Source organism: Eumetopias jubatus, unplaced genomic scaffold, assembly GCF_037043125.1.
Source record: "Eumetopias jubatus isolate StellerSeaLion01/CBP00866 unplaced genomic scaffold, mEumJub1_p1.0 scaffold_17, whole genome shotgun sequence".
Lineage (NCBI taxonomy): Eukaryota > Metazoa > Chordata > Mammalia > Carnivora > Otariidae > Eumetopias > Eumetopias jubatus.
Window position 1 is genome coordinate 33,451,397 of NW_028274823.1, and position 235,301 is coordinate 33,686,697.

General features: G+C 46.7%; 1 protein-coding gene across 5 annotated transcripts; it reads left to right on the top strand.

The window, feature by feature from the left end:
- The first annotated feature begins 2,674 nt into the window (after window positions 1-2,674).
- SORBS1 (sorbin and SH3 domain containing 1) lies at window positions 2,675-227,331 on the top strand. Of its 5 annotated transcripts, XM_088020097.1 has the most exons (36): window positions 2,675-2,758; window positions 64,185-64,269; window positions 110,142-110,196; window positions 114,680-114,748; window positions 117,523-117,618; window positions 119,623-119,751; window positions 129,015-129,041; window positions 129,160-129,270; window positions 134,164-134,864; window positions 135,475-135,837; window positions 139,548-139,692; window positions 143,488-143,517; window positions 148,786-148,958; window positions 151,016-151,079; window positions 152,818-152,892; window positions 153,216-153,278; window positions 163,102-163,149; window positions 163,275-163,404; window positions 165,520-165,634; window positions 170,537-170,620; window positions 174,681-174,746; window positions 175,317-175,418; window positions 179,440-179,489; window positions 188,094-188,266; window positions 188,811-190,286; window positions 190,946-191,031; window positions 194,160-194,327; window positions 198,111-198,157; window positions 201,892-202,006; window positions 202,172-202,297; window positions 203,781-203,975; window positions 205,542-206,315; window positions 218,125-218,184; window positions 218,765-218,955; window positions 221,165-221,277; window positions 224,015-227,331. In XM_088020097.1, the coding sequence occupies exons 3-36, from the start codon at window positions 110,187-110,189 to the stop codon at window positions 224,080-224,082; spliced, it is 6,243 nt and encodes a 2,080-aa protein (XP_087876223.1). In that variant the 5' UTR covers window positions 2,675-2,758; window positions 64,185-64,269; window positions 110,142-110,186; the 3' UTR covers window positions 224,083-227,331. The 5 variants fall into 5 exon arrangements, with proteins under 5 accessions (XP_087876223.1, XP_027954541.1, XP_027954543.1 ...); XM_028098740.2 differs by lacking the exons at window positions 117,523-117,618; window positions 134,164-134,864; window positions 135,475-135,837; ... (6 more) ...; window positions 205,542-206,315; window positions 218,125-218,184 and having other exon boundaries at window positions 129,160-129,272; window positions 218,897-218,955; XM_028098742.2 differs by lacking the exons at window positions 117,523-117,618; window positions 134,164-134,864; window positions 135,475-135,837; ... (7 more) ...; window positions 205,542-206,315; window positions 218,125-218,184 and having other exon boundaries at window positions 129,160-129,272; window positions 218,897-218,955.
- The last annotated feature ends 7,970 nt before the right edge of the window (window positions 227,332-235,301 follow it).

Below are 235,301 nucleotides of genomic sequence, written 5' to 3' on the forward strand. Positions count from 1 at the left end.
TCCTGTCCTTCCAGTATTTTTCTATTTATCTCATAAACACACAGATTGGAACCAGTTGAGTTCGATATCTGAGGGATGACTCAAAGACTTAGACCTCACTTAAGATTCCTCAAGGCACTTTCCCACTTACAGGGATGGACTTGTCTATATATAAAATTTCCAGAGGTAGAGTCTGGTTTTTCATTTTAAAGTTATTTTGCTTAAAAAAAAAATAAAGTTATTTTGTTTTATTTTAATTAAACAATTTGATAGATATTTTTGAAGAAAAAAAATCAGAAAAATACAGATGAGCAAAAAATACTCGCAATTCCATAAAAAATAGTTCTAATGGGATTGCAGTATTAAACTAGTTTTCAATCTACTCTTTTAAAAAAGATTTTATTCACTTTTCTGAGAGAGAGAGAGAGAGTGCGCACGCACGAGTGGGGGGCGGGGCAGAGGGAGAAGCAGACTCCCTACTGAGCAGGGAGTCAGACCTGGGGCTCCATCCCAGGACCCTGGGATCATGACCTGAGCCGCAGGCAGACGCTTAATCGACTGAGCCACCCAGGCACCCCTTAGTCTACTTTTCTATTTGATAATGTATTATGGACATCTTCATGTGTCAGTATCGCTGTACTTTTCCTTTTATCGTGGCCATATGGTGTTCTGTCATATGGTTGTATTGGATAGGTTTCTTGTCCAATTAAAATTGGACATTTGAATTGTTTTAATTTTTTTTTTATTCTGAACGGTGTTGCCTTGACTTTGCGAGGTTGGCAACTTATCTGGTTTCTTTCCCTGTTATTTTCCTCCTCTGTCGACAACCTCGGGATAACAATAGGATGCCCTCCTGGGGTGGTTGTGTGGTGTGAGTTAATGCATGTGAAGCTCTCAGTACAGAATAGTGCCTAGCCGACTAGATGTGCTTGATTAAAAGTCATTTTCTTACTTTACAGGCGCAGAAGGAACGGTCTTGCCTAGATCAGGGAGTAAGCTAATAGTAGAGCCTGGGAAGCCTGATTCCTAATCTAGTCTTTGCAGAGCCACAGGATAAGGTGAAAGTGGAAGGAGACATGGGCTGGGAGCTCCCTAGGGTGAGTTCCTGGTGGCCCTTGCCTCCTCAGTTGTACAGTAGGCTCCCAGGCGGCTATGAGTGTTCTAAATCTTTTTTTTCTTTACAGGGAAGAGGACAGCCGATGCTCAGCAAAAACTCGTCACTGTTCCTTGACATCTAAGAACCTTAGCAGATGTGTTTCCCATCAGCCCGTGCAGTCATTAAGGCCTGGTCTTTACCGCACCACACACAGCTTGTTAACTGGGAACGTGCTTTGGCTGAAGATTCTTGTCAATGGCAGCTGACAAAAGTGTTTTGTTCAGCCCAAGGGATGACTGCTGTACCTTCAGGGATGTCCTGGGGATGTTGGGAGCTAGGCGTGGCTGCTTGCTGGCCCTGAGACCTTGGGTAAGCAGCTTCCCCTCTCTGATTCCTTTCCTGTAACACTGAGGGGGTACTGGAGGAGGTCAGGATGGTATGCCCAGCGGTGGTTAGCTCTGAACTTAACAAAGTACCCTTCTACCCTTCTCTTCACTTGCATATTGCCCTGTTTTATTCTATTCACTCTGTTTCACTTCGCAGATGATTTTATTTTTTCACTTGTCTGTCTCCCTCACTAAAATGGAAGCCTCATGAAGGGAAGCCTCACTTTTTTGCTGTAACCCCAGGGCCCATCACATGCCTGCCATGGAGTCCTTGAATGTGTGTTGCACGAATGAAATTTCAGAGCCTGGGTTCAAATCCTGGTTGCATTGTTTTCTGTGTGACCTTGAGCAAGCCACTTAAACCTCAACAGTTTTCCCGCTTGAAAAATAGGGATTAGTGACAGTGCCTTTTTTATAAGGCTCTGAGGATCCAATGAGAAAATATCCAGGAAGCATTAAGTCCACTGGCTGGTACAGAGTATAATTATGATAGTAGCAAACCTTAATGTAGCACAAAGGCCAGGCACTGATCTAAATGCTTTACATAGGTTAACTATGTTAATCTTGAATACACCCTATTTTTTTTAAAGATTTTATTTATTTATTTGAGAGAGACAGAGAGATTGAGAGAGCACAAGCAGGGGTAGAGGGAGAAGGAGAAGCAGGCTCCCCGTGGAACAGGGAGGCCGAGCTGGACTGGATCCCACGTGGGATCATGACCTGAGCCCGCTTAACCGCCTGAACCACCCAGACACCCCACTACAACCTATTACACCATTTTACAGATGAGCAAAATGGGCACAGGGGTTAAGTAACATATGCACTCAAGACACGTTCGCTGTTATTTTTATGCCCTAGGTTCCTTCCCAGCTCCCCGCGGGCGACCCTTCTCAAGGACCAGAGGGCGCGAGGCCCAGCCAGTGGCCGGCCAGGACAGAAAGGGTTACTGAGACCGCGCGCGCCTAGTCTCCGAGGATCCGCAGGCCCGCGCTCTCGGCTCACAATGCCGCGGGGCGGGGCGGCGGGACGCTTCTTCGCCTCCCATTGGCGCACACGCCCCTTCCTGTCACTGCCAGACCGGGCACCGCCCCCTGGCACCACCCACCGCCCGGGCGCTGCCGGAGTGGACGGTTCCAGACGCATGCTAATGAGGGGGCGGCCGCCGCGGCCCATTGGCCGGCCGCGGAGTGTCGGTGAAGTCAGCGCCGAGTCCCAGAAAAACAGAGCGGGGCCAACTGTAGCGTGTAGTGCGAGTGGGGCAGGACGCACGCCGCCCGCCCGCCCGGAGACCCGCAAGGTAAGCCCGCGCCAGCCGCCCGCTCGCCCGCCCGCGCTCTACGGATCGGCGGCCGCGGCGCCGGGGGCGTGCGGCGGCCCGGCCCCCGCGGGCGGCGCCTTTGTTCCGCGCTTGAAGGAGGCGCGTTTAAAGGGCCAGCTGTTGGAAGGATTTGGGGGACGCCCTCCCCCAGAGCATCCCCCGTAGTCACGGGGAAAACCGTGGTCCTCCTCGGCCGAACCTTCCTTCCTGCTGGGTGGATCCCCAGTCTCTCCAGGAAAGTTCCCCAGGGTGCGGGGGTCCCCGGGATTCAGGTTTTGTTTTCTTTTTTGTGGGTGGGGGTACGTGCGATCATGGCCACTTCTTCAGGCTGGCTGCAATATGGGTGGGTGGAGGAGACATCAAAGCCCGGGGGGGTTTGCGCTGTAAAGTGAAACTACCGAGGAGGGGCTCCTCTGCAGCAGCCAGAGGAAGAAGGAGGGAGCGAGCGGCAGGATGGAGGCATCGCAGGTGTGTTCATTCATCAGCATCCCCCGGGAGGAGAGGGCGGCGGGAGGGGCGCTAGGACGATCCGTCTGGCCTAAGGACCCGCCTGAATGAGCGGGTACGTGTGTGGGTCCGGGAACCCCGTGCGTGCCCATCCGCCCATGCTGCTTCATCCCCCGGAGTGACTGGCAGCATCTTGCTAGGCGGTTCATCACCGACATGGACGGAAAGCAACTCCTTTCTCCGAATTCCCCGGGCATCCCTAGCTCCCACCTGGCTGCTTTCCGATGTGGCTTCCTTGACTAGCGGTAGCGCCATTCAAGACAGAGGGGGAGAGAGGCTTGAAGTCATTATGTACCTTTCATGGGGGGATGTGCTGTCGAATTCTGCATCCCCCCTGCATCCGCTGTCGTAAGATGGCTTTGAAATTCACCAGTGCATGGTTTCTTTGGGCAGACAGAATTTATTACGCTATTACATTGCTACATAAAAGCAGAAGGGATCCCACTGAGCGCGGCTCCTTTTATCCAGACCCTGTGTTTTCCCAGCATGTTCTCGCTGAACCTTTGGATTTTTGTTTTAAACTGAGCGCTGGGATGCTCCTGTTGTCACAGGGCCGACCTGCTGAAATTGCCAGAATTGATTTCACTGTCAATAGGAGGGAGGTTCATTTAGAGACATCATGGAACCTATCTGGCAGTCAGGCCTCTGACATCACCCCCCCCCTCCACACACACATCCCTTTTCCTCTCGTAAGTGAAGGCCAGGGATGGCTTGTTTGTCTCCACTCTCCTTGGTTTTTGAGCTCCTCTATTCAGATTCAGCTTTATGTTTTTAATTGGAAAGGAAGCTTGGTGGTGGTTGAAGAGAAGGGGGTGGATTAAAAGTGGGGTGGGTGGCAGATGGGGACAGCAGCTTCAGTGACAGAAAGCACATGCTGGACATTTGGAGACTCCAGATCTACAGCCCTTAGAGACACAGGTGAGATAGATGGCTGTCTACCCACTGTGTGTGTGTGTGTGTGTGTGTGTGTGTGTGTTGTGTGTGTGTGTGTGTGTGTGTGTGTGTGTGTGTGTGTTGTGTGTTGGCTTGAGGGAGGGGTGGAGGAAGAGGATGCTGCCAGCAATTTTCTGCCCCACCCTCTTGATGCTGCCTTAAATAGCTCCTTGCCCGCCAAGCTTGGCTGTCTGGGGCTCTTGGCCTGAGGGGATGGCAGGGAAGGGTGGGTCTGTTGGCACCTTTGCTCTGGGCATTTTAGAGAGGACTGTTAGCAAAGGGGTAGTTCTGGGGTTGCAGAGAGCTCATTTCTCAGCTGGAGGTCCCTGAGTTGAGCTGTCTCTGGTGACTTCCCCGCAGGGAATTAGCAACTGAAAAGAAATGCTTTCTACCCTGTAGGGCCAAGAGCTGGGAGGGTGTTGTTGTCTTCCCTTGGAGCCCACCCTGTTCGCTGGCCCGATCCTCTTACCTGCCACGTTCCTGCTAGTTGGAGAGTTTCAGTGAACTTTTCTGAAGGGATTGGGAATAATGAGGGGTGAGGTTGGAGTGCTGGGAAGGGATGAGCAGATGCTTCTTACTGGCAGAACAAAGACCTGTTCAGCGCTCCCCTCTTTCCCCCTCCCTAAAATAGAGTTCTATGTAGATAGCAGACTCTGGGGTTTTCTTTGCAGAGTATGAATGGGCAGGGTTCAGGAAAGAAGGCTTTTACCAGGCAGCATTGGTAATCATCTGGTCATCCAGACTTAGCTCTGGACCCTTCCCTGGACGTGGAAATAGATTTGCTGTAGAGGGCACTCACAGGTCATTTAGGATTTAATCTGTCTCTGTAAAAGGAAATGGATGGTCCCAAAAAACTTTGGTGAAAGAGCTCTGGACCAGAGGCGGGGCAGCTGGCTTTGATCCTGGCCACTGACCTGCTTTGGGCTTTGGGCTTTGGGCTTGTGGCTTCCATGCTCTGGGCCCGTGTCCTTGTTGGGGAAAAAGCAGAAGGCCTTGGAGCAGACTATTTTCCTGGGTTCCTGACAGCATTACTGTTCTTAGATTCACAAGTCCAGTTTGTGGGAGGGCCTTTTAAGATTCTTTTTTGTTTGCTAAACGATGTTAAAGTCATAATGTTTCTCAATGGCATGAAAGAAGTATTCCAGAACTCAGGCTTCTGATGGCTTCAGACTCACCTTTTCCTCAATTAGTACAATTTATGAGGATTTACTGTATGTAAATACTTCAGAGCTAGAATGGCCTGGAGAGGCACAGACCCTCTGAGTGGTGGTTGACTGGGGTGACTTGAATTGACAGAATGCTAAGGAAAAGGAGTTTCTAGAATTCATTCTCCTTTCCTGTGTATGTTTAACTCACTGCTTTATTTATGGTTATACAGGTGAATGTTCAGTTATTTAGAGCATGAGTGTTGGAAGAAAACCATGATTGCCATGTTTTGCCCCCCCTCCTTGAGGAATTTGGGTTTGGGAAAGTTTGGTGATTTGTCCAAAGTCACACAGGTAGCAAGACGCAAAGCTGGGACAGGACCCCAGGTGGGTAGATTCTAGGTCCTATATTCTAGATGTAGCTTTTACTCCCTCCTCCTCTGAGATTCTAAAATGGGATAGAGAAAGTGAGGAGGAAATAGGGCTGAAGAAGGGAGAGGTTGGAGGCAGGTCAGGTAGGGAAGGGGAAACACAGCCTCCAAGCTTGGAGGAGGGAGGGATGGAGCTGAAAGGGGAGTTCTTCCAGCTGTGAAAGAGCAGATTTCTGCAGCCCTTGGGTGGAGGAAGCAAGAAGGGGCTTGGCTTAGACAGGGGTGAGAGTGGGTGGACCTGCCTGGGCCTGGGGCGGAGGTGGAGTCGCCTTGGGATCTCTCCTGTTGACCCTCAGACTGCCGAATGTGGTAGAAGCTGCTTTGTTGTAGGGTCAGCTGAGGCCTTTGGAGCCACTGGGTACATACATGGAACTTGAACATGTGGGAAGTCAGGTGTGCTGGTGGTGACAATACTGAGGTGGGACCCAGTTCTGCTGAAGTCCCAGTTTATTTTTAAATGCAAAACAAAAGAAAGTTTTCTGTGGAATTTCTTTTTTTTTTTTTTAAGATTTTTTTTATTTATTGGAGTGATTCAGAGAGAGAGCTAGAGAGCACAAGTGAGGGAGAAGGAGAAGCAGGCTCCCCACAGAGCAGGGGAGCCCGATGCGGGGCTCGATCTCAGGATCCCGGGATCATGACTTGAGCCGAAGGCAGATGCTTAACGACTGAGCCACCCAGGCGCCCCATCTGTAGAATTTCTTTTCAGCTCAAGCGTTTCTCCTCTGACTTTCATCGGTGTTTTGTATGTTTTATGAGATAGCGTTTCACGTACTCCCTTTTCAAAAGGCACGCTTGGAGCTGGCTGATTCACTGATGTAGCTCATGTGTGGGGAGCTTCTGGCCTGGGACCTGAGCTAAACCTCTGAATGTTTCAATGAGCAATTAAAGAGCTGTGAACAGTGGTTAACCGGATCAGTAGCCATTCAAAGGCAAGGATGAAAGGTGATAATACTTTGAAGTCTATAGCCCAAGCCAACAGCCGGCCTGTGTGGTGTAGTTTCCTTTGGCTTGTTGGTCAGGCCCCAGAAGTGTCTCTGTAGATCCCTTGATAGGAACCACCCCTAGCGGCTACTTCCTGCTCTGTCAGACCCACTGGATGTCCCAGTCACGAAGACCTCATCCATGTCCCCAAAGACCAGGTTCTCCCTCACACCAGGGCTTGTTCCTCACCGAATAGGATATGGATAGGCCTGTGTGTCTGTGTATCTCACTGTCTTCCGTTCTTGCTTTCCCACGTCTCCATCTCCCTCCTCTATACATTTCTTTCTCTCTCCTCCTGCTGTATCTTTCTTTTTTTCTTACCCTCCACCCCCATTCTTTCTTTACTGTCAATAATACAGCTTTGTAGTGTATTTTAATGTGTTTACTGTTATTAAAATTTAATCTTCTCTGTTCTTAATTTACAGTCAGTTGAGTTCACTCCCTTGCAATGTGTGGGTATGTGTTTTATACACAGAACAAACGAACAAAACAAACCCTATTAAATTCCTTTTTACTTCTTTCTGTGTGGCCTTCCATTGATTTCCGCCTCCCCTTCTCTCCCCTCCCTCCTTTTCTTCTGTGGTCAGTAGTGGCTCTTTATAGAAAAAAATTTTCCAGCTCACTGTCATGTGGATATTATTGTTTTTATAACAAAAACAGTTACAACAATAGAAAAAGTTTCCACCTCTGTATTGTGGACACAAGGGACACCCTCTCCCAAGAGATGTGCCCTGTTTCTTGACTTCCTTCCATGGAAACAGTGTCTGCAGTGTAATCTCCAACAGAGGCCTGTACTGTAAAGGTTGGGGGTGTTGATGGTGAAGCTGGGGCTCTTGTCTGTGATTCTGGTAATGCTTAAAGTCGGGGTGGTGGGTGGGCTTATGGCCAAGAGAGGACATCTAAGAATTCAGGGTGATGGTTTTTCTTTGTTTTCCTAAGCTGGGCTAACCCAGTAGTCAGTGGCAAGACCCAGACCCCTTTGGAAAAGAATCTCAATTTTCTGATTCATCAAGGTTGGGATCCAAGGGAAGCTAGGCACAAGGAGGGTAGGCACCCACTGACAGGTTGTAGGTATGAAGTTCCCGGTACTTTGATGGATGCTTGCTGTAGTGCTTTAAAATTTTTTTCTGACTCAGATTAATTACAGAGAAGACCGAGTCTTGGTGCTCAGTGGTCAGCAGATAGCTTAGCGTCTAAAGCTGGCCTTGCAAGCAAGCAGTCTCCTTGAAATCTCTAGTTAATATGTTAAAAATTCACATGAGTTTTGTATTCTACTCTATAATATGTCTGTGCTGGTTTTAGTATAAAGGTATTTAAAATGCTTTACTGTTGGGGTGCCTGGGTCGCTTAGTCGGTTAAGCATCTGACTTTGGCTCAGGTTGTGATCTTAGGGTCCTGGGATCGAGCCCCATGTCCAGCTACCCACATAGTGGGGAGACTGCTTCTCCCTCTCCCCCTCCCCCCTGCTCGTGCTCTCTCTTTCTCTTTCTCAAATGAATAAATAAAATCTTTAAAAAAAAATGCTTTGCTATTGAGTACAACTGATGGTCCAGGAAAATGCTGTGTTTATATGGGGCCTTCACTTGTCCATGTCCACTTGAATTATGCACAGCAGGTCCCGTCCTCCAGCTGGAGAAGCCAGCAGTGGGGCAGGCATCAAACCTGGTGGTGTGGAGAGCTGCCCACCGCCCCCAGCCCTTCCTGCTGGCTCTGTCAGACTCACTGGATGTCCCAGTCACAAAGACCTCATCCATGTCCCCAAATACCAGGTTCTCCCTCACACCAGGGCTTGTTCCTCTCCTTTGCCTGGCTGACTGCTCCTTCTCCTTTCAGGCTCTCCTCACATCTGAACGAGGTGCTTTTCTTCCTATGTTAAGCAGTAGCTGGTTCCCTGTCTGTCTTTTCTACCAGATGTGAGATCTGGCAAGACAGAACCTGTTTCATCTCTTTTTAAATTCATGTTTAATTTACATCAAAGTCCTATTTTATTTATATATATGTATATATGTGCGTGTGTATAGTATACATACATACTTCTTAAAAGTATGTATATATATACTTTTTAAAGTCAAGTAACACTGCAAGGCTTATAAAGAAACGCTCTGTCACCCCTTCTCATTCCAGGGATTACTCCCCAGAGTCAGTCACTGAATGTGATTTTCTATGGCTGCAGTAACAAATTACCACCGACACAGTTGCTTGAAGCAAAATAATTCATATTATGGTTATGTAGGTTAGAAGTCTGAAAAGGTTCTCACTGGGCTAAAATAAAGGAGGTAGCAGATTCTTTTTGGGAAGAATCTTGGGAAGAACCCCTTTTGGGAAGAATCTATTTCCTTGCTTGCCTCTGCTAGCTTCTCGAGGCTGCCTGCATTCCCTGGCCCGTGTGATTACTTTGGGCTCGCCTTCATAATCTAGGGTAGTCTTATTTTAAGTTCCCTTGATTAGCAACCTTTATTCCATTTGCAACCTTAATTCCCCTTTGCCAGATAACATGTTTATAGGCTTGGGGATTAGGTTATGGACACCATCTTTGAGGGGCCATTGTTCTGCCTACTACAGTCACTTCCAACTGTATTAGCTATTTTTCCTGATATTACTATTATATTTGTGAGTTCCCTACTTACAGTGCTGTTTCCTGATTGTTCAATTTGGATATTATTTCTTGATGTCCTACCATGGATTGGAGGAACCCTTATTCCCCTCTTCTCCCCATACACCTCTGTTCACCCTGTCCCCCCCAGTATGGTTACATCACAGTTTTGGGTTATATTGATATTCAATGCTTACATTATCTTGGCTGTGTAAATAGTGTTCATGGCTGAGCCATATAGTTGTGCTATAATGATATTTTCTTTTTTGTACATCTTTTTTTTTTAGTTGATAATTACCTTCTTTTTTCTATTTAGTTTTGTATGTACTTATTACTAATTCTCAAAGTCTCTGACAGAATTTTAAAACATCTATGTTTTATAACACATGTTCCTCTTCATTTTATCCCCTTGGAGACCTCCCTCCCAGAGGCCTCCATCCCTCTCCTCTTTTTTGGGTCGATTGACCTGTAGGCCTGTGGTATGACTCATCCTGGGGATTCCTTTGCCTTGTCCTAGGCTGGATCCTGTTTCCTCTTTCTTGGTTTATTTCCCCAGGAGGTTCTGAGAGAGGGTCTGTGGAGGTTGATCACTTCAAACTTGCATGTCTGAAATATCCTTATTCTACATCTATACTTGATTGGTGGTTTGGTTTAATTTGTCTAGACTTTTAGGTTGAAAGCCATGGTCCCTTAGAATTTTGAACGCATTGCTCCACTGTCTTCTAGGTTCCAATAGTAATGGCAAAAATTCGGATGCCATTCTGATTCTTGATCACTTATGGATAACCTGCTTTTTTTCTCACTGAAAGTTTTAGGATCATCTCTTTTTCTCTGTACTGGAAATTTTCTTGCTTTTAAAATTATTGTGCTAGGTCCTTAGTGTGCTGTTTTGATCTGAAGACTCACATTCTTCAGTTTTGGGAAAATTTCTTCTATTTTTCTTTGAGAAGTTCCTTTTTTTCTTTTGTCTTTGGAACTCCTCTATTAGTTGGATGTTGGACTTCCTGGGTTGAGTTTATAATTTTTATTTTTATTTTATGTTTTTAAACATTTTATTATTTTTTAAAAGTAATCTCTACACCAGTGTGGGGCTTGAACTTACAACCCTGAGATCAAGAGTCACATGCTGTACTAACTGAGCCAGCTAGGCGCCCTGAGTTTATAATTTTAAAATCTTTTATTTCTTGTTTTTCATTTTATTTTTGTTTTACTTTGTGAGAGACCTCTTCAGCTTTGTTCTTAACCCTTTTGAATTTTCAAATTTATGTTTTCATGGTTTTGCATGAAACATGCTTACATGTATTCTGGAACTCCCTCGTTCTCTGATGCTCACTTTTTTTTTTTTTTAATAGTATCTTGTTCTTGTTTCATGGGTACAATAAATTCACTTAGGTTAGGTTTTTGTTTCTGTTTTTGGTGTTTTTCTGCTGTTTTCTGCTTTGTCTTTGTTTCCTCCAAGCCCCTTTTTCTGCCTGTTTTGGTTACTGAATTTCCCATTGGAGCTGTTCTTTTACTGATCCTTGACTGTCCATTTATATTTTAAGATTGCTGATTGGGCATTTGTGTGACAAGGAAGGGGGCTTAACTTCATTGTAGGGTTCCAGAAGAGAGCCCACTTTCAATGTCTGTGCCTATAGATCTTTTTTCAGGGGGATGTTGGGTTTTCCTGGAGAAAAATGTTGCCTGGTGGTGCAATAGCCTGGATGTCCTGCATCATGGGAGCCTTGATGGGAAAGGAGGCTAGGTACCCTGTTTGGTATGCAGACTTTCACTCACTTGGTCCTTTTCTGAAGGTTCTCTCCCTTCTCTCAGCTGTGTCCCTCCCTCAACTGTGTCTGGATCCAGAGTCTCTTAGTGTAGTTTGCCTAAACAATGAATCTCTGCCTTCTTCTGCCTGGGGGAGGGAAATCATCAGACTGAGTAGATTGTAGGAGAGGCAGCCCTGGGCTGGAAGTGCTCCTTCAACAAACTTTTAGTGGACTCTCTTTTTAGCCCCTCTCCCCTCCCCTCTTAGTCCTCGGTGCCTTCCAATTTCTGAGACTTCTTCTGTTTCTGTAGCGTAAGTCCCCACTTGCTTAGTGTTTCCCTCCCCTGCTTGCACCTAGCAGAGCAGAAATCTGAATCAGCTACTGCAGGGCAATCAGTTCTCTGTCTTCCAGAACTCTGTTGATACATCTCATCTGCTGTTGTCTTCTTTCCATCAAAAATCAAAATTTTCTACTGTCCTTTTAGTGGGGTTCTACAGAGAGCAGGGATAAATATGGGTGTTTAACCCTTCGATTTGACCTGAAGTTTCATCTGTTTATTCAAGCCCTTAAACTGGTACCTGCGAGATGTAGCATATATTCTCAAGAACTGTTTGTATACTGGTTGAATGCATGTTTCTGAGGTGGTATGCATACAGTTAGTCATGAGATTTCAAGAGAGTCCCAAGCATACAGTCTTAACAAAAGTCAATCCATTGTTTATTCTGAGATAGACAGCAGATCCTCCCTTCTCCCATGTAGCATAAGAAGCACTGTTAGACAGCATTGTCAGCTGTTGGGCTGGAGAGTGACCAGGCAGGCTCAGGTGCTATCTCCAGTCCTATCACTAATGACCTGGGTCACCTTGAAAAGTCACTTAACCTGTCCAGGTCTTGGTTTCCCCAGCCTTAAAATGAGCTATTGGTCAAGATTTGATGCAGTTCACCTCCATAAACACCTGCTGTGTCAAGGCATGGTGCCAGCATCTTTCTGACTATCTCTTCTAAGGCAGTCAGGTCAGTATTTTGTAGAGAACGTCTGTGAGGACTTTTGTCACACTGAATGACTGTGGCTTGTGTGTCTTGCTCCTGATTGTATTCCGTGCCTGATACAGTCAGTACGCTGCGGATTTGACCTCTCCCTTTGGACGGCGGGCTCCTTGTGAGGGCAACGTCGCAATCATGTTTGTGTCTGACAGAGCCCAAGGTGCAGAGCCCAGGGTGCAGAGCCCTTGGTGCATGTTAGGTTTTTCCACTTAGAATACATCAAGGAAATAGCAAACAGGAGCTGCTTTGCCAGAATCCCTAGACGCCGCTTGGAGAACGAGGCCTTGCTCCTTGGGAGTCCAGCTGCACACTCCCTGGCACAGCTTTGGAGCTAGGGGCCCAAATCTCAAGTGCATTGATGGGAAAGTCAGCAGAGATAGCCGATCTGTACCACAGCCCTGACACTAGAGGATTGTTTCCCCCAAACAGGTCACCAAATGTATTTGTTTAATGAGCCTCATACTGTTACAAGTTAAGATCACATATATCTTAACTAAGAAAGTGAATTATAGATATAATCCTGTGTTTACAGTGTTTACAAATGTTTAAGTGCTTTTTCATAATTATTTTGGTTTTCCTAAACCTGTGAGCTAATATGCCAGGACTAGTAAGTAGGAATTTCAGGGAGATAAATTTGGCTTCATAGAAGCACTTTTCATCCTGAGAGCCATTCCCTGGCTGTTGCATTTGGGAGGCCCTGAGCTCCTCGCCAAGCCAAGGCTAGATGTCCATTAGCCAGGGAGCCTGGGAAATCAATCCCGGGGTGGGAGAGGAAGTCTTATTAGAGCACCTGAAAAGTCCTTTGCTTTTGGTTTGTTCAACAAATCATTACTGGGTACCAACCATACACCAGGGTCTGGGCTGGGCTCTGGGAATACAGTGGTGACCGTAGAGTAATGGTCTCTGCCCTCCTAGAATTTATAGACTAGAGCTGAGCTTTCCAGTGGTAGACACCAGCCATATTCATTTTAAATTAATTAAAATGAAATACAGTTTACAATTCAGTCTCTTGTTCACACCAGACACATTTCCAGTGCTCATAGACATAAGTTCCCATCATCCCAAGAAGTTCTCTCGGGCATCCTGCAGTGGACTACAGAGCTAAACTTCTGTGTTTCTAGACCAGGCATCTGTGATTAGCCTTGTTTCACAGCGGAGACAGCTGATGCCAAGAGAAGCCATTTGTTTTAGGCCATGTCGCTGGATGGGCCCGAGCTGGGAGCAGATCTCTTCTCATGGAGCTTGGCTCTTCTTGCTTGGAAGTGAGGTGGGGAGCAGAGTGATGAAGAGTGTGGTCTCTGTGCTCAGGCTGCCTGAGTCCACACCCTGCATCTGCTGCTTCCTAGAGCAAGTCACTCCTCTGTGCCTCAGGTGCTGCACCTGTCAGATGGAGGAAATAATGGTACCTACCTCACACGATTGTGGCTGATTCAATGATGCAAGTCTTTAGACTGTGCCTGACGTGTGGTAGTGCTGGTTGCTATGTTGAAGAGAAGGAGACAAGTTATTGGTGGAGTCAAGAGGCATTTTCAAACAGGAGACTGTAGAGTGGAGAAAGAACGTTGGCAGGCAAGGCTGTGTTTGCAGAGCTGACTGACCACCTGGAGAGGGACACAGAACCGAATGTGTCTAAGCCAGGAGCTGCTTTGGGCATGAGAGCTGATGTAAAAATGCCAGCAAAGCTCTCTCAATCCCAGTACTCATCACTGACACTTGAACAAGGATCCCTTTGATGTCCTTTCCTTCTGGTCTGCCTCTACCCATGGACCTTTCTCCTGTCCCCAAACATTTCTTCTCCCCTTACTGTATTTCCACCTTGGAGGGATGGGGTGTCAGACATTTGCCGTCAGCCCCATGGAGCAGAGGGATGGCCAGAGGTGTGTGGAGGAGAGAAGGTACAGATCCTGGGTGATTTGGCAGCTGGCTTTTTGGCTTCTCTTTAGGGTTTCTGTCACTTGGTGATTTGCTCAGTCTTGCAAGCAGGTCCACCTGGTATGGCCTGATGTGCTCGGGGTGCCCCGTTTTGTGGAGAAAGGGAGCTCTGATGTTTGCCCCAGGGCCGGGAGGGTGCTCCATTCGATGGGCGGATCCCTGCTTGCACGTGGAACTTTAAGAAGCACTTTAAAAGCCATGGGCTCATTTCATCCTTCAAACAAGTGTTGGTGAACATGTAGCCACGGCCCCCATCCTCCCCGACTTCTTTCCTCCTTCCCGCTGAGAGTGCGGGGCTCTTGGCTTCCCCAGTAGGCATCCGGCAGTTTGTTTCAGGTTTTGAGGTGGGAAGGTTTTGGTAGGACAGTGTGGGTGGGCATGGGGTGGTGACGGTGCTCTAGACGCACCTGACCGATACGGCATCACGCTTCGGCCAGGTGAGGCACACAGAGCAGGTGGTAGAGCAAGGCCAGTGACAGACCCCAAGTCAGGTGTCTGGTGATGGTGGACCCAGGACTGACCTGGGTGGAGACTGCTCCTGGCTACCCGGATTCTCACCATGCCATATGCATGCTGCCTGAGGACCGGTGACCAGGAGTATTGAATACTTGAACGTTATCCTCTACTTGGCTTTGCCAGGCTCATTCTCCTTTGGGCCGCGACTTTCCACTATTCATGGACGATGTTCTAGCTCAGAGCAGCTGTGACAGGAATGGGTGCTTAGAAGATCCCGGAATTGCCCACGTGTCAATGCACAAACTCATTACTCATTTATATAATGCCTAGTGCATCGATTATTAACATCAGCCTGTAGGCCAACCTTTGAGTTTGGTTTCCCAGTATGAAGGGTCACCAGGACATATCTTTTGAAATACAAACAGTTTCTCTTGTTGCCTGGAATTTGTGTGGAACCTGGCAGCTGGGCATCTGAGCTGTTTCCTAGTGTGACCTTTAAGAACTCGTTCATGTGCTGATTGCTCTTATTTAGAGTTTGTCTTTCGTCTGTCTGTTGGGGCAGATCCAGGGTTGAGTGGCTGTTTCCTGCGAGCACAGAATGATGGTCAGGGGTTGCAGCTACTGATGCTACATCGAGGGGAGACAATGTAAACATTTTCGTGTTATGTTGATGTTTGGGAGTCTTTCCCAGGCTGCTGTACCATACACACTCCTGACTCTTCTGTGGGTGCACCTCTCCTTATGGACAGTGCACGCAGAAGGCTGGCGAGAGGAGGGGATCCTGCAGCCGGGGGCGGGGGGTGTGGTGGGGGAGGGGAGGTGAGATGGGCCGGAGCTGGAGCTGGGGGATCTGTCACTGTGGGCTTGAGAGCAGGCCAGGGATCTGGATGGAGAAGCCAAGGCAACAGGAGGAACTGGGCCGCTGTAAGCAGGACAAAATGAATAGCATCTCCAGAGAAAGAAAAACCCCAGCAGGGACGGAAGATAGAGTACCTAGAGAAAGTTGGACTCGGGAGGCCCGAGGGCCTGAGCCGGGTCGGGTGCCGGCTGCTGACAGACGGGTTGCCAAGCCCATGAGCCTGGCCCAAGACAGTCTCAGGCCTTTTAGGACAGTTTTGTGTTTGCTTTGTGGGGCCTTTATGTTGGGCTTGGTGCACTAGTGAGCCAGGACTGGCAGGTGTGAGGGGGCGAGGCCCCCCGGGAACTGGGAAATGTTAGTCATGCCTGAGCACGGAGAGAAGATGGGCTCCTCTTCAGAACAGCTGCTGCAGGAGGAGGCCCTGCAGCGTCAGCCTACGGTACCGTCGACGGTCTTGGTTTGATCTTGAATTATTAAGGTTGTGGGCTATTTCAGCACTCACCTGAAGCATCGCTGTGAATAATGGAAAGGAACACCCAGCGAAAATACCCATCCCTGGGGTCCAAGGGGCTCCAGTAGAGAAGGGGTTTTGTGGCCGTGGTTCTGGATTCCCCAGGTTGGTCCCACAAGGAACAAACACCTGGGCAACCAGTAAATCCAGAGGTTACCCTTGATGGCAGGGTGTGCACCTCCTTGGGCTGTCTTGATGGGTATTTTCGCTGGGTGTTCCTTTCCATTGTAGCAAGGAAGAAACAGTGCTGTTAGAAGATGTAAAATATTTAATACTCTCTTTAAAAAATTAAACTGCCTGGGAGTCTTTGATTGGTGATGCCCATAGCAACAGGCATGGTTTCCAGGAGTGTCTTCCTAGGAGTGTTTTCCTAATAAGCTTTTGAGCTTCTCAGAAGGGGTGCGGGACCCCACTCCCGGCCGGCTGGGAGGCCTGGAGGAGGCCCACCTGCCCGCTTGGTCCAGAGGCCGGGCAGTGTTGGCACTGAGCGACCCCTTCAGAGGTTGGAAGCTGGGGTTTGTTTTGATAAGTAGTGGGGAGCAAAGGGAAGGAGAACTCGCCATCCTTTTGGGGCTTGTTCATGCATTTTGTTTTATTGGCCTGTTAGTCCATTGCACTTAGGCTTCTCCATCCAGCCTCCGGACTTTGCCTGTACAGTTTCCTTAGCCTGGAGTGTTCTCTCCTTCCTTTACCTAGCTAGCTCTGTTCATCCTTCAGATGTCACCTACAGCAGCATGTTCCTGGAGAAGCCTTCTCTGATCCCCTGGAGCAGTTTAAAACCTCCCGTTTGAGGCTCTCATGATTCAGTGGTTCTAGACAGAACATTCTTCACGGCGTCTGTCTCAGCTGCTTTGTTACACTTGTTTGGGAAATCATTGTTTGTCTGCCCACCCCTCCAGTCCGTAGGATCCACGATGGCCGTGGCCAGGGCTGTTTCTCAGCCACATTCTGTCCCCAGTGCCCAGCATGTGTCTGGCTCACAGAAGGGGCTCACTAGCTGTGAGCAAATTAATTCATATACTAAGTTGTGGGTTCTGCTGCAGATTCTCGGAATATAAAGAGAACAAAACACCCCTGCTGTCCTTACGCTGTTCCTAATCTAGAGCAGTGGGTGAGCTCTCAGGAGATCGATTGAGTGGCAGGAAGAAAACATCAGTTAAAGTTCTATTTATTCTTTAACTCAAACATAAGAAAGATGTAGATTTCCTATTTATAGTAGTACGGATTTTATAATTAACTTATAAGTAAATATGCTCAGAGCTATTTTACTAACAGGAAGGTATGATCAGAAAGTTGGGTGACTTGGTCTGAAGGGAGAGGTAGGCACGTGAAAAGGTTTTTGTGCCCAGGTGTGATAAACACTTAAGTTAGAGCAAGTACCAGCTGCAGTGGGGGCCACCGTGGAGGTGGGAGGGGGCTGGAAGAGGACCAGAGGAGGGTTCCTAATAAAAGGCAGTGGCACCAGCATGAACAAAAGTGGGGTGGCATGAGAAGGCTTAGTGCATTGGGAGAGGTCAATACTTTAATAAGGCTAGGAGTGTAAGGCCAGGGGAGGGCCTGCTAGATGTCCCTACTGGTTTGGGGAGGGATTGAGAATTGGGAATACCAAGATGGCTGAGACAGGGTCCCTGCCTGCAGGGTGGACATAGTCTAGTTGGGGAGAGAATTGTGCATGCATGCCCTAAGGGGAAGACAGTGCAGTGAGTGCCTGGATTCAGAACAAGGTGGATATTTGGGTTAGGGGGGGATCAGGCTGGTCATGCTTTCAAAATCTACTGTGCCCAACCACACAGCCCCCTCTTCAATGCAGGAGGGGAAGGAGGAGGGCTGGCCACTGACTTTAAGCCTCTTTCAAAGCCCATCTCAGGATTAGGCTCTCCATGAAGTTCTCCTTCATCTACTCCTACCCAGTGAGCTTTTTTACCTTAATGTGATTTAGACACCTCCATGAACTATATTTTCCGGGTTACAAAATGGTATATGAACAGAAAAATGGCATATGGCATGTAGAAATATGCGTATTTGACGTGTTTACTTACCTGTGTAATGATACACACTCCTTTCTTTCTTTTTTTCCCTTAAGTCCCAAGGCTTGGAGTAATTATGTAATTAGAATCCACATAGAGTATGGTTAGATAAGGTGTAATTAAAGAGGAAAGCCTAATTTTGGAAGAATGGTAAGAGGTCATTTGATTCAGTCTGGGCCCAAATCCAGTCTTGGAAGAACAGTAAGAGGTCACTTGGATGTACGGAGCTTGGGGCCACCCAGGAGCCCAGACTGGCCTGAGAATTGGGCAGATTCTGTTTCTTTCAGTTCACTGTGAAAGCTATTCATTGAGCATCTTCTTGGTATCAGGCAATGTAGGAGGCCCAGCTGTGGGTGAGGAAAAGAAGGTCTGCGTTTAGGGAGGACATGGGGGTGGTGGAGAGATTGACTGGAGAACAACCGGGAGGTCCTAAGGTAGAGAGATGAAGACTCCTTCGTGGGGGTGTGTGTGTGTATGGGGGAGGTTGGGGAAGGATTCACAGATCACGTGGCATTTAAGATTGCTTGAAGGGTAAGAAGGGTTTCGAGAGTAAGGCCAAGGACTCTCTGGCCCTTTAGTTAGATGCACTCAGATGATATTTGTGGAATGGATGCCAGGCTGAGGTTGGAGTTGGAAGGAACTTGGCCAAGCTGGTGGGTGGCCATTTGCAGTTTGATGAGGTAAAGTTCATGCAGCTCAGGCAGTAGAGGGACAACATGAGGCCAGGAGAACACCAGGCTTAGGCCCTTACCTGCACAGTGGTGACTCCTCATAGAGGAGTCAGAGATTACTGTGGGCTGTGGAGTTCAGAGGGGGTGTCCTCATGGAGGGGCCGGCAGGATGGGAGGAGGGGAGGGCGGGAGGCTTGCCAGCGGAGGGGAGTGACATGGGCAAAGGTCTAGGGAGGGAGCCAGGAGATCATCCAGGAGAGAGGAGAGGGGGCACATAGGGAAGCAGGGCAAAACCAGGTGGGCTGGAGTAGGTGAATGGGGTTCCCGGGCCTGTTGGGCAGGAGATCCAGTGGGACAGAGGAGTCCATGGGAGGTCATGGGGCAGAGAGTGGCATGGAAAAGGTATGTTGAGGGGAGAGGAATTTGGCCCTGCTCTGTAGAATGGGCTTCTGGGGAGTTCAGTCTGGGCCCCTTGTCATGAGGTGATGGGAACCAGGCAGTGGGTTTGGGAGGGTGGGGCTGGCTGTTTGCAGGCCCTTATCACAAAGGGCTCCTGGTCGTGGTGATAAGAGGATGAGAGAAATAGGGCAGGGGAAGAAGCTGAGGTGATTGCTGCCTTCGGAGCCTGGGAGAATCGTGGTACCTGAGACAAGAGGGGGTGCAGCTAGTGGGAAAGGGGGGGCGGGCACAGAGGCCTGGTGTGTCTAGAGCCCAGAGACCCACGTTCTAACCCAGCCCCACCTCTGAACTGGCTGAGACCTTGGGCCTATTCCTTCCTCTCCTGCCGTCAAATTTTTGGTCAGTAGGCATTTCTACCTTAGGATTCAAGCTCACCGGAGACCGTGGAGTCATTATAGTCCTAGGGTTCGGGCAAAAGGAAGGGTCTGGGCTGGAGATGTGTGAGGCCCTCCCATGGAGGGGAGAGAAGAAACCACATGATCTTCTTCCTTGTCTTCCTGGAGTGAGTGGGCAGTGAGCAATGGGAGGGACTCGGGGTAACTGAGCTGCGGGGGAGAGGATGCTGTCCTGACTCCTCCTGCCCATCAGGCTGGTTATGGGACTCAGACATAATGAGTGTGTAAACTCCACGCCTACACAGATGTTGCGGTCAGTGCTCCATTCGGGGGTGGAGCAGGGGAGGGGTTAATCTTCCCGAATTCACAGACAGACAGTTCTCAGGCAGGGAACCTCTTCCCCACCTCCCCTTCCCTCGCCGAGCCAGTCTTTGGGAAACTTATGGCCTTGGACCTTTAGAAGCAGAGTCCATGCAGAGAAGGCTTCCTGGCAGAGGAGGACTTGGACAGAGGCCTGGGAAAGGAGAGAAGGAAGGACTTCCCAGAGGAGGAAGATGACATGGAGTTATTTTCCCCAATTTGAACTCGAGTCCGGAAAGGAAGGGCTATGTGTTTTGAATACCTAGCGTGTGTACCAGCTCTGTAGTAGGTGCTTTCCTGATGTGGGTCTCGTAATCTGTACATCATTTCTGCCTCTCTTGTTATCCCATTTTACAGATACGCAACAGTGTTAATTTGCTCAAGGTCTCGGTGGTCTGGCAGGATTTTATTTTATTCAGATCTGACTCCAGTGGCAACAAATACCCACTTCTGTATTCTGTAAATACCATATTCTGCTGGCTCTTGGGGGAACATGGGGAAAAACAGGATGATTTGTCTTGGTGACCTCTATTCCCAGCGAAGCACTTACTTGAAATGTGGATCTAGCCGCCGTCCACACGCAGCATTCCGACGCAATGTGGCATCTTGGAGAATGGTAATGGGGGGGCACTTAGAGCTCCTCGGGGCCTGGAGCCCTCATTTCACAGTTAGGAAACTGAGGCCCAGTAAGGAGAAGGGATATGCCAGGGTCTGGGCAGAGTGGGGATGAGAACTAGAAGAGTCTGGAGGCTTGGAGACTCGTGGCTCTTTTAAGGCCTCCCTGTGGAAAAGTTTGTTTTTAGACAACAATGGAAACCTTTGTCTGGAGAGTTGGTCTGGGCAGGGTTGGATCTGAAAGGTTCTCTTGTGTGTGCGTGCGTGCGTATGTATGTGTGTGTGTGTGTTTTCTTTCCTTCACTTTAACCTCAGATGCCTTTGAACCACGGGAAGGATTCCTTAAGACCAAAGGTTAAGACCAAAGGCATTTAACAGGTGGAAAGGGCATAGGAAGAAGGGGGAAGATCAGGAGCCACAGAAATAGAAGACTAAACTCTAGGCTTGACCAAAAGGAATTTTCCAGGCCCATAAATAATCCCTAACATTTATGGAATGTTAAATTCACTTACTGTGCCAGGCAATCGTTAGGTGTCATTTTATGTAACTTCAGGGCCTCCCTATGAGGTAGGTGCTATTTTATTGCTCCCATTTTAAAGATGAAGGAACTGAGGCTCAACAAGGCTAAGTGACCTACCTAAAGTGGCAGAGTTGATAAGACGGAGAGAGGCAGGACTCCAACCCAGGCCCACCCAATCCAAAGCTCTGCCTTTAATGCCCAAGCTGTTTTGTAGGACTAGGAGTTCCGGGTGCCTGAGTCTGGAGATGTATGGACTAACGCATTTAGGGAGCTCACCCTCTGGCAGTGGTGCTCAGCCAAGGGCAGTTTTATCCCTATAGGACATTTGGCAATGTCTGGAGGAGACATTTTCGGTTGTGGCGATGTATAGGGGTGCTGTGGCCTCTCGTGGGTGGAGGCCAGCATGCTCCTAAACGTCAGCAGTGCCCAGGACGGCCCACAACAGAGGTATCCCGTGCCAAATGTCAGTGTGCTGAGATCCAGGAGCCTTGCCCTTTGGGGACCTGGTTCTGTTTTCCCCTCAGAGGACAAGGCTAGTGGAAGGCCATTTGGAGAGCCCGTCTGAAGAACTCAGTTTGTTCCCTTATCTTCAGGGACTTACGTTGTTGTACCTCAGTGGATGTTTGCGGTTTGGGCTCCCCATTGACTGAGCCCTGAGAGGCTGGCGTGGGGTCGTAGTGGGTGGAGGCCAGGAAGAAAAATTCCAGCAAGGCGTGACAGGCCAGGGTGGCCCAGGGCCACAGGTGAGAGGTGGGCAGGGTGCAGTCTGGGCTGCCGAGAATGGATTCAGCTGTTTCTGTGTGTGGAATTGAAATAAGTCAGGTCCAGGGAGTTGTGTAGTTCAAAATGCAAAATTTTTCCTATGACTACTCACCATCGGAAAGGTCTGAGAAAGGGGTATACGTGTTGTGCATCTAACTTGGGTAGTACTCTAATGCTTGCCAGACATCTTTGTTACTGGTTACTGTTTAACTCTGGTCTGTTCCATGCCACATAGGGCAGAACAGCAAACAAATGTGGGGAAGCCCCAGGACCCTTGGCCTTTACGTGAGCTTCTCTGAGCAGCTTCTGCTGAGTGTTGCTGGTGCCCGATAAGTCTGACAGAACAGCCCCCTCTCCTGAGAGGGCACCGCTTGGGCAGTCCTAAGGAAAGCCTCCCTGCTTCAGCCCAAACTGCTCTTTCTTCAGGCCCCTCTTCCAGGTCAGACGTGGAAAAGGTGGGTCTGTGTCCTGGTCTCAGATGGTCTATATCACCAGGGAAGATTTTCGCCTCCCTCTGTGACCCTGGTTTCAAGCAATCCCTCCCTGACCAAGCTTTCTACTGTAGTGCCTTTCCCCCTGCTGGCCTTGCTGACAGGAATGATCCCCCATTACTTTCCATCCCCTGGGCCCCACCCCAAAGCTCCCTGGCCACTCCAGCTAGCAGGGTCACCTCCCTCCTCCAGACACCCTCTGTTCCAGTAAGTCCTTTAGTTTTTATTCAGTCAGTGAATTCTAGGCTTCCTGTGTCACCTTTCAGACACTAACTAGCCGTGTGACCTCGGATGAGTCACTTAACCTCTAGAGAAGTAGCATAGGATTGAAGCAAGTCAGGTGACTTCAGTTCAGTTCCAGCATCAGTGCTGAAGAGAGTTACAGCCATAGGACCTGGGGTGTTTTTCTAAGGTCGTTGGCAAATCAGGTTCCCCTTTGATCTCACACAGATTCATGGAGGACTCAGAACTGGTTGTTAAGGAACTGTCTTTGGACCAATTATGCAAGCTTCTTTAATATTAAATCTTTACTCAGCAAATGTTTGTTGAGTGCCAGCTATAACCAAGGGTGTGTGGTAGGTGCAGTAGGGCTGTAAGTTGGGGCCTCTTGGGCTTTGTCCTCAAGAGCTCATAGCCTTGTAGGGGCCGGGTATGTCTACACCGTAATAGAGTAGACTCTCCAGCGTATCACCCTATGTCCATGCTTAGTATCAGTTATCACAATTGTGATAACTTCCCCCCCTGCCTATGAGTTAAAGTTCTGTAAGAGGTTGATTTTTTTCAGTCTTATTCACTATGCCCCTAACACAGAGTGAGCAGTCAGATTTTTGTTGAACGAGTGCAGTAAAAGATGGTACCAGTTGACTTGGGTTTTGAAGGAAGGGTAGGAGATAGACCTACCTAGATGGGGGAGGGGGACATTATGGACTGACAGGGGATGTGGGTGGGGTAGAGGCAGGAGGAGGAAATGTGTGAGCAAATGCACAGACCTAGCAAGGCTCAAGGCATGCTGGGTAACTTGCAAGTCCCTTGTGACTGGACCCTGTGATAGGATCAGTATCAAAAAGACTGGAAAGGTAAAGTGGGGCCAGATGTGGAGAGTCCTGAATTCAAGATGTGTTAAAGGGTTTGGATTTATCCTACAGTAGGATGACCTCACATTCCAGTTTCCCAGCGTAGCTTTGGCTGTTGTCCCCATGTGATTATTAATAGTGCCCCCCCCCCCCCCGCCGGCTCACAGGTGTCCCTGTTTGGATGATAAATTGTATGACCCCGCAATCCTAAAGGCTACTCGGAGCCCTTGAAGTGTTCACGGTGGCACACGGTCCCGCTGGTGCGGGGAAGGTCAGTGCCTGGTGGCACCTGGAGGCAGGAGACAGGACCTTCTCCAGTCTAGGTAGAGAAGGCCTGATCCCAAGAAGTAGTAGTGGCATCTGAAAGGAGGAGAGAGTCACAAAAGAGACTGAGGCCAAAGTGACACCATGCACAGTCTCTAAGATGGCCCCAAAGTGGCTCTTCCCACGATAGACACATTCTAAAGTTCAGACCCACTGGGTAAGTTGTCCTCTAACTTGAAGTTATGACTGATAAGAAAAACATCTACATTGTGCCTGTTTCCTGAGCAATTAAAAGTCAAAGAAGCTTCTCTCCAGCCTCCAAAACGTTCTGGTGAAACACACTGGTATTCACTTTCCTAAACCCCAGCATTGTTCTTTGGAATTTAAAATAGGTTATGAATGTGCTTGATGTCAGGAAAGATAAATCTGTGAGGAGGACTGTAGTCAATACATTTCCTTTTTAAGTAGAAACAATATAAAGAGCTTCATTCAGTCCCGAATCAATCTCACTTTGTTGCCATGATTGTGTAAAACCTGACCTGCTTTATGTCCACCTCACTGTTTATATTCCTCTGATGTTCCCCATCTCAGCTGGCCCTCCATGGAGTCAAAGCCTTTTTAGGCCATGCACTGCTCCCTTTTCCCAGGGCTGGCTTATTGCATGCTGCAAAGGGGCTATGCTCTGAGCAGTCCCTTCATTCTGTATCTGGGGTGCTCTTCAGGGTGGCTATTCTGTGGTGCCCCCAAATGAGCCGCCTCTGTCTTGGAGTTGGAAGGCCAAATTCCTTGGGTTTTTAAATTCCCATTAAAAAGATGATTACATTTTAAGATTTTATTTTATTTTTAAGTTATCTCTACACCCAATGTGGGGCTTGAACGCACAACCCTGAGATCAAGAGTCGTATGCTCCACCTCAGACTGAGCCAGCCAGGCGCCCTCCCCCCCGAAAATGATTACATTTTGAAATAGTTGCTACATGCACATGGTTCAGAAATCAAAACACTAAATGTATGCATTGAGAATTTTCTTTTGTTTTTTTAAGATGTTATTTATTTATTAGAGCGTGCATGAGGGAGGAGTGCGGAGGGGGGCAGAGGGAGAAGCAGACTCCCCGCCGAGCAGGGAGCCCGATGCAGGGCTCCATCCCAGGACGCCAGGATCATGACCTGAGCTAAAGGCAAATGCTTAATGGACTGAGCCACCCAGGCGCCCCTGCATAGAGAATTTTCATTCTTACCCCTGTGATGTCCACATCACTCCCTCCTCCAACCTGGCCCCTATTAGGTGGGCCAAATGTAATATTCCAATTTACCTATGACACTCCTAGTTTGTGTTTTACATCCCAGTGAATGGTCAGTGACACCTGCTTTCATCCTCAAAAATGTCCCAGTTTAGGTACTAAATGATATATTCCTCTACGGACAGGTAATTATTTTTATTGGTTTCTTAGATTTCCTTCCAGAATTTCTATATTCTAGAATTTCTGTATGTAAGGGGGGGTAACATACATTGCCTTTGTCACTGAATATACCTTGGAAAACTACCTATCAGTAGAATTGGGGTGTCCTCATTTTGCTGAAATATCTTTGTGTTTGTAGAGACTAGTGGGCAGTTAACTTTCCCTTGGTTTATCAGTTTAATTACTGTGTAGGAGTTGCTTCTGTTTACCTAGAGAGAAACAAAAGACTGTGGGAAATGAAGCCAGCTTCCTTCCCTTAGGAAAGCCAGTTCAGTAGTAAAGTCATCCAGGAAGCTTTAAGGCACCAGATTTCTGCTGAACATGGTACTGGGCACTTTGGATGAAGTGGGTCCTGCCTTTATCTCTACTTGTCTAAATGCTTCAAGATCTAGCTGAGATGCCTCAGCCCTGAAGGAGGCCTTCCCCAATTCCCTGGCCAGAATTCTTTGGCATCCCCATCTCCATCCACTCATCCATCCATCCACCCATCCATCCATCCATCATCCATCCATCATCCATCCATCCATCCATCCATCATCCATCCATCCATCCATCCATCCATCATCCATCCATTATCCATCCATCCATCCTTCCATCCATCCATCCATTCTTCCATCTGTCCGTCCATCCATCCATCCATCCATCCATCCATCCATCCATCCATTCATTTATCGTTTCGGCAGCCAGCCTTCACTTAGCGCATCCTTGTGCCAGGATCTGTGCTAGAGATGAACAGAGGAGGGGCTCCTTGCTGTAGAAGACAAAGAGATGGGTGTGTGAGCTGAGTTACAATGCAGTGCTCAGGCTGGTTGAGGAAGCACAGAGTGAAGGGTGCCCCAATGCTGTTGAATTTGGGGAGGGCTAGGGAGGCTTTCTGAAGACACTTCCCCTAATGGGACTTGCTTTTTACTCTCTTCTCTAAGTATTTGCCTTATCTTCACTGTTAAACCGAGGTCCTTCATATTACCCTCAGCTCTGGCCCCTTCCCATTACTGCACGCCCGGTGTAGTGCTCTGCATTTCATAGTCATTCAAATATTTACTGAGTAAAAAAGTCCAAATTGATTAAGTAGACCTAGCCTCAAGGATCTTAATATCAAAAAGAGCAGGTGAGATGTTCTTTGCTGCCTTTGGCCTTAACGGTTTATCTAGGCGACTGGTATCCTGCAAAAGCCCCTCTAAATTAGTGCCTGCCCCTCCCTTCAGTTTCCTTCTCTCCCTGCTAAGTGTCCCCCTCCATCTGTCACCATCGCTGTCGTCAGGAGCCCCCTGACTCTGACGCTGACAAAGAGCTGTGTGAATGGGAACCCCAAGTCCCACCCCCGTTGGTCTTGGTTTCCCCCGTGGAATGAGGCGGGTAGGGTATGACCCCCAAGGACGTTGCACCTCTGACATTTCAAAAACAATGATCTCGGGAATGAGCTGTGGCGCAGCCAGCTTCTTTTATCTCCTTCTAAGAAGTCCAGCTTCCCCTGCAGTTTCCTGGTGCCACAGGGGGTGATCAGTCCAGGATAAGAAACAGCCAGGCCAGGAAAATGACCTTTTAATAAAGCTGAAAGGGCCACCGGGCGAGCGGGGCTGACCAGCCGTGTGGCCGCCAGCCACCGGGCCGCGTGCTGTGTGCTGCGGTCTGCACCGGAAGAGTCCCAGGGAGTGACTCCAGCTGTGGCTGCTGAGGAGGGAACAGAGTCCGGTTGTCGTGGAAGAGGGTTTTGGCCAAACGTTAGCAGATGTTTTTCTAAAAGTGTGCAGAGCAGCCTTTGTGGGAAGAGGTGAGATCTGTCTGACAACTCACACTCCCTTGCCCTCATCCGTTCTTTCTGCAGTAGCTTTACTCAGGAAGTAGGACAGAGGGGCTGGTGTTTCTCAGATAAATCCACTTTGGACCAATGCTGAGTGTTCACTGTGTGCCTGGCACTGCCCCGGGCGTCTTCACATCCCACTAAAGTGGCAGTTCTCAAACTTTGGGGAGCATCAGAATTCACCTGGGGTACATGGTAAAAATGCATAGCGTTCCCTGCTGGGGCCCAAGGATTTGAATTTCTAACGTGTCCCCTAGGTTAGGCAAGCTATCTCTGGATATCGTCAGCTGCACATAACACACTGCAGCTCAGACTGGCTAACTATAGCAAAACTCATTTCTCAACTTGGCTGGGGTGCATTGTATAACTCCCAGACCCACCAGCCCCGTGGGCTGCAGTGTGAATGGTGCTCCCTGGAGTTGGCAGTGGGACAGTTCTGAATCTAGAGGGAGGTGGGCTTTGGGCTCATTTCGGTGGCTCAGTGACATCAGCAAGGCCCCAGGTTTTTCCCCATCTCTGCCATCTTTGGTGTTGGCTTCATCTGCAGAGAATAAGATGGCTGTGGCGTTTCCAAACGTCTTAGTGAGACAGCCACAGCCAGAGGAAGAAGAGGGATCTAGATGGACTTCTGGCTCTCTCCGGGGCCAGGAAGCTTCCTGAGGCCCCTCCAACTCTCTCCCATGATGCCTCCTTGGCTGGAGCTTGGTTGGACGTCCATCCCTGAGTCAATCACTGTTGACTGGAAGGTGATCACACTCCTGGGGCCATCTGGAAGAGAGGCAGGTATCCGAACAAAATGGAGGCTCTGCTAGGAAGGAAGGAGCAGGGAGTAGCGGTGCGGAAGGCAATTTCCAGGTCCCAGTGTGCAGGTGGTCCGATCAGCACTGCCTCCTGTCGTCCTGAGCAGCCGGCCTGTTGGTAAGGTTATCTCTGTCATGCAGATGAGGAAATGAGACTCCCTGAGCTTCAGTGACTTGTAGATAACACACCCATAGCTTGTGGGGGTTGGGAGGGAGGGAACTGAGGTATTTGTGCGTCCTTTTTAGCCCTAGGAGAGTAATCATACTTTTGTTTTTTGTTTTTAGCCTTTCTGACGTGTCAGAGCTGCCTCCTTCATTTCTGATTTCTCTTCCATGACTGCAATTATTCATGGCAGGAGGCCTTCCTCTGTTTTTCCTATGGGGAGATTTCTCAAGGCGTGAGGAAAAATCTACACTGAGCTTCCCCCACCTCTGCTTTGGTTGTACCTGAAAGCAGTTGAGATCACGATATCCACCCCAGTTTTGGGGGGGAAGGAGGTTGGCTAGCACGTCAGCCCCTATGCCAGGTGCAGTGCTTACATTATCTTAAATCCTGGCAGCAACCTATCAGGCTTTATTCTCCGTATTTTAGGGATGGGGAAACTGAGTCGCAGGAAGGCGAAGCTGACGGTGGTGGATTGCACAGCTTGGGGGCGGTGGAGCCAAGCCTGCCGGCTCCAGCTCAAGTGCCTTTTCCCTACTCCACGCTGGGGTTATCAGCGGCTGCCAGCCTTGTTTATGCCCTTGAAGGAAAGTTCTCAGCAAAGGGGGTTTTAGTGTCAAAAGAGTTCCTAAGGGGCTGAATGTTTCCTCTGGGAATAATTCTCAGGGCACCAGGAATAATATCCTGAGCATAATATACACAAGAAAGAAACAGGAAATCTGGTTTGCTATATAGCAGCTAAAATGCCACTAGGAAAACCCTCCAAAAGGCCTAAAGGTTTGTTGGATTTGAAAATGGCTGGCGCTGATTGAGAGGGGAGGAAACCCTCTATGGGTTCAGGAGACGACTGGTGAACGTGGACTGAGTGGCAGCCAGCAGGAGTGCGAGGTGGAGAGTAAACACCCCGCTTTTCCCCCAACTCTGCTTCTGACTGTGTGATCTCGGGCAAGTCACTGAGCCTTTCAGCGCAGTGTCTGCACATGTAGCCTGCGGTCCTGGCCGGCAGACGGCTGGGCAGGGGGACCAGAGAGGCAAAGGGGGGCAGTGGGCCTTGCCAGCTATGCAGGGGTGAGGGAGTGTCAGGGTGTACGCCACAGAGTCGACACCCCAGAGTTTTAAACTTGTTGCAGCTCTACCTGGTCGTGAGCTGTTAGCTGCCTAGCAGGGGCATATCGGAGCTGGTGGAGGGCAGCCGGCTGGCTTTGGCCTGTGCTCAAGGAGAAATCCGCTTTGCCTGAAAAAGCCCCTTTTTAGCTCTGGACCCTTGGGTCCCTCCCATGGCGCTTTGCCTGGCCTACGCCTTGCGGAGTGTTGCCCACAGATGCCCAGGGGGAGATAACAAGTAGTAGTACACGGTGGGCCGAGATGTGTGCCCCACGCTGAGCACAGAAGTTACAGACCGGGGCTGCTGTGGGTTGTGGGAGGACCCTGGGGGCTCAGGAAGCACTGGACAAGCCGGGAGGACGGAGCCAGCAGTGTGTGTTGAAGATGGATCGCAGGTGTGTGTGTGTGTGAGAGACAGGAGAGAGACAGGTGAGGCCCTTTCCAAGTGCAGCCAACATACTTTTCTGATTATGGTGGTGCTGGAGACACAGCGACCTGACTTCAAATATGAACAGAGGAAACAGAGGGAGTTCTCCCCACCAGTGAAACCTATCTGTTTTGAGTCTGTAGTAAGAGATTTAAGATTAGTTTCTCCCTCCAAGCCTTCCTACCCTTCCCATTTATATTGGGCAACTTCTGCATAGCAAGCTGAGCTTGGTGCTGAGGTTTTGAAGACCAAAATCGTTGTCCTTGAGGAGTCGTCTTGTTGCTAAATGAGATCATTACAAAACTGTGTGATAAGTGTTGACAGGTATGTACAGGGTCCTCTGGAAGAAGTAGGAGGGAACACCTGGTTGGGTCAGGTCGGGGGGAGGGACAGTTATTTCTCTGAGGAGGTGATACCTGAGCCGGGGCTAGAAAGCTGGGAGGGAAATGTGCCAGGCAGACCAGCCTCTTGGAAGGAATCTAGGCAGAGGGTGGTAATAGCTTTCACCTGACAATAAAAGCAGTTCCTGAAAGCCTGCTGTGTGACAGTGGTGAGGCAGAGGTGGATGGGACTCAGGCCCGGCCCTACAGGTGCTTGCAGTCAGGGGTGAATAGAAAATGACAGTGCAGGTGACAGTGTGATTTAGCATATGGACAGAGTCTGCAGAAACGGGGCCCTGCAGAAGTTAGTTGTGCTATTGGCTTATCAGTCTTTGTCCTACGGGGCCTCTTTGCAGGTCTTTCGTTGGTGAGAGGCTCTGTTTAGGAAGCTAGCTTGCTGTCTGCTGCCCTGGGGTGGACTCTGTCCTTCAACAATTTGGATTATTCTATGAGACATCTATTCGTACTTACGGATTTCTTCCTTGTGGAGTCTGCACTGGGTTTAGGAAGCTGGACTTAGGCAAAACACTTCACTAGTCTGGGCTGCCCTCCACCCCCTGCCCAGCCTCCCCGCTTATGGAAGAAAGGCTGTTGGATCAGATCAGTGTGTCTCAAACAGCAGTCCAGGGACCAGCTCCTTTAGAAAGGCAGGGGTGCTTGTGGAAATGCAGCGTCCTCGTGGGGTGGCGCCTCCTCCCTGTTCTTAAGGCCAGACTCTTGGGAGCGGGGCCTGGGATGTTGCATTTAACAGGCACTCCAGGTGATTACTAAACATCTTAGAGTTTGGGGACACCTGGGCCACATGATTGCAACCTCTAATCCTTTCAGCCCTGATCTCCTCAGCCACATATACGTCCACAGGAACTGGGAGGATAAAATGTTATCCTTCCCTAATGTTTTATCCTAGCAGTGGATGCCTTCAGCAAACTGCTCCATAGTTGAGGTGTCCTGGCTGGACCTAATCCGCACGCTGGTTTTGCTCTTGCTTAAGGAAGAAAAGCCTTGTTAACACGCACCCGAATGTGACTGTCAGAATCTGTTTATGAATCATTATGATAAACACCTATCTTGGCTTTTCATCTTGGCTCTGGATGTTTGACCCGTTTCCCTCTTCTGGGTCCTTCCCGCTCAGCCTCCTGCATCCTGACAAGGTCATCTCCGTTTTGATTCCCTTCCGATCATCTTTGCGAGGTTATTAATGGAGGTTCACAATATTTTAATAGCCACTGCATGTGTTCTCATTTTTTTGATATTGTGTCTGAAAGCACAGGTTTTAATGTTCAGAGTAAATAAGGGCTATATATAGCTGCCTGGGAATCTTCTCCAGCTTCTTACCCCCTCCCCCCCACCCCGAAATCTAATAGCCCCTAAGATGCCACAGTGCTGGTGACTTTGAGAAGCTGTTGTCTAAGACCACTCTCAGCCTGACCCCCTCCTTGTATTCAGGTGTGAATGAAGCGGTCTTCGGTGAGGACCAGGCACATAGTCTGGCCCATCATAACGATGAAACCTTGGCACCTGGTATTCCATACCTTAAAAATTAAGAACTTTCCTCTGGATCTTGGTTCAGTTCTGGTTCTCTTATTCTGTGTTGTGGTTTTCCTTGTCGAAATCAATCCGTAAACACAATTCTATACTAGTAAATTCTGACAAACGTTTCAATGTTACCCAGGTGGGAGGAATCCAAAACCGGCCTTAAACGATGAAAGTGCCAGATGTAGGAATAGGCGCAAGCAGACAGGGCCAGCGTGACGCTTCTCTGCCTTCCCTAAGGGGCTTGCCCAGTTTCTTGCCCCTGGTGTGTGCCCAATGTGTGGCTGCTGGAAGGATGGATTTTTAAAGAATGATAGACTGGTGATTAAACTGGTGAAGGTAGGGTATTCAGAGGGTGGACAGTATGATTTCGAGTTTGCCCTTGGTTCTTAAGTTGAATTTTCATGGAAATATCATTAGATGCTGGATTAGTTGCACTGTGGAATGGCAGCGAAGAGACAAGGTAGATGTGGTATGCATGTTAAGTACTTTGGTACATCTGTTAGTTGTTTATTATTTGCCAGTCATTAGATAATCCCCAGAGACTGATTGACAAACCCCTTCATTTTGTGTCCTGGGAAACTGAGGCACGGGAATGAAGTAAATAGTGTGTAAATGTCCATAGCGAAGCTGTTGGCAGGTTTGTTGACCAATAATCAAGGAGGATTTAGAGGACCTAATCTCTACTGGAATACACAAGAATTAAAGTTTTGCTTTGCAAAGGCTGTTAGAGGTGCAGGAGGTCACCTTGGAGTATGTAGTTGCTTTGTGACATTTCTGTCACTTAGCTGTTTAGCTTTTGCTGGTGTGTCTCCAAGGACAAGGAGCTCACTATTCACTGAGGCAGTTCCTTTTATTTTTTTAATGCTTCTAATTATTAGGATTGTTTAATATGAGCCATCATCAACTTGTCTGTTAATTTTCTCCTTTAGGACACATTTCTCACCATATTTTCACGCCATGATTCATTCATTCAAGTATATGCGTTGAGCACTGGTTGGTTTTAGATTCAGGAGAAATAAGAGTAAACAAGATAGAGTTCTTGCGTCCTGGAACTTAAAGTCTCGTGTTAGTACAGTGGAAGGAGTATTGAACTAGATGTCAGAAAATGAAGAAATTTAAAAAGAAGAAAGCAAAGGTTTTGTACCACTTGCAACCCGTATAAACTTGGCTAAGACACTTCATTTTACAGAGGACATTATCCCCTCCGACCTTCTAAAGCAGTGAAAATTCACTGGGTTGATGTATCTTACGGAGTATTAATTGCTGATTATTATTAGGAGCAGTAGTAGCTGTTGCTTCTAGAGCAGTAGTTCTCAAACCCGGGGTGGGGGGTGGTTGGTGGGGTTGGTGCTCAAGGCCAGCAGCATCAGTGTCCCCTGGGAGCCAGCTAGAAATGCAAATTCTGTAGCAGCACCCCAGACCTGCTGGCTCAGAAACTCGGGGTGGGGTGTGGGGCCTGCAATTGTTTTTTCAAGGCCTCCAGGTGATTCTGATGCCTGCCTAGTTGGAGAATCACTAGACTGAACTGCACCTTGGATTCACCTGAGAGCCGGGCTTTTCAGCCTCTGCCTACTGTGCCCTGAGGAGTTAGATCAGAATCTGAAGGCGGGGCCGTGCGAAACTGCCCAGGCTCTTGTGTGGAGCCAGGGCTTATGGGGTGAGGAGCACAGACGGTGGAGGTACTTTGCTTTGGTTTGAGTCCTGGTTTTGCCCATTATCAGCTCTGTGGCTTTTGGCAAGAAGACTCTGGCCTCAGTTTCCTTATCTGCATTATGAGGATAAAAATGCCCACCCCTCAGGGTTGTCTTAACAGTCAAGTGGGGTGACGTGTACGAGTCTCCCAGGATGTATCCAGCATGCTGGTACGTGAACAAGGACTGACGCTATTGGTGGTAGCCGTACGTCTTTGAAATTGATGATGCTCATCTTTTCTCCCAGCCCTCTTTTCTCCACACTAAGCCTCTCCTCTTCCTTCTGGGACATAATTTCCTGCCCCCTTTTTGAGAAACTCCCTTTGTCCATGACTCTCTTTAAAGGGCAGTGGCCCATTTGACAGTATCCATCACAATTACAAATGCACCTGCTTTTTTTTACTTGTAGTTCTAGTGCTCGGAATTTGTCCCACAGCTATACCTCCTGCAGAGGGGAGAAATGATATGTATGTTGATTTCTTACACACTGGAGTAGCAAAAGACTAGAACAACCTCAGTGTTCGTCAGTCTAGACTCTCCATGCAGTTGAATCCTGTGCAGCCCCACAAAGAATGAGGCTGCTCTTCAGGTCCTGGCAGGGAACTCTGTAGGATCGATATTTCAGGTGAAAAAAGCAGAACTGCCCATATAGTGTGCTTCCATTTGTGCAATAAAAGGGGAGGACAGTATACCTTTATTTGCTTGTATATGCATATAATACCAATGGAAGGGAACAGAGAAACAGGTAACGTTGTTTGCCTCTGAGGAGACTGGGTGGCCACAGGACTGGGGAAGGGGGACTTTTCACTATAAACTGTTGGGTGCCTTTTAAATTATGTGATTGTAACGCATTGAAAAGACCATTTAAAAAATTGTGCTATCCTGAGCAGCATCCGCCACTTGTGGCCTGACCGCTATGGAGTACAGTAGGGGTGTTACCATTTTCTCCTGAATTGGACAGTGTCCTACTTTTGATGCCATTTAAGATTGCATTACTCTTGGCACAGCGGGCTCCAATGGACCTTGTGGTCAGCAGCAGCACCCAGCTCTGGTTCTCGGGAGCGCTTGCCAGGGCAGGCCTCTCGGACTGGAGGAAGTTTGGAACTGCCCCCAGCCTGTACTTGCACACCCGGCTCTGTGTTTGGCCCAGGATGCCAGGCTGTTGGGATCATTTGCATCTAGTTTCGGTCACCTGTAGCGTTAGCTCTTCTTCTCAGCTTTGTGCCATCTGGGGGTTTGATAAGCCTGCCTCCTGTGTCCATCTTTAGTCCAGTCATTGTCCAGAAGACATGGGACAGGGTGTGGCTGAGGATTGAATACTGTGTCGTGTTATCAGTAACCTTTCTCTGGCTTGTCATCGGGCCATTAAAGATGGCAGGGTGCCTATTTACTCACCAGATGTTCAGTGTGTGCCCCTTATGTGCCAGGCACTGTGCTGGTGCTGAGGGTATACAGAGGAATAAGACCACCTTCTTGCCTGAGAAGAGAGAATCATTTGGTACAGAGGCTAGAGAACTTTTCTTCTAAAGGGCCAGATAGTAAATAGTTTTGGCTTTGTGGACCATAACAGCCTGTCATAAACACTTAACTGCCCCTGTAGTGTAGCTATAGACAACATGGGAAACAATAGCCTGGTCCAGTAAAATGTTACAAACACAGGTGGCTGGCTGGGTTTGGCCTGTGGGCGATGGTGTACTGACCCCCGGTCTAGTGGGAAGACAGACTAATAGTTCAGTCAAGTTTAATAAGTGCTGTGAGAGGGGTATGGGTATGTACAAAGTACAGTGGGCCCCAAAGCAGGAGAGAGTGAGGTATATTTTGTGGGGGTGGTTGTTCAATAGGTTCCATAGTCCTACACTAACACCAGCTGCCTGACTCTGTTTCCCTAACTTCAGTGAATCATGGGAGGTGAAGGTGTTTTGCTGACATCATGATACATTGTAGCTCACATCTCACCTGCTCCACCCATTTGGTTATCACAACAAGAAAACACTGATTGCTTTTTGGCATGACTTGGTCATCCTGTACTCATGTTCATATTCTTTTCTAAATGTCCTCAAATAATTTGTTGTACACTTTTGCCAGGAATCATTATTGGTTTGTAGTTATCAGGGCTTATTTATTTGTAGGTGTCGAGGGATTGCCCACTTTCCTACTTTAACATGGGGACATTTGCCCATGTCTTCTGCCATCAAACCCTTCTCCTTTGTGTGATTGTTGAAGTTGATCAATTGCAGTTCTAAGAAACTTTCATAGTCCGTTAAATGTGCATGAGAGAAATATATTGTGTAAAGAATATTTGGAACCACATCAAAAAAGTGGAAAGAATGCTGAAATAAATCAGTCATGGCTCACCACTCCAACTTGGCCCCTGGTAGCATTTTGGTTCATTTCTGCCAACTATTTGAAAAATAATCAAAGCTTACAATCAGACTGCTTCGGAAGGGCTTTGGCTTGTAGGAGGAGCCTGACGTATAAGCTAATTACTAAAATTGTAGAGGAGCAGGATTCAAGTGTGTTCAGAGGGTAGTGGAAGCATGGAAGAGAAAAGAGTCCAATTCACCTGTATAGGGAAATGGCTATGGAAGACTCCACTGAACAGGTGACTCTTGATAAGCAGAAGCAGTAGTTGGAGGAACAGGAAAGGGAGTTGTATCTAAGCTACAGTCACAATCATGTGCTAGATGTATATAAAAAAAAACCCAACAAACCAAATACTGCAAGGAAATGTGCCAAAATAATACTGTGCTAGGAATGTTGGCAATTGTGGTTTTATTTTCTCTGCTTTTCCAAATGGCAGTCTGTTGCCTCTTGTTAGTATTTTTCTTAACACCACACACACGTGCCCCAGTCTTCAGTGAGTCAGGGTTGCAGAGCGTGTCTGCAGTCTGCAGCCAGGTCGGGAGCTCGAGCTGGGCCGGCAGGGTTCGTGCGGCCTTGTCATTTTCATCTGTGGCACCCGAGGATGAAGTTGAGAAGCCAGTAATGCTCTAGTAGGCCAGATCCCTAGGAGTCCAATATTAGCTTTGACATTTGAAAGTTCTAAGCAATTCTTGGATGTGACTTGAGTAAAAAGGTACAGATTGCTTCTTTGCAGCCCGGCCTGATTAGGTCTGACCTTGCTTCTCTGTGCTGAAGCCGCTGACATACCAAGAGTCACTTTCAAAATGTTCAAGTGCAAAAGCTTGAGATAATGGTTTGGGAGGTAAGTGATGTTACTGGGGACATAATACATGCAGATTTCTCTCCCCCCTCTCTTTAAAAATCATGAGAAACAACCAGGCATTTACTGCCATCATGCATCCATTTCCACCAGCCATGTCCAAAGGGCACCCAGGACTGGGGAGGGCCTCCCCACGTGTGCTGCACGCATTGAGTCGTATCTCACTCCTGTCCTCCACCGAGGAGGAGAAGAAGAGTTGTCGGGTTGTCCTGGGTCCAGATTTGGCTTAGCCTCTTCCTTCCTGTGTGACTGTAGGCAAGGTGTTTGAGCTCAGCTTTTTTCCTCCATCGAACTGGGATGGTAAAATGAACCTCACAGTTGTAAGTAGTGTAGGTAAGCACTGGCCCAGTGCCCACCCTTTGAGCAGGTGCTCCGTGCATCATGGCTGCTGTTAACTCATTACTACCATTTGATTGTTGGCGCCGGCCTTGTGAATTGGCTTGTGTGTGTCCTGGAGGCGGTTGTGCAGAAAGAACTCTGGCCCTGAGTTATGATCAGCACTTTGCTGATCTGAATCAGTGATTTCACTGAATTCAGTGATTCTGAATATGGACAGGAAGATGGCTGGGTGTGGGGTACTGATGGGAGTTGTGGTCCACCTGCCTGCCTAAAATAACATTTGGCGGAATTTCACCTGGAGAGATCATGATTCACGAAAGACTTCCTATAAGATCCCCAAAGGGTGGACGGCAGAAAATGTCAGGTGCTTTGTACAGTTGCATTGTGTTGATGATGAAGCGGGAAACACTTGAATGTGAAGGCCTCAGATAGGTGTTGATTGACTAGAAAAACAAAAGGGGAATAACTGGCAACAGGGGAGAATGGAGAAAAGGAGGCCCTTCTGCGTTGGGTCTTGGGACCGTGTAAAAGCTTCCTCACCTTTCTTGTCCTTCTCTAACCTGTGACCACACTGGGAGCTGGCTCCGAGCTTTCCGAAGGCCTGGAAAATTTGTCTTCTTGCAGTCAGTGATGTGACTTCATACTCTGTCTGGGAAAGCCCCAGTTTTTACCTTTTTTTACTGCTCCGAAGTCCAGCTGAATCCCAGATTCAGTCTTCTGTGTGACCAGAAACAAGATAAAATTAGGAGAGAAGGTTCTGCCCTCAGTCAGGAGGCCCTGAGGGTGGGAGGGCTGGCTCAGAAGCCACCAGAGAGGGCGCCTGGGTGGCTCAGTTCGTTAAGCGGCTGCTTTCAGCTCAGGTCATGATCCTGGAGTCCCGGGATCGAGTCCCGCATCGGGCTCCCTGCTCAGCGGGGAGTCTGCTTCTCCCTCTGACCCTCCCCTCTCTCATGTACTCTCTCTCTGTCTCTCATTCTCTCTCTCTCTCGAATAAATAAGTAAAATCTTAAAAAAAAAAAAGCCACCAGAGAAAGGATGATGAAAGGGTTAATCAGTCTACGTTTGTCAGCCTCTTCAGGTGAAAAAGTCGTCTCTAAATTAGGGCTGACATAGTCCTCAGTTACTGGAGCACCGAGCTCTCTGTAAGCCACGCACCTCTGCCTACTGGTAAATACCGGCTGTATCTGAAGGCCTGGGAACACCTTTGGGCCTTTTTGTCCATTCTTACCCTGGCACAGCCGTTTGGGCACAGGGAAGACAAGGAGTCAGGCAAAAGTGGGACCTTCGCTCTGAGGGCTGGCACACCATAGGTGTTTAATAAAGACTCTTTGGTCTCGGCATCAGGTGCAGCCCCATGTGTGGTAATTATGTTGAATTCAGGGCACAGATAGCACTGGAACCATCCTGTGTGTCTTTTTTAATACCTGCACAGTCAAGGAGATGGTATTCAGAGGACTCAGGTCAATATATAAAAACCACTTTAAATATCTTTGCAGGAATGTCCATGTTAACACATTTTAGAGAACGTGGAAATCTGTTGCTCTTAGTTTAGCCGCTCATTACCCTTCTCCCTGATGTGTGGAACCATCGCTTGGGACCTACCAGCTGAGCTCCGTTCTCCATCTTGCTGCAGGTCTCCGCCGCCTCCCAGCATTTAAATGCGCAATGCTGGCAGTTCTTTGTGCTCTTTCAAGGGTGCAAGCAATAACACTTTATTTTTATATACCTTAGCATTTTTACTTTGTAAATGTATATTTTATCATTTCAAGGGTTTGCCTGAGTATATTTAGGTGTTAAGAGCTTATTTTAGGAGCTAGAAAATGTCTTCCAGTTCTACGCCTGGTATCTGGGTGGTGGGTCCGCTCAACATTCGTCCGTTTGCTTTTCGTCTTTTGTGGGAGATTGAGTGTTCATGTAGTACAGTTGGTGTGTCAGGCCTGTTGTGTCTTTGATGTTTGATGTTTACTGGGAATCGCACACCTCCCTCTGGGAGGCAGCCTGGTTAAGTAGGGCCAGGCAGCTTCAGGGCGCTGGCTCACTGGGTGCTGGGCTTCCTCTTTAACCCCATTCCCTGTTTTTCCTTCTCTTCTCCTCTTCTCGTTTGATTTCCCTAGTTTCTCCTGACTCCCGTGCCACTGAAGTATTTTGTATATGTTGCTAGATTTAGTACATTGAGGCTTGAGAAGAAGGGGATGTTCTACCCCCACTCTGCCTTCTTCTCCTCCTAGCTCAGGCTTTGTTTATTTATTTTAAAGCATGTTTATTTTTTTAGTAATCTCTCCACCGAACGTGGGGCTCGAACTTATGACCCCGAGGTCAAGAGTGGCATGCTCTTCCGACGGAGCCAGCTAGGTGCCCCACTTCGGCTTTACGTTGACGAACATTTTACAAAATGGCTTTGATCATTCTCCGTGTCTTGTTGTACATGTAAAAAAAAAAAAAGTCTGAATGGGTTTTGCAAAGGATGTGATGGCTCAGGGATCAGCAACCTTCCCACAAATGGACGTCAGCTATTTGTGCCTCCTATTTTGGTGCTGGGGGTGACGGTGCTCCCCCTTGGCAGGGCCTGGAAGGAGGTGGTGACTTTCCCAGGGGGTGGTGGCCAGCGCCAGGCTCCTTGGCTCCCGCTGCCCCCGTTGCTGACTCTGCTTTTCGGCTATTGTGTTTTGGCTTGTGAAGTGTCGTTTGTATTGGCCATAAAGTCTGTGCTGTTCCACAGCCTTTTCACCCTAGGAATTACACAACTTGAGCATTTTTGACCTTGTAAGGCTTGGTAGAGGGACTGTAAATCCCAGATCACTCTGCACAGCCGTGCAGGGGCTGACACTAGGGAGAGATCATTGCTTGAATGGATGGCCTCGGCCTCTGAAGGCTGATCCTTCAGTTCGCCTCGGCTTATATGTTGAAGACCTCCCAGAGGGAGCTGGTGCAATATAGACGGCTGGTGGGCAGGAGCCTGAGGGAAACTGGGGGATAGACACCTGCTTCTTTCACAGCAAAGGATATTTTTTCATTTTCCTGCTGCAGAAGGGAGGTTTGTGTTTCACGAAACATATGGTAAACTGGGCCTTTTCCCTTATTGCGTATGCTTGGTTCATTCCAAGCCAGTGCTCAGGGGGCCTAGTAGAAAAGTCAGTGGCCTCTGTCCTTCCTTCCCCACCAGCAAGCGTAGGGTCTTTGGCTCCACTTAACCTCTGCTTTGGGTGAGGGAGGGCTGAGCAGCCGCATGGTGGGGTCCTTGGTGAGAGCCTGGCAGATGTGACTGGTTTTGACGGGTAGGCCTTTGTGTGTGCCCAACAGCACTGGCTCTCCTCTCGAGATGGTCATCTGGTCCTTTCTTCTGCACTACTGGGGAGGAAGCCTCCCTGGAATCCAGGGAGGTAAAATGACTTACTTTGGGTCCCATGATAGCAGAAGATCCCAGACTAGAATTGCCTGCTTTCTGCAGTGTGTTTATACCACTACATTGGCTCACCGAGGCCTGTGTGTCCTTCACAGTCTGGAGAAACTTACACGGAATCAGCACAGCGATAGGAACTGAATATGGCTAAGAGCAAACACTTGCAGTCTAATTTGGGTTCCAGTTCTGGCTTTGCTGCCCATTAACTTTATTGACTGTGAGTGTGCTCCTAACCTCCCTGATTCTGTTTCCTCATCTCTAGGATGGCAGCCATCCCCCCACCTCGTGGGGGGGCGTGCGCCCATTGGAAGGAGACGCCTGTGAGTTTCATAATCCTCCTCTCCTGGCTGAGTGATATGGCAGAGGCAGATTGTTTTTATTGGGATAGGAAGAAAAGAGTTGCCTGCTTCTCCAGGTAACCCTGGGTCTCAGCCCACCAGCTCCTGAGTTAGCTGCTCCTGTGTAGAGCAAGCTGTGCATGGCCTCCTGTTTCCCTTACCCAGCCCTGCCCAGCTGCCCTGGTATGATTCATTCTCTGAGGATCTTGAGTACCTGCTATGTTCGAGGCACAGAGCACGACACAGTGGTGAGCGTAGACAGAGCTAGGCCTTGATTCCATGGTTGTGGGGAAGATAGACATTAAGCAAATAAGAATAAAATTATACTTGTAAGGTTGTGAAGAGTACTTTGGGGCCTTCAGAACATACACTAGAGAAATTTCACCCAGTCTGGGAGGCCAAGGAAGGTTCCCAAAGAAGTCACAATTGAGCTAAGAGCTGGAGGAAGACCAGAAGGGAGAGTTGGGGGTGACCAGCCACCCTCCTTCCTTTCCCTGGGTCTTTTAGGAGGCAGTCCACCCTCCTCCAATCAATCCTTTTGTAATTTCAAATGTTTGCTGTGTGTGTGTGTGGTTTGTTTGTTTTTTAATTGCATAGTTTTCAGGGCAAAAATATAGCATGGCTGCTACTTTAGGAGTTCAGCAAGTGGTGATAGCTTATATTTTGTAATGTCTACTGTGTGGCAAGCACTGTATGTACAGTGTCATTTAATTTTCCCAGCAACCGTGCAAGGTGAGGATTTTGATTTCTAGGCAAAGAAGCTGAGGCTCAGAAAGGCAAAGGGACTTGAGCTTTGTCTCATGTTGTTTAATGATGGGAAAGCTGGGCTCTGATTCCTCTGGGCCACTGCCAAACCTACCTGTGCCTTCTGCCTCTCCCGCTTGCTGATGGAATTTTGTGGCTTGACCTGGGGATCCAACCATTTGTCCATGCTATGTCCATGGGGAACATGCAGTCTGAGCTCCAGCCCTCCAACTTAGAAATGAACTTTTGGAGCATGGCCTACTTGTCCATTGAGGATTGTTGTCTGTGTCAGGTCAGCATTGAGACTAAGCGGATCTGTCTCACAGTGGTTTTAAAATCGCTTTTTCAGTTCAAATCCAGCATTAATGGAGGATGGTCTTAGAAATAGTCACTTGAGGTGAGTAACAGTGGGCCAAATAGAAGAGATGCCTATTTCATTCTTGTTGCCCGCAGTCTGCCTGTGGGCCATGGGGAAAGAACTTGGTTTAGACTGATAGTTTTTAATTACTTAGAGTTAGGTCTCTGGCCACTCTTCTGTGGCTTGTCAGTGAGTGGCCTGTGGGTGGGGGTGACATGTGTCAGTCACTTCATCTCTCTGAGCCTCAATCTCTTTACCTATAAAATGGGATGGTAATGCTGCTTTATCTCCTCAGCATTGCTGTGAGATTCAAATGAATTATAGGGCCTTAGAACTAGAAGAGGGTATCCATAAGATAATGTTTAAAAATGTTTTGTAGGCCTATGTGAATGGATGCCACTCCATTGTTGATTTACTGTTATGGTTCATATTATTAATAGCATAGCATGCCCCTTCTCAAACTTCAGCTATATCAGAATCAGTTGGAGGGCTTATTAAGCCAGACATTGCTGAGCTGCTCCTCCAGAATTTCTGATCTCGTAGCCCTAGAGTGGGGCCAGAGGATTTGTATTTCTTTTTTTAAAGATTTATTAGAGAGAATGTGCATGAGAGCGAGCATGCGTGCACAGGGGGAGGGGCAGAGGGAGAGGGAGAGAATCCTCAAGCAGACCCCCGCCCCGAGCACGGAGCCTGACACAGGGCTTGATCTCACGACCCTGAGATCATGACCTGAGCCGAAACCAAGACATGGTGCCTTAACTGACTGCATGACCCAGGAGCCCCAGGTGCCCCAGGATTTGTATTTCTAACACGTTCCCATGTGATGCTGATGCTGTTGGGCTAGTGTGGCCACACTTTGAGAACCACTGAAACACACCATTTAGATCTGGAGCCCCTTGGCCCTGCCACTGCCTCAAGCCTAGAGAGTGCTAGGTGAAACCCATTGATTGTTGGAGGATAGTGCATGTGATGGTCCGTACAGGCCCGTGTTGTAGCCACATAGAACTGAGTGGGCATTGGTGACCCTAGGTCAGTGGCTACGATGTCAGGAGTTGGGTGGGAGCACTCACTGTTTCTTTGAATCCCTTAGGACTTAGGATGGCTTGTGGTAGTCCCCACTACTCAGGAGCAGAAGGTACCTCTTACAGGTTGCTTTGGGCCAAACTTGGACAGCCCCATCTGCATTGGCAAACTCTTTCATTCTCTAGACTGGCCCGGACCCACCCAAACTGAAGCCATCTTTGGTTCCAGTAAAGGAATCACCTTTCTTGTGATCTTCCCAGGTGGTAGTGGAGGGAGAGTTTCCCTGTGCGGCTGGGTGGCTCATCTTCATATTCTCTCTCTTACCCTAGGAGATTCCTAACTGCTCAATCACTTTCCTCCCTCTCTCCATGACATGTGTGGTTTCTGCTGAAATCTCTTTCCTAATTGGGATACCCAACGTTTCTCTTAATTATCCCCATTTCAGAAGAAAGGCTGGAACAGGCTAGCAGCAATTCTCACACTTTGGGGATCAAATTGGCTTGCTTAAAAACACGGATTCCCTGGCTACACCCTCAACGACTTTGATTTCTCAGGTCTGGAGAGATTTTAGGGATCTGAGACCTAGACTTGGGGAGACAGTTAAAGAGAATTTGACGTGCTTCTCAGTCTGCCAACATGTGGTGGGCGCTTTTACTCTAATCACCCAGGAGCCCCTGCTTGGATGTCTGTCCTCTGAATCTATATACCATACCTGAGAGAGACAAAGCTGTGGGGCTGGGAGGGGAGAGGGTTGGTTGGCTTAATGTTGCCTTTCTGTTCAGCCAGTGGTTCTTTGAGGAGAAGAAAGCCTCAAGGTTTCTGTTTTGGTCTCTAAAGAGATCATTTACCTTCCATTATATTCTGCTTACCAAACTATGCCTACCCCAAGACCCGGTGTAAAGTCTGGGTGACGTTTGTAGCCAACACTTGATCCAGTCTCTCAATTTCTTGTGACTGATAATGGTTTTTTAACCTTTTTTTTTTTTTTTTTTTTTTTTTTGCTTTATATGGCTGTCTGACTAGCTTTCACTGGATGGTTTTTTATCTCTGAATTTCTATTGTAAGCATCATGGAATTTCTGTTGTAAGCATCATGTCTGCACGGTACTGGGCGTATAGATATCTAATCAGTGGGGGGATGGGTAGGTTTACTATGTCCTTTCTGGGCTGGGATGACCGCTGCTTGATACCTGCACAGATCTCAGAACCATGGCAATAAGGGGCTAGAACTGGCTTGATTTCCAGTGTCTTAGATGGAAAGTCTTTTATGTGTATGTGTGTGTGTGTTCTTTTTAAGCCCTTGAAGATTACCGTCAAATAGTGCTTCCAAGGAGGGAGCTCCCGGAAGGTCTGGGCCCTAACTGAAGCTTGAGTTTTTAACCAAAAATAGATGAGCATCAGGAAGGGAACTGGTCAGATAACTATTCCACTGCATCAGTGGTTGGCAGAGGCTGCTGGCTACCACAGAGTCCTCTGGGCATCATCTCTGGCAGCAGATTACTCATAAGGCTGGTTGAGTGTGTGTGTATGAGGAAGAAAGAGAAAGAAAAGGTCCTTACTTCAAACAGCATTCTTCCTGTGTCTCCCAAGGATATAGTTTGTCCCTTTAAATGTTTCTTTTTTCTTTTTTCTACATAATAGTCAATGTTCAAGATTGTGGGGAAAAAATTCAGGAAACAGCCCAAAAACCCAATTTTCAAAAGAGCCTGGGCAAACCCTCAGCATTTTGTAAAGGGCCCTTTCTAGCCTGGATCCTTTCTGTGGTGGCCTGCCAGGTCCCTCCGGCAAGATTGCTGGCTGCTTTGCCCATTCTTTGCTCTCAGTCTAAAGTAACTTCTCAGTTCATTCTAGTTCTTTTTAGTTTTCGTGGCTTCTTGCATTTGGGTAACGAAATTTAAAGGGAGAGCATGGAATCAGTATAGTACAACCACAGACCCCAAGACTGTTGGAGTGGCAAGAGTTTTCCCCAGGTGGGCCTCTCAGGCCCGCAGAGATCCTGCAGCTGCTTGGGGCCATGGTCCTCAGCCCAGGGGCCCTGTGTCTGAATCAAATACTCTACTCCTGCCCATGCTGCCATTGCAGAGATCCTGGTTCCCTCTACACCACCGCTTGGCCGAACACAGGTGTGGCCCGTGGAGAGCAGAGGGCTTCTAGGGCCAATGGCCAGTGGAACTGCTTAAGTTCAGGGAGACTAATGAGGAAAGGCCTGTTGTTCAGATTGCATTTTAACATGGGTTGGGAATAACACTGGCTGTAAAAACATGATCAAAAATCTGCAAAATCAACACTCTTTCTTCCTGGTAAGCATGAAAGCCTGGCAGCTGCACCTCCCTCACACGTGTTTGGCCAACTGTCGTTCAGGACATCATGCCTCCCGCAGTGGCGTCTGGGAGCTGACTGAAGCCAGGATTGGCATTACAGCTCTTTGCTGGGTGGAACAGGGCATTTCAGGGCTCTCAAGAGCTGTACCCGTTCAGGTTGTCGTTGAACTTAAACTGGAGCACGTATGCACCCATCTGGGGTTACATGGACACCTGGATACGGCCCCACATCCCTGGTCTGGCTTTGCCGAGTCAAGACCCAGTGCAGGTGGAGGAATGGATCTCACTTAGAGGTGATTTGTGGGTGATTTCTTTTCCGTCAGAATCCTCACCCTCTTAGTCACCCCTAACCTCTGTTATACAAGAGAATTTTGTTTATTTCGGAGAATCAGCCCACACACAGGCTTGAAGCAAGTCCAAAAGGAACATTTGCCACTGTACGAAAACTCGTCTCATCTTGCTACTCTTTGATGAGAACTGGTGCATCCCTTCTATTCACCCCTCCGCCCCCTTCCCCCAGGGGCCTAAATCCTATGTAGAAAACTTACTGTATGGGAATTTACTGGTTTCTTTCTCGAAATGGAAACTAGTGCCTGACTTTCTTAAGGAAAGCAGAATTGCTTTATCTGCGCTCTCATTTTTCTTTTTTTCGTAGGAGTTTTCATGAATCTTCATAAGGAGATGGTTTAGGGACAGTTACAGAGAAGAATGCCTCGGTAATTAAGAACCAGTATTCCCGGGACAGAAGCCCATGAGGAGCCTCTGGCTAAAATGGGAAGTGAGGGCTGGGTGATAAGGCTGCAAGTAGATTCACTGCTGGCCGGATTACCAGAACGGCTCCGAGTTCTCTATGAGGGAGACCGCTCGTTGCAGACCTAGAATTGTGCTGGGTTTCTATCCTGGTCAGTATTTTTTCTCAGACACTCGGAGCTGTAGAGGACAGCCATATGAAATGCACAGATCTCTTAGGGCCGGGAGAGAGAGCTTACATTTCAAAGAGTAATCAGAACCCAAAAAGCTCTTTAAAGATATGTCCAGCATCTAGGTTATAAAAAAAAAAAAATCTGGTATGTGTAGGATGGGGGTGACCTGATTTTAAAAGAAGCTCTTATGAGGGGAAAAAGGACTCATTTTGGAAGATCAGAAAAAGAGGCAGGTCCCTCTTAGAAGGACGGAGAGGGGAGTAGGTGGTTCTTTAGCTGGATGCCCTGACAGTTTTAGGTTTCCTTCTGGAGCTACTACTCCCACCCCCCAAGGTAAAGCTGGGCTAGGTACATGCCCCTTCTGCCTACAGGCACCGCAGGTACAGTGTGAGTTGGCTTTGACGTTAGTTCTCCTCCCTGGCCTCTCTGAGAAACCACCACCTTGCCCACACAAAGGCTTTTTCATGCCTGCACTGGCTTTTCCAGGCAGGGGTCTGAGCTCTTCTTATTTCTGAGGGTTTCCTCATCAGGCCCTAGGCCCTGGAGCTGACAGCTGCCTTTGTTTTGGAAAAAAAAATCTGCAACATGGTCTGTAGAAAATGGATAAATGGAACGCTTTGTATTCCTGTTTTAAACTTAAAGACAGATCTGTTCTGCCAGTGCAAAAAGTAATTAGAGTATGAGTTCAGTTCCTTAGTGCATCAGGTTAAGTAAGGGTGGCAGGAAGAAGGTATAGGTGTGAGAGAGGGGAATAAAACGGGAAGCTGTGGGGGGCGGGGAATAAAACAGGAAGCTGAGGAGGGCAGCTAGTGACAGGTGGGCGGGGAGAGAGAGAGGCAAAGAGACTTGCACAGGAAGAAACAAGACACGGAGTCAGAAAACAACAATATCAGGTGAAACCAGTTTGTAGTAAGGCCTCCGCCCCATTGCAATTTTATATCCAGGAATTCTGGGGAAATCCCAACCACTATCAAAAAAGAGCTTGTTTTTTCTTTGTCATTGTACCATGTAGTTATAATAGGACAACCTGACCTGCCTGTCCTTACAGAAAGAAATTTTTATTGATGGTTTAAGAAGCTAAGGCCCAGTTTAATACACTGGGAAATATTCCTTCTCCCTCAAAAGCCTTATGATCACTGGATGAATCCAAAGAGTTAATGAAAATTCTGTTTTTATTGATATATGGATATACATATGCACATATGTCAGAAGAAACTACCTCTAAGCCATCCCGTGGTTCTCTCTGGATAACTATCTTCCTCTTTTTCTCCCTTTTTTGGAGGAGGAAAAAAGTTATTAAAACATAATAACTCTGGAAAATATGGGGAAATAATATCATTGACTTAAAGTATTCCCCCCAACCCTAAAGTATTGTTTTTTTAATAAAAACTAAAGTTGGGAAGTAGATGCATCCAAGGTACCCTAGCCCCTCCCCGCTTTCTTCCTTTTAAAAGTTGTAGTTTTTATCAAAGTTACGTATGTGTATAGTTTCAAGAATCAAATAGTTCTACAGGACCACACAGGTTCCTGTCTCCTCACCTCCACCCCCATTCCTCAGTAGCATTCACTTAAAACCCTTTTCTTTTAAATTTGTTTTTTAGATTTTATTTATTGGACAGGGAGAGACACAGTGAGAGAGGGAACACCAGCAGGGGGAGTGGGAGAGGGAGAAGCAGGCCTCCCATGGAGCAGGGTGCCCGATGCGGGGCTTGATCCCAGGACCCTGGGACCATGACCTGAGCTGAAGGCAGATCCTTAATGACTGAGCCACCCAGGCGCCCCATTCATTTAAAAATCTTAACAGATTCTTCTAGTATTTACTTCTACATTTTCAGTAACTTGCATGTGTTGCTGCTTTGGGGCATTATTTGTTGACTCACCACATAAGATGAGCATTTAGCTCTTCCCTCTCCCTGTATACTATCCCCTTTTGACTCTGGAGGAAGGAAAATCCTGTCCTCTCTAAAAGTCGTATCATGACTTATCCGAGAGGGACAAAGGGTCCTTGCGTGGAGTGAGGCCATCTTTTGGCTTTTCGTGATCTTGCCAACAAGACTTTTGAAGTCTGTCCAAAATTCAAAGCTCTTGGTTTGAATTGAGCCTTGTGTTGTTACTAGCTCCATGGACCAACCAATACGAAGAGCCTGTTGGAATCTGAGTTGAATTAGGGTGTCTCCTGGATGTTGTTTTTTTGGACCAAATATCAACTCATTTTGTTATCCTTTGCTTTTCCATAAAAGTAGAGTGTAGAGAAAATCCACCATCCTAATTAATGGTGGGCCATTGTTTGCCAGACTTGGGGTCTTGGACACTCTCAAGGAGATAGCTTCTGCCTCTGTTTGACTGGTGGAGTTTGTGAGACGGTGCTAGAGATACTTGTGTCCTGGGAACCCTAAGGAATTTATGTGAAGTCCTTTTAAAAGTGCTCCCTTTTCCAGAAAAGCTGCTGTAGTCCAGTCTCCGGGTAGAGCATGTGGACTCTACTCTGAGTCTCAAGAGTTTCACTTTGTTCCCAGAGCCACCCACAGACACCTCTGAATTCTTTGTCCAATTCTAGAGGCCATTCCTCTGGCCTCACCTATTTTCTCCAGGCTCGTGAATGACTCCCACCTCCTGTCCTTGGCCTCTATTTATGGCCCTTCTGAGTTCTGGAGGAGACTTTGCTGGGCTTACAGCAGTGATCTTCCGGTCTTTCTCACTCATGAGGGATGAGGGAAGGCAACAGGGTGGGACTTCCACTGTGAGGAATGAGACTGAATCTTAAAGGTGTCAGGGACCTTGGAAACCACGTGGTTGGTTCAGCTCTGCTTGCCTACTTCCCAGGAGTGAGGGAGCCACTCTTTTGAGAGGCCTCCCCTTTCAATGTTGGGTGGCTCATCTCATTGGGAAGTTCTTTCCTACTGGACTAATGTCCTTGTCTGGGACTCCACTAAACAGGTGAGGGCAAACTTGAAGGTCCAGTTTGTTGAAACTAGTCAACAAATTATTCCCCCCATTACTCTTGCATAAGCAGTATTAAAAATTATTTTAAGAGGCAGCTGTAAAAGATGCTGGTAAAAATTAATGTTTTCTAAGCACCGAGTGTGTTGCCAGAGAGGTTCAGTTTTGTTTTTCTTTTTCATTATGATTTTGATTTATTTGAGTCTGATAGAATGGTATCAGTGACAGGAGGAATAATTACAGTATCTTTTGAAATCCTATCCTGGAACCCCACCAGGAACGGACCCAGATTCATGCCAAGGAACACTTCATAGGTTTGGGGTTTTTAAAAATGTGTTTTTAAAAATGCTTGTTTGAAATGCTAGACTTTTTGATACTTAAAGAACATTGTTTTAGAGGGTGTAATTCTTTTTTGATCCTCGGAGTTTAAACTTCTAAGTTCAGTGGTGTCCATAGTGATCAATCCTATATTGTGAGTTTAAGAGTCCTCTGAGAAGCAAGACCAGCACACGTGTGTGTGTGTGTGTGCGCGCGCGTGTGCGCATGCGCGCACACCTATTTCCCCTTCCATCAACCAGGTCTAAATTTTTCCTCAGTTCTAACTGCTTTTACGGGTTCTTCAGAGATGCTTGCCATCTTAGGAAAACTGGGTATAATTATTCTTTAAATAAAAATGACTTGCCATAAAGAGAGACTGGCAGCAATAAATCAACATGTTAACATTGGTAGTTGGATTATTGTGTTTCCTTTGAGACTTCCTGTTTTCCCAGCTTTCTGTGATGAACATATATTAATCTATGTTAGAGAAAATTATCTGGGGGAGGGGAGAAAGCATGGTTGCTTTTAAACTCTTTCCTAGTCTGCCAATGAGGTAACAAGGTGGAGAATGCAGGATGGATAACAGATTGGAACCCAGGGACGTTGGGAGCCAGCGCTACCATGGGAATTGTTGTCCTGTCTTTTTATCATCAAAGATGCCTCTCTTTTATTTTTACTTTTATACTTATTTGTCTTCTAAATGTCCCTGATTTGAAAGATTTCATCTAACCCAACATTGTGTTTATTAAATAGTAATCCCCCATAGTTGATCCCTCCAAGATAGACTAACTGCCTGTAAGAATTGCCTGGGTTACTTTATGGAGTTGATGCTCGTCCAGCTGGAGGGGAAGGTGTGATGTTGGCCCCCGTTAGGCACTCATCTATGTTCTCCATCTTCCTGGCTGCCGGTGTGAGACTTTCTGAGCCGAGGACCCAAGGTTGGGGTTCTGCAGTTAGAGCTCTTCTGTGTTTTGGGCCCAAGATCCTGTTTTCCCTCTAGTACTGGTATCTCTTCCCATAAAATCTGCCTTGGTTTTATTTCTAATGCAACAACATAAAAACAGCCCCAAACCAATAATACAGTTAGGCTTCGTGACTATGCTAACCTTTTTCTGCCTCGTCATTATCGTCATCATGGTAATAACAGTTGGCATAAGTTGAGTGAGCACATACTGAGTGCCAGATCCTGTGTTAGATGTCTACACAGATCTCATTTGATCTTTACAACTCCTCTGAGAAGCAAAGACTGCTCATCAGCCCCCGTTTTATTGATGGGGAAACAGGTTCCGAGAGGTTGAGTAATTTGTCCAAGGTCATGAGACCAAAGAGCCGCAAAGCTAGAATTTAAATGGCTTATCTCTCACACCTTCCATACCCTTTCTCTTTAATCCCTTTCTTCTTTGGTCGGCTCTTTTCAGACCAGGACCTCAGCTTCGGGTCTTCCTCACATCCCAACACATCACCTGCTCGTGTGTCTGGAGTGGGTGGGCTCGGGGTTCATGGGTCCTCAGCAGGAGGCACGGGGAAGGTGGCCAGACCCCAATGGTGGAGGCTCAGGGCCGTGGCTGGGCTTATCCCTGAGTGTGTGAGACTGGAGTTGGGACTTGGTCTCTCCTTCTAATTTCCCACTTTTAGAGTGGGGCCATGAGGGGTGAGTGAAGGTATTCCCCAGCCACAGAAAGGATGACTCCCTGCCTTCAATGCTGTTTAATTCCCTCCGGGAGTTGGGGTGGGGGGCAGAGAAAGCCTCAAATCCCTTTCTTCTGGAAAGGTGAGGAAGCTAGGGGAGGTAACTTCTCTGGTCACAGGATGAGCTCGGCTCCGTTCCAAGGAAAGCGTGTGGAACAGGGATTCTTAATTTTTGTTGGGTCATGGACCCCTTTGAGAACCTGATGAAAAGTTTGGACTCCTCCCTAGAAAAATTATAGTAATAATAACTAACATTGTGTTGTGAGCACTTGAACAGGTATTACCTCTTTTATTTTATTTTTTAAAGATTTTATTTATTTATTTGAGAGAGAGAGAATGAGAGCATGAGAGGGAAGAGGGTCAGAGGGAGAAGCAGACTCCCTGCCGAGCAGGGAGCCCGATGTGGGACTCGATCCTGGGACTCCAGGATCATGACCTGAGCCGAAAGCAGTTGCTTAACCGACTGAGCCACCCAGGCGCCCGGTATTACCTCTTTTAAATCTCCTCCTAACCCGATGAGGTTTAGGTAGGTACTCTTGTTTTCCCTGTTCTACAGACAAGGAAACTGAGGCATTGGGATGTTAAATGGCTTGCCTGTGGACACATGTTTAGAAAGTGGTAGGGCCTTTGCATATGCTATCAGTTGGACCCCAGGAGCTAGAGTACCTCAGTTCTAGAGTACAAACCACCTCCTGCATTGCTTACAGATGGAAATGTGTATGTGTAATAAGATAGCAGGTGGATACCACCCCCCCACAGCTGGTGATCAACCTGCTGTCAAGGTGGTGGAGGAAGGAAAGGCTGCTCTTGGCTCCCCTTTGCAGAATCTTCCCCCATCCTCTTGGACCAGTTAGGTGCATCTGCGTGGGGTTTCTAAGTGTCCCAGCTTTGCGGGGATCCCACACAGTTATCTAATTGGCATTTAATGGTGGGTGGGGAGTCTGACAATCTGGGCTTCTCTCCTGGTCTTGCCCCTCCAAGCTGTGTGGCTCGGGGAGTCATTCAGACTCTTCTGAGCCTGTCTGCTCATCTGCAAACCAGAGCAGATGAACTCTGGCCTTCATTAGGATAAGGAAGGTCTTACCACTGTGGGAGGAAGGCAGTGCCCTTAAGCAAATGGCTGGTGCCAAGTAGTGTGCACATCGTTCTGTTAAGATTAATGAACCCAGAGACTGATCTGTGGCTGCTGACCATGCTTGACGACTGTAGCTTTAGAAGATACAGAGAGTATTTTCATAGAGTGGCAATCGGTGATCCTAATGAGATTTTAGAATAGTTTGTACTCTGTACTTGTCTGCCTGTCTGCCTTTCTATTCCCCACCTGTTTGTTCATGACCCCCACAGCAGGTTTCCCTCAAATCATAGATACCTGGAATGTTAGTGCTGGAAAGGAACTCCCAATCACCTGTGGCCAGCCTTCTCATTTTGCAGGAATGGAAATAGGCTTAAAGAGGTATAGGAACTTGTCCAGGACCACACAGCTAATCCATGGCAGAGCCAGAACTTAGGTTAGCAGTCTTTCAGTTGTGCCATATGGCTGTCCCTGTGTCAACCAGACACAGCTCTGCATCAGTTTTTACCTTGTGTGGCCCTCATCCCCTCTACTTACTTCCTTGAAAGTAGAGGCTGGGTTATTCTTTTTTTTTTTTTTTTTTTTTTTATTTGAGAGGAGGGAGGGAGGGAGAGAGAGAGCAAGCGAGAGCAGTAGAGCACGGGGAGGGAGAAGCCGACTCCTCGCTGAGCAGGGAGCCTGATATGGGGCTCGATCCCAGGACCCTGAGATCATGACCTGAGCCGAAGACACACACTTAACTGAGTTACCCAGGTGCCCCGAGGCTGGGTCATTCTCATCATAGTTTCTCCCTCTTTCTCACTGCCTCAGTGTGTGGTGAATGAAGGAGCCACGCCATCTGCATGAGCAGAGCCATCTCAGGAGACCTTTGTGGCGCTAGGCCCACAGGCTTCACACATTCAGATCCGGGTAACTTCCCCATGCACCGGGATGAAGTTCTCCTGTTGACAGAGATCTGGGAGCTTCCCCTCTCCATATATTACTTTATCCCCATTCATGTAATGGTGGATATACCCCACCGATGTGTTCCCAGAAGCTTTGGGAAGCCAAGCTTAGTTTGTGAATGGCTGTGCTGGTGCTCTCAATCCAGCAGAGGTCTAAGCTGGATATAAAGAGCATCTTTTCTGAAGCTGGGCTGGCTGATCTGAGTGGTGACAAAGCACTACAGGGCATTCGCACTACTGAGCTCGCCCTGCTCCTTGCCACGGGCCCTGTGAATGTCCATGGGCTTTCTCTTCTCTTTGCTCAACGGTTCACCCAGTTACCCTACCTTCTTAGGAGAATTTTATCTTGGTTACCTCCGTTCCTGGGCTTTTTCATCTAGAGTTGGGGCAACAAATAGAAGCAGAGTTGGAGGACCAGGAGCTGGGGGTGGTGTGTGTGTGTGTGTGTGTAAAAGTGTAAGTGTAAGGAGGAACTGTATTTGTATCTGAGAAGGTCCAATGCTTATGTGACAGAAGAAGGCATGTGGGAGAAGGGTAAGGAGCGGGAGGGAGAAGTGTTCATGGGATTGGGAAGAGTGGGGAGGAGGAGAGGAGTCACCTTGGAAGAATAGTTGCTGTCTGTCTGAGGGATACAAGTGGTAGAGAAAGGGGAACAGTTTTAAAGATCGTTTCTGGTGCATTAAGACTTTTCGTTCTCTCCTGTTGGTGTTCAATAAGAAATGCAATAACATTTTGAATTTTTGTTTAGACTGGATTGTTTGCTTACGTGGCCACCAAGTGGAGACGGGGCTACTAGGAGACCAGGTTATATTGACGTTTCTGGTGTGTTCTGTCTGGGAGACAGAGGCTGACTGGGGGGCAGAAGAGTGTGAGAAGTAGACTCTAGAGTGGGGGTGGCCTGGGGGAAGTGGCCTGTGGTGGGGTTTGGTGTGCCAGAGTCAGCGCGAAGATTGTGTTCTTCCAAACTCCCAGATCATTTGCCTGCACTAAAAATAAATAAATATGTCCGAGTTCTCAGATTCAGTGCTTAATCACTTTGGACCTGTTTGAAAAAAAAAAAAAAATACGAGGCAGTTTGGATGGTAGTGGGGAGGGATGCAGCGATTCATTCAGATAGTATTTTTTCCACAGAGAGGAAGTTTGCCCTAAGAAAAAGGACAAGGTTGAGTTTCTTGGTTGTGTTTTACTGATGGAACTTTTATTGGAGAAGATTATTTAAATTTTTGTTCTCCAAGAAATTGCTCACTTGTACTGGTTTGAGATGCAGATGGCTTAGCACACAGGGTTTTTAAAGCAAGGGAAGGACCGTTGCCTGATTTAGGTAAAGAGAGTTCTTTCTTCTGCCAGCATGCCTCTACGGGTCCAGTTGATGTGCGCGCTCTGCCCGTCCTGCACGCATATCCAGTAAGAGGGCTTCTTGCAGGCCCTGGAGGAAACAGGCTGTTGGACCATGTAGGTCTGTGCATCAAGTCCTGGCCCCTTTCTGGGCTCCGAGGAGAGCAGGAGAAATGCTTCTGGAGAAGAGCCCCAAGCATTGGCCTGATACTGAGAAAGTTCAGGCGAGTGTTGGTGCTTTTGGGAACCAGGCAAGGGCAGAAAGAGGACCCGCCCTAGTTCCTCTCACGTTGCTGGTGGGAGTGCTCAGCGGCACAGTTGTTTTTGTTTTAGCCCAACTACCAAGCTATTGGGCACCTTGAAATTACCTATCTATATTTTTTGATCCTCTTAAGAGGCCTTATGTGAGGGCAGGAAGTGTCAGTGGCCTTCTGGTGTTTGGAACAATGTCCAGGGCAGGTGGTCATTTCCTACCTAGCTTTAAAAGCTGTCAGGAACGCAGCACTCTGCAGGGGAAAGGCCCTGCTCGGTTCCTGGCCTGTCCATGGACCACACCTGCCTCGTTCAGGCTGGCCCAACTCTGGCCAGGGAAATCTCGATGTGGCTCTGATGATGTTGGTCACAGTTTTCAGCCATGTGTTTCTCCGAGGGACTCCTAGACTGCGGGCATCAGAATGCTCCACGGTTCTTGTAAGTAATGCATATACCAAGTGGACAGAGTCGGGGTCTGTGGGGGATGGGGAGCCTTCCAAGTGATTCCTTTGTACCCTCTGGGTAGAGAACCACTGTGCCACCTGCAGCCATTGTGTAGAAGTGGGCATTGTGCTTGGTAATTTTTTTTTTTTTTAAGATTTTATTTATTTATTTGACAGAAAGAGACAGCCAGAGAGGAAACACGGGCAGGGGGAGCAGGAGAGGGAGAAGCAGGCCTCCCGCAGAGCAGGGAGCCCGACGCGGGGCTCGATCCCAGGACCCCGGGACCATGACCTGAGCGAAGGCAGACGCTTGACTGAGCCACCCAGGCGCTCCTGTGCTTGGTAAATTTGATGCCAGGAGATCCTGGGTTCAGATTTTAGGGCCTTAAGGAAGTTGGAGAAGGGAGGGAAGTGTGCAGGTGTTGAGTACCAGCTGTTGGAAGATGCCAGGCCTTTTTTATTTACACTCAGCCCAGTGTGCTGGATGTTATGATGCTGGGTACAGGGAAGGAAACAGTGTCAGATTCGTAACTTGCTTAGGATCGTGCAGTTGAGTTGGTAGGTGGAGACCACGCTTGACCAAAGTCCTCATTTTTTTTTCCACGATGGCTAGGATCCCCATGCTGGAATGTTGAGCATCTCCTTGAGCATGGCTGTGAAATAGAAGGATGATATGAGCCATACATGTTAAGATTTTCTAGAAGCCACATTGAAAATGTAAAAAGAAGCAAGTGAAATTAATTTTAACTACAGATTTTCTCTAACCTAGTGTATCTAAAATATTTCAGTATTTAATCAGTATAAAAAATGTCAATGAGATATTTTACATTCCTTATTTCCATACCAAGTCTTCAAAATCCAATGTGTATGTCACCTTCCCAGAACATCTCTAGTCCCACTAGCCACATTTCAAGAGCTCAGTGGCCATGTGTGGCTAGTGACTATGTATACAGGACAGCATAGCTCTAGCATCTCTGGACTGGAGAAGTGTGTCCTGCCCTGCTGCTCAGGGTAGCCAGGGGTTTCTAAATTAATGGTTTACAAAGGCCACAGGATGAATCAATGCTGGGTAGTCTGCATGAATGTCATCTGAAGGAGGGGGGTATTATAAGTCCTCAGTCTAGGGTCCCAGGTGATTCTTCTGTGTAACCTGACTGGAAATGGCTGCACTAAAAGCATTCACTGGGCCATTTCCCTCGGTTCTGTGGCTTTGCCCCTCCCCCTTTCAGGGACACTTGCATTCCAAGCACGTTCTCTGGGGGTGGGGTGGTGGTGTGATGGGAAAGGTGGGGGAATGCATGCCCTGAGGGCCCTTTTCCTCCCTTACTAAATAGAACTTCAGTTTCACAATGGAAAAAAAAAAAAGGACTGCTTATTTATCTGGATGTGATCATGCATAAGGGGTGGGACCTTCCCTCTCGGTGGCTGAGAGCAGGATCCTCTGTTCTCAGGAAAGGTAAGATGAAAAGAATAAAAATATTTAGGGGAGAATGGGATACTGTGTATACTTAAGCTGTGTTCTTTTCCAGTGGTTTGGTTTTAAGATTTATTTGCTGACTTAGTGGAAGAAATCTGGTCCTAAAGAGTTACAGTCCTGGGGTCCAAACCTCAAATGCCTCCGAGGTCTGCCAGGTGACAGGTGGTGAAGGGCAGGAGATTCCAACTCCAATCTTAGGAATGTTCTTCACTTCCGCAAAGATTGTGGTCTCCCTTTTTTCTGGAAACACAGGACCCTCTTGGTCTGTCATTTTCTTACTGTTGAGAGACAACCATTTCTCTAAGGGAACAAGCAGTGTAAGCATTGTGATAAATGGCAGTGACACTTGGTGTTTAGGGAGACGGATCTGAGAGCCATGCCCCTCTAAGGGGGCGTAGCTACTACCCAGCTCCATCCAATTGTCCTGAGGCCCAGCGTTACCAGATCTTGTTATTTTAAGGAGAAGCCACACATCTAGAATATTTCAAAGGTAATATAGCTTGGCCTTTATTTTTTTTAATTTAGAAATACAGTTGAGGGGCGCCTGGGTGGCTCAGTCAGTTAAGTGTGTGCCTTCGGCTCAGGTCATGATCCCAGGGTCCTGGGATCGAGTCTCGCATCAGGCTCCCTGCTCAGCAGGGAGCTGGCTTCTCCCTGACTGCCACTCCCCCTGCCTATGCTCTCTCTCTGACAAATAAATAAAATCTTAAAAAAAAAAAAAAAAAGAAATACAGTTGAATCTTGAACAACAGATTTGAACTACATGGGTTCACTTAACCCAGATTATTTACAGTACTATAAATGTATTTTTAATTCCTTAATGATTTTCTTAACATTTTCTTTTCTCTAGCTTTATTATAAGAGTATATAATACACATAACATAAAGTATGTGCTAATTGGTTATGTTATCGGTAAGACCTGGTCAACAAGAGGCTACTAGTAGTTAAGTTTTGGGGGAGTCAAAGGTTATACATGGATTTTTAACCGAGCAGGGGTTGGTGCCCCTAACCTCTGGGTTATTCAAGGGCCAACTGTAGGTATAGATTCACAGGAAGTTGTTTAAAAAAAAAAAAAGTCCGGGGGTTCCTGTATGTCCTTCTCCCAGCTTTGGCCATTGGTAACACCTTACATAATTATAGTACAGTATCAAAACCAGGAAATGGATACTGTTGCAATCTACAGTCCTTACGTGGATTTCACTAGTTCAGTTTATATATGCACTCATTTGTGTGTGCGCATGCATGTGTATGTTCTGTGCAATTTTATCAAGTGCAGATTTGTGTAACCACCTGTACAGACAAAGTCTCTGGCTTTTCAATTCTGCAGATACATCAAAAACTCTGTTTAGGTCTCAAGTACATGCCATAGGCCTGGTGTGGCCATGCTGAGCCTCCAGTTTTCAACCTCTGTTCTAGTCTCACCCTTTCTTTCTTTCTTTAAAATTTGTGTAACAGAATTCACTACTTTAACCCTTTTAAATATTTAATTCAATGTTTTTTAGTATATTCACAATGTTGTACAACTGTTAACACTGTCTAATACGGAACATTTTCATCACTCCCTAAGAAACCTGTATCCATTAGCATTTGCTCCGTCCCTCCCTCCCCTCAGTCCCTGGCAACCATGCATCTACTTTCTGCCTCCTTGGACTTGTCTCTTCAAGATATTTCATACAAATGGAATCCTGGTACTCTATGTCTTGGTCTTCTGTGTCTGACTAGCCCTTTCATCTTACAGACAATGAGAAGTGGAGTCAGAGAGGGAAAGTGATGTACCCATTAGTATACTGCTAGTGAGTGACCAAGACTGGACTTGAACCCAGAACCAGTACTCTTAATACCATACCTTTCTGCCTCTCACCATTCAGCTGTTTGTTTTTATAATATGATGATAAAACTACTCGGTTTTAATAAGCATGCTAACAGCAGAATGTCTTCTGTTACTTGTGCTGAGTGTTAAGGTTCTTCATGGAGTCACTGTGGAAATGAAAACTGTCAAAAAGAAAATAAGATAATTCACTTAAATATGCTTTTACTTTTGGGGCTTTTACTGGGTACCTATTGTGTACCGGGCTCAGGGCCAACAGGGATGAGTTAGATTGGACCCTAACCATCAAGGAACAGTCCATTGAGGGAAACAAATTTCAGGATATTAGGGTAAATATCGTGACTGTGGGGTAGGGGGGAAGGGTCCCAGGCCGAAAGCTCTGGGGGCTTTGAGAGGTGAGAGGAAGCTAGCAGGTACTGAGGCAGCAGGAGGGACCTGAGCAGAGGTTTCAACTTTAGGAGTGGTAGTTGCACACACCTGAGCTGTGAGCTGATTAGTGGTGATAGGGGTGGAAATGGGGAACTGGGATATTGGTGAAACAGCTGGAAGAGTGGGCTTGGGTCAGCGTCCTGCAGGTCAGCTACCCCTGTGGATGTCTGTATTTTGCAAGCTCATAATGGCTGAATGGAAGCAGAGTAGGAGAAGCCAAACTTGGGAATTGAGTCTCCAGGGGGAATACCCAAGTCTGAGCAGTTGGGGTAGGGAGTAGAATATGCAGTGGTAGAATCAGTATCTAAGTATCGGTGAGACTAAGGAGAATCAGTGCAAGGGAAACCAGGAGATCATTCCAGAAGCCATGCCATGATGAAGTCATGCCATAGGACATGTTTGGAGGGCTCTCAGCCCTGTTTCCAGTGGCCTGCCTCCACCTCCTCGTTCATCCACTTAGCAGTGACTTATTGAGCACTTGCTTTGTGCCAGGAACTATTATGGTGCTGGGTTTGCAGCAACGAACAAATCAGGCAAGATTCCTGCCTTCTGGAGGGAAGCATGGATAAGTTAAGGTTATTACAGGTTGTGATAGTCCTATTGAGAAAGTAGCTTTTGCTGGTGGGACTAAGATTAGGCAGTTAGGGCTGGCCTGAGTCAAGAGGTGATATTGGATCTGAGTTCCCCATGGTGAGAATACCCCAGCCATGGCAAGACACAGGGAAAGAGCTTCACAGGCAGAGAGAACAGCAAATGCAAAGACCGTAGAGGGAAGGAGCCTCTGGCCTTCTGCAGGGGGAGTACTCTGGGCTTTGTCAAGATTTTCTCGGCGGGGCAGGGGAGGGGGGTGGCAAATCAGGACAGGTATTTTGTGGAGGTATCCTGTCTTGGGAGTGGAGGGGGTGCTGGGAGGGAATCTTTGTGAGGAAGAAAACCATATCCCAGTGGAAGAAAGTATGAAGTCACTCATACTTAAATGAGTCATTTAAAGTAGGCGTGCTTTTTTTTTTTATAAGGGGAGCTAAAAATTATTTTGCTATTTTTCAACTAATTTTATTCTATTTTATGAGCTTAGTGTCGTTCACAGAACCTGGAAACCTTCATTCTGCTTCCTACTGAATCTGAAGTAGGTGGGAGGGCTTTAAAAAGTTCCTCCAAACCCACTTTTCCTCTGCCAATGAGTGTGGAAGGAGGACAGCTGGGCAAGGGACCGGAGGCGAGACCTGTTTGAGCTACCTTGGCCTCGAGTATTTGGGCATGGCCCCAGTGGGATTTGTTCTGGGATATAGGGAAGTACTTTCCAGGCCAAAAAAGTTCATTTTCCATATATTAGAAAATCATCTTAAATAAAATGATATATACTGCACAAAAGAAATAAAGATAATTATTTTTATTTGATTCCTTCCCAAGTTGGTCAGCCTCAAGGCCAGCTGGGGATTTTCTCTAATTCTAGACTAGCTTTCTGAGCAGAGTTCTTCTGAGTCCACTAAATTAGTGGGCTAATTAGTGGGGGCCTAGATTTAAGAGTCTAGTGGCAGACCTAAGTAGTTAGGGGATGGGTTAGCTTGATCATCCTTCAGCTGGGAGATATGAAATCTGAGGTATATCTTGAGGGACCCTGGAGGGTTTGAAGGCATTATATTGGCATACAGTGATTAGCTGGGCAAACAAGCAAAAGACTCCTTACCAGGTAAACAACAAAGGAGGTAAGCATGAGTCAGTACTTGTGCTATGCAGAGGTACATAGTGCTCTGAGGACCTGTAACCCTAGAGGCTCCCATTGGACTAGGCCTATTTGGATGGTCTAGATTGGTAGGAATGAAGGTGGCCAATGTGACTTCCACAACACCTAGCATTGTTCTATATTCTTGGCGTAGGGTAGACAGGAGGATGTGAATGAGAGAGGTAATGGTTCCGGGTGTTTGGCGGCTGGCGATTTCTTTTGGAAGGATAAGTCCAAGAAATGTCTTGTTTTAGGCAAGGGCATAATGGTACTGCAGGAAACAATGGGTTGCCTAAAAATTGATGACCCCCAGAAGGGGCAGATTAGTATCTTGAACTTTTCCTAGACCTCCGGTCCCACTTACACTCTTCCAAATTTGCATTATGGCTCAAGGGGAGGACCCTTAGCTTGGCGGGGATGCGTAAGAGTATCCTCCTTCTGGTGAAGGGTACTGTGGAGTACTGCTGGGCCTTGCGATCAGGAAGGCTGACGTTGGTCAGTTGCGGGTTTCTCTGGTGCTGGGCTGTCTGAAGGTCACCTGGTAGCATCTGGTGATGTCAGGAGAGAAATCTTTTTAGGTTGGCCCATTCATGGAACCAACTTATTCCCATCTGTCATCTTCGTGGCGCACAGCATTTACTTTGCCATCTTGGCTTGAGATTGCTCAGGCCATCAGTTAACCACAAAGTGGAAATCTGGAAGGAGAAGTGCTCAGCTGGCCATGGCAGGTTTCTAGGCATTGCATTGATCTTCATTGTCTTCTCTTTGGTGGGCAGTAAGGACTTGAAGCAGAGTACTTTGTGCCTTGGAGCTGTTCCTTGACAGCCACCTTGGTGACTGGATGCTCCCAGACCCTTTGCCCTGCAGGATGAGCCTGCATGGGGATGAGGGCTCCAGGCTGCTGACACTGGGATTTGGAAGCGGTGGCACTGAGTCACCGTATGCAGGGACGGAGGCAGAGCCGTCTGCCTTCCCTGGCTGTTGGCATTTTGTGTTTATGTATTTAGAATAAAACGAGTAAAATGATGGTTCTCTTAATGTGATGTAGGGAGTGGCCAAACACACTAAGAATGTGCAATGCCCCCGAAGCCTGGATCTTTGCATCCTGCCTGGAGGATGCTGAATTAATGACCTTGAGGAGATTTTCTGGAGCTCCTGAAGCATCTGAGTGAAAGATACTTTTTTCCAAATGGGTAGGACTCTGGGCATCAGAATCACCTGAACAATGCCTGGACCTCCAAATCAGAGATTCTGATTTAACGAGTCGGGGGCTCAGGAATTTTTTTTTTCTTGGTGATTCTAATTGTCAGCCAGATTTGGGAACCTGCCCACCAGTGACAGATCCAGGGAGGTTCTTCCCACTCTTGAGGTGAATTTTGCCTCTTTGTTTGCTCATCTTGGTCTTGAACCCTGAGCAACCCTAACCATGCACACATATTTGGTCTTTACTCCTCTTTATGTCCCTTTCCAAAATGTCTCTTTTGGGGTGCTGCCCCCTGGCTTTGCTTCAGCCTAGATTGGGGCTGGCGGCTTATGCCTATCCCATCCATGAAGAATGGGAGAACTCCACCTGCGGATTTTGATGGGCAGATATTCTGGGACATTTTCTTACAAAACTTCCTGCTTAAGGCTTGACTGCATAGTAGATGCTGGCCATAGAAATCCAGGCTCTGAGGTCGATACAGGATGGGCTCATGACTGGCACAGGACAGAAAAAAACTATCAGCTGTCTTCTCAGGGACGTGACGGAAGTACTAAAAATACTAGAAGGGTAGTATTTCTACCACCATGTTTCTTGGGCCTGGCAGACTCTGGGACAGCGTTGGTTACTCTGAGGGAGTCCTAGGTGGGCATTGCCAGGAATCAGTGCTGATAAATGGTGGCACTCTTGATATGGGCACTTGACGAGATAAATGTCCACAAGTGTACATGACCTCTCAGCAGATGTTGGGTCAGGTGGCAGGGGCTTTTTTTTTTTTTTTTTTTTAAGATTACTTATTTTAGAGCATGAGCGGGGTGGGGGCGGGAGGGAGGAGAGTGAGAACCTCAGGCAGACTCCCCACTGAGCATGGAGCCTGACATGGGGCTTGATCTCACAATCCCGAGATCATGACCTGAGCTGAAACCAAGAGTCAGACACTCAACCAACTGAGCCACCCAGGTGCCCCCAGGTGGCAGGGACTTTTACGACTGACAAGGTAACACGAAATGTGGATGAGACCAAATTGGAGGGGCTGTTCACTCCTTGCTTTTGCCCATGTTGCCCCATGGCCTATAATTCCCACCCTCTCCTCTGTTCTCCCCCTGCCTGCTCCACTCCCCTCCCTGCTTTAGTATTTCCTCTGCATCTGTCCACGCTGGGAAGTGTCTATTCCCCTCAGCTGCACCAGGAGCCCCAGCCCAGTGCTCCTAGAACACCGGTGCCTTCCCAGATCTTTAGGTTTACCCATTTGTGTTAGAACTGTTTTTGAGTATCAGATCTGTCTTTTACCTTGACAGAGCAACTTAAGAGCAGGGACTGGATCTGGTTCATCTTTTTGTTTCCATCACCTTGCACACTGCCTGGCATGTAATTGGGTTCAGTAAATATCTCTTGAGTGATCAATGAATTAGTACATTCTTTGAGGGGATGATATAAATAACTGCTACCAAGATCTTCTAGTTGAATATTGTTTATTATAGTCTAGTACCTCTATATAAGCTTATTTGTAGCCTTGTATTCAAAATGCATATTAAGGGACGTTTTTCTAGCATAAAGAGTATTTCAGACAGTTTGGGACATTAACTGACCACTTTTGTAGTAATAGATGCATGGTATTTATGAGACTTTTTTTGTACTTAAAGGAGCAACTTTTTTTTTTTAAGATTTTATTTGTTTATTTGAGGGAGAGAGAGAGCACTAGATAGAGAGCAAGCCCAAGTTGGAGGCAGAGGCAGAGGGAGAAGCAGGCTCCCTGCTGAGCGGGAGCCCGATGACACAGGGCTTGATCCCAAGACCCTGGGATCACAACCCGAGCCGAAGGCAGATGCTTAACCAACTGAGCCACCCAGGAGCCCAAGGATCCACATTCTTGAGACTGTCACATTAGGAAGTGAAGCCTTAGGGAACCTAATGGAATTTACCTTCATTTGTCAAAGGATAGAAGAGTATGGCAAGCCTTTCAGTGGAGCGGGTTGGATACTTCAACTCTATCTCCTTGACTTTAGTATTAGCTTTGAAAGACCCATACATACACACCTGTGTATATAAAATATTTTTTGTTTTACAATATAAGACTACCATGCGGTGGGACATAGTGGAAGAGTGCCTAGATTGGCAGTCAAGAGACCTAGGTTCTAGAATTAGCTCTGCTTCTAACTGTGGGAGTAGGCAAGTCAGTTTCCTGCTTATACTTTTATAATATGGAAGTGTACTTGTTCAGGGATTTCACATGCCTGCCAGAGTGGGGGTACTAACTTAAGTTGCTGATGTGCTGTACCATTTTTTTTCCTCGTGGAGCTCTGCCCCTTTTCCTTTTACATTCCTACTTTCATTAAGTAGAGGGAATTCTTTCTGTATCTCTTTCTTTCTCTCTCACACACATACATACACACACACACACACACACACACACACACACGACCAAAAAACCCAATAATACAAGGGCAGTGATAACCACAGCCCTCTCTGCGGTGAGACATTAGGGAGTGGTAGGGAGTGTGGCATTTTGGAGTAGCCAAACCTGCCTATGAGGGGCAGCTGCAACTTAGCACAGCTGATCATTTTTAGACATATGTGTAGGCCATGTTGACTGATTTTTTTTGTTGTTGTTTTAAAAGAACTTAGAAGTCTGGGTTTTATGTGACCTCTGTGATTTTTAAGTTTTGGCTCAAATTTTCTAAACCTATCCTACAGATCGATTGTAATACTGCTATAGGCTAGATGTAACCCACTGGGCTTTCAGTTTGTGAGCCCTGTTATAGATGATCTCTAAAGCTTCTTTCTGTCCAAGATCCATTGATTCTAACGGGGACCATTTCAGCTGGTGAACTAAAGATTCTTGTTCCAGTTGGGGAAGTCAGGGTGAGAAGAGAGTGGGGGCTGGAAGAGGAAGATGGGGGCATAAGCCTAAACAGGCTGCCTGCCAATTGGTGTTTTGGCTGGCCTCCTTGGGGAGAGGCCACAGAGTGCCTGATTCACACCACATGTTTTGTATCTTTGTCATTGCAGGGGCTGGCGTTTGTTGGAAGACTTTGTGAAACCTTCTCTCTGCCCAGAGCTCAGGACCAATGCATCCCACTACCTTAAACCACTGGTAAATACGTGTTTGTTTTATTTCCGTTTCTTTTTTCCCCTTCCTTCCTTCCTTCCTTCCTTCCTTCCTTCCTTCCTTCCTTCCTTCCATCCTTCATCCAACCATCCTTACTTCCTTCCTTCCATCCATCCTTCCTTCCATCCATCCATCCTTCCATCCATCCATTCTTCCATCCATCCTTCCATCCATCCATCCATCCTTCCTTCCTTCCTTCCATCCTTCCTTCCTTCCTTCCTTCCATCCATCCTTCCATCCTTCCTTCCATCCTTCCATCCTTCCATCCTTCCTTCCTTCCTTCCTTCCTTCCTTCCTTCCTTCCTTCCATCCTTCCTTCCTTCCTTCCTTCCTTCCTTCCATCCTTCCATCCTTCCTCCCTTCCTCCCTTCCTCCCTTCCTCCCTTCCTCCCTTCCTCCCTTCCTCCCATCCTCCCATCCTCCCATCCTTCCATCCTTCCATCCTTCCTTCCTTCCTTCCTTCCTTCCTTCCTTCCTTCCTTCCTTCCTTCCTTCCTTCCATTCTTCCATCCTTCATTCCATCCTTCCATACTTCTTTTCTTTTTTGAGGGAAAGAGAGCACGAGCATGTGCAGGAACAGGGGAGGGGGAGAGGGAGAGCAAATCCTAAGCAGACTCCATGCCTAGTGCAGAGCCTGACATGGGGCTCCATCCCCCGACCCTGAGATCGTGACCTGTGCAGAAATCAAGAATTGGATGTTTATAATCGACTGAGCCACCCAGGCACCTCTGTTTTGTTTCTTCTGCTGTACCGAAAGGAAATATTTTTGGTGGATTGTAGAATGTGATTTTTAGAGACCACACCGTCCTTACTGTACTAGGAGGAAGAACACTGGGCTGGGCCGAGGCATATCTGGGTTCTGATACCTCTGTGGTTCTGCCACTTCTACTGTGGGATCGCAGGTGAATTGTTTGACCTCTCTGGGCCCTGGAGAGGAAATGAATCCTGTCCTGCTAAAAGAGATCCTATATCTGAGAATGCTTCATACAGAATAAAGTGCTGAACAAATAGAAAGTAATCCTATTTAGCTTTGAGATGTAGAGCTGGGTAGTTCTAAGCTAACAAATTAAAATGTGAACAGATATTTTGGAAACATGGATCTTAAACACCTATTTTCTGAGTCTTCCAGAGTGGTCTTTCAAGACCTTTGTATTGTCCTTTTCGCCCCCTTCCCACCACTGCTACAGCTGGCCTTTTCTTGAAAGATTGAACTAACTGCATTTCCCAGTTACCTTCATTTTTATTTGAGATCAGATAATTTCAGTTAACAAATGTTCTTTGTTTTTCCAAAAGAAACTGAATTACTCATCACAGCAGGTAAGCGTTTTGCTTCTGTGGCAGTGGAAAGAGGCAAAGATCTGTCCTTTGCGGCGGTGTGTTGGGGCTGAGCCGAGGACACTCTGGGGAGCATTGGCTAGTTGATGTTGAAGGTCTCGTGTGAACTCTTTGAGGGGAAGGTCCACCATGAGCCAAGGAGGCAGTAGGACCTGTGTGTCTGGATCCCCACCACTCTTTGTTGAGAAAAGCTGGTTTGTTTGCTGACTGGCTGGTCAACTGCCACCATGGGGACCAGGAGCTGGTATGACCTAGTGAGACAAGTCTCAGTGGCATGGCCACGTGGGGAGCTGGCGGAGTCCTGCGGGTTGGTGCAGGAAGGACAGGTAGGTCCAGGGTTAGAGACCCAACTCAGGCATGGGAGGCTGGCCAGACTGCTGTGTCTAAAGGGACACAGTGGACATTCTGGGTCCCACAACCAGAGTCCCATCTGGTGGGCAAGAAGAGCTCCATGGTGGGGTTCCTCAGGGAAGCAGATGGTCTCAGGTGGGTGGGCCACTACCTATTCAGCAAATATGTATTAATGCCTACTGTGTGCCAAGGCGCTGCTCTGGGCATTGGAGATTCAGGGGTCTAAAGGCAGACTGTGTCCGTGTTTCTGGAGCTTAGATTCAAGTAGGGTGGCAAATAATGTGAGCTCTGTAAGGGCAAAGATCTTTCCTTATCTTGTTCACTGGATATCCCCAGCCCTTAGAAGAGCACCTCACATGCAAACATGATGGGTGTTCACTAAAAATTATTTTATGAACAAAGTAAATCACTAAATAATAATTTCAGGTAGTAATACGTGCCATGGGGGAAAAAAAAACAAAATGAGGGGCTGAAGGGACTGTTTTTGAAAGAGTGGCCTGAGAAGACTTCTGTGCATGGGGGAGAGAGGGGGAGAAATTCTGTGCAGAGACCTGAATGGATTGAAGGAATCTTGGGGGAAGTGTGTAGGCAGAGGGAGCAGCAAGCAGAAAGAAAAGCCTTTGATGTAAGCTGAGCTTGGCGTGATAGAGGGACAGGAGGGTAGCCAGTTTGGCTGGCCTTGAGCTGGGAGGTAGGTATGGGGAGAGTGATACGAAATGAGATCAGTGGCAGGTAGGAGCCAGATCTTATAGGCCATGATAAGGAGAGTGTGATTGGACACCACTGGAGAGTTTGAGCAGAACAGTAATCATCTTTGTGCTTTACAATTATTTCTCTGGGTCTTGAGTGGAGAATAGACTTTGGGGGCAAGAGTAGAATCAGTGTAACCTGAAGGGGTCCAAGCAGGAGGTACGGGCACAACTTGGATTAGGGTGGGGATTATAGAATGATGTGAACTGGCCAGGCTCAGGATATATTTTGAAGGTCATGCCTGTTGGGTGCAGAAAGAGTTAAGGATGAGCCTAGTGTTTTTCGCTGGGTGAATGATGTTGCTGTTTACTGAGATGAGGAACAAAGAGGGATGTGTGGCGGGGGACCCTGAGGGTTCAGTTTGGACATGCTAAATTTGAGGTGCCCATTTGGTATTCTGGAGATCTAGAGTTGGCTGGGTCTGGAGATGGTATCTTTGAGAGTCATCAGCTTGTAGATGGTATTTAAAAGCTAGGAGACTGAGATTACTTAGGTAGAGAAAGGAGGACTAAGTCGGATTTGGACGGAGAAAGAGGCAAAGGGTGGATTTTCCATATAAAATTCCTAAGAGGTGAATGAAGACACATGCTAATGAATATGGCATGATTTCATGTGATAATATAAATTATTCAAATGAGATAATGATATAAAAGTAGTAAAGCCTCACCTTATATAAAAAACTTGAAATACCCAGATTAAGAGAATTAGTTTTAGAGTTGCATAATTTTAAATCAGGTCGGCTGAGTGAATTATAAACTGCATTTATGCAATTGGCACACGGCTGTGCCTTTGGCTGGCAAGCAGAAGGTTCCAGCATCTTTTGCCATTAATAGCCTGTAAACTACACTGTTCTTTATCTGTACTAGAACTTCTGCAAGCCATTTTGATGACTAAGCTTAATTCACTGTTAATACAGTTCGGGTTTTTCATCCTATAATCATACCGTCCAAAGGTTCATTTTTATTTTATTTTATTTATTTTTATTTATTTTATTTTATTTTATTATTTTATTTTAATTTTAACTTAATTTAATTTTATTATTTATTTTATTTATTTCATTTCATTTCTTTATTTTATTTTATTTATTTTTTAATTTTATTTAATTAATTAATTAATTTATTTTTTAGAGAGGGAGAGGGTACAGAGGAGGAGGAGGAGAGAGAATCTTAAGCAGGCGGAGCCTGATGCAGGGCTTGATCTCACAATCCTGAGATCATGACCTGAGCCGACATCAAGAGTCAGGCACTTACCCAAGTGCCCCAAGAGTTCATTAAATGAAGGCTCACTAAAGTGAAAAACAGTGCATGAAAATCATTAGTTGTGCAAAGTTAGATATGATCACATTCTATGAAAAGGCCAAATGCCTTTTTTTGGTCTGTAGAACCACAATGTAGGAAATACTTATAACATCTCTGAAGTATCAAGGATAAATGTTATAAGATAAAAAGCAGCAAAAATATACCATGATGGTTGTAGGAGAGAGATGCATTTCAGGTAGCACCCATATCCCTCAACTGCCACTGGCTGACAGGAGGAAATCCATTCTCAATCCTACACATTTTTATCTATTTGTGGGCTTTGGGCACAAAATGCAGCTGCTCCATATTGTTTTTGTCCGTTTCTAAGACAAATCGCCCTATTGAGCTTCTTGCACATTCTCATTGGGTTCCTTAGTTTTTCCATTTTCGCACTACCTGGTGAGTTTCTTTAGTCTTGTTATCTCCAGGACCCATAGACATTTTCACTGCTTTCTTGAAGTCGCCACTCAAAGTTGGCTGGCCACCTCCCTGTCCCCCTGGACTTCATCTCTGACTGCCCTGGTGAGCCTCTCAGCCCTCTCCAGAGGCTTTTCAGGATCTTTTAGGAATCCCTTCTTTGAGGACACTGTCACCTCTTCCCCAGGCCTGGTCTTTTCATGCCTTTTCTGGACATGACAAAATAGGAAACCCATGCAGTTGTTGAGGGTAGTGTGATAAGCAGCTTTCTAGAATGTACTGTTTCAAATAATGCTTGGGCAATGGGAAGCCCTAACTTGCATTTTCATGTATTTCCAAGCCCTCATATTTCATTGAAAATATTCTCCGTGGGACTTCTGGAGCATCTAATAAACATTGATTATGTAGCATTCTCTATCCATAAGCAATGGTTTATAGCAAAATGAAGCTTTCAGTGGAATGGAATGTCAATCGTGATAATTGACGCCAACCCAGGTTTTAATTTTGTCTTTTGGAACTTAAATGTGATTAAAAAGAATGAAACTTATGACAATCATGGGAGGAGGATTTCTCCTCCCTGATTCCTTCTTAGTAAGTGCTTTTAGGAATTAAAAAAAAAGAAAGAAAGAAAGAAAAAGAAAAGGCTGGTACCTTCTCATGTCCCCAGAGACTGAGTGGTCAGGCATTAAAAAATGATGGTATCCTCCTTAAGTTGAAAAGCAGAACAGTGCCTTGGTGCTTATATGCATGTAGACCATCTCAGGAGGAGATGCTAGAGAGTAGTAGCCTTTTGGGGAGGGCAGTGGTGTAGGAAGGATGCTTACTTTTCATTCTATACCCTTTTATACTTTAAAAGAAAAAAAAAATCCGAAGTGGAGTCACTTGTGCTAAGCCCCTGTCTGCAAACCAAGACTTAAAACCTAGCCTGACTATGTAACCTTTAACAGTCAATCTGGAATTACCTGGTCAGCACTACTGAGGAGGGAATCTGCCTCATAGACCCCCCCCCCCCGCCTTCCCCCAAAGGAAGGTGACCTTGCCTGGAACAATCCACTAGAATAACTTCTTTGCCCCACGTCCTTCTGCTTATAAAAAATCTTCCATTTTGTATCGTTCCTCAGAGCTCCTTTCTGCTAGATGGGAGGCTGCCTGATTTGTGACTCAGTGGATAAAACCAATAAGATCTTTGAATATACTCCATTGTTTTGTTTTTTAACAACTTCTAAATTTTTTTGTATCATGTTTATGTATTAGCTTTAAATGGCATAAGTACCCCTTTTAGCCTTTAATATATGATCTAGAAATAGAAAGCTTAAAGTTACTTCATTACTTGGTTTTCTAAGTGCTCTTGCTCGATGTGTATTTGGATTGAAGACATTACCTGTTGAGTGTCCATTGCCTTTATTTGTTCTGAGGCTCCATGTTCATCAGCAGGTTGGGACTAGGCTTCTTTAACTTGAATTTCAAATTTTTGCATATATTGTGCATATATCAGTCAGTCCAGTTGCTTTCTTTCCTCCTTCCTTCCCTTCTTTCAGAAAGGATTTAAGGCTGTTTCTGGCTGATATTTTATTCCACAGCTTTAGACAAAATATGAATTTGAAATGAGGTGGGCTTGCTGTGAGTTGAACCACAAATTATTGCTCTTTCAACCGGACATCTCTCTGCCGCCCTTTGAAGCAAAGTATTGTTGCATTGTGGAATAAGACATGGAATTTGGAATCCAGTAATTGACAGTTTCTAACCCCAGAGCTCAGTCCAATTTAAAAGCAACTCAAATTCATTTTCCTGAAGACTCTCAGCTACTGGAGGGAAATGCTCAGCGTGGAATTTGCATGAGTTGTCACCTTTCCTTAAGTGAAGGCTGGAATTCAGGGTCTAATACCAATGCTGCAGGGTCCTATGCTGCTGTTGGGTGTGTGTGCCCTTGGAGGCAGCCTCCGCAGGGGTCACTGTCTAAAAGTATCTCCCTGGGCTTGCTGTATTGGTTTGTGTCACCAGTTTCATAGGGCTACTTTCCAGCCAAAGTTACCATGTCCTGCAAAGACATGCTATTCATTTCTGGCAGCAGTGACATTTTTGAGGTGTTGGTATTTCTGCAGGAGATTTACACATTTGATTTTGTACTTTTCAAACAGGAAGTTTTATCACATTTATTGGCCACATGTAAAAACAAGATATTTTTCTCCTTTCCCATCCAGTGACCATAAATAGAGAGTGAGTAACCTCTTTTGCCTTTCTTTTTCCTCCCTGGTTTGGGAAGTAGACATTAGATGGTCCTGGTGGCTGTCACTAAAACGGGGAGCTCATCATCATCTCCCGTGATTACTGAACATCATGGGAAGAAATCATTCTGATCGCTCCACTGACTAATTTAGACCAGGCACCGTCTGAAACCTACCTCACAGCGCAGTGCCCTCATCCTGCAGTCTCCTTATCAACGTGGAGATGACTCACTCTGTTTTCCTCACTCAGAGAGATTTTCTCTGGTTTGCTGATTATGGCAGTGATTAAATAAAAAGTGGCTCCTGCAGAGGTATGCTGGAAAAAAATAACTGCTTGTGCTTGAACTTTCACTATTATAATCAGTTAGGTATTGTTTCTTAGGCGTTTTTGGGAGAGGGCTCAAGAACCCCTCTAAGGTACTTATGCACATGCCCAGTCTGCATATATAATACGTTCACATTTTTAGGAGGTGACACCGCTCCACCCAGTTGTCATGCCTTCTTGCTTAGTCACACAAACCATTAGCTTACTCTTATAAAAGTGACTCTGAGTGACAGGTTACTGGCTCTATATGGCATTTCTGTTAGAGAAAGATTAGGGAAGATAGCTCTGTTCAAAGCAGCCTAACCTCAGTGAAATTTGCAACTGCCGGAATTGTCCCAACGTGGACTCAAAAGATGGAAATGCTCTTCTATTTTAATTAAAAAAAAAAAAAAAAGGAAAGAGGTACCTTTACCTTTTTTGCTTTCCAGCAACTAATTTCATGTTTTTCTCAAGTTCATTTATTCCCTCTTTCTGCCTCCCTGTTCCAGAGAAAAGTTATTACAGGGGAATACAGGTTTAAAAAAAGTATATAGAGATCATCCTTCATTTTCCAACAAAGTTTGTGTTTCTAGATGTTGCATTTGTTCCCTGAGTTAATTGCGTTTATGGCATCCTGTCTGTTGTGGCAGGTTGCAAACTAGCTGCCCACAAAACACCAGTTTTAAGTTTTTTGAAGTAAGTGGCCAGAATTTTAAGTTGGAAGATTTCACATAATTTGGTTTCTAACTCCTCTTGACAATTAGAATATGTTGCAGTATCGAGCCATGTTCTTGCATGGGAGCGGCATGGGCTAGAGTGAGAACCAGTGGTTGTCCCCTGGGTGGTGGGGGGTGAGGCATTTGGGTCCCAGTTTGCTGTAGTCCCCACACCACCCACTTGTCACTTGCTTGGCCCTCTCAGGCTTTTGGTTTCATAATCCATGACTTAGAGTATCAGTTTAAAACCTATTCTTGAAAAATCAGGGGAAAAAGAAAATCAGGGAATCTTGAGGTTCAGCAAAACATCATTTTGGTATACTCCTTTATAAATAATGGAAATTAAATTTAAAATGATAGGGAGAAAAATATTTGGAGCAGTGGAGTAGTGAAAACAAATATTTTTTCCTTAAAGAGATTTGTGCGTTTTTAAATGAGAGGAAGGAAAGAGAGTAATAATGTAATTTTTGGAGCATTTTTTACAAATACCAGTCATTATATTAGTTTTGAAACATATGTACTCTGCATAATATGGTTTGCTCATAAAATTACCATGTTGGGAACATTTATACAAATCTAATTATATTTTCTCTTAAATAGTTCCCCCTTTTTTTTTCCTTCTTTCAAATTGAACTATTGAACTTGAAGGAGCGGAACATTTTTCAGGTTTTTTTTCCCCTTTTTACAATAAGACCAAAACCTAAAACTGGATGACAGAAGTCACCATTTTCACGAACCACAGTTGTTAGTTTTTGAGCCCTGGTACCTTCCAAAGTAACTAGAAAGGTTACAGGAAAGGAACTTTGCACAAACATGACCAAGCCAACACACCAACCTAACACTTTAATAAGGATGTGAATTTGATCTAAACCATTCCCATTTTATGAGCTTTGTGATGGGCAGTTTGTTTCTTCTAATAATCCCTTTTTTCCTCTTAAAATTATTCTTGTAACCTCCTTGTAAGCAGAATGCTAGCCAGAATGCAGACAACATCTCTGTCCTTCAGTTTCTGGGTTTAAAGTGCGAGCCCATCACCGAGGAGCCAGGTCTCCTCACCCTGGCCACCTGCAGGCCCTGACTTGCCACCAACCTTAGAACAACCTCCCCACCCTGGGCTTCATTTGTTTCTTGCATAAAATGAGATCGTATCTGGGTTCCCCTCAGAGGTTAACTGTCTAGAGTTCTCTGTCATATGTCACTCTCAGTTCTGGGCATGAGTTTTGGGAAGCTGTGCTGTACTGGCCACATAACAAGTTTTATGGGGTCGGAAGAGCAGAGTCTCAGTGGAGAAGGTTCCTCATGTCATCAGGAATTCCTCACGCTTGCCTCTAATATATGTGGGAGAGCTAAGTGTAATGGGATTTGTACTCAGCAAGCTCTAGGCACAACCCTTCACTCACCGCACTGGGAGAGAACTTGGTAACTCTGCTTAGTGGATGGGGCAGAGGTGAACTAGGAGGAAAGATTTTTATCTTCTTGGCATTCTGTAGAATATTTCCGATGATTGGTGTTCCCAGGTCTGGAAGTGGACTCCTCTTCACTGGCTGGACAGTCTTTAACACTTGAATTGTACAATCCTGGGTCACACTTTTCCTTTATGTCTTCGTGGCAGGTCCAACACCAGTTACATACCATCTCTTGGCTACTGTGTGGCAAAACTGTTGACCGGAACAAATAAAAACATAAATAAATAAATGGCAGACAGAGAGGCTTTCACAGAGTAAACAAGACATGTTCTAGAATATGATTGACACAGGATGGTATCCTAGAGGCCGCTGTGGGTGTTTTGTGGTGGGCCCGTGTCCGCAGTTGGCCGAGGGTGTGATCAGCTTCTTTTCATTGGCTGACAGCTTATAATGGCACATAGAGCATGGAAATAGAACTAGATACACACCCATACACATCCAGTATACTGTATGTAATACACGGTAACTGTCACCCATACACATCCAGTATGCTGTATGTAATACAGAGTAACTGTCACCCATACACATCCAGTATGCTGTATGTAATACACGGTAACTGTCACCCATACACATCCAGTATGCTGTATGTAATACAGAGTAACTGTCTTGTACATGGGTTGTATGTTAAATCTTTCTCTTTTTAAGATTTTATTTATTTATTTGACAGAGACACAGTGAGAGAGGAAACACAAGCAGGGGGAGCAGGAAAGGGAGAAGCAGGCTTCCCGCTGAGCAGGGAGCCCGATGCGGGGCTCTAACCCAGGACCCTGGGATCATGATCTGAGCCAAAGGCAGATGCCTAACGACTGAGCCACCCAGGTGCCCCTGGATTTTATATTAAATATATTGGCATACTTTAGGACATTTATTTCAGAAATAAATGGCGCTGCCATGATTTTGTGCTGCTTGAGTCGGCTGTGTGTGTTGGAGCCCAGCAGGGACCAGAGTCTAGTCTTGCAGGGGCCTCGGGATTGTTTTAAAAGGCTCTCAACAGATTCTAGGCTGCATTCTTGGTTCACATGCCTGAAGAGACTGTGGATTTTGCACTGCTTTTAGATTGTCTCTTCAACATCAGATTCATTGATTTATCAAAACAAATCTCTTTGTCTCTTCAACATCAGATTTACATTTATTTGTAGTCCTTTATTCAGACGACAGCTGTGGAGTAGTTAATACTTACGTAATGCTTTTTGGCCTATAGAATATGTCCCCGTACCTTATCCCACTTAGATGTGCTTGTTTCAGAGTCTGGTCAGATGCGTGGGCAACAGCCTGCATTGGTCGATGACTGTGGTTTTTGTTTCTTAATGGAGTCTTTTTACTTTCTTTTGTACTTGCGAGTAGATAGAGCCGCAGCTTGGCCTGGGCTATGTAGGAAGGAACTTGGGACAGGTGGACAGAGGGTTGCTACGGGAGCTGGGCTTGGCCAGTCATGCCCAGGAACAGAGGAGGTGGGAGTCCTCTACTGAGCATGCTTGTGGCTCTGAGGAAGATGGAAACTATTTGGCACAGCTGCCATGGATGGGCTGGGCACGAGGGGCTGAGCAAGAGCAAGGCCTGCCAAGTGCTTGGGAGGAACCCTAGTGGACGGCAGGTGTGGCCTGGCTGTGTGACTCGGGAACAAAGGGATAGGCTGGGGGGCGGCGGGTAGACATTGGATGGTTGCTTGATGGTTGACCCAGTGTAGGCATACACCCACCCTGAGAGTGTGGCCATACAGGCAGCTGTTGAGGTGGACAGCAAGGAAGTTGAAGGGGTCTGGGGATGCTGGGTGGCAGCTCTTCTTAGCATGGCTTATGAGGCCCTTTAGCTCTGAACTCCCACTGTGCATGCCCCATTGGGCCATTCCTGTGTGCTCTTTTTTTTTTTTTTTAAGATTTTACTTATTTATTTGAGAGAGAGAGAATGAGGAGAGAGAGCACAAGAGGGGGGAGGGTGAGAGGAAGAAGCAGACTCCCTGCTGATCAGGGAGCCCGATGTGGGACCCGATCCCAGGACCCCAGGATCATGACCTGAGCCGAAGGCAGTCACTTAACCAACTGAGCCACCCAGGCGCCCTCCTGTGTGCTTTTATACAAATTATTCCCTTGGCCAAATTCTTCCCTCCTCCACGCGCTGGCCCAGGCATCGCTGCTGGGACGCTGTTCCTGCTTTCACTCTGCTCCCTTCTCTGCTGGGTGGGCCGACCCTTTGCCCTGTCCACATGTCTCTTCCATGGCACTGTAGAGACTTGTTTACAGGCTGCTGCCTGGTTCATTGAGTACAGGACTGTGCTCATCCCTAGACATGCAGAATGTGTTCAGCAAATGTTTGCTGAATGGAGGCCTGACTGCTGTGTTGCGTTATCAGTTTATAGCAGACGGTTAGATCTGGAAGAAAACTGCGAGATCAGCTGGCCCAGAAAGAACTATTCTTTTTATAGTTCATGGAGAAGAGAAACTCAGAGAGGATGAGTGCCTGACCCGATGTCACACAGCTTGCTCAAGGCAGAGCTAGGACTCCCATTCACCTTCTCTGACTCCAAATGCCATGGCCTTTGCACTAGGGCCACGACAGCCTCCAAGCGTGTCTGCGCGGGACTTCTAAGTGTGTGAAGAGGGTGAGCCTCTGCCTCTGCCGAGCCCGTGGTCGCGGCCTCACATCCCTGTTCACAGGGAATGTTATCTCCTTCTTCTCGCAGGGAGGGAAACCATGTCCTGACAACGCGAGGGACTTTTCCTCTGCATTGTGCCAGGTTTACAACAGCCCTTACCTCACTGTTTCCCCTTCCCTTTCCGGGTTTGTCCTAGTTTATCTTTGGTCAGGGCGAGCATCGGCAACTGTTTCTAAGTAAATAGAGGAATTGCAGATTCAGGGTTGGTGGTGTCCAACATTCAGTACTTTTGGCTTCAGCCTGTCCCCTTCTAGCTGCTGTCATTACTGCTTCTGTCTCCACATTGCCCTGATGGAGCATGTGTTCAAGACTGGTCGTGCACAGTGGAAGTTTCCTTCTTGGAGCAAGCAGAGAGCTGTCAGAACACTGAGAAAGGGAAGCCTTCAGAGAACGAGAGTGGGCATATGCCTGAACCATTCTGTACCAGTAGAAAAAACAGGGTGTCTGTCGGTTTCCAGACCCATCCCTGGAGAACACAATACATTGGGGGGTGTCTAGAAATGCTGCTTGTGTATTTTCCGTCTCCAGAACTTGCCTCTGAGCTTTTGGATGATACCTGATGCGTAGAATGTTCTGTCTAGGGTTAAAGTCTTGGTGTGACGGAGGGTGGGGTGTGGTGAGTTCCCTTACCGCCTTTTCATGGATGACGCAGTTTTGTGAGGTTGGTTCCAGTTCACTGCGGATCATCTCAGCTCCCTGCCCATCACCCCTGGTCGGAAGTACTGCAGGGTCAGTCCCAGGACTAGAAGGTCCACTCACTGAATGCTGGGAGGCAGGGTGACTGGTGTGAACCTTGGGGTTGCTCTGTTAATTGACCAAACAGTATATGGCCAAAAAAAAAAAAAAAATGCCCATTTTGGTAAAAATGCTTTAGAGACCAGGGTCTTCAGATTTTCTTTTTTACTTTAGGGAGCTCTGCAACGCTGCTCTCCCTTAGCGCTTTCATATTCCTTTTTTTTTTTTTTTTTTAAGATTTATTTATTTATTTGACAGAGACAGTGAGAGCAGGAACACAAGCAGGGGGAGTGGCAGAGGGAGAAGCAGGCTTCCCGCTGAGCAGGGAGCCCGATGCAGGACTCGATCCCAGGACCCTGGGATCATGACCTATTCCTTTTTTTTTTTTTAAAGTGAGATGATGTCCAGTGCCCCCAGTAGCTCAGAAATCCTGTGACTTGGAACAAGCCCAGTGTCTTTGGTTTTGCAGGGCTTCCAAAGCCACTTTGGACCTTCTTGGCTCCCAGCCACTTAGGAGCCTGTTTCTGATCCTCCCTGGGCTGGTCTTGAGTTCCAGGTATTGAGCTAGAAGTACATCAGCCAAAGATTTGGATTGCATCAGGAAGTATTTTGATTTGCTATATTTTCTGCTTGGCATCTACTCATTTCCTCCCGGGACATCCCCTTCCTTGGGAAAAATAACTCCAAAGATGCTTGTCTGACCAATGAGCTAATAAGAAGGCACTCCAACCAAGCGCTTCCCTTTAGAGATCTTGGCCTGTCAGTCACAGGTCACTGGGTGAGAAGGGTATCACCCAATGTAAAATGTTCCTGATACCCACTTCCTCCTGACCCACCCTGCCAGCAATGGTCCCTGTGTTGGCTTGTTTGAGAATGGCAATCTCGGAACAGAACCAGCTTTGACTATAGCAGGTGTTGACCAGAAGGTGTTTCTAAGGTGTCAGCTATCACACTGCTGGTGTCTCCTAAGACATACCCTAAGTAGAGGCCTCTCTGAGCCCCCACCCTGAGCTCTCATCCAGGTGTGTGTACTCTTTCTCTGTGGTGCCATAACTTCTCTGTAGTTACGAATGAGAGCATTAGAAGAGGCTCTGTTGGGGTCCCAGAACTGAGTTGGGATTTCAGCTGGAAGCTCTCTGAGGATCATCACAAGGACCCCCTCATGCAACTAAACTTGACTGCTTTTTTCAGGAACCAATTCAGGATCTTGGAATTTGTGTGAAGCAGGTGGTCAACCAGAGTACTACGGTCCTCCCCAGTTTCCCCCCCTACATAGGTAGACTTTACATGTATTCATCTTAAATTTCATCTTGTTAGATTTGATTCATCTTATAACCTATGAGGAACTTTTAATATCCAGCTTTTGTCTTCTCACAAGGTGACAAGCCCTCCCTCATGTGTATTACCTCTAGATATAAGTCGTTTCCTCATGTATGGGACAAGGTTGAGTCCACACGTCTGCAGGCTGGTGGCTCATTCATCTCTGTATAAATCTGCCTCAGTGCTCCTATTCATATGCACAAGAATATCATTGACCTATTAAAGCCTGTCTCAAGGGAAGTTACGCTCATCTGAACTATCCATCTTATAAATCTAACAAAAGCAGGAATTTGTTAGTCTGATACTTATTTATAGTGAACCTCTGTCAGTTTTTGGCGGTCCTCACTCTTTCTTGGGTATTCATCTATTTAATACTCCAGGCTAGGGGCGCCTGGGTGGCTCAGTCGGTTAAGCATCTGCCTTCGGCTCAGGTCATGATCGCGGAGTCCAGGGATCGAGGCCCGCATCGGGCTCCTTGCTCAGCGGGGAGTCTACTTCTCCCTCTCCCTCTGCTCCTCCCCCTTGCTCATGCTCTTGCTCTCTCTCAAAAAAATAAATAACATCTTTTTTAAAAAATACTCCAGGCTATAATTTTGCTGGACATGAATGCCAAGCCTCTTGGCATATACTTCTAGAATCTTCCTTTTGTGAATTAGTTCCTTATCTTTGAACACCATTCCTTTCTTTGAGGTTTCTGAAGGATTCCTGACAGTGATTCATCTGTGACACGTGTCTGTACTTTGGCTGTCTGTGGATGTGATTCATCTGAGCCTAGAAACCTGACTTGACTGAAAGTAGCTGTTGCTCTCCCAGCTCCACACCTGTCTTCCGCTCCAGTCGCTTCTTACCAGAGTTGCCTTTTTCAGCATGAAGAACGTTCCCTCAGCACCGGCGAGGAGCTGTTTCTCTGCTCTCTGTAACATGACACTGGGTTCCCCAAGCAGGCCTATACTTCTTTGCTTTTCTTGTCACTCTGATCATAGCTTTGCAAACAAACCAACAAACAGAAACCTACCCCTGATGGTTATTCACATTTCTCACGTATTTTAACGCATCCCAGACATTAGCCTTTTGGACTTTCGTCTGGCTGATAAATGCTACTGTCCTTTGTTCAGCCTCAACTCTGGTCCGTCTTCCTGTGGCCGAGACATGAGAATAGAGCATTCCATGCCAGGAGTGCTTTGCAGCCATTTAAAGGACTTTCCAGGGCCTTCCTGGCTGTAGTCCTCCCTGGCCTCTTTGGACCACAGGAGTTTTTCTCCAAGCTTAGATAACTTCTGCCTCCCTGTTTGCCTTTCCAAGACTTAGCTTCTCACCATCGTGTTCTCTCTCATTTTAAGTTGTGACTGGCTCTCTCGGCTGCCTGGTATAACCGTGCAGAGCTGAGTTAGTGACTCAGGACAGGAGTCAGCCATGTTGACCGCCCAGAACTTTTATTCCCACCCTGACTCCCCAAGAGACCAGTTCTTCAGAATTCCCACCCAGGGCAGGGCTGGGCTGGGTCCACAGATACCTTTGCCAGAGTTGAATTCTCAAGGAGCATCTGGGCCTCTCCCTGAGCTGAGGCAAAAGACCAAGGCCGCCCAGCCCCTGGGTCAGAGAGCCAAAGGAAGGGAATAGGCGAGGGATGGGCCAGCAGAGCGGACGGGCTGCCTGATCTGGAAGCAGGACATCTGGGGGAGGCTGGGAAGTTTGCTTTCGATAACTCCGAGGGCTCTAATCCGGGGGGCCCAGCCACAGGGCGTTCCACTTTTTTGCAAGAGGAACTCGGTACTGGGAGAGTGCCCTCTGAGTCGCCATCCTATTTTGGGATGAGTAAGTCAAGGAGCAGCTCTATCCTGGCGCCTGGAAGTGCCTCACATTCCCTCATTTTAGATTTGCCATTCCTATAAAGAAAAGTCTCTTAACTCCTTTACAGATTCTGGATCGTTAAGACTCAGGCTGGCTGGAAGTTTATCTCTTTACTGTCTATGGACAAGGATTTACTGAGAAAAATCTCAGTAAGGGATGTTGGTTTAGGGAAAGCTTTTTAGAGGACCCACTTTAGGAATGTGCATTTGCATACAAACAATGAAAGTGCTAATTAAAATGATTCTCACATAGTCATTTTAGCAGTGCAGGGACTGCTGCTTGGCAACATTTGTATAGTGGAAATGAGTGTACTTGGAAATACTAAAGTATTGCTCCTTTCATCCATCTAACCAACTAAGACATACTGGGCGTCTTCTGTTCGCACGGAACTGGGCTAGAACCAAGGGGGCTGGGCATGAAAGGTCAAGAATACAAAACCCGATGTTTGCCCTCTAGGGTGACTGACCGAGGGGTTTCCTGGGATATGAGACTATCTGGAAAGTCCATGGAGAACCCGGGTGTTTGGTGATCCTACCTCAGGAGTTGAAAGATGAATAGGAGTTAACAAAGTACCTAAAGTGTTCTCTCTGTCTATGGAGACCACACCTGTTCACATTGTTTTAGAAATTGTCTGTATTCTGCCCTTAGGGTTTTTGGCCCTCCAAATGAGTAGTCATATTCCCTTTTGAAACCACATACTGACATTTCAAATCTTTCTGCCATCGTCATCCTTATTGGCATCAGCTCTCACAGGGCACCTGCTGTGTGCAGGGCTCTGGTCTTTGCCCTGTTAGGTGGGGCTGATTTAGCATTGAGGTGCTATGAGAGCCTTTCCGGCTCCTGACGGAACATCACCACCAACCCCTTGCCTTTTTAAAAAAGTGTTTTAGGGCACAGAAGGGGCAGAATAAATATTTGTGGATCAAAGCTTATTAACGTGGCGGTTAATCATGCCCAGGCCAGAGTCACATGGACTCAGTTTCACATTCTCTCTGCCGTGGGCTCACTTTATGATCTTGGCTTGCTTGTAACTTCACCTCTGAGCCTCATGTTCCTCATTTGCGGAATCGGGATTAATACAAGGGGTTTATTATAATACATCATCATCATCCTAACAATTAGGACAGGCTGCATAGTATAGCGTATGATAGAACAGACTCTGGACTCAGACGGCCAAAGTTCAGAGCCCACTCCCTGGTTATATAAACATCGGCAAGTTATTGAGCCTCTCTGGGCCTTCACTTTCTCATCTATACAATGGGGATAATACTAGTACCTGTATCAGAGGGTTGTTAAAAGGAAGACTTGGACCGGAGTCTCTGAGTCTTCCAGGGTGATGAGGGTCAGTTAGTATGACAGCATTCTAGGCAGCTCCTGCCTGTGGTTTTGGCAAAATAAAGCCATTGTTTGGGTCTCAGCTTTCAGTTAAAATTCCGATGTAATCTCAGGCCTATGTTTAACCCTACCCACCCTCATTTCCCCTTTTCTGATCTATATTCATGTATATCTAAATGCTATATATGCGCGCTTATCCTAAAAAATGTACGGCTTGCACACCACCTTGTGCCTGGTCTGTCGTGTTACATAAATATTTGCTAAATTTTAAAAACTATAAAACTTATTTTATTTTGGGGCGCCTGGGTGGCTCAGTCGTTAAGCGTCTGCCTTCGGTTTAGGTCATGATCCCAGGGTCCTGGGATCGAGCCCCGCATCGGACTCCCTGCTCTGCGGGCAGCCTGCTTCTCCCTCTCCCACTCCCCCTGCTTGTGTTCCTGCTCTCGCTCTGTCTCTCTCTGTTGAAAAATAAATAAAATCTTTAAAAAAAAACTTATTTTATTTTGGTTATTCTAGAATTCCTGTGCGATTAGATAGGACAGATGTTATTCCCTTGTCATCTGTCTCTTGTTGTTGTATCTGAGGGGCACAGATGAGAAGCTGATGGATTAAAATGGTTTGCCAAAGGGAGCCTGGCTGGTAAATGTGGAGAACGGGCCTAGAACCCATGGTATTTGCAATGGAAGATACGGTACCTCTTCACATTTATCAAGGGCACATGGGTGTGCACAAAAACATTAAGCATTTGCTATAGTAAATCTGGTGACAAGTGAATAGTGTATTTACTTCTTCTCTACCATCTGCCCTCACTCCAGTGTGCCGTGATCCCCTGGCGAGCTGCTAACTGATGTCCTCTGTGAATTCCAGCATTGAACTTGTTCCCTGCAGTTGGGTCTCTGAAGCTTCCTAAGGTTGCCAGTTTAAACCTCATCCAGATCCTAACTGCCTACTATCTGGCCAGACTCCCTTTGGAGACCAAACGATTCTACTGTGTTTAGGTACCTCCTGTCAGAGCCCCTTCAAGGAGCTGTTTCATTCGGGGGAAGCCCAGGCCAAACAGGAACACTTCCCCTCCCCCTGCCTTTATATTTGGTATTGAAGCACTTCATTTCTTGTAAGAAACTTAGTTATGAAAGGGTTGTATCAAGGAATGTGAGTATCGGTTTAAAACACTTGTATTTGCCAGTCTCTCGTTGCTTAAGCAGATACCCTTGGATTAAAATACGTTCGTGTTTGTTCATTTAACATGGGCACTTTTAAAAAATGCTGCAGCGTCAGGGGTTAAAATGTAAAATTCTATATGAGCAGTGAAAGGTGGTTTAGTACTTAAGTCCTATTTTTGAGCTCTGGAATTCAATTCCTTCCTGTTACCAGCTGAACCTGGGACTGATGTATTAGATGAAAATATAGTCCTATCTTCAAACGTGGACAACAGGACATTTTGTCCTCCAAATTTCAGCGTTTGAATTGGGTGTTGCAGGAAACTTGGCACCCTCTCTTTCTTTTCAAAATAATAAACAGAGATGATGTCGCCTCAGGTTTCATCTGATGGGGCTTAGATGCGATTGCCTCATAAAGGCTGATTCATAGACAAATGGGAACTAATTATAGTAACTTAAAAATAATGTCCCCGTTTAAATTTGGCAAGGCAAGATGCCTTGCATGTTTTGTAGGACATGAGAGACTCCATTTCTTTAGTGGCACGGAGGTGACATGCCCATTGCTATTTTAGCCACACAGTGGCTGTGGTGGGTCACTACCTGCTCTCTTTATTTGATTTTGTTGGGGATTTCTCATGCTTTCTCATGCACGCTGTGTGTACAAACATTGAAACACTTCTTACACCATCTACACAGGGAATTCTTTCTTGCTATTTATCCATTGCATTTTTAAGAGGCAGGTGTCCCAGTGGAAGAAAGTGGATGGCATTTTAAATTTATTTTTTAGTTCTGAGTATTTCGGAGTCACTACTATGAAAAATTATTCAATGAAATGAATAGAGAATTATCACAGGGTGTTCTGGTCACTTCTCACCCTCCCTTCTCAGAATTAAGTTGGAAGACATTCCATTGTGATTTTCTTCAAATAATTTTTGTCTTTGAATTTGCTTTAAATAAGTAGGTGATATGTGACCATGTTCAGAATTCAAAAATTAGAAAAATATTTGTGATGGAGAGTAACTCTTCCGTCTCTCTCTCTCTCTCTCTGAATTCCTGTACCCAACCGTCTCTTCAGAAGCAATGCTGGGCACTCGTTTCTTGTAAACTATTCTGGAGGTTTTCCTCAGCATCTGTAAATCTGTAGGTCTATTTTCTTCACACAAATGACTTCATACTATCCATGGTGTTTCGAACTTGGCTTTTCTATTTAACCATAATCTTAGAAATCATTTCATCTCACATTTTGAGCTACCTCATGGTTGTTGATAGTTTTGTTGTTTCTGTTGAGTAGATGTGTCAGAGCCCATAAACAGTAGTCTATGAATGGTATTTAGGCTCTTTTCCTCTTTTGCTACTAAAATCATGGAATACTGATAATCCCATACATCTGCTGTGGGATAGGCACTCCCTCTCGGGTAGTTATCAATATGGGCTCTAGAGCCTACGGGCCTGGGTTTAAGTCTTAGTTTCTCCATTTACTGTTGAACTCTATGGTCTTGGCCAGTTACTTATTCTTCCTGGGCCTTGGTTTCATCATTTCTAAGATAGTCTTTATCTTAGAGGCAGGATGTGATGATTAAAAACCTTGGTCTATAGAAAGCTTACAGACAGTGCCAGGCATGTCGACAGGTCTGTACCTATTTACTAGTGGTATCATATTGCATGATGTGGAAACATCTGAATTTGAAGATGTACTTATCTCTGCATGTTTCTGAACCACTACTAGTAATACACAGTTTTTGAGTGTGTGGGTTCTATCCTAAATTTACTGAAATGCCATGTTCCTCCTCCCCTCCTCCATTTCTTTGTTGCTTTTGTGTACATCCTGGAGGAGAAAAGGAAAGATTGAATTTCTGGCCACTCATGTGTCCAGACACCTTCAAAGGCATCAAATGCATTGCCCATGGTGATAATTTTTAACAAATGGTTCAGAAATTTCCCCCATCCATAACTAGCGTAGAACTTTATGATACTTAAATATGTTACATTTAGGCAAATACATTGTGTGTATGACTCAAATTTACATAATGATTTCACCATATTTGAAATTATAAATCTTTGGAAAAACTGGAGAGTTTATTTACCCTGATTTAACTAACTTCAGTGGAAGGTACAGGGTCTTATGTCACCTGTAAATCTTACATCATCAAAGACCACCGCCTTTGGATTCCGACAAACCAAAGCTAAAGTCCCCACATTGGGGTTTGCCAGGTGTTTGACCTTACACTTGCGGGGTGTTGTAAATGAAGACATCCATCCACCTCATAGGACTTTGAGGATGACAGGAGAGTAGGTGAAGGACCCAACGGTGTATGGCACACAGCAGGTGCTCACGAATCATCAGTTCTTTTACCCTTCCTGTCCTGCGTCCCACTTCCTCCTGCCATCAGCACAGCCCCTTGGAAGTAACCTCTCCCACCTGAACCTCAGTGTTCTTCATCTCCACTCTTCTCCTGACTTGCCCTGTGATTAGCCAGTGTGCTTTCTCTACTTCAGCTGGGAGGGTGGTTGATGTCTCAGTGGTTGTCACTTGCATCTTACCCGATGTTAACCAGTTTTCATTGAGTGCCAGCAAGTGAGAGTCAGGCTTGCCGTTTCCCTACCCTAGTGAGGTCATTACTGTTGCTTTGAAAGCAGTAGCCAGCGACAGCCCTGCAAGATTGCAATTAGGGGTCACGGTGTGTTAACACTAGCTCCTGAAGTGATCATAGAGAATGGTGTTTTCATACTTGGCTATTCCTTTTGAGAAAAGGTGCTGTAGCCAACTTATAAAAATTATTTTCCCAGATAATTCTTTTTTGGGTGGGGGGGCGGAGGTAGGTGTGGGGGAGAGGTCTTGAAAGTGTTGCACTTCATCAAAGCTCCATTAGAAGGCACTTGCAGGAGGCCTGTTTTGACCGTTTGGCTCCCACTTCCCAAGAAAATCGTGAGCCAGCCGGCTTATAGACTCGGTGGCCAGCTTTGCTTGGCCCTTGGTTTAATGTCTTGGAGGTGGGCTACTGGGGACACGAGCAGGGGAAGTGAAGCTACAGCTGGAAAGGGAGCAGGAAGACCTTTGCGAGATCCTCCAAATCACTCCTTTGGAGAGGAGCTACTCTATTTTGCATGAAGTGTTTTGCTGTGAATTTTTGAAATAGCAGTCACACCCATATTCAAATGTAAGAACCAGGGTGCTCTCCAAAGACATGCACAGCCAGGTCCCTTCCATTCCGCAAACAAATATTTGGATGATAGGAACCATTGTTGCCACTTGGAATGCTCTTCCCAATTATCCTTTTTTTTTTTTTTTTTTTTTTTTTTTTAAACTCAGGCTTTCCTATCCTTTCACATCTAGCGAATTCCCCCTGTCGGGTTTTTGTAGTTTTTTTTTTTTTGACTCTGGACTGTTTGGCTGTTTGTTAGGTAAAGCCTTCTGTGTTGAATTGTTAGTTATTAACCCTTTTGTCATGTAGATTCATGGAGGCGTTTTCCTGTGTCAATGCCTTGGCTTCCCTTCCCCGCCAGGTCTTCACCCCTTAGGCGGGGGCACTCTCCCAGCTCCTGAGCCACTGTAGATGGGTGTAGGGCAGTGGTTCTCAAAGTGGCTTCCTTCCCACAGCAGCAGCCCCCCAGGACTGTTGGAAATGCACAGCCGCCCCGCTGAGTGAGACAGTCCCGGGGCCGGACTCAGCAGTCTGCAATACTCACAAGCACTCCTGGCCGGCCGCTGTATGATGAAGTTAGAGACCCTCTGGTATAGGGAGAAGAACCGGGGTCTGGGGGTCAGAGAGGTCTAGGCCTGACGCCACCTCTGCCATTTGCTAACTGACCTTAGGGAAGGGAGTTTTTCTGTTTCTTCTCTCCCATTCCAGGGGTAGTTTGTAGAAATTTGTTCTGCAGGATGTTAACGGGTGCCCTAGAGTAAGGGGTGGGGCAACCGTTCTGTGGGCAAATAAATGAACAGAATGCTGCCGTGGTGAATTTCAACAGGATTCCCTATGGCCGGACTACTCAGATACCTAGATATGTCACTGAGAGTCACCGAGGAAGTTGCAAATTTGTTAGATTCTAGAACATCTTTTCTGGCAACAGTATTTTGTGGAGCACGTTTTGGAAGATGCTGGCCCAGGTGATGTGTGAGGGTCCTGTTAGCCTTGCGATTTTTTTTTTTAAGATTTTATTTATTTATTAGAGAGAGACAGGAAGAGAGCACAAGCAGGGGGAGCAGCAGAGAGAGAGATCTCGAGAAGGAGGCTTTCTGCTGAGCAGAAAGCCCGACCCGGGGCTCAATCCCAGGACCCTGGGATCATGACTTGAGCTGAAGGCAGACGATTAACGACTGAGCCACCCAGGTGCCCCAACCTTAAGATTTCACAGCCCTGTAAACGAGTGCAAAACTCCGAAACTTCAAACTCAGGGTGAATCAGACATGATGCCAGAATTTATAATTTGGGTAAATCAGGCTTACACAACAACTTGAGCATTGGAACAAAATGGAAGTAACTAAACATTGAAGAATAAAAGGTTACATATTTTTATTTATTTTTAAAGATTTTTATTTATTTATTTGATAGAGACACAGTGGGAGAGGGAACACAGCAGGGGGAGTGGGAGAGGGAGAAGCAGGCTTCCCACCGAGCAGGGAGCCCGATGTGGGGCTCGATCCCAGTAACCTGGGATCATGACCTGAGCCGAAGGCAGACGCTTAACAACTGAGCCACCCAGGCGCCCCAAGTTTATATATTTTTAAAGCAGCAAGTTTTTCTTAGGTAGAAAACCATATACTAGGGGAGAAGCAGGGAAGGCAAGTTAAGGCAAATGTCACTTACTAAGCATATTGGGAATCCTGGCAGGAATCCTATGGCACATTCAAATCAGGTAATTTAAGGAGATTTAAATAAAGGAACTATTTATAAAAGGTGTAGGCAGAGTTTGGGAAAAGCAACAATGGTTGACGCAGGACTCATTCCTCTGTATATGCAAGGTTTTTCACGTATCCGGTATAGTCCTCACAGTCACCCCAAAGAGAGGTTTTATTATTTCATGCTTTGCAGAAGAGGAAAGTGAAGTTAAAAGAGGCAAAGGAAGTTACCGTTCGATGCTAGCTGGGGAAAGGAGGTCCAGTCATGATGGCTGTCAGACTCGCAACCCGGCGCTTTCCCCACACGTTTCTTTAGGGGAACATCATCTTTCCCCTCCGTCTTTCTCCGTATGATGAGACTGAAAACACTGCTCTCTAGAAGCTCATGTTCTGAGCCAGATGTGTTGCTCTGAGCAATCCGTAGACGGAAGATAGTGCATTAGGCAAATATGTAAATTAACAGAAGTGTGCAGCTTACATATATGGGGGGGAGAGAGAAAGGCGGGCAACAGGCAGTTCCCGTGTCCAGGTGGGTTGGGGCTGTGGAAATCTGTCATCCATCCTTTTTTGGGGATCGGTCTATGGGAGCCATTTGAAGGGCGTGAATGAGGCAGCTTAGCTCGTTGCGGCTGGGACAAGATAGAGGGAAACTTTTGAGACATATGGCGCAGCTTGGGAAGGCTTGCTGTGGGAGTAGCATGCAAGAGTGCTCTATTCCTAGGTGCCTCCACCAAATGGAGATGGTGCTGGTGGTGGGAGGTGGGCAAGCGGGTGAGAGAAGGAAGAGGTCATGGTGGGACCCTCAGGTGCTTCTGACTCCAGTTTTTATACTGGGGCCACACTGGTCCAGTGAAGTGTCCTTAGCCTAAGACCTTTGTTAGAGGATGGTCAAGGTTGAATTTCTAAGAACTTCTCGATTTTTACCTCCGTCAGGAAGTTTGAGATATGAATGCTTCATTCCTTTTATACCCTAAGAAAATTTAAAAGTCCTGTTTCCGAGGAGGTTACTTTTCCCACGTCGTGTTGAGTTTGGGTTGGCTTTTACCGCTCAGTTAGAATGTATCTTATGGTCAAGTCCTCTTTGTTCCAGAAAACAAAAACGCCTCTCAAATACCCTGCACAAGCCCTGCCTTTGAAAACATCTGGTAAAAATAACAAGTCGCTTGGAAAACGGTGATTCTCAGATGCGACCCCTGCCTCTTTATTAGCAGGGAGTCACTGGAGTAAACCTTTATTTCCTGTTGCTTCCACACAGCGGTCCTTCACGGAAATATTTTGCATGTTTCCTTAGGCAGCAGGGAACCTTGGAGGGCAAACAGAGTGCGGAGGCCCCAGATCGGAACAGAGATGCCGTCTCTGCCTGGTTGCGCCTCAGAGGGGCTGGGAGAGCTCGCCTGGGCCTCGGAGCTTTGAAGCTGTGCCAGGCCTCTGCCCCAAACCGCTCAACACTTCAGCTCTCCTCCAGGCACCAGCAAGGCCCCACCTGCCACACCTCCAAGCTCTTTTTCCAAGAGAGTGTTTTAAAATAGTCTTAAATGTCAGACGTATTTTTCCCCCCACAACATTCCTCAGACATCTCATAAATTATTCTGCAGTGAAACTTTAATAGGGACTCTTGGAAGATGAAGAGTTCTCATCAATGGAGTTTTTGGTAACTTAGACAACTGTTAACCCCAAGCCCTTCTGCTTTCTCCACCTCAGAACTCATTGAAGACAATCACGAACTAGGAAGAATTTCCCTGAAACCGTGCTTGAGGCTGTCTTTGATGATAGAGGTCTTAGGTTCCCTCATAATGTTGTATGTTAACTTGAGTCCTGTGATGTTCCAATATTTGACTCTTTTTGGCTCTCAGGGCATTTGATATGGTTCAACCTGATAATGGTAAAGAAAGTTGAGCAGTTTGGGGCGCCTGGGTGGCTCAGTCGTTAAGTGTCTGCCTTCATCTCAGGTCATGATCCCAGGGTCCTGGGATCGAGCCCTGCATCGGGCTCCCTGCTCGGCGGGAAGCCTGCTTCTCCCTCTCCCACTCCCCCTGCTTGTGTTCCCTCTCTCGCTGTCTCTCTGTCAAATAAATAAAATCTTTAAAGAAAAGAAAAGAAAAGAAAGTTGAGGAGTTTGAGCTCAGTGATTTCTGGCTTCACGATAATATCATGAGAAAAAAAGGTTTTGTTTTTTTTTTAAAGATTTTATTTATTTGAGAGAGAGAATGAGAGAGAAAGCACATGAGATGGGGGGGAGGGTTAGAGGGAGAAGCAGACTCCCCGCCGAGCAGGGAGCCCGATGCGGGACTCGATCCAGGGACTCCAGGATCATGACCTGAGCCGGAGGCAGTTGCTTAACCAACTGAGCCACCCAGGCGCCCTGTTTTGTTTGTTTTTAAGAAGTCTGTGTTACCCACCTCCCTTGCCATTTGCTTCTTAGGAAAATAGGTAATGAAAGATTCTGGTTGCAGAATTTGCCATTGCTGCTCACTGTCTGCTGTCACACACTCTACATTGGGGGCTTCTACAAATATGCGTCCCACCTACAGCTACAGACCTCTTGGGTTCAGTGTATGTGCTCCTGGGGGTGAGCATGTGAGCCTTCTTTTTGCGGGTTTTTAGTCTGTTTTGTCTTATGGTTATATTTTACATTATGCTTACTGACTCGATTTATTTGGTGACTAGTTTCTGGAGAACTGGAATTTGGGGGAGAACTTAAATTATTTATTGGTACAAAGAGAAAATTTGAATTTGGAGCTATCCTAATAGTGTTCAGTGTGTAGTACAATGCAGAATCGGGGTCACTGATGCTCTCTAGACGCCTTTTGGTTCATAGAAAGATGAAGTGCATTAAGGATGCTGGTATACTTCATTTCATGGTATTTCTTATTCTCCAACAATTGGACATTGTTGTTAACCAGTGTCTTAGGCATTTCAGGCCAGTATAACAAAATACCACAGACTGGGTGGTTTAAAAACAACTGAAATTTATTTCTCACAGTTTTGGGATGTTCCAAGTCAAGGCACCAGCACGATCATGTTCTGATGAGGGCCCTCTTGCATGTTGCAGACTTCTTGTCATAGCCTCACATGGCAGAAGGGATGAGGGATCACTCTGGGACTTCTTTTACAAGGGCACTAACCCCATTTATAAGGGCTCCACCCTCATGATCTAATCACGTCCCAAAGACCCCACCTTCTAGTACCATCACCTTGGATGTTAGGTTTTCAACATATGAATTTTGGGGGGACATAGGCCTTTAGACCATGGCAACAGTTTTATCATCTGGAACATTCTATTATTTCTTTGGATATGGATATGGAAAGTTAGTATCTAGAAGAGTTTTTCATAGGGTATATTTCTTAGCATCATTTGCCTTTTTATGTAAAAGCAAATCAAAATATTTATTGCCCTTTTACTACATTCAAGGCACTGTGTGAAAATTCAGAAAGAATATTTGTAGTAAATAAAGAATTTTGTTCCTCTTGAAATACGGTGTTAGTATGACATTCTCCTTACCAATTGGTCTATAGAAAAATAAGGCAACATCCTTTGGGGGAAACAGTGCTGAATTGGGAGTTAAAAGCCCTTGTTTTATTCCTGTCCAGGTCACAAGCTCACTCCAACCATGTGGGCAGGCCTTTCCTTTCTCACCTGCACTGCGTTCTTGTCTGTATAGTGAAGGTGTCAAACTGGATTATTTCTAAGGTCCTTCATAACAAAATAAACCCAACAGTGATTTTTATTGAATACTTTCCACTATGTAAGTTACAGAGATAGTTCCGAATAAGTCTAAGAGAGTCTCTTACTTCTGTGAGTTTTTAAAGGTTCCTCAGAGCTAGATAAACAGAAACAAAACCCCAAAACATTTATTGACCATCCTACAAGAGTCAGTCACTGCAAAGAGTAGAGTGAACGTGTAGAGTACTCAGCCACCCTTCAGAGAATTATCCCTCGTTTACAGAAGAGTGAACAATACAAGAGCCAACACAGAAGTGGGACAAGGTGGACCAGCCTGGGAGTGCCCGGAGTCAAAGCTGTCATTTGTCAAGCACTGCACCGTGCCCAGCTTTGTGCTAGGTGCTTCTGAGTGTGTGACCAGTATTACCCAAACCAAACCTCCACATGGGAGGGATGCTGTGATTACTCCATTGTACAGATGTGGAAACCCAGGTAACTTGCCCAAGATCACACCCTCAGTCACTGATGGAGCTGATAATCGATACTGAACCTACATTCTTAATCACCATGCCTCTGGGGAAGGTGAGGCCACGGGTAGAGAGAGGCAGCAGGCCTTTCTTACTGAAGGAAAGCGTGGACTTGCCAAGGATTAGTGATGGAAGGAGAAGGGGACATTCATGACCATGGCCACCTACACGGACCCATTTCCTTAGGTTCTCTCACCTCAGTCACCTTCACTGCCTTGCTGGAGCCCAGGACATACTGCCCCTCTGTAAAGTCTGTGGCCTACGCTTGGCCAAAACCACGCCTTCCAGCCTCCCCTCCAGCACTCATGCCAGAGCTAAAAAGAGCTGTGTGTGTGTTTACTGGAACTTGGGATATCTTTGCCACTTGAGTTGACAAGAGTCAAATCAAGGGAGTAAACAGCTAGACTCAAAGAACTACATGGAATTGGAGAGTGACCCCCCCAACAGCATAACTCTAAAAAGTTTTTTGATTTTTTTTCAAATTTTCCAAAACTCCATTTTACTTCAAACTAATGTTTCTCTTTTAACATCTCCATTTGTAGAACAAAAAATTCTGGTTTTTGGAATCTGCTGTGAACGGCTTATAGTCCTTCACTAGTTCTCAGTTCATTCCGTGGACCGAAGGGGTCACCTGTATCTGCTCACGGGCCTCAGTCCAAGCTCCTGTTCCCTGTCAGTCTCTCAGCAGCCAGCCATGGACTATGTCTGGGCATCACGTGGCTTTAACAAAACAAAAAAAACCACCATTATCTGGCTTTTAAGCACCCTCCATGGCTAGGGTTATAGGCCTCTCGAGGGCAGTGATGGCGTTCATCTCTGTAGCCAGCCCTGAGCACAGCATGTGGTGTGACGTCGTAAAGCCTGGCTGTGTCTATGGAATGCTTCGTCGCGCTTATTCTCTTAAACACCGAGAAAAATAAATGCCATTTACAAAACGAGTGGGGGGAGTGGAAGGAAGGGAAATGCAATGCAAAGCTAGCATGAGGTGTTCTTTACGAGCCTGGGATTTAAGGTCCCTTCAGTTTTTACCTCTCAGTTCCACAGCCTACTGGTCACGTGACCCTGGGGAAGACATTGAACCGTTGCCTCCTTTCCTTTTCCTTTCCTTCTTGATTTATTTACTTATTTATTTGAGAGGGAGAGTGTGTGAGCATGGGGTGGGGGGGAGTTGCAGAGGGAGAGGGAAACTCAAGCCAACTCCGTGCTGAGTGTAGCACACGACGTTGGGGCTCAATCTCATGACCCTGAGATCGTGACCTGAGCTGAAACCAGGAGTTGGAACCTCAACTGACTGAGCCACCCAGGCGTCCCAATTGCCTCCTTTCTAAATTGGTAACAGCAGTATATACATCATAAGGTTAATTAGTGTTAAATGAGATATTGTATGTAACATGCTAAGTATAGTGCCTGTGCTTAAAAGGGGCGCTCTTGATGATAAAAATAATTGTATTTTCTTTATTGCTGGGGGGACAAATCAGATTTGACTACCTTTCAGAAGAAACAGGAAGCAGACCTGAGTATATGGCTCCCTAGCTCCCCAAGTTAAAAAAGGTTACACGTTGCAGAGTAGTATAATCCTGAATACTTTGCCGATACCTGGATCAGAAACAAGTTCACCAGGGTATGAGTGGTATTTGTCGAACTTTGGACCTACAGAGGAAGAGGTTGTGTTAGGGTGGTGACAGTATGGATCTTTTTCTTTAATTTTCAAATGTTAAATTTTGTGCTTATATTTCTTTTGTACTTAAAAAAATAAAAAACCTGTTAGATGTAAAAAGAATTACACTCTTGAGATGAAAAACAGATTCTTCTAAAAAAGAGTTTAATACTTAGCCACTTTTGAATTTTTTCAGTTTTAACTGCTTTTTTGATTGCTATCTGCAAGAAACTATTTGCCATTGCAGAATAGTTACTGGAACTGTCTAGTGGAAACACGGTGAGAAGTTAGGGGTTTGAGTTAGGTAAAATGTTGCCCTTACAATAATATAGGATAAAGTATTTAATGGACTTATAGGAATCAATGTCTGTTTAATTAAAAAAAATGCTCCTGAGATGACATCAATAGATGTATCAAAATTTATCTTTTTTTTTTTAAGAGTATAGTTATTTTATGGGTTTTGGTATGAAACAGTCCTAAATTTGGGGCACATTTGATTCCTTGGCTTTCTCAGTCATCCAGTTTAGGAATATTTAAGCTAATAGATGAATGTGCCCCTCGTAAGTCTGTCTTATGGAAGCCCTATGCCAGACAGTGTGCAGATGGGGCAGCCGTCATGCCTGGCAGGCCCTGAAAGTGGGATTGCATTTGCACCTTGTCTTATGCGCTGCGAACATTTTGCAGGGAAAAAAGGAAAAACTGTCTCCCTACTTAAATGAAATTCTGACACAATCGATGCAAATTATAAATTACATTTAATTTGATACAACAAATTCATAATCATTTCCAGCTTTGTGTCAAGTGTGGTGGTGAAGCTCTGGGCATTTAATACTGCAGTATTAATGCTGCAGTAACTTGGTCACGTTGACTGGTGTTTCTCAAAATAGGGCCTTAAACCCTATCTGCCAGAAATGCAGATTCTAGGGCCCCCTTGGAACTTCTCCATCCACACATCCGGGGGCAGAACCTGTAAACTGCATTTTAAACCAGTGCTTCCTCCACGTGGCCAACAGATAGCAGTTTTTGATACAGAAGGAACATTTTTGCAAAGGTTATTTCAGTTGTGATCTGAATTGACAATATTTTTGGATCCAGAGAGTTCAAATTTATAAAGAAAATTGTTAACTCTTTTTTTTTTAATTTTATTTATTTGAGAGAGAGAATGAGAGAGAGCATGAGAGGGAAGAGGGTCGGAGGGAGAAGCAGACTCCCTGCTGAGCAGGGAGCCCGATACAGGACTCGATCCCAGGACTCCAGGATCATGACCTGAGCCGAAGGCAGTCGCTTAGCTAACTGAGCCACCCAGGCGCCCTATAAAGAAAATTGAAGTACAAGTTAAAAATTTAGTCGAAGGGCACACGTACAAATAATTTTAAAAATGCTCCTTTTCTGCATTCTCTGTTCATCAGGGTTGACTAAGAACAGCGTTGCAACTGGTACTTTAAGATACCTTTTTCGATATCCATAAGAAAACTTACTTTTGGGGAAATCATTGATGATTAAGTCATTTTTGAATTTGTAAAAGAGGAAATTGCTAAGCTTGGAGGAAAGGGATGAAAGGATGAAGAGAAAGACGCGGTGTTACCTCCTATCCAGTGTTAAGACCTAGATACGACTTATTTGGGGGCAAAAGTAAAGCCATCAGCCAGTTCTCCACCTCAAGACAATGATGATTGCCTTAGGCTCTTCCAACCACATAGCATTTTTGGCTTTTAGAGTAATAAAAGTAAAGCCGGTGAGAGGTCAGTCTCGGTCTTGCCATATTCCATATTACAGATACAGCTTTCAAGGAGAAAATAATCAGAACATGAGAGAAAAAAATCACTTTATCTTAAAATTTCTTTGACTTAAAAATGATTTCATATACCATCTCTATTTAAATATTAATGTCATTTGTGTAGATTTAAGTGATAGAAGAATTGAATAAGATTTAAATAAAACTTTTCCACCTCGTTAGTGAAGAATTGTATATGTATTTATTCGTATAACTTTAATAATTCTTGTGAAGAATCGATAATTTTTGTTGAGATATTGTTTGAGTTAGTCCGCTAGTCATCAGCTCTGTTTTACTGGTCTTTGGGGACCCCTGGCCCCTCCGCCTGTATCTTCCTCCATCTGTTCTCTCTCCCTCCTGACAATGGATTCAGCACATTCTAAGAGAAACCACGCTTTGTTTCCAGCAGGAGCAGAGCAATACTCTAAGGATGATTTCCTTATCTTTCACAGAAGGCCTGAAATCTGCCTTCTAGCCCTGTGATCTGTGAGCTCCCACGACCCAGGCATTCAATCTATTTTCTTTGCTAGGAATTCCCAGAGGCAGGGCTGGGTCACCCTTTGCCTTTTCTGGCAGCTGGTTTCACTCTGAATTTAATGAGGGAGCCGAGCCGAATGGCCAGAGGAGGGTTTCCCCGTCTGGCCCCTCATTGGAAGGACTCAGCCGCTTGTCCACGTTCAATGAGTAAATGCCCACTGCTGGGCTGTTCCAAGAACAGGCCCTTCCAGCTGGTTCTTGTCTGGTCAGTGTCTGGGGTACCTTCTGAGCCCTCCTGCTCCTCCCTCCCTTCTCTTTGGACTTGGGTGTAACCAACAGGGAAGCAGGAGCACTAAGTATTTTAAATCACACCTATAGGTAAATTTTAGCGTCACTGAGATGTTCTGTCCTTATTCACTGGTTGGATGTGACAGTCTAGCAAGGCCTGTTGGCAAACTTCCCGTAGTCCTCCCGGATTTCAAGCTCTCTAAGCCCTCACTGCACCTGATTCTCTGCATTTAAGTTTGCCAGTCCGTTTTTAGAGCTGTGATATTAGCAGGTGGGAATTTGAAATGCTTTATCACCATGCTGAGAGTTTAAGTATTTTACATGTCTGTTTTTAAGAATTTTAAGCTCATATTTTAGTCCCCCCCCCCCTTATAATCTAGTGTATTTACTTAGGCTTTACATTTTTGCATGAGAAAAAACTTATTTTTGCACTTTTATTATTAAACAGATAGGAATAAAGTCTATAATTTTGTATTTCTTACACTGGATTTCCTCCAGACATGTGATATATTCACCAAACTCCACAAATACTCCAGCTCCCTGGAAGAAGATTGGGAACCAACCCAAGAGTTCTAAAGTTACATTTTTATGACAGATTTTTGTTGCATGCTTAAAGGGCAGGGGAGATTTTTGTATGGGACCTTTATCTTTCCCCCATCTCTGCAGTCTTCTTAAAATGCCCTCTGTTAGAATCCTGGTGGTTTGACTTCCAGCTGTGTACAACATACTATAAATTAAAATGCAAGAACCACTATTCATTCCTCACATTTAGTGAACTTTTATTGAATGAATTAATGGGCTCAGCAGCACCAAAGGGCATCTGATTGTGGACTTGCCTTAAATTAATGATTTATTTTTTAAAAAGGAGAAAGCCATTTATTCCCCAACTTTGTACTTGTTATGTAAGATTTTAGACTTCAGTTTTAAAGACATTTGGACTTCCTATAAATGTTATGAAACCTTAGATTTTAATTTTCTACTGCCTTGTTTTTTTAAGGAAAGAGAATGCCACGATGAAATTTTCAAAAGCCATTTAGAATACTTTAGTGCCCTCATGACTTACAAACTCCTATGATCTCGGATGCTTGTCTCCAGGGAGCTTAGCTTCTAGAAAGCACAGCAGGGACACAAGCATAGGAGCTGTAACATCTCTTGCTGACTTGCTTGTGTTACCCCCACTCCCCATCCTGTTGGAAGAGCTCGTCAGGGTGGGGGTTCTGTCTTTTTCAGGGAGGATGTGTGTCTGGATTTGCTTTCTCATGTGAATGGATTGGTCAGGACTTCAAGGTTCATAACATTTGGAAACTGTGGTCCTTTCCAACCCTGACCTATTATGATACTCTCAGAGTTCTTTGGCCACATGAAAACTTCTTAAAGATCGACCACATTGCATTTCTTTTCCTTTTTTTTTTTTAATTTATTTATTTGACAGAGAGAGACACAGTGAGAGAGGGAACACAAGCGGGGATGGGAGAGGGAACACAAGCGGGGATGGGAGAGGGAGAAGCAGGCTTCCCGCCGAGCAGGGAGCCCGATGCGGGGCTCGATCCCAGGACCCTGGGATCATGACCTGAGCCGAAGGCAGACGCTTAACGACTGAGCCACCCAGGCGCCCCCCCCCCCTTTTTTTAATTGAACTCAGTTACCAGCCTTTTTGCAGACCGCCAAGGGCACTGCTGTTCTAGAACCTGCAAAGTTCCGTACATGTCAGGTGCTGCTGAAGCGGCCACAAGTATGGTGTGTTCTCTGTCCAGGGCAGAAAGCCTTCCTTCCTGGCAGTGCCCCTGCCTCCTTCCAGCAGAATCCCAGGAAACCGTTGTTTGAGTAAAACAGTGACGAACCAGAGCCTTTTATTTACCAGCATTTCCACCTACCTAGTATTATCATTTTTGGAGTTAGAACGAGACTAATGGGAAATAAACCAATTTTGTCACCACCAAATGGTTTGTTGAGTTCTGACTGTGTGCATGCACCGTGGCTCTGTGGGTAGCGCTTGGCCCCATGACTCCTTACAGCCCCAGGGAAGTTAGTGCTGTTCTAATCCCTGTTTCACATGTGGGGGAAACTGAGCTTCATAGCAGTAGAATCGCTGCCTAAACACCTGGAATGATTTGCTGATAGAGTCCAGTGTGAGCCATTTCATATTCTCTCAATCAGGATCTCTGTGTCGTCCCTCCCCCTCTCCCCCAAATCCCACATTAACTGTAGTCGAATACATAGTTCTCTTCTTCCCACATCTTGTGTCATATTTACGTGCACTGTGAGTTGTGAATACAAGGTTATTTTGTGTTGAGAACTGTTCTCTTTAACATTAGTTTGAAACCGATCCCTGACTCTGTCATCTTTATTCTGTTTTAGTGGTGGTTAATTGTAGCGTGTGTCTAGTTAGTCGGCTTCTTTGAGTTATAAAAGATTCTTGACACCTTTTATTTTCTGATAATTTTATGTCAGCCGCCAAGGCAATTGGGCAAGAAATAAGATTGGCCGTGGGCAAAAGTGGCAGAATGAGATTTAAGGAGTAAGCTCAAAAAATCAAATTCTCTCTGAGCAGCAGTTTTTGCTGCAAATAAGCAAGACAAGACAAATGTAGAAATTGTCAGCTGTGGTTGGTGTAATCAACGCCTCTGTGGAGCTTCTCATAGCTAAACGGGCAAAACAAGTTTGCTGGGAGCTGCTTTCCTGGGCAGGGAGGGTCTATGTGGTTGATGGAAATTGGAGGGGGAGCTCTGATAAAAAAAGATGTAGATGTCAATGCCCCGTCCTTTGGCCTGGTCTCAACTCACCTACACTCCCTGCGCCTGTGCCCCAACCTCTGTAGTTCGTCCTGCATGCCTCAGTCAGATTGATCTCAAATTAGGACAAGTCTAAAGAGCTCACCTTGGGTTCTAGAGCCTGATGGAAGCAAGCACAGATGCTATTGCCTGGCATTCGAGGCCAGTTTATGGCCCGTGTGCCCCACCTACCCAATGTTATTTCCATATGCTCTTCAGTAAAAATCCTTTCCATCAGCTGGACTGGGCTTGGGTCTATTCTGTGTATGTTCCATGCTGTGGACCAAACACTGCCGGCGTGAAACCCACCTTGGAGAGCCCAGCTCATGCACTTCCGTGAGAGCAGCTTGTGACTAGCAAAGGGCATGGAAGACAATAAATTTTACATGGGAGTCAAGTGATAGCCAGTAACATCCATGAGAATGAACTGTTCCATGAAAGGGTAGACCAGTCACATGGTCTGTCTTTCCCCAACCGCACAGTCCCTTCCCTGTTGTCCAATAGCTGCTCAGAGAATCCAGCTGAGGGGAAAGTGGTTTTGAGCCTCCCCATCAGATGCTACTGAGGACGATGACAATCAGCTGCGAGCAGCTAACATTTACTGAGAACTTTCTAGTCCCAGGATGGGCACTTGATGGGCTCTCTTTCATCGGTAACACTCTGAGCCTGTGGCTGTTATTCCCATTTTATAGATGAGCAAACAGACCTGCAAGGTCAACTGACGAACCTCAGTCTAGTAAGTAACAGAGCAGCAACTGAAATCCAGGTTATTTTAGAGTTCCTCTATGCATTTTTTAAGGCGTGTGTGTGGGTCATGGGGTGTTGGTGGGTGTCGTTGATTCCTAAAGGCTGCTAGAAAATGCTATGTGTAATCATACTCAGTGTAGCCTCCCCCAGTGAACACTTTCTCTAGAGAAGTTAATATAAGAACTGCAGGAGTTCTTATATTAGAGAGGGAACACAAGCAGGGGGAGCGGGAGAGGGAGAAGCAGGCTTCCTGCGGAGCAGGGAGCCCGATGCGGGGCTCGATCCCAAGACCCTGGAACCATGACCTGAGCCGAAGGCAGTTGCTTAACCAACTGAGCCACCCAGCTGCCCCCATGTTCTACTTTCTTATTGCATCGATAAGACTCCTTATCTTTGAGGATGAGTTTCTCCATTCGCCAAGTGGGTATGGAAACCTTACAAGGTGTTCTCAAAATGAGAAATGGCATGTGTTATAGTGGCTGGTTCATCTGTCTGCTCTGAAGCGTGAGCACAGGGTCTTGCCCAGAACGCATGCACAATAAATGGGTTTGGATAATAACGGCTTGGTTCCTTGAGACCTAACCTTTAAGAGAGAGCAACTGTGAAGTGTCTTAAAAAAGCATGATGCCTTTATCAAGAGTGTCCTTCGTTGTCTGATTTTGCATAGGAAGGCAGAGCCGAAGATGGATTTCTTGGTTCTTAGATGCTCCTTCAGTTTGTAAAGCTTAATGTTTTGTACAGGTAAGTACTGTTAAAGCAATAAACAAAGGGAGACAGGACTAGATCAGCACCTTCTTAGCTAGAACGCTTTTCCCTTCACAACACAATTTACAATGTTTCGTACATACTTTTAGATTTAATCTTAGAAACACCTTATGAAATTAGGTATTATCCATTTCCTTGTATAAGTGAGTAAACCGAGGCTGAGAAACTAAGGGACTTCCCAATTTGCACAGCCCTGGCAGGGTTTGGATTCAAACCCCGTTCTCACCATGGGTTTTTGTTGTTTTCTTGCAGCCAGTAACCACATGTAGCAACTGTTAGGTATATTTTTCTCCATGCATTTATTTTTAATCTGTATGTGTCTTTGTAGTCAAAGTGGGTTTCTTCGAGACAACATACAGTTGGCTCTTTTTTTTTAATCTACTCTGATAATGTGTCTTAATTGGTACATTTAGAACATTTATATTCAGAGTGATGATTGATATAGTTGGATGCACATACAACAACTGAATTTAGAAATGTGAGTGTGTATATGCATATATATACAATTTATATAAAAATATATAATAGATGCCAACCTATTTCCAAGTAGTCTGAGAGTTGTCATATTTAAAAGATAAATACTTTTATTGAATGTTTGCCATGTGTGAGCTTGCAACTATATCTTAGTGATTTTAGCCTAGTTTGAAGAAAACCCATTTTGGAAATTTGTGTTGTATTCTCAAATGCTTAAATGCAGCTTTTACACCTGATATATTGAAAAAGTGCCTAAAATAAGTACAAAATAAAATGGTGAGAATAGAGAAAAGTAGCTAAAAAATAATTCACTGATTATTCAGTGATTAAAGGAAGTCACGGTCTCCCGTTCATTACTGGTAGGGACCAATGATCTGATGAAGTCCTTAGCCTCAAAGGCCTGAGTTAAAGGATCATTGATTCTGGGCCTTGTCTATATGTATTCTACCTCAGTTATTCAACAAATACCTCTGAGGAGAGAGATTTTCTCAGAAAAGATACTGTTTTCTGTGTTTCGTATTGGCTCTTTGCTAACTTAATGTACTTTGAGTAAAATTTCAAAACTCCTTAAGAAAAACAAGCAATTCCTGAATAAGCCAGTATTATGAATTGAAGTATTTAAGTTATGTATTTGCAAAAGACCCAGAGTCTTTTTACTGAATGGAACTTCTGCTCTCTTATTCCTGAGCATGGTATGGGCCTGTACCGCAGATGTCTGTGTGATATATGATGTGGTACATAGCCTTAGGAGTGTTGTGGTTCAAAAGGCAAGTTGAGAGGGAACTGTGGATTGTCTATAAGAGTGGACACCTCTCCTACCATATCAAACCCACCCTCTTTCAGGTTCTAACAGACCCCTTTTCAGCTTTTTAGGATTTTTTTCAGCCACACACAGTAACTTCTTAGTCTCCTTTTCCTGTACTGTAGACTCTGGCCCAACCTTGATTCTTCTGAGAATTCAGAATGCCCATGGCTGTGCTTTCCCTGCAGGTAGGCATCGTGTAGTGACGGCTGCAGAAGAAAGGCCTCGTCTGTACCCCAGACTTTGAGGTTATGTTTTTACAATTGAAACGAGCTAAGATGTTTTCCGTTTATCTTGTGAATTTGGGAATCTGCCCTTGTTTGAATTCTCTAGGTTGTCTCAGTGGAGAGTTCCAAATGTGCGGGTTGCTGCAATTAGACATCTTTGTTTTGGTTCTGTAGACACAGCCATATTTGGGAAACACAAATGGGCCAGTTTTCGTATTTAAGACTCGTCTTGGTTAACAATGCATGTTTAAGAAACTTCGTGTGCCCAGAGTTGTACATATAAAGAGTTTTGAGAAGGAGCTCAGGGCTCTGGAATGCCATGAAGTCGGGTTAGGGACAGGGAATTGGCAGCAAGCAGGCCTAGGGAGCAATGGGGTACCGTGTGTGTTGTCACCTGGCAGCCCCTGCTGACTATTTTAAGATGAAACATTTTGGTGCAATTGCTTCTTAGGAAATCTGGCTGAACATTCTAGTCGTTTTATTGCCCCCCTTGTCCTCATAAGGAACTACACGGGAGTAGTTTGGCTTCATTAAAAGCAATCACTGGCGATTAATGTTGGAATCCCACATTTAGGGCATTTGCTATTAGTCTTGTGGAAGATTGCATCATGTGGGGCTATGTTCTAATGGACAAGATTGTTAGTGGCGTGTTTTTTAGCTTGTCATCTACATTTTCTCTTGAAAGTTCTAAATATTACACAATTGCATTTCAAATGCTAGGTATGAGCTGAAAAAATCACTTTTCATTTAAAAAGACATCATTTAGAAAATAGAAATGAAATTTCAAAGTTGCCTATAATTCCATGCTGCCAAATCATTACTAGAATTTGGGCATGTTGCCTTTCAAATATATGGATATGTCTTTTTGTTTGTTTGTTTTAAAGATTTCTTTATTTTAGAGAGAGCACGAGTGAGCACAGGGGTAGGGAGAGAGAAACTCTAAGCAGATTCCGTGCTGAGCTTGGAGCCTGATGTGGGGCTCGATCTCACGACCCTGAGATCACGACCTGAGCCAAAACCAAGAGTCAGACACTTAACTGACTGCACCACCCAGATGCCGCTGGCTATGTTTTATTTTTTACATAACTATAATCACAAATGTCACACAGACTTATACCCTGCTTTCCTCACCTACTCTTATAAGAAGTGTCTTCCCGTGTTGTGTGGTCTACAGAGCCATTATTTTTATGACTGTTCAACAGTCCACCCAGGGGTGTGTGTGACCATGTAATTGGTCCCCTGTCACTGAACACCAGAGAGTGTCCAGGTTTTCACTATTATTAGTAAAGCCGTGAGAAACATCTCTGTGTAGGTTTTTGTCATGTGGGGGGCTTTCTTTGGGCTAGATTCGCCGAAAGCACAAAGGGATTGAGGTATGTCGCTCTTGATGTGTAATGCTAAAGACAGGGATAACAATTTATAGTGTCACTGGCCACGTAGAAAAATGTCAGTGCCTTTGCTTTTGTCCACACTGAGTGTTAGTGTTTTTAAATTTATGGGCTAATTAAGAAGTGGAAAAAATAGTCATTATTTGCATCTTTTTTTTTTTTTTTAACTAATCGGGTTAAGTGAACCTTTACTCATGGGTTTGTTTGTTTGCATTTTTCTTCTGGTAATTATTTCTTCATGCCTTTTTAATTTGTTTCCTGGCAATAAGTATGAACATACTGTAAGATCAGGGTATTAATCCTCTATCATGTATACTGCAAACCATGCATTTTAATACATAGATAATGTAACATATGATTGCAAGTTATCATCCAAATTCTATTGTCTGGAGCTCAAATAATATTGCATTGATAAGACTTGAAACTATTTTGGGGCTGTATTTTGCTTATTGGCAATTGGCTGGCAGAATCAACTTTGTATGTTTATTTAAAGCCTTCATTTAGGTATAAAAGATGAAACACAATTGCAGGTGTATTAGGTAATTAGCTTTCCAGCTCTGGATCTGACCTGTCTTTGGCAAGGGTCTGGGATGAGACTGTGATGATTTTAGTGGGAACTTGGGCATCAGACTTCTGAATTCTGTGATTGGAAATTGGTCTTATTAAAATGAGTTCCTTATCAGCATGACTTCTAGTGGAGATTAAAAACAAAACTAAACCCAAATAAAAACCTGTAATTTTTGTTGGGCCAGTGCATCTGGCGACTAGGGTTGCCATTAAAAGGTTGGGGAGGTGAGGGAAAGGGTATTAGTGGGAAGAAACCATGAGATGAAGGACTTGGAAAGGGGAACTCTTACTCAGGGTGCAGCAGGAATGACAGTCTGGTACCGTGGAGTTTAGGGCTTACTGAATATATGGGGGAAGCAAGATCAAAGACTCACCGGGACCTTACTTGACATGGCCTGATGGTGTATTCAGGAATTCAGACCTCAGTTTTTAGACCAGTGTTTCCCAAAGTGTGATATCTCGAAGTGAGCTGAGAAGTATGTCACTGAACATTTGAAAATGTTAGCATTCATTCTTTGATTCTCTGTCGCATGCAGAACTTATTCCTTTTCTTTCTGTGGTCCTGTACCACGTAGCTCAGATTGCTAGCAGAAGGGCTCTGCATCATATATATATATATTTTAAAGATTTTATTTATTTGACAGAGAGATAGAGAGCACAAGTAGGCAGAGGGAGAGGGAGAAGCAGGCTCCCCGCTGAGCAGGGAGCCGGACGTGGGGCTCGATCCCAGGGCCCCGGGATCATGACCTGAGCCGAAGGCAGCCGCTTAACCGACTGAGCCACCCAGGCACCCCAGCTCTGCATCATATTATATTTCAGTGGGACATGTCTCTCACCGTACCACTCTGCGGTGGCCTCAAAGACCGCAGCTGTGTGATTCACGCTGGTCTCCTCTGGGCAAAGCACTGTCCTGGATGCATAGCAGGTGCAAGAGAAATACTGTTTGAATGGTGTCACCAGGTCTGTGTCTTAGCTCCCATTGTTCTTTCCTAGGAGGTTTGGTGCCTTTTGCCCTTTTGCTCTGTACTGCCCAGCCAGCCCTCTGAGCTCACAGGGGCTCTGTGGGTTGTTTTCCCCATAGAAATGTGACCCCTAGGAAGTCTTCCATGGCTAAAGTCACAGTGTGGCCCTGCATGGCTGTGTAGGGTGGTTCTGGGCTTCTTAGGCCATTGTCATGGTCTAGGAACGAGGTGGTGGAGTGTGAGTGTGACTTTGAGGTTGGAAACCCAGAGGCAGCTGAGGCGCAGGACTCATGAAGAAGGAAGAATTGACTAGACCAGGCAGCTTGTCAGGTGTGGGGCAAGAGAGATGTGACAAGGGGAAAGGAGAAAGCAGTGCACACTGACTGGTGTGTGCGAGGGGCAGTGGATTCTCTCCACCATTAATTGGGCGCTTGCCAGGCACCATACCAGACGTTGGGACGCGGAGACGAGCAAGACCCGGCCTTGCCGGATGGTGCTCATGTCTATTGGGCTCAGTGCCTGAGGCCTGGTTGGAGGGGCAGAGACAGACTGGAAGGCAAGGTGGGGGCAAGATGAGTATCAGACTCAGCCATCTCTTGTCGCTGATTATTGGGACTTAGTGTTCAATGAGTAATGGGGGATATTGGAAGGTTCTAAAAGGGGAAATGGCACTGGCCAGTCTGTGCATTAGCTGTAGAGGACTGATTCTCATCTGGAATTCTGTATCCATTGCCAAGAGGCCAAAGGCTGCAGGTGGCCTGAGGAGGAAGAAGAGGGACAGAGGGCTTAGTAGAGGAGTAAAAAGCAAGACAAAGGGAAACTTTTTCTAAATCTCAGTTTTTACACCCCAGTAAGGGTGTGGTTTGGATTTCTGGTTTATGACCCCCCCCTTTTTTTTTTGGTAGCCACAGAACCCAGTCATCCAAGGAAAACTCAGAAAGTATAAATGAATGAAATCAACAAAAGTAGAGCTGTTCTGGTTGAAGTGAAAGATGGGGATTGGGTGGGTGGGTTACCAGCACTGTGGCGTGAGAGGGCTCATGGAACCTCCTTCCAAAGCAGGCAGAAAGCTAGTGAAGTGGGCTAGGTAACCTACACGGATCCTTCTGGCTCTCATATTCCAGATAAAATCCCCAAGGAAGTGAGCATGAAGATAGAAAGGAATGAGGACCCAGTGTGGGGTCCTCTAGATTTTTGAACTCCTAGAAGAACGGTGGAAGCCCGGATCCAGAAAGAAGATTCTCCTGGCCTGACGTAAACCAACCCACAGTGACACTTAGAAACCAGGACCAAAAAGTGTTTGTGGGAGGAAGAAGGAGTTAAGTGTTTTAAATTCAGTGGAAAAGGTCAGTGAGGCCCCGACCAGTGCAGAAGCCAGTGTTGGGCTTGGCCGTGTCCGCACTGGAAATCTTTCTGAAGGCCATTTCAGATAACTGGTTAGAGCGGAAACCAGTTGGAGAGACTCCAGGAGAAGATGAGAGGATGTGGAGGATGGCCTTTCTGATGTGTTTTCCTATGGCTCCCTCTCCAGAAGCATCGGTCTTTTCACAAAAGCCTTGTGCTTGTTGTGTTTTGAGCCCCCAGCTATGTCATGGGATTCCATACCTAAGTTAATGTCACGGCTGAGCTTATCCTATCTTCCTCCCTTGAAAGGCAGTGTCGGCAACTCAGTGTGTATCCCTTCTGGCTTTCTGAAGAACCTTCTACACCCTCTTCAACAAAGTAGAGAGTGCATTTGGAGAGAAAGGACCATTAATAGAGATTGAGAAGAGGATGAGCTGTCGAAAAATTGGAGAAATTTGACTTTGCTGTGTGATCAACAAAGTATAAAAAGCAATAAGGCCGAGCATTTATTCTGGGGCTTTGTGAGCTGTCACTATTCTTTTCAAGCCATTGGAAGGAAGTAGCTGCAAATAAATCAAGTCCCAGATTGGATTTCAAAGCCAGAGTATAACCAGCGTTTGGTGGGGATGGGGAGCTAGCTTGTTTTTAGACAGCTATGTTGGATTTAAGGAGGGTCCTGATTATCTTGAAGTGAAGACTCCAACATTGGGTTCTAAAGGCTAAATAGAGACAAGGACAGAGTTCATGACTGAGCACCCACTGAGTTCTTGGTCATGGGATGACACAGTGTCTCTCCTATGGAGACTTAAAATTGTGTGTGTGTGTGTGCGCATGTGTGTACACACACATCCTTAGTACATATGTGGGGAGAAGCAATGGAAGCCAGACACCATAGGGCATAGGAGAAGCTGGAGCACCTTTTGTGAGAGGTCAATCTGAGACTCCTTCTTTTCCAAGAATCTTTGCTGGACCTTGAATTCATTTTTACAGACAAACTCAATTCTTCCCTCGTCCTACATCCCTGAACCATCCATATAAGGAAGGACCTTCTTTCCTTCCCCAATAAACAACCCATATTTAGTTATTGGATCCTATTTGAGCTGGAAGCATGAGTATAACTTTTGCTTTTAGTAATTATTCACTCTGTGTCATCAAGACTTATCTCAGAATTATAGGATCGTGGAATTAGGGAGGGACCATGCAGAACCATCAATTATCCAGATACATTCTTAACAAGTCTGGCTATTTTACATTTTGTTCTTCTGGTGGAATGTCTGTGTTGATGCTGTGGCCCTCTACCCAAGTACGGTAGGTCCTGGCTGCCCAAACTTGACCCTCGCTGGTCCACCCAAGCTCTGACAATGAGGAGCTTCCTGCGATTTACTGGGGGATAGCTGTCACTTGGAGCTGTATGGTTTTGCCACTAGATGGCACTGTTCATCTTTTTGGCTTGTACCCAAAGGTGCCTGCCTCCTTTGGAGGCGACTTGTGGGAGAAATTCCAAAGACATGCCATCATGTTCTCAACCAAATCAAACCCTTTACAGCTTAGTTTTTAAGTAAATATTAAGTGTCAGGGGGTTTTATGTAAAATAAACTCTCACATTCTACATATGATTTTAATAGCTTGCATTATCTGAATAAACTGCAGGGACTAGATGATGACTTTCAAGGCTTACGGCGTGCTGGTCAGACTCAGTTTGTGCAGCTTCCTGATCCCATCCTCACCGCCCTCACTCTGAGCTCTTCAGGTTGTAGAGACAAGACCCTTTGCTGAGCCCCCTTGGGATTCAGATCTGGATGGCCTCACTTCAGGAGAGAGGAATGAAGATTCTCCTCTTGGAATGAAACCTCTAGGACTTGTTCCTCCCCCTCACCTTGTGCTGGTCAAGATTCTTGGGTTGCAAATGACCGGAAACTGCCTCTCAAACTGAGCTCAAACTGAAATGGGGTTTATTGGTAGGAGCTTGGGTAGTTCCGAATTTGTGGGAGGCTGGAGAACTGCCCTCCGAACAGAGGCAGGAATTCATGGAGACGAAGTGGGATGGAATGAGAGCTGAAATTGGGCCCTGCGATAGTCAGGAAAGGGCTGCAGTAGTCTGTAGCCACCACTGGTGAGGACTGGACACCAGGCACCCTCCTTGGTACAGCCGCCACTGTTACCCTCGCTGGAGATCTTAAACTGTCCCGTTCTTCTTTGTGTCACCTTTGGCTGATTCAGTCACCAAATGAGAGCATGCCGCAAAACCTGTGACCCAAAAAGGCTGTGTCCAGAGCTGGTGCTCACCTGTGCATGGTCTTTGTCACCCATTACTGTCATGCTAGTTCTTAAAATATTAAAACAGTGTCCTAGCACTCGGGGTCCATTCTCCTTCCATCTTACAATCCAGCCACTAACTGGTTAACACCTGGCATGGAGGGGCCTCCCAGAGAGTGCTACAGCTGACCTCTACTGTGGGTGCTGGGCATTTGTGGCCAAGTGATGGTATTTTGGATAATCTCCTTGACCAGATGTACATTAGATCAGTTTGAAAGCAAGAGTGGGGCTGACACTTAGAAAGTACTAGTGTCTATGTTGAAAAATATTACACACGCAAAGGGCTACCCACGTATGGTGGTGATATTCATCATGTGTGAGCTGAGGCACCTTTTTTGTTTGGTTCATAGGACATTTCCATTCATCTCTTTCCTAGCCTAAGAATGCGTTTGTGCCATGTACTTATTTTTAAAATGAAGATGAATTAAACAGAACTGTCCAGAGGGAAGTGGTAAATGAATTATGAAGGGTTAATACAATAAAATATTACATAGCCATTAAAATAATGGATATGATGACTGTGTAAAAACCCAGAAAAATGTTGAAATCTTTAAAAAGTAAAACATAAAGCTGTCTAGACATTACGTTTACAACTATATGTAAATGCTACTTCTGCAGATAGAGGTTAGAAAGGACTGTAAAGAAAGAAGACACACATTCTATTAAGACAGCTTCATGCTTGAATCAAAAGCCCTTCTTTAATCACTTTAAAAGTTAAAGAAAACCTTAATGAAACTATTAAAATCATTTTAAAAAAATAAAAACGTTTGGATGCTATCCTTCTTGCCCCTAGCATTCTACTCTGTTCCAAGGACAGTGAGCAAGGACAGTGCCTGGCTTCAGTGTGTTAAAAAGGAAAATAACACATGTCTCCTTGCACAGACCCTCAGACTGTGCCTGGGCCTTCTTATTGCGGAATTCATGAACTAGGGAGCTGATTTCCTCTCCCTCATTGCTTCTCACATTTTAAAGTGCAGAGAGACCAGCTGGAGATCTTGTTAAAATGCAGATTCGGATTCAGTCACTGTAGGGTCGAGTCTGAGTTTCTGCATTCTTAGTAAGCGCCCAGCTGATCCCAGTGCAGCTGGTCCCTGGACCACACTTTAAATAGCAAGGTTCTGCACATCCCAAAGTCTTGCTTTTCAGATCATCTTTCCAGTATGTTCACTTAAGGCTTTTTATTCAAAATGTGTGCAAGACCAGTGCTTTGGAAACTACAGAATATTGTGGAGAGAAATGAAAGAACTTCATAAAGGGACAGAGGATCTACTCTCATGAATTAGAAAATTCAATATTGGTAAAAAGTTAATTTCCCTCCAGACTGATGTATAGATTCAACACAGTCCCAATCAAAAGTCCAGCACGCTTCTTGCTTGGTTTTTGGTAGAAGTGGGTAAGACTCTCAACTTTGTGAGAATGCAAAGGATGTAAAAAGAGCCAAAATGATTTTTGAAAAAGAATGAAGTTGGAAGACTCACACTACCAGATTTCAAGACTTACTCTAAAGCTGGAGTAATCGAGAGAGTGAGTTATGGGCTCAAGTCAGATCCGTGGAACAGAATGAAGTCCAGAAATAGACCCACACACATACGGCTGATTGCTGAATGGTGGTGGGCTAAGTGAGAGAAGTCAGGTGCAAAAAGTCAGGTGTAACGTTCTAGGAAAAGGGTTAGACTCTGGTGATAGAAAGCAGATCAGTGGTTACTGCAGACTTGAGACCATACTAAATGAGGGGGTGGCCTTTGGGAATCAAGAGAATGCATTCCCCCCTCAGGCCAATAGAGTATAGAACCTAACAGCCTGGGCGTTCGAGTCTGCCTGTCTGGGTTCCGTTACCAAGCTGTGCCCCCTCATAGCTCTGTCTCCTTATCCATGTAAACTAATACAATGTCATGGCTTACTCTGTAGGGTCATTGGGAGGATCAAATGAATATATTTAAAGCATCCAGAACATTTCCATGTGCATAGTATATATGTATGACTTACTGTCCTTTGGTAATCATTTTGTGTTGTGATTTTAACGTCTTTCTCCTAAAATTTGGTTCTTTCTTTCCTTTACCCTCTCCTTGACCCATGTGCATTCGTGGAACTTGAGGTTTTTAATAGAATCTTAGAACTGGAGGAGATCTTGCTTAGTATCTAAACCAAGTACTGGTGACAAAACTGAGGCCAAGGAGGTTGAGTGTTGTGCCCAAGGTCAAGGTCATGTTCACAGGGAGCCAACCAAGAACTAGAAGCCTGGCCAGGCAACTCCTGGCTATATATGGTGTCTGCATTTTTCATGCAAACCATGGGGACTAACTGTGAACCCGCCATTCATCAGTTCTGTTGTGTTGTCTGTTTTCCTGCAGAGCAGTTCGGAGCCCCAGTAGCGGAAGACTTGTCCTGTTACCATCATGAGCTCTGGTAAGTCATTTTAAACCCTGTCTTTCTCTTCTGGACAAATCTACAAAAGTGGGTAGTTTACCCAGATTTCCCACTTACTCTTAAGGGCCCAGCTGCATTTCATTTTTTATTTTTTGAGACCTGGGCAAGCGCCAAAGCTCTGTCATAAGTTGTCATTGCTGCCGTTGCCTTCATCACGAATGATTTAATGAGTGCCTACTATGTGTTAAGCACTAGGCTTAACATGCACCACATCCTAATCTTTATGATATCTACCTTTCTCGCTTTTTATTTTTTTATTTTTATTTTTTTTTAAAGATTTTATTGAGAGAATGAGAGAGAGAGAGAGCACATGAGGGGGGGGAGGGTCAGAGGGAGAAGCAGACTCCCTGCTGAGCAGGGAGCCCGATGCGGGACTCGATCCTGGGACTCCAGGATCATGACCTGAGCCGAAGGCAGTCACTTAACCAACTGAGCCACCCAGGCACCCGTCCCTTTCTCGCTTTTTAAACAACTTTATTGAGGTATAATTGTCATACAGTGAACTGCAGAGATTTTCAGTATACAGTTTGATAGATGTTGACATATGTATATACCTCAGTGGCATTGTTTAATCCTGGTGACTGCAGCAAAAGGAAACAGATTGGCCATAATTGTCCCAGGGTGCAAGCTAATCTAACACTTCCTTCATCGAGGCTGGAAGAGCAGCTTGCTCACAGTTTTGCAATGCCTTTGGTAGTAAAAATCAAGACCTAAAGAAATGACCAGTTTTGTGTATTTTTAGTTTAGAGCTGGGCTAGGGAAGTCAGAGAAGGGAACAGTTCCCTGCTCATTATTGAGCCAAAAGTTGTCAGTTTTCCAGTCCAGAATTCAAGGCAGAGAAGTTTCCATCTGGATATTAAGGCCCACATTGGCTCTGAGCGTGCCCTGGAGTCTCCCGAGGCCCATAGGCTATGTGTGGGGTATTGGGCACATGACCAAGTAGCAGCTCATTCATGGGTCTCCTAATTCTGCATTACGTCTGGAGTGTTATCAGAGATCTCTGCAGATTAAAAATAAGCCTTTCCATGTATTGACATACAGTGTCCTTTTAGCCAAATCTAAATTGTGCAGGACGGTGTGTGCTTAGGGCTGAGGGGGGCTCCAGGTAGAACAGCACAGGGCCTCAACTTGGCTTCCTTCCAGACCAACTGTGCAGCCTCTGGCCTGTGGGGACCCTCCTCTGCATTCTCCTCTGTGAAACAGACATCATGGAAGCACCGGCTCACTGGGACTCTGTGAGGATTAAGTGACACAGTGCCTCGATGTACTGTGCCCACCACGTGGCCAGTGTTCCGTCCTCGCTTATCAGCTCAGATCTCCTCCTTGCAAGGAGGGGGACTGGGCTTGTTCTGATCCCTTGAGCCCTTTTGCTGTACGTGAAGAGGCTACACACCTTCTTTTTCCCTCCAAGTGGACTTGGGTACTGCCAGGAGCTCCTGCTTTGTAATTCTTTTCGTTTGCTTGGCTTTTTGGTTTTGTGGTCATTTAAAATAGGCCAGGAAGCGCCTTTTTTTTTTTTCTTTTCCTGCTCTGCCGCCTAAAATTTCTGGATCTTCTATCAGAATAAGCCTAAGCTGGCATTGAGGCTCCTGCATGCCTAAGGGCAGGAGGCAGAAGAAGGGAGGGCGTGGCAGGAGGGTGAGGGTGTGGACAGGCCTGTGGGACTTCTCCCAGGCTTGCTCTCAGGCGTGGCGCTAGGAGGCATTTTCTAGAAAGAGTCCAAAAAACCCAGACCCTCTGACCTGATAATCGCACTCTTGGGAATTCCTGTCTTAATTCAGAGGAAGCAAAAACAATACCCACATGAAGGTGGGGAATGAGTAGGTTCATTATGTGATGGAATATTATGCCACTATTAAAAGTGGTCATTAAGGAAGAAAGCAGCTATAAGGAAAACTTTTGTTTTAACCTTCAGTGGAAAGAGAAGCATGAAAATGGATGCATTCATTTTATTCCAAGTTTGGCCTGGGCTGCCAGTCACCTGGGGAGGGGCTTTGCTTGTGTTCTCTCATTGGATTTTCCTGGCAGACCCGCAAAGACCAGCATGGTGTACCCCATCCTATTCTGTGCATGGGGAACCTGAGGTCCTGAGAGGTGGAGGATTTGTCTAGCATAGCCAGCTGGTGGGTAGTGGAGCTAAGGCAAAGCCAGGCATGGGCACCAGCACACTGTGCCGCAGAGGTCTGAATGGGAGGTGCTGGGACGATTTTGCAAATTTTCTTCAAGTTTCACTATGTTTCATGAAAAGAAATCAAGGAAAGGAAATGCACAGGGCTGAGCCCTGTGGCAGCTCAGAGTCTAGCGTCGGGGGTTCCGATGCAAGGCCTGCAGCTCCAGAGAAGAGATAGTGAAGAGGAACTAGGGCAGGTGCAGGGAGAAGAGAAAGTTACAGAAAGAACAGATGGGGTGATGGAACCTATGTTACTTCTTTTACCTGGATATCTGGCCTTCTTGCCAACACCCTCCTTCCTCCATCCCAAGAATGTAGGTGCGAGGGAGATATTGGCATCGGGGGGAATTAGCCTTCATCTGCAGGTAGGTGGGGGCAGCGAGCAGGACAGAATCTGTGGGGCCAGTGTCGGGAGGTCCAGGCTGCTGGTGGGGAAGGGTGGTGGCCCTGCTTGTGTCTGGATCAGGAGCATCCGGGCTGGCCCGGCAGTGTGGGCCATGTCAGGGAGGCTGATTGTTGGGAGCCCAGGTAGGTGACCTAGTCTCAGCCAGAAGAGCCACCGGGTTTTGGCACAGGGCTTCAGTCCCAGCATTTGGGGAGATAGTATATAAGCTCTTTCATATAGTTTGCATTTATAGACTATATAGGAGCCATTTTTTATTTTAAAAATAAAAAATGTTTCTCTCTGTTGGGGGCAAGAAGATGCCCTGGGGGATGGAGCAGACCAGATTGGAGACCCCAGCATAGTGATCTTGGGCAGGCCTGGCATCCTCTCTGCGATTCAAATTTCTTATCTGTGAAATAGGAGTTCCTGACTCCCAGCTCCAGGGGACTGGGTCTGAAGGATGAAAATGAGATGCTACTTACGGAATGTTATCGTGGGTCCTCAGATCCGGGCAAATAGATGTTTAAGAAACCATGGCTGTTACGATTATATTTGTGGCTTGATTAGCGCTTGGCTGGTGGGGGGTGGGGGTGGGGATACTCCAAACCACACAGGTGGGTCTTAGGTTGCTCTCAGTGCCTTTAGCTGAGCAGAACTCGGAAAGGTCTCCCTGGACCTAGAGGAGGTGACATTTGCGGTAAGCCAGCCTCGAGGAAGCACAGGATTTCCCCAAAGTAAGGAAAGCAGAGGAGGCATTCCTGGTGTGGGTCTTGCCGGAACCAAGCCTAATGGAAGTTCATATCTGACAAGCTCAGGGGTTGTGAGGAGATGGGCATGGCAGGCAGTGGAGGAGGGAAACACAGCAGGAAAAGGCTATAGGACCAGTGGTTAGGAGAGCCCAGAATCCTATGTGAATTGCCTGGGCTTTGTCCCCTAGGTAGCTGCTGGCCACTGGGGCTTGTTTCCTTGCTTGCTTTTAATTATCAGGAAGATCAGTTAATTTAAATATAACCAGGTAGGCCAAGATATAAGTCATGCAACTTACTAAAAAATTATATTTCAAACAATCATTTGTACATTTGAGGGAACTCGGAATACATTTTCTCCTCGTGGGTGATTTTTTTCCTCATATGCATGATTGAATTCCCAACTAAACCCCAATATTTTTATTTTCAAAACAGAGATGAAATACCATCTACTTAAAGTAGAGTTGTTGTAGAAGATCTTACTGCATTGTCTTGTTTCATTTTCATCTGTCCTGCACCCTGGGGCTTTTTAACCCAGGGAGGGCCACGGTTGGGTCAGGAGCTAGAAAGTGCTCTCTGGATGCAGACTGACAGTGGGGGTGGAGAAGGGACAGAATGAAGACAGGGGGAGTGGTAGGGAAGCCAGGTCATCTCTGGGACAGTAACAGAAGGGCCGCAGTGGGGGTGGGGGGCGAGGGGCAGTATCCAGAGACATTCCAGGGGACGGATAGCATGCTTCTGATGACGGGGGATGTGGGTGGGTGAAGGAAGGTGTCAAAGAGCCTGAGGTCTCTGTCCTCTGACAGCTCTCACTCTGGATGCTCAGGGATGCGATTGAGCTGGCCTTCCAGTGAGTAGATAAGCCTTAGTCAGTCAGGAGATGCCATTTTGAGGGAATGAAGCAGATTTTTTAAAAATGTCAGAAATGAAGCCATAGCGAGACGGCAGGAGAATTTATGTCACCTACCACATACTTCCCATCCTTAAACAGCTCTTGGGTTCCCTCCTGGTTCAAGCTACACAGCGTTCTCAGAATTCTCCCATGGCGCCTGAGGGGGCGCCTGAGAAAGCCAGCATGTCCCTAGCATGTCACACACGCAGGACTCAATAAATGTCGGGGAGAGAGAATCCCAAGCCTTGTGCTCTTTGTCTCTCTTTCAGAATGTGACGTTGGTGCTTCTAAAGCCGTGGTCAACGGGTTGGCGCCAAGCAGCAATGGGCAGGACAAAGGTAAGCTGTTGAAGGGAAGCCCGGCTGGATATTAGGAAGCAGTTCTAGACAGAACAGAGTATGTGGGACCAGGGCCACTGGCCTGGTACGAGCAGTCACTGGTCGCATCGGGCTGTGAACCAGAGACCTGTTTCCCATGCCGACTTTGAGACTGGGAGCACGTTCTTGCATCTCATGGGTCTGAGGCCACTCTTTCCCACCGTGAGGTCACATGGTAATAAAACCTGTCCCTCATTCCCAGGATGTGGATAACAACAGGTCAAGTACACCGACTGAGGCCTTCGCCTGGTGCAAATGGCATTATCAACGTGGAGTCTCCCTTACCTGACATTTTACCTTCAGTGGCAGTAAATAGTGACGCATCCACAGTCCTGCCCTGGAGGCAAGAACCTCTGATTGCTGAAATCAGTTATTTCCGTGACATTAGTTCCATGGGCATCCTCGATTTTCAGTTTCTAAAAAATTTCAGGATAGAAGATTTAAGTGGGAAGTGAGTGATGTGGTAAGATGACCATTGAGGTCCCGTTTGCCCTGTGGTCTCTCTTCCGCAGCCTCTCAACATGGCTGCCCACGTAGCCAGGCTCCAAGGCTCCCATGTCACTTCCTCAGTGTAGCGTGGGCCAAGCGATGAGGTACGGACCTGCGTCCTGCTTCTGTGCTCACAGACGGACATCTGGGGAGGTCCATTATTTTTATGGGTGTGAGTCCCCTTATCTAGAAAATGAGGGAATGAGATGTTCTTCTTCAAATTCTGGGTTTTAGTGATTCCATCCGTGCTCATCCTACTAAATTTTATGGCATCCAAGAGAGGAGGGGGCAAAAGTCCTGTCATTGGGCATTCAAGTCAAAATGCACCATCTCGCAAAGAATAATTTCGGAACGTGACATGTTTGGCTTTTGTAATTTCCATCTGGTTCAGCCAAGCAGTCCTCTTGAGACAAGGCAAAGTGTAAAGTCAGGAGGAGCAACTGGGGAGGGAAGGTACAGAGCACGGGAGGAACTAGGGAATGGGGGACCCGGTTAGTTTGGGGGTCGGTTCCTCTGTGGCAGGAGGTGTCCTGCTGCTCTGTGCTCCTTGCTTCCCTCCCCGACCACCCTTCTCCATTCATGGTGCAGGATGCGTTCTCAGGGCCTTGGGCAATCTTGGCTAAGTCACACTTAGGGGGTGTTGAAGGGCAGTGCCTGAGGAGTGGCCCCAGGGGCGTGTTTCAGCATCCAGGGAGCATGGGGAGGGCTGGGGGCTCTGAAGTTTGTAAAACCTGTGGGGCCGTCAACCGCATCCCCGTGAATTCATTCACAGAGCAGACTTCAGGGGTGTGGAAGAGGGTGGCAGGTGGGTGCAGATTCCACTCTCAACTCAGTAGACTCAACCCTCCTTTGGAAAGGAGACAGAAGATGTAACCCGAAGGTCATCATGGCAGCCTGGGGAAGTCACTGAGCCCGGTCCCAGGACAGCTGAGCTCCAGGCTTTTCACCTAGGAGCTGGATGACTGAGGAGTTCTGAGCCTCTTGCTTCTTCCTCTGAAAGTGGTAACAAGAATCTCCCACTGGCCAATCTCCCACATAGTCATAAGGATCAGGCAGTGGGATCACTGTGCAAGCATGTTTGTATCTCAATACATGCACTGGTGTTATTGTCTACTCAGTCATCAGTGGCTGTGGGCTATGTGACCGCCTTATGAGGTGGCAGCGTGATGGGCTGGAAAGTGAACTCTCCGTGGCTGAGGGGCCTGCCTCCCTCCTGTCCCCTTGACAGGTCTCGCTTCCCAAACAGCCCTTACCCTCAATCATTATGTAGATGTGGGGCCAGAAGACCTCTGAGTGTTGCTCATTGGAGTGACCCTGGTGCCATAGTGCCTGAACTCCATCTCTCCTTGCTGCCATTGGAGAGACAGAGTGAGGGGAGGCTTCCCCACAGGCTGTGAGAAGGAGGGTTTGGGGCTGTGCCACCACTGAGACTCCAGGATCTGGGGAAGCGGGGGGTCCAGGGAAGCCTTCAGAGGGAGAAGTAGGGCACCCAGGATATGAGGACAGCAGTCCTGGCCACATCCCAGGCGGTTCTGCTGGCTGGCGGCCCGGCTGGGTGTCAGGATCCCGGGCTGTGTACGTGGGCGCTGCCCAGAGTCTTGAGCATGCACTGGACACCTGGCAACCTCTTGTCCAGGAAAGGCTGGGTTTAAGCAAGACCATCTGCTGCCCAACAGATGGAGGTTGTGATGTGCTCAGGGACAGAGGACCATGGTGGTCAGGGTCCACAGGCACAGGAAGGGCCCCAGAAGTTGTGATGGTGGGGAGGCAGCCGTGATGTCTGAGGGGCCCAGGCAGCTCACCAGCTTGTTCCCTTCCCTCCCACACTCATCAGGGGCCTGAGCCAGGGCTCTCCTCCTCACAGCCCTGCCCCAAGCACAGACACCCCGGCCTTCTCCCAGGGGCCCCTTGGACCCTGGGGGCTCTCCCCTTCCACTGTGTGCCAGGCCATCTGCCTGTCTGGAAATCTTTTTGTCCAGGGCCTTGGCACGTTCCTGGTGTGGCAGGAGGCACAGATTAACACTGACCAACTGCGTATGGGTGACAGGGGGGATGGGGTTCTGCCATCTCGGCAGGGAACTCTGGAGAGAGAAAGCAGGTTATTTTAAATGACCGCATCTACGCTCTTCACATTGTTCTTTTTGTGTGGGCGACTTCCTCCTATTGTCCCTGCCCAGTTCCTCAACTGCCTGAGTGTTTCCCAAATGTTCTTTCTGGATGCATCATTTACCCTTTTGTGTTTTCAGCAACTGCCGACCCCTTACGTGCACGCTCTATTTCTGCTGTTAAAATAATTCCCGTGAAGACAGTGAAAAGCTCTTCAGGCCTGGTACTCCCTCCAGGTATCTCTTCTTGGGTTGGTTTCTTTTTTTAATTATTAGCAGATCATGCATGGTTTTCCTTCCTTTCCTTCTAACAAAGAGTTGGAGGCTTAATTCTTGCATGTTTAGGAGCTCTTCCCTCTCACGTCCTTAGCTGGTTTCCTTTATTCCTGTGCGTGCGTGCGTGTGTGTGTGTGTGTGTGTTTTGTGAGGCAGCATGTCTAGAGGAATACTGATAGATGCCTTGCCCCTCCTCTCTTTAGGAGAAGGGTCAGTCCAGAGGCTGCATAATTTACTCTGGCACAGGTGTCTGGTACGTGGGGTACGTGATACATGGAGGTATATGCGGTACGTGGCTCTCCCTGGAGGCTTTCAGCTCCCAATACTTTATTTACAACTTCATTCTCCCCGAGAATTAACGTGTCTACACAGGGAACCTCTGAGTTGGGCCGAACTTGAAGCAGCTGCTTTAGATGCCAATCCTAGATGCACCATTGTGCTCCTCCAAGCCCCGACTTCACCTGCAGTCCCTTCCTGCTGCTCCTGTCCGAGGAGTGGGTGCCGCTCAGGTGTCAGCTCTGACATACAGCTTCCTTCTGTGCGAAGTGGCACAAGCGAGGTCCAGGTGGTGCTTTATCCCGGTGGTGCGCTCTGGAGTTGGGCAGATCTGGCCATGCATCCAGGAGCCTAGGATGGGCTGGATTTGTCATTTTGCAGCTCATCCTTTTTGAAAAGGCCATGAATCAGTTTTCCCAGTACTTTTGTGACCTCAGTCACTTATCCTCTTGATAGGGTTGGACAAGTCATATGCCCACCAAGGTCACTGCCTGCTCTGCCACACACTTTTTGTGCTTCGCTTTCAATGGGAAGAGGTGCTGATGGGGCAGATCTGTTCTCTTCTGTAACACCAGTGTTCGGTCCGTCTGAGTTGTTGGAGAGGCTGCTGGACTGGAAAGGAGGCGAGAGGAGGCTGTGCTTCTCTTTGCCCTGGCATGGGAATGGGGAGGCGTGGATGTCTGAGCCTCCGTCCTGCCCATCACCCACCTTAAGCCTTACCCCATAATCCCAGTCTTGACAATTTTAGGTCAGAGATCCAGGCTGTGCTGTGAGCAACTTGAAAAAATGAACTGTGGCATTCAGTTCAGCTGAGCTGCACGGAAGGAAACACGTGCCTTCTAGAACTGTGTGATCTATGTCAGTTTCTTGACTCCTCATCACTGGTTTTCCTAGAGGATGAGCATCCAGATCTTCTGAAGCCTATTTTGAAATCCTTCTCAATGGAATTCTGAAAGATGAACTGAGTGTGCTGTTAGGCCACAATGAGCTGTAGGAGAGGTCAGGGCCCAGGGAAGGCTCGGCAGGGGGCGCAATAAACACCGTTCACTGAAGGATTTGGTATTTCTTGTCATTTTCTTTGGTGTGAATTTTCTTCATTAAGTTTGGAATGTGAGGCTCTCACCCATGATCTTTCTCCACAGGCAGCATATCCTGTCATCATTTTAAGGGTCTTGACTTGCTGACAGAAGATTTTCTTTTCCTTTTTCCACTGGAGAACAGGGAGCAGTGATTTTTTTTTCCCCAGAACAACTTGATCCCAATATTGCCAACTTGCTCTTTCATAAGAAGGGTGGTCTGGAAGCTTGAGAAATCTCTCATGAACTCTCTTGAATTGTGCCTTACTAATTGGTCAGAAGTCTACTCACCAACCTAAGCCTCATCTAATAAAAGGAATTAACCTGCTTTCATTTTGAAATGTTTTCAGCTGATAATTATAACTTACACAGAACTCATTGTCGCCTCCATTTCCCCTGAACCTCATGATGTGTGGTAAACCTCTGAAAACGGGATTCGTCTCTCTCCTCCACCCACAAGTTAATTCTCATTGACTATCACATTGACCATAAGACTGGGTGGCTGTAAGCAGGTTCATCTCATTCCCCGGCTGTCATGAGTTGCCAGCTGACTATTGCTTTAATCCTTCAAGAGCCTTGGATTCAGGCTTCTCTTTGCATCTTTCCTTTTCAGACATGGATCCTACGAAAATCTGCACTGGGAAGGGAGCAGTGACTCTCCGGGCCTCATCTTCCTACAGGGAAATCCCGAGCAGCGGCCCCACGAGCCCTCAGGAAACCCCTCAACATGAAAGCAAACCAGGTGTGGCCCCTGTGCCTGGGGGAGGGGTTCAAAGTCCCCCCGGGAGGGAGAGAGGCCCTCCTGCTTTTGCTCGGAAGGGTGTGCGCTCACGGGCTGCCTCCGATTCTCCCAGAGGTCCCTGGAACCGTCAGCACCTTGTTCCATCTGGGATGGGTGATGACCAGTGCCCTGAACTACCAGGTGCTCCCTTGCTTCAGGCAGAGGCATGGCAGTGGCCACCGCTTTGTTAGCTAGTGACCAGAGAGATGAAGAGAAACCTCGTTACAGAGCTGGTGGTTCTGCAGACTGCATTCTCGAGGACAGAGGTGGCTTAGGCTGCATGGGAGGGGAATGGTGAGATGGGCTAGAGGTTAGGTTTCTCAGAGGCCATCCCCACTTTTGAGAAATGGCTCTAAGTGGCCAAGCAGGGCTGGGGCGGTGGAGGGGGTGAAGCCAAGGGAGGTTGAGAAGTGCAGGTGCCTGACTGACCTGGCTCCCAGGAAAAGAGGGGAGGGGCAGGGCTCAGACCTGGGGAGGCGACCTGGCTGCTGAAGCAGCAGGAACAGAAGAGCCATTCCAAGGCCACTTCACCCTAGGAGCTACGGGAGACACAAGAAGCCCATCTGCAGCCCACCTCCCATCCGGCTCCACTGGTCGGGGTGTCTAGAGAGTGGTGTTGAGACCTGGGACTTCGGAACCCGAGAGATCTGTGTTCACATCTGTGGCCGTGCAGCTGTGGCCAGGATGTTCCCTGTCTCAGCCCTAGTGATGTCCTCTGTAGAAAGGGCTTGATAATTGCACCTGCCTCAGAGCATTACTGTGAGTGTGGAGTGTGTGAGGTTTTTGCACCTGCCTAGACGTTAGCTGCTATTAGTTGGTTGTGATTGTGATTATTGTGACCTCTCTAGAGAGGGTTTTCCAGAGCCCCCCAAGTGTTCTGGGCGTTGAGAAACACTGAGATTTCACAGGGACAGCTAGATTAGGGTGGGGCACGGCTCCCCACAATCCACTCCATACGGCACTGGTGCTCACACCTGAGCTGCATCAGAATCACCTGTAGTAAAAGGCAGGCTGCTGGGCCCCAGGCTGGGGCTTTAGGAGTTACAGTTATTCCCACTTACAGGTCTGAGGTAGGGTCTGAGGGTTTGCATTTCTGACAAGTTCCCGGTCATGGTGGGATGCTGCTGGTCCCAGGATCACATTTGAGAGCTACTGCTATAGGGAAGGGGAGTTTTCTTTCCTTCTTGAAGGAAATGAAGGAAGAAAAGGAGTGAGGGTGAAGACCACTTCCTTGGGACTGGAGACAAAAGGAGATGGGGCACGCAGACTCTTTGGTGCAGCGGGGAGCAGTGTGTTGTGATGAGATGGAAATCTGAAGGAAGGAGCCGGTCAATGGCCGGCATCCTGGAAACTGACTTCCTGTGCCAGCCACCTAGAACTAGCGCCAAGGCAGATGCCCAAGGACGAAGCCAGGCTAGGGTTTGAGCCCAGGCCCCGTTCTGATAATGCTGTGCCCTGTGGAGGGCTATGTTTTCCCTGGTCTCAGGGAAGGCATAAGTGGCCTCCAGCACTATAGATTGAAAGTCGCTTCTTGGCCCTGTGTTCCTCCAACCATACCTGCCTTTTGCCCCACTGCAGTCTCCCACTCTAGCCCTCCTGGAAAGGTTGGGCTAAGGAGTGAAGGCAAAATCATTTCTTCCGAAGGCTAGCTTCATCCAGCTTCTCCTGGCCCACCTGGGAAGATCCAACTCCCAAGGATGTTTGGGGAAGAGAGAATCCTCAGGGATAATTGAAAGAAAAAGACCATACCTACAGCCCATGGCTCAATAAAATGACCTTATCAAGTGCAGGGCCCTTCCTCTGGGGATGAATATGTAGTGCCAGTGGGAGGAGAGGGTCCTGGAGCTCCCCCTCCTGGTTATCGGGTGGCACTAACATGGAGCGCTGAAGGGTAGCCTTCACACGGCAATCTGTGGGCTTGGGTTTACAGGACCGTGCAGTGATGTGAGCACTTTTAGGAAGCTCCCTAGTCTCCGAATAATTCTATATCTTATGAATTCTGACAGCTAATTTGGGTGAAGAAATACCTTGTTTTAAAATGTGAATACACTGAAGAATTAGGGGAGAGCTATCAGTCATGCACACCTCTATAGTAAATCGATTTTAGATTATTTTCCTCCTGATAAGTGGAGGTCATTGACTCCAAGTCAGCAAACATTCATTTAGTATCATCTGTGTGCCAGGTGCTAAGTAGTCCGTGGGAATTGTGGTGAGAAATAGGGAGAAGGGAGGGAAAAGGAGCGTAATTCTGGGTGCATCAGATGAGGCCAGAAGTCCGTTTGCTGCAATAGAAGAGTCAGGCACGGGCCGCTCGTCCACTGGCGTGCTTTCCGACCGTGGGGAACCCACACCTTTGAAGCCCAGGTAAAGTATGAAGGACCGGGGCAAGATGGTTTCCAAGCCTTTCTAGTTCCAACACGCTCTGTGACCTTGGGCAGTGTGGGAGTTAACCTGACACAAACGAAATCGCCTTCACTGAGGACAAATTCGAGATTACATACCAGGACAGGTTGGGTGGAAGGAACGAGCTGGGTTTGAGTAGAGGGAAGGGTACCAAAGAGGCTGGAATGAGTTAACGCTGGGAGGATAGGACTCCAGGGTGGGACCTTCCAGCTGGAGATCCTGTCCTCTTTCCGTACTGCTCACTGGCCAGCATCTTGCTGGCGCCTGACTGGCTGTGTCTGTGTGGCTCCCCCGCTCTCCTCTCGTCCCTCTCTGCTCCCTGCACCTGGGCCTCTACATGACAACTTGCTCCACATCCCCCCCACCCCCCCACCAGTCTTCAGTCCTGTCTCAGGGGCTGGGAGTCCATGGGCCTTGAGGGGCCTCATGAAAACAACTTTCTGCAGTATTTGTAGGCAGCCAAGTCCAGCCCAGACTGGGAGCCTGAATATGAGGCAGCAAGTGTCTCCTCCATGCTTCCTACCCCCAGTGCCTTCACAGATCGCTGATGTCAGGTAGCGTCCAGCTCCCTCGCCTGTCACCCGGGCCAGCATCTGTCCCCTAGCTGCTCCGTCTGCCTCCTCTCTGCCTCGCTCCCGGGCTTCACCACCTTCTTCCCTCCCAGTAGGCCCAGGAGTGGCTGATCAGTTGCCCGGACTGGAAGCTCCAGTCTTGTACTACTGCCCAGCACCTTCTTTGCTTATGTGACCCCTTGATACCCACATTTCAGAAGTGTCTCTGGTTCCCCGTCCTTGCTCCATCTCCCTCATCCTGTGAGACACGGTCTAGTTCTGCAGTGACACAGCCCTCTGTCGAGGCTCAGCTCTGCCGCTTCCGTCTTTGTGATGTAGGCAACTCATTCAACCTTGGTGAGCTTCACTTTCTTCCTCTGTGACATGGGAATGACCTCGGTAGAGTTGCTGGGATTCAGGGAGCTCTTTCACACCAAGATTTAGCACCGAGCCCGGCATACAGCAGGTGTTCTTTGAGGTGCACAACCATTCTAGTTGTGCACATCCGGGGGCCTGGGGAAGCCTTCCAGTAATTTCAGCTAGAGGCCATGAGGGCAGTGGGAATGAAGAAGGGTGGATGTGCGTTTGGAAGAGTGAAGTGGCAAGGCTCGGTGCAGTGTGTGTGAGGAGCATGGAGAGGTGGACTCCCTGCTGAGTAGGCGCTGCCTCCCCTGCTTGACCCCGAGAAAGGCTGTGGCATTTGTGGAGACAGTGGTTTTATGGAGGGGGAAAGGAAGATTGAATTCCATTGATTGCCAGACTGAGTTTCGGGGCAAGGGCAGGACTTTTGGGGGAAGTTTCTAATAGACATTTGGAGTTTGGAGTGCAGATTTGGGAACCACGTGCATCCAGACAAACACTAGGAGGATGGAGGTGCTCTCTGAGGTGGAGTGAGATGGAGCCCATGGAGTTGCCCAGTTTAAACCCCCCCCCAGACTCTGGCCCTCAAGTGGTAGCTTGACTCTGGATCCCCAACCACAGCTTCCTGACGAGCTTCCTAATCTGTGAATGTGGGCCTTGGTTTTTGGATCAGAAGCATCTGGAAAGAACTGCAGTGATCTTAGTGCTGACACCCTGCCCCTGGGAGAGGTATTACCTTATCCCTGCTTCCTGATAGCATTTGCCTGGCCAGGTCTGGGTATTGGCTCTTCTGGTTCAGGGTGACTCCATCTATGTCCCCAGGTCAGGGTGTTAGTTATTCTAGAAGACACACAGAGTCTAATGAACTGCTGAGTGTGATACAAAGCTTCCTGTCTGATAATAGCCTGAGGACCATCAATCCCTGTGTTCTGACCCGCAAGCCAAAATCCAGGTCAACCCTTACATCTTGTTAATTCTGTGCCAGTTTGCTCCAGTCCTTCCTACCCGGTTCTTGACCACCATGTTAGCTTTGGAACTAAATCGACGCATTTCCTCTGGTTTGACTCTCAGGTTTGTGCTCTAGAAATGGCAGTAGCAGAAAGATATCATGAGAAAATGGACATGGAAGCAGTTAAAGACACTCTCTACCCCCAGTAACTCAGAGTCTTCTTTATGAACGCCTGTACAAGAATGAGGGCCAAACTAAGCAGTTGGAAGGAAAAGTCTCCACAAGAGAACACCCTCACTCCTTCGTCTTCTTTTTTTTTTTTTTTTTTTTTAATTTATTTTTGGGGCAGAAGCGGCAGAGGGAGAGGGAGAGAATGCCAGGCAGACTCCCCGCTGAGCATGGAGCCCGACATGGGGCTTGATCTCACAACCCTGACCTGAAATCAAGAGTCAGATTCTTAACCAACTGAGCCACCCAAGGCGCCCTGAGAACACCCTCACTTCTGACACTAAATGCTAGTTGAAGGGATTCCCGAAACTACCCTCAGGTTTCATAATTTGCTAGGCCTCAAAGAACTCAATTGAAAGCTATTATGCTCACGGTTATGGTTTATTACAGGGAGAGGATACAGATTAATATTGGCTAAGAGAAGAAGCCCAGCATGGACTCTAGGGAAGAACCAAGCATGGGGCCTTTTGTTGACCTCTCCTAGGGAGTCAGAATGCATTAATTCCCAGCATTGAGATGTGATAGCATGTTCCGAGTATTGTCAACCAGGAAGTTCTTCTGAGCTGTTGTGTCCAGAATTTCTATCCACTGCTCTTACTCTCCAGTCCATTAGGGGGTTGAGCTCTTGATGACTCAGAGCCCCCACCATAAATCACATTATTGATCTGGCACAAAGACCACTCCCATTGGGATGACATTCCAGGGGTTTAGAGATTAATTACCAGAAGGCAAAGGCCGGACTTCTTTTTGGGTAAGGTTAAAGTCTTTACCACACAACTGGAATAAAAAATAAATAAATAAACACAAATAAGATTTGGAACACTATTAAGCCCACTTTTAACACCTCACCTAATTCTTGGATACTCTACTAGAACACATCAAATTTGACTCAGTAAAAGTCGTCCTAAGATCCCAAGAAGAACTGATCAGCAGAACAACTTCAAAGCAGACCAAATTGAAATTAGCACAGAATGAGAGAAAAGAAAGTATCAGGAGGCTGTGTCCACAGGCTAGAAAAGATTATGTATAAAGAAGAGATAGAGGAAAAGATAAAGTAAAACAAATTATACTTGTCCTGGAAAGGCTCGGTCTCTTCAGGGCTGCAAAATCTATCTCGAATCCAGCTTTCCTAGATGCTCCTCCCCCTTCAGGAGCATTGAGGTGACACTTACTGAAAGAAGCATTTTGACAGCCTCCTCAACCAAGAGTTAATAACTGATGACTATGTATATAAAATCTCACCTGCCGTACTCAGGTGCAAGTGGCTGTGGGCTGCTGCCGACCTTGAAGGTTCAGAAGACTAGGTAACAGAGGATGATGGATGTTGGGAATTCGGCTCTCCTTTGTTAAGGAAGAGAGGAATGCCCAGAGAGGTCCTAGGAACTGCCTTTTCTGGGGCAGGGTGAGGGGAACAGTTTTAATGACTTGGAATAAGAAGAAAGAGAGGGTTGATCCCCAAGGATATTATGTTCTTAAAGCTATTTATCAAACAGTAGATATCAACAACTCTTACTTATTTCTGTGTTTGGGGAAACTTTTTTTCCTTATGCTTTGGAGTCCATTTTTACTAAGCACTTACTTCATGCCAGAGGTTCCCATTTAGTCCTCACGACTCAAAAGAGGTAGATAACCCCTCATTTCACAGTCATTTGGCTGCAGGATGTGCATTTAGCAAGGACTCGAGCTAGGCAACCTGATGCCAAAATTATAGTCCCTGCACGACTAGTGCTTTGGAGGAACAGACTCCTCTCAACTGTCCATGACACATCTGTTTGTCAGCACCACCTGAATAGAAGCAACCGAGCCAAGAACCAAAGAGCGTGCAAAATAATGTGCCCCCATATCCATGTAGAAAGCTCACATCCTTCACTGGATAGCCCCTCACTCCGAACCTATTGAGATCAGTGTGCATGTAGATCTACTACTTTGGTAGAATGACTTGACAGAGATGGACAAGAAAGAATTAGAAAGGAAGACGGAACAGAAGTTGATGGATGCGGGACGGGGGGCGGGGTGTGAGCACCACTGTCACATTGTGTCACGTAGTGGTTGAGGGCCTGCCATGTGTAGGGAAATCTCTGGGCCAGGGATCTGGATGGATGCTACAGTTGAGTGTTAAAAATGGTCATTTTTTTAGGATCCTTCACATGCCTGATCTCTGGATCTTCAGCAACCCTGTGAGGTGTCCGTGGAGTACAGATCATATTTTATAGATGAGAAAAAGGAAATATACAGTGGTTAGCAGCCTGCCCTCGGCCACAGGAGCCAGTACATTGCAGTAATGTGCGTGAAACTCAAGTCCTGTAAGTTCCCCAGCTATGTGATTGGAAAGAGAAGACAAATAGCTATGGATTGTGCATAAGGGGGTGGCAGAAATGTAACCAGCAACCTGCTGAAGGAACATACAACTGAAACATGCTGTGAAAACTGTTTTAGAGGGGAAAACAAAGCAAAAATGGATACAGAATAGTTAAAAGTTAATAGAAAATAATTTCCCAGAAAAAGGATATTCTTTGTGTATTCCTTTTATCATGGTTTTCAAAGGTGGACTGTGGACCAGCAGCCTTAGCATCACCCGGGAAACATGTTAGAAATGTCTAGTTCTATGGGGCGCCTGGGTGGCTCAGTCAAGCGTCTGCCTTCGGCTCAGGTTGTGATCCCAGGGTCCTGGGATCGAGCCCCGCATCAGGCTCCCCACTCCGCAGGAAGCCTGCTTCTCCCTCTCTCACTGCCTCTGCTTGTATTCCCTCTCTCGCTGTGTCTCTCTCTCTCAAAAAAAAAAAAAAAAAGTCCAGTTCCAGGCTTTACCTCCTATCTACTGAGTCAGGAACATGGGGGGCAGGGGGAGACAGTCCGTTCTAATAGGTGCACTTCTGATTCTGATGCAGCCAAACTGCTGTATCCAGATGCAGGTCACCCAAAACCTTTACCTCTGCCTTGCCTTCTGTTCCTTTTTGGCTCCCACCACCTCCCTGGAACATAGGTGGCTGATGGTGGGGTTGGTGGCTGACAATGGTGGGCAGAGTGCTGCCCTGGATTCTGGAGACCTAGGCTGAGTACTTTGTGTTTCCTGGCTGTGTGATTTGGGGCAAGTCACTTGGCCTCTGTTTCCTCATCCATGAAGTAGAGCGATCACCTACCCCACAGACCTGTTGTGTGACTAAATCAAATATGAAATAGGTACAGAAGTGACTAACAGTGTCTGGCACTTGGATTGGTGGTCAGTGACGTTGGTAAACCTCAGCTTGCCACCTGGAAAGCCCACCTCTTGTCCTGGAGGGATCCACATGGAGATGGGGTTGGGGCTCTGAGAGCTGCTGTGTTAGTGTCTCTCTCTCTCTCTCTCTCTCTCTCTCTCTCTCTCTCTCTCTCTCTCTCTCTCTCTCGGGGAAGGTAGGAGTAGGTAGGGCACGAAGAAGGAAGTTAAGGGGTTGGCTAGTTCAGTAGTTGGCAAACCAGCCTGTGGGCCAAATCTAGCCCATGCCTATTTTTTGTACAGCCCATGAACTAAGAATGGTTTTTAGGAAAAAATGGATAAAAGGAAAATCACAAGAGGAATGGTATTAGATGCATACGAAAATTATATGAAATTCAAATTTCAGTGTTGCCACATTCATTCATTTACATATTATCTGTGGCTGCTTTTGTGCTAGGACAGGTTGAATGGTTGCGAATGCTACCATACGGCCCACAGTGCCTAAAATACCGTCCGGCCCTTTGCAGAAAGAGCGTGCTGATCTCCGGGCCAGGTGAAGGATAGAGCGGAGAGACGAGATGATGCGGAAGATGATAAATCGCAAACATTGACTGAGCTCTGGCAGGCACTGTGCTAAGCATTTCTCATGCATTATGTCATTTAATCCTTATAGCAACACTTGGGAAGCAGGCATTTCATTATCCCCACTTTTCAGATGGGAAAACAGGCTTGGAACTTGCTCAGGGTCACAGAGCCCATCAGTGGTGGATCCACGACTTGAGCTGAGGTCCAACTGCTTTCGCAGCCAAGCCGGTAACCCCTGTGCTCTGCTGCCTCTTGGTGCTAGGGGGGCTCACATTAGGAGGGTTTCAGGGCCTCTGAGATGTGCCGGGCATGGCTGGGAGGGCAGGGTGGTAGCCAGCTAAAGGGAGACGAGGGTGCCTTGTAGCGTGATGAAAGCTCAGGGTGATTCAATTTTGAATTGTTTATGTGGCTCATTTAAATGGAAAGAAGAGAAGCAGGCAGGGAGAAAAAAAAAAGTCCTATCACAGCAGATACCTCTGGGCTTAAATCATGCTCTCCCCCTAGCCCAGTGCCAGTCGCCAGTCACCACAGAAAAAGTGCTTATCTACTTCTCCCTCTCCCGTGTCTGTTCATTAGCCCAGCCTGCTAATGAGGAGAGGTCATTCCCAGCCCACATCAGGGTTGGAGAAGGGGAATGGGAGTTACTGGGGACCTGGCAGGGGAGAATTCTGTTGCCTTTTTGTCCGTAAAATAAGAATGTCAAGGAACAATTGTTTCTTCATTACTGTGAATGTGAGCCTTGTGTTTTCAAAGGTCAGCGCCTGTGAGCACATCATGGTTTAGAGTGGGTTCCTATGGTAATTAGGCCATCGTGACTGAGGGCATTTTGTGTCCGGCAACAGGGTGCTGGATTTTCCTCTTTCTCTGCGGTACATGCTTGTTTCCTCCAAGTGTAACCATTTCTGTTTGTCCCTTTTTCTTCTTGTTTTCATCCTTTCTGCACCGCACGTAGTTCTGGACTCAGAGACTCCCTCAGCAGGTAGGACTTCTGCATTTTTTCTGCCCCCACCTTCCACCAGGGACTTCGGTTAGAGGGGAACCAGGGAGTGTTCCCTCTGAGTGAGGGCTTGCTTTCTTTTTTTTCCCCCATCTCTCAGATGAGTGGAGGCTTTCTTCCAATGCTGATGCCAATGGAAACGCGCAGCCCTCCTCACTTGCTGCCAAGGGCTACAGAAGCGTGCATCCCAACCTTCCTGCCGACAAGCCCCAGGTAGGCATGTGCCAGAGGGTGGGGTGGGGACTGGTGAGCGGCACCTCTTCTGAGTCTACGCTTGTGACCTCCTGCTTGCCTGGCTGGATAACAGACTAGGTTCTGTTATTGCTTTTGGCCAACTCGGGAAAAGCTCTGTGAGGACCAGAGTGAGTGAAAAGTTGGGGATCAAGGGTCGCAGAGGCATGGATGAGGATGGTCTATACCAGGGAATAGGAAATGTAAGCCCAGTGTTTTCTAGGTCTGAAACACATGTGGAAATGTTCTGAACAAGGGACTCTATTTAGCCCTGAGTAAGCGCGGGGGGGCGGGGGGAGTTCTGAGCCTGTGTGTTAAATACTCTGGAACAGGATAGTCAAGAGTACACTGTCGTGTTTATTCCGTTAATTTGCTGTAAGAGTTCCAGCAACTCTAGCCTTACAGATGACGAACAGGTAGCTGTGGCCGGCCCCAAATCCAGCAGCCCAGAGCAACGCCTGAGGTTGGACAGCTTGAAGGAGGGATAATTTTGCTCAAGTCTTTCCCCTAAGTTTTCCTGATCGTTCTTCCTTCCCCACCCTGTGGCTACTCTGCTATTTTGATGAAAGAATAGCCCCTGTTTTAATTCAGGTGATATGTGAAGAGTGGTTTTTTTTTACATAGAAGTAACATCCATGGAATGGAGCAGTACTTTCTTTTAAAGCAAGCTGTGCTGCTCAAAAAAATGTGGCGGGACCGTGTTCCTTGTGTGGTCCGCTTTCCTGGGCCTGTCTTCTGCGAAGGTGCTCTGAGACCTCGCAGGGGCCTGGGGACTCTGAACGCCACCCTGGTTCCCACCCCACTTCTCCAGTGATCCCCTTGCTCCTGCTCCTGAGGGCATAGAATTGCACCTGCCTCTGAAATGCAACCGAGTCAGAGATGACGTCTTCCCTCCTCCCTGCAGACCCTGTCTTTCTGGGCTTCAAGGTGTCTCTGCACAGCCCCGCTAAGCCCTCCTGCCCCTGCCATGCTTGTCTCCCCTAGGCCCAGCCACATGCATGCCAGGCCAGAGCCACAAGTATGCCTGGCCTCCTGAGGCCCTCATGGGACACAGCCGTGCAGTAAATGACTTGCCATAGCCGTTCTGCTTCTCAGAGCTTTCCTGGTGTGTAAGTGTGCTTCCGCCAGGCTCCTGTCTGCGGCCTCAGGAATGGATACCGTTGGCTCCTGTCTGGGTTAGGAAATGGTACTAATTAGTTCAAGGCAAATTTGGAAGGACACCCTCCTCCCCTATCAGTGCCTTAGCCCAAAGTTCCTTTTAGCTTCTTAACTCTTCTAAAGAGATAATTTTAATAGCATGTGAAGTAAATAAAAATTCCTCTTAAATAAATTTATTTACTACAGCTTTATTGAGCATTCATTGTGTTCAGATCATGATGTTAAACATTGTGGTCAAGGAGTTTATAAGGGTGAGCCTTGTCATAAGGGTAAACATCCTGTTGTGTCGCTTATAAATAGTGTCTTTTTCAGATTTATTTTAGAGAGAGTGGGGGTTGGGCAGAGGGAGAGAATCTTCAAGGAGACTCCCCACTGAGTGCGGAGCCAGATGAGGGGCTTGATCTCACGACCCTGAGATCACAACCTGAGCTGAAATCAAGAGTTGGACGCTCAACCGATTGGGCCACCCAGGCGCCCCTACAAACCATGTATTTTTTTGTCTGTCACTATCCAAGAATTTTTTTTTTTTACTGAGGTATCTTCAAGGGAACCTGGCAGATTGCTGCTACAGAGGTTTTATTCTGTATATTCAGTGTCAAATTGGCCACCCAACTTTGGAGAACTTTGGGGCATACATTATTTCTTGGATTTGTTTTCTGAATGCAAAAATGGTTTCTTGTCCCTAAAGCCATTGCCAGAGCTGTAAGTATACCCTGGCTCAGACAGGAGCAGGTGGGCTGGGCTGGCGACTGCCTTGGCTCGGCTTCAGATGAAGAGAGCTCTTAGAGCCCCACAGGCCTAGCATCTCCTTATAAGGAATGAGTTGGGGCCAGGAGACCCAGGGGCCAGAGGGCAGTCCTGTCTCCTGGTGCTTCCATTTGCTACTTTCCCTCCTGCTAGCCTGGACCTGCTGCCCTCTCTCCTCCCCTCCAGGAACGGGGAACCAGGGCTTCCTTCTCCCTGACAGCATCATTGTGTGGTCACCAGTGGAGGCAGAGATTGGTAGTTTCTGGAACTATATCAACTAGGAACATACCTGATTCTTCAAGCAGCCCCATTTCTTCCCTGTCCCCACCTTCTACAAAGATAAATGGAATTTCATTAGTAGCCAGCTAGGCAGGAATGAAAACGGCCTATTTAGTTCCTACAATGTTTACAATAAATCAGAAAGTAGTTCCTTATAAAATGACAGGGCCTATCCCCCTCCTTCTTTAGGACAGGAAGGCCTTTGGCTCTAAGTGCATTGTCAACACTCTGGGGAAGCATCCTCTCTGCAGGGTCAAAGCCCCGGGAAGTCTTGTGCCTGATGTAATGCAACCCTGGCACCTTATATGGCCATAACCAAATTAAGTTAAAAACTCACTGAAACCAATTTCTATCTTTGGACAAGAAGGAATCACACATGGGACACTCGAGTTCAAAGTAAAAGTAAATAAATCTGAGCCAAATTCAAAATTGTCTTTTGCTTACCTCCCTGACAACTCTCACTCAGCCTAGCCTGCAGTCCCTTTGCTGCGTGCTAGTTCGAGTGTTTTGTTTCTAGAGAGCATTGTTCAGTCTGAAACATGCCCCAACCTCCAGTGTAAGTTCACGGAAACCAAGTAAGTCCCAGCTGGAGGGTTTTCCTCCTGCTAACTACTGAAGACAGGCCGTTCGGTTTGTGTTTTTGGCTGGTGCACATGGCCTCATTCTGCTGGCACTGTCATGGACACCCTGTGGGAAGGATAGGCATCGAGTTAACCTAAGATATCCAGATCATTTCTTCTCGATCTGGGTTACTTGTAGCTTGAAAACTGAGTTTGTTATGGGATAGGTTGCTTACTGTTTCTGGGGCTGATATTCTAATCCACACTGAAAAAACTTGATTTCTCACCTATTCACCCTTCCCCTTTCTACCTGCAGTCCACAAAAAATAAAATAAAAACCCCCAAACAGACCCACACCCTTGCACTCTCCCAGTTTTTGGTTATAACCCATTCACCAGGTAGTGACCAAACTCGTAATACACGTGACCTGTGCCGTTTAGAGGACATTCTGGTTTTCCTCTAGTACTGGGCTTTTTTTTTTTTTTTTTTTAAGATTTTATTTCTTTATTTGACAGAGAGAGACACCGCGAGAGAGGAAACACAAGCAGGGGGAGTGGGAGAGGGAGAAGTAGGCTTCTCGCTGAGCAGGGAGCCTGATGTGGGCTCGATCCCAGGACCCTGGGATCATGACCCGAGCCGAAGGCAGACGCCTAACAACTGAGCCACCCAGGCGCCCCAGTACTGGGCTATCTTTAAAGATAGGGAGCAGTGAGGAAAACCTAGTTGTCTTAGCTTAGGCTGCTATAACAAAATGCCACAAACAGGTGTCTTAAACAACAGACATTTATTTCTCCAGTTCTGGAGGCTGGGAAGTCCAAAGTCAAGGTGGCAGTTGATTTGGTTCCTAGTTAGGGCGCTCTTCCAGGCATGTAGACATCCACCTTCTCACTGTGTCCTCACCTGGTGGAAAGAGTGAGCTCTGGTCTCTCTTCTTATAAGGACACTAAGGCCCCATCATGGGGGCCCCACCTTCATAACCCTATCTCACCCTAATTATCTCCTACAGGCTCCACCTCCAGACACCATCACTTGGGGCCAGGGGTTCAATATATGAACTTTGGGGGGACATGCATATTTAATCCATAACACTAGGAAAAGAAACTTTTCTCATTTTCTGGTCTAATTTCTAGTTGAGCCATGGATTGGCAGGTGGTTCTCATTGAAATGAGGATCATTCTGGAGATTTACCCCGTTTCCTCTGCCCCACTGAGACCCACGGAGGAGCTGGGAGCTGTGTGGAGGGAATGAGATGTGACCCACAGCTTCCTATCTCTCAGCCTGGAACCAGAGCTTTGGGCTTACTTAAGCCAGGAGTGTGAGGCTGGTCACCCCACTGTGGGATTGTCTGAGGAAGGGGCTGGAATTGGATGAACCAGACACAGTCCAATTCGGTAGGCAAATCAAGTGCTTCGTGGCCTGGTCCCTCTGTTCTCTGTGCATTGGAACAGGAGATTACGTGCTTTTAATCTCATGCCTGTCTTCCTCCTAATAATTAGTTCCATCAAATTGCTTCCTCTGAGAAAAGAGCACAGGTGGATTCTAAATCCTTAGCATTCTCTTGGTGAGCTTTAATTTGTTATGCTTATGGAATTGAGTGCTAAATCTCAGTGATTCAATTAAGACATCTGTCTCCTGTGAACACAAGTAAGGATGATTCTTCCAATTCTCTATTTCCTAAGGGAAGAGAATGAAAGATATTCAAGCGTTTCAGTGAACTTAAACTTTTAGCATGAAGGGCATGGAGAGAGAAATCTTTGAGGAAAAGAGAGTGAGAAAACTGAGGGGCTCTGGGGCCTCTTGCCCCGGCCTTGAGCCCTTGGGCACCTGTCAGTCAGGAGGGCTAGCAAAGGGTGCAGGTCAGCCAAGGATCGCTGTCAAACTGACTTAGCACACGACCTCTCCTGGGCTGAGATGGGAGTCAGGCCTGCCACTCCAGGTGAGTATGATTCAGCCCTTGGCTTCACCCGGAGAAGTGTCGGGACCTTGAGGAGTGCTAAGCTCAGGGTTTACTTAAAAACATGTCAAGAATTGTTTTTCTTCAGATCATGTTATGGTGTTATTTCTAATGGTGGTCCTTCTTTCCATTTCCCTCCTCTTTCTTTTTTCCCCATTTTCATACTATGTCTTAAAAATAATGCTAAAGGTTCTCTCTCCCCCTCGGCCTCCTCCCCCTAAAGACCGCTTTGCATGGCAGCGTCCCACCATCCACAGTACCTCCAAGGACTCCCTCTACCTGAGCTCACCAAAGCCTTATGTGCCCCCCAGCACCCTCAGCCAGCAGAGACCCTCACGACCCCAGCCTGTCCCCAAAGGTGTGCCGCGCCCCGGGCCCTCGCTTCCAGGTTCCATGTTCCCTGGTGCTTCCTCCCAACCCCAGCAGCACCATGTGACCACCAGGACAGTTTACAGTGAGAATGTGAGCTCTAACCCACGTCATGAGGCAGATGGGAATAAAAAGGTCAGCAGCTTATACGTACCTTGTTTATCCAATAACATCTGCCGGGGGGCAGCAGAAGACGCCTCTCGTGTTGCACGTGACCCAGCCACGGGCACTCCCTTGGAAGCTGCAGGCGCTCACGCACCGGCTCCCAGCATTGTGTCCCGCACAGCCGGCACGGGGACACCACCCTCTGCTCCTCCTGACCCTCCCCAGCTCTTCTTTGACATCCGTAAAGATGCCGCTAACGGGGGCGCGAGCCCTTTCTTGTGCGCTCAGCCTCCATTCCCAGACGCGGCGAGACCACCTGTGCTAGGCCCCCAGCTTTCCTCTGCTCCCGAAAACCGGAAGAGAAAAGAACCTTACCTTTTGCAGCCGTGTTATCCAGCCAAGGCAAGGAATGAGGAATGTTTGTGTGTCTTCTACACCATCTCTCTCCAAACTCGTGGAGGCAGCTCACTTGTTTTCTGAGCAGTCTCTCCTCCCTCTCCTTGTCAACATTGCCGCAGCCTGAGTCCCGAATTCTGCTCTCTAAACACCTTGGCACAGCCCTCTCTGTCCCTCTCTCTCTTCCTTGGTAGTATGTAAGTATGCCGGAGTGTGGGATCCGTAGACTAATAGGCTGAGATATGGGGTGTCGATATTTTATCACAAGGGGCCAAAGAAACTATATTTGCTCCCAAGCTTTCGGGCTCTGCAAGCAGTTGGGGGGCTAAACACAGCCTGTCTGCCTGTTCTGTTTTTCTCTTTCTCTCTCTCTAAAGTGTTAAAAGGATTCAAAAATAGATGGATGGAAAGTCAACTTGGATGGGGTTCCCTCTGTGTCATGGAGTGTCAGGAGGCCAGCTGGCTAGCACCGACTGTCTCATGTACTCTGAGGAATGGGCACCGATTAAATAGTTCTCAGAGTACATCACTGCATGTCCAGTCTCAACTGTTTAAATATGGAATTCCTTCTTCCCTGCCGTGCCCCTTTACGTAACGACCCCCTTATTTCCTACAGGATGCCACTTTCTCCAGTTCAGCCCAGCCTGAGATAATAGTTGTCCCTCTCTACCTGGTTAATACCGACAGAGGGCAAGAAGGCACAGCCAGACCTCCAGCGTCTCGGGGGCTTCTTGGCCCCCCAGGCCCGGCGACCGCCCCTGCCGGCACACCTCTGACCTTCCCGACTCTAGATGATTTCATTCCCCCTCGTCTGCAGAGGCGGTCCCACCACAGCCAGCCAGCCAGCGCTCCTGGCCCCCACCCCCCCGTTAGCCAGACACCACCATCCTTCTCACCACCTCCTCCGCTGGTCCCTCCGGTCCCAGAGGGCCTCCGCAGAGCCTTGGAGCCTGACCTCACGGGAGCTGTTTCAAGTACCGTAAGCTTCTGGAATCCCCTCCTCACAGCTTTCCTGAATGTCTGCTCCTGGCAGTGAAAAACCCCTTTCTCACTGAAGTACTAAGTGTGAGGGACGTGTCCGCTGCCACTGTGCTCGTGTGGTCACTGGACCCCGTTTGCTTCCCCCAGAGTGCATGCCTCCCGTGCGTGTGTGTGGTCTCCTGCAGCTGCTCACGAGCCCCTCACGTCCCTCTTCCTGTCTGTCCTGTTCGGAATGCACATCTTCCTGAAAGAACTCCGTTTTCCCTCCGAGAACCTCCGTGGCCTTTCCTTTGGCTCGTGATGCTCTTGAGAGGCCAAGCAGATATGCGGTGTTGAGAGCCGAGGAAAGCTGAAGAGCCGTGTGGGAAAGCCAATGGCATTCTCTCCACCAGGGAGCAGTGAGCCTCCAGGGGAGGAAGAGATTCCCTCTTTTGTTGAGTTAGCAAGTAAACTCTTTTACATACACCGATGGCAGAGCGTAGTTTAAAAAAAAAAAAAAGAGTTTCATTGAGTAAACAGAACTAAAAGCCCTGCACAGATGTTAGGACCGTTTTCTCCAAAGGCAGAGAATTACCGGGGCCCCTGACTAGTGGTTCCCAGGGGCCTTTGTAGCAAAATGTTGCTCCAGGGGTTGCGTGAAGGTAAAGGGCCCTGACACCTCAGGTCCCATCCTGTGAGGGATGAGTCCCCATTGTAGGTGGGAGAGTCCAAGTGCTTTAGGGGAAAAGCTGAATCAGGGTACCCAGTCTTTCTCCTCAGGAGCCCTGGGAATCGAGAGGATCTAAGAACCTCAGAGTAAATTGTAAAAAGGGAATGCATGGATCTACTCCATAGGCCTGTGGGGTGCAGTGGGACCGAGTATGTTCAAGTTCCTAGGATACTGCTTCCGATGGAGAGAATGCTCAATAACTGTTTGCTACATTGTTGAGGACTTACGCTCACAAATGGGGGCCAGAGTCCCTCAAAAATAAGTTATTGGCTAATTAGCAATTAATGAGCTCCTACCATATTCCAGGCATTCTGCTACATTCTATAGGTACAATTATGAACAAGGCACAGCCCTTGCACTCAGGGTTTTCCTTAGGTGCCATATTGGCTCTCAAGCTTAGTGTAAATGGGATTGATTATCTGAGAGGCAAAAAAGCTCATTTAAGTTGTCAACTCCAGGTTTTACTTCTAGAGTCCTGATTGAGTGGATCTGCAGAGGGGCCTGGGGCTCTGACTTGGTAACACACATCCTGGGGATTCTGATGCTGAGGGGCCTTGGACCACATTTCAAGATACAGTGGGTCATGTAATTGGCTGATGCAGCTAGAAGTTCAGTAACACCCCTTTGTGTAAAGGTGTGTGCCTACAAAACTGGCTCTAAGTGTTCGTTAAACTGAAGCCAGTCATGCAAAAAGCAGGGCAGGGAAACTTCTTTTTGGCTTGTAGGAGAATTTATAGCCAGATACCAGGCACACCAAAGCTGGGGATGGCTTCATTCTGGTCTGGGTCCTCTTCGCAAATCTCTAGATGCAACACAATGCAGTTAGGTCAGGACTCAGGCAAACATGGCCCAGGGGCTTTGGATATCCTTCTAGCTTTGAGCTTTGCAACTCAATCCTGTTGGAGGAAAATGCTAGATTGTTTCTAATGTACTCCCCTCCCTCCAACCCAGCTTGTAGATGAATTGAGAAGCTATTCTTGTTTTGGAGGGTATAGATATTCTTCCCTTTGGCACAGAGTATTTCTCTGGAGCAGTATATAAAGCGAGAATTTTTAGTGCCCTAGTATACAATGGTGAGTAGTTTTGTTGTATATTCTAAAATTTATCATCTATATAGATTTAGATTTTCATATCGGGTTTTGTTACAGGTGATCCAGAACAGGCTAGTTAGAACAGTGTCCTCAGTTTCTCAAACCTGACTGATCAGCCTGGTATAGACTTCTGGGGGAGTCCTCAGCTGGCCTGATAAGTTCTGGTTTGGTCCCCGGTAACAGTAAGGTGAGAAAGGGAACTGCTTGGGATCCTCCACTCAGTGAGAACTGTCAAGAAGAGCAGGAGCCCCTGGGGATGGTGGCCAAGCCACAAGTTGAGATTTGCTCCATCTGCAGCTATTTGAGAGTAAGAGGGGAAAAGAAAATTCATGTGAATTGAACCGGGTTCTTTAGTCAAGAGCCATTTTTGTGATGTTCCAGAAATAAGACTTGGGCCACAGAATAAAATTTTGTGGAATATTTCATGTTCACATGATCCATCCAGATACCACAATAAGCATTTATACCTTAAGGAGCCACATGCCTGATTTTGTGTGTGTGTGTGTGTTTCTTGGCTGCATTATGGCAGCGTTTTCACGGATATATCATTTATCTTTATTAAATCACTTAGGAAGTAAATTAAGACAAGTGTAATTTTTTTCTACTTTACAAATGAAAAAATGGAGATGAAGCACTTTTGAACAAGATCATATTATGCCCCTTGAGTCTCGGGAAAGCTTTTATTCACTAAATTGAGCTGTTGCTCATAACTAGCAGCTGCAACATTAGGGCACTTTCAGAAGAATTGGACTGAAGCCCCTACTGTGTGTCGAGAGCTGTCCCTGGTCCCGATACTCACACTCTCTCTTTTATGGGCACGTGTTTTCTTGCTGCAAAAGTTGTTCAGATACATCTTTGCCAAGAGATGGCTCCAGTCATTCAGGTGGTGTTTATTTACCGAGCACCTGCTGTCTGCAGGGTGTTGTGCTAGGTGCAGGGGTCAAAAAGAGGAAGGGGGGCATGGCTTTTGTTCTACAGGTGCTTAGAAGCTGATCTCTGGAGCATACTAATTGCTTTGAGCCATACTTGCATCTGGAGAGTAATGATCAAAGTCTTGCCTTTCATACTCCTTAAGGATGACATTCCAGCTGGAGGTCTGTAAATTCAAAAATAGAAACTTTATAAATAGGTGTGATAGAGGAAACTGTATAGGTATCCTTACCACATATTGAGGTCTTATTTTCCTGTCTTTAAAAAAGACTGCCATCATTCCCATCATGCAAATTGTAATTTTAATAGTAATGATTCTATTGGATTTTATAGCTGAAACCTCAGGTTTTTGAAGTCAGGATTTTTATAAGTCTTTACCACTTCAGAGATCTTTGTCACTCAATACTGGAGTGAAAAAAAAAATGTCAGGATAGAACTGGATAACATCCAAATCTCAGCAGCAAGTGCTAGTAAGTTTGTTGAGTGATGCAAATAACAAGAGTGGCTTTCCAGGAGGACCAATACTTAATTTTTCCCTACTCTTACATCGATGGCTTCTTGTCCTCACATTGTCTCATGTTTCTTTAGACAAGTGTACTAAACTTTCCTGATTTTTCCCTTAAACCAGCTCTCGTTCTCGGATCACATTTGGAATTGCATGAGTCTTGCATGTTGTTCTACTTTGTTTTGAATTTCCTTTTTCAGTAACTGGATTGATCCACAGTTATTACCAGGTGAAAATAATGATATTGCTGAGACTTCCAGTAACACTCACCTTCCCTCTCTATCCTTACTAACACCAACGAAGAGACTAAGCCTTCCAGATTAAACTTCTAACTGGAATTAGTGATGTCTCATTGATTACATTTCTTTTTATAATTAAGGTCCTTGTAAAGCTGTAAATTTCTTCTTTTTAAAAAGCGTTAACATTAGATTTCATGTACTTACAGTTGGTTATAATGTGTGTTCACTTTTCAGGATTCAGGTCCTCTACTAAATGAAGTTTCTTCATCCCACCTTGGAACCGATCCCCAAATCTCTGCACCAGTTAGCAAGCCATCATCTGCCTACCCCTCTACTACAATTGTCAATCCTACTATTGTACTCTTGCAACACAATCGAGGTAAGGGACCTTCGCAGAGCGCCCCCAGCTCACTGGCATTGACATAACTATTCTGTGACTTCTGGGGGCAAGAATTCTGCCATTCCACAGAACCTTTCACAAACCCCATCCTTCCCCAAGGCCGTCTGCCCCCCGTTTACTCCCATGACCCACAGAGTAGACCACAGCAGGGAGACAGGCCCCTGATTTGGAATGATGTTGGATATCTGTGTAAGTAAGCTGGTGTAGCATGTGTTGCACGCCTGGGGCAGTCACAGTTGTCTTCAGATGGTAGCACCAAAAAGAAAGTAAAGACAGAAGGGAAAAAGTCTGTGCATCTTAACTCCTCATCATGAGCATTCAAATCAGAGCTTTGCCTGGAAAATCTACATACAATAATACCTCTTTTAATAAGTCATGTGGTTCTTTGACATCATGAATTTTCTAAAAAGCAAAATTTTGAGTACCAAAATAAAAAAAAAAGAAAGAAAGCATAACGGGTAGAAACCTTTATAAAATATCAAATGTGTTTCTGTGGCCTCGAAAGCAGGCACTGGACTTTCTCTTGGTGACTCACTGGCCTTGACTCTTGCCAGCAGTTATCACACTGGGCTGTTACTCGGTGCACCCTCTGAGGACGTGAGGCTCACGTGGCTGTTTGTCCCTTATGCTCCATGGCCCCATACAGCTCTGCTGAGGGTTTCCATGTTTGTTTTCTGTTGTTTCTCTTACTGCTTCTAGTTGGTTCTTCCCCTTCTCTGAAGGGGCATCTTAGGTAAAGCAGAAGCGCTTTGAGGTAAGAGTTGTATCTGTTGACCCTTCTGCTTTAAAATTTCAGGAGATGATTCTAAGTCCCAAGTTTTACTAGTTGGAATTCAATGGAGAGAGAAACTTTCCCTTCATAAAAATCCTTTTCAGTGTGAAGTGTAAAGTTGTCAAGCTGTTTCCTAGAGCAGAAAGGGCTTTTTAGTCTGAGTTTCAAAAAAAGCTGGGCACCAAACCTCTCCTTTTCTTGACTCGCTGCTCGCCTACTGCATAGTTCCCCCAGGACCCCCCCCCCCCACATTAACTTGGATGAGAATGGAACTGGAATCTATTTTTAATTGTTTTCCATATTAAATGGAGTTTTCTGTTTCCTGCTTCTAACTTGTAAAACAGATGAATGAAACATTTCCTCTCACTTAAAAATCTTCCCACTTGAATCTTAAATAGTAATTTTAGTCATTTTTTTTCGTTATGTATGGCCTCCATATTAACCGTCCTCCATGAATCTATGTTCTTCCAAAGATGACAAGGGTCCCAACCCTAACCCTAAACTATTATATGAGACCCCATTCTCGGTAAGCGCCATACCCCTTACTGGCAATAGCTTTCTCTGCCCAGACAGTGTCCACAATGCAGGACAAAGTGAAATTTTGGTTCTCTATGAACTTCTTTGTGACTCATCTTTAAAAAAAAAAAAAATCCAAACAGAAGCAAGTTAGTTCCCAGAAGGAAAGGCAGTTTCTCTAAAAACTGGGATTTATTCCCAAGGCAACTTGGTTTTTGGGAAATGCCAAGTGTAATGTCAGCTGCTTCCACCAAGTTCCTCTGATGACACCTAGTGAGACATCTTGGGGAACAGAAATGCCTGTAGTTCTTTTTTGTTTCTTCTCTGGGCAAATGGATTCCTCTTATTTGCCCAAATGCTTTCAGTTCTTGCCTTTCTCTTTTGTGCAGTTCTGCCCTTTGGGTTTAAAGATCAGAATCGTGCTGCCTCAGTCACACATCCTTCAGTAAAGGATATAAGTACATTCGTGTTTTGGAATTAAAAGTAGCTTCTCCTAAAGAGCAAACCATATGTTCCCTAAGGAGGCGGAGCAGGAAGAGTGGAGGAGACTGGAGGCACCTAGCCACCTAGCTTTGGATCACTAATTGTCAGTGGGCTTTAGGTCATGTGTTTTTGGCCTTGCTTTGGAATTTACCCAGCCTGGCAGCAGTGCTCATAGAAAGTACCCGTAGAGACAATTTCTTAACTATTGCAAAATCTCCTGAGGGAATGATAACTTTACTCTACTTCTGGAATTCTAGTTTAGTCATCCTAAAAAAGGTTCCCTTTTTTTTCTTGCCTAGATGGCCTCAGGGCACAGTGTGACAGTAACCCTCTCCCTGCAAGCCAGGCCCCCAACTGTAGACACACGAGGGGGCTTCCCTCGTACGTCTGCCCTGGCATGCACCACACAGCTCCTTGCCCCTCTCCTCAACGTTTAGACCACATGTCCGAGGGCAGCTCACTTACAATCAGTCTAGAAGGAGGGTTAGAACCAGAAAACTCAGGACTGAAGAGGTGCCTGGGCCCCCTAGCTCAGAGCTTCTCAGTCTTTAATGCGCACGGTCTTGGGAGTACATACTTGCAGATTTGGATTCAGGAGCTCTGAGGCAGGGCTGAGATTCTGCTTTTTTTTTCCAGCAACTTGTAGGACACATCAGTGCTTCCGGTCCAAAGACCACACTGGAGACTAAGAGCTCCGTGGCTCCCAGACTCTAGGTCTCATGGTCACAGGAAGCAGCCTGGGGACTACCCCTAGGGTTGCTCATTTTTAACTATAGTAAATAACACCCCTGAAAAACAACTGCTCTTATCCATATCACATGTCATTCTATGAAAGGCCATTTCAGATCCCAAAAGGAGGAACAACATAGCCTTTTAAGTTGAATAAGTTTGCTATTGCCTGCCGATGAGGAAGCCCTTGCCTCCGTTTGGCAGACTGGAGTTTGGGAACCATCGGTCCGGTGGGCAGTTTGATTGGACAGATGAGGAAACTAAGGGCAGAGTTTATGCGATTGGTCAATATCCCTACCAAGTTGCTGGCAGAGCTGAGCCTAGAGCTCGGCTGGGCTCCTATTGTCCAGCTGGTGTGAACTTCGTCCACATGCAGAGGTGGGCAGGCTGTTCCACTGGCTGTGAGCACCCCTACTGCTCTGTTTCCTTCTTGCCCACATGGATTTTGGAGGGAGGGTAGGGCTGCAGCCAAGGGGGATGATGACAGCACCCAGGGGCTGGCCAGCGCTCTATTTTTATCTATGCGGCTGCTTTATATTTAGCAGCCGTGGAAGGTAAAGGTCATTTTTGTGCTTATCCCGAAGCACGTGCACACAGAACTCTCAGAAGGAGATCTTGGGCTCCCCTCCACGAGAGACCATCTGTGTTGGGGAACAGCGGTGGCCTGACGATCAGGGTTGGAAGGCAGCCCGCAGTAGGAGTCAGGGATCCAGGTTCTAGGCCCTCCTCTGATGTTCAGTTCATGGGTAGTGTGTGCCGCTTCTCTGGGGTGTCTCAACCCACCTGCCCTACCTGCTTAGGGTTGTTGCAAAGATTTAAAGTGTTAACGTACGAAAGCTCTTAAAACAATGTCTGGTGTTTGACCGAGCTCTCGTGAGGGGGTAGCTGCCATGGTTACGATCACGGTTCTCTTTCCCTCAGAACATTACTGAGAGTGGGGTCATGATAACGTCCTGGCCCTTTGAAACCAGGGGAGTTGGGAGGATCTCCTTTCATGATCCGATCACCTTGAAACCAGATGGAAACAACCAGAAAACAGTGACCGTTCCCTGAATCTTGGTGCAGATGTAGGAGTGGGGGCTTGGAGACACCACACCTGGACAACGGAAGTAATGCCACAGCATTGGGCTGGGTGTGGTGGCCACGCCACTGTCTGGCATCTAAGCCCAGGGGACAGGACACCAGTTTGGGGATGCTCACGAGTTCTGGCAGGACTTCCTGGTCTTACCATGTCTGTGTAAATCTCACGGTGTATATCTTTTCTTTTATCACAGAACAGCAAAAACGACTCAGTAGCCTTCCAGGTAGGTGCCAAATATTTCTTTACACGCTAACATCTTTGATGTGTGAGCAGCACAGTCTGATGATTTCCTCTGATGTGCTGGGGACGCAAGGATGGTGAAAGCAGGCACCGTCCTGCCTCCTCCGTGCAGCCTGTGGGGCAGACGAGGCACCCCACACCAGTGTCCCCAACTTGTACATGGGCCCTGGGCAGCTGTGATCAGTGCCTTAATGGGTAAGAACAGGGTCCTCTGAATAAAAAGAACAAAGAGTTATGGCTTAGGTGGAGCGTTTGTGGCAGGCCTTGCTGAAGAAGTCCCCTTTCTGTTGCTTCTAATCCCTCTCCTGGGATGTGATAAGTCAGGGTTAGAAAATGTGGGCAGGTTCTTTTCTTGTCGGGTGGCAAGCCCAGATGCCAGTCAGTGGCATGTGATGGACCTGGGTGAGAGCCTCCAGACCAGCAGTGCCTGGAAGAGGGTGTGGGCAGCCAGCAGAGTCTCCTGGAGACCTGGTCCAAAACCCGGATTTGCAGGCCACAGCTCCAGAGATTCGGATTTAATGCATATGGGTGAGAACTTGCATGTCTGACTGGGTCCCCAGGGATGCTGATGCTGTGTACTGACCACGCTTGAGGAGCAAGTCTCATCAAGAACTGGCAGTGGTGGGCATGGATCTGCTAGATAATCGGGTGTCAGGACTCCATCCCTGTTGAAGCAGAGCCGCACGTAGGCAGAACTGTGAGGAAGCCCAGGGATGGGAAGGTTTCACCATGTCCTTAGGGCTTTCTGTAGCCGTTCTGCTTTGAGTCCTGGTGCTACTTCTTCCCAAGGGTGCAGCTCAGGCAGGCTGCTAATGATCGAAACCACAGGTCCGTTTTCTTCTCTGCCAAATGGGAAACGCGGTACTGCCACATAGGTCCTGCGTACGGGCAGCCCAGCACTGAGCGTTGGCTCTCACCAGGTGCTTGGTGGACAGGAGTTTCCATTGTCAGCAGACACCACCGTTGATTCGTTCCTCATTTTATTGAGTGTCTACTTTGTATCCGACCCTGGGCCAGGCTCTGCAGCCACGTCTGGGTGCTGTGCTGCCCTCCAGCAGCCCATGGTGTGGTGTGATGGTTCCTAACCGTTTCATAGTGATGGACTCATTTGAAGAATCTAATAAAGGCAGTAGATTCACCTCTAGAAGAAACCACACCTGTCAGATGGGCACATGGTGTTTGTACAGACACGTGTGAATCTGGGGCAGGAATCCCTGATCTGGTGGATACACCAGTTTTCATCGTTTTCTGAGCAGCTGCTTCACGATTTCTGTGTTACTTCCTGCTACTGCTGCCCTTGGGATTCTTGGAGAGCCCGGCGGGGGTAGATCACAGGGTTCTCACACCCACTCTGCTTTATCGGGACTTGGCCCCAGGACCAGGACAGGCCGTGGTTGAGCACGAGATGCCCTTCGCTGCCCCCTCCTGACTCTGCCACACCAACCCTCTTCAGTCCCTGGCCCCAGCCCAGGTTGCTGAGACCAGGGTGGCTGTGAAACGAAGGGAGCTCCTGTGAACGCTGTCCTGCCTTTGGGATTTGGGAAGGAGCAGTGGAGTGGATGAGATAGGGGCCCAAACCCAAGTTAGGAAGCCCACAGTTTGGTCCTGGCTCTTTCTTTTTATTGACATCATTTGTCCCCGAGTAAGTGACTTTTCCTCCCTGCAGCGTAGTTGCCTCATGTGCGAAACGGGGAGGATCGTCCTCGTCCATCCTCGGAGAGGCGTGAGGCTCACGTGCAACAGGAGGGGGCGCGTGGTATGCTTTGCACGCTGGGAAGCGCTGCACGATGTTAGGGCTTCTCCACCAGGCTGGCAGGCTCAGCTCACTTCCTTGGCTCCAAAATAAGCCTAATGTTTCCATCTTCCTTAAGTTTTAGGACACAGCCACTAATGGTGTTTGGTAGAGTGGGACATAAAGTAAGTGCTCACTAAATGTTAGTTTTTGTTGAAAAAGAACAGCACCATTTTGTTCAGAAGCTCTTGAAGGAGAGAGGGCTGGCTGGGCTGACTCTGTCTGCTCCCTAGCATCAGTGAGGCTTTGCCCATCATACCTGGGGTGATGGCACTTGAAGGGCCACTCACCTCAGCCCGACCCCCCAGTCCTTAACAGGTTTTTATTGAGCCTTTATGGGGCTTCTTGTTCAACGAGATTCATTCGGGATGGAGACCCACATGGTGTTTGGCCACCTCCAGCTCATGGTTCCCTTGGGGAGATGGGCAGGGAAGCAGGTCTGGGCTGGGGCGGAGGGTCCGGCACATCTTCCTCAGGGACATGTCAGCATTGCTGTGGTCCTCTATCACTGAGCTTTGGGTGTGAAGAAAAAGGAAGCTGCCCACAAACACAGAGGCCCTGTCCTAGGTTGTCAACATTGTCACTCACTGAGTGGCCCTTTCCAGCACCTTTTAAAAGCTCAGTATAAAACCGGAAGGAAATGCTGCAGGATATCCTGTTGAGGGATCAGTATTTGCCTCATGAGAAATAGCAGCAACCCTCATTGTCCTCTGGATGTCCCAGGGTGGTCCTGTCACCTGCCTGGTACGAGAAAGTGTCACGTTAGGTTTTCACTTTGTAAAAAAAAAAAAAAAAAAAATTTTCTTTGAGGACGCATTTCATCTCTTTGTGCATTGAAAATCTACTTAGTCATGAATCACATGATCACAAGCTTCTAAAATAAAATAATTCAGGGCTAATTTTTGTAGAGCCAAAGAACTCTGACAGCTTTGGAACAAATCACTGGACTGTCAGCCTGAGTTTTGCAGTTAAGTGATTCTTGTTAGAGCCACTTGCCCTAACGATTAAAAAAATGTCTCTGGGTCTGGGAACCCTGAGAATGCCAAGTCTGTGATTTGCTGCTACTTCTTAAGAGAGGACATTGGAGTGAGGAGTGTGAGCGCCTCCAAGCACCGGGTGAGATGGCTTGAAATCAGCCTCTCCTGCTGCTTCCTGGTGACACTTAGGAAAACCTTTCCAGGCGTAAGGAAAATGCTCAGCAGAGCCATATTAAAGGTAGACTTGGGTAACTTGAAATTGCCCTGCACTTCTAGGATTCCTGCCAAATCCTTGGCCTCCTGTTGGAATTGCCTGGGAGCATGAGAACTCATTCCGTGAGTCCGGTCTGATCTTACCATCCTTGAAGGCTCATGGCTGTGATGCCAGGGATCGGGTCGTCTGAAGTACACACCTAGCCCCTGGGTCTTGCACAGAAGGTTTAGAAACCATTCTGCAGTCACAGAATGAGTCCATGTTTCAGAAGTTAGTTTGAAATCCCGCCTGGGTCGCCCCACCAGGTGGGCAGGCTGTGAAGGTTGTAGCACCTGAGCATGCTGACACAGCATGTCCCCTCTTCCCCAGCCCCTCCTCCACACGGGGACATCTCAGACTCGGGCACAACCTTGCGTGTGCCCTCGGGCCCCTCCTTTCCGCTGGATTTTAGTCTCTAGCCAGCCATCTGCACTCTTTCCTTTCCCAGAGATGAGAAGCTCTCCCTCAGTCAGTGACCGGGTCCTGCCTGAGCACTGGCTGAGTGCCAGTCCCCTCTCGCTCCCCTTCAATCTCACCACCAGGGCGTCGCTGCTAGGACTTAGACTCCCCCGGCTCAAACCTTTTGGACCCCTAGCCTCTTGACCTCTATGGTTGCCACCTGCCATAGTCTGTCCTTGTGTGCTGACCCCCACCCCCACCCCAGTTCCTTCCCTACTTCCTGCTCACATGATTGTTCCTTTCTCTGCAGCTTGGCACCCACCCCCACTGCCCTCGGAAACTTGCTCCCTCTGTCAGTGATCCCGTGACTCTTCTTTTGCCTAATCGAATGCCCCTTTCTCTGCTTTGGTTTCTTTTTCTTCCTTCCTTCCTTTCATGGGTTGGATCACCCACTTCTTGGAATTCTGTCTTCTCTGGCTTCAGTGATGCCTCACTGTTCCTCTTGGGTTCATTTCCTCCCCCTCCGATAATTCCTACGTCCTTTGGGGGATCCCTTCTGCTCCTTAGCGTGTCAGCTGTGACACCCCTCAGCGCGTGACCTCAGCCCTTGACTCTACCTGCACGTACTCCTCCATGAGCGCTTCCATCTCCCTGACCTCTTCCATGACTTTTATGCTGATGGCCTCACTGGGGCCCTGCTCCCCTAATTTCTTTGAGGGCCTTTCTGCTTGGATGTCTCACCATCAAAAGTTACCATGTCTGAATGGAAGCAGCCATCTCTCCCTGCCTTCCCCACCCCAGTCCCTTTATTAACTTCTGTTTGGATCAGGCCAGGCTCAAAGCCTTGGTGCCATCTTGGAGGGAGGTATGACCGGGTATGGTTCAGAGAGAACCACTGGAGTCAGGTGTCCCTAGTCCAAATCCCAGCTTGGCCACATGGCAGCTGTGTGACCTCAGGCAGGGCACTTTAACTTCTCTGCGCCTTGGTGCCCTTCACAGTTTTTTTTTTTAAATGGACAAGATAATAGTTTCTTCCTCATAGGGTTATTAGATGAACTGAGATAATGTATATGAAGAATTGAGCACAGTGCCTGACACCTGTGTAGCTCAGAGTAGTTCAGAGCCTCCTTGCATTTGCTGATGCTGTTCCCTCTGCTGGGGGCACCCCTCACTTCCTGTTTGGGTGACTCCCTCTGAGACGTCAGCCCTGAACCTAAGTTCCTCAGCTAAGTGAAATGCGGACTCTATCTGCCCTGGTCATCCTACATTCTCATCGCTGGCTCTCTCGCCCTTTCTGCCCACTGACCATCAGCTCCTTGAAGGCCCGTGCTCTGAGAGGCTCACCCCCATGGCCACAGGACATGTCATGCATAGCCATAATGCCTTCGCATAGTAAGTGACGTGGCTTGGAATAACAGAGTATACGAAGTAATTTTATAATCTGTAGACCACACCTGGTCTGTTTATTCTCTCTCTGTAACCTCTAGTCCTGAATCAAATCAACTCTCATGTGCACTTAGTGATTGAAAGGGCTAGATGATAAATATTTCAGTCTTCACTAGCCATGGTTTCTGTTATAGCTACTCCGCTCGGCCACTGTAACTTGGAAGCATCCATAAATAATACACAAACGAATGGGTGTGGCTGTGCCCCAGTAAAACTTTACAAAAACAGATGGCCAGGCCGTAGTTTGCCAACGCATACTCTAAATGAAACTCATTCCTATTGGGAATTAGCAAACACACTTCCCCCAGCTGGATTGTTTGGGAGATTTTTGCTTTGGAGCCACCAGAAGAGCTGGTTTAGCTAATGACTATTTCTCACTTCCAGATCCTGTCTCAGAAAGAGGAGTGGGAGAGCAGGACTTGGCACCAACCCAGGAGAAACCCACCTCGCCTGGAAGGGCTACTGAGAAAAAAGCGAAGGATGACAGTAGGCGGGTGGCTGGGAGCGCTCAGGACCTGAGCGATGTTTCCATGGATGAAGTGGGCATCCCACTCCGGGTACGAATACAGACCCATAAGTCCTACCTAGGCTTCCTCTTACGCCGGTGACATGCATACCCCCGAGTGCATGTGACCCTACTTGTGGCTGACGAAGGCTTCGTGAGGAAATGCCGCAAAGACTGAGGCACCGCCCACTCTCCAAACCTGCTGAGGACCACAGAGACACTCAGAGTGCAGCAGCTTTCCCCCAAAGCATGTTAGGTGTTAATAAGTCTCATGAGGAAAGGGGTTTGGAGTTTAGGGGGCTATGGGGGAAAAGCAGGGTGGAACATAGGCAGAGCGGGTTCTCTGCAGGAGAACCTCTGAGAAGCTTCGGGCCGGTGCGTGTTTAAGGGGAGAGAGAATGTTGTGGGCAGTGTTTTCCAGTCTCCCTTTTTTGTCCTGTGGAGCACACGCAGAAATTGTAGGTCTAGGCTTACAAAGCCCTGGGGAGTGGGGGGCTCAGGGTCCCTGTTGATGGGTTCAGGAAGAAGTTCCTCTGGGTGGGAGATACTCCCGTCAACCAGGGTGAGCAAGAAGCTCTAAAGGAACCACAGAATGAATTCAGGCTTCCCCAGTTCTCCCCCTCCACACAGACGTGCCAGCCTCCTGCAGGCTCCACAGAATTCAAGGGAAGCCTGCTTTTGAAACCAGATTAGGGTGAATCCCCTTGTTTTCCATGAACGCCTCCAAACACTAGCTGCAGTATGTTTCTCTACGGTCTCCATGTAACAAATGGACGTTTTTTTTGTGTCCCTTTGGAGGAGGAGTAGAAACAGCAATGGGCTGAGCCTTGGAAGAACTGTTGTCTGGTCCTAAGTAATACTAAGTATATAAGAACAGTAGTAAGTATAAAGGGAGCTGTGATGGACAGTCATTGCCACCACCGTTTGGGGACTGCACGATCTCGTCATTTGCTCTGTCAGCCATCATTCACTCTACAAGGTGAACACAGATAGAATTCCCATTATATAGATGAGGAAACAGTGACTCAGAGTGATTACAGTCCTTGCCCAGGATTGCACAACCTGTGGGTGATGGAACAGTCTCTGACTCCAAAACCCACACCCCTAACCATCATGTGAGGCAGCCTTCCCACTCACCTTCTCACCAGCTCTGTGACCTTGGGCATCATTTTGACTTTTTTCCTCATCTGTAAAGTGGGAGTGAATATGCCTGATCTAACCACCCATCTGTACCCTTCCTTGTTTTATTTTGCTCTTAAAAACAGCCCAGCTTTGTGGTTAGGATGAGAATTCTCTGGCCCTCTCCAAGGTGACTACACTTCTACAGAATAACCTGAAATGGGTGGGGGCATGCAAATATTCTTTGCCTCTTATGTTTCTAGGAGGCTTTACTTCTGCTTAGTTGTCTCTCTAAAAAATGAAATTTTTAAAAATTGTATGAATGGACACACTTCAAGTGGATCTTTGTTTACTTTTTTCAAAATCCTTTTTGGCCAAATATTACTCTGCAGATTCAGGTCTGAATCTCTTGGTCTAGCTATTTTATTTTTAAGATTTTATTTATTTTATTTTAGAGAGAGTGTGTGTTTTTGAGCAGTGGGAGGGGCAGAGGGAGAGGGAGGAGAGAAGCTGATTGTGGAGCCCGACACGGGGCTCGATCTCACGACCCTGAGATCATGACCTGAGCCGAAATCAAGAGCCAGACACTTAACCGACTGAGCCCCCCAGGCGCCCCTTGGTTTGGCTGTTCTTTCTTAAAAGTTTTGCATTTTTAATGAAGATTTAAATGTATCACCGGGGCGCCTGGGGGGCTCAGTCGGTTAAGCGGCTGCCTTTGGCTGAGCCCACGATCCCAGCGTCCTGGGATTGAGCCTGAAATCGGGCTCCCTGTTCAGTGGGGAGCCACTTCTCCTTCTCCCTCTGCCTGCCACTCTCTTTCTCTGTCAAATAAATAAATAAAATCTTTAAAAAGCAAATGTGGGATCACCAAGATGTATAGAGTTACGTGAGTTTTGACCTTAGATGTTGTCACTTTCCATTATGATTTCATGATCATAGAAGTTCTGAAATGTGCTGACATTTCCATTTTATTTTACTGTTTTTCTTTAGAACACCGAGAGATCAAAAGACTGGTACAAGACCATGTTTAAACAGATCCACAAACTAAATAGAGGTACTGATTTTCATTTGTAGAAGTTATGCTGTGTTCATATGTTGACTATTGTGGTGAGGACTTAAACTTGCTTTGCTAGGATGTCAGAAGACTGGGCCCTATGCTCACGTCATTGGGCACCAGCCTGCCTGAGCCCAGCCATACGCCTGCAGAGCAGAGCAGGGAGGGAACGCTTGTGCTCTGCCTCACATGTGGGATTTGAGGTCAGCTCTCAAATCCTCCCTCTCAGAGGTTATGGGATGCAGCAGGTTGAGCCCAGCACTCCACCTATGCTCCAGCATCTGCCTGCCCGGGATGTGAGCAGCTCTGACTCCCACCTGCTTCCAGCTTTAGGTGCAGCCCCCCGTGTCAGCCCATGACTGCCTTGTAGGCAGAGCAAGTTGAGAAAGCCCTGAACTGGGAGCGGAGAAAACTGGTCTCACCTGGATTTAGTCCCCTAAGCACTCATGTGACTTTGGGCCAGTCACATACCTCTCTGCATTCAACCCACTTCCATTCCTCCAAGGGATGTTGCAGGGTCCAAAAGAGAGCAAATTCTGCCTTAGGAAGTAGAGTGCATGGTGCACCTGTAAGGTGGTGTTAAAATGAAAAATAATCTGCTGCAACTGGGAGCCAGCACTTGGCAGGTTAGCCCTGAGAGTCAGTCAAGAGCTGACACACCAAAAGCCCGCTCAAGCTTGAAGAGAAGTGCTTCTGAATCAGAGACCACTGGGCTATCAGCAGGTGATCCAGCATGGTGGGAGAACCCCAGGCCAGCGCTCAGGTAGCTCATGACCCCACCAGCTCCCATCTGCCTGTGCTGCCAGTCAGCTGACGGGGATGCAGCTGCACCATGGGAAGGGTACCACTCCTCCCATGGGTAGAGCATCCTGTTGTTCCCTGGGGCCAAATCCAGTCTGGCCGCCTAGCACAGATGACACATGAGGGCAAAGAAAAAGCATTCTGGTCGGTGTTGGCCTAAGCCGCAAATAACCGGTCTTTCTGATTAGCTGCAGATGCCAACTAACATCATTGTTAATGAGCTCTTACAACGTTCACAATGAACCTGGCTGTGCCTCTCTTCAAACTCTTTCAGAATACTGAGATGTTCAGTGTTTAGTGTTTCTAAACCAAGAGTAAATCCGCTGTGGTTGGGTGGATGAGCTCAGTGATGGTGATGATGCCGAAGGCTGGGTCTCTGATTGGGTGATGTCAGTTCTGTTGGTCACTTCCTCAAGCTGATGTCCATCTCCCCCAGCACTCTGTGTCTCTCTCACCTTGAGACCTGGCTTTGGCAGCCCAAATGCCAAGCCACAGGTGCATATGTAAACAGTCTGTTATTTTGTCCCACGGGCAACATCACTTCTCTCCTGTTAGAGGGATTAACTCAATCCAAATTACAGGTTCCAAACAAAACCAGCTGCCCTAATGGTAGACATAGATGTGTAAAAAATTAAGAATCCACTGGTTTATTTGGAAACTTGAAGCTTTGTGCTAAATCCTTCTCACTTACTAGAGCCTGTGTATATGTAATTCTTTGTCCAAAAGGAAAAATGATACTGTCTTTTTAGATGTGTCTCAGTAATTCAGGCAAAAGGACTGGATTTTTAAAAGCAATCTGAATTTCTTTCATATCACTAGTGAAGCTTAGTATGTTCCAGAATTCAAGGAGCCTGAACTGTGTGTGGATCCCTATTCGTTCATTCTCTCCATTTGTATCTTCCTCTATTCTCTCTCCCAAACTTCTTCCTCTGCCTAGACACTCCTGAAGAAAACCCTTATTTCCCTACGTACCAATTCCCTGAACTTCCTGAAATCCAGCAAAATTCTGAAGGTACCATAAACTTAGACAGTATATCTGTTGTCCTAGCCTTAAATTAATTCTTACAGTTCCATTCTAGGAATAAGATTTGGCTTTTAGATTTTGTTTTTATAGTCCTTTTTGGTTGGTGAAAATTTTATTTCACTCATTTGCATGATGTGCTGTATTAAAATAACTAAGGCCTTTCTAATTCATTAATCTTGTGTTAAGTGTGATGCCGTGTGCGTTAATAACACTAAAGTAGGTAATCGTTCAGAAGAATCAGTTGCGGGATTTGTCAGTTCCTTCACTTCATGGTGGGTAGTTTCAAAATCCACTGCTTTTCTCTGCTACAGAGGACAATCCTTACACTCCTACCTACCAGTTTCCAGCATCTACTCCTAGTCCTAAATCTGAAGGTAATTAAAGGAAAATCACATGCCTCTCTTTGTACTGGTGATGTTACTTTCTTCTTCACCTTGGGGTTTTTTCTGGTGGCTAATGGGCTGTCTCCCAAGCATTTGCTTCCCCCATCCTTGTGTTTTATGGTGGAGTCTCGCTCTTCGCTGACTATATGACGAGTCTATCCGGATGGATTTTAGTACTGGTCCCTTGGAGTTTACACGATTAATGGGGTAACCAGTGTAGCTTAGTTATAATGCTTTGAACATTTGGGGCTCTGGGAACAGCTGCCAGTATTTGGGGTGGTCTCATGGTGCTGGTGGCTGGGCAGTGACGTGGGGAGGCAGTCGTGATGGCCGATGGGCAGCAGGTGGACACACCTGCTGTCAACAACAGACGAATTACCTAGTTTCTATATGTGCTATAACCCGTCACTGGGCCCCTCGGGGATCTTCAGGGTATATCTCCTTGGTAGGGAATTCCCAAAGAGGTATCCAGGTATGAGGTCCATTCATGGTGGGAGATGATGTCTCTTGAAAATAAGGGTTTTGGCCAAGCTGGAAAATGTTTCATGAAATTGCTGGCTAGGAATTTGGACCTGCTGGGAAGGATGGTCACACTTGTATCTAAGAGCAAAAAATCTAGGTGTCGAAGAAGGTTCTAAAAGGTAAGTTAAAGGCACCATCCTGAGAACTACCCTAGTCCCAGGGATTATCTGATCTTTGGATGAGTGACCCAGAAAGAGGGACGTGGAAGGGGGTATACAAGAGGAAATTTCATTAAATGCTCTTCTAGGATGAGATGTTGAGCTCTCTGAACTTATTCGATTAGTACTGAGCATTAGTACCATGCATTGTCCTTGGAACTGAAAATAGTACCGTGAATAAGATATATCCTCTGTTCTCAAAAGTGCATATCCAGCAGAGAGTTAGACAAGGCCCCTTCCTTGTTCTGTGTTCAGAGTGGTGGCAGTTGCAAGAGCGTTGTCCAGAAGGCCAGAGGAAAGCTTGCTGGTGCAAAGGAGCTCCTCAGTATATATCTGGAGAATGTTGATGAGTGAGGCTTTGGACCATGTTACCATAGTTCTTTTTTAGAGGTGCAGCCCTGCCCCACCTCCTCGGTATTTCTCTGCTCTCATTAGCTCAGCAGACTGTCCTCCACAAGCCTTCTCGTCACTGGTAAAATCGTGCATTCACTCATTCATCAAACTCTTCCTGATTGCCTCTCATGTATGAAAGGACGTCCTGGGATGTATTAGATACAGTTTTAGTTAAAATACCAGATTCCATTTTGGTTCTCCCTTTGATGTGCTCGTCGGTGGTTTCCAACCATTTCATATCTGGGTTTGGAAGAAAAGAAATCTCCCAAACAAACCCAGCTTCCAACTCGAAGCTAATGATTTCATTGTTATCAGTGACCACCTCACTTCCAACAAGAATCTGTCTGGTGTGCAGTAACCTAGTCTGTTTATCCTGGGGTGCTGATTCTAGCCAAAAGCATAGCTTAAGAAACAATTGACTGAGCTGAGTGAAGGAAACGTTTTATTTTTTTAGGGTGATTTTGACTAAATGCGATTTTGGATTGGTGCTTCATCTGGACTTGAGAATCCAGCACCAGGCTCCCTTTTGGGGAAGATGACAAGTGCATGGCAAGCATGAAGGCATAGTGTCCCATAGGCAGAGGAAGGCCACCTGGAGAAGTCCTGTGGAGAAATACAGAGACTCCGTCAGACTGGAAGAATGCCATAGGCCTGCCGCGGGCAGTGCTGGCAGCTTCCATGGGCAGCCTGGCTGTTGGTCTGAAGATGGGGTTTCGCGGCCTCACACACACAGCTGCCACGTCATCAGCTGCCACGCCTAGCAACCCTGGCTAACAATGACGTCTGCCTTTTGGTACACATCAAGTCAGGCTCAAGAGGGAATTGGGGTGATTGGGCCTTGAGGCATAAACAGTAAGGGATGATATGGTAACCTGTCACCTAGAATGTAGGAAGCAGACCTTAATATTTTTTATTTTCAAAGACCAAAAAGGATGAAATTGTCATAAAGGATAAAAAGGGGGAAAAATTAGTTTGAACATAAAAGATTAATAATAACCAAGGTGATTAGGCTTTTAACACAAGTGTCTAAGAAGTCTTCTTCCCCGGAGATCTTTTAAAAATAGAGTGGATTTCATCTCACCCCTGCTCCTGCTGGAGATGACAGAGCCAGACATAGACCACAGATGTATTCAATCACATGAAGGCTTTTTACAAATGAGGGAAACGTTTGATCTAGATCACTTTAAAGAATCTTTTTTTTTTTTTTTTTTTTTTTTAAGTAATCAGAGATCCTCTGGCTTGTGGTTGTGATGTCTGTGAGCTTTGGTAGGTCCCCCTCAGCCCCGTGCTTCTGCGCTCTGCACGCCCTTCTTAACCTGGGAAATATTTATGCCTTTCAAAGAAAGGTGTTAAGGACAAATTAACACGTAGCCATAGATTTTAATGAGCATTAAAAAATAGCCCGCTTTACTGAGAAATATGAGCTGTCATTCCAGAGTCTGTCCTCTGTGAGGAGACTGTTGTTGCTGCAGGTTTTTTTGTTTTGCTTGCACTCAGAATTTGAAACTAGAATTATTTGCAATAAACCTATCAAAACCTAGCCTAAGGGCCGCTTCCTCCGTCCAAATTCTAGTTGCATATACAGTATAAAAAAAAATATTTCTAAGTGTCTGAAAGCTGATTCTCCTGACTAGTAAAAGACTACGGGAAAGTTTGTTTATGCCGGCTTAGCAACCTTTTTTTCCCCCAACTATAATGAAAAAGCAAACTTGTCCAGACTTTCAGAAGATAAACAGAATTATCATGTCTTAACCCGTGAAGTTTAAAATGTACTTGAAAAGAAACCTGTAAACTCCCAAGAGGGAGCAGTCCCTTCTAATTCTTTTGTGATCTCTGAGACCACTGTGGGACAAGCGGATTGCTCTTTGTTTCATGAGGTAGTTGGGAGAGATTGGGGCGAGGGAACTGAGGAAGAGCAGAATGAATTCAGGAGACTGACTTCTTGAAATTTCACTATGTACCTCGGTCAGTAGAAAGCTTATCAAAAATAACTTACCAGAAATCCTTTGGGAACAACTTTCAAGTAAGGCTGAGCAAATGAGTATGACTTTCTTTTTTTTTCTAACCTTCACTTGAAGCACACTCTCCTCCCCATCATTCCTTCCTCTGTGACCCAAAGCTGCTTGTCTATGAATTCCATTCTATTCTCACTCTTAAAGGCGGAGAGATGTCCTTCTGTAGTATCTGAGATGTCTGGTCAGAAAGATTGGGGGGGTGGGGAGAGAGACCGTTGACAGCAACCAGAGCCAGCCCCACCCACCACTGCACCCAGACGTGGAGGGGCTGCTAGGGTGGGTCTTTCAGACCCGCTGCTTCGGCCTCATCCCCTGCCTCCTGCTTTAGGAAATAGCAGTGTGGTGGCTCAGACCTCAGCAGCTCACAGGCATGATTCCATTCATAATAATAATAATATTAATAATAACAACAATAGCATAACCACCACAGCGCCTGCTGCGACCACCATTTATTGAGCCCTTACTGAATACAAGGCCTCACATGCTGAGTGCATCACAACTCTTACCTTGTCTCATCCTCGCAGGGACCCCACAAGGTAAGTCCTCATTTTGTCAATAAAGGGTGTAGGCTCAGGAAGGCTGAGTAATTTGTGCAAGATCACACAGTAAGTAGCAGAACCAGGTTTTAAACACAGATATACAGGGCCCCCAAGCATGGGCTCTTTCTTACTCTATTCTACTGCTCTGCTGATTCCTTTACCTCTCCTGCTGCACGCTGTGTTCTTGGCTGACCCTCTCTGACCCCTAACTCCAGGCGCCAACGTCTCCCGGGATGGCATGTGGGGATATGCAGTTAGGAAACATCCCCAAGTGATTTGACACATGGCCAGGACTGAGAACCACTGGAATGGAGGAGACCACCCTTCCCACCCTCCAAGAAGGAGAAGATACTTGCCAGTGCAATCCAGGGGAATGGGAATATAGAATGGGGTGGAGGGAACTTCAGATTCAAAAGAGCTAGCCTTTCCACTCTGAACATGGCCAAATGATGTTGGCTCTCGACATGCTTTGTGTCCACAAAATGACCGTGCTTTTCAAATGACGCCTCCGAATCAGCACAAAACCAGGTATCTGGTGTGTTATTCCATGGCCTATCGCCTGTGAGAATACTTTTGGCCATGTCAGGGGCGAGGGCTGTCCTATCAGCCAATGGGGAAGTCCCAGAGACCAGCCTTTCCTCTTGCTTTTGGATGCTCCTTCCACCAGTGTCAGGCCAATGGTGACCACTGCCACCTTCTGGTGAAGTGTCTCAAGGCATCCCCAGGGCGTGGTGACAGATCATGCCATAGTGGTCTGTCTCATGGACCTTTGTCCTCATTCCTAGATGAGGATGCGCCAGGACAAAGATTTGGGAGGCTGATTTCTCTCAGGCACGTCTGTATTTGAGTTAAAGTAATCCTCTGCTGGCCTTACAGGCCTTTATTCTTTCTAAGAATAGCCTCATTTTGCCTGAGTTCAAGCAAGTAGTTCTATTGTGAAGATGCCTGGCCAGGCTCTGTGTGCCTCCTGTCCCCGCTGCAGCTCGCACTGCCCAGGGGAGGCGGGGCCCGGCTGCCCGCAGCGGTCCCCTTTGCTCTCCTGAGGACAGCCGGGCAGGAGGGCTCCGCCCGGCAAGTGCACTCTTAGACCAGCCTGCGGGATAGTTGCGAGAGCGTGCGGTTACCCCCTCTCCACCTCCACGGGCCAGGAACGCTGCTGGAGGTGAGGACGGTGAGTCTCCTTCCAGCCCACTGGTCCTGCCCTTACTTCTTTCCTTCTCTGTCTAGTTCTCTTCTCCTTCAGACCCTTCTCTTTTTTTCCTGTATTTTTTTTCTATAGCTACTCTATACCCTTTGTGGATCTTTTTTTTTTTTTTCCTCCTTCCTAATCCCTTAAAATTTGCCTTTAACCAGAACATAGGCGGCTTTGGGAATGTCTCCCCGGGCTCCCTGGACTCTTCCTGACCACCTTGCCCCGTTTCTCCTTTTGCTGATTCTTCCTCTCTGATCCCACCCAGACTTTGTCCCCACTTCTGCATACATCTTTTTCTTTGAATATTTTTGTTTGTGGGGTGAGTGTGTGTGTCTATCTTGACTCCTTTACCCTTTCTCTTCCGAAGTGTGTGGAATGAAGCAGAAGGAATTAATTTGAGCAGTAGAAAAAGATTGTGTCAAAAATGAGCCCCTGATGTTAGAAAAATGATTTTAAGTTTAAATGACTAAGAAATGCATAAAATTAAAATTTAATTGATAAAGGCCCATGATTATGTAAATACTGCTTTTTGTGCATCTCATTTTAGTCAGTTACATATTTTTTATAAACTAATCATTCTCAACCAGCACTTGTTCCCGTGTTTCTAAGATTGTTATAAATTCTCAAGAAAGAAACCCCCCAAATCCAGGAATAGTCTTTTTTAGAAGTTCACTTAGAGTCACTGTGGTTGAAAGAGCAATTATGTGCTTCCTGGCAGTTTTAGGAGAGTAGCCATCCCCAAATCGAGCCTCCAAGGATAGATTGCCAAAGCCTAGAGGGCAGTCGCTGATGTGTAAACATCGGAGCCCAGCAGGGGCCTTTGGGTTCCAGAAGTGGATTGTTCACCCTGAGTAAATCCCGCTGAGCCTTAGAGCTTCCTGGAAGTCGCTGGCACCGGAAGTTCTGGGTGTCACTGCCAAGGCTCCAAGGGGCACCGTCAGCATGTGGCTTCACCATGAGCAGCAATCACAAGATCCCAGCTCAGCTGAGCCCCCTAAGGCACAGTTTTAAAGAACTTTTGGAGAAAACCATAAAGGCAGGATTTCAGACACAGGCAATGTCTGTGTTCACAAACAGCTTGAAAAATGTTTCATTTACTGTGTCTTAGTTGTGCTTAAAAACATACACTCCATTGGCTAACTCTAGTGTGCAGAAATGCAGAAGGGTGATACGTGTACCCAGTTTTCCCATTCATTGGTATTTTTAACTTCATACCCATCTACCCCAGTGTGGACTTAGCCTGCCAGGAGAAGGGAGCAAGAGAAATAGCAAGTAGATGGAGTAGCAAGAGTGACTCAGTTTTACCCACTGTCCCTAGAAACCAGCAAAAAACTAGAAGTGGGTAACTCAGAAAACTTGCTTAGGGGGGCTCCTGGGTGGCTCAGTCATTAAGCGTCTGCCATTTGGCTCAGGTCATGATCCCAGGGTCCTGGGATCGAGTCCCGCATCGGGTTCCCGGCTCGGCAGGGAGTCTGCTTCTCCCTCTGCCTCTCCCCCTGCTTGTGCTAACGCTTGCTCTCTCTCTCTAATAAATAAGTAAAATCTTAAAAAAAAAAAAAAAAAAGGGCGCCTGGGTGGCTCAGTCAGCTAAACGTCTGCCTTCGGCTCAGCTCATGATCTTGGGGTCCTGGGATCAAGTCCCGCATCAGGCTCCCTGCTCCGCGGGGAGCCTGTTTCTCCCTCTGCCCGCCACTCCCCCTGCTTGTGCTCTCTCACTTACTCGCTCTCTGTCAAATAAATAAATAAAATCTTTCAAAGAAAAAGAAAGAACTTGCTTCAGCCTCACCAGGGAGGGGATGATGCAGAAAAAGAGAGCAAAGGCTTCAAGGGCTGGAGGTCAGTCTGGCCAGCACCGGAGTGCACGACTTGAGTTTCAAAACAACACCCTCCCCTGCCTCTTCCACAATAAAAATCACCCGAGGAGAGGCACAGTTCCCCAGGACTGGGTAGATGAGGCAGGGCTGAGGAGTAGGGCAAAGCCCCCAGCCCTGTCACAGGGCTTAGGGGCAGCGCAGGGAGGGGAGGAGTCCGGACGACCTGGGGTCCATTCCTGCTCTGTCCTTTTCTCACTGTGAGGCGAAAGGCAAATTCTCTTAACTTCCCTGGGCCTCCTTTTCTTATCTGTGAGATGAGAGACGTACGTGCCTCCAGGAGTTTTCGCGAGGATCGACTGAGATGATGTGAGTAAACTACCAGCCACTGTTCGGCACTTAATGGAAGCCGCGATTGCTTTTATTCATAAGCAGAGGTAAAATTTTCTTGCATTAGATTTGTAAGACAAACATCAACAATCAAAGTAAATTTTGCATCCCCTGGGACCTGCCCTGATGGCTAGTGTTCAGTTGAATCCGTGGGACTTCAGTCTGCCGTCTTCAAAGGCAAACTGAAATCCACATATCGGACTCGGATGCCGTGGACACAGAAGTGAAGAGTTTGCTCCCCCAGAGGGGCTCCTGCCCTGCGTTGGCCGTGGCTGGGTGACTTTGCTTTTTCTACTTCCGTCAAATAAGAAGTAGCTTTATTTTATTATTTTTTTTTAAGATTTTATTCATTTGACAGAGACACAGCGAGAGAGGGAACACAAGCAGGGGGAGTGGGGGAGGGAGAAGCAGGCTTCCCGCGGAGCAGGGAGCCCGATGCGGGGCTCAATCCCAGGACCCTGAGATCATGACCCAAGCCGAAGGCAGACGCTTAACGACTGAGCCACCCAGGTGCCCCAGGAATTAGCTTTATGAGCATTCAGTCATTCCAACATCTGTTGCCTTCACCCCTATTTTTTTCTCCTCCTACTTTTCAAAATACATAAATTATTTAACTCCCCAAACTGTGCTATTTTTTTTTCCATCTTATAAGAACTATTTCTCATTTCCTTCTAACAAATCTTCCAGATCTCTGCATAAGGAAGCTCTGGGGAGAAAAAATTGTTTAAAAAGAGCTTAGGCTTTAAACAGTTTTTTTTGAATATTTAAATGTCATGTTTCCCACATGAAAACATTGCTTCTTACCCCAGGGACTAGGTAACAGTTACAAACTAACCCTAACCTTACTGTCTACGGATAGGCTGTCATTCCATGATTCAGAGATACAGGGTTTTGAGCTAAAATGCTAGGCTGGATTTTAAGCACTACATACATTGGTTCCTAAGTAAGCTAATTTCTCATTTGGCAGCCACCGTTTTTCCAGTCAAATCTCTGCAGTCAGAGCTGATTTTTAGTTTTCTTTGACATCATGGCATTTTCAGCAGAATAATCAGAAGTTCTATTTAAAAACAAAAATAGGCAAGACAAAAATGCATTTTACCTCTTCTGCCCTATTTTCAGAAGTTAACGTAAATCACCTTGCACATTGCATGTATAGCAGGGCAAGTCTTGTTCAACTTTGATATCGACTAGTTCTTATCCTTGAAGCGGAAGGAGGGAGGGAGGGAAAGGTAACTTGGTACCTGATACCTTTCCTTTATTTGTTTGGGCTGGAGGGAGACCTGGAACAGATAAAAATAGGGAGAGGAGAGGAGGGACTAAGAAGGGCTGCCAGAAGGCATCTGGGTGGCTCAGTCTGTTGAGCGGCTCAGGTCATGATCCCAAGGTCCTGGGATCAAGTCCCACATCGGACTCTCTGCTCAGCGGGGAGTCTGCTTCTCCCTCTCCCTCTGCCGCTCCCCCTGCTTGTGCTCTCAGTCAGATAATAAAACATTTTAAAAAGGGAGGGGGCTGCCAGAGAAGCCGTCTTTGAATAATACTCAAAATAATAGCAGTGTTAGTTTCGTTTATACTTCACAGAATATCCCAGCCTTTCTTGCTTTGAAACTTAGAATGATTTGCAGAGAGACAGGACTTGATTAACACTTAGTCAACATGTGACATTGGAGTCTTTGGCTTGTAATTGCAGGTTACTTCATGTTTTTTGTTAAAGCTGGTACCGATTTTAAGGGAAGGAGTTGGGTCTTCATTTCATCCTCAAGAATTCTGAATTCGGGTTGGCAGGATACTAGAAAACGGGACAGGCTGACTGATGCAGCCTGACTCTTGTTGGAGAAGTGCTTTGGGGGGGATTATCACGGGCGTAGTGACTAAACATCCTGCATTCTCAGGACAGTTCCAATTTAAAAATCCGTTTCGGTAAGTGTCCGTGTGCTCTCGTTTTGAGTTCAGGGCAGCTACTTCCACAAGGGGCTCAGCTCTCATCTCGGTTCTGCAAGTGTCCGTGTCCCAGGGTTCTCTGTATTGTGGGACATGTACCTTGCCCTTGCAGAGCAAGCCCACAAAACCATGGGTCTTGGTTGGTTCCAGAGTCACCGTTTAGACACTGAGCCCAGGCAGTACCTTTGCAGAGCAGACCTGTCAGCTTGTGCTGTGTCTCGAGGAAAGCAAGCTACTCAAGCAACTAGGTTGAGGTGGAATCAAAGCAAGAGACTAGGAGGGTCTTCTCAGCCTGTTTCCTTAGCCGCAGCTCCTCTTTGATGAAGGGTATTGTGTGTGGAACTGCAGCGTATAAAACAGGTCACAACCGCGGTGGGCAGCTGAAACCGCATCTTTGGGCCTCCCCCAACCCATCCAGTAATGGGCCTGGCGGACTATGGGGGACTCAGCAGGCTAGACCAGAGACTGTCAGCGTGAGTATTCGGGGACCTCTCTCCACCCATTTCCAGCCCAGGCTGGGGACCCTGTGTTCTCGCTTTGCTTGTGGAAATTGTCTTGAGGAGGATCTTTGGCTATTTGTCCCCATGCTTCCTTGGTGTCAGGTGGCAGTCAGCCCCCCCCCCCCGGTGTCATGAGTGGACCTTCCGGACTGCAGGTCGGCAGATCCTGTTTGGTTGGGTGGGCTCTCAGATGGGGTCTGCGGTGGTGTAGCTTTTGGCACTGGGCCCCTCCTCTGTGTGTCAGGCTCCCAGTGTGGCTGGATGCTGGTACAGGACGGTGCAAGTGGGGGGACATGTCACTTGGTTCTCTTACCTCAGCCGGATTGACCCTGATTACGTTTTGTTTTGTTCATTAGATGATGATTCAGATCTGTACTCACCTCGGTACTCCTTTTCTGAAGACAGTAAGTGATGTAGAATTTTCTGCTTGCCGGGGAGGAACAGAGGGTGGTGGACGAGGGAAGACATTTTCCTGTTTTTGGTTTTCCTCAGTGTTTGCAAGTCTTTTGTACCCACTTTTCTTCTCCAGCAAAATCTCCCCTTTCTGTGCCTCGCTCAAAAAGTGAAATGAGCTACATCGACAGTGAGAAGGTGGTTAAGAGGTCGGCCACACTTCCCCTCCCAGCCCGCTCTTCCTCACTAAAATCAAGCCCAGAAAGGTAAGTGCTCCCTCACCCACAATCAGCTCTGAGAGTTAGGGCTCTCATCCCCAAGCTCCCACTGACGGGCACTCCCTCTGCTGGTCAGGCAGCCTTAGAGGCAAGAGTCACACAAAACCAATTTTGAATCCCTGTGACTTATCCTGAATCTCAGTGTCCTCATCTGTTAAATGGGGATACATTTTACATTCATAGGAATGTTGCGAGGATAAAACGAGATAATGCATATAACATTTCTAGTAGTTCCTGGCTCACAGTATGGGCCTAGTGAATGTTGACTATAATTTTATTTTAAAGATTTTATTTATTTATTTGACAGAAACACAGCGAGAGAGGGAACACAAGCAGGGGGAGTGGGAGAGGGAGAAGCAGGCTTTCCACGGAGCAGGGAGCCCGGTGCAGGCTGTGCAGGGCTCGATCCCAGGACCCTGGGACCATGACCTGAGCCGAAGGCAGACCTTAACGACTGAGCCACCCAGGCGCCCCAAATGTTGGCTATAATGATCATGACTTTACCCTTCTCACAAGAGAAATCTTAACTGTTTAAAATTTGTCATGTGTTTTCATACTCTTTGTGCATTCTGAAAGGGTCATACCAGAGAATATGATTTTAAAATGAAGCCACACTTACTTTTTTTAAAGACTTTATTTATTTGAGAGAGAGAGAGAGAGAGAGAGAGAGCGCACACACATGCATAAGCGAGCAGGGGGAGGGCCAGAGGGAGAGAATCGCAAGCAGACTCTGTACTGAGCACAATGCCCAATGCAGGGCTTGAGCTCAAAAACGATCCTGAGATCATGACCTGAGCCAAAATCAAGATGACTGACCCACCCAGGCACCCCAAAGCCACACTTATTAATAATTATGCAATGTGTATCATTGAAAGATAAGGCTTGGAGTGGTCCTAGTGATGGTGTTAATCATCTCCTGATGGCTGTGCTGAATGACCCACTTTTCTCGATTGAGTTCTTATTCCCGATGGAGCAAACTTTTTATGCCATCTGGACTGGTGTCCCATGCATCTTCAGGCTCCTTCTTTCACCACTTCCCAACAAGGCTCTGACCAAACTAAATTATTTTTTTTCCTCTAAATACACACTCAGTTTCACCCCTCCATACCTTTTCCATCTTCATAGACAAATGAGTGGCTGCGTCCCACACATACACAAGTGGCATCTGCCTGAGGGTTTTGATAATTAATTTGAAAGAAAGGCTGGGTATACCCTTAAGTCTTTGTGGGTACACACTCAAGTGCATTCATCAAGCATCTGCTGGGTACATTCTGTGTGCAGATTGAACCAGATGCTATGGGGGAATATAAGCATATATAAGTCACTGTCCCTGCCTTTGAGAGGTTTGTAGCTTTGCAGGAAAAAAGTAACTATAATCACAGTGCAAAATGCAATACTGTACATGCCTTAAAAATTTGTCAACAACTTCCAAGCGTTCACGTAACTTCTGGAGCCCATTGCTGGCTCAGGTTAAGTATCTGTACCCAAGGCTGTGATTTGGGTGACTCCTGGGGCAGGGTGTGGAATAGGGAAGAACGTGGTTATTAATTGCAAATCACATTTATTCGGTGCTTACACCATGGGCCTGGTGCTCTGCTAAGTGATTTGCATGCACTGTCTCATTTAATCCCTCCAGTATCCCCATTTTTCAGATGAGGAAACTAAAGTAGCCGTGGGTGAGGTGTTTGGCTCAGCTCGCCTGGCTAGCGAGTGCTGTAGCAGGGACTGGAACCACGGGCTCCAGGACCTTCGTTCTCTCCCACTGCACTAGCAGGAGTGGGAAGCACAGGCATGTTTGGGGAATGATGAGCTCCTGAGAGGAAAGCAAGCTCTGCTGCCGCTGTTCCCCACCCTTCTCCTCGTTCTCTGCGCATCCGGCGCCCAGTTTTGAGCACGGGACACCTCAAGCCTTTTGTGAAGCCAACACAGAGATGTAACTAGTTATTTTGAGAAGGAAACCAGCTCAACTAAATGCTTCGCACAGAGTCCAATTTTATGCTTCCGATACAAAAATTCCTTGACTAGACTGCAGTCCACCAAAGTCAGACTGTGTCGGATGCCAATTTTCATGAACATAGCTCTAATAGGATTTTCTTTCTCCAGAAACGACTGGGAGCCCCCAGATAAGAAAGTGGATACAAGGAAATACCGTGCAGAGCCCAAAAGCATTTACGACTATCAGCCGGGCAAGTCTTCTGTTCTGACCAACGAAAAGATGGTAATGTGTATATTAAAGTTCTTTTGTCTCCCCTGCCATGTTCTTTAATCGGATGCATTGTGTGCTTGGATTATGTTCTTTCTCCCCTGAGATAGACTCACTATGTTTCGAAGACAAATGAAAAAATGAAGTATTTTTACCCTTTTCATTTCTGCAGGTGTTTATAAAATGAGTCCTGAGAGTCTGCTTTGAAAGATGCCATATTGAGCTTTGTTGTTCTTTTTGTGCATGATTTGAACTAATTTAAAATGGTCTACTAATGAAAGATTGATTTTGCTGCTGTCTTTTTAAAAACGTCTAACCGTTAATTTATCAGGCTTACTACTAACTGGACTAAAGTCAGGTGTTTTTTTTTAGGTGACTCTTACTCGAACAGGCATAAATTTTGTAGAAGTTACGAGCACCTCATTAGAAGCTAAATAATATGTTGTTGTGACTTGGGAAGAAAAAACCCAGGCTGTTAGAATATGTCTTGTAGGTCTTCCTTTTCTGACAAGTGCACTATGGAGGACGAATTTCATATTCAGTCCGGTTTCTAATTCTCTACCCATGTTCACATTGCCGAGCAAGTGCAAGTGGGGGAAATGGCATGTCTGGGCATAGAAGACCACCCTGGAAAAGCGGCTTCTTCTGTGAAACGGGAAAGAATTTTTGCAGACTGATTAGTTTCGTATCTGCCCCTCACGCTTCCTTTTATTCACCCTTCGTTAGGAAAGCTGGTTCAGAATTCAGATCGCGGTTAAAGGGATTCTCCAAAGCTCTACAAATATTGCAGCCCTCCAGCCATCCTAGCAGGATGGAATTATCATGCTGGGGGTTGGTTTTTATTAAAATGCGGTTACCACACTGAGAACAGATTAAGTAGGCCTCTGAAATGCAGGTTCAAATTATTTTCCCTCCACCTCTTCTGCTTTACATGTTTTAAGTAATAATTGATTTGACTTTTACTAAAATAAAAATGTGACATCTTTAAAAGCACAAAGGGAGAAAGTGATTTTAATTAGGAAGAAAGGTCCACAGTTCACAGAAATGCTTTAGGGTTGTCATTCTTTAGCATTTACTGTGCACCACAGTTATTTTAAGCAAAAAGTTCAGAAAGGAGCAGAGAATTTTGCCTCTGACTCCACCCTGCCCTGGGGGTTCTCTCCCTGTTAGAAGATCATACGCACCGAAGTTAGCCTTCCACACACAGGTGTGCCCAGAGTGGCAGTCATGTGCTTGGGAACATTCCTGATACTTGAATAACAAGCCAGGGATGCACCATCACGTGTCCACACACTTAAATGATGTAGTCCTTTCTTTTTTGAAATTTTTTCCGTGCTGTTTTTGCCACGTGAACAGAAAAGTTGGAATGTGTCCATGTGGCTTGCCTTTTGGCATCCAGTATCTAGTTTGCCAGAATGTGAGGACACCTCCCACCCCCAACCACCACATACACACACACTTTTGTCTTGTCCTTAACTGTGGATGAGTATGCTAACTAATGACAGATATAGAATCTAAACTTGCTCTCAGAAATGCACAACTCCTTTTGAGGGGAAAAATGTTTTTCCCATTTGAAGTACTCCTGTCTGCTTCAGCCTGCCAGCTGAAACAGCGACCTCATGGGCACATCTATCCATTGTTTGCAGGAAGGGCTGGTGGTAGACTTGTAAAGGCTGCCAAAGAGCTCGTCTCATCCTTGGAGCAAACCCAAACCATCACAGGCAGAGGAAACCCTGTGCTACCTTCAGAATCCCCCACAGTAGGTTTACAGCCTTACAACCTCTTCAGCCATGTGGCAAACTCCTATGACGACGTTCTTCATAACTCCTGAGTCTCCCAACGTCATAGTCTGAGTCCATCGTCTTGTCCTTCGGCCTCGGGGTTAGACATCCAGTGGTCAGGCCCTGCTTTGTCAGAAATGGCCTTTTTCTGGCTTTATCCCTTTTACGTTCCTCCAGAGTACCTTCCAGAACTTCAGCTCAATTCAACAGATAGATATAAAATCACTTTTATGTGCCAAGCCCTGGGTTAGAGGTTGGGGTCCCTGCTGCTCCCACAGGGATATATTGGGAAGGACAGACATTAAAATAGTAATTACAGACACGATACAGATTCGGATGTGTAAAACAAGGGGGTTTCTCCCCAGTGCACGGTCACTTTGAGTTCCTTCCTGGCTTTTCAAGTTTGTCTCTTACCCCTATTTTAGCTCCGGGTCCTCTGCCAACACAGAGGGTCTGCCTCCTTCTCAGGATTATGAGAAGGGGATGTTACATACTGGACAGAGCACTGGACTCGGAATTGGAAGATCTGAGTTCGAATACTGACTGCCTTCAGCTATCTTGGGGCAAGTCCTTTAACTTTTCAGAGCCTCAGTGTTTTCACCTATAAAATAGAAGTATTGCTTGGCCTGCCAACGTTACTGAAGTACTGAGTATTGAAGTGAGTACTGAGTAGGATTGCATACTCACCGAAGTATCCAATGAGAGGACCAAGTGCGGTAAAATGTGTAAGGGAACTATATGAACGTTACCAAGTGCTCTGCACATGAACGTACCACATTCAGATTGTTTAATTAAAAATTGAAGCTAGTCTCTGGCTCCCATCCAAGAAGCAAAACCATCCTCAAGGAGAATCAGGCATTTTTCTGGCAGGTCATATGCCTTTTCCAAGAATTTGGCCGAGCTGGGGAAAATAGCCCACGGTAGCAGAGAACTCAGCCTGGCCTTGTGGAATCCACCCTGCCTGCCAGGACGGAGATCCTGCTCCTGTGTCTAGAAGGACGTTTCCTATTTGTCCCTTCCATAATGGGATCTACAGCCGAGTTATAAATGACAAAACCAAATGCAGATGTTAGTGCTGGTGTGGTGTTAGCTCTTTCACTTTCTCCCCAGGCAGCTGCTCTGGGCCCAAGCAGTTGACATGCCTCCTGATTCAGTTCTCAGCACAGTTGTTAGGCTTCAGAGTAAGAACAATCTGCAAGCAACCTTGGGCAATAAAATGGGCTCTAATTCTTTCAGGACTGAGTACCAAGACATTCAGGCCATTTCCTGAAAGAGTTGGTACATTTTATTTAAAACAACAACAACAAAAACCCAACCGATTCCCAGGGAGTGGTTATAAATTGTGTTCAAAGATAATAAACATGAAATAGGTTTCATGAAACTCCCATCATATGAGGATCTAGCACGTCCCAGAGCCTGAACTGTCCCTCCTGAAGAGTTGTGTCCTTACAGCTATTCTGCCTCAGTTCACTGAATAAATTAAGAATCCTTTTGGAATCCATTATTTTATATCATTTCAGAATCCAGTGAGAAGGAGCACACCCTCTCCTTCGAGATTCAGGCCCCTAAGTCCCTAAAGACAGCTGGAGATTTTAATCTGGATGCAAGGGGGCAGACTCCGTTTCAGTAGACATTTCCCTCTGAGTCCAACTAACTTATATTCAATGCATGTCACGTAAAGAAAAGTTCTCTGCCGCGTCTTCCTCCTTTTAAAACAAAAGTAGAAATAACAGTGAAGACCCTTCGAAGGATTTTAGAAGAAGGGATTGGTCAGGGTCGCAAAGAAAGTTGACAGCCATTTCTCCAAACTGCAAAAGGCCTGTGAACAGAATGTGAAGAGAAACGTGCCCCCTAGGAGCTGCTCCGTGAAGCAGTGGCTTGGAAAATGTGGCCACAGGACCTGCCATGTGTCATTGCCCTGAGGGGAGTGGTGTTTCTTAGATACTGTTTTCAATCTCGGTGCAAAATATACCTTTTCTATTTCATATTGTTGTCGGAAAGATCACCATATCTCTCTCATGTAGTGACTGCCAAGGTATTTTGAAATATATCTACGTAGATGAAATTCATGACGTCATGAGCCCCTCATGCTTTTGTCTGCTGTGCACTTGTATCTCCAGTGTCTGAAGGGAAAACCTGATTTGCTTTCCAGGCATTCGTTTTCCAACTAATGATTTCCAGAAACACATGTGATTCCACAGAGCGAGGTGTTAAGACTTTATAAAGATCTGATTCGATATGAAACCCCGTGGAATCAAATGATCAGTCTGTGAACTGCCTCTTAGAGTTGCATGAAGTTGAGATATCTGACTTAATTTTTGCAACGTAACCCAGAAGTTTTCTCCCCCCTGTTCTGTCGTCTGTCTTGTTCAGTTTTTCCCTCACTTTATTTTTCTCAGTTCTTTAACATTTATTTGTGAAAGCACAAAGTATATTCCGTCTGTATTTCTCCCCCATGGATGCTCGTTTAAAATGTTTTTGCACTTGTGTCCTCTGTTCTTTACTTACACCATCTTTCACTGTACTGTGTATAGGACATGATTTCTCACCTACTCATGTGCCATTAAAGATGCAGTATTAACAAATTGACTTTTACAAAGTGTTGGTATCTGCATTTATTTGGAAAACCCTCAAGGCAGCTTTGCAAATAAGTACTAAAACTATACTAGCCAATAAAGATTATTTGCTCTACTCATCTGGCGTAGATGGCTAAATGTTTGGTGTGCTCACCAGGTTATTTGCTCCTCGCTAACGGTTCTTCCTAAAGAGGAAATACGGGCTTTCTCTTCTCCCCTGATACGGTTATTGAGAAATATGCCCATATTCCGATCTGTCGTGGAGGGCAGCGGTGCGATGCAGAATTCTCCATCCGTGGCCCGTGTGCCTTCTGCCTCAGGGCTGAGGATGATTCACTCCCTGCCCCTGCCTCCGTTTCTCTGCTTTTCTAAACGCATCCCCTCCCGCCTGTTGTAGCTCCTTGTTTTTGCTGATGTCCGTAAAATGGATGATTGCTGCTGTTGGATTCAGTTCTGTATATTCCTTGGAACCACTGCATCTCTACTGGCCTGTTCCTATGTAACCTCTGCGTAATGTTATCCTTCTCTCTCTTCCATTTCCCTGTCACCAACCCCTATAGAGTCGGGATATAAGCCCAGAAGAGATAGATTTAAAGAATGAACCTTGGTATAAATTCTTTTCGGAATTGGAGTTTGGGAAACCGGTAAGTTTAATAGCTTCAGTGGTTATAGACACCTTTTTAAATAATGCTGTTGGTGCATTGTTGCTGCTAAAGAATCAGATCTATTTGTAAGGAATGCAGGAAGTGGGGGGCAGCCATTTCAGTGGGCAATCGTGGGATTGTCTCTTCTCACTACAACCTGTAAGCTTTCCCGCGCTTTACTTCACCAAGAAAGGACAGTGAGCCCTGGAATTACTTCTTGCGAGAAAATCACAGAGAAACAAGACTAAATCATTGCACTAGAAACAAATATCACATATCTTGTAGCTGGCATTATTTTGTCCATTGGTTCAATTACTTAACCAGAGTCTTTATGGCAAACTGAAGATAAAGCAGGAAAATGCATTACACACTGAGAGGAGCAGCATTGTTACTGCTTTAAAAAGATTTAAGTACATATGCAAAGGAAGTGCCCCAAACAGCCTCTGTATGTAGATGTCATCCACGAATGCATCCCTGTTATAGGTGGCTTTGGAGAATGATTTCTATGAGTTAGTGTAATATTTCCCAAAACTTGAAATGGGAGTTAGGCTGAATGCTATATTTACTAGAATTTCCCTGTGATGTCACTGAGTTGCCTTGGCACAAACTGATTTTTGGCACTTACAGGAGGATTTTCTTAGCCCTGCACCCAAAGGTGTATCACACAGAAGGGAGAGTTGAGTTCATTTTTCCACTGGAGAGGACTAGAAACTGACTTTAAACCTACCAGGCTGATCACAGAGCCGATTTAATGTACGCTGAGACTGAAATACTGTCCTTTGCTAACAAATATGGAATTATTTGCAATGACAGATTCAGTAAAAACAAACGAATCACACTATAAAGATTGTTTCATACCTTTCCCTAAAAGTTAGTATTTCAGATGAAACTAATGTAGTTATTTGGCAAAGGAGAAATGGCTAGAAATGTGTGGATTTTAAAGTCTTATTACAGCTGCAAAAAAGAATTTACAGGTGGAGGAAGTTAAGTGTATAAAGATAAGACATTTTGTTAGATGTTCGTGTGAAACTTTGTCATTAAGATGAAGACAAAGAGAAATGAAGCGGGTGCTGTGGAATTTCTAGTTTGATTCAGTAAGGCTGAGCTTTGTTAGAAAGTTGAGGTGTCTTCTGAGTTAGGAGCACCTGACTTGCAAACTTCCTGCTGGTAGGAACGTTTTCCTCCTGAGCTGTCCTGAATGAACAGCGCCACCTAGTGACCAGTGCAGAGGGACGTGTCTAACCTGAAGTCTGCACCACCTTCTCTCCCCAGATCTGTGGTGCATACCTCATTTCTCTGTTCTCTCCCTTTTTCTTATTTACCATTCAGACATCAAAGGAGTCTACCTCAGGCAACCTTCTCCACCCTCAAATATTGAACAATATCTTAACCCTTTTCTTTTTCTTAAAACTTGCTCAATTATCTCACAACAAAAGCTACTTTTGAATTGTGTGGTCCCCTCCCCCCTCTGCCAAACAAAGTAAGACCATGACTGGTATATGTAATAATAATGCTGTCCTTTCATCAGGGAAAGCAAAAAGCTATCAGCTTTAAATTATGTACAATAAAGAGTCCATGCCATTGATTTTGCAAAGCCTTCTCAGAATCCACACATTTCTAGCCATTTCTCCTTTGCCAAATAACTAATTTAGTTTCATCTGAAATATTAACTTTTAGGGAAAGATATGAAACAATCTTTATACTGTAATTCATTTGTTTTACTGAATCTGTCATTGCAAATAATTCCATATTTGTTAGCAAAGGACAGTATTTTAGTCCCAGCGTACATTAAATCGGCTCTGTGAACAGCCTGGTAGATTAAACACTGTCTCTGCTGGAAACCATGGTCTGAGCACCGCACAACCAAATGCAAACAAATGTTGAGAACACAGTCCATTTGTGTAGTGGGACCTTCCTAGAATTGGTGTCCCTACTCTGTTGTTCTAACTGCCTCTTAATTATTTAAAGACTTAATGGTGCTTTTCCAAGATGCCATTTCCTCTGAGCCATGATGTTCCTTGCAGAGACCTTAGAGTCCTTCTTAAAGGAGTGGGTCTTTTAAAGTAGTAAAAGATAATACTGTGGAAGACTTGCCCAAATAACTTAATCAGTGCCCATATCCTGAGGAACAGTGTCAAGATGAACCGTTCCTCATGGTCAGAAGCATCCTAAGGGTGAGCTTATCATCCGGTTGAACCAATTTGATGACTGCCTCTTACGGCCAGAGTTGGGGAAGAAGGTGTGGTAGGGAGAAATTTTTTCTTCATTTCTGTCCTACCATCATCACTCTGGGCTATAATAAAAATAAGAGAGATAAATCAAAGTGGTGTAAACCACAGAAATTGTTTTGGAAGGTTTTTCAGTCATTCAGAAGCAGAATGAAATTAAAACTCCTACCGAATCACGTGGATCATCATTTTTATTTATTCTTTATTCCACACCAACTCAGGACCCACTTCCCCCAAGTGAAGCCTGCCAGAACTTGGACACTAGACATTTACCCTGAACTCCTTTCTTCCTCAACTCTTGCACTTAAAGCCCACCACCCAGAATGAGCTGAAATTGCAGCACGATCCTGGCTGTAGTACCTTTTAGCTCCGATATGTTGTTGTAGAATATCAAATAATTCAAGACTCCCAGGATCATTTTTGGAAGGATTTAAAACCAATTTAATTTGTAAGCACTGTCTTATTTTTTTGCAGTAAAGAAAGAAATGAGTAGGTATCCTAAGTGACTGTAAAAAAGTCTACTTCTCCCGGGGAAGAGTTCAAGTGTAGTAAGCACTTAAAGATGAATGGTAATTGTTAATAGCACTATTTTACAAATTGCCGAGTATACATATACAGAGATGGCATTACTGACCCATCCCTGTCAGTGATGAAAGTCCCTTGGATTCAGATTGCAGATTCATTACTAAGTCCCTTGGATTCAAATTGCAGATTCATTACTAAGAGTCTGGATGTTATTTCCCCCCCTCTAATTTCTGCAGAAATCCATGTGATTTCTAGAAGTAAGCTCAAGGCAGAATGTCACAATGTAAACCAATTTGAATGCTTGCATAGAGTTACAATGATATTTGCACAAAATTCCAGGAGCTACTAATGATCTTATCTTTTTCAGGGGTCATCGTATAAGACATTTCAGGTCTAAATAGACAGAACAAGGAGGTCTAGTTGGTGGGGGAGAGGTTCAAGAATTACAGGAGGCTTGTAACTTCCAGATGTCCTACTCTCCGAACCCTTCCCTTGTTAAATTCACAGTTCTCCTGGCAGTTTTAGGAATGCAGCTCTCATCCTAACTTGAGAGTTAAAGGAGAAAAACATAACACTACAGTCCCGCTGTTCAAATTCAAATTATAAACTGTTCTCTAAAGCAGGCGGAAGGGATGACTATTCCACCAGCAGTATTATCAAAGTCTGGTTAAGCTGTAAACGGAGATTTAAGGGTTGTCTAGTGGAATTATCTAGTTACACAGTGCACTTATTGAACACCCATTTTGTGCCTGGATCTCATTGCCACAAACCACAGAAAGCACATTTTGGTTGATTTGCCCTCCCCTGGCCAAATCTCCCAAGTCACACGTTTATTAAACATGATGAATTTTGCCTTGGAGTAGACTGCTTCAAAAATGTAGAATCTCGGTGTCAATCTTAGTTTGAAAACAACAGTGAGGATGTATGTCAACTATGCTTCAATTAAAAAAAAAAAAAGAACAATGAGGAATCTTAAAGTTTTGATTTTTGTTCAAATTGGTGTTAATGCTTTTTTTTTCCTTCTGTTTTCTTTTTTTACTTTTTCAATGTTTAGAATCCAACAATGACTTACTCTTGAGACGTAGACATAGAAACTTCCCAGTTAATGTTTCCAGCTCCTAAATTCTACAGAATCCCTCCCTGGGCAGCCTCCTCAGGAGGCCGAGTGCCCACTCCCTGTGCTTTGAGTTCACTTTTCCGTGTTGATACAGTTCTCCTAGCGTGCCCCTCTTTGTTTGAGCCAGTCTCCATGTTTGTCTTTATGTCTTTATGCTCATTTCTTCATTTCCTCCTCTGCTTCCCGTCAGCCTCCCAAAAAGATATGGGATTATACTCCTGGAGACTGCTCTATCCTTCCTAGAGAGGATAGAAAGGTAATTCTGCTGTGCCTCCTCCGTGGGCTGCGTGTGTGTTCTCTAGCCTGGTTAGTGTGAGTGTGTTGTGGGTTTTTTTCTTTTTTTCCTTTTATTTTCTTAAATCACTTTTTTTTTTAACTTGATAACGTGTTTTTTTTTTTCTTTTGGCTTGATGATAAAGCTATTTAACAAAGTCTCTACGACTTCTACTAATGTTGAGAGGTTTTTAAAGCAATGCCTTATTCTCCTGACATCCTTTTTGTCACAGTCACTATACTCTGAAAAGAGAAAAAAATAGGTCTCTCATGAAAGGTAGGTTTCCGTGGTATTTGTAGTTCTCTCTAGCAAGTAGAATAGACTTTTGAAGCTCTGATGACTTCAGGATTTATATTTTCTCTGCCTAATGTTGCATTCTCTGTTTTCACGTCTTCACCTGATTTCTAGTGAGCTCTTGTGTTCGGTCATGCCATCTTTGCCTTATTAAAGCCCTAGCACTAAACAAATTCATTTTTCAAACTTAACTTTCCATTCTTTCTGCCTGTCCTCTAAACTAAAACCTTCTTTCCCATCTTTTCTTTCTTGAACCAGACTAATCTAGAAAAAGATCTCAACCTCTGCCCAGCAGAGTTAGAGGCACACTTAGGAAACACGGAGACGCTTAATAAAGCACCCAGTGCAAACCTGTCCCAGGTATTTCCTAGTTTTTCTCACGCTGTCGGTTTCTCTTCCAGCTTGGTTTTGTTTTCTTCTCTGCTCTCGGGTTTCGATGTAGTCGAGGCAATGAATGATTATGCTGGGTCTTTATAAGCTGCATGGCTTTCTGACTCCTATTTTCGATTCCTCTCCCTGCTCCCCCAAGCTAATTTTTGCTTGGATTTCTTTTGAGCTTGGCATCTTCCTTAAAGGGAGTTTTTCAAATATATGCAGGGTGGCTGTTGATTTAAACGACACCGCCCCCTTGTCATTCTCTTTCTCTGCTTTTGGGAGGGGACCGTTATAACTTCCTGTCCTTTGCCTCCGTATACCTGCTCCAGATTTTCCGGGAGCCATTTTTGGGGGCAATTCCCTTGTCTTTTTTTTTTTTTTTTGCAGCCCTGGGAGATACCAACCTCAGAGATCACTTTCAGAAACACAGTGGCGGTGATTTGAGTGCGTCTTACATGCATGGCATGTACTGGCAAAGTAGTTGTATTTGTCATTTAAAGGGTCAGAAAGTTCCCTCAATGAAAAAATGTACTCCAGAGACCAGACAGCCTGGCCACAAACAAGCATTTGAAACTCAACCTGTATTGACATTTTTAGAGGGGGCTATATCAAAATGTGGCTTATTGAAGGCTATGTCAGAGAGAGAGTCCAAAGTAAACAGGTTCCCAAGGGGAAGAAAAATACCAAGTATTTGGAGAACCACCCCCCAGCGCTCCCTGACAAAACAAAAAGGACTCTTACAAGGAAAGGGTATCTTTACAGAAAATAAAAAAGGCAGGCAGACACTGCTGAAGAGGCTAGGAACGTCCACAGACTGTGGCAGGAAAAGTGGAAAATGCTATGGATCGTGTTCTATTTAAGCAGAACTAAGACAAGGAGGGTCAGACCTCCAGCATGAGCGACTCAGGTTATGAAAAGTCTTGAGTGCTGGACCCTCAAGCCAGGGAAGGAGTGAAGAACCAGGGGGTTACGGGCAGCAGCCAAGGTGGGCTGAGATAAGGTCAGATGCTGAGGAACTGCAGGCCGATCAAGGAAGCTGGGGTTCCAGCCCCTCTTCAGAACTTTGGGGAGGCATGAAGTTGAGCCACGGTGCACACAGTCAAAGCAGATAGGTCGTGGAGCAGGGTAAGGGGATGCTCAGTTTGAACCAGGGCAGAGACTGGAACCAGCTATAGCCACTGTGGGATGGAAGGTCTGAGCTAGTTCAAGAGTGAGAACTAATGGCAGGTAAGTCCTAAAGTCCTCCGGGGTAGGACTGGAGTGCTAAGATTATAGGTCATAAAATGAATCAGGGGTCCCTTTTCAAAGTAGTCTAATAAGAGCAGCCCTGTAACACATGCAAGGATGGAGGGGCAGCTGGAGAATTACTGAACTCACTGAGGCCTCCCTGAGGTCAGAGACAGCTTCCAGTACCTGAACCCCTGCCCAGGCCAAGGTGGGCACCAAAAAGGATCTGATGCATGAATGAGTCATCTTCACATTGGTTCAGTTACATGTTCCCCATGAGTCCCTAATAGGTATGAGACATGCTGAGAGAGGCTCTAAATCCAGCAAAAATGATGAAATTTGCCTTCAGGAACATGACCGTTTAGGCACACTCATAAATAAAAGATCTCCAACAGTACACAGCAGTGCCTGCGAAGAGCTAAAAGAATGGTATGGGCTCTAAGTGCCAGGAGGAAGGGTGATCTTGTGGAACAGGAGGGAAGACTTTTTAGGGGAGTTGGCCGGGACCTTAAAGGCTGGGTGCAGTGTAGGTACGTGGTAGAAATAGGGGGCATCCATGTGAGGCACAAAAGGAGCACAGAAGTGATCATGTTTAGCATGTATTCAAGGAATAAAGTAGAAGATTCAGCTATAATAGAAAATTGGGGGTGGTAGTAGTGATGGGTAGGTGTAGGAAAGGGGGTTGACCCTGGATTATAGAGGCTCAGAAATACAGTTAGGAGATGATTTTGTGCACAGCCCAATGATGTGGTTCAGGAGTTGTTTTAGGAAGGCTGGCATCCTCACTCTAGAGAGGCTGGGTTGAAAGGAGAACCTCCAGTTGGAGGTGCAGAGGGCAGGGAGGCTAGTGTGGTGGTCCAGGCATGGAGTGATGAGAGCCCACACTCCAGTGGCATCAGCATGAAGGGGGGGAGGGTTGGTGTGAGAGTGCTCAGAGAGGAAATTGCAATGGGACATTTTTAACTAATTGGTGTGAAGAACAAAGAATTGGGGGATGGAATAGGGACAGAAACAACTCTAGGGTTTTGGCCAGGAAGCTGGAAGCTGAGGACATCAGTATGTCACCTAAGAAAGATGGGGAGAAAATCCGTGGAGAGGTAAGATGGAGCTAGTTTTAGGTGATTCATTCTTGAAGAATTGGCTGGGTGTCACCTAGGGCATATCCAGTGGGCAGCTGGAAATATAAGACTATGTCTCCTAAGAGAGGAAGGGGCCTACAAAGTCAGTTGGAGTCACCTGAAGAGAAATGAAGGCTGAAGTCCTAGGAGCAGATGGAAGATTGAAGGACAGGAAGGACGAGAGCAGTAACTCCCCACTGGGGTGTTGGATGACATGGAGCAGGGGAAGAAGGGGAGGATCAGAGGGTGAACGGTTCAGAGAAGGAGGAGGAAAAGTGAGTAGTAGAACAAGAAGAGAAAGTATGACAACTACCTGGTGCTCCAGAGAGGTCCCCGAAAGTAGACTCTGAGGAAAGGTCAGTGGATTTGATGACCCGGAGGTTTCTAAAAACTTTAGAGGTTGCTGGGAGCTAGAGAGTAGGGAAGCATCTGGGGATCCCCCAGGGGTACAGCACTGTTGAAAACATGTGAATGTGGAAGGAAGGGGCGGGGGTTGTTCCAGAGGACTCTGCAGGGTCACACAAAAGTTTTCCAAGATGGAGACCAGAGCATCATCCTCAAAGTGGATGAAGACCCAGAATAGGACAGGTGCCGAGGTGGGAGATGGGCCGGAGACAACAGGCAAGAGGGGTGCCTTCTCTGAGGAGTAATGGTGGGCAACTGGGAGTGGGGGAGGGTAGAGTCCTCATGCTAGGGCAAAGGCACCCTCCAAAGTGAGAGGACCCAGCAGGTTGAGGATGGGTTTTCAGCAGGTAGAGGACCAAGTGGGTGAGCCCCGATAAAGGTTGCTTCCCCTCCCGTCCTCTCCTCCCCCTTGGACAGTCTTCCTTTTCTTTCTCCTGCTGTTTCTCTCCTTTCCCCCAATATCTCTTTTCCAGATAGCATCTTTTCCTTGAAAGGATTATTATTAGAGATAGGAGTATCTTTTAAAAGTTAACCTTTTCATCGATTTATTCAACTACCACATTATTTTTTTAAAAATATATTGAGCCCTTTGCCTTTTTTTTCTCCAAGACAACAGAAACCTTAAACTACTTAATTATATTGCCTTTTCTCTGCATGTAGCTTTTGGTTGTTTTCTTTCTTTTGCATAATGGCCTGTCATTTTATAAAATGCTCCCCCTCTCCTAGGTTTTGTGAAACTGCATTTCTCCCCATTTCCACTTTCTAAATCTGGAGGGTGAACAAATGATCTAAATACAGTGTGGTCTTTTCAAATGCATTTTTTGTATTTTCTGTACCTAAGGTGTTGAGTGACCCTCTCTCTGGAGGTGGCATCCGGGGTGCATGAAGGAGTCTCTGGTGGGCTTGGCCAGGGGCTCTGAGGACGGGGGATAAGCTGATGACGGCGGTGTTTTGTCCATGTCACTAATGCATGTTGGCCAGATGGTGGGCTATCCACCTCGTGGATCTATATTTATATGAAAGCTAAGTCTAAGCTAAGGGGCCATTTTCCACCTCACCCAGAGAGCAAGAGCACCCACTGGCCCAGAAAGTGTCCAGCACTGAGACCTTTCCGGCCAAGGGCCCCATCTCCCAAAGGTCCTTGGCTACATCAGGAAAGGAAAGGGGCTGCTCTCTTTCCCCCTTGACTTGGAACATCTGATGCAAAATCAATGATCTACATTCTTTTCTTTTCTTTCTTTTTTTGACATTTACAGAGCTCGGCAGTCAGCCCCAGCCCGGAAATTTCTTCAGAGCTTCCTGGATAGTAAGTTGCCACCACATACGTGGCTTGATGTATTAATGTCAGAGATGGGAAGAGGCTTGTGTTTTGGATCCGAGTATGTTTTATTTGTATCAGTCTCGTGGCTTTAGTGATAAGGAGCAATTTAATCATCGTCCTCAAATTATTTTTCTTCTGTTTTCTCCTCCTCCTCCAAATTAATTTTGTGATGACTCCTATTACCTTTGAGAAGCTTTTTCCTGTGTTGGCATCTTTACCTTTAGAGTGTGAGTTTGTCTGAGTTTGGAATCCAAGCTCACCTCATTTGCTGGTTCTTGGAGGCAATGTGTGACTGAGACAGGCTGCCCTGGGCATAAAGGTGGGGGGATGGTGGGGTTGGGTCCTCGGTGGCACCTGTCACAGGGAAAGATGGAGCCAAGAGGGGGCTGACTTGACTGATGCTGAGAAATGTGGATTTATTTCCTTATACCAATCAGGATTCTGCCTGGGTGATAAGTGCACACTCCGTTCACTTCATGGAGTCGCCACCAGCCTCTTTCCCCCTCTCCAGACCATCCTGAGCCCTGTACGGATTACTTTTCTCAGTACTTTGCCATGCGGCCATTATCCCAGCTGAAATGTCTTGGTGCTGTCCCCTACCCCTTTCCTACACAGTACATGGCGAGCTCTGAGCACGTATAAATAGGCCCTGAGCCTCCTTGTACCCAATTTAATGTTAAGGCCTCTTATGGCACTTCTGTGGCTGGGTACCTGAATCATCCTCATGTATTTTTATAACTGCTGATAAATTAGAAACTCCCTGAAGGCAAGGGCTGCCTCTCTGGGGTACCCGGTGCACCAGTGGAATTGGGTGCTCGTTCTGGTGGAAACAGCTTCTCGTCACCATTGTATCTGTATCTGAGTCTTGGAAGTCTGATGAGGGACAAAGGCACCACTGTTGCCTGTTCCATTGGGGTTGGGTACACCCACAATGAGCAAAACCCACCTCTTCAAATAGAAGCCTGGCTGGATCGGAATGCTGAGTTTATGGAATTTTTGGCAAATGTTGTGGTCACTTGGGAATATCCTACCTACCTTGCCAAAGAATGAATTCAACAAGAGTAGTTTCATTTGAAAGTCAGTCAGCTGGGATTAGGGTATTTCAGTGGAAAATTGGAAAAATCTTTTTTTTTTAAAGATGTTATTTATTTATTTATTTGACTGATAGAGAGCACATGCAAGGGGAGTGGCAGAAGCGGAGGGAGAAGGAGGCTCCCCGCTGAGCAAGGAGCCCGATGTGGGACTTGATCCCAGGACCCTGGGATCACGACCTGAGCTGAAGGCAGATGCTTAACTGATTGAGCCACCCACGCGCCCCCAAATTGGAAAAGTCTTAATTCTTTTAGTGACCAAATCTCTCACTAGATCCATTCTGTTCATTTTTTTCTATAAATATGTGTGTTAATGATTATGATTAATGTACCCCAGCGCAAGAAGAAATTGAGAAGATATATTAGAACAGCAGCTAGAAGGGAAGTTACCTACCTTAGGAGACAGTCCGCCTTCGGAAAAGTCCAGGCATTAAGTCTTTGCCTACTGTGGGGTAGGTCATCAGGCCAGCAGTGTGACAGACATCAAAGCTCAGATTTAGCATCTTCCCGATCTCCCTCCACTCTGGGCTCTGAGGCTCATTCTCTTTAAAGAGCCAGTTGAACTGTGCCTTCAGCTGCAAGGATGACAAGTCACAGGTCCCCTAGGTCCCCAGAGATGTGCTTTCAGAGATGAAGTACACCAGATGAACTTAGGCTACCTGCAGATAAAGGCCACAGCTCCGGGGGCGCCAGGTGGCTCAGGTGGTTAAGTGTCTGCCTTCGGCTCAAGTCGAGCCCCACATTGGGCTCCCTGCTCCATGGAGAGCCTGTTGCTCTCCCTGTTTGTGTGTGCTTGCTCGCTTGCTCTCTGACAAATAAATAAATAAGTAAATAAGGCCACAGCTCCCTGCAAACTCTCCTTGGTCCCTGAGGCCACCTATTTGTCACTTGGACAGTCCTGACTGCCCACTGATTGCTCCAGATCTCTCCCTGCCCCTACAATCCTGTTTTCAGGATGGCTCAGTGTTAACCCTTCTGCCTAGTCTCCCCCCTCACCCTCCTTTCCTTTCCCCGTCTCCTCAGAGTGCGTGGGACAGGAAAGGCTGCTTCCGGTGGCTGGCCGAGTGAATTCCTTAGTTCACTTGGTGAGTTCTTGCTGGATCTAGGGCCCATGCTCTGTATTATCATAGCATAAGATACAGTCCCTTAGAAGTTTTGGCAGCAAAAACACACCCCCCCCAAAAATGTTGGTAAAATGAGAAGGCAAAGTGGCAAATGAAGGAAGGAGACCAAGGATTAAAAGTATTCAGGTTTGGGCCCCTGGGGGTGTAATCAGTCAATATAATAAGTTAATAAATATAATAAATAAGAATGAAAATCATAAATGTATTCAGAAGAGAAAGCAGTACCCATGGGCTGTCATAGTTAGGAATGCAGGTCTTGAATGAAATAATCCCAGTGACTTGCTGGACGTTTACTATGTGCCAGGCCCTGCGGTTAGCCATCGTATGTTCATTCCCTCATTCGATCCTTTCACCTTTCATTCCAGGATCAATCCCCATTTTATAGGTGAGGAAACAGGTCCGTAAAGGCAGCGTGATGCCCATGATTCCACAGCTGGCACCTGGCAGAGCTGTAGCTGGAGGAGGGACATTGAAGTTCTAGGCCAGGGGATGGTGTTAGCGATAAGGTCTCGTCTGCACCGTCCTGATTCAGAATGGGGCAGGAAATTCACAGAAAGCATGCTACAGTTTACTGGTTTTGAGTGATTTAAAAAAACAGTGTAAGTAACTATGTATAATACCGTTAGCAGGATCGGAGAGGCCGAACACAAACTGCTTAAAAGAACAAATTGCTTTCAGCCATTCTGAGTATTTGTGGACCTAAAGATATTTGCTGGGTTAATTTATCAAGTGCTCTTATTTATGTCATTGAAATAGGTCTCCAAAGACCTCTGTGTTTCAGCCGTAGCCTGGCTCTCATGAACTACTTGGCAGAAATAGATAACTTTTATCCTCCTGCTATTCTTCCAGTTGGGGACTTTTCAGTAAGGCAGGCGGGGTTTTCTTGTTCAAACAAGGAAGTATGGTTTTTCAGTATTTGGAATTGGTGGGGAGCCTGACACCCAGGGAAGTGCACAGCAAATGTTTGCTGAATAAATGAATGAGCTTGTGAGTCTTAATTAACTAGCATCCAACGCGCTCAGCACTGAGGTTGGCACCTTGCAGACTGAATCTGGCTCCTCTCACTGGATGGTTGGGAAGGACGTATGGAAGGAAAAAAACGTTGGCAGGACTGGACTTAACCCCCGGGATTGAAGGAGAAGACGCAGGCATGGCTCAGGTTCAAAAACATCGTAATTAAAAAAAAAAAAGAAAAAAGTGGTCACTGGAGAAGTGTGTTAAATCCATTTTCATATCTTGGACAGACTTGCAGTTTTAGAATTTTATTCATTATCATGATTACATATCACAATGTTAAAAGAATGTGGGTATAGAGAGGAAGAAATTTACCTGGAGTCCCAATATCCCAGTGGAACTACCAGTCCTTACTCTCAAAAAATATTTTTTTTTGCTTGCAATCACAGTGTCCAGTTTTGTATTTTATTTCCCTAGAGTTATCAGATCTTAAATCAGCCCTGAAGACTACTCATTTTCATCGTTGGCATTTCAGCTTGGATTAGCAATCATACATTTTATTGCCTAACCAAAGAGCTTTCCTCTATTTGGCCAGCAAGTGGCGCTCAAGAACAAGCTGATTTTTCCTCAAAAAACCCTTCTTTCTCTTAACCTAGGATCAAAACACAAATCATTACCTGAAGAACTAAATGAAACGTTAGAGACTCCACTGGGCCTTGAAAATGTAATTTTCATTTCTCAGAAATCTGCATGCGAGCATTTAATTTTATAGAATCATTTATTCTACTAATATTTATTGAAAAGCAGTGCTAGGCGCTAGGCATGCAAAGATTAATAAGATAAACCGCCTGCCCTCAAGGGGCTCAGAGTATAATGGGGACACAAACTTGTAAATCACAGTTAGAATCCAGTATGGTAAACGCAGTGACGGGACCCAGGAGAGAAGGAATGACAATCACATATTATAAATCTAAAAGATCATTTTCTTCCTGCAGTACAGAGGCTAAAGATGAAACTGCCCTCCCCAGATTTCCTAGACTTCTTTCCCCAAAGCCATGGTTTAAAGCAGTTACTTTTTTTTTTCCTTGCTGAAAACAACAAATGGTTTTGGACAGTGAATTCCATGAGGCTGGAATTTTTTGTCTGTTGTTTTCACTGTTGAAGCTCTACCAAGGAGAGTGATTCACACTTAATAGGTACTCAGTAAATATTTGAGTGAATAAAATGAGCAGTGGAATGACCTCGTGAGATCTTTTCTAGAAATATCATTGGCAGTGATTTGCAGAGATGACCAGAGCGAGTCGGGGCTGAAGAGGCAGGAGTGAAGGTGTGCTTACTGCAGAGGTGTAGGTGAGCAATGGTGAGGTGGTGGCCAGGGAGGTCGAGGGAAGGGACTGATGCACACTGCGTCAGGACAGGGAGTAAGCAGTACTTGGTGACTGGTTTGGCTTGGGGAGCAAGGAGAGGGAGAAAGGGGTTGATTCCCTGGGCTCTCTGGCTTGGGCCATGGGAGACAGGAACAGAGCTGGGTTTGGTTTGGGGCATGTGGAGTTTAAGATGCCTGAGGAATACCCAGGTGGAGGTGTCTAGAAGGCAGTTGAATGTATGCATCTGGACCTCAAAAGGAAGGTCTGTATAATAACAGATTTGAAGGTGGATTTCTTGGACAGTCTTATCATACCTATTGGTTTTACAGATGAAAGAACTTGAGCAACAAATTGTTTCTAAGTTTTTCAAACAGAGTAGGTTATCCTTAGCTGATGCGCATTGCTCGTTGGAGTCAGGCTGGAGTCCTCCGGAGCACATCTGGTTACAGGGTTGCAAACTGTTGACCCTAAGAGGATCACTCCATTCTCTCTCACTTTCTTCTTCCAGTGAGTGTGTTTTTGTTGAATCCCCTTGAAACTCGGCCCCCTTTGCATCTTAGCCAGAGGGCGATTTGTCTGCACTGTGTCCTCCAGCCTACTGTCTTTGACCTGGAAACTGGCTCAGCCCAGGCTGCTAAGAGCTGGGCTCCAGTGCTTAACTAGGCTTGTTCTGTTAACGGGGTCATAGCTGCCAATGCTGATTGGGCTTTCTCATCAGCCCTGCTGCGTTTCTCATCCCATCTGATCTCTTTGAACATGGCAGAGACCCAGCAACACTGCGACCTTCGACAATTGCCTTCAGCACTCTGGTCCTCAGTTTCCCTTTGGTACAACGGGACAAATGGTATCTGTCTTTCCAACATTAGGAGATGTGATGGTGAGGATACATTTGAAAACATTGTTCCAGAGCTTGTAGATGTGTTTTTAACCAAGGAGGGCCTCAGTTGGGAAGTGTTGCCCATCTGGAAAAAGCATGTTGGCTTCAGTATCAGAAAGAAAACAATTAGCTATAGCAAATCCATTCTGATAGATTTCCTGAGTGCTGGTTTGTCATTCTGGTGGGGAAGCAGGACAAAATGGTGATAATGGGTGGAATAAAGCCAGAAAGTAGAGTGGCTGAGGGCAGGAGGGGATTTCTGACAGGTTGTGAGGTAGGGGAGGTGTGAAATTAGGCAGCTGGGTGTGGCGAGAGTCATGACCAAATGACGTTAGGTGGAACCAGAGAAGACCGGCTTGGAGTTTCTGACCAAGGCTGAGGCAGTTCAAAGGACAGCAGGATGGAAGCCTCTGGCAGTCCCTCCCCAGTGCTGAGGGCGGTCTAGTGACCCCAAACCAGGGCGAACAGGGCCTAAGAGACTGTCCTCTCACCACTGCAGTTGGTTGGCAAGGCTAAAGGACACCTGTACATGGACCTTTTAGAAGTTGAGATTGTATAAAAAGGAGCAACGTGGGGTTAAACCGAATGACAGAACCGGAAAATGCAACCAAAGTGAAGGCAGGCTCTGAAAGGGAAACTGAGAAGAGGGGCAGATCTATTTTTAATTACAAAATTCAAAGTTAAAGTCCGTTTAGATGAGCTTACATTGACTGAACTTGGCATATAGTGCCACAGCCTTGCAAGTCACCTTTCAGGGTCCTCCTACCCTCTGGCTGGGGCTGATGTTTTTATCAATCAGAAGGTTGGGGGGACATCTTCAAGCACCCCTACAGGTAGAGCGAAAACTGTGTGGATGGCAGCCCTTGTCCCGAGGCCTCTGTCTGCAGAGTGGGAGTGGACACCCCCGGTCAGGAGCCAGGGCACCAGTAAGGCCGGCCAGCCTAGGCCTGGGCCATGCTAATTCCCTGTAGTCTCTCTCTTTCCACCGTTCTGAGGGCTCCATAGTCACTAACATCAGGAGCCTAAGTGAATGTGATGAAATTCTTATACTTACGGAAGAATTCTAAACACATTTCATGAATCAAAGCATTTCCTTAATCAGATCATGTGTGCCAATTTTACTTTCAGAAAATGTGACCTCGTATTCATTCAACAAATATTTATTGGGTATACTCATGGACCCTTTCGTGGGCCCCTGCAGATAAGGGCACGGCCTGGGGGGAAGAGGCTTGCCCCATCATGCCCCTTCTGGAGGTTTCTCCCCTCTGAGACACCCTGGCGGCTGCTGTGCCGACTGCATTCAGTTACATGCTTTTATGGTCTCAGCTTTATGAGTTGGTTTTCTTTCCCCTTAAATTTTCAGTAATGTTCTTCTGTCTAGGCTGAGAAGAGGGGAAAATCATTTGATCCCCTGACGTAGGCCAGAGAGAATGAGGAGAAGGGACCGGGTTGGGGGGGAACCCCAACCTCCCCTGAAGTAGAGGATGCAAAGCCCTGAAAGGCAGGGTGGGCACATGGGAAGGGGCTAGGAAGTGCTGGCTGCTGAGGGCTGGAAGTGGTACTATTGCTCAGGGAACTTCCCTCCCTGGGGGTGGACATATTGCCTGTTCTACCAGAGGCTCCTCCTCCTTTCCATTTCTGACTCCTGGACTCCGGGGCCTCTTGTGCTCCGGGGTACATTCACGGCAGGGCTCGAGCATCCCTGGGCCTCCCGCAGTGTGCACACCTGGGCTCTCGGGAGGCACTGCCTCCTCATTCGTGGGGAAATGCTCGGCTGGGGGTGCTGGGTGGTGCCCAACGATGCGGCTCAAGTTCCTGCTCTGCCGTTCCCCAGTCAGTGCCCTGATCTCTTGGTGCCTCCTTCCCTCGTCTAAAAATGGGGATAGTAGGGTTGTTTGTGAGCATTAAAGAAAGAAGGATCGTCAAGCCTCCCACATAGGACATCTCAGCACGTTTAGTAGAGTTGTTGCTGCCATTATCTGTGACCATGGCGACCGGGAGGCTATGTGAAATGTAGGAATAATCCCATCATGGAGGGATGGGGAGAGGGAAAGAGATTGGAAGATGTGTGATACAGCAAAGGAAGCCCAGAGTTCTGTGTCCAGTCTCGGGGCCCAGAATAGGTGGAGGTTCACTATTATAATTACTTAAGTTTTTATGTACACTTGATACTACTACTCATAAAATATTGGTATAGAGAAATTCTATCAAGCTATTTACATCTCCAGAGCTTAAAAAAAAAAAAAAAATCCATATTGATACCAGTAAACCGAATTCAGTTAGACCAAAAAGCAGCCAAGCAGAGGCCTGAGTACTTCTGTGGGAAGGAGGTCGTTCCCTTATCTGAGTATGTGTCTGTGTGTCTCTGTGTGTCAGTGGGTGAGGGCGTAGAAAACTGGGATTAGGAGAGGGAGGGGCTCAGTGAGTAAGTGCTCTTAATTTTTTCTGTGCCCCACCTCATTCCTAAAAGGATTTGTGGTAACTTGCAAAAATACCTAGAATTTCAACAAGATAAAAATAAATGAAAGATGTAAACGAGCCATGTTTATACTCCTATTACATGTATAAGGTTCTGACTAGGAATTTTGAAAGAAGCTGGTGTAACATGTGGCTGGGATGATAACAGCATATAGAATCCCGGGTTCCACTTTCACTTGGTGGCTGATTTTCCTGGAGACCCAGGAGAACGGTTGACTTCAATGCTCTGTTAGCCAAAGTGCTTGTGAAGAATAATCCAGAAAAATAATCCAAGTGGTGAACTTGAAGTCACCAACTCTGGTAGGCGACCTGTCAGAGGCTCCACTCACGTCCTGGACTGTGTCATCTTGTGTGCACCTGCTGGGCCCTCAGCAGCCACCCACCCCTCCCCACCCCCTCCCAGCCTACCCTCCCCAGGCCGAGTTTCTCAGTTACTCTTTTAAAGCGCAGATGCAGTCATCTCAGCACTTTTGCTGTTTGGTCAGATTCCTGAGCATTTGGGGACCCCCCTGGGCTTGTCTTGTCCGAAGAACTCTTAACTAAATAAGAATACCCTTTAGAAAGGACAGTGCTTGATTAGGATGCCAAAAAGTGTGCCTCTTGTCCTCAGGTGGTAATGTGCTTTTGAGAAAAATGTCAAACATTCTAAGTCCCGTTCTTTTTCTCTCTTCTCTCTTTTAAAATTACATTGTCTTTAGTATCTATTCTTCCAACTTCCACGCAGTGAAGAGGGAATCAGACGGGGCTCCCGGGGATCTCACTAGTTTGGAGAACGAGAGGCAGATTTACAAAAGCGTCTTGGAAGGTGGAGACATCCCCCTCCAGGGCCTGAGCGGGCTCAAGCGACCCTCCAGCTCAGCCTCCACTAAAGGTAACTGGGTGAAGCCTGTGGGGCTCTGGCCCAGCTGCACGGTTTTCCACATGCCTCTCGCCCGTCCAGGCCCAGTGTCGGGGTGTCAGCAGCGGGTGACTTCCAGCTACTGGGATATCCTTTGCCTGGTGCAGGTCCATTTCCAGGCCTTTGAGCCCTCTGAGCCCCCTCCCCCAGTTTTTCACCGGCCATTTTTCTTTCTGGTATTATTTTCCCTTCCTTTGAACCCCAACCTTGCTCTCCCTAAAGCATCTCTCTCTTTTTTGTTCTGATTCCCTTTTCTTAGGACATAGCTGAGCCTTAACCCTTTGTAACTCTAGCAGGGTGGCCATTTTTCGTTGCATCTTTGCTCCTGCTTTGCAGTTCAGATTATTTTGCTTCCGGACATCGACTGGAAATTAAAACAAAACAAAAACAAAAAACAAACAAACAAAAAAAAACCCTTATGACAAACGAGCATGTGACCTCTCCTTTTATTTTCTTTTTAAGCAGCTTTCAGCTTTAACCTAATGGGTCTGTTTATTTTATTCTGCATGCTTTCCAGTGGATCGTAAAGGTGGGAATGCTCACATGATTTCTTCATCTTCAGTTCCTAGCCGAACGGTTAGCACTAGCAATGCATTAGGCCCTGTGTGTAAGCACAAGAAACCCCTGTCCGCTGCAAAAGCCTGCATTTCGGAAATCCTTCCCTCCAAATTCAAACCCAGGCTCTCTGCTCCCAGCGCTCTTTTGCAGGAACAGAAGAGTGTCTTATTGCCGGCAGAAAAGGCTCAGAGCTGTGAGAACCTTTGTGTTTCATTGTCTTTGAATGATTCCAAAAGAGGTCTCCCCCTCCGAGTAGGGGGGAGCATCGAGAACCTGCTCACGCGCTCCCGGCGGGAGTGGGACAGCAAGTCGAGCAGCACCGTGAGCCTCCAGGAGTGTGGCACCAGCGCCAGGCGGCCCTGCCCTCTCTCCAGAAAGGCCGGAATGCAGTTCACCATGTTCTACCGGGACATGCACCAGATCAACCGAGCCGGCCTCTTCCTGGGCTCCCTCTCCTCCTCGAGCGTGCGAGATCTTGCCTCCCACTTCGAAAGGAGCAGCCTGGCATTGGCCAGGGGCGAGCTGGGCCCCAGCCAGGAGGGCTCGGAGCACATCCCCAAGCACACCGTCTCCTCCCGCATCACAGCGTTTGAGCAGCTGATCCAGCGCTCCCGGTCCATGCCATCCCTGGACCTGTCCGGGAGGCTGAGCAAGTCCCCCACGCCTCTGCTGTCCCGGAGTGGCCTGACCTCAGCCCGCTCGGCTGAATCCCTCCTGGAGTCAACCAAGCTCCGGCCCCGGGAGGTGGACAGGATGAACCCGGGGGGGCTCTATGCCGCCCCGACGTGTAGCAACATGGCCGAACCCACCTTGGGCTTGAGGGGCCTCGTGCCTTCTGAGCCCCTCTCTGCCTGCTCTGACGAGCTGGACCACTGTTCAAACATCTCCAGCGACAGCAGGGAGGGCAGCAGCAGCAGTGTCCACGGAGACTTTCCCAAGCACCGCCTCCCCAAGTGCAAGGGCACCTGCCCGGCCTCGTACACCCGCTTCACCACCATCCGGAAGCACGAGCAGCGGCAGACGTCCAGGCAGCCCGACTGGCGCCCAGATCTCAGGGGGGACAGGAGCACACTCCTCAGGAACATCTACCTAATGAGCCCCCTCCCTTTCCGGTTGAAAAAGCCCCTCCAATACCACCCCAGGCAGCCTCCCCCTGGTGACTTCTCAGCCCCCCTGGCCGGCCAGAAGCCAGACCTGCCCAGCCAGCCCCATCAGGACGAGACCCCCTCTGGGGGGAAGCCCTCGGTTCCCAGACGCCTGTCTTCCCGACACACCATGGCGAGGCTGAGCCGGATCTCGGAGCCCCCTCAGGGGAGACCCGCAGTCCCAGAGGACTGCCTGAGGGCCTTTCATAATGGCAACTCCATGCCGTACTCAGACCCTGGCCTGGACAGGAACAACAACCCACACAGTGAACTGGGAACATCCCTCGGAGGTGGCATTTGTGTATTTGCCCAGTCTCACCTCACCCGTCTCTCCACCTTGCTTGCTCTGTCCCCTCTTTCCGTGTGCCCTCGGTGCTCATTTTCTGGTCTGTCTTTTGTTTTCTGTTTGTTTTGCTTGGCAATTAATCATGGCTCGTAGTGGCTGCACTTCTTTAAAAACAAAGCCCCCCATGTCATTTAGACTAACCACCAAACTCTGTTTCGAAAGAAAAATTGGCCGTTTAGCTCAGCTGAGAAATTCGTCCATTTGAACTCTTGAACCCCTTGGAGTTCACGCCAATCCACAGTCACCCCGCGGTTTTTTGAGAGGCAGCCTCTCCCAGTGGCCCTGTGTGTGTGTGAGTGTGTGGTGTGTCCCTGTAAGATCCTGCACGCCTCTTAGGAGGGACACTTTTCAGAGAAGGTCCTCTCTCCGCTCACCTTTTGCCTTCTGATGAGTTTGCTTTGTATTAAACTGGCTTACGAGTACATCCAAAAAGTCGGGGCGGGGGGAGGGTGGGATTTGGGTCTTCTTCAGAATTTGAGTATTGGTCAATAATCCACAGCAGTGAAAACTTGATATTGATAATGGCTGAAGGGTGAAATCTTATCCAAGTCTGGTTTCCCACTAAATCTTTGCATGTTTTAATTCTACTTTGTTGTTTTGAAGATTCAGAATCACCAAGACATTTTATACCTGCTGACTATTTGGAATCCACGGAAGAATTTATTCGGAGGCGTCATGATGATAAAGAGGTAAATGCCATCTTGAAAATCTCTTAGCTCTTAGATAAAAATGTGAAGGAAGCGAACATTCTAGGCATCTGTCAGAGAGGTGACATGACCTAGAGAATGGGAAGCAAAGATTGGCGTCTTCACAAATGGCTTTTTATGCGGCATAAGCTCAATTGTTCCACTTTTCCAAAAAGTGGGACTGATTTCCCCACAGGCACTAGGTTCTAAATGCCAAGTCCCACTAGTGCCCCTGCGGGGGAGGTTCGCCACTGCATTCAGCACCGTGTGAAGGAACCCGCAGTTGGCTCCACTCGCTCACCCCCTCCCCAGTCCCTGCCTTATTATTCTCTACATCTGTCCCCAGTCCTGCCCACCCCTCTGTTGGCACAAAGCACAGTTCCTGTTGGGGAGGGTGCAGCAGGAAAAAGGAGACTGAAAAGTAACAAATAATGACCACCATGATACATTTTATAAAATAATTTGAAGAAGTTGCCTTTAACTCAGAAGAAGAAGAGCTACCCCCATAGATGCCGGGAAACCCCCACCAGGAACTTCCGGGCACACACCACTTCTAGCAGCAGCTGAAATGTCTACGCAGCAGTGGAATGACTGGGAAAAGAGCGTGTTCTCTTGGGATTTCAGAAGAGGCAGTTCTACGTATCAGCTAAGGGGGCAAAATCACAAGAGTCTGTTGTGATAAAGTCGTGTTTCGAGACATGGTTTCTGGACTTTGCATTCCCAGCAGGAAGGGTCCAATAGACTAAACCAGCTCCAGGGACCATTTTCCCGTGTCAAGTTAGGAGGTGGAAGAATTGCTTTGAGCCTGGTGCCAGGAGGAGAGAGTGCCCGTGTGTACACAGCTCTGTCCCTTTCCCTGTAAAGTCCGAAGCCCCTTTCCTACACTCAGTTTTGTTGAGTGGTGTCAGAGTTGAGGTGGATTTTCCTTCAGGATTTAGGGTAAAGCTGGCCTTGGGGGGCTGGATGATAATAGTCATTGCTGCTGAGACAAAAAGACCGTAGCTCTCCCCACCTGCAGGCATAATACGGACAGTATTCATTAAGACGGTATCTGTCCGGGGAAAGAAAGAAGGAAGCATGTGATATGCAGACTTACTTGTAAAAACAGATGAAAAACTCACAGTGAGGGTCCATCAGGCCACAGACCGTTTCACCTCTAGTAGCTGTCCCTGAGATACAAGGAAGAAGATGACATTCCATTTTCTTAGTATAAATACTAGTGTCCAACATGGAAGGCTTTGTGATAGGATCATGCCCACTACATGGGAGGCATATTTTACTTAGTTTTTTTTTTAGCAATTGCTGTATTACAGGGTGCATTCAGAAGGGGAGCATCTTGTTCCCTGAATAACACTGGCTCACAGTTGTGTCTTCATTCATGGTGTTTGGCTTCTCTGGTTAAACTGTGGGGACGATGGATTTGCTGAGGTCCGATCCAAGCACTGGGCTGGGAGCTTTGCTCCCTTTGCTGCCCACTTCCACTGATCTTATGTGACCGTGGCCTGAGCACCGGGGGTCACAGGAGCCTCCAACAGCAGTCCCTCCCCACTGCTACAGAAACAACTCACACTACCAGCTAATGGAGTGTCAGTCCTGACAGCTTTCTTTGCAAATACTTTATTACGAACATTGATGATCGTGGCATTGCAGAAAATGAGAACATGTCAGTCCTGGAAGGGACATTAGTAGGCCTCTAGCCAAGCCCCCTTGTGTTAGCCAGGAAAGGACTCCAGGGGGGTAGTGACTTGCCCGAGGTCACACAGCAAGTTAACTGACACCAGAGGCACAGCTAGAAACCAGGGCTCCACATTCCTGGGCCAGTGCCCTTTCAGTGGCGCTGGGCTTTGCAAAGCACTGTCTCATGTCTTTTCTCATGTAATCTTTATGACAACTTACCTGAGCACTGGACATCCCACAGCCATTTGAGAATTTGTTTCTTGATTATTTGTAGTCCCTGGTGACAAATGGGAAAATCAGGCTCACCATCCTTTGGGGCTGGGTGTCACGTGAGGCATTTAACTACCTGCTGGAAGAAGACTAATGCCTTATTGAAAATGCTAAGAATTACTAGGCCCCCACAATGCTTTTCTACAAGGAATGGTAATCCCAGGAATGTACGACCAAAATGGAATAAGAGAAAACACATTAAAATTCTATTCCATAGCGTCACTTCAATAGGGCATGAGGACATTTGGTAAAAGGCAACATTGTTTACTTATTTGAAAAAGCCTTTAAAAATAGAGGAAGAAAAGAGCCAGCCCTTAAAAATAGAAGTAGATGACTGTTGCCTTAATTTAGGAGAGCATAATTCTTCTAAACTGAGGTGTTTTTATTCCAAGTTCATCCTTTATATTTATATTCTACATCACTCCTTTAAACTCAGCCTCATTTCACCTACTGAAGAAGTAGTTATGTAAAAAGTACAGTAAGAAAGTAATTGATATTGTCAGTCACATAAATAGCCTTTGGTGTGTGTGCTAAGGCCTCCTAGACATTGTGCTCAGGAAAGGAGTTGGCCAGCCTAGGAGAAGGGGTGCCATAGTTTCTGAAATGGGCATCTCTACTCTGGAGCATATTAGAGTAATAGACCTAGGAAGCCCAAAAATGATCTAGTTGCCATAGATCCTGCATAGTAAGAGCCCAGATTCGGGTAGGAGGAATCAGCCAGCCCTGGCCCCACCATGGGAAGACACTGAGAACTCATCACTGCCTAAATGAGGTGAGGGCAGTACCCTCAGACCCCACCTCCAGCCCAGCATGCTTGTGGATGCTCCAGATACTCCCCCCACCCCCAGAGGGCCTGGATTTCGTGGCCATGTATTGGGGACAGGAGGCTTTTGGCTGAACCAGGAGACAGTTTCCTAGACTGTAACTGTCTGGAATTCATCCTTCCTCCGTGGCCCAGGGTTCCCCAGGTGTCTCCCACGTGGTGCCGTCTCCCTCCTCCACAGAGTATGTGGGCTGTGGCTACAGGGGGACGTGGTAGTTGTGGCCATTAAGCCCCTCTGACACCTGACCCTCAGCGTTTCCCCCCATTCACCCAGCAGCTTTTTCCTTAGTTGTTTTGTTGGCAGTTTTCCAACACCCTGGACCAGATGATTCACTGCCCATTTTATGCAATTTCATGGCAGAAACTTTTAGCGGACCAGAGACGACTTAAGCGTGAGCAAGAAGAGGCCGATATTGCAGCTCGTCGCCACACGGGCGTCATTCCGACGCACCATCAGTTTATCACTAATGAGCGCTTTGGGGACCTCCTCAATATAGACGATACGGCCAAAAGGAAATCTGGGTCAGAGGTCTGTTTTGGTTGCCTCGGTCTGCTGCTTGACCCAAAGCATTATTTGCCTTCCCTTAGCATTGCCTTCTGTAGGCCAAATTAGTTCTCCAAACGGCATCTGTCATCCTGGCTTCCGTAGGCTTGCTTTGGCTCTTCTGTGGCTGGTCATGGACATGAGTCCCATTATGTCCTGTGCTCTGTATGTTCAAGCATGCCTGGCTGTGGGACCGGGATCTGCTGGTGCACACCCCCCCCATGCATGCCTAGAGCATCGGCTGTCTTCACGAATCCAGTCCTCTACATCCTGCATTTTATCATGACACTGTGTTGCCTGTGTATTCTGCCTAGAAACCTTATACCTTAGCCCGTGTGTCTTAGTAGCTGTTGTGTGGGCAGTTAGAAGATTCTTCTTTGAAGAAATGGTTTCGTGAAACTTATTATAAAAGTTAGCAAGCAATGCATTGTTTACACCATTTCCCCAGGTCCCGAAAATCAGAGAATAATATTGTCGCTTAGTATTGTATGATGAATTAGTTGAATAAGGTGTTTAGTAGTGCTGAAGCCTCACTGAAAAATTTTGAAACCCAAGGAGTTTTGTGGTTAGGATATACCCACCGAGGGAAAGAGGGCTCTCTGAGAGACATTTCATTTGTTCCTTTAATTTTGACATTTCTCAGCTGAGATTACAAAACTTAATATAAAAGGCATGAAGAGAGCACAAACCTTTGAAGCGATTTTATCCAGGCCTTGGCCTCCTGCGCTCAGGCCAACATGTTGAAATTCTTATGCCGGCCAAACACTGCTGCCTGCGTCAGAGTATGTTTTGCCGTGGGACCCTAAGTGGTCCGCTAAGAATTAGCTCCTTCTGGGGAATTGTGTGTGTCTGGGGCTTGGGAGGCAGGGAGCTGGGGAAGTGACACCAAAGCATATACAGGTTTATAAATCTTTCAGTGTAATAGGAGCTTGATATTCATGTTTCTACCCTTTGAGAGACAGAGGCACTGGCTATTCTCATCAAATGGTTTGTTTTTTGTTTTGTTTTGAAAGAAATGTCTCTCTGTGACAAAGAGAGAAAAGAGAACCAGCATGAAAGAAAAGCAGGGAAAGGGAAGGATGCTCTACGGTGATGAAGAGAAAGAAAATATAATGAGGAAGAGGCAGAAGTTAGCAGGGGTAACTCCGATGCAAGGGAAAGGCAGCCCCCAGCCCTCAGCATTCCAGCTCCTCAGAACCACCCTGTTCCGAAAGCTTTGGTGATGGATTATCCTCATTCACAGGCCTACCTGCTTGTTAGTGATGGGGAAGAGGGGAATGGAACGCAAGGCACCATAGGGCTGCATAGATCCATGTATAGGAACATGCACACAGAAATGCAGCTGGGGCAGAACAGCCTTGGAGAGAGGCAGGCAAACTGCCTAACCCTCCCTGCCTCCCTTCCAGAGCACTGATTCTCAAACTTGGGTGCTCATCAGAATCTCCCAGGGGCTTGTTAAAATACAGATTGTTGGGCCCCATCCGCAAATATTCTAATTCTGGGGTGGGGCCCAAGGATTGCCTTTCTAGCCAGTTCCCAGGTGATGTTGATAATACCAGTTTAGAGACCCCACTTTGAGAATCACTGCCCTGGATGTTGACTGACAGACATGGGAGAACAGAGACCAACGAGTCCCAGGTGCACAGGGCTATGTAGAAGTACCCCAGGCCCACTGAGTACAATGTGGGTGACCAGTAATTCTGTGCAAGACCCCATGTGGAGGCAGAAATAGGACCCAGACTGTGCCTTTGGGAAGCTGGGAGTCTAGTGGGGGAGGCACCCCCATGACCTTGGTGTGTGCTGTGGGAGCCGGGGGAGGGGTAGATGGATCGGGCCTCAGGGAGACAGGTAGATGAAGAGGGAGATGCTACTTTGCATAGGCAACGATGACTCAGAATATGTCTTAACAGTTCCATGGAATCAGTGTTTTTCTCAACTTTGAGTAACATATGGATTCTGATTAATGGAAAAAAATTTGTTTTCACCAATCCCCAGTATTGGCCTAAGACAATTTACAAGTTAAATAGTTAATGACACACCTGCAAAACTTAATTAATTTAACCGATAGGTGAAATCCCTTTGCCTGAACTCAGTTGCCACGCAAAGTGTGAATATGGTGCTGTTTGGTACACATTTTTAAAGTCCCCACAGCTCTACAGCTGGCTGTCCTTGGGTAACGACCATCTTTTTTTTTTTTTTTTTTTTTGATTGGAATCACTGTGAAATTTTTGTCCTTACAATGTTGGTTATCTGGCCTTCTCTTTTGAACATGTCATTTATCATTAACTCCACATCCGCTCTTTTCTTATTTGCTTACGACAACTAAATTGTGCTCTTCGGTCACAGACGGACACAAATGCAGGCATTGAAATTGTGTGGCATTGATTGTAAAGTAGTCATTCAGTTGACCTCTAATACATATGTGAGCAGATAGATAGAGGCGAAACATCAACATGAAAATGCAAAAATAAATTCCTGTGGGGAATTCACCACCCTTAAGAAAATCCCTACAAGATCCCAGCTTGAGGAGCCTACTAATAAGGTACATATCACTGATGGGTTTAGGACCTAAAACTAAGCTTGATGGAGCTTTTTATTTATTTATTTATTTATTTATTTATTTATTTATTTATTTAAGATTTATTTGACACAGAGAGAGATAGCAAGAGCAGGAACACAAGGGGAGTGGGAGAGGGAGTAGCAGGCTTCCCGCCAAGCAGGGAGCCCAATGCGGGGCTCGATCCCAGGACCCTGGGATCATGACATGAGCCGAAGGCAGACACTTAATAACTGAGCCACCCAGGCGCCCCTTGATGGAGCTTTTAAATACCTTTTTTTTTTTTTTTCCTCACCGAGTCTCCCATTTTCCCCCTCTGCTTTGTCCTCTAATATTGAAGAGAAAGTATGTGAAACTGGGGAGAAATTACCCAAAGACCTTAACCCACGTCAGGAATTGAGATTTGATCTGAGGGATACTTGAGAGCCTCAGCCAACTTCAAAGCAAGGAAGTGATGGACGGAAGTATTTGAGGAATGTTATTTGTGCTCCTGAGTGACAGTAGATGAAAGTGAAGAGAAGACAAAGTCAAAGGAAGCTTTGTGTGTGTAGGAGCTAGAGGTCAGACCTGAGCATGCTTGTGGAGGGTTCTGGAGGGAGGTCGGTATGACTGAGTGACAGACTTGAGGAACTGGAGTCTGAGGAGGACTTCCAGGCCTGGGGGTCCAGAAGGAGAGGGCTACCCGAAAGGAAAGGAAGCTTTGGAGAAAGAGAATGAACTCAGGGCTCGCTTTGTCTGGCTTTTGGGATGATCTCACAGGCCAGGAGAAATCTACAGAGTCACAGATGATGTGAGAGGTGAATCAGGGTTTCGTCCACTTGCAGATCATAATTTAAGTCAGGAGAATAGGAGATGTCCCCCAAAGAGTAGGAATGTCTGAGGACTTCTGGCCGACTGGTGTGTGTGTGTGTTGTTTTTAATAGCCATGGTCAGCTTTGGGGAACCAGCGCTTCAGCTTTGGGACTTTTTGAAACATCTCTTCCCCAAATCTGGTCCTCCTTAGGGAGATTCTCATGCATGACATAGTTGATCAAACATTCATCTAATGTTCTGCTGAGGTCAGATAAGTGGAATTTTGCCCAGATTTCTCCACCAGAATGAACTAGTTAGAGTGAATTTTTCTGCTTTGCTTTCTGGAAACTTCTGAAAAATGTGTCCTTTTCATTGTACATAAATTGTGATTTTAAATTTTCACTGTTTCTTGTGTTTAGATGAGACCTGCCAGAGCCAAATTTGACTTTAAAGCTCAGACTCTAAAGTAAGTACTACCAATTTGTTTTTATAACTGTCTCTTTGAAACACAGTTCACTTGTAAAGAGATGGAGAACAACAATGATGATTAAAAACAATAATTTATAGAGTTTACTACGTGCCAAGCACCATTCAAGTTACTTACATGTGGTAACTGATTCAGCCATCACCAGAACCCTCTGGGGTTGGTGCTATTGTTATCCCTGTTACACTAATGGGGAAACTGAGAGGCTGTGAGGTTAAGGAGCTTGCCCAAGCTGGTCAGTGATAGACGCAGGGGGTTCAAACCCTGGCAGCTTGGTGCCAGAGCCTGGGCTCCTACCACTGTGCCACCTTGCCGCCTCCTATCCATGGACTCAGTTTGCTTGATGACGTGGTGGCTCAATCTGACCCATTCTTTCTATGGCAGGAACCAGAACCAGTATCTATAATGATAACTTCATTAGTTTTGCTACATCTTATGACATTCAGTGGTTGTGGGAACCCACAGGAAAGCAGTATGTTCCTCAAAAGGGCTAGCTCCATAAAATATTTCTCAAAAAAAAGTCTTCCATCCTAGCAAGGAGTCTAGGAACCACTGCACACTATGTCAATACCTCCCATGCCCCCTTCCTCCCAGACGGACTTTGCTATTGGCAAATGATGGCTCTAGAAGGCCCTCAATGAAGAAACCTGATTAGCTTATTTAACCCAGTGTTACCTAATTTTAGATGACCGGGAAGCCTTTCTATTCCATGGAAATTTGGAAAATGCTAGCAAGCCTGGGTTCTACGAGGAACCTGCTCACTTCCTATCTAATTATGGATTAAAATGGGCCATGAGTTGCCATTGGTAGCAATAACCAGCAGCCACCCCATTGCCCTGCTGATGGGAGGCCCCACATCTCCATTCTTGGTGATGAGAGGGGAAGCTCTCCATCACTGGACACTGAGTAATGCCATGGAGAAGGCTACTCAGCCATGATTCTGATCTCCTCCAACACAAAATGAGTGACCAGGCCACAGTCTTCAGACCTAGGCACAAATTCTGGTATGTTGGGTTTGATTGTAATCACTCCAGTCCTTTAGCTCATCAGCTAACAAGAGGTGGCAGTCTAGTGTGCTGGACAGATGGGCTCTAGAGTCAGGAAGTCCTGTGTTTGAGTCGTGACTGGGCCCCTTACTGTCTCTGTGACAGTGAGCAAGTCACCAACCTCCACCTCAAATTTCCAAATTTATAAAATGGACATAAAAATGCCACTCTTGCAGGGCAGCTGAGGTAATAGTTATAAAACATTTTGCATAATGTAGCAAAAGTCAGCATCTCCCCCCGCCCCTTCTTTTTAACCAGAGAGAAGATAACAGAGTTCTATAAATTAATTTTTAGTTTAATCAAATGGTACCTTTTCCCCCTTTCTCCTTTGAATTGAGAGAGGTCCCTATAATCATTGAATGGTATTGTGATGATAATCTTATATTTTCGGAGATTTCATTACAAAGTCAGAACAATTTTTTCCTTAGAGCAACTTTGTCCAATAGAAGAGGGGAGAAGGCTGATTGAGACAGAATTGTCACCATTTATCAACAGTGATAATGCTGGGGGTGCCTGGGTGGCTCAGTCAGTTAAGTGTCTGACTCTTCGGCTCAGGTCATGATCTCAGGGTCGTGAGATTGAGCCCCACGTCAGGCTCCCCACTGGGCGTGGAGCCTGCTTAAGATTCTCTCTCTCCCTCTGCCCCTCCCCACCCTGCACACACACTCTCTCTAAATAAAAAAAGAATTAAAATGGTGCTAATGTTGGAGAGAGGAGTCTACCGCCTGGCTCTGTGCTGTTACTACCCCTGGCTCCCTCCCAGAAAAGTTAATAAAACTTTTTTTTTTAAAAGAGTAAAGGACAGATCCATTGACTTGAGTCTTCTAAACGTCTTTAATCACTGGGTTCTACTTTTCTCCAAAGTATGTTACTCAAAAAAGTGTCCTGTAGGAGCACTCGAGTCAACAAAGTTAAACAGGTTTCTTACCCGCAGGACTTCTCTGAGCCTCTCCTGTGCTGATAATAGACATGGTGACACTCCAGAAAAGACCTGGAGAATATCGTATCAGTGCTTCTGGAACCTCATTACCACCAGACCTTGCGCTGTGGTTCTTTGGGAGATGGGCATGTGGTCCGCAGTGCAGGAAGGATGGCTGCAGACCTCTCAGCCGCCCCCAAGCTGACGTCCTCCTTGCTTACCTCCGGGGCCGTGACACTCCCACCTGCCTCTACAGCTGCAAGTCACTGAGGGTGGGAGAGCGTGGAGCATACAGATCTCCAGCAGGGGTGGATATGCTGAGGGTCCTGCACATCCACGTGTCCATGGTTGGGGAGTAAAGAGAGGAGGGGATTCAGACACCCCCAAGGAGAGCTATAGCAAAAAACTGGCCAGAAACATTCTCTCTTACAGAGACAAATGCCCTAGATCCCCTCCACGGGCCTCCTCAGGATTAGCATCTTCTCTACCAGTGCGACGCCACAAAGCCTGCCTTGTTCTTGCACTCAGCACAGTGCGGACTTGGTGTAAAGTCTTCCAGATGTGCCCCCATTGTTTAGCCAGCGCCCCTCACATAACCGTGCGGCTTCCTGGCACATTGCAGAGGAGACAGGCCCACCCCCTCCGAATTGCAGTCAGAGCCTTTCTTTCCATTGCTTTTGGTTTGATGCAAATGGAAAAGATCTAGGTCATTTTTTTTTTTAATTCAAAAAACTTCAAGTTACAGTTGTTATCCTCCTTTTCAGTTTTTGTTTTGCTTATAATTTATCTTTTCATCTTTTTTTTTTTTAAAGGAACCCTGGTTAGAGGTTAACAGCATCATTATTAAGGCCAGCAAAGGGATGGATGGAGATAGAAAAGTTGCAAAAATACATGAAGAACATTTTAAGGAAAATCCACTTTTCTTTCCAAGGTTCCTTTCCCATGTTGAAAAGGAAGTAGTGAATTCCCATTTCCTGAGTGCTAACTCTGTAACAGGCACCGTGCTGGGTGTTTTACTTGCAATTTGTTGCTACATCTTTCCAGCAAGTCTGAGTTAGCTCCTATTTTCAGATGAAGTATCTCAGAGAGATTACGTATCTCGCCCCAGGTCTCAGAGCTAGTAAATGATATAACTGGGCTTTAAACCCGGATCTGCCTGATTTCAGAGCTTTTCTGCTGCATGATGATAGACGGGTGGAGGATGATGTGGTGGGTGGCTAGCTGGCTGACTGGATGGGAGGTCACACGGATGTCAGTCTATCACAAGTAATTTGAGGGTCGTTTCAAGCAATGAAAGCATGCCTTGCTAGGGCATAGAAGGAGCATAGTGAAGACAGTGAAAGTATCTACAGGGAAATGTTTATCATCATTTACTGGACATCAGTTGAGACTACTGGGTGCATTGTTACGTGTTGCATAAATATTCTGAGCATAAGACCAGCATTCACAAAAAATACATTGAGAAAACCACGACAAACTCACACAGCCTGTGAGCACTTACACAGCCTGTGAGCACTTTGGAGTGCGGAGTCCTTTTGAAAGTTAATATCCATCCCACGGAAGACTGGAAGGATGCCAAAAGGGATGTAACTTACTGAAAAGTGAGGTTCTCCCTTCCGAATATGGAGGCCCCTCTTCTATGATTTGTCCCCTTTGACCTCACTCAGAGTCTCCTTTTGCTAAAAAATGGAGTGTCTTCATCTTACACATTTTGAGACATCTGCTAACATGCTCTGACCTTCTGTCAACAGGGAGCTTCCTCTGCAGAAGGGGGACATTGTGTACATCTACAAGCAGATTGATCAGAACTGGTATGAAGGAGAGCATCACGGCCGGGTGGGGATCTTCCCGCGCACCTACATAGAGGTACCATCCCTCCTTCTCTTTCCACAGAAGAGCCTGGTCATGCCCAAAGCACCACTCACTTACCAAGAACTTGTGTGTTTTTGTTTTTTTGTTTGTTTCCTCCCTTGCTCTCATCCCCTCGCTTTCTTCTCTTTTCCTTCTCCTCTGCCTCTTTCCCTTTCTCAGCTTCTTCCTCCCGCTGAGAAGGCTCAGCCCAAGAAGTTGGCACCGGTGCAGGTCTTGGAATACGGAGAAGCTATCGCTAAGTTCAACTTTAATGGTGATACGCAAGTAGAAATGTCCTTCAGGAAGGTAAGTACCCTCTCTTCTCAGCCCTGGGGCTCTGTTTGGATGGCCCTGTTCTCTCCAAGAGGGGGCGTCACGGCATATGGGATGGTGTCCCATACATACCCATGTACTAGTCTCGTGGTACCGTCTGTGCCCGAGAGATGTGCCCCATCAAGGATTGCATGAAGGGCAGGTGGAGAATTTTCTGAGGTGAGGCATTTAAAAAATAAACCCTAGGCTTTGTCAGGGTTTAATTAACATTAAGTTCACTGACTAACGGCAGTATTTCTAGAGTCTTAGACCTCTTCAGCCAACATTTTTTGAGCATCCAATGATGTGAAAAGTGGTTGTGACTAGGTTTTACAACATATTCCTATGGCCCAGTGAAGAAGAGCAAGTCCTTTGAAGCCAAAAGTCAACTTTTGGGGAGTTAAAGACTTTTCCAAGCCGCCCTTTGATCATCTGTAAAATGAAGACAAATGACCCTCTCTTAGAGCTGTTTTAAGAGGATCCAAGGAAACCACCTCTGTGAAGCCCACAGCATGATGCATGGCATCTAGTCGGTGCCCGCAAGGAGCTCAGTGTGCCCGCTTTGCACACGAGTGAGCTGTGCAGGGATGCCCTCCTTCCCTGCGATCAGATGCTCTCTTCCCGTGTCAGAACTCCCTGGCTTTACTGAAGTGTTATTAGTTACTAATTTTAGTGAGGATTTAGGGAAATGAACACATGCCTTAGAAAAAGATGGAACTACCTTATGGAAAAGAGAAGCACCCTACATGCCCAATATCGGGAGACCAGTAATTGAGTCATTATATGTGTGTACAATAGAACGGCCTGCAATGGGCCATTATGCTGTTGCTGCAATAACATTAAAACTGTAGAATTCTATTTGTTGAAAAGAAGGAGGTTTGTACTATGTCATAAAGGGTGAAAAAGAAGGTTGGAAAGGGGAATACAGTGCATACTCCATTTTCATAAGAAAAAAATATGTGCAAGTCTAATTCACATGAACAGAATTAAATCTGGGAAATACCTATATCAAAATATTAACTGTGGTTACCCCGAGAGATAATCTTCTGGGTAATACTAGTTTTCTGCTTAATGTTTGTGTTTTAACTTTTCTGTAGTGGTACAGGGAAAAAACAAAGTTCTAAAAAGGAAGAAAAAAAAAGATAACGCTCCAAAACCTTTGCTTTAGAGAAAACGGGATATCAGTTTTGTGATAAATGAGGCAAAACCCCTCCATTTGGCAGTTGGTTAGGGGGATGACTCTGACTTTCTCCTTTACTGTAATATTTGGAAACTAAGCTTCACTTCTCAGCCTCCAGGTAGCTCTCCTGCTGTCAGCACCTCATCTCCGTGAAACGGATTTTATCCGGGTCTAACAAGGAAGGTTTTTCTGGACAAAGGATGTGATAAACAATGAAGGATGGCACAGGGTGCAGGCAGGGGCCTCAGACCTGCTGAGGCGTGGTGGCACAAGGACCCTTCCTTGCATATCTTGCAGGGTGAGAGGATCATGCTGCTCCGACAGGTGGACGAGAACTGGTACGAAGGGAGGGTCCCAGGGACGTCCCGGCAAGGCATCTTCCCCATCACCTACGTGGACGTGATCAAGCGGCCCCTGGTGAAAAACCCCGTGGATTACATCGACCTGCCTTTCTCCTCCTCCCCAAGTCGTAGTGGCACCGTGAGCCCACAGGTACCTAAGCTTCTCATCCCTGGTCTTCACGTTCCTCACGACCAGTCCACACGGCCCCTCTGGGGTGGTTCTGCAGCACTGTGATTAGGGACCATCTGCAGTAATGCAGAGGATACACACCAGGGTTTGTTTTCATGCATACAAATGACACGTTTCGAGAACTTGGGAGGGAGAACTATTATCGTGGGGAAAGGAAAGAGCTTAAGGTGATGGCTCTGGGGATAAGATGATTAGGGCAAGAGAAATGAGAGACTTGAGCAGTTGGCCCAAAACTGTATAGGAGCAGCCTACCCTGGGGGAAGCTGGTTGTCTGGGGACCACCAGTGTCCCATACATACCATGACCCAGGATGGTTCTTTTCCATCATCTTTTCGGTCAAGGCTGGCCTGCAGAAGGCAAAGATTGAAAGAGAGATTATCACGTTCTCATCCTCAGACATATGGACCAGATCCAGAGTATTCTTTGCAAGTAAGAAACCAGGCTGGGAAAGAAACGTATAGCATCTCTGTCTACACTGGGCCGAGAGGAAGTAGGTTTATAGGCATAGTAAGATGTTTGCATCCCTAAACATTAATTATGAACAGACTTGTTTTAAAAAATATAAATTATTCCAAACCCATCCCCACTTCCCCAAAGCCAAGAAAGAATTAGGACCTTGGGTTCAGAAGAGGCATGGTGGGGTGACTTCCTGTGAAGACCACTGACCATACCACCGTGGTAAGTTGTAGGGAGAATGGCCAGAGGCGTGAGAGCAGAACCCGGACCTGGACCCGGGATGACACTTGGGTGGTGCCTCTTTTCTGTCATCCTCTCATCATTTCCTCTTCTCCCACCTGCCCACCCCTGACCCCAGGGATGGTTCCTGGCAGAAAGCATTAGACGGGCTGACCCGGGGCTCCTGCACAGCGAGATCCATCTCCTGCGATCTCATGGGGAGAGGGCATGGGGTCAGTGCAGGCCTTTCTGCTTCCTAGTAATTTGAGTAACTCAGCGAGATTCTTCACTTGACTGTAGCCAAGCACAACTGTGAAACAAGATGACTCCACTGCTCGTACCCCTGTCTGGAAGGCTCTTTGCTGAGAACTCTAGAGAGAATAAAAGCCCACAGAAGGGGCAGGGCAGTGGCAGGGCACCTTTGTTCCTTCGTGGTGGTGGGTCAGGGCCTCTTCGGTGGCAGCGGGGGTGGGGAGGGGTGGGGTAGGATGGGGGCCTTCCAGTGTGTCCCTCTGAAAGTCTGATTCTGCAAACCGGGCCAGCGCCATCTGTAACCGCCCCAGTGGGCCCCTTCCTCCCACCTCCGTACCACTCGCTTCGCCCGCCCCTCCTCCACCACCGGCACACGCCGTGCACACACACACGGTACGCGCACACGCAGGCACCCACGTCCCACTTTCTCTCCAACCTAACCAAACGATTTCATTTTTTTGGACACCAGAGTGTCCTTGCCCTCTGCATTTCATTCTTCTTTGTATATCCCTTGTGATTATTTTCCTCCTTTCTTCTTTATGCTGACACTTGTACCTTTTGCTTCTTTCCTTTGTTTTCCTCTCTCCTTTTCTTTTTAAGTTTGCCAGTCACAGCAAGCTCATCATGCCAGCCCCCTCATCCCTGCCCCACTCCCACCGAGCCTTGTCCCCCGAGATGCACGCTGTCACCTCTGAGTGGATCTCCCTGACTGTTGGGGTCCCAGGCAGGCGGCCTCTGGCCCTGACCCCACCCCTGCCTCCTCTGCCGGAGACTTCTGTCTATAACACCGACCACCTTGCCTCGTGGGCAAGGCCTGGTTCCTCTCTGTCTCTCAGCCTTCCCTATTCGAGCTGGTCTGATCTTTCCACCCCACGCTCGATGGCTTCCCCGCTGGCCCTGCCTCCCCCCCACAAAGCTGCCTCCTTGGCACATGGTGCCCCCACCTCCCTTCACGTCAACGGGGACAGTGGTGTCCACGTGCCACTGCCAGGTGTCCGCCAGGATAGCTTCTCGCAGCTGCTGCCGGGGAGCTCTGATAGGGTCATCTCGGAGCTCAGCAACGCCTTTAGCAGCCAGGGTAAGCGGCAGCCAAGGCGAGAAGAGCGCGGACAGTGTGAGAGGAGAGCAGAGCGGGAGGCAGGTGAGAGATGCCCCGGAGCACCCAAGATCTCTAAGAAGAGCTGCTTGAGACCTTCAGACGTGGTCAGGTGCCTGAGCGAGGAACAGAGACTCTCAGATCTCCACGCGCCCGAGGAGAGCCGGCCCGGCAGGCCCCCGGGTAGCCCTTTGCCGGGAAGGGAGACTGAGCAGACAGACCTGCATAGAGGTGGCGAGCAGGCCAAGAGGAGGGCCGCTCGGAGTGCTGTGAGCCAGGTAGGCCTGCAGCTTGACCGCATGTGCCTTGGCAGGGTGGGCTGGACGTCTCACCCGTGGCCCGTCTACCGCGGCCCCACGGATGCCGGTGAGAGCCCTTCGCTTGCCTTGGGGGCAGAAATAGTACCCAGGAGGGAACGGAGGGGCCATCGATTAAGGTACCAGCCTGGGGGCAGTTGGAGGCAGAGGGTAGTCAGCACTCTCGCCTCTTGAGGCGATTCAGAAGTCACTCCCACTTTGGGTGCCTCCTGGCCTGGTGCCAAAGCCCCACGAGAAGGAAGGCCTTCCTCATGTCCATTCATGCCTCGGAGACTTCCCTTGGTTTGCTCTAACACAGCTGAGAACACCAGGCTTCAGTTTGGCTCCGTGTGGTTTGGTTTGGTGTGAGCTGCACTTTGTTTCCGTAACGCGTGGCACTCTGCCAGTGCTCAGCTCTGTCAGGTCTCCGTCCCGTCTTGTGTTCGTGTGGGAGCACGGGGCTTTTGTTCACTGGTGAACAAATGCATTTTGGTCCTAAGGAGGTGCATGCAGGCCCAGCGCTGGGGCCCCAGCAGGTACGGGGTCCTTGAGTGGGCACACCAGGTTTTTAGGTCACTGTCCCATTTTCTCTCTGGGTCAGCTACAAAGATTTCAAGGACCAGAGTGGCCTTAGGGTGTTTGAGGGCTGAAAAATTGGGCATGGGGATGAGGACAAATGTGGCAATTAGGTCATGACTCTAATTTTGGCAATGCTGTTTAGTACCCTAAAAGTCAAAGACTTCGGGCAGTTTCTCCAAAGTAGCTGGGGTTGAATGCCGGTTTGCCTCTCAGCGTCTGTGACTGGGAGTCACTTCCCCTCTCTGAGCCTCACCTGGAGAACAGGCTCACCGTGTGGTTGAGAGGGTTCCACGGAGGAATGCGTATGAAATACCCCGTGCGGGGACTGGGAACAGAACGTGGTCAGCACTTTGGAAGCTCTCCATGTTGGGCGATCTGGAGCTGCTTCTGGAACTGAGAACATCCTAGAATGCCTTTAGTATCAGGTGCAATTCTTGAAGAAGCCTCATTTATTGTTTACTGTGTACAATGCCCGCAGTAGACTCCGCCCGATGCTCAGACCTGCCATCCTAGTTTTTCTCTAAAGTCACTCAACAAGTATTTATTTCGGGCCTATAGACACCACTCTGCAGCAGGGCAGGGGACTGGGGTCAGTGCCTCCCTGCGCTGGATGAGCCCGTGTTCCAGCAACAACACAGACACAGTGGCATCATGACTGCAGTGACAGAGAAGTGCTCAAAGACCACAGGAGCTCAGAGGCCGGAGACACAGACGAGGCCAGACCTCTGGCCCCAGCCTAATGGTTAGGAGCAGAAGATTGCTTTCCCCGGGAAGAGCAGTGTGGGATAGTGATAAATAATCAGGCCAGCGAGCCACAGTCTTCTCTGTGCAAAGTAGGAGTAAAAGTGGTCTCTCCTTCATAGGGTAGTTGTAAGGATTAAATGAGCTAAGAGTGATGGCTGGCCTGTGGGGAGGCTCCATAAAGTGGATTGTTTCTCCAGCTCTGAGCATGGGGCCTAGGGAAAATAGCAGAACCTGGTCCCAGAGCAGGTGCTCCTGGAATGTGGAAGAGAAGGGTGGGTCCAGCTAAGCAAAGAATAGTTGGTTGGGGAGAGATGGTGAAGGGGCTAGCTGAAAAGAATTCAAGGTCTCTGACGTGGGAACAGTTCTGTAAACGTCCTAAGTCAGCTCACAGTGCCTGGAGACCTCATTGTTGTCAGCCGTGAGTCATCAGCACAGCCTGATTCCAGGACCCAGTGTGTACAGGAAGTGCGCATAGTGCGGGAACTCCGGGTGAGTTGAGGGGTATATACTTCCCGCTTCCTAATGGAGGACGGGGCGGGGCGGGGGGGGGGAGGTAACTGGCAACACGGAAAGACAGGCCCGTTGAAAATTGGTTTTCCTTTCTTGGTGGGCCTCCAGAACCCAAGTGTACCACTTCCTGTTCCCGCCCTTCCTCCTTCTCTTCCAGCGCCAGCCCCTTCTCCATGGGTGTGCCCGGCCCTGGCCCCGGCCTTGCTCCCTGCTGAGAGCTGGAAGGTTGTGTGAAGGGGGCCCCTGCCCCCATACCTCCCTCCCAACACCTCTACTTTCCCCTCCTGTGACTGGGAACAGGAGCCAGCCACTCACGGAAGGGGGACTTGCAGAAGCTCCCCACCCCTTGAGGCCCTCTTTGGGGTGACAGAGCTAAAGATGGAAAGGACTTCAGGGACAACTGTTCTTTGGTGGCCTGTGAGCTTGCTGTGGCCTCAGGCTGTGTCACTTATTTGGGTAAATGCATTCCAGACCAGCGTGTGTGATCAGGAAAATCGCCAGTCACTGTTCTCCTTGCTGTGGGGAACTGAACAAAAGTTCAATTTTATGATAGTTTTTAGGAAGCTAGGTTGAATATCTGACCAGTAAGTAGAGGGAATTTAGTGGAGTACCTTAAATGAAAAGACATTCTAAAATGTTAGGATCTTTTCTTCTTTCATTGCTAATATATCGAAGGCCTCATGTGATCTGGCCATTTCAGACAGCAAGCCGGCTTCGCCTTCCACAGCCTCCCTGCTGGCTTGCCTCGATAATTCCCACCTGTCCTTCACTTCTCCACTTAAATGTTACTTCTTCCAGGAAGCCCCTCCTGACTGCTTCCCCCTGCCCCTGCAAGACTGGGTTAAGTGTTCCGACTTTGTGCGTCCACGGCCCTGGCACCTGATATGGGGGATCTCAGCTCTATTGTCTTCTTACCTTCGCTTGTCTGTGTCGCCATTAGAGTGTTAGCGCCCTAAGGTCAGCAACCATGACACCTCATATATGGAAGGTACTCAATAAATACTTGTTGAGTGAAAGAAGAGATAAAAAAGTGACTGACCCCAATTAAAGCTATGTATGATCTCCATTGCGAGGGGCGGGGGGGTAAGATAATTATATATGAAATCCAAATCAAAACCTCAATGAGATAACCACCTCACACCAGTCAGAATGGCTAAAATTAACAAGTCAGGAAACGACAGATGTTGGCGGGGATGTGGAGAAAGGGGAACCCTCCTACACTGTTGGTGGGAATGCAAGCTGGTGCAACCACTCTGGAAAACAGTATGGAGGTTCCTCAAACAGTTGAAAATAGAGCTACCATACAATCCAGCAGTTGCACTACTGGGTATTTACCACAAAGATACAAATGTAGGGATCCGAAGGGGTACGTGCACCCCAATGTTTATAGCAGCAATGTCCACAATAGCCAAACTGTGGAAAGAGCCAAGATGTCCATCGACAGATGAATGGATAAAGAAGATGTGGTATATATACACAGTGGAATATTATGCGGCCATCAAAAGGAATGAGATCTTGCCATTTGCAACGACATGGAACTGGAGGGTGTTAATGCTGAGTGAAATAAGTCAGTCAGAGAAAGACATGTATCATATGACCTCACTGATATGAGGAATTCTTAACCTCAGGAAACAAACTGAGGGTTGCTGGAGTGGTGGGTGGGAGGGATGGGGTGGCTGGGTGATAGACATTGGGGAGGGTTATGTGCTATGGTGAGCGCTGTGAATTGTGCAAGACTGTTGAATCACAGATCTGTACCTCTGAAACAAATAATGCAATATATGTTAAGAAAAAAAAAGAAGATAGCAGGAGGGGAAGAATGAAGGGGAGTAACTCGGAGAGGGAGACGAACCATGAGAGACGATGGACTCTGAAAAACAAACTGAGGGTTCTAGAGGGGAGGGGGGTGGGGGATGGGTTAGCCTGGTGATGGGTATTAAAGAGGGCACGTTCTGCGTGGAGCACTGGGTGTTATGCACAAACAATGACTCGTGGAACACCACATCAAAAACTAATGATGTATGGTGATTAACATAATAAAAAAATTTAAAGAAAAAAGATATATATATTAATATGTATATTATTATATATATAATTATAATGCAGACAGGGAAGGAGAGTCAGATAGTTCACCCTGAACGTTCAAGATGAGAAAGAATAAGCAACAGGAGGGAGAAGGTGGCGGTCTGGTAGACTTTGTAAAGAAAAGTGGCATTTGACATGGGGCTTCAAGCACAGGGAGGTTTATAATAGGTGAACAGCAAGAGGATGTCAATTAAGGCAAGCAAATAACCCAGCCAAGACCCACAGGTGGGAACAGGAAAGGGGGTGCGGGGAATTGTGAGCTTTGGGTGAGGCTTAGGAGGTCCCCAGGTGGATGGAAGAGGGGAGTCTGGGGAAGGGGCTGGGAACAGAGCCGGGAAGCACGTAGACACCCACCAGCAGCGTCTAGTCACCTTCCTCACAGTCACGTGCCCCTTGTGAATCAGTTGTCAAACTTCCCTATTTGGTGCTAAGTCCCTGCGTGGCTGCTTCCTCCCCCCTTCGTCACCTGTCCAGCCCCACCCCTGCCGCCCCCAACTCTCTGTGGGTGGATGAACACTGGTGAAAGGCTTTGGCTTTTCACTCCTTTGTAGACTCCCAGACTGAAGTCACATTGGGTCAGTTGCTCATGTTTTTAGGTGTGTGTTCTTTAGACAGTGGAAGGCGTGAAGGAAGGGTAGGGCATGTTTAGGGGAACCACGATGTCATGGGGAGAACCCTGTGCTGGAAGTCGGGATCCCCGGGCTCTGGCCCGGCACTGCTGTTGGCCTGCTGTGTGTCTTTGGATGAATCACTTCCTTTCTCTGGGAGCCTCCTCATCCATAAACAAAAGATATAGACAAGAGAACTGAAGGTCTTTTTAGCATTGATGTTTTATGATTAGCTAAAAATCCTGTGTGAATAAAGGGAAAAAAGAAACAAATGCAAAATTTTAAGAAGGGGGTTTATTATTAAACCTTCAGACCTTCACAATTGAAAAATGAAAAGTTTTCCCTTGGTTTGGGGGGTGTGCTAGGACAAAAACATGCATACAAACAAAATGCCCGAGAGTTCAGAATTATCAACCAAATTCTTGGATTCTGTCGTGCATCATTTTGGCCAAGAAGGATTAGGGTGATCAAGACCGTGAAGGGGAAGATCATCTTACAAATCTCAGTCATTAGCATCATCAGCGGTTTACTGAGCTTTCCCAAGAGAGAGGCACCATTTGCTGACTGGCATCCAGCCTTGGTTTTTAAGAGTTCCTACAATTGGCATGAGAGATCCTCATAGAATTTCTGAATTAGGAAGAGTCTTTACAAATCATCTACTCCAGTGACTTGTAACCTTTTCTGGATCACAGAACTTTTGAGAATCTGAGGTCAGCTGAGGACTCTGGGCCAGTAGTCTGGGGACGACAAGGGGAGCACACACACAATTTTGCATCAAGTTTCAGGAGATCCACACCTGAGTCCATCCAAGAGCTTCCTGGGAGTCCGTGCCCCCCAGGTCAAGAGCCCCTAGTCTATTCTACTTTTATGATGAGTTGAGAAAAGTGACAAAAACTTTTGTGATACTTGTTTGGGTCCCAAAGGGAAGGAAGCCAATCAACAATAAAATCAGTATTCGGGAAAGCCATTTATCCTCAGAGCGTCTGAGAAGCACCAGAACAAACTGCACAGCCTTAGAGAAAGGCGAGGAGAGAATGCTGCTCAGGTGATGACAGAAACAGGCTTTGGTGGATTCAGAGGGAATGCCCCTTACTGTGTGGAAGCTAGCTTTGTTCCCAGAAAGGTAACAAAGACATAGTCCTGCTTTGAGCATGGAAATTAAGGAAATCAAACGTGGTAAGATAACCCAACTAAAAATGGGAAACGTTTTCCTTTGACTCACTCAGAAAGGAAATCTCTAATAACAATTTACAGGATGGGGAGAGGCGTTGGCTGCAGTTCCAAAAATAACCAGCAGGTGTTCTCTCAACACCTGAGGTAGGGAACTAAGACCTCAAGTTGAAGTGTCCACCCCTCAGAAGGCGTTAGGAGCAATGGTAGGTAGCCATAGCAACCATCATGCCAGCTACAGAGTACTCCCTGAGGCGACCTCCTGATCGGTGACCTTTCCAGCTACTCTGATGTGTCCCTCGGGCAGAGCTCAAGCTCAGAGAATCAGGGTGTAGTGGGATGCCCAGGGCTCGGGGTCTGAGAGCCTGGGGTTCACATCCTGGCTCTTCAGTTCCCAACTCACACATATTGGGTCTTAGTTTTGTAGGGTGAGGTAAACGTGGACCACCTTGTTGAGTTACGAGGATGAAATGAGAGGCCATGGAGATGAACACGCCCAGCACAGAGCCTGTCACTAGGACTCAGTAAATACCTGTTACGTGATGCTGATATAACAGGGCAAAGAAACAGAAGCAGTTTGCTTTATCCTCCTACCCCATTCCACCTAAGAGAAGAAGATGAGGGTGTGGGGTGGGGGCGGGCAGGGAAAAGAAGAAAGTAGAAGATAAGCTGGAAGAATCCTTCCACTTTGTGTTCCACAAATCTGGAATTTAGAAAACTGAGAATTTGCGTTCTGTAACTTAGTGCTTAGTCCCTGTTCTCTCTCACCTCGAGTATGAAGGTGTCCTCTTGGAAAGTTTTTGCTTTCTTCATCTTTGAATACATATTTGCCATTTCTCTGATTACCTTAGGAAGGAAACAGACCACACACTACAGACCATGACGAGAAGGCTGAGTGTGAGTTTAGCATTGTAATCAGATTCGAGTTACGACAAAGTAATGTGTTCTCTGAGGAGCAGTCTGCAAGGAAGGGGATTGTGTCTAGGTGGGAAACAGTCGAACCGATTGGCTGTAATTTGTTTTATGTTTAAGCTGGGATCTTTTTCTTAATAAACGCAGGGAGAACTTGGTCCTGTTGTAAGGGTCCTGTGGAGGTGTTCTAGAGCTGAAAGCCAGGAACCCAAATCATTCAGGCCTCTGGCTCCTCTGGCCATTTGCCTGTGGTGTTCCCAGAGCTGCAAATCTGCTACCATGCAGGGCAACCCCTCGCCTCCCACAAACTGCCAGAGGAAGCCCTCCGTCCACATCTAGAGGCTGCAGTCAGAAGCCCTCTACCCAGTCCTCAGGGGGCTGTGAGTGGGGTGCCCGCGTTCTTAAGCCAGGTCAGCTCCTGCCCCCCCCAGACCCTAGTTCTCAAGTCATAGGATGCGTGCACTCTGTCTGACCCTTATGTTAGAACCTCGGAGCCGAAAAGGATGTTTATGTAAATCATGTCCAATCCTCTTATTTTACTAAGAATTTGAAATCCAGAGAAATTCAACATTTTGCCCAAAAGACAATGAATTAGTGTCATAGCCTGGCCTGGAACCCACTTTTCCTTGCACCCAGTCTGGTCTCCCCCTGGAAGCCAGTATGGGTCACCAGAAAGAGAAGTGGGGTGGGGTCTGAGCAGATGACAAGATAGGTATGTGCAGTGGGTTGAGGAATGTCGTTTCTGAGCAGGTTGGGGGTAGAGGGGAGGGTAGGAGGGCAGAAGGGACCTGTGATGCTTCCAGGGGCTTGGGCCACTCTGAGGTTGAGGTCCTTGTTCACATCTTGTTCACATCTCCAGGACTTCCTGCTGTTTACCCTGTGGAGAGTTTATTTGGGGTTTCAAGGCTTTGGCACACACCCAAAGCTGGAAGAGAATGCTTACTAACTCCTTGGTGGCACCAGGTGTTTCGTGGATCCAGAGGGATTAATAGCCCCAGGGAGGCCGGGGTCACATTCCTGGGGGTCTTCTGTGAACTGCAGATAGAAAGGCAACAGAGCAAGGATTCATGCAGGATTGCTCACTTGGAGAGAATAAAACTGGCACTCCAGGCCAAGGGGGACAGTTTGTGAGTGTGTGTGCAAATATGGATGCAAAGCAGTTTCTGGATCAGCAACTAACCCCTGCTTACTGTTGGGGGGGGGGGCGGAGTGCAGCCTGTGTGTTTGTGTGTGTGTGTGTTGGTCTGATGGCTGTTTTTCTAAACATGTGGAAAAAAAAAAAAAGCTGGTGTGTATCTCCAAGAGTTTGAAATGTACTTGGCATAAGATAATACTCTCTTTATTCTTAACCCTGGATGAGGTCGTAGTTAGAACTTTGTCTACTTTTAGCCTTAAGTACGGGCAGGGGAGGGTTCAGAGTAGCACCATCCAGTAGGAATATAATGTAAATCACATATGTAATTTAAACTTTTCTGGTAGTAAGATGGAAAAAGTGAAATTAATTTTAACAATATATTTTATTTAGTCCAACATATCTAAAGTAGTATTTAAACTATTAATATAATTACATGATAGTATATAATCAATCTATTAATGATATAGTTTACAGTCTATATTTTATGCTAAGTTTTTGAAATCCAGTATGTATTTTTATATTTACAGCACATTTCATACTGGCCATAACTCAAGTGTTATTGGCTACCATATTAGACAGCATAGATTCAGAGGAAGAGATACAGAAAGCTATACACAGTTAGAAAGGGGGCTGGGAGCGGGGGGCACCTGGGTGGCTCAGTTGGTGAAGCGTCTGCCTTCAGCTCAGGTCATGATCCCAGGGTCCTGGGATCTAGTACCATATCAGTCCCCTGCTCAGTGGGGAGCCTGCTTCTCCCTCTCCCTCTGTCCCCCTGCTCGTGCTCACTCTCTTTCTAAAATAAAATAAAATAAGAGAATAGGGCCAGGGAAAGAAAAATATATGCCAAAGGAAAAAAATTTGAAGGTAAATAGCCTTCAAAGTGAAGGGCGAATCCCTGCCTCGGATATCAGTGGTCTCCATCTCCCCTGAGGGTCCACATGCTGCACACACCTCCCCCAAAACTGGTTTCTATCCCAACTATATGAAATGTTCGATTTAAATGTAAGAAATGCATTTCAAACAGGAAGAAATTGAATCTTAGCTAATAGGATAAATGTTTATTGCTTTTGTCCTTCATTCCACAAACTGTGAGTACGGAGTCCATTCATCCTTACCTTTCGGGGATGACTTAAGTTTATACTAGATGTCAACTTTGTCTAGATGTGAAGCCGATGATGACGATTATCTGATTTGGATATGGCCTGAGACCAAGGAAGATATTAGCTGGGTTAGTACCCCTTCCGGTACTTTGCATCCTTGAGTTAAGGACTGGACCATATCTGTTACCGCACACTGTACCTTTTACATAAAGAAAAAGTATTCAGGAAGAGAAGCGACTGCACCTCTTGTCACAAAGGGCAGAAGCCAGGTGTTGCTATGGTCATAGCTGTCCCAACAGGACTCGAGAGGAAGGTGGTGTAAGTTGGTTAGACACTGAGGACTCAGTATTCGGTGGCTTTGTCACCCTGTGTAAATCTTCACACTTCCTTGAGCCTTAAAATTCCTTTTCCACCCTAAGTCAAAAGGTTAGTGTAAAAGTCAGATGAGGTAACGGATCTCTGTGTGCTTTGAAACTGTTGTTTGTTTGTTTTTAAGTGCTTTGCAAAAAAGAGCTAGTGAAATATTCAGGTCCTTTTTACTATATCTGATGTAACAAACCTCTTTTAAGCACCAAATATTTGCTTGATGATCGATTCTAGTCACTCCTTTTAGATTAAATTCATTGAAAGATGCTACAGGACTTCTGTAAGCTATGGACATAATGTGAAGAGGTGGTCCACATCCTCTCTTTGTCCTGCATTTGACCCAAGGTCATTAGACCACCAGCCGCAGTTTGGAAATATTTTGGTTATTATGAGAACTTTCATTTTCATGAGGTATGACCCACACTGATCAGTCTTGACCCACTCTAGCCAAAGAATCTCAGTGAAGGGTAATTAAGGTCCTCTACAGCCTTAGTCCCCCATATTGATCTGTGGACCAGCATCAGGGGCATCACCAACAGAATTGTAGAGTGTCGAGGGCACGTGATGGAATGAGCACTGGGTGTTATACGCAACTGATGAATCACTGACCTCTACCTCTGAAATTAATAATACACTATATGTTAATTGAATTTAAATAAAATTTTAAAAATTAAAATTAAAAAAATGTAGAGCCTCAGGATGCACCCCATGTGCATGTGTCCGGTCAGAGTCTGCATGTTAACAGGGTTCCCAGGTGATGGCAGCATCCACGAAAGGTTGAGAAGCAGTGCCACACAGCCTCCCATCGAGTGATAGCTCAGCCTCAGCTTCCACAGCCACTGGTATCGGCAGCTCCCTTCCTCTCCAGGGAGCCCTTCTACTGGACAGCTTGCACTTTTAGACTTCTCCCTCCTGTCAAAATCTGCCTGTTAGGGATCACCCAGAATACATTTCCTTCTTCTGCCACGTTAAAGCCCACATAGCAAGTGCTCGGAAATGTCATTACTTTCCTTTGTTACACAGACGCTTGGACCCGGAGGCTGGATGGGTGGTGAGTGGGGCCACACAAGGTCACCTGGCAAAGACCAGCAGGTCCTGAGACCTTGGAGAAGGACCATGAAAAGGCCCCTTGCAGTTCTGGCTCTTCCTTTACTCCTGCCAGAGTCCAGGGTTTAAAGGATTGCCGTTTTGAAGTTTAGAGAACGTGAAGAGGTTTCCCAAAAGGACAGGAATATAGAAGTGATGTCTGGGGTGAAAGTTGGTCTTGCGAGACATGCTAAACACGAGGGGATGGTGTGGTGGCGTGCGAGGGGCCGCCCAGCAGCTCGACCTCTTACTAGCTGTGGGACATTGGAGCATGAACTAAACCCCCTGAGTATTAGCTTCCTGGGTTTTAAAGGCAAACAGGGTGATAAACCCTGTTCTGCCTATCTCCAGGGTTTCTGTGGGACTCATGGAAAATAAAACCAGTGAGCACTCTTAATGATGTGGGAAATGGTCCAAGGATGAAAGAGAAGATCCAGTGGGACAGTAAATGAATCCAGAAGACAAATCTACCACTGCCTTGCTATGTGATCTCAGGGGAGGCCCTTGGCCTCTCTGGGCCTCTCTCTGAATCAAGTGGGTCATATACGCAAAATCTGAGCACCCTTCTAGAAGGCCCTGGAGTTATCATGGCTTGTTGCTGTTGGTGCACATTACCGAGAGGGTTTCTCCAAGAAGGATGGCTCTTCAAATATTTATTTAGGGAGATTTCTTAGAGCTTGGAATTGAATCCTTTCTCAGGGAAGTGATTCCAGACACTCTTCCTGGTCTCCTATGGGAAACCCATTTTAAATAATGGGTCTGCTTGGCCATAGTCGCACCTGTGTTTCCATGTCAGCATGTGGTACCTGAGCTGGTGAGTGAAGAGTGGTGGTTTTATTTCTGCAGCTGCGTTAGGACACCCAGTCCTATTTCTGGAAGCAAGCTCTGCCCTGTGAGATATCTGAACTTATTCCTGGCTGGAGGGTGTCATGTGTAGACTTTTCCAGGGGAACAGTCTTGTTTGATACTTCAGATATCACCAAGGAGTTTTTCAGAAGCATTTCTGTTTGTTTCCACAAGTACGCAGATGTGGCATACCTGTTAGTTTTGTGAGCCTGCTTTGCCAGAGGAGGCTTCTAGTCGACCAGATAACTGAAACTGGCTTTTGGTTCAGCAGCCCTTCCGTAGATACCTTGCCAGCTGAGAGCAAAAGGACCAATGTGTGTGTTTATGGAGGGTCATAACTGTTCCTTAAGACAGACCTTCTGTGTCTCTTTCCCGCCAATCTGGGGACCCTGTGTTCATGCTCAACTCACTGTGCTCATATTCCCAACCTCCCATTTCATTGCCTGGATGCTTGCTTCTAACTCTACGTTGCGTTTTCTCCTGTGCACCCACCGTGTTGTCATGGAAACTCGATGGTCGTAGGCCATGAGTATCCGGCGTCATCGAGTGTGATGGTGTGGTACGTGTATTTGCTCACACTTTTATTTTGAATCCGTTCCAATGTGACATCTGCTAAAATGTCTCCCTTATAATTTGCTTGGTGATCACAGCCTTCTCATCATTCACTGAGAGCAGGACCTGATCTCACAGAATCTGAAAAGAGCTATGTGGTAAGATGCCTGTAGCTTTTCTAAAGAGAACCCTTACTGACTTCTAGAGGCTTGACTGGAGTAATGCCTGGCTGACTCACAGAGCCATTATTTGCAAGAATTAAATGGCGGTTGTGCTGGAGGGAAATGTTAGGCCCACCCCCTTCCCTCTCAGAAAGCAGAGGAGTTTAGAGACCATACTTGTACTCTGCCTACATGTGGGATTAAATTAATGGTTAGTGCATGATTGGGGGTCCATACTTGCATTTCTATCCTGAAGTTATTCCATTTGTGACAGTTACTCACTAATTACAGGCTTTTATGCTGCTGCCTTTGTTTTTAATATTCATACTAAATTCCCAATTCTTCTGTATCTTACCTGTTTCTTCCATGCTTACGACTGGATCCCTCCTGCACTCCACTACTGGAATATCTATTTTTTTTAACCTGGATCTTCAACTCTGTTGTTTCCCTGGACTTATGTGCTTCGTCTGGAATGTTACATCTCTTCCTCTCTTTCTTTTTTTTTTTTTCTTTTTGTTTTTTGTCCCCATGTTGACTGTTTTATGGGGGTTTCTGGATATCTCGGGGCCACTCACAGGAAGCAGTTTGCAATGAGATCATAAACATTGCCGAAAAATCTGTTCATTACTGCAGCACTGTTTCTCATCCTCTTGACTTTCATCACAAGGTATCCCCTTCTGACAATAAATCATCTTTAATCATTTCTCAGCAACCTCAAGCCCAGCAGCGAAGAGTCACCCCAGACAGGAGTCAAACCTCACAAGATATGTAAGTACACTTGGCGAACTTCCTTTCTCACGTTCTCAGTAGACTCTTGGCTTTAGAGAATGAGTCATTGACCAAGTATGGGGGCAGCTATTTGGGGGAATGGACGAGTCACCCCCGGCTTCTCTGAGGATTTCTAGTTGAGGCCATGTTTCCCATCAGCCAACATGAAACAGGTGGTGGGCGGGTGAATAAAGGAGGTCACAGACTACCAAGAGATAGAGACCAGGAACGAATGAACTGCCATCCAGGGGCGAATGAGGGCAGTGCTGACTGGCTTCAGTACTAGTGTTGTGGGAATATAGAGGAAGGAGTCATTGGTTCTGCCTAGAGGAATAGAGTTGATCCCACTCATTAAAGAAAAAAAAAATCATTGGATATCTCCTATGTTTTAAGCATATAGGAGCAAACTCCATTCCCAGAAGAAGAGAGATTTGGAATGAGCATTGAAAGACACATTGAAGGGCCCTAGCTGGCTCAGTCAGTAGAGCATGCAACTTGATTTCAGGGTCATGAGTTCAAGCCCCACGTGGCTGTAGAACTTACAGAAAGAAAGAAAGGGAGAGAGAGAGGAAGAAAAGAAAGGAAAGGAGGAAAGAAAGACAAACTGGATTTGAGAGTTAAAAGGTCTTCCCAGCTGAGGAAACCATACATGCAAAGACCCAGGGTAGATGGTGTGTTTGGGGAACTCGGAGAAGGCCCATGTGGGGAAAGGACTCAATGGAATGGCGCACTGAGCAGCATGAAGCCCATCCAAAATTAGAGCTGACTGGGGGACCCAAGCTGCGACGTTCTGGGACCTTGGCCCCTCAGTCTCCACTGTCTGGGAGTGAGGATAGAGAAGCAGGTATCAGGGATTACTTCCCAGAGCTGAGGCTAGCAAGGCAGCCATGGTGGAAGTAAAGAGGAAGATAAGGCATTCTGAGGAGTCCAAGTTGGTTGGAGACAGCAGGCAAGTATGGAAACATCAAAAATGTATTCGCTTACCTACTGGAAATCTATCTGCATCTCTTAACTGCTCATTGGAGACTTCCTTCTGGCAGACAGATCCATCTAGTGAATTATCAATACATTTGGATAAATGTATAAAAGTGAATGAGCCCTTTGTTTCAGCAGAGGAAAATGAACCTCTCTTTCCTGGGGACTGGCTCCTCTTACTTGTTTCTACTCTCATTTGCCCACTTACTGGAATTCACTGGCATCTACTGGAAATGGTAGATGGTTGGCTCATTTGCAAAGTTTTGCCCTCTACTGTTGTGTTTCAGAATAGTAAGTACACAGAATTGTGAACTTACTAGTTCACAGAAGCATAGTAGATGCTTCTTAAATATTTGTCAAAGGAATAAATGAAAACAAACTTTTCCTTGTCGGATTTTACAAGTAGGCCAGCCTCCTCCCATGAGCTGTTGTCAGCACAGACCAGATTGCCTTAGGCCAACTAACAAGTAAATAAAAATCTTACTCCCAAACATCACTGGGATGGAAAGAAAGCAAAAGCTTTCAAGAATTTTGAAAAAACGACATCACATTTAAAAACAATTAATGAGGGGCACCTCCTGGCTGGCTCAGTCAGAAGAACGTGTGACTCTTGATCTTGGGGTCATGAGTTTCAGCTTCACTTTGGATATAGAGATTACTTAAATGAATAAATAAAAACAATCAATGAAATATGTATCAGCATATTAAACTCAAGGTAAGCAATTAGAATGTACTTTTTATATCTTTATATTAATGCAACAATTTTATATATATACAACAATTGCTTTATGCTCTCCAATGTGTATGTCCAGAATATAGTGTCTATCTCTAGCCCTGAGTAACTTCTTTTTTTTTTTTGGACCTAAGTAACGTCTGATTATCCTTGATAATCTACATACATTCTCCTATGTTAAGAAAAAGCCTTGGTTAACTTTAAAGAGGGGGCATCTAGACAAAATGTTTAGCTGTGGTAACCAAATGAAACTAAATAAAAGGACTGATCATAACCTTGCTTGTCGGAGGCTTCCCATCCCCTGACATCAGTCTTCATTTCCTTATTATATACTGAATGGATCTCCCCAAATGCTACACTATCAGGGAAATAGCCAATAAGATACTTTCATCCCCACTGATGAGTACGAAACGCTACCTAAGTGTTGATTTAACGGAATTGAGCTTTAAAAACTCATTATTCGGTCCTATCAGTGTTTGAATCAGTGTCTCTCATTTTTAGATTTAGCTACCAAGCATTATATAGCTACACACCACAGAATGATGATGAATTGGAACTCCGAGACGGAGATATTGTCGATGTCATGGAAAAATGTGATGACGGGTGGTTCGTTGGTAAGTGATCTCCTCGTGCCTTTCTTACTAGCTGTGTATTGAAGGAGTAACTAGGAGTGATAAGCCACGCAAAAGGCAATATTCTCTGCACAGAAAAAAGAGCCTTTCTCAAATCCGGTACTGCTGTCAGGAATGCCGGGCCACCCACTTCATGCTTGCTCTGAAGACAGTGTGGATGACGCTCATGATACTGGACCCAAAAACCAAACGTGCCAACGCGACTGCACAGCAGGGCAATCGTCAAATTCATTACTCGAGTTTTGTCCGTGTTTCTATTGTGTGTATATCTGTTCTACATTTGAAAATTTTCCTTTTTTTTAAACTCTCATGAAACAGCACAAGAAAATTTGAGCCTAGATCTCAACTGTGAAACTCAAGCATATGTGTAGACCTTCCAAAGACCTTATTTACTTCAGCCTTCTCATAACTTTAAAAAAGCAACCTGCTTAATTAAAAGATTCACCCTTATAGAACTGGGGAAAGATCAGTATTCTTTGAGATTCTGTTACAAAGCAGATACTTGCTTAATATACTTTGTTACTGGAGTTCTCAACAAATAGCCTGTAAGACGAGAATTATCCTCCGTTCACAGCCTCAGAAACTGAAGCCTGAAGAGGTGACGTAACTAGCCCAGGTCACCCAGGTAGCCAGTCATGGAGCCAGTACTTGGACTCAGCCACATCTGTCCCCAGGCCTCTGTTCTTTCTCCTCAGGCATAAATATGCTATTGGGAGCCACTGACTCACTTTTTACCTCTGTTTTCCCCTTGTACAAATGGCTTTACCTTTATCTTCTCTCTAAGACCAGCTCTTTCCTGATCTCTCTGGAAAATCTTTGCTAACATGAAGTCCTCTCAGGGCTGGGGTAGTAAGAATGGGAAGGCCTCAGCAGAAATGGGAAGCCAGAAAGATTTGCCTGGGCCTCACTGGCCTCTTAGAAAGCTGCCCCATCCTCCCCAGGCCCCCAGAAGCCTGTGGCCCCTCACTACCTTGAATTCCTCCCAATCAGAAGGAAGCCAGTCTGAGAAGTCGGCAACACTCCAGCGGAGTGCAGTCCAGTGGAAACAGAATACAAGCTGTGAATGGAATTTAAATTTTTCCGGAAGCCACCTTGAAAGAAGTAAAATGAAACCCTTGAAACTAATTCTGGGGATATATCTTATTAAAACCAATGCATTCAAGGTATTATCATTTGAACATGTAATCGGTGTAAAAAAAATGTTAGTATATGAACAGAAGAACATAAACTATCCCACTAAGCCTTAGAATTCTGATGTATAGGGCGCCTGGGTGGCTCAGATGGTTAAGAATTCTGATGTATATTTTATAGGTACAGCGTAGCTCGATTCAGACTAGCCACGTTTCGTGGCTGTCGTATTAGAGAGTGCAGCTGTGGTACAGATTCACTGTTAAACTCCTCCAGGACTATTTACATTTTTTACAAGAACGTGGGGTAGGGTGAGGGGCACCATTTCTCTAATGGGGGCATGCCTGGCAGCTAGGCAAAGGAAATATTATTCAATCCCTCAAATGCTTCAAAACGTAGCCTAGTGCTCAGAGGAGAATCAAGTAACCCAGTGGAGCTTATTTTTCTCGTCCGTAAGGAAAGGTGCAAACCAGCTATAGGAGCACATCTCTCACCCTTATCATCATCTCCGTTCTCTGCAGCCTCCTCGGCGGTCCTCCCTAGGGGGTTCAATTACTTGTTTTAGATGTCTTTAGCTTTGACGCTGTCTTTTCGCTTCGGGCAACAGCTCCAACCTACTGGTAGTGGCAGCTTGAAATGCTGTGTCCACTGGGGTTCTGAAGCTGCATCCAAGCCAACTGGGAAAAGGATGCAGTTGTCAAATTGTGCTGTCTGCCAGTGAGTGGGGAATAATGATATGGTCTGGATCTGCCACCACCCCCACCCACAGCCTTAGAGAGAGTCCCGAGGGAAGAAGCTAGGTTAGGGATCCGGCAGTCCGGGTGTGGAGCAGCACAGGAAGGCCTTTGTGCCCAGGTAGCTCAGTGTTCCTGGCTCGGTGGGAACCCTGACAAGGTTGGCAGCAGAGACGGGGAGTCAGCCCGGGGCTTAGGCACAGGCTTCTGAGAGGAATTTCCTTTTGATGTGTGGTCCTGTCCAGTGGACTTTTAGAAATCCTACAGTTTAGAAATTCTAAATCCCTGGTATCTTGTGTTGAATAAATGGGCTCATTTTTTCCAGAAAGGAGAAGTATTGGAAAGAGCAGTGGGCTGGGAGTCAAGAGTCCTGGGTTCAGAGTCTGCTTCTGATGCTTGCTAAACTGTGGGATTTAAGCTCTCTGACTTCGCATTCCTCATCTGAAAAGGGGGGCAGTATTGAGAATGCCTGCCTGGCTTAGCACCCAGCATTATTTTGTAGCCTGAATGAGATAAGACAGGGAAAAGTGCTTTGGAAACCATATGCTGTCCTTCATGCTACAGGGTTGTTATCCAGGGGCGCCTGGGTGGCTCAGTCCAGTCAAGCTTCCAGCTCTTGGTTTCGGCTCAGGTCATGGTCTCAGGGTTGTGGGATCGAGCCCCAATTTGGGCTCTGTGCTCAGTGGGGAGTCTGCTTGGAATTCTCTCTCCCTCTGCCCCTCCCCCTGCTTGCATGTGCACTCTCTCTCTCTCAAATAAATTAATTAAAAAACAAAGGGCTCTCTCTGAACTCACATGGGTGAGTCTTCTGATTTTGCTTGTGTTTTTTTGTTTGTTTGTTTGTTTGTTTTTTATAGGTACTTCAAGAAGGACAAGGCAGTTTGGTACTTTTCCAGGCAACTATGTAAAGCCTTTGTATCTATAAAGAAGATTGAAAACCAGAGATTATTTTTATTGGAGGATGAAGTGTAATTCATGAACTGGACTCTTTATTTAAACATTGAGTCAGTAGGAAAACTAATGCAGTGGATAAAGTAAGAAGCAAAAGAGAGGGACAGAGAAGTGTTGTGTCTAAAGCCTGAGCCTGTCTACGCTTGCAGTGTATCAGGCAAGCCGAACTGAGGAAAAAGGAATGAGGCAAATCTGTATTTACTTAGCTGCTTCTGGGAGCCACTCCAAGCCTTCCCAGCCTTTCCCCTTCTTGGGTAATCTGACCTGTAACACAGTCCAGGATCAGTGAGGTCAGAAATGTCTCCTGCTGCCCAGGCCTTGACCAGCTCTGGCTCAAAGCAGTCATTTAGCCACAAGCAGCCCTCGGAGCACCAGGCAGATCCCCGGCCATTCTCCAAAGGCTCCGCACCCCGGCCACCCCAGAGCCCACCGGTTTCCCAACATTGCTAGAGATCTGCCTGGGCTGCCGAGGCCATCCCTGGACAGTGGCGGGGGCCCCCCAGGCTACCCAAGACCGTGTGCCTCACTCCTGGGGTACGTGGAGAAATGGAAGCAGAACGGAGGTGCCCTGCGCAGTCAGCCTGCATGCGGCATTGCCCTCGACGCCCCTGGTGTTCAGACAGAAAAGCACCTGAGGTTTGCCCATGGGCGTGGGGTGCCCAGGTCAGGTAGTTAAATTTGTGTTTCCAAGTGATGAAGTTAAGTTCTGTAGCTGTCAAGGTCACTTGCAGTGTGGTCCTTTCCCATATCACTGACTTTTGTAAGTGGTCACCTTCGGCACAATTTCATTTACCAGAATGCCAGTGCTAAGCTTTCTTTTCTGGATTGTTTCTGGCCAGGGCAGTATGAGGTCGCTAGGCCTGTTCTCACAGAGAACCAAGGATGGCATTCAGTGAATCATTTAATAGACACTGATGCACACCAGATGCCAGGGCCACCGGTGAGCAGGACGTGCTCCATGCCGTAGGCCTACCGCGTCCTCGTTTTCGCTCCCCGAAGTAGTTCAGGGACCACCCACAAGGTGGTCGCCCGGGGTCCTGAATCCCGATGCACCCTGAAGAGAGGTGAAGAGGCCTTTCTTCAGAGCAGAAGGCACACAGGCAGCGGCCCCATGTGTGAGGCAGCGGGAGGCCTGCCCTCTGTGGGGCCACGTGTGAGGAGGGAGGCCCGTGTGATGCCCGGGGTGCTCGGTCACAACTCCATCCAATTCGAGGATGTTCATCAGCCCCTCTGGTAGACCCCTTGAAGAAATAGGGACTGGCCCACCTGCCTGCCGGGAACTCAGAGGTGACGGGAGGGGCAGACACACAGGAATATTGGGTCCAGAGAGACTGTGATATGTGCTAAGAAGGGTATGAGAGAGATGGAGGTTATCTTTCCCTGGAGAGACTCTAGAAAGCATTGTCGTATTTCTCTCTCCATTCGCTCACTCTTGAACAATGAGGCTGCTAGAAGAACCTTTGTCTGAGGGTAGTTTATGGCTGGAAGTTCTTGGAACTGTTTCCAGAGTCTTCAAACTCTCATCCTCCCCACAAGTACACATCCAAGGTCACAAATAGAAGCAGCAATTCTAGGTAGGTAAGGTGTCTACAGGAACCCTGGCTCTCCGCGTGTAGCTCAGAATTGCTGGCGGACCATTGTCCCGAAGTCTGGAGTCTTTACAAGTAGGCGGAGTTTGTCTTCAGTGCCTCTGCCTCACCTTCTGTCTCTACCACCCACCTGCCACCCATCAGCTGTGCACTCCCACCTTCCCCATCACACAGCCTCACTCTCTCCCTGTCCTCCTTTCAAGTCCTGGTCTCAGGAAGGAAACTGCTGCTTACTCCTTCACACTAGAGTGTAAATGACTGATAAGAGGAATGTGTTAACTTCTTCCCAGAGACATTTGTCTTTAACTAGGACAGAGCAGAGCCTTAACCCCAAGGGGTGAGGCTGTGGAACTAACGGTGGGTGTAGGGGGTGCTGGTGGTGGAGGAGGAGGAGCTTCCTGGGTAGAAGGAGACTTTCTGATAGTCTTTGAATCAGACTCCTTGCTTTGGAAGGTCCACTTCACCATCCGAGGGTGCCGTTTCACTCTCTCCGAGGGGATATAGTACAAGTGCATATGCACGTGCGTTTTGCACGACAGCATTTCACTCACTTTTGGAATGTAACTCCTGTATTGGCTAACATGTTTCCTGGTCTGTCTTAGATGCAAACAATTAATAACGATCTTACTCTTAATAGTTTTTTTTTAGGGGTGCTTCTTGATTAAGTAGGTAATTTTGAACACCTCTTTAAATACAGCTAGAAAATAAAACCAATTTGTAAAGCCACATTTGCATATGATGCCAGCCTCACGCATTTGTAGATCTCCAGAAACCCAGGTATGCCTCACCAATTTGCCCGTCTTTAACAAAATCATGTTAAAATTTGCAAAATTTGCATCGAACTTCAGCTTCCTATGTATGACAAAACAAGGAACAAAGGTTTCCCATTGCTCTTTTGTCCTCATTTAGTAATATAAAATACCTATTTTTATGCTGAAATATTTATACAAGTTTATTAATAGCAAGTGCAACTAACGGGCACCATGCCTTGCAACACATTTTGATATAATCGCCATGCTTCTGGGTAAAGGCAAGCCCCCAACTACTTATCTTTTGCAGTCTCTCTCGGATCAGTAAAAAAAAAAAAAAAATCATATGCGTAAGAAGTAGGACTGTAAATATGTATATTTAACTTTGTATAGCCCATGTACCTACTTTGTATAGAAAAATAATTTTAAAAATTTGAACCGAAGGGGGGTAAAATAAGGAAGTCATGAAGTTTTTTGCCTTTTTATTTAAATGAAGGAATTCCAAATAACTCACCTGCAGATTTTTAGCACAAAAATAGCCATTGTAAAGTGTTAAAATTTCAAATAATCGTTCTTTCTGGGAGAGAAGGTAACTGCTATCTCATATAAATAGGTTTTTTTTAATTTTGTTTTTTGATTTTTTTTGCAGTCCTATTTATCTACAGTAGGTATTAAGTTCTTTTGCTAGAATAGGTTACTACAGAGAAGATTATATTCTGAGAGAAAAATAACTGACATTATATATAACCAATTAATTTAAAGTGTTGCCATTTTAATTACACCTGGAGAGCATGTACTATGCCGACACAGATTGTCCTGTTCATTTATTTTTCTTCATTGCGGTGGATTGATTTGATAAATGGATGTGTTGAGTTACTATATTTGCTGTACATATTATTTAATAAACTTTATTCAGAATTGCGTGGCATATGTTTGTTCTTACCATTCATTGTTTCTTTCCTTCCTTTGCCAGGTTTCTCAAGGGAGGCTTGTATTCACTGCTTCGATAGCGCATCCCCTCCTTTCCGTTCTTAATCACATACCGTCTTGCTTTGCTCCTGGAAGACCTCACTTCTTACCTTACTCCTTTCTCAATAAGTTAACTCTGTGACCTTCTCGGAATGGACTACTGTTGACCATCTCACCATGCTTTCTATTCTGATTGCAAAAATAATGATGTCTTTAAAAGCACAAGTGAAACATTATAAAATACATGCAACGGGTCTTGATTTGCTCCGCAAGACATGGGTACAGGAAATGATACAGCATTTGGTTTTCCTAAATCGAGTTAAATCGGCTATGAGCCTTCTCTTGCTATGATGGGTGAAAATGCAGTCTGTCCCCTCTCAAACCAAGTGTGTCAGGATGGTGGCATACCTGGCATCCCATGACTAGCACCACACCCATCTCTGGGGGGCAGGGCCTGCTGTGCACAAATCAAACCTCCACCTTCCCCTGGTTCTGTCCTTCTCCACCTCTTGTCAACTCAGCACTGCCACCTCTCGGGGGTGACTCAGTGACATCCCTCTCGGTAGACTTAGGCCTCAAACAGTCATGGGAGAAGGGTTGCTTTCTAGGGGGTCTGTCAGGACTGAGTCCGGGGTCATGGGCACTACTTTCAGGCCGTTCATCCCTTCCAACAAATCCGTCAGCTGTACTTTCAGAACCCAACCTTTTCTCTCTGGAGAAAGCCATTTTCTCTCTGGATTCTTGTGCTTGCTTTCTAACTCTCCTTCCTGCTTCCACCCTTGCTACCTCTACTCCGGTCTTAACAGAACAACCAGAGTGAGCATTTTAAAGTCTATCCAAAACCCTCTCGTGGCTTCTCACATCACTGAGTGGTACCATGGTCTCAGGTCCATTGGTACACTGTCCCACCCCGCTCCCTTACCTTGGCTTCATTTCTTCTTGTTCCTTATGGCCTCAGACTCGTCAAGCACACTGCAAGTTCAGGATCTTCCATTCTGTCTTCTGTACCCGGAAGACCCTTTCTGCTGGAGCTGCGTGGCTTTCTTCTGCCCTCTCTTTACATCTTTAGGTTGCCTTCTCAACGAGGCTTTCTCTGACCACTTTATATATAACAGGACCCTACCGTTTCCACCCAGCATCCTCTCCCCCTTCTCATCCTCTGTGCTTTATAACTCATCAGCATCTGATATGTGTTTCACAATCCTGTAAAATCCATGAGGATAATGATTCCATTTGCCTTTTATATGCCCAGCACCAAGAAGAGTGCCTAACATAGTCGGCACTCAGTCACTTGATCAAGTAAATGCGTAAATAAATGAACCCCTGGGGCCAGAGATCTTAGAACTCACAATACTAATAATGAAGGAAGGGATGCGTTATCAGTCCTTTTTCTTATAGCAGCAGAAATAGAACAGCAATTAACCTCAAATTACTCTGAGCTCATACAAACAGCAGGTGAGAATTTTCTGTAATTAAGGTCACCTCCCCACAGATTACTGCTGCTGACTACCCGCTCTATGGTCCTCTGAGCTTTCTTTGTATAGTACACATGGTCTATAAACAAAAGCTTTGCATGGTCTTACACACTTTTCCCCCCTTAACAATAGAGCTTGGACATGTTTCCATAATTTACTTAACCAATCCCCTATTGATGATGCGAATATTGCCAGTTTTCCCCCCACAATAAACAATGCTGCATTGAATACAATTATTGGCTCAAAGAGCAAGAACATTTCAAATCTTGAGATACTGCCAAATTGCCTTCCAAAATACATCACACCAGTTTATACTCCTGCCAAGTATGGGAGTGTCTGTTTCCCCACCACCCAGTTAATCTGCTTCCATGGAACGCTGTTCCTTGGTTCGTCTGCCTTTTCACTGGCCAGCCCTCCTTCTAGATCTTTACTTGCATTCCCAGCCGTCTGTTACTTTATCTTAACACCTGTTCCTTCAGGGAGTAGATCCCTCACAATGTAATTTGGCGGAAAGAGTCAGTCGTATGGGGGCTCCCATCTATGATAAGTGGTAGAAACCTAACACTACGGGCCATTCTTGGGTCAAATCGCTGGAAAAAAGGAAGTTGGAACCAGCCTCAGGCAGGAGTGAATCCAGATTCTCAGACTCTCGTACTTGTCTTATTCTTGGCACTGTTGGCTTGTTTGGCTACATTGTCACCTACCGAGTGCAGCAATAGGCAGCCCTGGGCTCATTCTTACGGGCCTCCGATGCCCTTTTCTAGGGAAAAGGGCCTTCCTGTTGCGCTTCCCTGAAAACAATTCCAGACTCTGCCAGGTCCAACTTGGGTAGTTATCCCTCCTTTGACTAATCGCTGGCTGAAGCGGGTGTAGTATGAGTGACAGCCTCAGCAGCACCATGTGGACCAGGGGGAGAAGAGCAGGCGGGGGGAGGGCTGTGCTGCTAGAAGAAGGAAGAAGGCAGCTGGATCGGTAACTCAGTGGTCCGCTGTGCAAGCTAGACTCTGAGCGTTACTGTGACAAGCTTTGGAAAATGGAATACCCTTGCCCTATCAATACAAATGTCCATGAGCTGAATGTAGGCTATGTGCTGAAGCTCTGCAGGCCAAAGTCTTGAGAAGACCATGGTGGAGAGCACAGGATGGCCACCCAGACAAGGGGTTTGATGTGACCACGGGGACACGGCACAAGTGTATCACGTGCTAAAAACACTAGGACTCTTATGAAGGAAAAAGGATTAGCGTCTCAAAAGTCATGAAGAACGTTTGCATGAGTCATACATAGGTGTATTTGCCAAGTCTTGGCATGTCGAGATCAAACCTGTCTCAGGAACGCTTAGCGGAGGCCCTTAAGAGAAATGAAAGAAGTTACTACTTGATACAAGTCATCTGTGGAATGGATTAGCCAGGCAGGTGGTTCAGACTGAACATAGTCAAGAAAATTTAAGATGAACTCACAGATGGAAAAAGCCTGTGATGAGCCATCTCAATGACCACGTGACACTGGTTTCTGATGCCTGTCCCGGGGGAAGACGACTCTGCTCCTCCAGCACTCACCTCGGTGTCAGCAGAGGGAAAACACTGGGTAGATTAAAAGTCTCTGACGCCCTCTGGCTTACTGGTTTTTAAAGTGAGACTGACAGGGGTGCTTGGCTGGCTCAGCCAGTGGAGCATGCAACTCTTGATCTCAGGGTCATGAGTTCAAGCCCCGTGTTGGGCATAGAGATTTCTTTTTAAAAAAAAAAAAGTGAGGTGACAAACCTAGGTGAATCTGCAAAGGAGAGGTAGAGCTGAGAATCATCGTCTAAATAGTAGCATAAACCATATAGATTGACTTGAGCTTGTATCATCAAGGTCACTGGATCTCCAAGATGGCCCGTGGACCTGTTGGAGTCCCCAGGCCCTTTCAGCAGATTTTTAAAGCCAAAAACTGTCTTAATAATAATGTTAAGATGCTTGTGGTAGCCAGCTTCCAAGAATGCCTTTGGTGATCCCTACCTCCCAGTATTCACGCCCTTCTGCACTCTTTCAGGGCTGGTCTGTGGAACCAGTAGAATATGGCACAAGAAATGGTATGTCACTTCCAAGACTAGGTCATAAAAGCCATTGCAGCTGCTGTCCCTTGTTCATGGGGAGAAGCAGACCACACTTTAGAAGTTCTAAGACTGGGGCGCCCGGGTGGTTCAGTTGGTTAAGTATCTATCTGCTTTCAACTCAGGTCAACTCGGATCCTGGGATTGAGCCCCACATCGGGCTCTCTGCTCAGGGGGAGTCTGCTTCTCCCTCTCCCTCTGCCCCTCCCCCTGCTCACTCTCTCTTGATTTCTCTCTTTCTCTCCCTCAAATAGATAAAAACTTTTAAAAAAAGTTCTAAGACTTAGTTGTCATATTGGATAAATATGCTAATTCTTCCCAAAAGGAGGGCTATTAGGACAATGGGCTGGGAGTCAGAAGACCTCTGTTCAAGTGCTGCTTCTGGTACTTGGGTTGTGAGACCTCAGAAATGCCACTTCAGTTCTCTGAGCTGGGGTTTCCTCGCCTGGGAGGGGGAGACACCTGGCCCAAGGTGGGTTCTGTTAGGAAGGAGGAAAAGGACATGATATTTGAAAGGCAACTTGCAGTGCCCAACCCAGAGCATTCCTGTTCCTCCGGTGTCCACTCCGTACCAGCATTTTTCATGCATTTTCTCATTTACTTCTCATAGCAACCCTACAAGGTAGGCATTCTGATCTCCACTAACAGGTGAGGCACTGGAGACAAAAGAGTTCAGCCCAAGGGTATCCAGCAAGTAACTGGATTCGGTCTGACTCCAAAGCCAGTGTCCTTTCCACTGATCACACCCTGCTGCCTCCAAGCCAGGACAGCCAGCCAGGACGAGTCTGCAGATCTGTGTACCTCGGAATATCTAAACTTTACCTAGAGATTATAACATCTCCAAGAATGACCTCATGGAATAATGCTAACAGTGATAACCATTTGATGAGCACCTACTATGTGCTTAAACATTAGAAGTTCAAAAACAGGTCAATTTCCTCAGTCTTCTACCAGAGCCAAGATAGCAGCAAAGGCACAGAAGGAACCTTCAGGTACCTTCGGGTACCTGCTGATTCCATGTCATCTTATCTTCTACCACTCACAAGCCTCTCCAAAGTGTGGTCCAGCCTCGCCGCTCATACTTCCTCACCACACCAATCCTTTGTCACCTGCACTGTGGTTCCCCTCTGTAGGGCTATAGATCTGCAAAGCTCAGAGGCCCCCCGCCAAGAACTTTGTACTTTCCATATTATCTATCAATTAAGAATGACTTCAACTATAATAGCAGATGGCCCCCAAATGTGACAGCTTATGTGACAGATGTGTCTCATTATCTCACAGAAAAGAAGACAGGCTCTGGGTTAGTCTTATCTGACTCCCCTGGCCTTTCTATCGTGATTACAAGCTTGCTAGCGTGGCAGCTCCAAGCATCACATCCTCATACAACTGCATTTGAAGGCAGGAAACGGGGAGCAAGCCAGGACAGAGGTTTTCTCTGTACATGCTTTCCTTAAGGAAGGAAAATCTTTTCCAAAAGCACCCCCCCCACCCCCGCAGACATTTTCCCATATCTCATTGGCTGGTGCTGATCCCATGGCTACTCCTCGCTGTAAAGAAATTGCCAGAGGGCATCGGCAAGGTGGAAGAGAGTTGGGAGTGACTCTGGGTCCGCTAACCAGCAGTGAGGATCACAAGCAAACCATTCCTGGTGGCTCACTTGTTCTTTGGCTTCCATCAGATCTCCCTGCCTTTCCCCTCACTGGTTCTTTGAATTCTTTCCCTGCTTCTCCTCTTCATTGACTCCTTCAGTATGGATGTTCCCCAAGCTTCTCTCCATAATCTGTTGCCTGGGCAATCTTATCTCTTTTCCTAACTCTAATATTATCCCTTTTTTTCTATGTTGCTTTTATTCTACTTTTTAAATTAAACAATACAAAGTTATGGAAGCAAAACAGAACTCACCTAATCATTCCCACTGAGCTATAACCTCTTTTGTGTCCTACGTGTGTGTGTGTGTGTGTGTGTGTGTGTGTGTGTGTGTGTGTGTAACCCGCTCTTCTCACTGATCATAAACACCTTTCCTGACAAGACCTATTCACCTCTACATCTTTATTTAATGATTACATGGTATTCCATGGTATAAATGTGCCATGATATACCTAGCAGCCCTCTATTGTTAATGCTCAGGATGCTTCCAATATTTTGCAATTATGGACAATTCTATGGTGAACCTTTTACATGCTCTTAGTACCTTGATTGCCTACATTTTTTCTAGACAAATTCCTAGAAGCGGAATGGCAAGATCAAAGGGCACGCCATATTTAAGGCTTTTAACACATGCACGTTGTCGTACAACTGTTGACAAGACCTGTCCGTTCTTTCTTGGCACTCCTCTTGGATTTGTCTTTACCTCTTTGTCACTCAGAATTCATCCTCTTATGCCCTCCCTCAACTGATACCACTCCCTGAAACCTCTTCTGCTTCATACCCACAAAATGATTGTGGGTTTAGAGGTGCCCTCATCACCTTAGCTGGGGAGTCCAGTTATAGATGATGGTCGCTAGTATTTTTGAGAAGTTTCCAAAGAATGAAAGTGGGGCTCCTTAACATGGAGCATTGGGATCAAGGCAGGCGGCCATCGTGCAGGGGGTGTGCCAGAGCGGGTGGCGTGGAACTAGGGAGGACGTCCGGGACCCCGTGGGAGAAAGAGGCCAGAGGGCGTGGGGAGGGGCTCAGGAAAAGAGACTGGAGCTTTCAAGAATTTTTGCATAAAGGAACATGACAGGGAGGAAGCTGAGCTTTCATCCAGGGGGCATTGGAGGGTCAGCCCAGAGCAGGGTCAGGCCAGGGAGAGACTACGAAACAGTAGCGTCCCATTTACCTAGAAACGATGAAGTCCATTATTTACAGCAAACCTTTCCATGACCCTGCAAGAAAGGTCCCCTTTCCAGTTAAGGAAAAACCTCTCCTCATCCTGTTCCTCCTCCAGCGACTACCCCGTTTCTCTCCTTCCCTTACGGCAAAATGCCTCAGAAAGCTGTGTGTACCTGCTGTCTCTGGCTCTTCTGCTCTGTTCGGCTCTGGAACCCACTCCAATTAGGATTTTGCTCCCATCCAACCAAAGCTCTTCAGTCAGGACCTTCGATGACTTCAACAGCATTAATCCCATGGGCGGTTCTCAGTCCTCAACTCCTTGGACTTTTCTGACACACCTGAATACTCCTTCTTGAACCCGTCTTCCCTTGGCTCCCAGGACCCACTGTCTCTCAGTCCTGGTCCCACTCACCTCTGGCTCCATCGGGGTCTGTTTCAGCAGCTCGCCCTCATCTCCCTGGCCCACCCCCTGGCCCCCTGCTTCTCGTCCCACTCCCTGGTGCCCTCATCCACTCCTGGGTCTAAAAACCCCCCATGTGCCCGGCCCTTGCCTGGGTTTCTTCCAGGTCCCCCAGCCTCCTACATACAACTAACCGCATGCCCCACTCCACGGAACTGTCTACCCGGCATCTGACACTGACATATGTCCAGAACCCAATTCCTCAGTGTACCCCCAAAGCTGCTTCTCCCACAGGCTTCCCCATTTCAGTTAATGGCAATTCCATCCTTGGAGCTGCTGTTCAGGCCAGAACACAGGAGTCATCCTTGACTCCCCCTCCTCTACTGCGCTTCCCACCCAGCGGCAAATGCTTTAAAATATAGCCAGAATCCCAGCGCTGCTCACGGACTCCTCTGCTCCCACCCTGGGTCCCCGCCGATAATCACCTGTCGCCTGGATTATTGCAACAGCCCACTTACTGCTCCCCTCCTGCAGCTCTTGCCTCCTCTTCCATTTGTTTCAACACAGCAAACAGTGTTGGAAACAAAAGGCAGAGCATGTGAATCCACCGCACAAAGCCCTCAGACCGGCGGTTCACAGACCCACGCAGGAGGCGCCGCCCAGCTAGGTGCCCGGGTTTGTCTGACCTCACCTCTACACCTGCATGCACTCTGCTCCAGTCCCCCCTCCCGCCACCTTGCTGAGGAAGGTGCCAGACTGGTTCCCCTCTTCATGCTAGTTCCTCAGCCTGGAATGCCTTTCCTCCAGATAGCTACATACTCACTCACCTGTTCAGGTCTTGGCTCAAGATCACTTTCCTCGAGAAGTCCTCCCTCATCACTTTTATTATTCACATTTGCAACACATATTTACTTTTCTCCGCAGAGTGTGACACCATGTATCATTCTATATGATTTCCTTTTAAATAAAACATTTTATTTGGAGATCAGTTCAAGATCACAGAAAAGTTCCAAGAATAAGGACAATACAAAGAACCCCCATGCATCCTTTACCTTGATTTACCTATTGTTAATATTTTATCCCATTTCACCCTCCCTTCCCCCCC

Excerpts from the sequence above, each read along its gene's own strand:
- SORBS1 (XM_088020097.1), top strand. Across the intron at positions 117,619-119,622 it reads AGGCCTGGTACTCCCTCCAG|ACATGGATCCTACGAAAATC; the intron begins GTATCTCTTCTT and ends TTTCCTTTTCAG. Across the intron at positions 203,976-205,541 it reads GTGGCACCGTGAGCCCACAG|TTTGCCAGTCACAGCAAGCT; the intron begins GTACCTAAGCTT and ends TTTCTTTTTAAG.